The sequence below is a fragment of the Oncorhynchus kisutch genome, linkage group LG14 (genome assembly GCF_002021735.2).
Source record: "Oncorhynchus kisutch isolate 150728-3 linkage group LG14, Okis_V2, whole genome shotgun sequence".
NCBI lineage: Eukaryota > Metazoa > Chordata > Actinopteri > Salmoniformes > Salmonidae > Oncorhynchus > Oncorhynchus kisutch.
The window spans coordinates 59,697,602-59,901,649 of NC_034187.2; the positions used below are offsets into that span (position 1 = coordinate 59,697,602).

Genomic DNA, 204,048 nt, shown 5'->3' on the forward strand with positions numbered 1-204,048 from the left:
CATACAATACTTTGCATATGCAACAGATCCTACACAGTAATTGCAACTATCTATTTTGGCACTTCAAATTCCACCAGAAAAATGCCCCCTCTTCCAATGTGTCCTTTTCCTACCTTCTCCCCGAGGACATGACCTAGTTGAATATAAGGGTTTTGAAGCAAACCTTTCATGAACCCTCTCTCATAATTCCATGTGCTTGGCGTGTACTAAGTTGGCTCTATATTTTCTGTGAATATGGCAATTCTGCATTGTAAATATTTCTCAGAACTGCGGGACATCACCTCTGCAGGGTATGAGATACAGTAGTTGCAGTATTCCCATTGCCTTTCTGACATAGTCAAGAGGCGAAACCGTATACAGTAGTTGTTCCACCACAAACATTTTTCTGTACACTGTTCGCTAGTTAGTAGACTAAGCAGAGGTACAGTAAAAAATACAATCTCGGTGAGGCAAAAAAATAATAATGTGGGATGCGTGCCATCAAAGCCACTACACAACACAACACTAAACAATACATTAATTGCACTGTAACTGTCACACCCTGATCTGATTCACCTGTCCTTGTGATTGTCTCCACCCCCTACACGTGTCGCTTATTATCCCCGGTGTATATATACCTGTATTTCCTGTCTCTCTGTGACAGTTCGTCTTGTTGGCCAAGTCAACCAGCGGTTTTCCTTGCTCCAATTTTTCCCAGTCTATGTTTATTTCTAGTCCTCTTGGTTTTGACCCTTTCCTGTCCTGACTACAAACCCTCCTGCCTGACCACTCTCCTTGTTCAGACTACCAGCCTGCCTATTCCCTTGTACTGTTTGTGGACTAGGATCTGGTTTCTGACCCTTGCCTGGCCTGACCTAGAGACTGCCTATCATCTGGTACTGTTTGGACTCTGACCTGGTTTATGAACTCTCGACTGTCCCAGACCTGCCTTTGCCTACTCCCTTTGTTATAACAAATAACAGAGCTCTACCATCTGCCTCCTGTGTCTGTGTCACGCCTTGGTCTTAGTGTTTTGTGTTTTCGTTATATATTTGGTCAGGCCAGGGTGTGACAGGGGTTTACGTGTTGTATTCGTATTGGTTTTTGTAGGCATTGGGATTGTGGTTGATTAGGGGTGTGTCGAGTGTAGGCTTGGCTGCCTGAGGCGGTTCTCGATCAGGGTCAGGTGCTTCTCATTGCCTCTGATTGGGAACCGTATTTAGGCAGCCTGAGTTTCGCTTTGTCTTTCGTGGGTGATTGTTCCTGTCTCTGTGTAGTGTCACCAGATAGGCTGTAATAAGTTTCACGTTCCGTTTGTTGTTTTTGTATTTATTTGTTATTTCATGTACCGTCACTTTTTTCATTAAAAACATGAGTAACCACCACGCTGCATTTCGGTCCGACTCTCTTTCAACAAACGAAGAACGCCGTTACAGAATCACCCACCACACACGGACCGAGCGGCGTGGTTACAGGCAGCGACCGCAGGAGAAGCGAAAGGAGGAATGGACATGGGAAGACGTATTGGATGGCATGGAGTATACGATGTGGGAGGAAATCGACAGGTGGGCGGCCGACCCAGAGAGAGTGCAGGAGCCCGCATGGGATTCGCTGGAGCAGTGCGAAGAGGGCTATAGGCGAATGGAGTTGGAGAAAAGAAAGACACAGCGGCGCAGAGCGAAACCTGAAAGTCACCCCAAAAAAATTATTGGGGGGGGGCTCAGGGAGAGAGTGGCAGAGTCAGGAGTCAGACCTGAGCCAACTCTCCCTGTTAATCATGAGGAGCAGCGATATAAGGACTTCTGGTCTTGGGAGATGATATTAGACGGAAGAGGACCCTGGGCTCAGCCTGGTGAATATCGCCGCCCCAAGGAGGAAGCAGAGGCAGCAGGAGATAGGAGCCGGCGATACGAGGGAACACGGTTGGCAAGGAAGCCCGAGAAACAACCCCAAAAAATTATTGGGGGGGGGCTTACAGGGAGTATGGCTATGCCAGGTAGGAGACTTGCGCAAACTCCCTGTGCTTTCCGGTGGGCTAGAGAGACCGGGCAGACACCGTGTTATGCTATGGAGCGCACGGTGTCTCCAGTGCGGGTGCATAGCCCGGTACGGTTCATACCAGCCCTTCGTATTTGCCGGGCTAGAGTGGGCATCGAGCCAGGTAAGCTTGGGCAGGCTCGGTGCTCAAGAGCTCCAGTGCGACTGCATGGTCCGGTCTATCCAGAGCCACCTCCACACACACCAGTCCTCCGGTAGCAGCTCCCCGCACCAGGCTTCCTGTGCGTGTCCTCGCTCCAGTATCACCAGTGCCCGCACCACGCATCAGGCCTACAGTGCGCCTCGCCTCTCCTGCTCTGTCGGAGTCTCCCGCCTGTTCAGCACAGCCAGAGCCTTCCTTCCCTCCTGCTCTGTCGGAGTCTCCCGCCTGTTCAGGACAGCCAGAGCTTTCCTTCCCTCCTGCGCTGTCGGAGTCTCCCGCCTGTTCAGTGCAGCCAGCGTTTTCCTCCTCTCCTGCGCTGTCGGAGTCTCCTGTCTGTTCAGCGCAGCCAGCGTTTTCCTCCTCTCCTGCGCTGTCGGAGTCTCCCGCCTGTTCAGCGCTATCAGAGCCTTTCTTCTCTACAGCGCTGCTGGAGCCTCCTGCCTGTTTGAAGCAGCCTGAGCTGCCAGTCTGCAAGGAGCTGTCAGTCTGCAAGGAACTGCCAGTCTGCAAGGAGCTGCCAGTCTGCAAGGAGCTGCCAGTCTGCAAGGAGCTGCCAGTCTGCAAGGAGTTGTCAGCCTGCAAGGAGCTGCCAGTCTGCAAGGAGCTGTCAGTCTGCAAGGAGCTGTCAGTCTGCAAGGAGCTGCCAGTCTGCAAGGAGCTGTCAGTCTGCATGAAGCAGCTAGAGCTGTCAGTCTGCAAGGAGCTGTCAGTCTGCAAGGAGCTGTCAGTCTGCAAGGAGCTGCCAGTCTGAAAGGAGCTGCCAGTCTGCAAGGAGCTGTCAGCCTGCATGGAGCAGTCAGAGCTGTCAGTCTGCAAAGAGCTGCCAGTCTGCAAGGAGCTGTCAGCCTGCATGGAGCAGTCAGAGCTGTCAGTCTGCATAGAGCAGCTAGATCCGCCAATCAACCAGAATCTTCCAGATCTGCTAGTCAACCAGAATCTACCAGATCTACTAGTCAACTTGAATCTTCCAGATCTGCCAGCCAGCTAGGATCTACCGGAGCCTACTACTTACCTGAGCTTCATCTCAGTACTGGGCTTCCTCTCAGTACTGGGCTTCCTCTCAGTACTGGGCTTCCTCTCAGTACTGGGCTTCCTCTCAGTACTGGGCTTCCTCTCAGTCCCGAGCTACCCCTCAGTCCCGAGATGCCCCTCAGTCACGAGCTGCTCCTTAGTTCTGTGGGGTTGTGGGTGAGGACTATTAGGCCATGATCGGCGGCGAGGGTGGATTATCCCAGGACGCGAAGGGGAGGAACGAGGACATTAATGAAGTGGGGTCCACGTCCCGAGCCGGAGCCGCCACCAATGACAGACGCCCACCCGGACCCTCCCTTTGGTTTTGAGGTGCGTCCGGGAGTCCGCACTTGGGGGGGGGGGGGTTCTGTCACGCCTTGGTCTTAGTGTTTTGTGTTTTCGTTATATATTTGGTCAGGCCAGGGTGTGACAGGGGTTTACGTGTTGTATTCGTATTGGTTTTTGTAGGCATTGGGATTGTGGTTGATTAGGGTGTGTCGAGTGTAGGCTTGGCTGCCTGAGGCGGTTCTCGATCAGGGTCAGGTGCTTCTCATTGCCTCTGATTGGGAACCGTATTTAGGCAGCCTGAGTTTCGCTTTGTCTTTCGTGGGTGATTGTTCCTGTCTCTGTGTAGTGTCACCAGATAGGCTGTAATAAGTTTCACGTTCCGTTTGTTGTTTTTGTATTTATTCGTTATTTCATGTACCGTCACTTTTTTCATTAAAAACATGAGTAACCACCACGCTGCATTTCGGTCCGACTCTCTTTCAACAAACGAAGAACGCCGTTACAGTCTGCATTTGGGTCTCGCCTTGTGCCCTTATAATAACGGTGACAAATGGTGTCCACAAACTGTTAGGGCCCACATAAAGCTGTCCAACAGCAGAGTTCTAACAGCAGTCCCAACACCTTACCACTGCTACACCTGGCTTTCAGCGGAGCCTTGTCTGGCAGAGAAACGGTTAATTCAGCCTCATTTACTGCCTTTAAAAAAACATCGCTGATATGGCTGACTTGCTTAAAAAAAATTGGTTTCTACTGACAATTGAGATGTACAAACTATAACTTAACATAAGTGGACAACAAGGGTATAAGAGGCAATCTGTAATTTCGATAAAGACATTACGTAGTCAATATAACTATTTGTTCAGCACTTTTGATATGTAAAGTGACAGAATTCAGAACATGGGCCGTTCTTACAGTGTACTGCTATCAGTAGCACTGTCAAAGTTGTACAAAAAAAGTTTGCAAACAAGCACACACCGGTCACGAACGATGTGTTTACAATACCGCTTTGGTGAAAATTACTACACAACATACACTTAGTATTACTTCCTTAGCTACAGTATATATATCTCTCTGGCATCCTACATAATTTATGAAGCAACATAAGACATTTTTGGACTCACGTTGTTGTGATGGGCTTGAACAGGAAAGTGGCGCGGCGGTCCTTCATGGGCAAATTTTTTACATTTTGTTATTAAAGAGAAAGATGACGGATTTACAAATCCGAGTTGAATCACCGTTCAAAACATACTTTCCCACTTTGAGCTGTTGACTTCCGTCTTCCCAGTTGCAATGCTTGCAGTTAGCCACTGTCACCGATTCCTTACAAACCACTTCATTGTTGAATTTGCGATCTCCAAATTTTTGTGTAATGTTTATGTCCAATGGCTGATGAGCACCGACGTTTTATCTATAATTTCTCTTAATTATTTCTCTTTGGATGACAAGGTTTTAAAAGGATTTGCCAATAGACTTGATTCATGATGATGACTGCTAGCTAAGATTGTGAAAGTAAGATGTTGACATGATCAGTCCAATCAAAGCTACTGTACGTACAGTGGGGCAAAAAAGTATTTAGTCAGCCACCAATTGTACAAGTTCTCCCACTTAAAAAGGTGAGAGAGGCCTGTACATTTCATCATAGGTACACTTCAACTATGACAGACAAAATTAGGGAAAAAAATCAAAAAAATTATATTGTAGGATTTTTAATGTATTTATTTGCAAATTATGGTGGAAAATAAGTATTTGGTCACCTACAAACAAGCAAGATTTCTGGCTCTCACAGACCTGTAACTTATTCTTTAAGAGGCTCCTCTGTCCTCCACTCGTTACCTGTATTAATGGCACCTGTTTGAACTTGTTATCAGTATAAAAGACACCTGTCCACAACCTCAAACAGTCACACTCCAAACTCCACTATGGCCAAGACCAAAGAGCTGTCAAAGGACACCAGAAACAAAATTGTAGACCTGCACCAGGCTGGGAAGACTGAATCTGCAATAGGTAAGCAGCTTGGTTTGAAGAAATCAACTGTGGGAGCAATTATTAGGAAATGGAAGACATACAAGACCACTGATAATCTCCCTCGATCTGGGGCTCCACACAAGATCTCACCCCGTGGGGTCAAAATGATCACAAGAACGGTGAGCAAAAATCCCAGAACCACACGGGGGGACCTAGTGAATGACCTGCAGAGAGCTGGGACCAACGTAACAAAGCCTACCATCAGTAACACACTACGCCACCAGGGACTAAAATCCTGCAGTGCCAGACGTGTCCACCTGCTTAAGCCAGTACATGTCCAGGCCCGTCTGAAGTTTGCTAGAGAGCATTTGGATGATCCAGAAGAAGATTGGGAGAATGTCATATGGTCATATGAAACCAAAAAAGAACTTTTTGGTAAAAACTCAACTCGTCGTGTTTGGAGGACAAAGAATGCTGAGTTGCATCCAAAGAATGCAACTCAGCATTCTGTGAAGCATGGGGGTGGAAACATCATGCTTTGGGGCTGTTTTTCTGCAAAGGGACCAGGACGACTGATCCGTGTAAAGGAAAGAATGAATGGGGCCATGTATCGTGAGATTTTGAGTGAAAACCTTCCATCAGCAAGGGCATTGAAGATGAAACGTGGCTGGGTCTTTCAGCATGACAATGATCCCAAACACACCGCCTGGGTAACGAAGGAGTGGCTTCGTAAGAAGCATTTCAAAGTCCTGGAGTGGCCTAGCCAGTCTCCAGATTTCAACCCCATTGAAAATCTTTGGAGGGAGTTGGAAGTCTGTGTTACCCAGCAACAGCCCCAGAACATCACTGCTCTAGAGGAGATCTGCATGGAGGAATGGGCCAAAAAAACAGCAACAGTGTGTGAAAACCTTTTGAAGACTTACAGAAAACGTTTGACCTCTGCATTGCCAACAAAGGGTATCTAACAAAGTATTGAGATAAACTTTTGTTATTGACCAAATACTTATTTTCCACCATAATTTGCAAATAAATACATTAAAAATCCTACAATGTGATTTTCTGGATTTTTTTCCCCCATTTTGTCTGTCCTAGTTGAAGTGTACCTATGATGAAAATTACAGGCCTCTCTCATCTTTTTAAGTGGGAGAACTTGCACAATTGTTGGCTGACTAAATACTTTTTTGCCCCACTGTAATACATCAATGCCACAGGGTTCAATTCTTGGACCGACTCTCTTCTCTGTATACATCAATGAGGTCGCTCTTGCTGCTGGTGAGTCCCTGATCCACCTCTACGCAGACGACACCATTCTGTATACTTCCGGCCCTTCTTTGGACACTGTGTTAACAACCCTCCAGGCAAGCTTCAATGCCATACAACTCTCCTTCCGTGGCCTCCAATTGCTCTTAAATACAAGTAAAACTAAATGCATGCTCTTCAACCGATCGCTACCTGCACCTACCCGCCTGTCCAACATCACTACTCTGGACGGCTCTGACTTAGAATACGTGGACAACTACAAATACTTAGGTGTCTGGTTAGACTGTAAACTCTCCTTCCAGACCCATATCAAACATCTCCAATCCAAAGTTAAATCTAGAATTGGCTTCCTATTTCGCAACAAAGCATCCTTCACTCATGCTGCCAAACATACCCTTGTAAAACTGACCATCCTACCAATCCTCGACTTTGGCGATGTCATTTACAAAATAGCCTCCAATACCCTACTCAACAAATTGGATGCAGTCTATCACAGTGCAATCCGTTTTATCACCAAAGCCCCATATACTACCCACCATTGCGACCTGTACGCTCTCGTTGGCTGGCCCTCGCTTCATACTCGTCGCCAAACCCACTGGCTCCATGTCATCTACAAGACCCTGCTAGGTAAAGTCCCCCCTTATCTCAGCTCGCTGGTCACCATAGCATCTCCCACCTGTAGCACACGCTCCAGCAGGTATATCTCTCTAGTCACCCCCAAAACCAATTCTTTCTTTGGCCGCCTCTCCTTCCAGTTCTCTGCTGCCAATGACTGGAACGAACTACAAAAATCTCTGAAACTGGAAACACTTATCTCCCTCACTAGCTTTAAGCACCAACTGTCAGAGCAGCTCACAGATTACTGCACCTGTACATAGACCACCTATAATTTAGCCCAAACAACTACCTCTTTCCCAACTGTATTTAATTTTAATTAATTTATTTATTTAGCTCCTTTGCACCCCATTATTTTTATTTCTACTTTGCACATTCTTCCATTGCAAAACTACCATTCCAGTATTTTACTTGCTATATTGTATTTACTTTGCCATCATGGCCTTTTTTGCCTTTACCTCCCTTCTCACCTCATTTGCTCACATTGTATATAGACTTGTTTATACTGCATTATTGACTGTATGTTTGTTTTTACTCCATGTGTAACTCTGTGTCGTTTTATCTGTCGAACTGCTTTGCTTTATCTTGGCCAGGTCGCAATTGTAAATGAGAACTTGTTCTCAACTTGCCTACCTGGTTAAATAAAGGTAAAATAAATAAATAAATCAATAAAATCAATTGAGCCTCAAGTAAATAATAAAAAATGTTAAATTTGTTTTAAATAATGCAAAAACAAAGTGTTGGAAAAAAAAGTAAAAGTGCAAAATGTAAGAAAGCTAACTTTTCAGTTCCTTGCTCAGAACATGAGAACATATGAAAGCTGGTGGCCACAATTGGTGGCTGACTAAATACTTTTTTGCCCCACTGTATATTAAGTTAAAATAAGTGTTCATTCAGTATTGTTGTAATTGTCATTATTACAAATACATTTTTAAAAAATCGGCCAATTAATCGGCATCGACTTTTTTGGTCCTCCAATAATCGGTATCGGCGTTGAAAAATCATAATCGGTCGACCTCTAGTTTGTACGCAGCTTTATTAACTCAATGATATATGTTTGTTTTTTTACATTGTTTGCAAACTGATATATGACACGTGTTAATGCCAAAATAACATGCAAAACAGGCAAGCCCTACATATTTATCTGTATATATAATTTTTTTTGCAAAAAATGTTGTGCTTGAAACAGGTGGGACCCCACCTGCCCTGAATGACGGGTCGCCACTGGTCACTGAAACCTTGAAGGTCCTAAATGACGTCATCATTGCCCTTGATTCTAAGCAATGTTATGCAGATATGTTTAATGTTTAAAGATTTTGATACGGTAAACCATTCCATTCTTGTGGGCCGGCTACGGATTATTGGTGTCTCTGAGGGGTCTTTGGCCTGGTTTTCTAACTACCTCTCTCAAAGAATGAAATGTGTAAAGTCCGAACATCTGCTGTCTCAGCCACTGCATGTCACCAAGGGAGTACCCCAAGGCTTGATCCTAGGCCCCACACTCTTCTCAATTTACATCAACAACGTGGCTCAGGCAGTAGGAAGCTCTTTCATCCATTTATATGCAGATGATACAGTCTTATACTCAGCTGGCCCCTCCCCAGATTTTGGGTTAAACGCTCTACCACAAAGCTTTCTTAGTGTCCAACAAGCTTTCTCCAAAACAAAGGTCATGTGGTTTGGTAAGAAGAATGCCCCTCTCCCCACCGGTGTGATTACTACCTCTGAGGGTTTAGAGCTTGAGGTAGTCACCTCATAAAAGTACTTGGGAGTATGGCTAGATGGTACACTGTCCTTCTCTCAGCACATATCAAAGCTGCAGGCTAAAGTTAAATTTAGACTTGGTTTCCTCTCATAATCGCTCCTCTTTAACCCCAGCTGCCAAACTAACACTGATTCAGATGACCATCCTACTCATGCTAGATTACGGACACTTAATTTATATATCGGCAGGTAAGGGTTCTCTCAAGAGGCTAGATGTTCTTTACCATTCGGCCATCAGATTTGCCACCATTACTCTTTAAAGGACACATCACTGCACTCTATACTCCTCTGTAAACTGGTCATCTCTGTATATCTGCTTATTTATAAATCCCTCTTCGGCCTCACTCCCCCCTACCTGAGATACCTACTGCAGCCCTTAACCTCCACATACAACACCTGTTCTGCCAGTCACACAAAGCACACACATCCCTGGGTCGCTCCTCTTTTCAGTTTGCTGCAGCTAGCGACTCGAACAAGCTGCAACAAACACTCAAACTGGACAGTTTTATCTCAATCTCTTCATTCAAAGGCTCAATCATGGACACTCTAACTGACAGTTGTGGCTGCTTCGCATGATGTATTGTTGTTTCGACCTTCTTGCCGTTTGTTTTGTTGTCTGTGCCCAAGAATGTTTGTACCATGTTTTGTGCTGCTACCATGTTTTGCTGCTGCCATGTTGTGTTGCTACCATGTTGTTCTCATGTTGTCTTGCTAGCATGATGGGTAGTCATGTGTTGCTGCCATACCATGTCTCTCTTTATGTTGTTTTGTGGTGTCTCTCTTGTCATGATGTGTGATTTGTCCTATATTTATTTTTCATCTTTAATTCCAGCCCCCATCCTTGCAGGAGGCCACTTGCCTTCTGCTAGGCCGTCATTGTAAATAAGAATTTGTTCTTAACTGACTTGCCTAGTAACATAAAATAAAATGTTTTAAAAAGCTTGAAACCTTGTTTGCAGTACACTGATGACAACTACTATGCTCTTCTTCACACTCATCAACTCATCAACTTTAGAACAGCAACCCCATGAGTCTGCTGTACTGCAGCTCTCCTAAACCAGTGTACTCAGAGACCCCGAGGCGATTCAACCTGATACGCTGTGTTCTTTGGAGCTCTATTGTTTGTTGATAATATCTGCAGTGGGGGAGGAGAGGAGGAGGGAGGAGAGGAGGAGGGAGGGGAGAGTTTTCATTCTTGTCTGTCAGCTTGTTGCTCCGAGGCAGGAATAAGCTAAAACAGCTTTCCCATGCAGCGGTATTGGAAGTGGTGCTCACTGGTGGAGTACACTCAGCACACAGACTGCAGACTACATTGTTGTATTCAGTAGGCAGCAAAGAGAAGAAAACCGAGTAAAATGGGGAATTACCTGGACTAGTCCAATGAAACATTCCAATTGTCGTATTGTGTAGTATGTGCCCTAATGAACACACTCCTGAATTACCCCTGACCTTTAACACCTATATATGGGCAATGACTCAACAGGTTCAATTGCATAGAGGAATAGGAATAGGTTGTTGTTTACTAATGTATGTTCTGTGTTCTCCTTTAAGACAGGGGCAGGCCTTATACAGGCGGTCACACACCTACACACCCCTTGCAGCAACTTTGCAATTGTGCAGAGGGGAACATGTCAACCCCATTCAGAGTAACTGTTATAATATTACATCTGACTTGGTACCACCACCAGCGTAGCTATGACAATGTATTCAAACATTCCCTACAGTCACCCAAATAATGATTCTCAACATTTTACCATCTTTCATGTACCCTCTTATTTTGAAATAACATTCTCCCTGTATTTTAACTCAAATTGAATTAAGAACTAATCCTTTCACAGTAGAAAATGCTGGGAGCTGAACCTGTGTGAATTTCCTTCGTTTGTGGATTTTGTTTTGCTTGGTGGGTCATGCCGAGAGCCGGGACAAGCTGTGTTTGCACACTGGCACTGTCTGTGTAATTGGAACACACTGTAGCTTAGTGTGGAGACCAAGTAAAATGTGTCCATTTCAGAGAGAGTTCAAGACACACAAGATGCAAGTCTAGTTTTTGCTCCTCTTTCACGAGGAGTGAGCCTTTGAATGGTCACCCATGAGGAACATTGAGGAAAAACAATTTCCGTCAAAAGTGGTATTAATAGGACATGAAGTAGGCTTACGGGGATTAATGTACTACAGTAGCAATGACGCAATCATAATCAAGACAGTTGTTTTCATAAACATTATGATACCCTGTGAATTATTATTTGAGTAATATGCTAGTGGTAATAGTGAACAGTATGACATAATGGCACAATGAAGTTGTGAGGTTTGAAAATGGTTTAAAAGATTAAAAGATTAAAAGATAACCTTTAGCAAAATTGACTCCTATAGCTCCACTTTGAATGACCTGTAATAAGTAAGAGCACATCGATTTCAAACACTATACAATTAACAATATTTTTTTCACCTGTTGTTCATGAAAATACTGTAAGATTCATTATCTGGGATGCAAAAAGCAGCATTTGAAGTACTGCTTTTCCATTATCAGACAGTTTTACAGTGCTGCCCATTACAAAATAAAATATGTGTACTAATCTGTGGTGCAGAAAAAGAGACATTCTTCCAAAATTGCAAGATTTCAGGCATTTTGAGACCCACATCTGCTGGGAAGTGCTGACTTCCAAGGACTGGGAGGGGGGACTGGGGAAGCATGCATAATTCAGTAGGGGGAGCCGCGAGGTCAGCCTATTAAGGCAAGATAATGTGGTCAGATCCGGACTGCTGCTGGGACTGTAGTGACAAACATAGAAGGATAGGGTTTTTGCTAATATTCATTAGTGTGTGTGTGTGTGTGTGTGTGTGTGTGTGTGTGTGTGTGTGTGTGTGTGTGTGTGTGTGTGTGTGTGTGTGTGTGTGTGTGTGTGTGTGTGTGTGCGTGTGTGCGTGTGTGTACATGTATGGGGATATGTGCTGCAATATGTCGCTTTTGTGGTTGCCTCTGTATCCTCCTCCTCTGCCTGACTGGCATAGCTCCCCCTCCCAGCAGCCTGTAGGGTCACTGGGGCCAGCTGTGAGTCTGTCACTCCACAATCGGCTTAAATTTCACACCTCCTCTCCATCAGGCGTTAATCCGACCAGGGACAGCAGACCCCTACAGGCCCAGCTGCGTGAGTAAGAGCTGGGCCTCTGGCGTGGACCACAGCAGCCTTCTCAACTTTCAATACCCATATGATATGATGGCATGGTGGTGGTAGAGTAGATAAGGTTTATATTAGTGGTCTGCCTAATAGAGACAATTAAGATGATTAGGGATGTTATTTGATTCCAAGGTGATTATGAAATGATAACGTATGTGTGGCTATTATAAATGCATTGGTCGGCCTAAATCATTTACAATGTCAAAATCTGTGAATTTTTGTCTGTCTTTTAATGGAAACTATATCAGTCAAAATGTATCAGATTAAGCAAGTTTTCAATCGAAAATGTGATGAAAACACATACCAAGTCACTAATGTTTGTAAGGAAATAATACTAACAGCACATCAGTGGCATGTATTCATGGATGCCAAGAGAAGTCAGGCTTCCCCAAAAAATGATAAAGAAAAAAAATATATATATATTTATCTTTCGTCTCTCGGTGTTTCATAAATGTCTTCCAGTTCAGCAGAGGCTGAATGTATCTCACCGGAGAAAGCATCCAAGCGAATGAAACAGTGCCCTCTGTCTGTATGTGTAGCCCATCTATGCTGTCTGGTCAAAAAGAGTATGACATTGTTGCCGCCCGTAGCATTAAATGCAATGGAAGCCAGCGAGCATTTGGCCTCAATTGACAAAAAAATATAAAATAATAGCCAATCAGCATTGAGCTATACTGAGAGAGCTCAGCTGTGAATGGTCCTGGCACACCAAAAAAAAGTGTCAAGGGAAGCCAGTTTGGATTTTCCGTCACACCAATCAGATCACATTAGAATCAAAACGTAATTGACAGAAAACTTGAATTGTTGCATCTTCTTGTGTCGTTGTCCTGTCCTAAATTAGTCATGGATGGAGATAAGGATTTGGACTGGCGATTCTGATCCAACCATAAATGTATACATTGTGGCCCTGGCCTGATAGGATGGAAGTTCAACATGTAGCAAGATGTAGTAACGTTAGGCAAATGTTAACTATCTGGCCTGGCACATCAATGCCCATGAAAGGAAGTTAGGTTAGCGAGCAAGCATTTTTGCCAGGTTGCCTAGGACAGCAAAAACTAAAAGCGTGATGACATGAAAGAGAAGGATGACATTAGCGCCTCTCTACAAGTAGGGTGAGTCAAAATGTATTTTCTACTTGCATGAACACACACACACTCACACACACATGCACACTCATAAATCAGTAACATGGACAGCTGCATAATATTTAGCTTACCATGGTTGGACTAAATCATTGTTGGTATCTTTTGTCACTGTATTAGACTAAGCATGGGTGATTAGATGATTTTGAAATTATGCTGGAATAGTGGAGGCAGTGCGTGTTTTCTTTGTGAATTGTGATAACTCTCCATGGTTCTAGTTGTTTAGTAGTCTGAAAATGTCAGAAACATTAACTTGCTTGACCATGCTGTAAGTCATGTAACTGTTTGTTCTATGCAATATGTTTTGTGGTTGCTTCTCTCCAGTTTTGTGATGAAACAAAGGTGTGGTTTAATTTATTCTGCCGCTGTGTCTTCTTATTGTTTTGGGCATATATATCACAGTGTCAAGGCATATAAACGAACAGGTTCCCCGGTGATTTTTACCAAGCACCTCTACTGCAAGATATACAAATTGGATACCGTTTTTATTACACATGTAGCAACTTTCAGTCGAAAATAGGAAGATTGCATGATGTTTTAAAATTCATGGTTTAGTAGGATAACAAATAGAATAGACAAAAAATATATATCTAATTTTGGGGACCAAATATTAACAATCTTGGAAGATTGAGATGATCCCTAAAAAGTAACCTATCATCTGTTTCAAGGCTCCTCCCTCCGTGAATAGTGGGAGACTAGAAACCGAACAGTCACACAGACAGTTGGAGACAGATAATGGCTACACACTGATAACAGACGGATTTAAAATATCTTGTGAGTAGCCGAGCTAAATTGTGGAAGCGACCATCTCGGCAAAGATATAAACTAACGTATGTCGCCTGTCATAGGAAACAGTACAGTCGTGTATGCTTTTGTTTTATCCTGGAAAATAATCCAGTGTGTCTCAAGTCTGCGTGTTTACTCGCGGTTGGAAAGTGGCGTGTTGGAATTTATTTGGAATGGGGAACGACAAAGTTTGTAGGATGTTTTCCCATTTGCTGGTTCTGATTATTTTTGCACTTTTACCGCAAGCAGATGGTCAGTATGGTGAGCGTGGAATGTCTGTTCCTGAACATGGCTTTTGCCAACCTATTTCCATTCCTCTCTGTACGGATATTGCCTATAACGAGACTATCATGCCAAATTTATTAGGGCACACAAACCAAGAGGACGCGGGGCTTGAAGTGCACCAGTTTTATCCGCTTGTGAAAGTTCAATGCTCTCCTGACCTGAAGTTTTTCCTCTGTTCCATGTATGCTCCCGTTTGTACGGTGCTGGAACAAGCACTGCCTCCGTGCCGCTCGCTCTGCGAGAGAGCGAGGCAGGGCTGCGAGGCTCTGATGAATAAATTCGGCTTCCAATGGCCTGACAGCCTCGCCTGTGAATCGTTCCCTGTTCACGGAGCGGGTGAGTTGTGCGTCGGGCAAAACGTGTCTGATAGAAGCGCTCCTATTAATCCTACATCAGATGTAACAGAATCATCTTATGGGCAGCATAGGACTGTAAAGGGAGAGTTTAGATGCCCAGTTGCATTGAAAGTACCCCCCTATTTGAACTACCGTTTTCTTGGGGAGGAGTATTGTGGTGCACCTTGTGAGCCCTCAAAACCCCATGGCATGATGTACTTCAATGAGGATGAGTTGAAATTTGCCAAGATATGGATTGGAATATGGTCTGTGTTATGCTGCGGGTCCACTCTGTTCACGGTTTTGACCTACTTGGTGGACATGCAGAGGTTCAGCTACCCAGAGCGACCCATAATTTTCCTATCAGGCTGCTACACTATGGTGTCAATAGTCTACATCGCTGGCTTCTTGTTGGGGGACAAGGTGGTATGCAACGACCGCTTTGACAGCGACGTCAAAACGGTCGTCCAAGGCACCAAAAAGGAGGGCTGCACCATTTTGTTCATGATACTTTACTTTTTCAGCATGGCCAGCTCCATCTGGTGGGTCATCCTAGCCTTGACGTGGTTCTTGTCAGCCGGGATGAAGTGGGGTCACGAGGCCATCGAAGCCAACTCGCAGTACTTCCACCTGGCGGCATGGGCAGTACCTGCCGTCAAGACCATCACCATCCTGGCGGTGGGGCAGGTGGACGGAGACGTTCTGAGCGGCGTGTGCTACGTGGGCAATAACAGCGTGGACGCTCTCCGAGGTTTCGTTCTGGCTCCGCTCTTCATCTACCTCTCCCTGGGCACCTCGTTCCTTCTGGCAGGCTTCGTGTCGCTCTTCCGCATCCGGACCATCATGAAGCACGACGGCACCAAGACGGAGAAACTGGAGAAGCTCATGGTGCGCATTGGCATCTTCAGCGTGCTCTACACGGTGCCCGCCACCATCGTCATCGCATGCTACTTCTATGAGCAGGCGTTCAGGGAACAGTGGGAGAAGAGTTGGGTAAGTCGGACATGTAAAAACTACGCCGTGCCATGCCCCGGGCACCATCAACCGCAGATGTCGCCGGACTTTACCGTCTTCATGATCAAGTACCTGATGACGTTGATCGTGGGTATCACCTCTGGCTTTTGGATTTGGTCGAGTAAAACGCTGAATTCGTGGAGGAGATTTTATACGAGACTGGCGATCAATAAACAGGGTGAGACGACCGTGTGAGAACTTATACTGTTTGTTATCCCCTGAACATATTATGACAGAAACATGAATTGAAGAAAAGGCTACTGTGACACTCAAATGTAACTGTAAATACACTTTTCTGGAAACTTTTGTATGTATATTTGTATTTAAAATAGACCACACATTTGATTCTCATCAATCACACTTTGATCCAAAAGGAAGAAAAGTTCTTATCTAGTTCAATGAGGAGAATTGGACTGTATGAACATTTTCATTCATTCTATTGGTGCTCCATTGAACTTTTTCATGTCATCCCTTTAGTAGCATTTCATGTGAACTATGGGAATATCTCAATTGCATAGTCCTTACGTCCTCGCTCATCTCCTTCTCGAAACCCATTGGATGAGAAAGCCAGAGGTCCCTCCCCTATGCAATTGAGATCTTCCCTATGTTTGAGGAAGAAGTCAACAAGGTTCTGTTGGACTTTTGCTGTATTTTATGGGTCATAATGACCTTGTTCAAAATTAGCCTGTAATCTGTCCACTATTTCAAACCTGGAAAATGGCCACTTTATAGTTTATTCTCGTTTCTATTGACATCCTTGTTTTACCATGTGTTTTCAGGGGATGTTTGCGCATTCATTGGTCTTTCCCCATGTGTGTTTTGGGGATATTTTCCCATTACAGTGAGTGCAGACTGCTCCAAAGAAATATTGGATTAGGGGTTGAGATCTATATCCCAATGTGTTAACAAAAGGCCTGTCGCTATTGAGCTATTTTGAATTTTGCACTCATTCAAAAGCCTTTTACCTATGGGGATAGCTCCAAAATGATTACTTTCTCTACCCACAAGCTATACAACTGGAATTGACTTTGACAATAATGGAATGCTCAGTCCAGTGCCTTTTGTTTTAATGAAGAGTGTGTGGGTGGGGTTATTGTGTTTGAAGTCCAATAATCCAGCTGTCTACACAATTATCCAACAGCTGTTGATCAACCTCTTTCTAGTCACCAAGGGATTGTTCTCTGGTGACTTCAAGCACATTACTCTGCTTAAATGGGTGAAAATGTACTAATACCTCACCCCACATGGCATCCTTGAATAAATCATTCTCAACTTTAATGAGTCCTTAGAAATCGGTCACATTCATGCATGCGTGCATGTTGCGCATATGTCATAGTCGTTATTTTATAATACAAAGCAAAGCTCGTATCCAATTGTCAGTCACAGCTCTGTAATGGATGGTGTTTTGACAAGGGTAATTTTATAGCTCCTTTGTCAAAGGTAATTCATTGAGCTTTTGCTTCCCTAACGCATAGAGGGTCGTGTTCATTAGGTACCAAACAGTAGAAAGCAGACACAGGGAGGGAATGTATGGACTTGTCCAATAAGAAGTTTTCCATTGCAAAATGTTTTCTGTTGCATGCCTTAATGAACACAACCATGTTGTTCACTTGTTCTCAATGATTCTTCATCTCCAGTTACACTTTTTTTATTTTATTTTTTTATCAAAGGAATCAACGCTGATATTGATTTTTGTGTTTTACCGCTGTGGTATATTTTCTTACCCAGGTATTACATTTTCTTAATCGGAGCCATTTTTATCGTGCTACATTTGTAGGTCAATCTTGTTTGTATACTGACCAATGTTTTATAAATTGCATATAACGTTCTACTAGTAACCTTTTTTAATTCTACCAATGTGTATATTGAACAGATAATCTTAGCATACCATCATTTTAAATGAAAATAAAAGCTCCCTCCATTTTTATACACTATAATCCTGGTTTGGAATTCATCTTTCTTTGTGGTGGAAGTTTTGAATTGCAACAGTTTCAGCTAAAATCTTGCCAATTGGGAAGTGTATACTGCCCTACCAAGCAAAAAGGCAGTAACTGCTCATAGCGTGGAATTTAGAAGAATGGCTTTTATTTACCTTGGTTTCACATTAAGTTTATGCAGTTATCGCTAACATGACCCCCATTTTCTCCAAAATACAATAGAGGCAGGATACTTGTCCACATGATTAAGCATATATTTAATGTATCAAATATAACAAACTCATTTTTGACCAATTGAGCAGTTACTGCCTTTTTGCTCAGTAGGGCAGTATAGTGCGTTCTGCTTCCCTGTAGCTCCTGGTTGTCTTTATGTACAGTAGATAGTGTTACACTGTGTCAAAAATGTAGGCCAACAAAGGTAACTTGAAGCTTTTAGACGAAGAGCTTTGTGACACTATTTGAAACCACTGACAGTCTAGTTGATTTACTACTGGGCAGTGTACGTTAGACACCAAATGGGGGGGGAAAAAAACAGGGAAGCACAACCAAGACTTAATTTTCCGATGCATAACATTAAATAATTTTTCCAATTGTGTTCTCTAATAAACACAACCCTGGTGTTACTGAACAGAAAAGTATACTTTGAAAGAAGGTAGTAAAGTATAGTGCCTACACCAATGGTTCCCAAACTTGGGGTAAAATTTAAATGGTGTCCCTGAGAAAGTCTGTAATCTTATCAAATAAAGAACTTATCTTCAAATGGATATAAAATATGTATGTAGTGTCAACCTAAGAGGCCTTTTACACTATTAGATGTTTTTATGTCATTTTATGTGTTGGGACAGCCTGCTGGACCTAAAATTGAATAGAAATGAAACGCCCAGCATTAACTAGGGTATAGTGTTAATTTCAGAACAGCCTCAATTTGTCGGGGCATGGACTCTCCAAGGTGTCAAGTGTTCTACAGGGATTCTGGCCCATGTGACTACAATGTTTTCCACAGTTGTGTGAAGTTGGCTGAATGTCCTTTGGGTGGTGGACCATTCTTGATACAGACAGGAAACTGTTGGGAGAAAAACCCAGCAGCGTTACAGTTCTTGACACAAACCGGTGTGCCTGGAACCTACTACCACACCCCATTCAAAGGCACTGAAATCTTTTGACTTGCACATTCACCCTCTGAATGGCACACACACAATCCTGTCCCCTCCCTTTCATCTACACTGATTTGAAGTGGATTTAACAAGTAACATCAATACGGGATCATTGCTTTCACCTGGATTCACCTGATCAGTCGGTTATGGAAAGAGCAGGTGTTCTAAATGTTTTGTATACTCAGTACTTTGAACTTCCAATGGCAGACATTTCTAAGAAATGTTAACTTTCAAAATCTTTTGCTACGTTTTAGTCAGAGAATGAACATGCTAATGGTGTTACAAATAATGTAGGCTTAAGTCATTCATTTCCTTCACATAGTAGAATCAATGAGTAAGTCGGCTAATATTAGCAATTCAGACAAAAAGCTCTGACATTACTCTATTTCATAGTTCACAAAGATAAAGTTGAATAGAGCTTGATTTTTTATTCTATATTCATCATTATTCAGGACTTGGCAACTCTGTTTATCAAAGTTGTCTGACTAGCCCACTTGTCGTACATCATGAAATTCCATTGGGTCTGGTACTGCAGAAATGCTGCTTAAGACACTGATATTTACAGCTGTGGTTACATTTCTCCATCCCTCAGCTTGATGGCAAAAAAGTGGCTGCAGTTTTGCTGATAAATGAATGAATGACTGTGGCATTAATGTTCTCACACATAAAGCACACTTGCGCTATCACATCCATGATGAACATATATTTCCTGATAGCACTCTGAAATGGAGTCAGTCAGACAGCTATGTTGGCAAGGCCGCCAAGGACACGTGAGTCACTGGAAGGCTATGAAAAGAAGCCAGATACGTGAAATTGCATGGAACACGCTGCACTGCCAAACATCTGTTTCCAGAAAAGATGTTGTTGGTTTGGAAACAATATGATAAATCAAGCAGAGATAGGAACCGATGGCACACGACACACACTGAATGAAACAGTGGTCAATCACCGCACAGTACACCGCATAACAACGTAGAATTGATTGTGTTTGGTTTATGTGACAAGGTCTTTCTTGAAAAGTTTAGCCCCATCATTCTCCCCAAGCATTGACAATGGAGACCTATAACTCATCTATTTTTTTAATAAAAAAATTAAAAAATTCAACATTTTGAATGTTGACGTGAGGCGGTGGGTGGGTTCAGCCTCCAAATGCTTCCTCCAAACGAGCACCAGCCCTCATTAGTGTTCTCCCAAGTCCCTGAGACACTGCTTACAGATGCAGGCAACCCGACTTCCTACTCCCTAGAATTCATAGACCGAAAAGTGGCCCAACTATTGCTTCTGGTTGAAAGCTGAGGGGAATTGAGCCAAATGGCAGTGGACCAAGTGACCAAGGCCTCCTCAGCAGACTTAACTCAGCAGACTAAACTCAGTCTTTGTCCACCCCTATAGATGCTATTACACTGAGCAAACATATAAACGCAACATGTAAAGGGTTGGTCATGGAGACCTGGGTGCCTCTTACGTGTTGTTGTTTTATTGCATTGTAAATCCGATGCACAACCCCATGCCCAGCACACCACTAACATTCCCAGGACATTAACTGACACTTCTGATTTGGTTTTGATGTAACATTAGGATTATAAACACCCCAAAAACCATCGTAGATAGTCTGTGAGCGGTCTATCAGTGGAGACAAGAAGCTGAGAAAAGGAAACTACTGTATTTCCTAGTACCTAATGTCTTTCTGTAAAGGGGAGGGGAAAAGCTGATGGGTTAAGATGAGATAAGATGGTCAGGCTGAGTGTTTTACAGGCAGGGGCAGACCAACGCCCTGGGGCAGGAAACAAGTAATGACTGGAGTCAGTCATGTGTTTGTTCAGTCTGTCTGAGGTACTAGCACGCTCTCTCATCTCTCTATTTTTCTATCTTCTCTCGCCCCTATCTCTTCACTCTCTTTTTTTCTCCCTTTAGATGATTTGTTCCACACAAATATAACCCAAAGGATATCTGTTACAATTGATCTAAATGAGTATTATTGCTCTTTTACGTAACTTGAATATATTGTCTCTATTTAAAACTACCCCATTGAACAGCATTGACTGAACTAAGAGAGGAAATAGTTTGAAGAAATAATTAGCTTTTTTTTCGGAGAAACAAATCAATGCAATGCCATGAAATGTGTATTCAGGTTTTGTTTATTTGCATGTTTGGAAACTCTGAAAGTAAACATTTCAAAAGGCACTCGTACATCTGCGCTATCTTTGTTGCAAGTGCATGGTAACAATTGAATAACAATAAAATTAAAAAGAAACCCGTACACTGCTCTTGCTTGTATCAATGCTCTTTATTAAGCTTTACGTATTGGCCTCAAGGCCTTTGTCAGAGCCTTCGTCAGAAACTCTGAAAGTTGAAAGTGTTTTTGTTAACTCTTTGGTGGGGCGGCCCATGTGCTCTGAACAAGTAAATATATCATAGTTTATGTTTCATATAGATTATAATTGTTTTAACATGGTGGAGAATTGTGGGAAATTGGACTTGGATCCCAGAGTTCCACGTATATGTTCATACTTAGAAATGTTAAAGGTTGCTTCATATAGGCCACAGGTGTTAAACTAATTCCATGGAGGGCCAAGTGTGTGCGTGATTTCGCTCCTCCCTTGTACTTGATTTACGAATGAAGGTCCCTAATTTGTAAGGAACTTCCCGTACCTGGTTGTCTAGGACTTAATTGAAAGGAAAAAACAAAAACCTTCAGACACTAGGCACTCCATGGAATGAATTTGACACCCCTGCTATATGCCTACTACTACACACCAAGCCTCTGCATATTAGCCACAACTGTTATTGTAACCATGACCTGAGGAGAACCAGGAAACAGATAGTTCCTGATCAGATGTGACCTTTTTTTGACAGCAGAGCAAAACATACATTTTACATAACATGCTGTGAGTAGGCTAAGGTTGTTACAGTCCTGTAGCTTATGGATTTCATTGTGTGTGTGTGTGTGTGTACATTTCCGTAGAGAACTTTCCCATTCACTTACTACTGTGCTATTGATGAATTAGTGGAGCGTGTTAGGGGTGTTTGTGTTGCCATGGTGGGCCCTAACTATAGTTTAACCTCAAACCCGGTATTTTCCCTGCCACCATACATGTAACACTGGGACACCAATCAGCTCTCTATATGTTTGTTTTGTTTGTAACGTACCACATGGCATCAATCATCCCAGTTGGTGTCGCCTTATGACATGTGACTTAATATAATTACTTTTTGTCTGAAGATAATAATGTGCATTTTTGCATAAACTGTTTTGTACTTTCTTCTGTCAAATTCAGTTATCGGTTTTGATAGCATAGGGAAAATGAGATAAACGGCACCACGAATGATAACGTTGAATCATTTATTCACCATGAATACCCAACAATCTCCTTTTTTCCCCTTTTAACTCCAATGAGCCATGGCCTTCTTCAGTGTCATAGCTGAGGCATTCTCTCTCTTTCTCTAGAACGCCTCTAGACTAGACAGCTACACACTGCTGTCTTGGACCAAAATTGTGATTTAGAACTTTGGCCATGATAAATTCCCATGTCTCCATTGTCTGTCAACTCCAGCTTTGTCTGTTAACATTTGAATTGATGACATTACAAGGTCTAATACATTTTTCGAGGGTAATACAGGTTTGGCTGTACACAGGAATGCTATGTCATGAGTCATTATGAGAAAGTATTTTTGAAATGGGCAACAAATATGTGTGCCTGTAATCTGCACAAAAACTGGATGTAACACATTCTAGGAGCTTATGCTGTTTTGGGGGCAACTTTAATGAAGTTAAGTTTGCAAAGGGAGGGTATATAACTGGAAACTTTCAAAGTTTACGAGTAAACTACCAGAATTCTGCTAACTCTCTGTGTTGCCTTATCACATGAAATATCCGAAATAATTCAATAAGATTATTTAAAAATATAAAATTAGAATGACAAAGCTGTTAAACATGATCCTAAATATAAACCATCACCTCAGTGGATATCATTGGTGTTAAATATGATGATGATGATGATGTTTCAGCATGAAATATCCTTTATATACATTTTTTACACACTTGTATTTATTTTAGTATGTCAATATGTATTTGTTGTCAGTGTTTGAGTCAAACTGGTGGCAAATGTGAAGAAAGTCATTAGTTGAAATTGAAAATATGCAATTGTTGATATTAGATGCTTTTTCAATAATTGGGCTATTTTCTCTGGAACCACATGGTCTATCGACTAGAAACTCATGGATAATGTAAAGAGTCTGTGTGTAGCTTGTGAGATGAGTCCGGCGCAGGACAGCAGATATGAGTAATGAAAGCAATTTTACTCAATAATATCACAATACATGTCGTATAAATACAAGGCCACATATACGGACCGCAATACAATAAACAATTACTCACAAACAAACATGGGGGAACAGAGGGTCAAATAATGGTCAAGTAATTGGGGAATTGAAGCCAGGTGTGTAAGACAAAACAAATGGAAAATGAAAAGTGGATCGGCGATGGCTAGAAGGTCGAACGCTGCCCGAACAAGGAGTGGGACCGACTTCGGCGGAAGTCATGACAGATAATGATATAAAAAATAAATACTATATGTGAATATATCCTTTCAACGTTATTAGAGTATAAATGACCAAAGTAACCATAGATTGCCATTGTCAGGTGTGTGCGTACTGGTAGCGAAGTCAGGTGCAGGAGAGCAGAGATTTGTGAACAGGCGCACACTTTATTGAGGCAAAACGCACAAAACAGTCACAAGAATTATGTTTAACAATAAACATCTTCGTGAAATACCACAGAAAAAAACAAACCAGTCTGGTGCGTCAACAACAAACACGTAACACAAACAATCTTACACAAAGACATGATGGGGAACAGAGGAATAAATACATGTAGATTGATTGGGGAATGAAAACCAAGTGTGCAGGGAACAAGACAAAACAAATGGATACATGAAAAATGGAGCAGCCGGTGATGTCAACCGCTGAACGCCGCCCGAACAAGGAGAGGAGCCGGAAGTTGTGACAGCCATAGATTTTCTATTAATTACCTAAATTAAAGAAGATTCCTCTTCTTAGGCTCTGCAAGCCTAAATCAAGTACTCCAGCTAATATGGGCCTATTGCTCACTTGAGATACGTCCAAGTAACAAACATATCCTACTGTTATAAATGTATGATGTACGCGAAAGACTTGCACAGTTAGGATTAGATACAAAGAGTGGTCCAAAGAGAGCCTCTCATAATTACAATCAGTGAACGTGGATTGCAATATATAGCTTGACTACCATGGTGCCAGATGGTTTGCCTTTAAGTCACTTCAAAAGTGTTTATTAGACAACAAAAGGTAATGAACTCTCATTAACACAGTTAATGCCCCGTGGGTGAGGGTATGGAGCATGAGAAGTTGGATAGTTTCTGTAAGCTAACAGATGTTGACATTTCCTAAGATATATTTACAGTTCACTTTGGTGGGGATGCTGTTGTGGAAGTGTGTGCATGTTTATGTGTATGTGGGCATACGTAAAGTGTTACATCCACAAAAGAGAACAACTGGTGTTAATGTATCTCTACAAATAACATTGTATTCCAGATCTTCAAGGTAAATCAACAAATGCCCATTCAAAGATGGCCACTCCTGTATGACCTGTCTAGAAAAGGTCAACTGCTTTGTTATAAATGGCTTTGAGACAAATGGGTTTTTCACAGGCAGGAAACTGCATGATACCAGACCCTCTGTCATCTAATAGCCGGTGAGTTATGTCCGCTTTGCTTAAACGTAGTGGTAGTGGCAGTGTCTGGTTTACCTTTCACTTAACCTTCAGAGTGGCAGTCAATAGGTTCAATGTACCAACCAGCTTTGGTCACAAGATAAAGGAGGGTCTGTGTCTGCCTACTCATGCATGAATCCTTATAATTTCTAATGTCTGCTGGTATGTGGGATTTGGTGCATAAAAGAACCACTGGCATATAATGTTGCATTCGTGTCTGGAATTTCAAAGACATTCGAAATATATGCTTATTTCCAAATGCATGAAATGTACTAATATTGCATTCTTGTTCTCATTTGACCAAGCTCAGAGGAAACTTTTGTCATCTTTATTATTCATACTGCATGTAACATCTCTGGAATGCACAACAGGAAATGTGATTGGATCAATGTATTGAACAATATAGGAAACATTATATATGAAACAAATAACCACAAACGTGAAACTACCTGTGTGTGTGTGTGTGTGTGTGTGTGTATATGTGTGCACATGCATCTGTGAGAGATGATTTTAGTGGTTTTAGAATGTGTTAAATATCATAATTACATACCATGCAGAGACATTAACTTGAAAACACCTCTCAAATAAGTCCTTTGTTTTTGTCTACTTTCCAATTTACAGTAGTAACTCCAAGGACTCCAAACAATTGCAGTATAGTAACCATCAGGTGCCACCAGATGGCTTCAAAACACACCTCTCTTTATCTCATGTTTTATGTTTGTTTTTGAATGCACACACTGTGGCACTATGAATTGGTCATGTTGCGTCTTATCCTAGTTCAGTGAATATAGTGACAGGAGCCACAGAAAGGCAATATATCGTCCTCTGGACAACAACTCAATTTGTCAATCAACCAACAATGCAGTGCATTGTGTCATCACCCAAGCCTAAAGCGTTACCAAGAATAGAATTAATAACATACGATATTAGGGTAAAACTCTCTACATAAACAATGCTTTCAAATTACAGTGATGCAACTTTACTGTGCTCTGGGGCACTTGCATACAATAGACATTCGCTTATAGAGACAGTAAATAGATTATTTTCCCACGCTTCAAACAGTCCACAGGTAGAGTTGCTTTGTCAGAAGATTATTCACTAGGCACCACCCTTTCCCTTTAACCCTTTACTCAATTGGGGAACAGTCTGTTTGCATTGGTACATGCATGCATTGTTTAGGTACGTTACTACTGCTTGAAAGAATGCAAATGCGACCTAGAATTTGCTTTGCACTGTCACATCAAAGCTCTATCACAAACTGAATTAAGGTGTTAAAGGAACATTAGGGCCAGGTGTTTTTCATGTCACGTGAAAAGCTCACAAAAAAATGGTCTAAGTAAAGATAGCAGTAAGAAAGAGCAACGTGTTATAATATCCACAAAAAATAATGATATAATGTCCACTTGCATGATAACATGTACCAAAATAATATGGATATCTTGCACAGTTACAAAATAATATGGGATTGCAAAAAAAACTTTTTTGTCTTCAGAGGATTGACACTTGACAGTGGGACTGTGAAGAGGGTTAGAGCTCTTCCTTTTCCTCTTCAGGCTGGTTTTCGAAGAAGCTGTCAGCATAGTTCAACATCTGATCCAGAGCACTGAGTATCAGGATATCAGTGTTCTGATTCAGCTCCAGCTCCTGGCTGTAGTTCTTCACTGGCAGAATACCGGACACAGGAATGCCCAGGGATGCACTCAACTCCTGGATCTGAAAGACAGACACACACACACACACACACACACACCAAATGCAGTGTGGTTGACCACTTACTTTTGTATACATCTGCTCAAGACGTAAGAGATGTTAAGCATTAGGATTTAAGATTGGCAATGGCAATGGCAATTAAACAAAATGAGTCAAACGGCTCACCTTCCTTTGTATGTAATGGCTCATATAAACATTCTGCAGGTCTTCTGACACTAGGGGGCAGGCCTCGTCCACTTTGGTCATTAACACCAGTTGGGGAATACCTATGACAAACATGCAGAACAAGACAATGAATATGTCAGGATGTTTAAATATGAGAGAATTCCATACAGAGTTACCCATTGAAATAGGATACACACTTGGAACACCTTCTTATGGAGTGTTTCTTCATAAGGTGTTCCATATTTCTTTAGAAACAGGAGTTGAAAGCACCTCATATTCATAGAGCATTATGAAACTGTAGAAAAAAAGCTATAAATCACACAATGCCCCTTATAATCACAATATACAACATTCATGCAAATGATATCCACATCCTCTTGTGCCTTTTTGTTTTATCGTACAGTTTCATAATGTGACACACTATGACACACTATAAGTACATACAGTATAACAGTATGTACAAATATGTCAATTATAAGAAGGTTCATTGATTTGACACTGACTCGTCCCTTTTCAAAACATATCGTCCACCATTCGCTCACCTATCTGATTGGTCTTCTTGCGAATGGCGGCAAACTTCTCCACAATTTTGGCAGACATCAGAGAGACTCTGCAGGCATCCACCACGTACACTACACAGTGGATCTGATCCTTCAGACTGACATGCTTACGATACCCAGGTACATCTTCACTCAAGGGCGTCATGGGATTAAACTATAAATGACAAACATGGAGTTTTTTTTTTGTTGGTTTGTTAGATTTGATCAATGGTGTATTCTCTCCTACTGCTAGTTTGCTTTGTGCCTCCAGATAAGTCTGCATACCTGGTAACGGTCTTGAACATGGCCTTTGTAAATGTTGACTATGTCCTCCATGTCCAAGCCAGCTCCTGACGCCTCCTCCAGTCCCATGGTGTCACACAGGATCAGGGGTATAGGCTCACCACTCTTCCCCGACTTGATGGTGAAGGTACGGAACTAGGGAAAGATAAGACAGTCAGCACGCACCTGGGTGGTTGGCAATAGTGGCATGTGGGTAAAATCCCTGGGGAAGCAAAGCCAGGGGAAAAAAGCCATATTATAACCTATGTGTTGTGATAATTGGGCTGTTTGCTCTATAACCTGTTAGTTCATATGCCTTGACAACGTGATATATAGACCTAAGGCCGAGACAATAAGAAGACAAAGTGGCTGAATAAATTCAACCACACCTTCGTTTCATCACAAAACCGGAGCAGTCCTCAATACATATTGCATGTAACAAACAGTTACATGACCTACAGCATGGTCAAGTTAATGTTTCTGACATTTTTGGACTACTAAACAACTACTGATTTAGAACAACAGAGTTACTGCAAGTCGCAAAGAAAACAGGCACTGCCTCCACTATTCCAAAAATGATTTTCTTGTCCAATCAACATAAGCTAAATATGATGTGGATGTCCATCATAGCCTAGTGGTTTGTGTGTACGTGTACGTGCAAGCAGAAAAAACACGTTGACTCACCCTACTTGTAGAAAAACGCCAATACCATCCTCCCCTTTCATGTTGCCTAAATGGTCTATGACTAATACAGTACACACTTAGTTTTTTGTTGTACTAGGCTACCTGGCTAAAATGCTTGCTACCTAACCTAACTTCCTTTCATGGGCAGCGATGTGCCAGGCCAGCTAGTTAACATCATTAGCCTACTACTACATTTAGGTACATATTGAACTTCCATCCTCTCAGGCCAGTGACACAATGTCTGAATTTATGGTTGGATCAGAATCACTGATATAATCATTGGCCAGTACAGAGAATGATGTAAAACCACAAGTCCAAATCCCTATCGCCACCCATGGCTAATTTAGGAAAGGGACAATTTTAGCTAGCTCTGATGCTTTCTCTGGTGAAAAACATTCGGCCTCTTGCGAAGTGAAGGAAATGTATTAAACACAGAGATGAAAGACACAGTATTTTGTTTATTTTTTTCCTTGGTCAATTTTTCCATTAATACATGCCAATGGCACGGGACCAACACACACATGCATAATCAACACACACATACACAATCAACACACACATTAGATATGGTACCTGGTCAAACTGACATAAGAAAGCACCCACCCATGCACACATACACATATTACCTGGGTGGTCAGGCTGGTGCCTGCACTGCCACAGATGGCCTGACTGGTCATGTTTCCTCTGAAGATAGAGTTGACAGAGTTGAAGAAGCTGGACTTGCCAGCCCCAACAGGACCCACGAGGAGAACCCGGGCCTGACTCACTGACTTGACATCAGGCTTATAGTTCGTGATTTTCACCTTCAACTGCCGTTTCCTCCTGGAAAGTCAGAAAGGTGCAGGGATAGTTAAGCACAATGTAATGTAATGTGTGTATGTGTGTGTGTGTTTACAGTTATGCTTAAAGTTAGCATTACATACTCAGAGGTCCACTGCATGTTTCTCCAAGTCTTTGTCAAACAACCTCCCAATTCTGAATGGGGAGAAATTAGTTTGAATTATCTTTTACAAAGGTAGGATTATTTACATTTTTTGGGCATAGTAAATTCAGAAAATGCCCAGAATATATCTGCAGTAATAGTGGAATGATAGTGTTTCACAAAGAGATTTGTTTTGAATGCAGCCTAGTGCTAGGTGAATTGCAACAGCACTAGGCTTCATTCAAAACAAATCTCCCCCTTCTCCGCATCCCATTTCCCGTAACATGGCGGAGACTCGCGCTTGAGCCTTTAACCTTCGGTTTTGGTCCACCAGATTTAAACTTCTGTAAAAAACGATATTTGTTGTTATTGAAAATATATTTCACAGTGATTTAGATTATTAGTATAATTATTCCCTACACTATTCAGTGCTTGATTTCTCTCATAAAGTGAAATGGAGCGAACAGTGTAGAATTTTAGCAACCAGGAAATGTTAGAGCGGTTCCCACTAGATAACGCAGCCACAAAGTCAGAACAGCCTTCCCATTTTGACAACATATGCCGCTCCGGTGGGAGAAATCAATAGGAGAATATCACAGCCAATCACAACACTGGTGGGTAAGGAATACTGTAAAGCACTATAATTCCACTATTACTATATTCTGAATTTTCTTTTAAATTACAATGCAAAAACAAAAATAGATTGTGCAGCACCTTTAAAACATATAATGTTTGTTATTACAACAACCGTAGACATGTAGGTGTGACATTGTTTCAAAATGTAAAACAAGATTGTGCACTGAAATATCTTCTGCGGTTAGGAACCACCATACTCCTAAGTAGGTATGTAAATATCACTCACCCTCCACTCTGTAAACCTCACATTCAGTCAGCTGCAGGTCGTCGCCATGCATATGTGCTGCCTCAAAGTTATAGCTGTTCCCTGCGTTATATTGGACTGTAGCTGTGTCATTGAACAGAAACACCAAGGCACCAAAATTCGGGCCAGTGTTTTCATCTGTGAAACCATACTGGCCATTGGCACTAGACACACGCAGTGGATTTTTTCTTTCATCATTGATGCTGTAGAGGAAGGCTTTGTCGTCATTAATAGGCTGTCCATTCTGAGTGTAGTCTTTGCTGGTGTAGGCTCCGAACAGGAAGCCAGCCTTGTTGTAGGCAGCGACTAAAGTGGGTCCCTGGCTGTTGCAGCGTGCGTGAAAGGCAGCTGCCGTGTAGCCTTGGACACTGGCTTTGTACAGCAGACTGAGTCGGACATGGCCAAACAGAGAAAGCAGTTTCTTCTCCTGATCACCTGATAGACTGGATGTTACCACACTCATGATGACACCCAGGAGGTTTGGTAGGAAACACTCCTGATAGGAAAGACAAATAAATCACGTGCAAGGTTAAAAGAAAAACATCAAAATCCTAAGTCTGGTTCTGCTGATACCTTTCTTGGCCATGTGGCTTGACCATACAGGACAGCCTCTGCCCTGGTTATACAACCAGGGCCATGCATATGTATCAAGCCACATGGTCAAGAAAGGCGACAGCAGAACCAGACTTAAAGATGTTGGTGTGACATTGTTTCAAAATATTAAACAAATATATTTTTTCACATTATGTGTGGTTAGGAGCCATCATACTCCTGAGTAGGTTGGAAAATGTCGCCACTCTGCACACCTACTTAATTATCAAGGCTTCATGGCAAGCTTGAGGTGTGTTCCAGCTATTACTTTCAGTTCCAGGTTGTACTTTCCAAGATGTCTTATAGACATCTCAGAAATTACGAGCTGGAAACGAAAGTATAACAGATTGTACTTGAAAGTACAAGATGGACCCGAAAGTAAACGCTGGAACCAACTTGAAGCTTGCCATGTGGCCTTGCTAATTAAATCAAAGCTACTAAATGGTTAAAGGTGGGTTTTTATATGATGTAAATCTGTTCAATGGATAGTTCAACATACCCACTTATTCTAAAATCATATAACTTAGAAATGCCTCATGAGCGCAGTACAGCTGTCTTAATCCATCATAACCCATAAAGTTGTTTCAATGTTTGCAAACAATACCTTTGTAAACAAACAATATATCGTTTCAAAGCACTATTTTAATATAACTTTTATCTCATGGTCTACCCTCCATAGCTTTATACAATACTGTACATTCTACAGCCTTGTCCTTCAGCTTTATAGCAAAAAAAAAGGCGGACCACCATTCGACTGAAAACCGATTCAAGGATTGGGCTTTTAATGTCAGCTAGCTATATGTTTAACAGTACAACAGGCACACTACGCAATTAACACACAGAAGGGAATCAGGTCCTTGACCAACTTACCTGCAAATTATTCAGATGGACTGTATGTCTCTCCGTTTAGGCAACCAACCAGAGTAAAAACATTCTGTCCTTGTCTTATGAAAAGGAGGCTGTCTACATTTCAGGGACTTTCCAAAAGAGGAAGAAACGGTGCAGGAATTCCCACATGCATAAACGCCCCGAATTACGGGCTGCAGTTGCACACGATTGGGAGTCCTCTGTAGTCTTAAATTTCACTTTCACTTTTATAAATTCAACTTCTAAAGCTAAAACACCCTGAAAACTGCCAGTAGCCAAGCAGCGCCTGCTGTCCCAGCAGTGTGTTCAGGGACCACCTTGAGTGGTGGCCTTTTCCAATTCAACATGTTGATTATTGTCCCCTCCAGTCCCTATCTACCCAGTCCCCAGAGTGTGTGGCGGGCCGGTGAAAAATATTGAGGGGTTGCTGATATGGAAGTTGCACAGACCCATGACCGTCAAAAAGCCTCTATACCAACCCCATCTAAGATGCCAATGAGCTTCAAGAAGGCCTGATTCGAGGCATGTGCGTGTCCCTGAAAATCTGTGGGCAGATAGTCGGCAATGGGACAGACAACGTGCAGAAGAGAAACACGGCTAGCTCTTTTGGTTTTTGACGGATTGGATTTGCAATTTGTAGAAAGCAGTTTATAGATGCCCAAAAAATGTAATAGAGCACGACTTTGAATGAATGCTCATATAGTGCGATGAGTGACAGCACTGTTTTTCGTTTACCTTGATTTTTCAATACAGAACACTGGAACAAATATAGTATTAACAACAGCTCAGTAATATTAATATTGTGTAAATTACCACCTGCGCTTGTTTAACATTAATTTATAATAATAATAATAATACATGCCATTTAGAAAATGCTTTTATCTGAAGCTAATGTATGGGTGCAGAATAAGCTGAAAGACTTTAAAATGTGTCCATTTCAAAACGCTTTGGGGCTGTGGTGGATGGCAGAATGGAAGTTACATTGTGTGCTTGTTTTTTGTCAGAATGGGGTTTTCTTTGAATAACTCATCAGTCATTGGCAAGGACTGTTTATCATTGTGTTTGAAAACAGGACAGTTTGGCGGAGGGTTGCACATTCAGGAACACAGAGCAGTTGTAACATACTGCCACCTACTGGGCACAGAAGGCAAACATCCTAGAGAACTAAATGGAAGTAATCGTACAATGTTTCAGAACACCAGGTTTGGTACGTCTTGGGTATTTTACTGTAAAAGCTTTGAGGACAGAGGATATAATAAAGGTAATATACGAGCCACATGCATTTCTATTGATAGCAGTTTTCATTTGGACGCAGAGGATGCATTAGCAGTTGTGAACTACGGTGCCTTCAGAAAGTATTCATACCCCTTAACTTATTCCATATTTTGTTTTGTTACAGCCTGAATTAAAAATTTAAAAAATCTCTCACCCATCTACATACAATAACCCGTAATGTCAAAGTGAAAACATGTTTTTACAAATGTTTGCAAATGTATTGAAAATGAAACACTGATATATTTTCATAAGTATTCATACCCCTGACTCAATGCATGTTAGAATAATCTTTGGCAGTGATTACAGCTGTGAGTCTTTCTTGATAAGTATCTAAGAGCTTTGCACACCTGGATTGTACAATATTTGCACATTATTCTTTTTTTTTATTCTTCAAGCTCTGTCAAGTTGGTTGTTGATTGCTTGATTCATTGCTAGACAGCCATTTTAAAGTCTGCCTTTATTTTCAAGCTGATTTAAGTCAAATAGGCCACTCAGGAATATTCAATGTTGTCTTGGTAAGCAACTCCAGTGTGTATATGGCACTGTATTTTAGGTTACTGTGGTGCTGAAAGGCAAATTTCTGTCCCAGTGTGTCACGGATTACCTTGGAACTTTCATTGTGGACACCTGGCCCCTATTCCCACTGATTTTATTTGTATATACAATGGGGCAAAAAAGTATTTAGTCAGCCACCAATTGTGCAAGTTCTCCCACTTAAAAAGATGAGAGAGGCCTGTAATTTTCATCATAGGTACACTTCAACTATGACAGACAACATGTGAGAAAAACAATCCAGAAAATCACATTGTAGGATTTTTTATGAATTTATTTGCAAATTATGGTGGAAAATAAGTATTTGGTCACCTACAAACAAGCAAGATTTCTGGCTCTCACAGACCTGTAACTTATTCTTTAAGAGGCTCCTCTGTCCTCCACTCGTTACCTGTATTAATGGCACCTGTTTGAACTTGTTATCAGTATAAAAGACACATGTCCACAACCTCAAACAGTCACACTCCAAACTCCACTATGGCCAAGACCAAAGAGCTGTCAAAGGACACCAGAAACAAAATTGTGGACCTGCACCAGGCTGGGAAGACTGAATCTGCAATAGGTAAGCAGCTTGGTTTGAAGAAATCAACTGTGGGAGCAATTATTAGGAAATGGAAGACATACAAGACCACTGATAATCTCCCTCGATCTGGGGCTCCACGCAAGATCTCACCCCATGGGGTCAAAATGATCAGAAGAACGGTGAGCAAAAATCCCAGAACCACACGGGGGGACCTAGTGAATGACCTGCAGAGAGCTGGGACCAAAGTAACAAAGCCTACCATCAGTAACACACTACGCTGCCAGGGACTCAAATCCTGCAGTGCCAGACGTGTCCCCCTGCTTAAGCCAGTACATGTCCAGGCCCGTCTGAAGTTTGCTAGAGAGCATTTGGATGATCCAGAAGAAGATTGGGAGAATGTCATATGGTCAGATGAAACCAAAATATAACTTTTTGGTAAAAACTCAACTCGTCGTGTTTGGAGGACAAAGAATGCTGAGTTGCATCCAAAGAACACCATACCTACTGTGAAGCATGGGCGGTGGAAACATCATGCTTTGGGGCTGTTTTTCTGCAAAGGGACCAGGAAGACTGATCCGTGGAAAGGAAAGAATGAATGGGGCAAGGGCAATGAAGATGAAACGTGGCTGGGTCTTTCAGCATGACAATGATCCCAAACACACCACCCAGGCAACGAAGGAGTGGCTTCGTAAGAAGCATTTCAAGGTCCTGGAGTGGCCTAGCCAGTCTCCAGATCTCAACCCCATAGAAAATCTTTGGAGGGAGTTGAAAGTCTGTGTTGCCCAGCAACAGCCCTAAAACATCACTGCTCTAGAGGAGATCTGCATGGAGGAATGGGCCAAAATACCAGCAACAGTGTGTGAAAACCTTTTGAAGACTTACATAAAACGTTTGAATATAACAAAGTATTGAGGGGGGGGGGGGTGGGGGGGTAGTTAACTAGTGATTATGATTGATTGTTTTTTATAAGCTAAGTTTAATGCTAGCTAGCAACTTACCTTGGCTTACTGCATTCGCGTAACAGGCAGGCTCCTTGTGGAGTGCAACAAGAGAGAGGCAGGTCGTTATTGCATTGGACTCGTTATTGCGTTGGACAATCGTTATTGCGATTGTTATGAAAACTTGAAATCGGCCTTAATTAATCGGCCATTCCGATTAATCGGTCGACCTCTAGTTTCAACCCTGATTTGTTACGTCTTTGTTTGGTCTTCATCCCCGAGCCTTTACACGGCATACCGTAATTTGGGCTGAATAAAAACCATATTACACATTTCTGTGCCTGTCTCCCGAATCTTTGCAACCAACGTGACACAGTGTCTGTTGTAAAGCATACTGAACCAGATTTTCCTCTTCGATTTAGCCTGTGCTTAGCTCTATTATTATTTTTTTGTCCTAATAAAACTTCCCGAGTCCTTGCCGATGACAAGCATACCCATAACATGATGCAGCCACCATCATGCTTGAAAATATGAGGAGTGGTACTCATTGATGTGTTGTGTGGGATTTGCCCCAAACATAACGCTTTGTGTTCAGGACATAAAGTTAATTTCCTTTTCATGCTTTTTGCAGGTTTACTTTAGTGCCTTATTGCATGTTTTGGAATATTTGTATTCTGTACAAGCTTCCTTCTTTTCACTCTGTCATTTGGGTTAGTATTGTGGAGTAACTACAATGTTGTTGATCCATCCTCAGTTTTCACCAATCACAGCAATGAAACTCTATAACGTTTAAACATCACCATTGGCCTCATGGTGAAAACCCTGAGCAGTTTTCTTCCTCTTCGGTAGTAACTGAGTATATTGATACACCATCCAAAGTGTAAATAATAACTTCACCATGCTCAAATGGATATTCAATGTTTGCTTTTTATTTTTTTTACCCATCTACCAATAGGTGCCCTTCTTTGCGAGGCATTGGAAAACCTCCCTCGTCTTTGTGGTTGACTCTGTGTTTGAAGTTCACTGCACGACTTTAGGGACCTTATAATTGTATGTGTGGTGTACAGAGGTAGTCATTTAAAAAATCATGTTAAACACTACTATTATTGCACAGAGTGAGTCCATGCAACTTATCATGTGAATTGTTGACACCAGAAAGCTTTTCATATTTCATTAATTTGTCAAAAAAAGGGGGGGTATCGTGTGTAGGACAGTGACACAAAATCTCAATGTAATACATTTTAAATTGAGGCTATAACACAACCAAATGTGGATAAAGTCAAGGAGTGTGAATACTTTCCGGCTCTGTATATTAGGTTGAGCTGTGTCTAAAATACAATACATACTGTACATATTGAGTAAGAAACAATATGTAAACAGTATATGAAGTGACCAGTGAATGTGAATGTAGGTTTGTGAATGTAGTTGTACGCTATATGGCTATATTAACAACCCATACAATATCAAACAGGAAAAGCTGAAGCTGGACCTAAAGTCTCTGCAGGACAAGCTGAAGATGATATTTCCAGCCCCAACCAGGTATTCTTTGTTAATTAAGATGCTTAAATGGCATAGACACAATTGGTGGACACTGAGAGGCAGATAAAGTTGGAGTTTGAGAAGCTCCACCAGTTTCTGAGAGATGAAGAGAAGGCCAGACTAGGTGAACTGAGGAAGGAAGAGGAGCAGAAGAAAGACACTATGAACACAGAAATGAAGATCATCCACGACCAAATCTCACCTCTTACAAAGAGTATCACTAATTTAGAACAAGAGCTAAAGAAGCAGGATTTGCACTTTCTGAAGGTATGTACACAGTAATCCCAAACCTAGACTACAAGCATGTGGCATCTGTTAGTTAGGAAAACAGACATGCAATGATTTCAGTTCAGTTTAAGGGTAAGGATTAGATAATCACCACAACAATATGCAGTGCAATCAGTATGATTGTGGATAACCATTCCCCCCAAAGAGCTGGTGCTGATTAGAATAGAGGGACATTGCTGCAGCTGTTGAGATAGGATCCATTATGATGATGGCTTCAGATTTGTTTTCTTGTCTAAGGTATCGGTTGTTATCTCCATAGGATATTCCAGTGTGTTCTTGACTATATTCTAGCATAATATCATTACAATTGTGTTTTTTTCTTATCATTCCTAGAGCTACAAAAGCATCCAGCATCTTTTATTTCCCAAATATTATATAGAATCTGTTTGTTAATGATATAGAGAACTGACTCTTCTTACACATAAATGATATGGCCTAAAAATCCCATCTCAAAATGTTAATGGATGGTGTTCACGAATTGCTGGAAGAAGCTTGGTGCCAAGCTCAACTCGAGTACAATTGTACTGGAACACACCAATGTGCATCATGAATGAATGCAATGATCGAGCAGAAATACGAAATCAAGTGGCCATATTGGATTAGCAATAAATCAAAGCATACTCTTAATTGATAAGTGCTACTCCTAATTTGATCAAAAACCATATGGACAGTAAGTACAATTATAAACAAACCAAGCTTTCTGAAAGGATTGTGTAGCTCAATGACTTGGTTTGAAGTATCTCTGAGATGATTTGGGCACTGATTTAAAACATGTTGATATCGGGTTCATTGATTTCCATTGTTTTTTGGTTAAAATGCTAACATTAGTGGTTAGGACTCTTTCCTTGTCCATTGACTCCTTACATTGTAAGGAAAACACTCACCAATTATATTCCTTTATTGTTGTCGGGCCCAGCTGCAGTGCACACCACAGAATCCAAAGATTATAACGGGAGTGCTCATACATGTGGCCCAAAAAATCCTGGGTAACCTTAAATTTAGACTCATGGAGAATGCCGGTGATTGTTAACCACAGTGAGTAACACTGAAAAGAGAATATGTTTGTGATTAATATGATGTATTGTCGATGATAGAGAAGGTTAAACATAACATTTTATTTGTGTCACAACTTGTCTTTATAGTCAGTTTTCATGATGTAGTTATACCAAAGAAAAGTTATACACTATATGGAACTGACAGCGTATTTCCTTATCTTCACTCTTTACCCTTTACTTTCTCACTTTGTCTGATGATCTGACCAGTGTGAAACACAGGCACACAGCAGAAGCTGACAGATAATCCGGACCGATGCACGTTTAACGGAAACGTTTTGGATTCTGTAGGGTTCACCTCAGGAAAGCACAGCTGGGAGGTGGATGTGGGGAACCACCCAGTGTGGGTGTGGATAAAGAGTCAATCAACAGAAAAGATAGGACACTCGCAAAACCAAAATATTAAGTATCTTAGAAAGCCTTTCTAGTGGGATACAAGGATGTCTTTCCTTGTAAAGATTCAATAAATATTTGATGAAATGTAGTATTTCATATTTAGTAGATATTAAACAAATTAATAATTTAAAGTAATTGAGGAATATCATTTGAAAGTTTGAATAATTCAAATATGCAGAGTTGGTGTCATTTGAAAACTTACTAAGTGCTTCAAAAGTGTAGTATGGTAAATCAACGTTAATGACAATCTATTCTAGTTTAATGACAATCAAAAGGCATGTTTTAAAACCCTGTGGGTCATGATTGACTCGTACCCAGCTAGGCTTTTAAGGTTTCTGATAGGTAGTGATGAAGTTCTTATACATTTTTCTTGATCCAATTTTTCCTTGTGCTCTCAGAATTGGCCATGCAAAAGCAATCATAATAAAGCTCTGGGTTGAAATAATCTGACTTGAGTTACTGTAGTACCTGATGCTAACTGCCTACCATTAGGAGAAATGTGTCCTATTCTCTGGCTTTTTATCAATTCGATTTGCTCACCTCTTGCATCCTCTCTCACCTCCTGCGTCCTCTCTCACCTCCTTTTGAAAAAGGTCTAAGTTAATTAAGGAGAGTCAGCGTGGATGGAAATGTGCTTGCTTGAAATGAGACGCTACTTCTCTCATGTCATTGGGCAAATTCCGTTTAGAGTGGATGGATCTCAAAACAAATTAAGTTAGTAATGCAATACATTTTATAGATAAAACAATAAGTAGCATATTGTTTTTAAACGTGTGCATGTTTTTCCTCCTCTGTCAAAACAAAAGCTGATTCTAAGTGGGTGTGGCAGATTTCAAAACTCTTCCAAATAGTTGAGTATTCTAGATGTATGGTGGCTATGGAAGGGAGCAATGGTGTAAAGTACTTAAGTAAAAATACTTTAAAGTACTACTTAAATACTTTACTTTACTATTTATATTTTTGACCTTTATTTCACTATATTCCTAAAGAAAATCATGTACTTTTCTCTCCAAATATTTAATATAATTTTTTTATTTGACCTTTATTTAACTAGGCAAGTCAGTTAAGAACAAATTCTTATTTTCAATGACGGCCTTATTTTCAATGTCGTTCTGCCTGTTCAGGGGCAGAACGAAAGCTTGGGGTTTTGAACTTGCAACCTTCCGGTTACTAGTCCAACGCTCTAACCACTAGGCTACCCTGCCGCCCCGTACTCCTTACATTTTGTATACTTAGCAGGACAGGAAAATGGTCAAATTCACACACTTATCATGAGAACATCCCTGGTCATCCCTACTGCCTCTGATCTGGCAGACTCATTAAACACACATGCTTCATTTGAAATGATGTCTGAGTGTTGGAGTGTACCCCTGGCTATCTTTAAATTAAAACAAGAAAATGATGCAGTCTGGTTTGCTTTATATAAGGAATTGGAAATTATTTATACTTTGAGCAATTACATTGACTTTTGATACTTAAAACTTCTTAGGGCTGAGATCCCGCTAACGGGATCGATATGACAAGAGCCAGTGAAAGTGAAGGGCGCCAAATTCATAACAACAGATATTCCATAATTAAAATTCCTCAAACATGGAAGTATTTCATACCATTTTAAAGATACACTTCTTGTTAATCCCACCACAGTGTCCAATTTCAAATAGGCTTTACGGCGAAAGCACCACAAACTATTATGTTAGGTCAGAACCAAGTCAAAGAAAAATCCAGCCAAAGAGAGGAGTCACAAAAATCAGAAATAGAGATCAAACGAATCACTAACCTTTGATGATCTTCATCAGATCACACTCATAGGACTTCATGTTGCACAATACATGTATGTTTTGTTGGATAAAGTTCATATTTATATCAAAAAATCTCAGTATACATTGGCACGTTATGTTCAGTAGTTCCAAAAACATCCGGTGATTTTGCAGAGAGCCACATCAATTTACTGAAATACTCATAATAAAAGTTGATGAAAATACAAGTGTTATGCATGGAACTTTAGATGCAATTATCCTTAATGCAACCACTGTGTCAGAATTTTTTTAAAGCTTTATGGAAAAAGCAAACCATGCAACAATCTGAGTACGGCGTTCAGAAACAAAACAAGCCAAAAAGATATCCGCCATATTGTGCAGTCAACAGAAGTCAGAAATAACATTATAAATATTCACTTACCTTTGATGATCTTTATCAGAATGCACTCCCAGGATCCCAGTTCCACAATAAATGTTTGTTTTGTTCGATAATGTCCATCATTTATTTCTAAATAGCTACTTTTGTTAGCGCGTTTTGTAAACAAATCCAAACTCACAAAGCGCGTTCACTAGGAGCAGACGAAATGTCAAAAAGTTCCGTTACAGTCCGTAGAAACATGTCAAACGATGTATAGAATCAATCTTTAGGATGTTTTTAACATAAATCTTCAATAATGTTCCAACCGGAGAATTCCTTTGTCTTCAGAAATGCAATGGAACGCGAGCTACCTCTCACGTGAACGAGCGTCACGAGCTTGTGGCACTCTACCAGACCACTGACTCAAAGAGCCCTTATGAGTCCCTCCTTTACAGTAGAAGCATCGAACAAGGTTCTGAAGACTGTTGACATCTAGTGGAAGCCTTAGGAAGTGCAACATGACCAATATCCCATTGTATCTTCAATAGGGAATGAGTTGTAAAACGACCAACCTCAGATTTCCCACTTCCTGGTTGGATTTTTTCTCAGGTTTTTGCCTGCCATATGAGTTCTGTTATACTCACAGGCATCATTCAAACAGTTTTAGAAACCTCAGAGTGTTTTCTATCCAAATATACTAATAATATGCATATATTAGAAACTGGGACTGAGTAGCGGGCAGTTTACTCTGGGCACCTCTGGGCACCTTATTCATTATTCAATACTGCCCCCAGCCATAAGAAGTTTTAAGTATATTTAACACCAAATATTTTTACTGAAGTAGTGTTTTCCTGGGTGACTTTCACTTGAGTCATTTTCGATTAAGGTATCTTTACTTTTACTCAAGTTTAACAACTGGGTACTTTTTCCGTTTGCCTACTAATGAATTGACACTCTCTTCGACCACTCAGCCATTATTGGCTTCCGGAGAACGGAGGAGAGAGGATGTTCTTTTGCCCAAATGAGAATCTCCCTCTCTCATTCTCTTTTGTTAGGAGACTGCTCAATTCAATAAAAATTGCACTGTAGCCTTTCACTGTAGCATATGCATACAACATTATATTGAATGCCGTTAATAGCAGGTAGAGGCTCTCCACAGGTTGATGTTTTCATATAAATGCACTCAATTAGCCATAAATACTCAATCAAAGCATTACAGGAAAATATCACTCCAAAACAATCTTTTGGTATTCATTTCATTAGTCCACTGTTAATACAGTCCCAAAATGTTGGGACATTTTGAATTTTTAGGTTTAATTAAAGTATCAACTATCGTATTTTATTACTGTTTATTGGCATACATTTGTGTGAAACAGAGCACATACATAAATATTACTTATTGTAAACCTAATGCATCATATTTTGTGATCCATTTCAAACTTAACCTTCTCCAAACCTCTTGTTTGGTAAAAAATTATATCCTTATTTTTCACATTCATCCATTCATTCACTAAGGCAGATAAGCTAGGAAGAAAGGGTTTGACTGATTTCTCATTGGACAACTCATCTGGCAAGTTTGAGAATTGTTCATTATTCGGACACAGTAACAATAGTGTCTTGATGCCTCTTGGCAGTTAACAGTTCTGTAAAAACATTGGTACGGGTGGTGTTTCCTCTGAACTTAAGGCATCGAAGTTCACTAAGCTGCCCCAAAACCGGAGAAATACATTGACACAGTACTAAAATACATAGTTCGTCAACAATTGTAAAAATCTAAATCACGGGTCAAATACGATGACACTACCTTACTTAGGCTTACTCTTTGTTTTCCATAAAAATAATGTTTCCAGATACTGACATGATTCTCTATATAATTGAGTTGTTTTTACCTACCATATACTTATGAAGCTATATAGCTATGCACAACCAAATCTCATAGGGTAAGAGTAGGACAGTGATATGTAGAGGTCATGCTTCAGGCAGCAATGGCAAACATTTGTGCAAAAACAATTCTGATTAAATTCTAATCATAACCCAAACGTTGACACAACTCATTCCTCTGACGAGAGAGCCAGTCTTTCCAACTTGGGGTCGTATCTTTATTGGCTTGTGTCCAGAATGTTGATGCCGTTCTTTTCAAAGTCATACCGGAGCTTATACAGCTCCTCTAGTCGCCCTGATACTTCAGGACTTTCTCCAGGATCTGCTTCATAGTGATCCCTCCCTTTAACAGACAGTAAGTCCAGTTTGGAGCTCAGCGTATCCGGCCTGATGAACAGCACAGTGGGGTAGCAGACCATCAGTTTCTTGATGTCAACTTTCTGACAGCCGAGGGACGCCAGCTTCTCCTGAAGCCTCTTTAGGTTTCTCTTCAGGTACTCGTTAGAGAGGTCCAGGATTTTTTGCTTAGGCACCCTGCAGCAGAGCCAGCAGCTCCGGGTCACTCATCTTGAAAGAACCCTTAAGAAGTCCATGTTTGCCTTCACCCACTTGGTGCTGTGGATGAGGATGTAGAGGTTTCGAGAAACCACCGACTTGGCAAACTGCCCAGGGCCCTCCCCACCCAACTCGGCGCACACGTCTTCCAGGAACTCCACCGAGGGTGGTTGAGCTCGACACTGTTGGAGAAGATCCGCAGCGCCGTGGTCAGCAGGTGGTGGAGGTCCTTGGCGTTGAGGCCCAGCGAGCCCAGGAAATCAAATCTTCAAATCAAATCTCCAGGTTGTTGTTTTCGCTCGAGCTGAAGGAGGACTCGGGCATGCGGTCCAGAATGCTGATGATCTCACTGTCGCTCTTGAAGACACTTCGCCACATCGGCCAGTGTTGCTCCAGGTGCTCCCCCGAACAAGTGATGGTGCATGGGTACCAGGAGATGATGCCGGTCACCACTTTCCGGCTGGCGCCTTTACCATGGAGGAAGTGAGCCAGACCTTGCTCATTGGTGATGACCTTGCGGAGCACCCCCGGTTGGCACTGGCACCCCATCTTCACGTCCACCACATGAAGGTAAAGCTCTCCAGCAGGGACTCATTCTCAAGTCCCACTGAAGGCTTCGACCGACAGAGGTCAGCTGGGCAGGAGATGCAACAAAGTGGCTAAAAGCTGGTACAGGGTTCTGTGAAGGCCTAGCAGGCCCGGCATTAATGTAATTTTCAACACGGTCGAGACATGACATCAGACCTAGAGGAAAAAATACAAGATAATATATCAATCAATTCTACCTCCAGACCTCCAGTGAAATAATAGTAGACAACCAAAGTCTACTGAAATCATTAATGATTATTCTGATCAAAGTCAAGCTACTTTGCGCCTTCTCTAAGCAGGATGAGAGATCATAAAGATGCAAGCTGGTTTCGCCAAAGAATTCAGTCACTTTCTAGGCCCTCAGTTTGTGGGCTGTTCATGGCATGACAAAATGGAATAGTGAAACGCAACCAACCAGGAAGGAATAGAAACAATTCATCATTTAAAACAGGGCCTCACAATTATGCTCCATTGCAGTTGCTTATAGCTATGATAAATGTGTATTACATTTTTATTTAACCTTTATTTAACTAGGCAAGTCAGTTAAGAACAAATTCTTATTTACAATGACGGCCTACCCCATCCAAACTCTAATGACACTGGGCCAATTGTGCGCCACCCTATGGATCTCCCAATTATGGCCGGTTGTGATACAGTGAACCAGGATCTGTAGTGACACCTCTAGCACTGAGATGCAGTGCCTAACAAGGAACCCAAACCGGCTGCGCGTGTGCGCCATCGTGCATAAATTTATTTCATCCCCCTACACCAAACGCGATCACAACACGCAGGTTAAAATATCAAAACTAACTCTGAACCAACAACATTAATTTGGGGACAGGTCGAAAAGCATGAAACATTTAAAGCTATTTAGCTAGATAGCTTGCACTTGCTAGCTAATTTGTCCTATTTAGCTAGCTTGCTGTTGCTAGATCATTTGTCCAGGGATATGAACATTGAGTTGTTATTTTACATTAAATGCAAAAGGTCCTCTACTTCAACAATTAATCCACACATAAAAACGGTCAACCGAATCGTTTCTAGTCACCTCTCCTACTTCCAGGCTTTTTCATTGTTTAATTTATATGGTAATTGGCATCTACACTTTTACCACGACTACCGGCAAAACAGTTCGTCTTTCAATCACCCAGGTGGGAAGAACCAATGAGGAAATGGCACGTGGGTACCTGCTTCTATAAACCAATGAGGAGATGGGAGATGCAGGACTTTCAGTGCGCGATGTGCTAGTGCGCGATGAGACAAGGATATCCCTGCCGGCCAAACCCTCCCTAACCCGGACACGCTAGGCCAATTATGCACCGCCCCATGGGCCTCCCGGTCTCGACCGGCTGTGACAGAGCCTGGGCTCGAACCCAGAGTCTCTGGTGGCACAGCTAGCACTGTGATGCAGTTTACAATATATTTTAATTGTTTCTTGGAGACAACTAAAGTTAGCTTGCTGTAACTTAACATAGCTCGCTAGCTAGCTGCTTTTTACAACGCTGGAATTATCTTGCAAAAAAAATGGAATAGTTAAATACAATTACATTTAGCCTTACTCTGTTGAATGTAGGCTTGGTCCTTATTCATGGGGGAATTTGAGAAAAAAAACCTTCATGGAACATAGTATAATTAAACAGAAAATCCAAACCCAGGTCTGTTGTCGAAACATGCAGTTCCTCAGCAAGGTCAATTCCTCTCTGCTTACCTCATATCAAAATTAAAGATCCCCCAAGTTATTGCTTTTTTTTTCAAGGTATGGCACACCTGCAGGACTTTTATTTTGACATGAGGCTTGTTAGCAGAGAGAAAGTGAGTCTAACAGACCGGGCCCACGTTTGGAAAGTCTGTATAATTTATGTTCTATTAGATTATTTTTCTCAATGTCCCCATGCATAAGGACCAACACTACGGACAATCAGCAGGGTATAAATTGAAATTTGAATTTGATTTAATTTATGGCAGGATATTCAGTTTTTTTACATGCTAATTCCTAGTAACGCTCATTTATACTGAGCCAAAAATGTAAACAGAACATGCAACAATTTCAAGATTTTACTGAATTACAGGTCATATAAGGAAATTAGTTCATTTAAATAAATTCATTAGGCCCTAATCTATTGGGCTCCCTAGTGGCGCACCAGTCTAAAGCACTATATCTCAGCGTAAGAGGCATCACTGCAGTCCCTGGTTTGAAACCAGGCTGCATCACATCTAGCTGTAATTGGGAGCGGCGCACAATTGGCCCAGCATCGTCTAGGTTTGGCCGGAGTAGGCTGTCATTGTAAATAAAAATGTGTTCTTAACTGACTTGCCTAGTAAAATAAAATGTAAAATAAAATGTGAAATATTTGTATGGGTGTGGCTGGAAGGGCATAGGCCCACCCACTTGGGAGCCAGGCCCAACCAATCAGAATTAGTTTTTCCCCCACAAAAGGGCTTTATTACAGATGGAAATACTCCTCAGTTTCATCAGCCTTCCGGGTGGCTGGTCTCAGACGATCCCACAGGTGAAGAAATTGGATGTGGAAGTCGTGGGCTGGCATGGTTACACGTATTCTGCCGTGTTTAGTCCGGTTGGAGGTGCTACCAAATTCTCTAAAATGATGTTGGAGGTGATTTATGGTAGAGAAATTAAAATGCAATTCTCTGGCAACAATTCTGGTGGACATTCCTGCAGTCAAGCATGCCAATTGCATGCTCCCTCAAAACTTGAGACATCTATGGCATTGTGTTGTGTGACAAAACTGCACATTTTAGAGTGGCCTTTTATTATCTCCAGCAGAAGGTGCACCTGTGTAATGATCATACTGTTTAATCAGCTTCTGGATATACCACACTGTCAGGTGGATGGATTATCTTGGTGAAGGAGAAATGCTTTTCTCCTATGCTTTTTGTGCACATGTAACATTTCTGTGACATTTTATATTATCTCATGAGACATGGGACCAATACTTTACATGTTGCATTTATATTTTTGTTCAGTATAGTAGTGTGTAAATGCTAGCGTTGCTAAGAGCAGCTACCAGCTAGCTAGCTAACTACTCTCCCATTGACAGTGCACGTGTTGTTTGTACCACATTGTAAATGCTTTTTCAATAAATTGATTTGCTTGTGTAGCTAACTACCTAAACAAGAAAATATTGAAGCAATAAGAGGGTGTGGTATATGGCCAATATACCACAGCTAAGGGCTGTTCTTAGCCACAATGCAAAGCGGAGTGCCTGAACACAGCCCTTAGCGGTGGTAAATTGGCTAAATATCACAAACCCCTGAGGTGCCTTATTGCTATTATAAACTGGTTACCAACGTAATTAGAGCAGGAAAAATAAATATTTTCTCATACCTATGGTACACGGTCTGATATACCACGGCTGTCAGCCAATCAGCATTCAGGGTTCAAACCACCCAGTTTATAATGAAGAGTTAGGTTTCTCCTCTACCACACACTGCATTCCATTTCCCAATTACCAACGAACGAGGAGTAAGCAGGCAGTTTGTTTACATTCAATTCACTTCAGCGCTCGATCACTGTGGATGCAGTTTGTAATGCCATGCAATATATAGCAATACGCTAGGTGGCGCCATTCACGTTCTATAAGGGGTTTATTGGTATAAACGGAGAATATTTGTGTTACTGCCTCCTTGGCGGGTATTTATACACATTTCTGTAATTCACCCTGCATTTTCTGTCAGATTTATAGGCTATAGTTGACTTTCTTTACCATATGACAGAGTTGTATGCAAGTTATGCTGCTGTATGTTTAAAGGCCCAGTGCAGTCAAAATTGTGATTTACATGTGTTTTATATATATGTCCACATTATGAGGTTGGGATAACACTATGGAATTGTTAAAATTGTGATAATGCCCTTTGAGTGTAAAAGCTGTTTGAAAAGACTGCCTGACATTTAAGCCTGTTTTGGTGGGATGGAGTTTTGGCCTGCCCGGTGACGTCAAAAAAACCTTTCCACCAATAACAGCTTGTTTTCAGATTTTCTCTCCCCACTCAGATCACTCCCAGACAGACCTATCAAAATTATTGCTTGAGAAATTGTTCTTTGCTAAGAAGCTATTTTTGTTAATTTTTGACCATTTTAATTGAAAACAATCACAAAAGGTACTTAATTGTTACCTACATTTTTTTGTTGATATTGATTTAAAAAAATGCTGCTTTGGACCTTTAATAACTAAATTGTGTCTGTAGACCCAAGGAAACAAAATAGGCCTGCCTTGGACCAGCTTTTCAGTCATATACAAACACTTTGCAAGTACATTACCTTGACTCTCTAAAGAGAATGAAACAGGAAGGTCCATCCTTGTTCTTGCCTAAGTTACACTCATCTAAATTGGGGCTCCCTAGTAAACACAGCGGACTAAGGCATCACATCTCAGTGCAGAGGTGTCACTACAGACCCTGGTTTGATTCAAGACTGTATCACAACCGGCGGTGATTGGGAGTCTCGTAGGGCGGCGCACAATTGGCCCAGTGTCGTTAGGGTTTGGCTCGGGTAGACCGTCATTGTAAATAAGAATTTGTTCTTGACTGACTTGCCAACTCTCTAGTTTGACCACCAGGGGGCATCTTTGAGAAGCATTTGATAGAATTCCGTATTGGCATTACCAGAGAATTAAATTTTTTGTTGTTGTAATAACATAGTATATTGGATTGATTTTAAGACATTTAGCTAAATGAATTTGATTAATATTATGGTGTTTCCATTCAGAGAAATATTGTCAGTTTGTAAATTCAGACCGTTTCGCTCTCGGAGCGCACACTGGACGTTTGGACGGAGGAGTAGGGTTGATTTGAGTGTTTTGGCCTTACAAAACACTCAGTCAAGCACCCAAGCTAGCGTTGGCTAGCTACTCCCAGACACAATTGAGACCACTCTGACCATTTTACTCGCCCTAGTAGAGCTGGTAAGGCAGTTTTCGTGTTAACCAGAGCATTGGTGACTGTAAATGTGCTGCTGGAAACAATTCAATTACGCTTTTTTCCCGATGTTTACTGACACCGGCCAACGGGCCCTACTCAGAGGAGAGTGCTCTGTAATCCCTGTAGATAGTAGGCTGGACACATTCAATTTTTGACAATGTTCTTTTCTGATAAAAACGAGTTCATTGCATCCGCCGTGGAGCCCAGTTTCATAATATGACCATATTTTCCAGCTGCTTGCCGTCGTTTTGAAGTAATCGTGAAAAAAACATGCCTTATTTTAGTGCATTTTTCACCCTGTCAGGTCCTATTAGTTCTATTGAGCACGGTGGCACCAACTCGCCTTCCGAACGTTCTATTCCCAGTTTATTGTTCAACGTCACAATGGCTGTTTCGCTATTGTTGACAATGAGACCTGCTCACGTTGTTTTATAGTTAAAATGTAACAAAAAAAATAATATTGGAACTCTGCGGCCTTCCCGTTGTTTCCTATGGGGGAAATATAGGCATGTCTGTCTATTTCGTGAAATATCTCGCAATGTGTATGGCTAGCTAGTTAGTGACACAAAGGAAGTCAAAGCGGACACCTACAAAGATGGCATCTCAGGTAAGCAGCACTGGGCTGTATTGACGTATCCTATAAAGCTGCTGTTTAAGATTGAACGGTCGTATCTTAGTTATTGTTTCATATCTATAAAAAAATAAGCTGTTTTCTTTACTTTCAGAGAGCGAGCTGATCAAGGGGTCGAAAATGTAGATATTGCCAGATGTTCACTGTCCGAGGAACAGGCTGTGGAAGCTTTATTGCTGGCAAAAGTGTCTATAACCAAAGGTAAGTAAACTGTTGTGTGTTATTTTTCTCCATCTCTGCCTGTCTTGTTATACCTGTCTCACATGCATTAATTAAAAACCCTTAAGATGTCAGCTGCTAATTTTCAGATTTTACACCACATGAACACAGCCATTTTCACTGGACGATCTGTTGCTGTCAAGTCATGATTTCCCTGGGGGTTAGCCTTGCAATAACCAAGTGGTGAGACACATAGCCCTCTATATTTAAATGTTTCAGGTAGGTGTCTCCATCACATACAGTATCTTCTATTGACATTATCTTCTATTGTTTGTCCTCATGTGTCTGTTTTTCAGTATAAAGTACTCTGTAGCCACTAAGTGCGGACACCAGGTGAGACCACACACACACAATAACAGTCTCTCTTCTTCACTTCATCCCTCTCCCCCTTCTCCCTAAATCCTCTAGGGTATATCAGCTGTTTTGGTGAACCCCTCCCGCATCTGAACTGGCTGACACAGAGGGCACAGCATGATCATAGGTGAGATGTCACTTGGTCGGGTCAACAGGAAGTATTATTAAAGAGATGCTTTACATTGAAATAAGAATAAATTAGAATGAAAAAACAAGGCTTAATCATGCTCTCTCTCTATCCATCTGTCACTTGTCTGCAGGTATGTTTTGATGTGAGAGAGGAAGCCAGTCCCGTCATCACCACCTCACCCACTCTTAAGATAACCTTCAGGTCAACTGGGGGCCCAAGGCTGGTTAGGAGACACCGCAATTGTGATGAACTGAGAGAATATTGGGGTAGCACTGTAATTCATGAATCAAATGCGGTCTTCCACTGTTCTTACCTCTTTCCCTTTCTGTCTTCTACACCTCTCTCCACACCTCGTCTTTCTTCCTCGTTTTATAATGCACACCATATGTGCATTGAAGTACAGATTGAACTTCTATTTATAATATTACAATTATCATAATTATAATGCATTTATGTATTTATAACACCTGGATAATGAACTTGTTTCAATAAGGCATTTCACATTCTCCACTGGTTGAAATGAAGTATCTCATTGAAATACTATCCTGTGTCCTCAGATTAATGCAGATGAAGGGAGTTAGATATGCATCTGTTTTTTTTCTGTGTATATGAATAACAAATAAACCATGTTTCTAGTCTATTGCATAGTTACAATGTGTAATCATTGATCTCCCAGGAGCAGGAGTGGTAAACACTGTTGAAGTGTATAATTGTAATACATACATGCAGACACAGCATCATTCAAATAATGGAGTTTGATATGACTAAAATAATGCCTCAGAGGTTCATACCTGAACCACACCTTTATTTGCCAAGGAAGAGTACATTATCAGTGAATATATTCAATGTACAGGCTACAATGTGGGAATCTCATGCGTTGTAATAACTAAAGTACACATGTATATAGGACTTGGCACAATAAAGTTATTATATTCTACTCTATCCATAGGCTTCATTAATGCCATTTAGACTTGAAGTTGATACAACAACTATGATAGCTGAGGTTCATAGATAGGTTCTGAACTAATATTCATACCAAACGTTTTAGGGTCCATACACAGATCGGCTAACTACTGTAGCAAGCTACATATCCATAGGCATACAGTTATTTTTATCCTCCACTACACAATAAGCAAGTAAATAGTTAGCTAGCTATGTTACTTCAGCTGCATTGCAAGGCAAGCATACACAATTGTATTAAATTTGCAGTAAATGCTTTAGCTAGTTAGATTCTTTACATCCACTGTTTCACAAGACGGCAGCCTGGTTTTCTGGTTTCTGGAGTCCCTAAAACATTAAACAACACAAATGACAAATTCATTCTCCTAACACTAGCTAGCTGACTAATGTTAGCTAGTCAGATAACTTGCTAAATAGCGTTTTCGTAAATTAACTTTATAACAAAAAAATATGCACAAACATTGTTCTCTACATTAACTAACATATTCCTCTCAATTGTACATTTTTTGCATGACTTGTTATGATGTTATAACAACTTACATCTGGTTCCACCGTAATGTTTTGTCAGCCATCTTTGTTGAAGAAAGCCACAAGATGTCCTACAATCTAAGCTAAATACCCTCGATCTCACACAAATTATCAAGGAACCTACCAGGTACAACCCTAAATCTGTAACCATGGGCACCCTCATAGATATCATCCTGACCATCCATGCCCTCTAAATACACCTCTGCTGTCTTCAACCAGGATCTCAGCGATCACTGCCTCATTGCCTGCATCCGTAAGGGGTCTGCGGTCAGACGACCACCCCTCATCACTGTCTCACGCTCCCCAAAACACTTCAGCGAGCAAGCCTTTCTAATCAACCTGGTCCAGGCATCCTGGAAGGATATTGACCTCATCCCATCAGTAGAGGATGCGTGGTTGCTCTTTAAAAGTGCTTTCCTCACCATCTTAAATAAGCATGCCCCATTCAAAAAATGTAGAACTAAGAACAGTTATAGCCCTTTGCTCAACCCAGACTTGACTGCCCTTGACCAGCACAAAAACATCATGTGGTGTTCTACATGACCATCGAATAGCCCCCGCAATATGCAACTTTTCAGGGAAGTCAGGAACAAATATACTCAGTCAGTTAGGAAAACTAAGGCTAGCTTTTTCAAACAGAAATTTGCTTCCTGTAGCACTAATTCCAAAAAGTTTTGGGACACCATAAAGTCCATGGAGAATAAGAGCACCTCCTCCCAGCTGCCCACTGCACTGAGGCTAGGAAACACTGTCACCACTGATAAATCTACTATAATCGATCATTTCAATAAGCATCTTTCCACGGCTGGCCATGCTTTCCACCTGGCTACACCTACCCCAGCCAACAGCTCTGCACTCCCTGCAGCAACTTGCCTAAGCCCCCCCCCCCGCTTCGCCTTCACCCAAATCCAGACAGCTGATGTTTTGAAATAGCTGAAAAATCTGGATCCCTACAAATCAGCTGGGCTAGACAATCTGGACCCTCCCTTTCTAAAATTATCCTCAGAAATTGTTGCAACCCCTATTACCAGCCTGTTCAACCTCTCTTTCATATCGTCTGAGATCCCCAAAGATTGGAAAGCTGCCACGGTCATCCCCCTCTTTAAAGGGGGAAACACTCTTGACCCAAACTGTTATAGACCTATATCCATCCTGCCATGACTTTCTAAAATCTTCAAAAGCCAAGTTAACAAACAGATCACCCTTCTTTGGACACTGTGTTAACAAACCTCCAAACGAGCTTCAACGCCATTCAACACTCCTTCCATGGCCCCCAACTGGTTTTAAATGCTAGGAAAAATAAATGCATGCTCTTCAACCAATTGCTGCCCGTACCCGCCCGCTCGACTAGCATCACTACTCTGGAAGTTTCTGACTTAGAATATGTGGACAACTACAAATACCTAGGTGTCTGGTTAGACTATAAACTCTCCTTCCAGACTCACATTAAGCATCTCCAATCCAAATTTAAATCTAGAATCGGTTTCCTATTTCATAATAAAGCCTCCTTCACTCATGCTGCCAAACACACCCTCGTAAAGATGACTATCCTACCGATCCTTGACATCGGCGATGCCATTTACAAAATAGCCTCCAACACTCTACTCAATAAACCGGATGTAGTCTATCACAGTGCCATCCGTTTTGTCACCAAAGCCCCATATACTACCCACCACTGCGACCTGTATGATCTCGTTGGCTGGACCTCGTAACATATTCTTTGCCAAACCCACTGGCTCCAGGTCATCTATAAGTCTTTGCTAGATAAATCCCCGCCTTATCTCAGCTCACTGGTCACTATAGCAACACTCATCTGTAGCACGTGCTCCAGCAGGTATATTTCACTATGCATCCCCAAAGCCAACACTTCCTTTGGTCTCCTTTCCTTCCAGTTCTCTGCTGCCAATGACTGGAACAAATTTCAAAAATCACTGAAGCTGGAGACTTCGGCCCCTCTCTAACTTAAAGAATCAGCTGTCAGAGCAGTTTACCTGTACACAGCCAATCTGAAAATAGCACACCCAACTACCTCATCCCCATATTGTTATTTATCTTCTTGCTCTTTTGCACCACAGTATCTCTACTTGCACATCATCATCTGCACATATATCACTCCAGTGTCAATGCTAAATTGTAATTATTTTGCCTCTATGGCCTATTTATTGCCTTACCTCCCTACTCTTCTACATTTGCACACACTGTACATATATTTTTTCTATTGTGTTATTGACTGTACTTTTGTTTGTGTAACTCTGTGTTGTTGTTTTGGTCGCACTGCTTTGCTTTATCTTGGCCAATTCACAGTTGTAAATGAGAACTTGTTCTCAACTGGCCTACCTGGTTAGATACAGGTGATATGTAAAAAAATAAAGGTTTATTATTGTAAGCAATGGTTATTTATTTAAGCCTTGAATGCATTTATTTTAATTTTATTCAGTCCAAATCACAGCCTTGTAGTATTTTTTGCTCAAATGCATTTGTTAGGGAATTCTGTTGAGACCTCATAGGACAGCAGTGGTCATCTGATACGACTATGCATTGTTGTCATTCATCAGCCCGGCTTTTAGCAGGCTTGGGATCTTCAAGACTAAATCTATAGGGAAATAGATTGGAGTGACCAACACTAATGTTCCATAGCCTATTATCAGTCTCTTCTCAGCCACTCTTATTCTTTCTTCCAAGATCAACTGGAAACAATCTTAACCAAAACAACCCAACCACTATAGTTTAACCATCAAAATGCTTGTGTCTTTGTGGACTCACTGTGTTACAGTTTCCTGATCTATTTGTTGATGCCCTGCAATTGTGGTGGTGCTTGGGTTACTGTGACACTGACATAGTACTCCTCAGAGCCATCCATTATTAAAGGCCAAAAACTTTCTGATGGGCAGCAGGTCTTGCTGAAGGTACTGCACAGACAACAAAAGCTGACAGGTGGGAGCTGAGCACCTTTATTTGGGATTCAAAGTGGGTAGCTAAAGATGTCAAAGAGAAGATGGGTGGAATTCAAGATCTGCCAGACCATAAGCTGCACAGCTCCCATCAGCCGAAGACACAGACCACCTTCTCCTGCTGCTGCCGGTATGTAGGTCTGCGTAGAAGCTTCAAAGGTTTGGTTTTTCTTTTCTGTGAGCTTTCTTGACCTAAATCACATTTACAATGCTGAATATCAGGGGTTGCCATCATGGCTTCCCAGCACAATGGAGAATCCAGAGAATTTCCCTAAATGCCATAAGTGGTATAACTTGTGATTGGGTTGGGGTGGAAGCAATGAGTGTAAATGTCAAATAGACATGTTCTATGACTGTGATCCAAATCAAATTTTATTGGTCACATACATGTGTTTAGCAGATGTTATTGTTTGTGTAGTGAAATGCTAGTGTTTCTAGCTCCAACAGTGCAGTAATATCTAACAAGTAATATCTTACAATTTCACAACAATACACACAAATCTAAGGAATGGAATTAAGAATATATACGTAAATATATGGATGAGCAATATCAGAGCGACATAGACTAAGATACAATTGAATATAATAGAATACAGTATAGACATATGAGATGAGTAATGCAAAATATGTTAACATTATTAAAGGGCCTAGTGTTCCATTTATTAAAGTGGCCAGTGATTTCAAGTCTATGTATATAGGCAGCAGCCTCTAATATGCTAGTGATGGCTATTTAACAATCTGATGACCTTGAGATAGAAGCTGTTTTCAATCTCTCTGTCCCAGCTTTGATGCACCTTTAATCTCACCTTCAGGATAATAGCCGTCTGAACAGGCAGTGGCTCGGGTGGTTGTTGTCCTTTAATATATTTTTGGCCTTCCTGTGACATCGGGTGCTGTAGGTGTCCTGGAGGGCAGGTAGTTTGCCTCCGGTGATGCGTTGGGCAGACCGCACCACCCTCTGGAGAGCCCTGTGATTACAGGATGTTCTCAATTGTGTATCTGTAAAAGTTTGTGAGGATTTTAGGTGTGCAAAGTGTGCTCTCATTTTGTATTTGTTTTAATACCACAATTTCAGAAATAATCATATGGAGAGACCATATTTCATTTAATTTAAAATAGATCTGGTAATTTTAACTGGGGCAATGTGAAATTAATCCTGATGAGCGATTATGCAACCCAGTGATCTTGTTTGCACCTCCACAGAAAAGAGAATATGTATTTACTCATGCAAATGATTTCAATCTATAATCAATATATATATTTTACTTGTGTACACACAGTATGTTTCCCTCTGTAAAAATAAGAATAAAATAAACGTTTTGAACTGTGAGTGACATTCTGACGTTCCCAAAGGGGCGTAGCTGCGGAAAACAGCCACCTATGTGACGTCATCACAATCAGTCTCGTGTTTACGTGGAGAACATGGCGGCGGAGATGTGGCTGTAGCAAGGAGTCGGCTCCTAATGCGAGTTCGTCGCAGTGATTTGACACCATTACCAAACCATATTAATGTCAACAGACAGACACTTTCCCCACAGACTCTAAGCGTATTCGCTGACACTTCGCGTGAAGCCCCTTTCCTCTTCTCTCAGCCACAGGGACAACGGTAATGGAAGACGAGGAGAGGCAAAAGAAGCTCGAGGCCGGCAAAGCAAAGGTATGATAGCACTTTCTCTGTGTTTCTACTAGTCAACCTTGGGAACAACATTTATTGCTGCGCGTGCTCAGTAATACATTGTCTTATATAGTTTAATTTAGTAGCTGTTTTGGAAGCCCCTTCCGTGTTCCTGTCCTTGTCTGCTGTCACTACTAGAAAACATGTCCCCCAATGTGGATGACAGACCGGGTGTCTGGGTTAGCAAGCTAGCCGGACTTCCTTTGTCATGCGACCCAGCCATTGGCATCTCATAGAAACGTGCTGTTTCCTCCTAAAATCTACCAGTTTTGAAGAAAAGTATGAATGGTAGCCAGCTAACCAGTTCAGCCTTTCCGGTCAACGTCAGGTTTTATTAGTCACGTGATTTAAAAGGTTGATCTTATTGTGTGACAGGTTTTTCAGGACATGCCCCAAGTTAGCTTGAGCAAACTCAAATGGTCTCATACATACTTTATTTTATTTGATAGCATACTAACGTTACACTGTAACAATCAGTGTTACAAATAAGTTTAACTGAGTAATGTAAAACAACTTCATGTCATTCAGAAGGGATGGATGTCACACAAACTATTTCAACCATCATTGCATTTTCAAAACAATTTCGAAGTATCCAGTGAACTGGTACAGTATTTTAGGTATTTTATTAGGATCCCCATTAGCTTTTGCAAAATCAGCAGCTACTCTTCCTGGGGTCCACAGTAGCCTACTTGTAAGATGATACGATAACACACTGTCATAGTCAACTGAGAAGGATGATGAAAATCACGTCACTGCTTTAGTCTAAAAATATAAAAGGGTACTTGGAGACAGATGGAAGGAAAGTATACTGGACTACTGGAGGTTACTGCCTTTGCAGTGTCATTCCTCTGCCTTAATCCCTTGACGAGTTTAGGCCCTAATGCACAATACCATGACTTGACACCACTCCACCACCCATACCTATGACGCTAGAGGTTTATTTTGAGTCCGTAGTATTTATGCAGTATTTGAAGAGAAGGCTAGATGCTATTGAAAGGGAAATCACTTTTTGTCACCACACCTGAAACAATTTTGGAAGGCGCTAATCGAAACTAACCTATAAATTGACTAGACTATATTTAAATGCTCAGTGACGTTAGCAGTAAGGATTTTGAATGATACACGTCTTTCTGTAGCCAACCTGTGTTGATTCAACTCCCACTACCGTAGTAAGCATAGGAAGGTCATATGGCTCTTTAACATAGTCATACAGAGTTTGGTAACAAACATTCAATAACAATCTAGCTAGTCTAATTTGCATTCTTTATGATGTAATTCTCTTGCAATGATATGTGTCAATATGACAACTGTTTGTACAGCCCTGTGACACTATGACTGACCTGGTCACCCACATGTAACCTGGTTTTACTCCCTACTGTCATCACTTCTCCACCTGTCTTTGATTTGAACCTTGAACAAAAATGTCAGATTTATATGCTTTCTCCAGCCAGGTGAACTGTGTGGAAATAGCAATAGATTAAGAGGATTTAGGCCTACTGGTCCTATTGGTTTAAATGTGTTTGTGATGGGTCTTGGCATACGAAGTCAGATTATTTTGTAAGTCAGTAATGTAAAGTTGACCTCTTGTCTATCAAATCCAAACACCAATTTTTACTTGACTGGCATTAGAAGTTCTTCAGGGGGTGGTTGCAAAATTATAGGCCTAGGCCATCTAAGATTCAAAGAAATGTAATGACTCTCAGATTCTCAATTGGGAAAAAGTCTGTACGCCTCTCCTCCGTGACCCAGAAACCGATAAATGGTTGAGGAGTGTGTTAATTCATTAGTAGGCTAACGGAGTATTCTCCCCTCCTCGATTACCTACTTCGGTAGAGGATACACAAGTATCATCCCGGCAGCTAGCAAGGAAGAGTTTTAAAATCCGCCACACCCTCTTTGAATCAGCTGTTGTTTTCTCGAAGGAGAAAAACATTTAAAACATGATACACTACTTATCCTTTTATCTTTAAAATGTATTGCACAACTAGCTAAATTCGTTTTTATCACATTACACATTTATATTTAAGATATGATAAATGTAATTTGCCTGATGACGCACGAGTGGAGAAGGATTCTCATTTCATATGAGAGCATTTCCTTGCCTCCGCTCCTCGACTATCTTTTTTCAAAAGGAGGCGAGGAGAGGATGGACCAGAGGAAACGAGGAGTCGAGCAAAACCAGTTGAGAGTCTTCCTATAAACCATGGATGGGCATCTACAGTCCTCTGGGGCCTGATTGGTGTCATACTTTTGCCCCAGGTAACACACCTGACTCCAAAAATCAACTAATCATGATCTTCAGTTTAGAATACAATTAGTTTAATCAGTTGTGTTTGCTAGGGATGAGGATAAAATTACACCACTCCGGCCCCTGAGGACTGGAGATGCCCATCCCTGCTATAAACCATCATGCATGGCATTTAGACTTCCATTCACTGAGAATGTCCATTCAAAATAGATTTGTATTGTGTTTTTAAAAAACATATTTTTGAATAAATGCTAAATGAATAGAGCAAACACTGGACTCCCACTGGACTTTCAAAGATACTAGCCTATTTGAGACCGTAGTAGACCTAGACCATACTTTTCCTGTTTCTCATTCACCCATTCAGCTTTATCAAACCTCATGGGTTATACAGAGCCAATAGCTTAGCCTTGTAGTGAATTCCACACCATCTTTCTACACATTCAAAAATGACAGCCAGGTCGATAATGCATTTCATATAAAGTGTGTACTTTTGTGTGTACCTCTGCTCCATGGTGTGGTAATTGTGCCTCAACAGTTTCTCCTTTCACAATTTTCTTGCGTGTTATAATATTATACTAAATATTTGAAGGACTGGAGCCATCATGTACTAAGTTTGTACCTGAGGAGAATCATAAAACCTATCATTTCAGATGTTCTTTGGAGCCCAGAGGCCCAAAAGGCTCTTGCTCAAAAATAATTCAGAAGAGCCCTCTCCGTGATCTGTAGTGGAGAACTGTTTTATTTTAATTTTATTTTAATTTTTAATCCAACGATTTAATCCTAACTATTCCAACGACCTGTGGAATAGTTACAGGGGAGAGGGGGATTAATGAGGCAATTGTAAACTGGGGATTATTAGGTGACCGTGATGGTTTGAGGGCCAGATTGGGAATTTAGCCAGGACACCGGGGTTAACATCCCTACTCTTACGGTAAGTGCCATGGGATCTTTAATGACCTCAGTCAGGACACCTGTTTAACATCCCATCCAAAAGACTGCACCCTACACAGAGCAGTGTCCTGGGGCATTGGGATATTTTTTTTTTTTAGAACAACACCACTTCCAGCAGCATCTGGTCTCCCATCCAGGAACTGACCAGGACCAACCCTGCTTAGCTTCAGAAGCAAGCCAGCATTGGTATGCAGGGTGGTATGCTGCTGGCATAAACATTAAAGACGTTTATTTAAAATATATATATTTTTAAATAAAATTTAAAAAAATTTGTTGAATTTTACCCCTTTTTCTCCAATTTCGTGGTATCCAATTGTTTTAGTAGCTATTATCTTGTCTCATCGCTACAACCCCCGTACAGGCTCGGGAGAGACTAAGGTTGAAAGTCCTCCGATACACAACCAAACCAACTGCTTCTTTAACACAGCACGCATCCAACCCGGAAGCCAGCCGCACCAATGTGTCGGAGGAAACACCGTGCACCTGGCAACCTTGGTTAGCGCGCACTGCGCCCGGCCCGCCACCGTAGTGACGCCTCTTGCCCTAAGATGCAGTGCCTTAGACCGCTGCGTCCGTGTGTGTGTGTTAACTATTTAACTGTAGTATAATGCTTAAAGGCTGCAAACATTTTAAATATTGGTCACTACATCATATTTATCACTATTTGTTTTTTTTGGCAAGGAACATATCGGTATCGGCCAGATGTCATATCGGTGCATCCCTAGTTATCTATGTGCTTCCCATACTGTACTGTCTTCGGTCATCCTATTTAGCTAGTCTACCTTAGTAGCATATACTGCAGAGCTGTCTGACAAAATTATTTTACTAGTTCTTAGATAAGGCATACTTTAACAAACTGTCTCTGTCCCTCTGGTCGTTGTGTACATTCCTCTCTCATGCGGTCGGTGTGTATCTAACTTAACGTAGCAGGCGTAAAAGTGTATCCGTCCAGAGATCTATATTTAATGACGAGATGCTCATGTCTCCTCCCTAACAATGGGAGTTGTTCTCCCAAAGGCGGAAGGCAGGCGACAAGCTTAGGTCCAAAATAAGCCCATAGAAGCACATTGGGCTTATTTTGAACAGTTTTAGGCAAGAGTGAAACCTCTCGCTTCGCCTCTCTGATCCATCTCTGTCGAAGCCCAAAAAAAATGGTGCATTGGATTATGGGATTATAGTTAATTGCCACGATTCTGAGCTGAACTAGTTTTTACATTTGCGTAATGAAAACTCTAACTCCCTTCAGCCCAGCATCACACACAGTTCTTGAATTGTGTCGCAAATTATTTGATTTCCCTCTAGAGAAATGGTGCGTTGGGCTCAAAAAAAGGAACTAAATGGAATTCAAGTAATTGAACCGACGTCGGTCAGTAAGTTGTTAAATAACCAAACACCCCCAACACTTTTTTTTGTTAATTGCTCAGCACTACCATAATGACAAAGTGAAAACGTGGTTTTAGAAATTCTGGCAAATTTATTGAAAATTAAATACAGAAATATCTAATTTACTTAAGTATTAATACCCCAGAGTCAATAGAAAGTTTGAATCACCGTTGGCAGCAATTACAGGTGTGGGCAATGTTCCCTCAAAAAATTTTTGGCACTGTGCAAATTTCAAATCTTCTGAGCGCAAACTAGAACGTTGTGAAAATTGTGTCAAGCGTACCCGCTTTAAGGTACAGTTTTAACAGTGCCCATGTAGGCGACTATGGCTATTTGATCATAATGCAGGCCTATCAGAGTGGCCTACCATAAAGAAACAATGGAGAAAATGCATCCCATAACATTTTTCAATAAAATCTTAAAATAAAATGTAAAATAAAATCAATTTAGCCTCAACTAAATAATGAAACATGTTCAATTTGGTTTAAATAATGCAAGCACAAAGTGGTGGAAAAGAAAGTAAAAGTGCAATATGTGCCATGTAAAAAAAAACTACGTTTAAGTTCCTTGCTCAGAACATATGAAAGCTGGTGGTTCCTTTTAACATGAGTCTTCAATATTCCCAGATAAAACGTTTTAGGTTGTAGTTATTATAGGAATTATAGGACTATTTCTCTCTACCATTTGTATTTCATATACCTTTGACTATTGGATGTTCTTATAGGCATTTTAGTATTGCCAGTGTAACAGTATAGCTTCCGTCCCTCTCCTCGCCCCTACCTGGGCTCGAACAAGGAACACATCGACAACAGCCACCCTCAAAGCATCGTTACCCATCGCTCCACAAAAGCCTTACTCTGCAAGTACCACTTACTTGCAGAGTAAGTGGTACAACTACTTCAAGGTCTGAGCGAGTGACGTCACCGATTGGAAACGCTATTAGCATGCACCCCGCTAACTAGCTAGCCATTTCACATCGGTTACACCAGCCTAATCTTGGGAGTTGAAAGGCTTGAAGTTAAACAGCTCAATGCTTGAAGCACAGCGAAGAGCTGCTGGCAAACGCACAAAAGTGCTGTTTGAATGAATGCTTACGAGCCTGTTGCTGCCTACCACAGCTCAGTCAGACTGCTCTTTCAAATATCAAATCATAGACTTAATTATAACATAATAACACACAGAAATAAGAGCCTTAGGTCATTAATATGGTAAAATCTGGAAACTATAATTTTGAAAACAAAACGTTTCTTCTTTCAGTGAAATACGGAACCGTTCCGTATTTTATCTAACAGGTGGCATCCATAAATCTAAATATTCCTGTTACAATGCACAACCTTCAATGTTATGTCATAATTACGTACAATTCTGCCAAATTAGTTCGCAACGAGCCAGGCGCCCCAAACTGCTGCATATACCCTGACTCTGTTGCACAGAAAGCTAGAGAAGTGACACAATTTCCCTAGTTAAAATAAATTCATGTTAGCAGGCAATATTAACTAAATATGCAGGTTTAAAAATATATACTTGTGTATTGATTTTAGAAAGGCGTTGATGTTTATGATTAGGTACACATTGGTGCAACGACAGTGTTTTTTTCTCGAATGCGCTTGTTAAATCACCCGTTTGGCGAAGTAGGCTGTGAGTCAATGATCAATTTAACAGGCACCGCATCGATTCTATGCAACACAGGACAAGCTAGATAAACTAGTAATATCATCAACCATGTGTAGTTTGATTGTTTTTTATAAGATACATTTAATGCTAGCTAGCACCTTATCTCGGCTCCTTGCTGCACTCGCATAACAGGTATTCAGCTTGCCACGCAGTCTCCTCGTGGAGTGCAACGTAATCGGCCATGATCGGTGCACAAAAATGCAAATAACCGATTGTTATGAAGACTTGAAATCGGCCCTAATTAATCGGCCATTCTGATTTATTGGTCGACCTCTAGTAAACACAGTCCAGTTCGAAGTAAAGGGCACAGATCCATATATGGCAATGCTCTATTTGCATGTAGGCCTACTTGTTTATGCCGCACAAGTCTGTGTAGAGTATGGGGTGAGTAGTGCATGTCAATGCAATAGAATCCTACTCCGATGCCTTCTGCCAAAACAAAATCTCTTGCGTAGTTTGTTTTGTTTCGTTATGTTGCATTGAAAATGGCTAATATTGTGTTGATTCCATCACAATTGCCACTGTAAAGGAAAACATTGATTGTGTTAACAAGGGAAACTCTAGAACAGTGGTCACCAAACTTCTTAGTCAAGAGCACTTTGAGTCAAAATGCAAGCAGAGATCTACTGCTCAGATTTTGTTTTAACATGACTTAAATGTAACCCTTACAATGGGAGTTGTTGTCCCAAAGGCGGGAAGGCAGGTGACAACTTTAGGTCCAATATAAGCCCATAGAAACACATTGGGCTTATTTTGAACAGATTTAGGCAAGAGTGAAATCTCTCGCATTAACCAATTAGAAACAGTACTGTTTCAATGAGGTTTGTGTAGCAAGCTATAGGCCCAATACATTATCACCGCATATTGGCTTTGCTTGAATTGCCCTGCCAATGCATAGTAGTTCAAGACAGGCTATATGATCACAGCGGTAATAGATCCGTTGTTGTGTTCATTTCCAATGAGTGAGCATACATTTTAAATAATTAGCTTTTTATTTTGCTGGGCTGATGGTCAGTCTCAGTGGAGGGGGGAGTGCAGCAGACTGAGGGTCTGCCTCAACATCCCTCCACTCTCCCATCATTTCTGCCTCATGCACAAATTCATGTTGTTACTCCTATGAACTTGTCGATGACAAGCATACCCATAACATGATACAGCCACGACCATGCTTGAAAATATGAAGAGTGGTACTCAGTGATGTATTGGATTTGCCCCAAACATAATGCTTTGTATTCGGGACATAAAGTTAATTTCTTTGCCACATTTTTTGCAGTTTTACTTTAATGCCTTATTGCAAACAGGATGCATGTTTTGGAATATTTTATTCTGTACATGCTTCCTTCTTTTCACTCTGCCATTTAGATTAGTATTTTGGAGTAACTATAGTGTCCCTCCTCAGTTCTCTCCTATTACAGCCATTACACTCTGTAACTGTTTTAACTTCTTATGGGCAGTTGGGATGGTAGCATCCCACCTGGCCAACATCCGGTGAAATTGCAGAGCGTGAAATTCAAAAATACCAAATTCAAATATTTAACATTCTTGAAAATGTGTTATACATCAAAAGAAAGCTTAACTTCTTGTTAATCCAGCCGCTGTGTCAGATTTCAAAAAGGCTTTACGGCGAAAGCAAACCATGCGATTATCTGAGGACAGCGCCCCGCATACAAACAAATAAATCATATTTCCACCAGACAGGTGCGTCAGAAATAGCGATATAATTAATGCCTTACCTTTGAAGATCTTCTTCTGTTGGCACTCCAAATGTCCCAGTTACATCACAAACAGTCCTTTTGTTAGATAATGTCCTTCTTTATGTCCCAAAAATAGAAATTTATTTGGCACGTTTGATTCAGAAATACACTGGTTTCAACTTGCCCAACATGCCTACAAAGTATCTAATAAGTTACCTGTAAACTTGGTCCAAGCATTTCAAACAACGTTCCTATTCCAATCTCAGGTACCCTAAAACGTAAATAATCGATACAATTTAAGACAAATAAACTGTTTCTAATTCCAGATAAAAACAATGTTAAGCATGCTCCAGTTCACGCGCATTTAAACAGTAGAGTCCACCTGGAGTGACACTTACAATTAATAGGACTGCTTCTTAATTTCTCAAAAGAAAAACATTGAACAATTTCTAAAGACTGTTGACATCTAGTGGAAGCCATAGGAACTGCAACCAGGTTCCTAATAATGAGGGTAATCCTTTAGTGTTTTCTATCAAGATCTACCAATTATATTCATATCCTAGTTTCTGGGCCTGAGTAACAGGCAGTTTACTTTGGGCACGCTTTTCATCCAGAGGTGAAAATACTGCCCCCTACCCAAGAGAGGTTAAAGTCACCATTGGCCTCATGGTGAAATCCCTGAGAGGTTTCCTTCCTCTATGAGTTGGGAAGGACACCTGTGTCTTTGTAGTGACTGGGTGTATTGATACACCATCTAAAGTGTAATTAATAACTTCCCAATGCTCAAAGAGTTATTGTATTTTTTTACCCATCTACCAGTAGGTGCACTTCTTTGCAAGGCATTTGTAAACCTCCCTGGTATTCGTAGTTGAATCTGTTTGAAATTCACTGCTTGACTGAGGGACCTTACAATTAATTGTATGTGTGGGGTACAGAGATGAGGTAGTAATTAAATAATCATGTTAAACACTATTATTGCACACAGTGAGTCCAAGCAATTTGTGACTTGTCAAGGAAGTTCTTGCTTCTGAACGTATTTGGTCTTGCCATATCAAAGTGGTTGAATACTTGACTCAAGACATTCAGGCTTTTCATATTTTATTAATTTGTAAAAAACAATTCCACTTTAACATTATTGGGTATTGTGTGTAGGCCATTGACACAACATCTAAATGTAATACATCTTAAATTTAGGTTGAAACAAGAAAATGTGGAGAAAGTCAAGGGGTGTGAATACTTTGAAGGTACTGTATATTATGAGATGACTAAAATACAGTACATACTGTACATATTGAGTAAGAAACAGTATATGAAGTGTTGGCTCAAGTCTGTGTTGACATGCCAACTGTTGATCATCGCAGCAGCTGTCAAGATGGCTGTTTTCTAAGCTGTTCGGGCATTGTGCCAGCAACAGCAAGTTGTCTTACCTCATCACAGGAATGACACTAATAGTGTTTTCAAGCTCTGACACAGCCGATTTGACTTTTCATGTAAATGGAGTTTAGACCTAGTTGATTTTAATATTATTCAGGGCTTTTTCTTCCATTCAAATCCTTGGGCAGGTGACCTAAGTGTTTTTTTTTTTTTGGGGGGGGGGGGGGTTGCCGAAGTCTAAACAGTGCCATTTATATAAAATAAATAATGATTTTTAGGATGGCAAGAAGCTTTGTTTTTAAACTGAAATGACTAAAACCAGATTTAAAGTATGTAGAAAAAATTATAAAACAATGCATACATTTCTTTTCATTTTTAATAATTGTTAAGAGAATTTTGTTCTCATGTTCATTTTTCCAATGCAATTAATACTGTTTCTAAGAATTTGTAAGGTTCTTATTTAAATGAAACGGAAAAAGGTCAGTAAACTTAGCCAATAGTGTTTATTCCCGAGAGCTATGCTCATAATACCATGTACATTGGTTTATATACCTCACATTTCATCATAAATGTCCCTCTCAGATACAATGGCAATATAGTTCACAAGCCTTCTCAAATTGTCTGCCACCTGTTAAACAATCTACTACAAGCCCAAGGTCTCTCCCCTCCCTGGGTGGGGACAGAATGTCCTGTAAGGAACACAGTATTCCAGCCGGTCTGACGATAGTTCCATTTGTTTCTAACAAGGAACAGAAAGTCCTTGTTCTAATTCTTGACTAAAACTACACACATTATATTCAGTATTTTGATTATAATAAGATTCATACAATCATACAGTGACAGGGTAGTATTCGGTTATTTATATTTCTACGTTAAATGTATACATCATCTAGTCATTATTCATATAAATCCCATAACAATAATATAATCTTTAAGAATTTACAATTAGTAGAAGCTAGTCAGTCAGGGATAATTTCAAAGTAGAAAACAACACTGAATTTATCAGTATTGATTTTGTTATTATGTTTTAGCAAAATAATGCAGCATTAGCCATGGCAAAATTAATAGAATTGCAGGAAATTAGCTTTAATCTGCAGAAGGTTCTCTCAGCTCCATGGAGCAAGTTCTATAATTGTAGGAAATTGGCCTAAAAATTCAAATTTCTATAAACCGCCAAGATGGGTGTCTCTAAAATGTTCTCGACAATTCAGCCACGCCAATGGGCTGAACGTGCCCATTGCCGCACCCCCTGCCACTCCCACTACTTTAGGCCCGTTTTTAATCCAGAAAAAAAATTCTGTCCAAAAATGTCTACAAGAGGCCTATTACTTTAAGGATATCTTGACTTTACTTTACGTTGGGGGCTTATTGTTGGGTGTATGGCATTTTGTTTATGCTCTTGGAGGTTGCACTTTGAGTCAATCCTGCAATCCCTATAGGAAAAAGGTCTGCGCTACTTCCGATTCACAAGCAATTACAACTTTTGTCCCGAATCCAGTTTTATTCTCCTGTACGGTGGTCCTACTCTGTTTAGTCCATATTGATTGTACGTTCAGAGCCTTTGGATAATTAATCAGCCTAGACTCCGCTAATGATTTAATTTCGGTCTCAAGCTACCTTGTGTAATGGTATACAAGATCGGCCATTGTGATCACCAGAGCTGAGTGCCCTTAGTTCAACCACTGAACACATTCATGACCATTTGGAGGTACAAAACTGTTAGGTTACCTTGACATTTTCCCAGTTTGTACACCCAGGTGTGGTTCGTGTATTGTTCAGACTTAGGCTATAGCATTAGATGCTCAGAGGTTAAGTCTTTCTTGTATTTGTTTTGGCAATGAAGGCGGGTGTTACAAATGTGATTAGGGTTCCACATATATAGGCCTGTAACTGCACTACTGCCAAATTGAATCTGGTTATTTATGTTGATTCTTGTTCATTGTGTTTTAATCCGTGCCTGTACATTGGGTTACAAAAATGTTTTCACAGTAGTTTTTCTGTACCCACTAGGCTATCTATAATGGGAATGCTCTCTGTTTAAATGAACGATCACTCACTTACCGCAAACATTACTCAATGTGCCATAATTGATCAAATAGAAAGCCCCCAAAAAACACTGAATTTAGCATGGTACAGTGTGCTCTTTTCGGCATGAATTGTGTTAATCTATCGTTATTATCTGTGGGGATAAGCAGTGACACTGTGGAAGAGATAATCGCTCTCTTGTAACGGCACCAGTGGCTGCATTAGCTAACCTTTGTGAAACAACTCTGAGGTGGAATGCTTGATGCAGAAATCTCTAGAATTATCGTCCAACAAGCCAGTATTTTGATTTGAAGTGCTTAGAGTGCTATCTGAATAAGCAGCGACGATTTACGCTCGCTGACTGCCAAGTAGGCTACATGTTTGTCCCAGATAAAGAATGTTTGCAAAACATTGTCACTTGCTCCATCTTTGAGGATGCAGATGGCATTATGCACCTACGTAGGCCGCAGTCCCATATGCTTATATGCTTATTATGTGTTGCAGTTTACACTTAGCCGAATGACACTGAGTGTGTATTTATAAAGATATAATCTGTATGAACCAAAAGTATAAAGTGTTAGGTCTAGAGATAAAATGGTATGAAAATTTCATATCACAATTTTAGTGACCAAAATTATCGGTTATCAGTATTGTTAAAATGTGCTGGCAATGTTCAAAAAGTACTTATACACACACACTGAAATCATTTCAACAAAACAACAAATACAATTATTAGCACTCTGCTCTTTTTGTGTGCATAAACATTAAAATAATAACTTTAACATTAAAGATGGCACCATGTGGCCATGAGAGGTAAAAGTTTCCCTAGTGCAGGTTTAAATGAACACAACCTTAAGTAAGTAAAGCAATTTGCATGTAAGAACAATACAACCATATGTAAACAAATCCAATATGCAGGTGTTTACATTAAAATATGTAAACAAATCAAATGAACAGCACTGATTGTATGTCTGTTCTCTCCTTCATAAAGAAATACGGTTCTGCTGGCCTAACGCCCTGTATGGATTCATATTTGTTCACTTGAGATTGAAAAAAAAAAAATGTTAGCATATTTACTTTGTCCGGTTTAAGTAGGGATCTGTGAGGGGAGTCCATGTGCCCGCTGACACTGATGGCACGCTGGTTGCTCGGATGCACAAAAGCTTCCTGGCAAGGTGAGGCAGCTCTGATGCATTGCCCCCAACCTAGCCAGACATTTCCCCTCCGATGCCGCTTTGTGGTTCTTCCCTGACTTGTGCAGCTGCCAGCTTCAAGGCCTCCTGGATACAGCTGTCAGTGTCAGCTTTTGCAGCTTAGGCTCATCTAAAAAGCTCCTTTTGAAGCAGGGGTCAATGAAACAAGCCATGTGCATGACTCTTTGCGTTCTCTGTGTATCTGTTGTTAAGGTATTCTCTCATTACCCTTTTCATCTCCTTGGTCAGGGATGGCTCTGTATCCTTTTCCACCAGAACGTCACGGATGATGTGGTCCAGGACAGGCTTGATGGCTGACAGTGTCACTCGTGTCTCTGAGGCAAGTGTATCTGTGAACTTGCTCAGAGGTTCAAGGAGCTGGCACAGTTGCTCCATGACACTTTGTCGGCATCAAATGCCATGTTCCTCTTTCCCCAGCCAGTGTCACACAGACTGGCTGCTGTTGGCTGAGGAAACGCTCAAGCATCGTGTGTGTAGATCCCCATCGGGTTACCACATCATGGATCAGAGCCTTCTGTGGCATGTTGAGGGCAGCTTGCTTTTCTTGCAGTTCTCTCCTTTTCCAGCCCTGTGAGAAGCCTTGGACCAGATGACAGCAGGCCTTGACTGCTCTGTCAACTCTGAATTTTCACAGCCTTTGAGATGGCCAGGTAAAAATTATGGCCAAAGAGCCCAAGCCACAGATCTGGGAACTCTTCAAAAGCCTTGATCATGTTTGTTGCGTTGTCTGTGGTTTTGCAGACTAGGGCTTTCTTGTTGATTTCCCCCACTCTTCCAGCAAATTCTCCAAAAACTCTTGTGCGTTTGTTATTATTGTGTTACATTATTATTATTATTCACGCACACACACACACACACTCTTCTGTGTTGCATTTGAGTATATGCAATGACCCCATGCACAATTTACATAAATACAAATGAGTCTTAAGAATTAATAAGACAGTGAGAGTAATTGCAATGAGCCCAACAATTGACATAAATGCAGCAGTATTTTATATCGTGTTTCACTTTTACAACCAAGTCGACGATTGCCGGATTTTAAATGAACAAAATGTGCTGGTTGGGTGACTAAACTACATCTCATGTTATTGTGTGCAATGGGCATATAGAGTCTGCAGACACACGACGCATACAGCAGCAGAATAACGTGTAGTATTTTTACAAGAGTAGGTAACGCTGAAGGCTTCACTTTACATTATTGACAAGCTATTAGCAAGTTAGACAGACAAACCACGACATTTTCCCCTATTCCCAAGTCCCCACACAATGCATTGAGCTTAAAATTACCTTGCATTCGCTATAAAGTTTATAGCATTCGCTATAAAGGTGATGGTCACGAAGATAACTGGAGATTTGAAGTGTTGCCCCCTTTCGCAGCAATTTTATTTTATTTTTGCGTGTACGGCAGACAGGGTGACCGTCTTTGATTTACGTTTCCCTCAGCACTCTTGTAAAACCAAAAATACGACCACATTTCAGATTTGGTCCTCTTAGAAGGGTGACAAATATCCCGAGTGCCGTCACTGCCTTCCGGCATGTTTTCACCGAAAACAAAACCCACTTTGCATGCTCTGCCTGCGTCAGATTGTTGCTAACTTTGGTTAATGCTGGACAGTATTTACCGTGGGTTTTTCAAACCAATGTTTTAATGATAATACAAATTTGAAATGGTAATGCTAACCATTGGGAATTTGACCATTGTTTATCGTGAAACTGCAACTGTTTCATCCCTAGTTACATCTACCCTTACTTTTTCAACCTCTGTACCACCAAGTGTTCTACTGTGATTTTAATATTGGGCAATTCCAGCATTAGGGATGTTATTTTTGCATGCAAAATTACAACTTTATTTCACAGAATGGAAAAACAAAATATAAATTACACTTTTGATGTGTGTGTCTATAGCACCCCTTGGGGGGAGTGTAGACCTATAACCAAAAAAGCAAACTCTAAATATTGGCATGTTGGAGAAATCAAGGAAATAAGAGGTGTTGTGGATATTTGCCTACATGAAATGGACAAGCTTTTTGGCGAGACTGAACATAAACTCAGCAAAAAAAGAAACATCCTCTCAATATCAACTGCGTTTATTTTCAGAACTTAAGATGTGTAAATATTTGTATGAACATAACAAGATTCAACAACTGAGACATAAACTGAACAAGTTTCACAGACCTGCGACTAACAGAAATGGAATAATGTGTCCCTGAACAAAGGGGTGGTCAAAAGTAACAGTCAGTGTCACCAGCAAAGCACCCCTACACCATAACACCACCATGCTTTACAGTGGGAAATACACATGCGGAGATGATCTGTTCACCCACACCTCATCTCACAAAGACATGGCGGTTGGAACCAAAATTCTCCAATTTGGTTTCCAGACCAAAGGACAATTTCCACCGGTCTAATGTCCATTGCTAATGTTTCTTGGCCCAAGCAAGGCTCTTCTTATTATTGGTGTCCTTTTAGTAGTGGTTTCTTTACAGCAATTTGACCATGAAGGCCTGATTCTCCTCTGAACAGTTGATGTGCCTGTTACTTGAACTCTGTGAAGCATTTAGCCTGGTACCACACAGCCTGGTTCCTCTCTAGGTTTCTTCCTAGGTTTTGGCCTTTCTAGGGAGTTTTTCCTAGCCACCGTGCTTCTACACCTGCATTGTTTGCTGTTTGGGGTTTTAGGCTGGGTTTCTGTATAGCACTTTGAGATATCAGCTGATGTACGAAGGGCTATATAAATCAATTTGATTTGATTTATTTGGGCTGGTAACTACAATTAACTTATCCTCTGCAGCGGAGGTAACTCTAGGTCTTCCATTCCTGTGGCGGTCCTCATGTGAGCCAGTTTCATCATAGAGCTTGATGGTTTTTGAGACTGCACTTAAAGAAACGTTCAAAATTCTTGACATTTTTCATCTTCATGTCTTAATAAAAGTAATGATGTGCTGTCGTTTCTCTTTGCTTATTTGAGATGTTCTTGCTATAATATGGACTTACCCTATTTGGTAAAAGACCATCTTCTGAATACCACCTCTACCTTGTCACAACACAACTGATTGGCTCAACTGCCTTAAGATGGAAAGAAATTCCACAAATGAACTTTTCCCAATGCATACATGTTAATTGAAATGCATTCCAGGTGACTAACTCATGAAGCTGGTTGAGAGAATGCAAAGAGTGTGCATAACTGTCATCAAGGCAAAGTGTGGCTATTTGAAGAATCTCAAATATAAAATATATTTAGATTTGTTTAACACATGTTTTGGTTACTACATGATTCATTATGTGTTATTGCATAGTTTTGATGTCTTCACTATTATTCTACAATGTAGAAAATAGTAAAAATGAGGAAAAACCCTTGAATGAGTAGGTATTCTAAAACCTTTGACTGGTAGTGTCAGATCAGAGGCAGTCGGGACGACCAGGGATGTTCTCTTGATAAGTGCATGAATTTGACCATTTTCCTGTCCAACTCAGCATTCAAAATGTAACAAGTACTTTTGTGCCAGGGAAAATGTATGGAGTGAAAAGTACATTATTTTCATTAGGAATGTAGTAAAGTAAAATATATAAATACTAAAGTACAGATACCCCAATAAACTACTTAAGTAGTACTTTTTAAAGTATTTTTTACTTAAGGTACTGTCTACCACTGCAAATTTGTTAACATAATTTGACAGAAATAAGCTTTTTTTTCTGGGATCTTTTATTTCAGCTCATGAAACATGAAACCAACACTTTACATGTTGCGTTTTATATTTTTGTTCAGTATGATTGACTGAAAAACCTTATTTGAGACTTGGCCTCCTACTCTGTAATGGCCAAAATTCATTCAAATTTCTACTTTAACTGGGTTATTATGAACTTAACCTGTCAAAATGGGATCACAATTTGGGGGAACACATAAAAGCAGGCGAGCCAAAAAATGGCCCCTGGGTCAGGACACATGTTGCAGACCCCTGCCAACTGTAGAGCTGCATGCACTAGGTTCAGCTGCATTGAGCTCTAGTATGATACCCTCCTACTGGAAATGTGTCCTTTTTAAAAATACATACGGGCCAACTGTTTGAGCTCCCCTGCTGTCAGCCAGCTCCCATAGCCGGCCATTCAGTTCACTGACTCTTGCATTAACGCTCACTCACTTCACCCCACTCAGTGGCTGTCACCAGCCCCTTATCCATAATGGATATCAGGGCTTTTATTGTCCAATCCATGTAATTAGTGCCAGTGTTCCCTTGTGGCAATTAACTGTACAGAACCCCTGCTGTTTATGCACTGAGGGAAATTAAATGTCTGTTTGTGGGTGCAGACTGCACACCAAGTGAAGTTTGTGTATGCGTGTGTGTGTACATGCTCCGAGCTAATTTGTGTATAGTCTATCTGTGTTTACATATTGTAAAATTAGACATTGGCATATTACATGGAAATTAATGTTTAAAACATAAGAGCAATTAATCTGTTGATACCCCTCAATTCAGCAGGCCTGGCATGATGCATCTCAATATACTAGCAGCCTACATTTTCTCTCCAGGTCTCTGTGCTCTGTTAGAGCTTGTGAAAAGCAGGGGAGGTCAGGTGATTCTAGTAGAGACACTCTTAAAAGCATCAGATTTGTCCAAGTGCCGCTCCAGATTAACCTGGGATTGTTCACACACCCTCGATCTACGTTTGTTTCAAAGAAAGCCTGCCCCCTCAAGGGATATGGAAATGAAAGTCTGAAACTCGATGAAGGGAGCGCCGATTTAGATTAGGTTGGATTTTGGGTGACTTTTAGACTTTCGCTAATTCCAAAACCGCCATTTGCTTAAGTAGCATTTGGCCATCTTCGAGATTTACATGGATCCAGATGTAATCCTCCTCTCCTATCAAACAGTTTCTCTCCCATTTGTTACTAAAGACATCACTTTGCACACTAATATTTAGGGGAGGGGGGACAATTGTAAACGGCGAAAGCTTTAAGGGGTGATAAAAACAGCAGTTTATCCATATACCAAATTACCAATGCGTTTAAGTCATTAGATGTTTGACATATAGGGAGTTTAAAAAATGTAATCCTTTTAGCGGGTATTTAAAAGATTAGGGGTAGCCACAACAGGAAGCTAACTGTTGGTCATTAGGGGCCTATGTACGGTAAGGATACACATTTGCATCCGAGGTTGCTAGCGCCGGGACGCATGCAATGTTTCACATGAGCTTTACCAAGCTATGTAGCACTACTGTAGGTATTTCTTCTCTTGTAGATTTTTTCCCCAGAACATTTTTGAATTTGAAACACCAACTAAAGTAGTTGATTCTGGGGTAGGCCTCATCTATCAGAAAAGGCTAATTGAACTAATCATCAAAGATAATTTGACTCTGATTGTGGTTGCTTTTTTAAAGGAATGTAAAGTGTAGCATTTAGCCTATAGATGTAGTATAGTCAGTGTTCAGTGTAGCATAGCCTCTAGCCTTAATAATTAATTAATACATTTTGCTAAATTTGTTGGACTGCTTCTTAATCAGTGCAGACACACTGTAATCTCTGTATTTAACCTCACTGACCCTGCCTTGCCTGTTGTCTGCTTTTCCTCTCCCTGTGTGACCCCAGTTGGCTGAGTACCGGCAGAGGAAAGCTCATGCCGACAGACAGAAGAAGAAGCAGAAGAAGAAAAAGAGGAGAGAAACAGACGACAACCCGGGTGGGGATGGACCGGCGAGAGGGGAGGCCGAGCAGGAGTTAGATCAGTCAGTGGGGGAGGGGAATGGGGGGGAGGTAGGAAGAAGAGGGTTTACCTTCGCCAGGACCCTGCACAGTGGTGAGACGGTCAAACACGACCAGACGTACACCATAGAGGTAAGGCCAAAAACTTCTCTACCATCCCTAACCATTTGAATTGAGCTTCTCCTAGCGTGCAGCCCTGCTTGATTTGGAGAGTCTGCGTTGAAAAGACTAGAGAAGAAACTGGCTTGGCTCAGTAGTGTGAAAAGGGATGAGAACTGCTACTTCTCCTGGCCCTGAAATTACAGTTTATTAAAATGATATTAGTCTTCTGTGCTGAATTTATCACAAGGGTGTTTTGATTGAGCTAATCAACCACTCATCAAGACCTAGATTAGATGGATCATGTATTTTAGTTCTAGGTTCTTTTTTTTGCTGATGCTATGTTGAAGTAGCCTAATGTGTGTAGGAATACATTGTAAGCAGTAGTAGCCTATATTTATGTGGCTTCCTGTATTGTCCATACTGATCATCTAGGGAAAGATCATGGTAACTTGAATCACAAATATGAATTAACACTAAATGTGCTCTTTACTTCTAAAGCATTGGTACATTTTAATTGCTTGGCTTGAAAAAGTGATAATTTATGCACTCACTACTGTAAGTTTCTCTGGATAGAGTATCTGCTAAATGACTAAGATGTACATGTGAAATGTTGAATAGAACATTGGATAATAAAATGCTGTCCAAACATGACATGAAAAAGGTTTTGGTAATCACGCATATTCACTGCCTGATAAGGGATTCACATTTTGTTGCATAAAAGACATCGTCTGAATCCGTTCGAGCAGAATGAGCAGTGTCTCAAGTCTCAGATAACAGTCTCTGGAATCAATCTATGCGTTGCTATGAGCGACTTTCATGAGCGCCGATTTTCAAAGGCGCAATATTGAAGCAGCGTTTCCCAAACTCTTTCCTCAGGGCCCTAAGGGTGACCCTTTTGATTTTTGCCCTAACACTACACAGCTGATTCAAATGATCAAAGGTTGATTATTTGAATCAGCTGTGTAGTGCTAGGGCAAAAAACAAAACGTGCACCCCGTGGGGTCCCTAGGACCGAGTTTGGGAAACTCTGGGTTAAAGGGATGAACAGTGGAGCAGCTAATAAGTGTCCTTGTTAGTGCTGTGTTACCTCTTGATTTGCTGAATTTAACATCTGAGTTACAGCTGGCCAACTGCATTTCTTTTCTTTTTGTGAATATTGTTATTGTGCTAGAGGGTTGGGTTGGAGTATTCTTTCAACTTTGGTTAGATAATGAGCAAAATAATAACCAAAAAGATAAGTAAGGATTTGGTGAAAATTTTGTTCAGACTTCTTTTCCTATCTCTTCAGACAGTTCTTTATAAAGCTTCATTGCAAGCTTGCTCAATGATTCTCTCCCTCGTTCAAATGACCGTCTTATCCTGTCATTTTTAATATAGCTCGCCGTTACATCATCAATGTGAAATAATTTCTGTTTCACAGACAATCGGCAAGCCCCTCACAACCTTGAGCACATTCACAAGCATCAACCAGGCTGTATGCAACATGCCACCCCCAACTCTGCACCTACACCGAACAATGCAAACTCCTCTCTTTTCTCCCTCCCTTCTGTTCCTTTGTACTACTTGTGTCACGAACCGCATTAGTTTTCATTCCCTCTGTTGCTGAAAAACCACAGTATTTCTTCTCTCCTTGCCACCCGAATGTGACTAGGAAATGATGGGTTGCCGTGGCAACAGAATTGCCTTTAAACTGTTTAAGCCGCCTCATTCTTTGGTTGGAGAGCTTTGTGGCCTTGCAGCACAAAATGGGCCCGGAGGTGATTGAATAGAGTGGCTGCTTCCTGTCTTTTTTCTTTTGGTGGTCGGTATTCTTGAGGTATAGCTCAGCACTTTCTCCTACTGTATTTCTATAGGCATGCAGACATTTTGAGCAGCACCTGTTTGTCATGAATTTCCACTTCTGTCATTAATGATAACATTTTCGTAGGTCCAAGATGCTCATGAGTTTAGACTCATGCCTTTGAGTTCAGACTTATCTGAATCCATATTTGTAATAATGAGACTGATAAATGGTTCAAACATTTAGTTAAAACCATTTTGTTTTTAGTCTGTTTGTTCTCTAAACAATGGGTTTTCATTTCCAAGACAAAGGGTGTAATTGGCCCTGGGTGCACCATTGAATGAACACGGAGACATTCTAAGTAGCCATACAACTTCCCTTGCAGAGAGGGGTTGCTGTGGAAACACCAGCTTCAAAGTGTTCCCCTCCAAGCCACTTGTATAGGCAGACTGGTTCACAGAGATCTGTGCGAGTACTAACCATAATTCCATTGAAAAGAAGCTGTCTTATAAAAGTAGGTTGCACCCAGTTATTGAATGTGGCACCCCATGCTTCCAAAATGCCCCAATGAATGTAGGTCAAACCGGGTTGACAGCATTCGACATCGCCATAATTAACCCATTCTTCTCCCGAAACTGACCAGAACTGGCTGCACAAAGGCTAATCGGAAATGAGAGGACAATAGCCTTGTCATATCATGAACAGCAGAATTCTAACTGTACACTCAATATTGACCTAGGATGGGCTTGTTTTAGCTAAAACGGCATGCTCATGTTATGGCCCATCAGTTTTAATGCACTTTGAAGCTTTGTTTTTCCCTCTGCTTGTTATAAAAATTATATTTAAAAATGTATTCATTTTTTTTGCCCCTTTTTCTCCCGAATTTCGTGATATCCAATTGGTAGTTAGTCTTGTCTCATCACTGCAACTCCTGTAGGGACTCAGGAGAGGTGACGGTTGAGACATGCGTCCTCTGAAACACACCCTGCCAAGCCGCACTGCTTTTTGACACACTGCTCGCTTAACCCGGAAGCCAGCTGCACCAATGTGTCTGAGGAAACACCGTCCAACTGGTGACCGTGTCAGCGTGCATGCGCCCGGCCCGCCACAGGAACTATCGGCCTACTGCTCCATAAACTCGGACAATAAAAGCTCTCATTTAATTTCTCCTCGTCTTGCACCACGGTGTTCCAACTTTTAATCTTGAAATTAGCCCCTCTAGAATAGGCTCTAATGATCATGGCCATTATTCCATTGAAAAGGAGCTGTTTTATAAAAGTAGTCAAGTGTGCGATGGGACAAGGACATCCCGGCTGTCTAAACCCTCCCCTGACCCGTACGATGCTGGGCCAATTGTGAGCCACCTCGTGGGTCTCCCGGTCACGGCTGGCAGCGACACAGCCCGGATCGAACCCGGATCTGTAGTGACGCCTCTAGCATTTAGACCGCTGCACCTCTCGTGAGGTCCCATTCCCTCTGCTTGTTTGTGTGGGCCACTTGTACTGGTGACTATTATGGGGCCTATTATGGTCCTCCCCATGCAGGGTATGATGAATCCTCTTCTTGTTTTCTATTTCAGCCAGATAGTGAAGTGTCCACCACAGCCGAAGACTACTCCTCCGAGGTGAGTTAACTTCGTCGTAGTTTACACCAGAGAACACTTTTAAATGGAGTTAATACACAGTACTTGAAGGGATAGTTCACCCAAATTGCAAAATGTCTTGTTATCTCACCTTAACCACTAGGGGAAATCGTTTTTTAAGGTTCAGATTTGACAGAGGGTAAGCTGATCTTAGATCTGTTAATAAGGTCCTTTGCTAGGATTAGTGTTACGGTTTGGGGCTTAGGTCCTTGGACAGGCCTGCCTTTTCCCAGGTTGCCTTTTGGAACAGACAATGTGACTTGGCTAGCTTGTTGCCAGACACTCAGCTCCACAAGTCCCCGTCTGGCATTTATCTGAACTTGACAAGTCAAAGTAGTCCCGTCGCACCTCACCCCCTCCCCTCTTCTACAGAGCCGCCATTAAAAGCTTTGCTGTGACACTGAGTTTAACGGTTTGGAGAAGGCGACAGTCATTACTTTAAAGCCTGACATGGACAACAGAACCGAAATTCTAAATTGAATTATATCCTTCACTCTGTGCTCTGTACACCAGTGAACAGTGGGAAGCTGAACCATGAAATCTCCCTGCTTTACCAAACAGTATTGTGAATTAACAGGTGAATGGCTGCCTTGAGATGACCGAGAACCCAATGGAGACTTACAAGGAGTTTATCTGGGTACAGTACAACAATTAAATAGGCAACCAGCTACTGTCTTTTTTTTTTTTACTGTAACACTTTTGCTCTGTCTCCACACTGCATTCTGACCTCCTAACCCTGAGATTGTCCTCCGACTAACTCACTAACCAAGTTGCTTTTTATTCTCTACTCCTGGAATCCTCAGTGTGCGCTTGTGAAGTGGTTTTGATTCAAGGCCAGGGACTACAGTGCAGCATTGACCGTGGGCTGCTGCCGTCATATTTAACTTTTACACCCCATTTTAACAGCAGAGATGGGGAGTATGGAATGGGGGCTGCTTGACATTTCAGATGTGTAAATTACTCTGGAAGTCAGACCAGAAAGAGGAAAACAGAGGGAGGAAGAGAAGTAGAAAGAGGGATTGGAGGATGGAATGGTGAAGTGGCTAGAGAAGAGGGTGTTGGACAGGGATGCAAGAGCTGTTCATTTGCCAAGGCACACGGGCCATTTGCAGGCAGGAAGAGGGAGGGATGGAGGGAGAGAGAAAAGGGAGAAGGAGGGGACAGAGTCTGAGTGACAACAAATGCAGTGATTGACCGTTTCTGCTTGAGAGTAAAGAAGTAAAATCATTCTGAGGAGGAAAAGAAGAGAGAGCGAGGTAGAAAAATGCAGAGAGTGTGATGGATTAAGCTAAGAGTAGTGAAGTACAGAGGTAAAGCGAAAGAGGGCACCATTATCAGCACCGTGCTCTTTAATGGCTGCCAGGTCTTTGGCAGTTTTGGATGTTGGCTAGTTCATTTCTACCATTCCCCTCAGTTCTGTGACGGCCTTGGATGCTAACTAATTGCTTCAGTGGTGGTTTTGTAGGTTAGCTAAATGCTAAGCTAGCTACCATTTCCCTCCATTCTGTGTCAGTTTTGGATGTTAGGTAATTGCTAATCTAGCCACTTCTCCCCCCCCCCACGACAGGAGGAAGTGGGCTCTGTTCAGCAGGAGGCGAGGGGTGGAAGTGTACAGGTCATGGAGGAAGAGCTGGCTGCCAAGACTCTGGCGGTAGAGGAGCTGAGCCGAGAGCTGGAGGAATTTAGAGTGGCTTTCGGCTCAGAGGGGGTACAACAGGTAATATGCGCTCTGTGTATGTAACCTGCTTCACCTGTCATCTGCAACTGTTCATGAAACATTAACATTTGTTGTAGTGTGTGTTTATGAGTCTTAATTCATCAACCAGATTGCATAAGGGGTTGGCCTTGCTGAGCCCACACTAAGGGGCTGACCTTCATTTGAGGGTGCAGCTCTCATATTGATAATAATTTTGCTACCCAGAAGGAGTCACTGTTAAAAATTAATGTTATGATTAATATTTCCTTTTTTTCATTTCTGTGGTTCTCTATTTCAATCATTTGTATAGTTTTGTAGTTTAGGCCTACTTATTTTCGTTCTTATCTGTCAAGGAACCTATTTCTAAGCATTTTATATACTGATATTCAGATTACTACATAAATATATGAGATTTCTGTGAAGATCAAGTGAATTGTCAAACACACGGAACAAGTACATATAAACTATTCTTGGTATTTCCCTTTTCAGTGGAATGCATCCCTTTTCTTGTTTGGTTTAAAAACATTGATTGGTGGTTGTATTACCATCCATACTCCTTTAAATGGGGCGCTAGGGTAGCCTAGTGGTTAGAGCGTTGCAAGTTCAAATCCCCGAGCTGACAAGGTACAAATCTGTCGTTCTGCCCCTGAACAGGCAGTTAACCCACTTCCTAGGCCGTCATTGAAAATAAGAATTTGTTCTTAACTGACTTGCCTAGTTAAAGGTCAAATAAAATAAATCGCCTCTACCCTTAAATATCACAACTAGCTACTTCTGTTTTTGAGACCACATTTTGTCTTTATCAAGTCAAGCCAGTGTACTGTTTTCTTTGTCATACTAAAGTGTGTCTTGTGAATCACTGATGTTTATTATGCAAGGTATACACACTGCACTTCTTTTTCTCCTCCAGCTGCATGACTTCAAGGCTGCCTTAAAGCAGCGAGACGGCATCATCACCCAACTCACAGCCAATCTGCAGCAGTCTCGCAAAGAGAAGGATGAGGTCATGAGGGAGTTCTTGGAGATGACTGAGCAGAGCCAGAAACTGCACATTCAGTTCCAGCAGGTAAGACGTCCTTGTCTAATCTATACACTACACTACATTACACTATACCACATTATCCCACCCTAGTTCAAAGGCAAATTGATCATTAGAAAACCCTTTTGCAATTATGTTAGCACAGCTGAAAACTGTTGTCCTGATTAACGAAGCAATAAAATTGGCCTTTAGACTAGTTGAGTATCTGGACATCAGCATTTGTGGGTTCGATTACAGGCTCAAAATGTCCAGAAACAAAGAACATTCTTCTGAAACTCTCAGTCTATTCTTGTTCTGAGAATGAAGGCTATTCCATGCGAGAAATTGCAAAGAAACTGAAGATCTCATAAAATGCTGTGTAATACTCCCTTCCCAGAACAGCACAAACTGGCCCTAACCAGAAGAGAAATAGGAGTGGGAGGCCCTGGTGCACAACTGAGCAAGAGGACAAGTACATTAGAGTCTAGTTTGAGAAACTGATGGCTCAAGTCGTCAGCTTCATTAAATGGTACCCGCAAAACACCAGTCTCAAAGTCAACAGTGAAGATGCGACTCTAGGATGCTGGCCTTCTAGGCAGAGTTCCTCTGTCTAGTGTCAGTGTTATTTTGCCAATCTTAACATTTTATTTTTCCCACCTGTAGCACACGCTCCAGCAGGTATATCTCTCTAGTCACCCCCAAAACCAATTCTTTCTTTGGCCGCCTCTCCTTCCAGTTCTCTGCTGCCAATGACTGGAACGAACTACAAAAATCTCTGAAACTGGAAACACTTATCTCCCTCACTAGCTTTAAGCACCAACTGTCAGAGCAGCTCACAGATTACTGCACCTGTACATAGCCCACCTATAATTTAGCCCCAACAACTACCTCTTTCCCAACTGTATTTAATTTTAATTTATTTATTTATTTTGCTCCTTTGCACCCCATTATTTTTATTTCTACTTTGCACATTCTTCCATTGCAAAACTACCATTCCAGTGTTTTACTTGCTATATTGTATTTACTTTGCCCTCATGGCCTTTTTTGCCTTTACCTCCCTTCTCACCTCATTTGCTCACATTGTATATAGACTTGTTTATACTGCATTATTGACTGTATGTTTGTTTTTACTCCATGTGTAACTCTGTGTCGTTTTATCTGTCGAACTGCTTTTCTTTATCTTGGCCAGGTCGCAATTGTAAATGAGAACTTGTTCTCAACTTGCCTACCTGGTTAAATAAAGGTAAAATAAATAAATAAATAAATTTTATTGACCAGTCTGATATATGGCTTTTGTTTGCAACTCTGCCTAGATGGCCAGCATCTCGGAGTCGCCTCTTCACTGTTGATGTTGACTAGTGTTTTGCAGGTACTATTTAATGAAGCTACCCTTTGAGGACTTGAGGCGTCTGTTTCTCAAACTAGACACTAATGTTTTCTAATGATCAATTAGCCTTTTAAAATTATAAACTTGGATTAGCTAACACATTGGAACACACGAGTGATGGTTGTTGATAATGGGCATCTGTACGTAGGTATTCCATAAAAAAATCTGCTGTTTCCAGCTACGATAGTCATTTACAACATTAACAATGTCTAAACTGTATTTCTGATGAATTTGATGTTATTTTAATGGACAAAAAATGTGCTTTTCTTTTAAAAAACAAGGACATTTCTAAGTGACCCCAAACTTTTGAATGGTAGTGTGTGTGTGTGTGTATATATGTGTATGTAAACTCAGCAAAAAAAGAAACTGTCAACTTAACATGTATAAATATTTGTATGAACATAAGATTCAACAACTGAGACATAAACTGAACAAGTTCCACAGACATGTGACTAACAGAAATGGAATAATGTGTCCCTGAACAAAGGGGGGGGGGGGGGGGGGTAGCAAAAGTAACAGTCAGTATCTGGTGTGGCCACCAGCTGCATTAAGTACTGCAGTGCATCTCCTCCTCATGGACTGTACCAGATTTGCCAGTTCTTGCTATGAGATGTTACCCCCTCTTCCATCAAGGCACCTGCAAGTTCCTGGACATTTCTGGGGGGAATGGCCCTAGCCCTCTCCCTCCGATCCAACAGATCCCCGACATGCTCAATGGGATTGAGTTCCCGGCTCTTCGCTGGCCATGGCAGAACATTGACATTCCTGTCTTGCAGGAAATCATGCACAGAACGAGCAGTATGGCTAGTGGCATTGTCATGCTGGAGGGTCATGTCAGGATGAGATGAGCGTTGAGATTGCCTGCAATGCACAGCATTGACATTGCCTGCAATGACAACAAGCGCAGTTCGATGATGCTGTGACACACCGGCCCAAACCATGACGGACCCTCCACCTTCAAAAAGATCTCACTCCAGAGTACAGGCCTCGGTGTAACGCTCATTCCTTCGATAATATAAGCGAATCCGACCATCAGCCCTGGTGAGATAAAACTGCGACTCATCAGTGAAGATCACTTTTTGCCAGTCCTGTATGGTCCAGCGACGGTGGGTTTGTGCCCATAGGCGGCGTTGTTGCCGGTGAAGTCTGGTGAGGACCTTTCTTTCAACAGGCCTACAAGCCCTCAGTCCAGCCTCTCTCAGCCTATTGTGGACAGTCTGAGCACTGATGGAGGGATTGCGCGTTCCTGGTATAACTCAGGCAGTTTGTTGCCATCCTGTACCTGTCCCACAGGTGTGATGTTCGGATGTACCGATCCTGTGCAGGTGTTGTTACACGTGGTCTGCCACTGCGAGGACGATCAGCTGTCCGTCCTGTCTCCCTGTAGTGCTGTCTTAGGCGTCTCACAGTACGGACATTGCAATTTATTGCCCTGGTCACATCTGCAGTCCTCATGCCTCCTTGCAGCATGCCTAAGACACGTTCACGCATTTTTGTTGTGTTTTTCAGAGTCAGTAGAAAGGCCTCTTTAGTGTCCTAAGTTTTCATAACTGTGACCTTAATTGCCTACCGTCTGCAAACTGTTAGTGTCTTAACCGTTCCACAGGTGCATGTTCATTAATTGTTTATGGTACATTGAACAAGCATGGGATACAGTGTTCAAACCCTTTACAATGAAGATCTGTGAAGTTATTTCGATTTCTACAAATTATCTTTGAAAGACCGGGTCCTGAAAAAGGGACATTTTTTTGTTGTTGCTGAGTTTATGTATGTACATGTGACTTACCACCCAGATTTGGTCTTATGTGACAAAATTTGAAATAGTGCTTTTTACATTGGATAAAAGTAGAGACTCAGAGCCACAAAATGGTATATTGTACACGGCAGTTTTGAGGTGGGTTTGTGCCCATAGGCGACTTTGTTGCCGGTGATGTCTGGTGAGGACCTGCCTTACAACAGGCCTACAAGCCCTCAGTCCAGCCTCTCTCAGCCTATTGTACTCTAAGTACTCAAGTAATTCGGCTTTGAAAGTTGATGATACTTTTGAGAAAATGACCTTTGAATGTTTTGTTATTTTATTTAAATGTTTTTATTTTACCTTTATTTAACTAGGCAAGATCAGTTAAGAACAAATTCTTATTTTCAATGACGGCCTAGGAACAGTGGGTTAACTGCCTGTTCAGGGGCAGAACGACAGATTCTGGTGAAGAGCTCTTTGTCTACTCTCATTCAGCATCGTTCACACTGTCTTAAGCTTTTGCGCCACCCATCTCGTTTAGTTCTCGGTGCCTTCAGAGCACGCACTTGATGCTCTGGCCGATGATTTGTTTACCTCTTGGATAACATGACAGCAGTCTAACGAGCTCTGCTGGCAACAATTTCATTTAGCTTTTTTGCCTAGGTTTACTGACACCGGCCATATTCAACGGGTGTTGTACACTTTAGCTTAAGACATGTATCTAGCTTGCTAGCTAGCTAGGTTAACAAGAACAACAATGAACACAGTGCCAAATCATGTCCTTACTACCCTGCATGAATCTGCTGGGAGCTAACTAACCAGATTCAATGCTAGCTAGCTAACATTGGGCTCTAACTAGCAAAGCAAATGGTTCTGGGATACGAATAGTACACAACTTTAGCTAGGGAGCCAGCCAGCTAACATTAGTACAACATCTCTTTAGCTATCATAAATCTAATTCCACTGAATTCGAAACTCGGTCCTCCAGAAAGTGAAGAGAAACGCTTATGCAGCTCCAATACGCGATAGTTTTTTTTTTTTAAAGCAGCGTTTGACAGGATTACCATCAGACTGACCAGCTCAAATAGACGGAAGCATTCTATATGGCAAACCAATCCTCTCTCCTCGGCTTGTCCAGCCCACTCATTATCCAGCCCATTCATTAGTGGGAAGGTTGCGGTCTGTTTCTGTGGCTTAACCAACAAGGCTCGTAATTTAACAATTTTATTCGTATTTACAGTTTTCATACAGGTTTGTAATTAAGGCACATGAAAGTTCACATTTCCACCAAAAAATGCATTTTGGTAAAAAGAAAAAAAAGAAAATTGCTCACCTGTGAAGTCGGGACTTGAGACATATGCCTAGTTTCCTGAAACGGGTCACATGTACAGTACCAGTCCATCGTTTGGACACACCTACTCATTCCAGGGTTTTTCAATATTTTACTATTTTCTACATTGTAGAATAATAGGGAAGACTTAACTAGGAAATAACACATGGAATCATGTAGTAACCAAAAAAGTGTTAAACAAATCTAAATATATTGTTTCTCCACCCTTTGCCTTGATGATAGCTTTGCATACTATTGACATTCTCTCAACCAGCTTCATGAGTTAGTCACCTGGAATGCATTTAAATTAACAGGTGTGCCTTGTTAAAAGTTAATTTGTGGATTTTCTTGACTTAATGCGTTTGAGCCAATCAGTTGTGTTGTGACAATGCAGGGGTGGTGTACAGAAGATAGCCCTATTTGGTAAAATAACAAGTCCATATTATGGCAAGAACAGCTCAAATAAGCAAAGAGAAACGACAGTCCATCATTACTTTAAGACATGAAGGTCAGACAATGCGGAAAATTTCCGGAACTTTGAAAGATTCTTCAAGTGCTTGCAGGAAGCAAAAACCATCAAACGCTATGATGAAACTGGCTCTCATGATTACCGCCACAGGACAGGGAGACCCAGAGTTATCTCTGCTGCAGAGGATACGTTCATGAGTGTTAACTGTACCTCAGATTGCAGCCCAAATGCTTCACAGAGTTCAAGTAACAGACACATCAACACCAACTGTTCAGAGGAAACTGCGTGAATCAGGCCATCATGGTGAAATTGCTGCAAAGAAACCACTACTAAAGGACAAGGGTGTCTTTGTGGGTGTCTTTGTGAGCTGCAAAGTAGGTGAACGGATGATCTCCGCATGTGTGGTCCCCACCGTGATGCACGGAGGAGTTGTGATGGTGTGGGGTTGCTTTGCTGGTGACGCTGTCAGTGATTTATTTTGAATTCAAGGCACACTTAACCAGCATGGCTGCCACAGCATTCTGCAGCGATACGCCATCCCATCTGGTTTGTGCTTAGTCGCACTATCATTTGTTTTTCATCAGGACAATCACCCAACACACCTCCAGGTTATGTAAGGGCTATTCAACCAAGAAGGAGAGTGATGGAGTGCTGCATCAGATGACCTGGCCTCCACAATCACCCAACCGCAACCCAATTGAAATGGTTTGGGATGAGATGGACCACGGAGTGAAGGAAAAGCAGCCAACAAGTACATATGTGGGAACTCCTTCAAGGCTGTTGGAAAAGCATTCCTAATGAAGGGGCTCCCGAGTGACGCAACGGTCTAAGGCACTGCATCTCAGTGCTAGAGGCGTCACTACAGCCCCCGGTTCGATTCCCGGCTGTATCACAACTGGCCGTGATTGGGAGAACCATCGGGTGTTTACAAAATTTCGGTATCCTTCCCTGGTTTTCCAGAGAACCTTGTTGGAATATTCCTTTAAACAGTGGGGGAAAAGCAGAATTCTGTGAATCCTCCAACTGGGATTTCTGGAAAACCGGGGAATTTGGGGAAAGTTACTGGAATTTTGCAACTCTAGGTTAGACATACCTGTGCTAGTCCTATGCAATCTTATTCTGTCTCAAGCTTTACCCTGCTTTATCAACATTTCATGGATTTTATTACCCTTCTAATAATTATACAACAGATGTGGTGGTGATGTTGTTTTCCCCAATTTTCATGGGAACATGAACACCCTCTGGTTTGATTGACAGCTGCAGGCAGGCGAGACTCTGAGGAACACCAGCCACAGCAGCACAGCACAGGACCTCCTGCAGTCCAAGCAGCAGCTCGTCCAATACCAGCAGCAGCTGGAGGAGATGGATGGCCAGGTCAGAGCGCACCAAATGATGAGCAAGGAGCATCTGCTGCATGTCAGCCAGCTCCAGCACCGGCTCAACGAGGCAGAGATGGTGAGACGGCTGCGTATTTGGTGTTAGTCAATGCCTGTCATTCAGGTGAAAATGTCTGCTTGTATGAAATGTATTGATCTGTTCAATGGATCTCTTTTAAAGGTGGTTGATTACAGGGTGCATTTTGAAATCTGATTACATTTCTTACTATTATTACCTTACAAAAACATAATTTAGTTTAAGGGCTGTTTTGTGGAAGTTTTATTTAAACCGTTTTAGTATGAGATTTGAATTATATTTGACATTTTACCTGTATGTCTAATTCTTACTTTTCCCTCGCAGGTGGGAAGAAGAACAGAAGAATCATTTGCACAAAGGTTAAATGAGAAAGACCTGCTGATTTCGGAACAAACTGCAATAATAACAGAGCATGAGCGTACACTGACCATGCTCAAGGTGGAGCTTACACAGGTGGGAAGGATGACTGAGGAGACTTTTGCACAGAAGATGAACGAGAAAGAACTGCTGATTGCCGAGCAAGAGAGAGTCATGTCAGAACATGACTCCTCCCTCCACCAGCTAAAGGGTGAGTTGACGGCCTCTGAGAAATGCTTAAACGGCCTCAACCAGCAAATATCCTCAAAGGCTCAAGAGCTGGAGAGCTGTAAGAGTGACTTGGATAACTGTAAGAGGGACTTAGAGAGCACTAAGAGTGAATTGAATAGCTGTAGGGTTGAGCTGGAGGGCAGTAAGGGTGAGTTGGATAGCTGTAGGGTTGAGCTGGAGAGCAGTAAGGGTGAGTTGGGTAGCTGTAGGGTTGAATTGGAGAGCAGTAAGGGTGAGTGGGATAGCTGTAGGGATGAGTTGGAGTCATGCAGGTGCGAACTCTCAGCCTCTAGGCAGAAGGAGCGGATGTCCTCCAGTGAAATCCAGCAGCTAATGGGCACTGTGGAAGATCTCCAGAAGCGATGCCATCAGGGGAGCCTGTCAGAGAGCGACACCTTCCAGAGAATAGAGGAGGACTCGGCCCGCAGGCTGGAGCATCTTCGGGCAGAGCTAGATGAGATGTACGGTGAGCAGATCGTCCAGATGAAGCTGGAACTTCGCTTGCAGCACTCTGCGGCCCTGGAGCAGGTCACGGAGCAGCATCGCGAAGATCTAGCACTTCTAAGAGCTCAGCAACCCGCGCCCAGTCCCAGTCCCGAGGTGGTGATCGAGCTTAAGGGCAAGATCGCAGAGCTTCAGCAGAGGCTCCTAGAGGCCCAGGCTCTCCATGAGAAGGCCAGACAGGAGCTGACCCAGGTGGCGCAGGAGAAGCTCAACCTTCAGGGTCAGGTGACTGACCTGCTCCAGGACCTCCGCTCAGCCCATGCCAAAATTGAGCAGGCCTCCCATAACTTTGCTGTCCATGAGCGTTGTCGGGGTGATCTGCAGCGCTTCCAGGAAACCATTGATGACCTGAAGGCCCAGCTAGCTGCCGCTGCAGAGTCAGCAGAAGAGATTGAGGCCAAGCACGAGTCGGAGACAACCAACTACAAGATCAAACTGGAGATGATGGAGCGTGAAAAGGACGCAGTGCTGGACCGCATGGCAGAGTCACAGGAGTCGGAACTGGAGAGGCTGAGGACGCAGCTCCTCTTCAGCCACGAGGAGGAGCTCATTCTCCTTCGGGAGGACCTCCAGAGGGAAAGCCATCTCAACGCTGAGAACCTCCTCAACGAGGCATCCATTCGGCACAGCCGAGCCCTGGAGGAACTGCGGAACGGTTACGAGGTCAAGCGGGACGAGCTGTTACACCAAATTGTTGCACTGAAAGACGACCTAAAGATGGCACTGCACAGCTCAAAAGCCGACGAGCTGGTGGCGCAACTCAAGGAACTTCAGTTGGAGGTTGAGGAACTGCGAAAGCGTGGAGAAGAAAGTGTCAGAATGGAAAGGGATCTCCAAATGCTGTTGAAAAAGAATGAGATGCTAGAAAATGAGTCCAAGGAGAGAGAAAAGAGCTGGGACAACAAATGGAGGGGGCTGGAGTCAGAAAATAGGATTTTGATGGAAACCAACAACACCATGAAAGAGGAAGTGGAGTCCAAGACAAAAAAATGTAAATCTCTCACCACAGAAAATGAACTAAAGCAGCGACAAGTGGTAGAGTTGCAAGAGGAGATTGAAAAGCAAAGGAACACATTCTCTTTTGCCGAAAATAACTTTGAGGTGAACTATCAGGAGCTCAAGGAGGAGTATACGTGCCTTGTTGAGGTAAAGGCGCAGTTGGAAGAGAGGATTCTCAAGGAGACACTTGTGTTTGAGTCTCAACTTGCCAGCCTTCAGTCGCAGATTCAGGAGCTGAGGGAGAGCAAGGAAAATATCCAAATGGAGGACAACGGCGGTGCTTCGATAGAGAAAGACACTACTGAGCTGATGGAGAAGCTGAAGGTATCTCTGACAGAAAAGGAAGAACTCGCAGTGAGGCTGTCTGAAGTTACCGAGCAGCTGACTGTTACAGAAGGCGAATTGGATGAGCTGGAAGGAGAGCTCAGTCAGGTCAAGAGAGAAAACAAAGAGGTCATTGCCCAAAACGAAAACCTTGAGGAAGAGCTCGAAAGAGAGCGGGAGACTCTGAAGGAGAGAAAGGGAGAGATGGAACTGCAGAGAGAGGAGGGAGGGAGAGCTGCTCTGAGCCAAGCACATCTCCAACAGAGAGAGCAGCCTGTTCAGTCTGCAGTCCTAGCTTGCTCCATCAAGGATCATCATCTCCAGATCGAATCTCTCCAAGGGGAGGTAGAGGTGCTCCGCTCCTCCTTACATGCCGCCGAAATAGAGCGAGATCGCCTCCGGCACACCCCGGAGGCTCTGCACCAGAGCCAAACACTCGCTCCGTCTGCAGCCCCATCTCAGGTCTCAACTGTGGGGGAGGGACCTGTTGAGCATAGCTCCGCTGTAGAGCCTTCAGCCTCTGGGTCAGACAGGCGCAAGACACAGCAGCGGCGAGGCAAGAAGAAACGCCAGAGCTCTGCCCAGTCCAAAGAGAAGAGAGAGAAGGAGGAGGTGGTGGAGAGAAACAAAGCTGGAGGTTCTACTGCTGCAGCAGAGCGGGAGTCGCGGGCTCAGATGGAGAGCCAGGTTCCGTCGAGCTCACAGCAGAGGACCGGGGAGGAGGACTCCAGCTTCGGGTACCACGGAGAGCGAGACGACATTGGGAAGCAGGTAGGCATTCACACGCAGCAGCTACTGCTGCAGTCCTCTTAGCTGGAATGGCCCCCACTACCGAAACGTTAAGTGCCTTGCTGAATTGCTGTCTTTTTATGTCTCTCTCGCAATCCCTGCCTTTTCATAAGTTTGATGAAACAATCTTTCTGATTGAACTGTTAATGTTTTATAGAGCATTTTCATTCATCTTATGTTAATGCTCAGTACATAATTCACTATTGTTGAAATAACCAGGTTAACAGTTGATCACGTTCACAACCAGTACTACGTAACGATGTATCATTACTCCCTTGTTAAATATTAGAATTGTTGATCGTTACTTGATACAGGTGAATGGTATCTGTATTCATACGCTGCGTAGACTGAACCGAAGGCTTATTTAAAAACCTGGCTGAGGTGAGGTTTGCCTGTTCTAGCACTGACGTTTTTTTTTTTTCATTCAGCCTGTGACTCTAGTGATTGATAGGCTTGATTACAAAGCACCTGACAGATGCTGGCTCTCATAAGTACACCCTTAGGTAAAAAGAGGCTCAATATTTTGTCTGTGGTTGTCAGGCCACACATACCACTCATTGTAAAACAGGAGAAGCTGAAGGGGGAGCCTCAATTGGTTCAATGCAGTCTGGAAGAGAGCCTGTTGCATAAACACACAGAGTATAGACGCTCCAATCCATGTAACATTTTCAGATTGTTATTACGCTGAAATCACCAAGCTTTACTCAAGCTGTTATGTAAGAATATTACTATTCTCTTCAAAGATTAAAAAGAGCATGAAAAGACATGAAGTGTACGTCGTTATCTTTCATGAATGTCTTTCTCTCGCTGAAGAACTTCTTTGCTTTTATGTAGAGAAATGTATACATTGTAGTTTCTTTCCGTCCTGCAGGGAGTAAGTGCTCGAAGGTGAGAAGCCATTTTATGTCACAGCCACTCATATATGTGTCTCACCTGTATTATACATGTCCAAGGCTTCACCTCAGTAGAGCATTGTCAAAGATGCACAGCATTTGTCCCTCATCTTGCATCAGTGCACCACATTGTGTTCAATTTCTCTTACTGAGAAGGACCCCTTAATAGACTACACACAGTAGCATCTTCATGAGCATCTTCATAAGCAACATTTACATCTATTTATAAATGACTTTATAAAAACAACCTAATGGTGCTATTGCCTCTTGTTCTTGGTATCAGTACTGTGTGCAAGTGTACACCATATTTGAGATGACATAGTATTCATTGATATTAATGAATTGCTAATAAAAGATGTGAAATGCTTCCCGAAGCTGTCTTAATGTTTACAGTGTAGCCTTCTCAGTAAGCGCTTCATTGTGTTATATGCCATACGCGTTGTCGCCAGACCTCATCAACACTGTTAACATGTGTTTTATATTCACATGTTTAAACTCTTGTTACAATGGCTACCTTTTCTCCTCTTTTCAGGGGAAGAGAGTAGATGGGATGGAGTGTCGGGCGGACCATGTAGCGAAGCGAGAGGACGACGACGGGGACAACGAGACCATAGAGCATGTAAATGTCACCTGAGCTCACATCCGCCTGTGCTTTTAGCTCCAGCCTGAGTGGCTGCCTTTGATCCATCAGAGAGTAGTACAGCGGGTTGGGAAGGTCAATCAACAGGTGGCAAAGCTTCATAGAGAAACTATGGGCACCCAGTAGTAAGACTGTTATGAAAGGCAAAGCTTTTCTTTTGTCACCGATTTTTATTTTCAAGAGTCATATGCTTGGTTGTTATTGTGTCAGCAAGTGTTGTACTGCCCAGACTGTGCTAATAATCAGTGTGAAATAACCAAAGTAAGAACTATGAATTTGTTTAGGAAGTTGCAGTATGCAATTATTCAATCTCTGTTTCATAACAGTATTTGCCAAAGAACAGGATCATATTCTACATAGCTACATGCATTAGGCGACCAGGCATGTGCTTGACATCAATTTGATGTCCTACTGTAATATTTATAGTATAGCTCTTAAATTGGTTGGATCAATTCTTGTCTTACAAAGCACTATGAAAACAACAGTGTTGCCAACCAACACAAAAACACTGTGCACAGCAAAATGCACTGTCATCAAAATAAAAGAAAATCATAATTTCATGCGAGTGTAGCTGCAACACATCTGCATTTACACCATCCACAGGCGGGCGGGTGAAAACCCTTGCCAGCTCCCCATTGTATTGCTGGCTGAAGAATGGATAATAGCTGGCCCCTCATTTGTTGTGCTAAAGCCCAGGTGCTCCCCCCTGTCTCGCGTATAAAATCTGAATCAGGGAAACAGGCATTCTCATTCAAACAAGGTGCTGGATGGACTGTCCATTTATATATTGTGGATACACCATTTGGAATGTTTGTTTAAAGGTTGTTACGAATCGCCTTGAAGTTCGAAACAAAAATAATAACAAAATATATTTATTAACTGAAGTAAACTAAATACAATTTGCAATGGTGTGTGTGTGTGAGTGTTTGCGTGCATAAATGTGACAATGAGGGGTGTTAAAAGGTGCCAAAGCAAACAAACAAACAAAATTGCCACAAAAATGCCACAACCAAACTCTTCATCATTGTGTCTGCATGGAGAGAGTCTCCTCAATAATTGAGGAAGAGGTGTATTTATCCCGGGATACACCCGAGCCCAGGTGTGTCCCATTTCCCTGACGACCCTCCCGGCTCCGCCCACCGACATCCTATTCAGGAAAACGAGAGCAAAGAGAGAGAATTCGGCAGACAGAGTGGGATGGTGGTCACAAGGTACACTCAGCAATATGGCATCATACACAGCGTGCCGACTTCCTGCTTACAGATGTCAACAACAACAGGCATGCCTACATTTGGAGGGGCCAGTATTGGTTGACAATTGTGTTACCTCTATAACGTCATATTGCTAAGAATACCTTAAATTCATCGTGTGTTGCAACAAGTACATATAATCCTGTGGAATTTGTGTGTCCTACTCCTGAAACAATCTATATTGTGCCACAGTAGGTAGACTGAGTGAGTATATACATTCTGGTGTATCTAATTTTATGCTCTCTCCACTCTTGTCTATTTGTGAAGGTGGAGTGCAGGCTGCAGCTGGAGGCCCAGCGGATCAGCTTGTCTCAGATACACGCTGCGCAGCTGGAGCTGCTCCGGGAGCAGACAGACTCCCGTGCCTGCATACTTGAGCTAGGCCGCCTCAAAGAACCAAGGGGTGCGGGCGTGTGTGTTTCACTGTGTGCGCACATGCATTTTTCATTGTGTGTGTGTATCTGGGGTTATGGAGCTAGATGGGCCACATTTAAGTTTTTTTTAATATATCATTCATGACTTCAACCATGCTACAAACTGTAGATAGAAAACAGGACACTGACTCCCACACAAGTTATTCAGTCACTTTTGCTTTCATCTTATTTTAGTAATTGAATTATGGTGTACTATTTATGCTCAATATAAGACAATAATACTGTATGCTTTTGTTGTTTTTCTCAGACTTCACAGATGATCCCAAAAGCTCCAAGTACCAGAATGTGGTGCAAATTGTGTCTGAAGAATGCAAGCAGCTCATCCTGGTAGTTAACATTAATTACACACACGCATGTGTTATGTTCTTCTATCCTTGTGGGAACCTAATTTCCACAAAATAATTTTCCCTAACCTGTAAACCTAACTCCTAAACCTAACCCTTACCATAACCACTAATCCCTTACGCTAATTCTAACCGGAACTGTAATTGTAACTCTAAACCTAAACTTAAAATAGCCTTTGTTCTGATGGGGACGTGGGAAATGTCTGCACAGCAGAGAATTTTCCTGGTTTTACTATCCTTATGGGGACCTTTGGTCATTTTATGTCCCCACAAGGATAGGACACACACAGCAAACCTAATAAACCAGGTATTGATTTGTGTTCCTTTGCATTCTCAATTACTTTTCGATTTCTGAGAATGTTATTTGACCGAATTATTTCAGGTTTGGACATTGATTATTACCACACGAGTGCATCAAATATTCACTGAGACATCGATGTTTGAAAGCTATTTTGCCGTTCTCTTCACAGTCCTTTGCTAAACTTTTCGGAGAGGAATTCTTGGAGTATCTCTACCCCACTGATGTTGAGGACTGGACGATTCATTCATGTGAAAAGGAAGAAACCAGGGATCCCAGTGCTGTTTTACAGGATGCAAAAGGTGCTTTATTGGTTGGGATGTCTACCCGAATGATAACAATGCTACATAAACATGCAGCCTATGAGATGAGTCGCTGACTAACGGAAAAGTCCAAATAAATAAGTCGCCAAACGATCTTGACTGTGGCATGATAAAATTGCAAATTATATTAGATTGTATTTTCCCCCAGTTTTCATTTGCATACACACATCAAATAAAGCTACATGAATGATAAATGAAATATCTTTTAGTAATTAAGATACAAATACAGTACCTGAGACTAACTGCATGAGGACATATTTGTAATGGGCATTTCTTCTGTCTCGCTCAATAGAAATGTGTAGAGACCTTCAGCAGGTGAAGGAAAGGATTGAGCAGGAGCATGGTCGTCTACTACAGCTCCAGTCCTTACTGAAGGCAGATGGCAATACGGTGTGTGTAAAACTGTTGATTTTAGTTAACATTTTGTGAGGTTTAGGCTCAATTTATGCATTGGTGGAAAAAACATGACAAGTCATTGATTGGTTGTGTTTAGACGTTACAACACCAACCTCTTGTCAGGGTTTGACATATAATCACAGTGTTATGACTGGGATGAAAGCAACAATGATTTGATTATTGTACAGTAATTGCTAGGACACTAGCACTTAGCTTTTTAACTTCTAACTGTACTATGATATGATGATAGTGCCTTAAAAGTATTCACACCCCTTTTGTTGGGTTGCAAGGTGGGATTAACATGGATTTATTGTCAACGATCAACACAAAACACATCTCAAATTGGAAGAAAAATTTAAACATGTATTTATTGAGATATATATATATATATAACACACATGCAGTTGAATTCGGATGTTTACATACACTTAGGTTGGAGTCATTAACTCGTTTTTCAACCACTCCACAAATGTCTTGTTAACAACCTATATAGTTTTGGCAAGTCGTTTAGGACATCTACTTTGTGCATGACACAAGTTATTTTTCCAACAATTATTTACAGACAGATTAGTTCACTTAAAATTCACTCTATCACAATTCCAGTGGGTCAGAAGTTTACATACACTAAGTTGACTGTGCCTTTAAACAGCTTGGAAAATTCCAGTAAAGATGTCATGGCTTTAGAAGCTTCTGATAGTCTAATTGACATAATTTGCGTCAATTGGAGGTGTACCTGTGGATGTATTTCAAGGCCTAACTTCAAACTCAGTGCCTCTTTGCTTGACATCACGGGAAAATCAAAAGAAATCAGCCAAGACCTTAGGGGGAAAAATTGTAGACCTCCACAAGTTTGGTTCATCCTTTGGAGCAATTTCCAAATGCCTAAAGGTACCACGTTCATCTGTACAAACAATAGCACACAGTATAAACACCATGGGATCACGCAGCCGTCATACCGCTCAGGAAGGAGACGCGTTCTGTTTCCTAGAGATGAACGTACTTTGGTGCAAAAAGTGCAAATCAATCCCAGGACAACAGCGTGCTATTAACCTTGTGAAGATGCTGGAGGAAACGGGTACCAAAGTATCTATATCCACAGTAAAACGAGTACTACATCGACATAACCTGAAAGGCCGCTCAGCAAGGAAGAAGCCACTGCTCCAAAACCTCCATAAAAAAGCCAGACTACGGTTTACAACTGCTCATGGGGACAAAGATTGTACCTTTTGAAGAAATGTCCTCTGGTCTTATGAAACAAAAATATAACTTTTTGGCCATAATGACCATTGTTATGTTTGGAGGAAAAAGAGGGCGGCTTGCAAGCCGAAGAACACCATCCCAACCGTGAAGCACGGGGGTGGCAGCATCATGTTGTGGGGGTGCTTTGCTGCAGGAGGGACTGGTGCACTTGACAAAATAGATGGCATCATGAGGTAGGAAAATTGTGGATATATTGAAGCAACAACTCAAGACATCCGTCAGGAAGTTGAAGCTTGGTCGCAAATGGGTCTTCCAAATGGACAATGACCCCAAGCATACTTCCAAAGTTGTGGCAAAATGGGTTTAGGACAACAAAGTCAGGGTATTGGAGTGGCCATCACAAAGCCCTGACCTCAATCCTATAGAACATTTGTGGGCAGAACTGAAAAAGCATGTGCGAGCAAGAAGGCCTACAAACCTGACCGAAACGTTTGACCCAAGTTAAACAATTTAAAGGCAATGCTACCAAATTCTAATTGAGTTTATGTAAACTTCTGACCCGCTGGGAATGTGATGAAATAAATAAAAGCTGAAATAAATAATTCTCTCTACTATTATTCTGACATTTCAAATTCTTAAAATAAAGTGGTGATCCTAACTGACCTACAACAGGGATTTTTTTTACTAGGATTAATTGTGAAAACTAAGTTTAGTTGTATTGGGCTAAGGTGTATGTGAACTTCTGACTTCAACTGTGTGTGTGTGTATATCTATATGGGGCGGCAGGGTAGCCTAGTGGTTAGAGCGTTGGACTAGTAACCGGAAGGTTGCAAGTTCAAACCCCCGAGCTGACAAGGTACAAATAAATCTGTCGTTCTGCCCCTGAACAGGCAGTTAACCCACTGTTCCTAGGCCGTCATTGAAAATAAGAATTTGTTCTTAACTGACTTGCTTGGTTAAATAAAGGTAAAATAAATATACCTTTTTTTCCCCAATTTCGTGATATCCAATTGGTATTTAGTCTTTTCCCATCGCTGCAACTCCGTATGGACTTGGGAGAGGTGAAGGTTGACAGCCATGCGTCCTCTGAAACATGACTGCTGCCAAGCCACACTGCTTCTTGACACACTGCCTGCTTAACCTGGAAGCCAGCCACACCTATGTGTCATAGGAAACACCGTACAGCTGGCCGCCGAGGTCAGCGTTCATGCGCCTGGCCGCCACAAGGAGTCGCTAGTGCGCGATGGGACAAGGACAACCCAGCAGGCCAAATCCTCCCCTAACCTGGATGATGCATTTGTAAAAAAAAAAAAAAATAGAATTCAAATAAAAACACTAATGTGTCTTGATTAGATAAGTATTCGATACATGTTAGAATCACCTGATAGCGATTACAGCTGTGAGTCTTTCTGGGTCAGTCTCTTAAGAGCTTTCCACACCAGGATTGTGCAACATTTGCCCATTCTTTTCATAGTTCTTCAAGATCTGTCAAATTGGTTGTTGATAATTGCTAGACAATCAGCTCTTTCCATAGCTTTTGAAATAGATTTAAGTCAAAACTGTAACTAGGCCGCTACGGGTAAAATTCACTGTCTTTTTGGTAAGCAACTCCACTGTAGATATGGCCTTGTGTCCTGCTGAAAGGGGAATTCATCTCCCAGTGTCTGGCGGAAAGCAGACTGAACCAGCTTTTCCTCTAGGATTTTGCCTGTGCATTTATTTTTTTATCCAGAAAAACTCCTCAGTCCTTAACTATTAAAGCATACCCATAACATAATTCAGCCACCACTATCCTTGAAAATATGTAGAGAGATATTCAGTCATGTGTTGTATTGGATTTGCCCCAAATATAACACTTGTATTCAGGACAAAAAGTTCATTGCATTTCCAATTTGTTTTTTGCAGTATTACTGTATGTTTTGGAATATTTTTATTCTGTACAGACTTCCTTCTTTTCACTCTATCATTGAGGTTAGAATTGTGGAGTAACTACACTGAACAAAAATATAAACGAAACATGCAACAATTTCAAAGATTTTACTGAGTTAAAGTTCAAATAAGGAAATCCATCAATTGAAATAAATAAATTTGTCCCTAATCTATGGATTTCACATGATTGGGAATACAGATATGCATCTGTTGGTCACAGATATCAGAAATCCTGTCAGTATCTGGAGTGACCACCATATGCTTCATGCAGCACAACACATCCTTTGCGTAGAGTTGATCAGGTTGTTGATTGATTGTGGCCTGTGGGATGTTGTCCAACTCCTCTTCAATGGCTGTGCGAGGTTGCTGGGCATTGGCAGGAACTGGAACACGCTGTGGTCCACGTTAATCCAGAGCATCCCAAACATGCTCTTTGGGTGACATGTCTCTGTTTTCAGGCCATGGAAGAACTGGGACATTTTCAGATTCCAGGAATTGTGTACAGATCCTTTTTTGCAACATACAGTTTCTTCAGCTGTCTTGGTGGCTGGTCTGCAGACGATCTCGTAGGTAAAGAAGCTGGGTGTGAAGTTCCTGGGCTGGCGCTTAGATGTACTGCCAAATTCTCTGAAACAATGTTAGAGGTGGCTTATGGTAGAGAAATTACCTTTTAATTCTCTGGCAACAGCTCCGGTGGACATTACAGTAGTCAGCATGCCAATTGCACACTCTGTCAACTTGAGACATCTGTGGCATTGTGTTGTGGCAAAACTAGAAATTCTAGTGGCCTTTTATTGTCCCCATCACAAGGTGCACCTGTGCAATGATCATGCTGTTCAATCAGCTTCTTCATATGCTACACCTGTCAGGTGGATGGATTATCTTGGCAAAGGAGAAATGCTCACTATCAGAGATGTAAACAAATTTGTGCGAAATAAGCTTTTTGTGTTTATTGAACATTTCTGGGATTTTAATTCAGCTCATGAAACATGGGACCAACACGTCACATGTTTATTTTTGTTTAGTGTACAATGTTGATCAAATTTTTCTTCTATCACAGCCATTAAACTCTTGCCTTAAACTACACCTGTAGCTTTGAAGTGACTGGGTGTATTGATACACCATACAAAGTGGAATTTATAACTTGCATATTCAATGTTTTTATTTTTTATTTTTAAAATTTTAACCTCCAATAGTGCCTTTTGCAAGGCATTAGAAAACCTCCCTGATCTTTGCGGTTGAATCTGTGTTTTAAATTCACTGCTTGATTCAGGGACCTTACAGATAATTGTATGTGTGGGGTACATTCACAAATCATGTTTAACACTATTATTGAACACAGACTGAGGTCATGCAACTTGTTAAGTACATTTTTACTCCTGAATTTATTTTGGTTTGCCATAACATTTCAGCTTTTCATTTTTTATTAATTTGTAAATAAAAAAATAAAATAAAAAACATATTTCCACTTTGACGCTACGGAGTATTGTGTGTAGGCCGGTGAAAATTTCGAGGGGGGGGGAAAGTCAAGGGGTGTGAATACTTCAAGAAGGCACTCTAGCTAATTGATTTTAATGATTGCGCCAATGAACTCTGCTGTCAAACTACTTGTTATTCTTAGATTGAGGTGATACAGCTGGGGTACAATGATCTGAAGCGCAGCAGTCAGAAGGAGATCGCCAGCCTGCGCAAGATTATCGACAGCTCTATTACTTCCACACACGGCCTTGATGGTAAATCTTGATCTACATTGTATGTCTAAACCAAAATCACCCCAAAATGGTGCCGAATTATGTGGTGCCCATATTCTATACCATCTGCATTTGGAATGTCTGCAAGCCTCAATACCAAAATGAATGAGAAAGATAGAGCCCGTCTGCTTCCGTCGACATAGCCATGCTAATGCTTACACTATCTCTCTCTACCCAGATCGGAGGGAGCTGACCACTGCTGAGGACGTCCAGAAGTTGAGGGCCGACGTCCAGCAGCAGCGTGCCCAGCTGGAGGAATGCCACAGACTGGAGGTGGAGCACCTTAGGGCCTACTACCAGCAGCATGCCAAAGAGACAGAGGAGCGCTACTCTACCGAACTCCTAGTGCTACAGCAGCACCTTGATGAGGTCACAGGCACTGAGGCCCAGTTCAGGTAATGGTGATAACTGATTTAGAAATATTTTAATTAAAAAATATATATAATAATTTCACCTTTATTTAACCAGGTAGGCTAGTTGAGAACAAGTTCTCATTTACAACTGCGACCTGGCCAAGATATAGCTGTACATAAATCACATGCATGAACTTCTCAGTGTTTATACTAGGCACTACTTCTGTCAAACTAATGGAATCAGTCATTTTCAATGGATGGCGGATGCATATATATATATATATATATATATATATATATATATATATATATATATATATATATATATATATATATATATATATATATTATATATTTTTTTACCCCTTTTTTCTCCCCAATTTCATGGTATCCAATTGTTGTAGTAGCTACTATCTTGTCTCATCGCTACAACTCCCGTACGGGCTCGAAACTAAGGTTGAAAGTCATGCGTCCTCCGATACACAACCCAACCAAGCCGCACTGCTTCTTAACACAGCGTGCATCCAAACCGGAAGCCAGCCGCACCAATGCGCCGGAGGAAACACCATGCACCTGGCCACCTTGGTTAGCGGACACTGCGCCCAGCCCGCCACAGGAGTCGCTGGTGCGCGATGAGACAAGGACACCCCTACCGACCAAGCCCTCCCTAACCCGGGCGACGCTAAGCCAATTGTGCGTCGGCCCACAGACCTCCCGGTCGCGGCCGGTTACGACAGAGCCTGGGCGCGAACCCAGGGACTCTGATGGCACAGCTGGCGCTGCAGTACAGCGCCCTTAACCACTGCGCCACCCGGGAGGCCGGCGGATGCATTTTCTATCTGAATTTTTTTCTACCATTGCATCTACCTGAATAAGCCCCTGGTATCTAGGTGGTATGTTAGACCCCTGCTCTGTTGTTCGCTACATACTTTATTCTGAGGAAGCCATCATTGAAGATGTTTTTGGTGAGGAGAAGCTCGTCTAACCAATCAGAGTTTCAAACCTCTTCTTTACCCACATTTGTTTTGGCTCTGGTCCAACCTATTGGTTTCTGGACCAATCAGATGGCCATGAATGTGCTCACATTCGGTGAATGGTCGGGGAGGTACACAGATCCAGACTCATTCCGGAGAAGAGACTGTCTGTGGCCGGAGCAAGGAGTCTGAGTAGCCTCTCAAAAGATCACCATCGAACCTTTCACATTGCCCATAAACACAAATAATTGAGCTCAAACTAAATCCAACTTTATGGAATCCAAGTCAACATATGAATTGCTTAGTCCACGAACACCTCATGGGTATTACAGTATGTGTATTACAGTAACCTCTTCAAGGTTAGGAGAGTTTGTCACAAATTAAGCGGAGACCGTCACCAAAATCGAACAGGACAAATTTAGAGCAAGACCGTACAGTACCTGTATGTTGGTTTCTCCGTCCTGGTCTGCCCAGGCCGCAGGTGTGGTCAAGGATTGCACGGTTCGGTATATGAATCGGGTTCTCTGTATGTCCAGGTCCAAACTAGAGGTCGACTGTTTATGATTTCGGTATACCGATTGGAGGACCCCCCCAAAAAAAGCCGATAGCGATTAATCGGCCATTTTTTAAAATAAAATTAAAAAATATATATTTTGTTATATTTGCAATAATGACAATTACAACAATACTGAATGAACTCTTATTTTAACTTAATATAATATATAAATAAAATCAATTTATTCTCAAATAAATAATGAAACCTGTTTAATTTGGTTTAAATAATGCAAAAACACAGTGTTGGAGAAGAAAGTAAAAGTGCAATATGTGCCATGTAAAAAGGCTAACATTTAAGTTCCTTGCTCAGAACATTAGAACATATGAAAGCTGGTGGTTCCTTTTAACATGAGTCTTCAATATTTCCAGTTAAGAAGTTTTAGGTTGTAATTATCATAGGAATTATCAGACTTTCTCTCCAGACCATTAATATTTCATATACCTTTGACTATTGGATGTTCTTATAGGCACTTTAGTATTGCCAGCCTAATCTCGGGAGTTGATAGGCTTGAAGTCATAAACAGCGATGTGCTTCAAGCATTGCGAAGAGCTGCTGGCAAATGCAGGAAAGTGCTGTTTGAATGAATGCTTACGAGCCTGCTGCTGCTTACCACCGCTCAGTCAGACTGCTCTATCAAATATCAAATCATAGACTTAATTATAATAGGATAAACACAGAAATACGAGCATTAGGTATGGTCATATCCGGGAACTATAATTTTGGAAACAAATGTTTATTCTTTCAGTGAAATACGGAACCATTCCGTATTTCATCAAACATTGGTGGCAACCCTAGGTCTAAATATTGCTGCTACGTTGCACAACCATCAATGTTATGTCATAATTATGGCAAATTATGGCAAATTAATTACGGCCTTTGTTAGGAAGAAATGGTCTTCACACAGTCCGCAACGAGCCAGGCATCCCAAACTGCTGCATATACTCTGACTCTGCTTGCACTGAACGCAAGAGAAGCGACACAATTTCCAAAGTTATTATTGCCTGCTAACATGCATTTCTTTTAACTAAATATGCAGGTAAAAAATATAAAAAAATGTACTTGTGTATTGGTTTTAAGAAAGGCATTGATGTTTATGGTTAGGTTCATTGGTGCAACGATTGCTTTTTTCGCAAATGCGCTTTTGTTAAAACCCAAATCACCCATTTGGCTAAGTAGGCTGTGATTCGATGATTAATTACCAGCACTGCATTAATTATATGCAACGCAGGACAAGCTAGTTAACTACACATGGTTAATGACATTACTAGTTTAACTAGTGATTATGTTAAGATTGATTGTTTTTTATAAGATACGTTTAATGCTAGCTAGAAACTTACCTTGGCTCCTTGCTGCACTTGCGTAACAGGAGGTCAGCCTGTCACGCAGTCCCCTTGTGGATTGCAATGTAATCGGCGTCCAAAAATGCGATTACCGATAGTTTTCAAAACTTGAAATCGGCCCTAATTAATCAGCCATGCCAATTAATCGGTTGACCTCTAGTCCAAATGTCAACAGATAAGTCCAAACAGTCCAGGTCCAGCTAATAAATATTGTTACATTTGTTATATTGTTATATTGTTTCTCTATGGTTCATATTGTTATATTGTTATATTGTTTCTCTATGGTTCACAGATCCCCCAGCCCCTTCCTCTCTCTTCCTGGTTTGTTTTGACCCCTTATCTGTGGGTCGCTACCACCTTCTGAGCGTTCCCCTTTCCTCTGGGTATTGTAGTTTTTGGCGGTCGGCCATTTTTGATATGTCGTTCTTTTCTGGGATGGCCATTTTAGTGTGAGTGCAGAGCCCGTTTATTAGTTCTGCCCTCACATATCTGCCATTTGTCACCTGGCCCCCTTCTTTGCCACAAGTACCAGTCCAAAGATTGGACACATCTACTCATTCAAGGATTTATCTTTATTTTTACTATTTTATACATTGTAGAAACTAGTGAAGACATAAAAAATATGAAATAACACATGGAATAATGTAGTAATCAAACAAGGGTTAAACAAATCAAAACATATTTTATATTTGAGATTCTACGAAGTAGCCACCCTTTGCCTTGATGACAGCTTTGCACACTCTTGGCATTCTCTCAACCATCTTCATGAGGAATGCTTTTCCAACAGTTTACAAGAGTTCCCATATATGCTGAGCATCCCCTAGGTCGGGCTACCGCAGCAAAATAGGCGTGCATGCGGGACAACCCATCCACATTTCCCATTTCCTTCCCTGCTCTGTGTTTTATGTCAAAGTGAAACGGTTGGAGACTCAAAAACCACCTGCATCCAGGTGAGTGGGGCATGGTCACTGAGTAGAGTCAAGTGGCGCGCTAGCAGGTAGTATTTCAGGCTTTCTAGACCCCACTTTACTGCCACAGTCTCTTTCTCAAGACTGAGTAGTTGGCCTCCCGTGGTTCCAGCTTTCCCACCCCATCTACCTCTTGGGAGAGCACGTCTCCCAAGCCGACCTCTGACGCATCCGTCTGAACAATGAACTCGTGCTCAAAGTCTGGTACCACCAGCACTGGATTACAGCAGGGAGCCTCCTTTAATGTTCTAAATGATTTATTGGCCTTTTCATCCCATCTTAGCATGTTTGGCCCTCTGGCACTAGTCATGTCGGTGAGTGGGGTGGCCACTATTGCATAACTTGGGATGAACTTCCAGAAGTAACTGGTCAACCCTAGGAAGGCTCGAACCTGCTTCTTATTTGCTGGTTTTGGCCATTTTCTAATTGCCTCGACCTTAAGGTGGGGTTTGATGAACCCTCTTCCCAGATACTCTGTTTCCTCTAACCCCACAACACTTGGCAGGGTTTGCCGTGAGTCCTGTTTTCCTAAGAGCGTCTAGCACTGCCTGTACCCTAGGTAAGTGGGATTCCCAATCTGGGCTGTAGATCCGCCATGTCATCTAAATAGGCTGCGGCGTAAGCTCTGTTCGGTTTTAGGACCTGGTCCGTTGAAAGTTGGCTGGGGCCCCGTGTAAGCCGAATGGCATGACTGTGTATTGAAACAAACCATCAGGGATTGCAAAGGCTGTCTTTATTTGGCTCTGGGAGTCAGATGAGTTTGGCAGTAACCTTTGGCTAGGTGCAGGGTCGTAATGTACAGAACTTGACCAATTTTCTCCAACAGTTTATCTATTCGGGGCTTGGGGTAGGCATCAAACTTGGAGATATCATTTACCTTCCGAAATTCATTACAAAACTGCAAAGACCCATCGGGCTTCGTGACCATCACAATTGGGCTAGACCACTCACTATGTGACTCTTCGACTACTCCATCTGCAAACATTTTCTATCTCTGGTCTAATCGCGGCTCGTCGAGACTCGTGTACCCAATTTGGCCTCATGCTCATTTTTCTCCCTGGTAGGGAAACAATATCATGAGCCGTAACCTCAATTCGGCCTGGTGTCCCTGAAAACACATCTGTTTTCTGGATCAGGGTCTTTACTTCCTGTACTTGTGCTGGGGACAGAGTAGGTGACACATACACAGCGGCTGCCTCCTGAGTGGGTGTGGGGTACGTGACAATTGTGGTTTTTCTCTCCATGCTTTTAACAGGTTTATGTGATAGATCTGCTCCCGGGGGCTGACGTCCTGGCAGTCAGATCCAATCATTAACTTCTCCTATTCTCTCCAACACTTCATATGGTCCTTTCTATGTGGCTCGTCGTTTACACTCTACCGTGGGGACCAGCACTAACACCGTATATCTCAAAAATCTCTTCTTCTTATTGGTGTCCTTTAGTAGTGGTTACTTTGCAGCAATTCTACCAGGAAGGCCTGATTCACGCAGTCTCCCCTGAACAGTTGATTTTGAAATGTGTCTGTTATTTGAACTCTGAAACATTTATTTGGTCTGAAATTTCCGAGGCTGGTAACTCTTAATGGACTTATCCTCTGTAGCACAGGTAACTCTGGGTCTTCCTTTCCTGTGGCAGTCCTCATGAGAGCCAGTTTCATCATAGCGCTTCATGACTTTTGTGACTGCACTTGAGAAACTTTTACATTTCTTGACATTTTCCTGATTGACTGACCTTCAGTTAATGAACTGTCATTTCTCTTTGTTTATTTGAGCTGTTCTTGCTTTAATATGGACTTTTTTGGTAAAATACCATCTTCTGTATACCACTTAAAGAAATTCCACAAATTACCTGTAACAAGCCACATCTGTTAATTCCTGGTGACTACCTCATGAAGCTGGTTGAGAGAATGCCAAGAGTGTGCAAAGCTGTCAAGGCAAAGGGTCTCTACTTTGAAGAATCTCAAATATAAAATATATTTTGATTTGTTTGACCCTTTTTTGGTTACTACATGATTCCTTATGTGTTGTTTCATATATTTAATGTCTTCACTATTATTCTACAACGTTGAAAATAGTAAAAAAAATAAAGAAAAACCCTTAAATGAGTAGGTGTTTCCACATTTTTGACTGGTACTGTACATTTTATTGAAGAAACACCACCGGTGCATAAGTGAGTGATGTTCCATCTCCCTCATCTGTCTGTCTGTGCATGCATAGAAAGAGTGCAGCAGCACTTATCAGATCACTGTGACCTGAAAGCACCAGGCAGTGAACTTCTACAGTTGCCATTCAGGCCCACTTTAATTGCCAAGGTATTAGCCATCTCCTTATTCATTTGAAAGTAAATTTCAGTTTTATTCTCACCCTGTCCTGGGTCCATTATTATTAGCATAGCTTTTATCTCCTGATATATTAATTATTATCAGTGTATATAGTAGGGATGTAACATATACTGTAAAGTGATGTACAGTGCATTCGGAAAATATTCAGACCCCTTGACTTTTTCCACATGTTACATTACAGCCTTATTCTCAATTGTATTAAATAGTTTTTCCCCCCCTCATCATTCTGTACACAATAACACAATATATCAACAAAAAAAACAGAAATTTCATTTACATAAGTGTTCAGACCCTTTACTGAGTACTTTGTTTAAGCACTTTTGGCAGCGATTACAGCCTCGAGTCGTCTTGGGTATGACACTACAAGCTTGATACATCTGTATTTGGGGAGTTTCTCCCATTCTTCTCTGCAGATCCTTACACTCTGTCAGGTTGGATGGGGAGCATCGCTACACAGCTGTTTTCAGGTGTCTTCAGAGATTTTAGATCGGGTTCAAGTCCGGGTTCTGGCTGGGCCACTCAAGGACATTGAGAGCCTTCTCTTAAAGCCACTCCTGCGTTGTCTTGGCTAAGTGCTTATGGTCATTGTCCTGTTGGAAGGTGAACCTTTGCCCACAGTCTGATGTCCTAAGCGCCCTGGAGCAGGATTTCATGAAGGATCACTTTCTACTATGCTCTGTTCATCTTTCCCTCGATCCTGACCAGTCTCCCAGTCCCTGCCACTGAATAACATCCCCACAGCATGATGCTGCCACCACCATGCTTCACCGTAGGGATGGTGCCAGGTTTCCTCCAGACGTGACACTTGGCATTCAGGCCAAGGATTTCAATCTTGGTTTAATTAATTCCTGAATTAAATTGCTTTAGCCGATATGTTGCAGTTTATTTATTGTTAAATGTAGCTCAGTTGGTAGAGCATAGCACTTGCAATGCCAGGTGTCGTCCGTTCCCACGGGGGACCAGTATGAAGGGGGGGGGGGTGGAAATGTAAGTCGCATATGCTAAAATGCAGTGGTGGAAAAAGTACCCAATTGTCATGCTTGAGTAAAGGTATATAGATACCTTTTTTAATAGAAAAAGACTCAAGTAAAAGTGAAAGTCACCCAGTAAAATACCACTTGAGTGAAAGTATTTGTTTTAAAATATACTTAAGCATCAACAGTGAAAGTAAAAGTATAAATAGTTTCAAATTCCTATATATTAGGCAAACCAGACCGCACCATTTTCTTGTTTTTAAAATGTACGGTTGCCAGGGGCACACTCCAACACTGACATTTATTTTTGTTTAGTGAGTTTGCCAGACCATAGGCAATAGGGATGACCACGTGTTCTCTTGATAAGTGCGTGAATTTCACAATTTTCCTGTCCTGCTAAGCATTCAAAACTTTGGGTTGTCAGGGAAAATGTATGGAGTACAGATTCCCCAAAAAACTATGTTTAATTGATGTCTAGACACAATACCAACTGTATTCACAAACTACCATACCTTTGTCTGTACATTATGCGTTGAATCTATTCTACCGCGCCCAGAAACCTGCTCCTTTTACTCTCGGTTCCGAACATACTAGACGACCGGTTCTTATAGCCCTTTGCACACTCCTCCTCTGGTGATGTAGAGGTTAATCCAGGCCCTGCAATGCCTTGCTCCACTCCCATTCCCCAGGCCCTCTCATTTGTTGACTTCTGTAACTGTAAAAGCCTTGGTTACATGCATGCAAGGGGGCAGAGTCACAATCTATTGCAGAGAGAGCCTGCAGAGTTCTGTTATACTATCCAGGTCTGTGCCCAAACAATTTGAGCTTCTACTTTTAAAAATCCACCTTTCCAGGAACAAGTCTGTCATCGTTTCCGCTTGCTATAGACCACCTTCTGCCCCCAGCTGTGCCCTGGATACCATATGTGAATTGATTGCCCCCCGTCTATCTTCAGAGCTCGTGCTGCTAGGTGACCTAAACTGGGACATGCTTAACACCCCGGCCATTCTACAATCTAAGCTAGATGCCCTCAATCTCACACAAATTATCAATGAACCTACCAGGTACAACTCCAAATCCGTAAACACAGGCACCCTCCTAGATATCATCCTAACCAACCTGCCCTTCAAATACACCTCTGCTGTCTTCAATCAGGATCTCAGTGATCACTGCCTCATTGCTTGCGTCTGTAATGGGTCAGCGGTCAAACGACCACCCCTCATCACTGTCAAATGCTCCCTAAAACACTTCAGCGAGCAGGCCTTTCTAATCGACCTGGCCCGGGTATCCTGGAAGGATATTGACCTCATTCCATCAGTAGAGAATGCCTGGTTATTCTTTAAAAGTGCTTTCCTCACAATCTTAAAAAAGCGTGCCCCATTCAAAAAATATATAGAACCAGTTAGAGATATAGCCCGTGGTTCACTCCAGACCTGACTGCCTTTGACCATGAGCATCAAATAGCCCCTGCGATATGCAACTTTTCAGGGAAGTCAGGAACCAAAATACACAGGGAGTTAGGAAAGCAAAGGCTAGCTTTTTCAAACAGAAGTTTGCATCCTGCAGCACAAGCTCCAAAACATTCTGGGACACTGTAAAGTCCATGGAGAATAAGAGCACCTCCTCCCAGCTGCCCACTGCACTGAACCTAGGAAACTCTGTCACCACCGATAAATCCGCGATAATTGAGAATTTCAATAAGCATTTTTCTACGGCTGGCCATGCCTTCCACCTGGCTACCCCTACCCCGGTCAACAGCCATGCACCCCCCACAGCAACTTGCCCAGGCCTCCCCCATTTCTCCTTCACCCAAATCAGCTATCTGGATGATCTGGACCCCTAAAAATTAGTGGGGCTAGACAATCTGGACCCTCTCTTTTCTGATAGCCTTTAGCCGCACCCTCATACTACTACTCCTCTGTTCCGCGGGTGATGTGGAGGTAAACCCAGGCCCTGCATGTCCCCAGGCACCCTCATTTGTTGACTTCTGTGTTCGAAAAAGCCTTGGTTTCATGCATGTCAACATCAGAAGCCTCCTCCCTAAGTTTGTCTTACTCACTGCTTTAGCACACTCTGCTAACCCTGATGTCCTTGCTGTGTCTGAATCCTGGCTCAGGAAGGCCACCAAAAATTCAGAGATTTCCATACCCAACTATAACATCTTCCGTCAAGATAGAACTGCCAAAGGGGGAGGAGTTGCAGTTTACTGCAGAGATGGCCTGCAAAGTAATGTCATACTTTCCAGGTCCATACCCAAACAGTTCGAACTACTAATTTTGAAAATTACTCTCTCCAGAAATAAGTCTCTCACGGTTGCCGCCTGCTACCGACCCCCCTCAGCTCCCAGCTGTGCCCTGGACACCATTTGTGAATTGATCGCCCCCCATCTAGCTTCAGAGTTTGTTCTGTTAGGTGACCTAAACTGGGATATGCTTAACACCCCGCCAGTCCTACAATCTAAGCTAGATGCCCTCAATCTCACACAAATCATCAAGGAACCCACCAGGTACAACCCTAACTCTGTAAACAAGGGCACCCTCATAGACGTCATCCTGACCAACTGGCCCTCCAAATACACCTCCGCTGTCTTCAACCAGGATCTCAGCGATCACTGCCTCATTGCCTGTATCCGCTACGGAGCCGCAGTCAAACGACCACCCCTCATCACTGTCAAACGCTCCCTAAAACACTTCTGTGAGCAGGCCTTTCTAATCGACCTGGCCAGGGTATCCTGGAAGGACATTGACCTCATCCCGTCAGTTGAGGATGCCTGGTCATTCTTTAAAAGTAACTTCCTCACCATCTTAGATAAGCATGCTCCGTTCAAAAAATGCAGAACTAAGAACAGATACAGCCCTTGGTTCACCCCAGACCTGACTGCCCTCGACCAGCACAAAAACATCCTGTGGCGGACTGCAATAGCATCGAATAGTCCCCGTGATATGCAACTGTTCAGGGAAGTCCGGAACCAATACACGCAGTCAGTCAGGAAAGCTAAGGCCAGCTTCTTCAGGCAGAAGTTTGCATCCTGTAGCTCCAACTCCAAAAAGTTCTGGGACACTGTGAAGTCCATGGAGAACAAGAGCACCTCCTCCCAGCTGCCCACTGCACTGAGGCTAGGTAACACGGTCACCACTGATAAATCCATGATTATCGAAAACTTCAATAAGCATTTCTCAACGGCTGGCCATGCCTTCCGCCTGGCTACTTCAACCTCGGCCAACAGCTCCGCCCCCCCCGCAGCTCCTCGCCCAAGCCTCTCCAGGTTCTCCTTTACCCAAATCCAGATAGCAGATGTTCTGAAAGAGCTGCAAAACCTGGACCCGTACAAATCAGCTGGGCTTGACAATCTGGACCCTCTATTTCTGAAACTATCTGCCACCATTGTCGCAACCCCTATTACCAGCCTGTTCAACCTCTCTTTCATCTCGTCTGAGATCCCCAAGGATTGGAAAGCTGCCGCAGTCATCCCCCTCTTCAAAGGGGGAGACACCCTGGACCCAAACTGTTACAGACCTATATCCATCCTGCCCTGCCTATCTAAGGTCTTCGAAAGCCAAGTCAACAAACAGGTCACTGACCATCTCGAATCCCACCGTACCTTCTCCGCTGTGCAATCTGGTTTCCGAGCCGGTCATGGGTGCACCTCAGCCACACTCAAGGTACTAAACGACATCATAACCGCCATCGATAAAAGACAGTACTGTGCAGCCGTCTTCATCGACCTCGCCAAGGCTTTCGACTCTGTCAATCACCATATTCTTATCGGCAGACTCAGTAGCCTCGGTTTTTCGGATGACTGCCTTGCCTGGTTCACCAATTACTTTGCAGACAGAGTTCAGTGTGTCAAATCGGAGGGCATGCTGTCCGGTCCTCTGGCAGTCTCTATGGGGGTGCCACAGGGTTCAATTCTCGGGCCGACTCTTTTCTCTGTGTATATCAATGATGTTGCTCTTGCTGCGGGCGATTCCCTGATCCACCTCTACGCAGACGACACCATTCTATATACTTTCGGCCCGTCTTTGGACACTGTGCTATCTAACCTCCAAACAAGCTTCAATGCCATACAACACTCCTTCCGTGGCCTCCAACTGCTCTTAAACGCTAGTAAAACCAAATGCATGCTTTTCAACCGGTCGCTGCCTGCACCCGCATGCCCGACTAGCATCACCACCCTGGATGGTTCCGACCTAGAATATGTGGACGTCTATAAGTACCTAGGTGTCTGGCTAGACTGCAAACTCTCCTTCCAGACTCATATCAAACATCTCCAATCGAAAATCAAATCAAGAGTCGGCTTTCTATTCCGCAACAAAGCCTCCTTCACTCAAGCCGCCAAGCTTACCCTAGTAAAACTGACTATCCTACCGATCCTCGACTTCGGCGATGTCATCTACAAAATGGCTTCCAACACTCTACTCAGCAAACTGGATGCAGTCTATCACAGTGCCATCCGTTTTGTCACTAAAGCACCTTATACTACCCACCACTGCGACTTGTATGCTCTAGTCGGCTGGCCCTCGCTACATATTCGTCGCCAGACCCACTGGCTCCAGGTCATCTACAAGTCTATGCTAGGTAAAGCTCCGCCTTATCTCAGCTCACTGGTCACGATGGCAACACCCATCCGTAGCACGCGCTCCAGCAGGTGTATCTCACTGATCATCCCTAAAGCCAACACCTCATTTGGCCGCCTTTCGTTCCAGTACTCTGCTGCCTGTGACTGGAACGAATTGCAAAAATCGCTGAAGTTGGAGACTTTCATCTCCCTCACCAACTTCAAACATCAGCTATCTGAGCAGCTAACCGATCGCTGCAGCTGTACATAGTCTATTGGTAAATAGCCCACCCTTTTCACCTACCTCATCCCCGTACTGTTTTTTATTTATTTACTTTTCTGCTCTTCTGCACACCAATATCTCTACCTGTACATGACCATCTGATCATTCATCACTCCAGTGTTAATCTGCAAAATTGTAATTATTTGCCTACCTCCTCATGCCTTTTGCACACATTGTATATAGACCCCCCCTTCGTTTTCTACTGTGTTATTGACTTGTTAATTGTTTACTCCATGTGTAACTCTTTGTTGTATGCTCACACTGCTATGCTTTATCTTGGCCAGGTCGCAGTTGCAAATGAGAACTTGTTCTCAACTAGCCTACCTGGTTAAATAAAGGTGAAATAAATAAAAAAATAAAAAAAATTATCAGCTGAAATTGTTGCAACCCCTATTACTAGCCGTTTCAACCTCTTTCATATCGTCTGAGATCCCCAAAGATTGGGAAGCTGCCGTGGTCATCCCCCTCTTTAAAGGGGGAGGGCACTCTAGACCCAAACTGCTACAGACCTATATCTATCCTACCCTGCCTTTCTAAGGCCTTCGAAAGCCAAGTTAACAAACAGATCACCGACCATTTCGAATCCCACCGTTCCTTCTCCGCTTTGCAATCTTGTTTCCGAGCTGGTGATGGGTGCACCTCAGCCACGCTCAAGGTCCTAAACGATATCAAAACCGCCATCGATAAGAGACGATACTGTGCAGCTGTCTTCATCGACCTGGCCAAGGCTTTCAACTCTGTCAATGACTGCCTCGCCTGCTTCACCAACTACTTGTCAGATAGAGTTCAGTGTGTCAAATCAGAGGGCCTGTTGTCCGGACCTCTGGCAGTCTATGGGGGTGCCACAGGGTTCAATGCTTGGGCCGACTCTCTTCTCTGTACACATCAATGATGTCGCTCTTGCTGCTGGTGAGTCTCTGATCCACCTCTACGCAGACGACACCATTCTGTATACTTCTGGCCCTTCTTTGGACACCGTGTTAACTAACCCCCAGACGAGCATCAATGCCATACAACTCATCTTCCGTGGCCTCCAACTGCTCTTAAATGCAAGTGAAACTAAATGCATGCTCTTCAACCGATCGTTGCCCTCGTCTGCCTGTCCGTCATGCATCACTTTTCTGGACAGTTCTTACTTACAATATGTGGACAACTACCTAGGTGTCTGGTTGGACTGTAAACTATCCTTCCAGACTCACATTAAGCCTCTCCAGTCCAAAATGAAATCTAGAATCAGCTTCCTATTCCTTAACAAAGCATCCTTCACTCATGCTGCCAAACATACCCTTGTAAAACTGACTATCCTACTGATCCTAGACTTCGGCGATGTCATTTACAAAATAGCCTCCAACACTCTACTCAGCAAATTGGATGTAGTCTATCACAGTGCCATCCGTTTTGTCACCAAAGCCCCATATACTACCCACCACTGCGACCTGTATGCTCTCGATGGCTGGCCCTCGCTTCATATTCATCGCCAAACCCACTGGCTCCAGGTCATCTATAAGTCTTTGCTAGGTAAAGCCCCGCCTTAGCTCACTGGTCACCATTTCAGCACCCACCCGTAGCATGTGCTTCAGCAGGTATATTTCACTGGTCACCCCCAAAGCCAATTTCACCTTTGGTCGCCTTTCTTATCAGTTCTCTGCTGCCAATGACTGGAACGAATTGCCAAAATCACTGAAGCTGGAGACTCAGATCACCCTCACTAGCTTTAAGCACCAGCTGTCAGAGCAGCTCACAGATCACTGCACCTGCACGCACTGCTTTGCTTTTTCTTGGCCAGGTCGCAGTTGTAAATGAGAACTTGTTCTTAACTCGTCTACCTGGTTAAATATAGGCGAAATCAAATAAAACCTAAGTAGTACTTCAAAGTATTTTTACTTAAGTACGTATTTAGCCGCTTTGACACGCATCATCCAAACAGGGCTGAAGGGCGAATGCGATCTAATGCCGAAGTTTCTGTGACATCTTGCCAATGTGCAAACACTCTCCACACGGGTGGCAAGTAGCCTAGTGGTTAGAGCGTTGGACTACTAATCGAAAGGTTGCAAGATCGAATCCCTGAGCTGACAAGGTTAAAATCAGTCGTTCGGCCTCTGAACAAGGCAGTTAACCCACTGTTTCTAGGCCGTCATTGAAAATAAGAATTTGTTCTTAACTGACTTGCCTAGTTAAATTTAAGGTTAAAATAAAAATTATAAAATTAACACTACATCTCCCCGATGTATCATGTATACATCAGGTAGATGTTGGCAAGATGTATGTGTGCTATAGGACTTGCATGAATGATTGATATATATTGAAGTATGCCTTTAGGTCCATATGTAAGCTATGTTAAGACCGCTACAGTAAACAGGACTCTTTGTCCTTTTGCTCCATGTCATTTTTTATTTAAAGAAATTTGTGGGGTGGGGCGGTGTTTTGCCCCCTTTTCGTTCTTGTCTCATTGCTGCAACGGGCTCGGGAGGTGAAGGTCGAGTCATGCGTCCCCCGAAACATGACCCGCCAAACCGCCCTTCTTAACACCCGCCTGCTTACACCAGAAGCCAGCCGCACCAATGTGTCGGAGGAAACACTGTTCAACTGACTACCGAGGTCCAACTGACGTCCGGGTCACATTGTTTTGTTGATCATATTACATTCTTTCTACCTTCTGAAAAGACCTCTCCACTTTTATGACAACTGATGCGTCCTCTCCTTTGGCGTTGAACTGCATGTAACTGTTTTGACAGTCATTTATCTACAAGTAATTTTGCATGCCGAACAACGCCAGGCAATACCAGTAGCCTGACCAATGAGATCTGACACATCTGCACTCTACATTCAAATGTTTGTAAAATGGCTTACGCAATATTAGGTTACTGTAATTTGATAGGTATTATCAAATGCTCTGTTTTAAATTGTGTTTTGCTGAAATAAAGGTAAGCTACCGGAGAGAGAACTCATCTGGCTATACCTGCTGGACGGGGCTTAAAATATATTTATATTTTGATCATTCAGGTTCACCATCAGCAATAGGTTTGGTAGTTTTGCTTTAAACAATCAGTGTACAAAACATTTGGAACTCATTCCTAATATTGAGTTGTACTTTGTTTTGCCCTCAGAACAGCCTCAATTCGTCGGGCATGGACTCTACAAGGTGTCAGAAGTGTTCCACAGGAATGCTGACCACGTTGACACCAATGTTTCCCACAGGTGTTAAGTTGGCTGGATGTCCTTTGGGTGGTGGAACATTCATGATACACACAAACTGTTGAGCGTGAAAAACCCATCAGCATTGCAGTTCTTGACACACTCAAACTTGTGCACCTGGGACCTACTATCATACGCCATTCAGTAGCATTAAAATCTTTGTCTTGCCCATTCACCTTATTAATGTCACACATACACAATCCTTGTCTCAAGGCTTAAAAATCCTTCTTAGACTGGTGTCCTCCCTGTCATCTACAATGATTGAAGTGGACTTAACAAGTGGCATCAGTCAGGCCCACGGGCCACCAGTTGCCCAACCCGTTTCTAATCTAATGGGTATAATTAAATTATACTACTGCCCCCTGCTGTTAAATTATATTAATACTTGGAGCCTTTTGGCATCGAAGCCTGAAGGCTTATTTTTTACATGATACATTTCTATCTGAATAACCCTCATATTACTACTAATCGTGTGTCAGTTTTATACATTGCATTCCTATCTGCAAAGTTTAAAACATTGCAGCCCACTGAACATGCCCTATGATGACGTTGATTGATAGAATGGTGCCAGTTAGCTAATCCCAAAGGATAATTTGGGTGGAGCAGTTCCCTGTACATTTCACACACTGGGTGGTTGGAAATGAACTGAACTTAGATCAGACCATGAATTCCATCCTTTAAAAAAGGCAGATGTTGAAAGATAATACTAGTTGATTCACTAGTAGGCTATTCACTATAGCGGAGGTTTGTTTACCCTTTACCTTTCACTGTCTTTGGCCTTTATATTGAATTCTGCTGTAGCAAACTTCTTTGACCACATTGTGAAGTTGTTATTGGTACCTATTGGTGCTGCATTTCATAAGTGAAGGTGTCTTTTTCTTTTAAATGTGCTTGCTTTTAAGACCACTAATTTCTTACATTTTGAACTGACTTGTCTTTCAGCCTGTCCAGTGCTGCCCAGCTTGGCTTGCGGACAGAGGAAGAGGATGCAAAGGAACTAAAGGTTTGCACACGCCATCTCACTATCCAAATCTTCCCCATTACACACCACCTCCCCTCGATCTGAGCCCAAATGCTGATTTGAATTAAGACACTCCATTAGCCGTCACTGCGAGCAAAGGATGAGGAGGGGAGATGGATGGAGGGGGATGGGGGAGAATGCAGCCTTTGGCTAAAACCTGCCCCAGATCCCTGGGTGGTTGCTGCAGTGAGAGGCCACATTCAAATGGATTTTTATCTGAGGGGAAGTTTCAGAGTCGTGGTGCCAGTTATGTAAATGGTTAGCGTAGCGTGGATGCTAGCGTTGGCAATATAGTACTACGGTACGCCAGTCTACGGCTGCATGATTCTATCCGCGTGAGTGACCCGGTTCATTTCAGTCAAGCCTCCCGCTCACTATCACTGCACCACCCGCTTGTTCTCTCCCTCTACCTCCCATGCTCTCCAGTCTAGCAGCGTGAGACGCTGTCTCGCACATCCGAGGAGAAAGCATGAGAAGAGAGCAGCTGAGAGATTGAGGGAGAAAGAAAATACAGAAAGAAAGGGTGAGAAATGGAGAGGTGTCCGGTGAGGGAAGGAAAGATGGGGAACACAAGTAGGTGGAGGGAAAGGACGAGAGAAAGAGGGGGAGGGAGATTGATGGAGCAACGAGAGCAACCAACACCAAGCGCCATTATAGCACAATAACGAGTCACTGAGTGAAAGACAGAAAGAGCAAAGACTTACTATTGTAGCTGGACATACTGGTGCGCTATCCGAACTGAAACTCTGCTCTATAGGATGTCTGACATCTATTTATCAGTGTGTGTCAATCAGCCTTGGAGGCATAGGAAGTAGAATTGGTGCATTCATCTCTAGCTGATGGCTGAGGCGTAAGGGGAAAGTTAGGGGGCATACTCTGAAAAGCCTCTGGATCTTTCCCTCTATTTTCTCATCTGGCTTTTGCTCAATCCCTGTTTCTCTCTCCTATTTTTCTTTCCATACACGTTTCTCTCCGGCGCATTGATTTTTGTCTGTGTCCATCCTTTTCCTGTCCTTTTCCCTGTCCATTCTTCCCCCTCATCTAGCTGGTGGAGGAGGCGTTGTTGGTGGGCCTGGGTGCGGAGCTACGCGGGCCGGCAAAGTCTATGAGCCTGACGGCACAGCTGCAGGCGCTGAGGGGAGCGCTCTACCACAAGTACCTCCAGGAGGTGGCCGCGCTGAAGGAGCAACACTGTGCCGAGCTCACCAGACTCAGAGAAGAGAGGGAGCTGGAAAAGAGAGAGAAGGGGAGGGAGGAGGTGTGGTCACAGGTGAAGCAGGTGAAGCAGGATCCAGAGGTCATCAACGGAGGTGTCCGCTCTATCGAAGGGCCCAGCGAGGAGGAGAGGAGACACCAGGAGAGGGTGGAGGAAGAGATAGCTAAGGTAAGAAGTTGATTGTCAAACAGGCAATATTGAACGGGGACAATTATTAAAACTCGCAAAAAATAGTTATTGAAGACTAGAGACAAACTTAAATGTTGCTTTCATGTACTAACAACAGCTCAATCATACAGTGTCTGGTAAAATATGTGTAGGTATGCTATTCAGATTTTCTACATAGTTTAAGTCGATTTCATGATGACAAATATTTTAGTTTTCTGAACAAGGTCCTACTGTACTTTGAAGAGTATAACCCAATACAATTTTCTTCTTGTAGAATGACTTAAACGACTAACAAGCATGAAAACAAATCTTGGAGAATTTTGGAGAGTGCAGACATTTAGCCATTAATTTAATGAGTAGCCTTTGTATGTTTAAAGCACTAACTGTATCCTAGGGCACAGTGAATCCTGTGAGCATCTAAAAATAACACACACACAGTAGTCATAAGTACGTATGTACCAAGCATACCATTTAAGCTGCACCAAAGGTTTTTTGTTACGAATATGCTCTTTTAGCATTTATTTGTGGGTAGCAGTGCTTTAAGTACTATCTAGATTGAATTGCCTTTCAAATTTAGTTGAAAATCTACTTTTAATTGAACCTTTTTCTTTCACTTAACGAAATGTATGATGCCTCATACGCATCTCTCCTAGGTCATAGTTCAGATGTCAGTGGAGTTTGCCCAGCAGAGAGAATTGGCCCGAATCTCCAAGAGCGCCCGCGAGACAACCTCGGCCATGCAGACCCAATCTGAGGAGGAAGAGGAGCAGCAGACCCCCAGGAGCTCACTCGCCAAGGGGATCTCTCCGGAGGCGGTGCAGAGGACGTTCGTGGAGGATAAAGAGAGGCTGGAGAGAGAGCTGGAAGAGAGGACTGCGGAGCTCCGTAGGATTGAAGGGCAGCTTTGGCACGGAGGTCCTGGATCTGAGCAGGTTAGCAATGGGGCTTTCCAGATAGCGCTTTCATGAGTGAGTTTGATTTCCACAGCAGAATGTCTTCGATGGAGGCAGTTGATACCAGACTTTGCTTAGTATTTGGGGTTACGACATCTAGGTTGGCATTAGGTGTAAGGTTGCACTGGCTTAGTACGTCAAGTTAAACTTTAATTGTCACATGCGCCAAATATAACCGGTAGACCTTACCGTGAAATGCTTACTTACAAGCCCTTAACCAACAACGCAGTTCAAGAAAAAGTTAACTAAATATTTAACAAATAAACTAAACTCAAATAATAAAAAGTAGCACAATAAAATAACGAGTCTATGTACAGGTGGTACCAATACAACGACAATGTGCGGGGCTACAGGTTAATCGAGGTAATTTGTACATGTAGGTAGGGGTAAAAGGACTATGCATAGATAATAAACAGCGAGTAGCAGCAGTGCATGACCAGAACATGTGTCCCTCAGTCACTGGACTCTAGTGACATCTCATACACTTGGGGTCAACATTTGGGTCATTTGAGTAATGGAGACGGTGCAAAACCTTAAACTGAGTAAGCCATTTGAGCGATGTGTATATTAGAGGTTGACCAATTCATCGGAATGGCCGATTAATTAGGGCCGATTTCAAGTTTTCATAACAATCGGAAATCTGTATTTTTTGGGGTGCCGATTTGCCTTGTTTATTTAATCTTTATTTAACTAGGAAAGTCCGTTAAGAACACATTCTTATTTTCAATGACGGCCTAGGAACGGTGGGTTAACTGCCTTGTTCAGGGGCAGAATGACAGATTTTCACCTTGTCAGCTCGGGGAATCCAATCTTGCAACCTTACAGTTAACTAGTCCAACACAATAACGACCTGCCTCTCTCTCGTTGCACTCCACAAGGAGACTGCCTGTTGCGCGAATGCAGTAAGCCAAGCTAAGTTGCTAGCTAGCATTAAACTTATCTTATAAAAAACAATCAATCATAATCACTAGTTAACTACACATGGTTGATGATATTACTAGATATTATCTAGCGTGTCCTGCGTTGCATATAATCTGACTGAGCATACAAGCATACTAGTATCTAAGTATCTGACTGAGCGGTGGTAGGCAGAAGCAGGCACGTAAACATTCATTCAAACAGCACTTTCTTTGCATTTTGCCAGCAGCTCTTCGTTGTGCGTCAAGCATTGCGCAGTTTATGACATCAAGCCTATCAACTCCCGAGATGAGGCTGGTGTAACCGAAGTGAAATGGCTAGCTAGTTAGTGCACGCTAATAGAGTTTCAAACGTCACTCGCTCTGAGCCTTCTAGTAGTTGTTCCCCTTGCTCTGCATGGGTAACGCTGCTTCGATGGTGGCTGTTGTCGTTGTGTTGCTGGTTCGAGCCGAGCGAGGAGACGGAAGCTATACTGTTACACTGGCAATATTAAAGTGCCTATAAGAACATCCAATAGTCAAAGGTTAATGAAATACAAATGGTATAGAGGGAAATAGTCCTATAATTTCTATAATAACTACAACCTTAAACTTCTTACCTGGGAATATTGAAGACTCATGTTAAAAGGAACCACCAGCTTTCATATGTTCTGAGCAAGGAACCGAAACATTAGCTTTCTTACATAGCATATATCGCACTTTTACTTTCTTCTCCAACACTTTGTTTTTCCATTATTTAAACCAAATTAAACATGTTTCATTATTTACTTGAGGCTAAATTTATTTTATTTATGTATTATATTAAGTTAAAATAAGTGGTCATTCAGTATTGTTGTAATTGTCATTATTACAAATGAATAAATACAAAATTGGCAGATTTAATTGGTATCGGCTTTTTTGGTCCTCCAATAATCGCTATCGGTATCGGCGTTGAAAAATCATAATCGGTCGACCTCTAGTGTAGATACACTTTGTTGCCATATATCATTGGGTAGCTCGCCACCTATGTCTTGCTCCCATGCAGATTTTGTATTTGCAAAGGAAGGTGGATTAATGTTCTGTATTATGTCATATAATCTGGAGATTGTGCCCTTCAGATAAGGGTTAAGATCTAAGCACCACTCGACTGGACACTTAGTTGGCTCGAGTGGAAATGAAGGGAATTGTTTTGGGGCAAAGCTGCGAGTTTGCAGGTATCTAAAAAGGTGTGTATTGGGAATGTTATGGTCAACCCTCAGAGTATCGAATGAGATACTGGGTCACAAAAAATGGGTCACAAAAAAACACCAGACCGTTCCTATGCCAGAACTGGAATGCCGTGTCACTCTGTTGGGAAGAGATTATTAGATGTTAATGGAGAGACACCGCTTGCTTGTTTAAGGCTAAAGTGACTTTGGAATTGGGACCAGATTTTAAGGGAGTACTTAACAATGGGGTTTAAAACATGGGTGCCAAGGTTCATGGGCATTAGGGAGCACAGGCGTGAGACCGGAGACTGTAACTCCATGATAGCCCAAGTTGGGCCATCCTTGTTTTCAAATGTAGAAACCCAATAAACACATTTAGATATATTTGCTGACCAGTAGTAGTGTAAAAAAATAAGTATCCTATTAAGGCATGGAAAGAGACTGGCTAGCCTTAGGTTTATGTCGTCTGTCCTCCTGTGGATGTAGGTGCGAGACAATGTATTCTTTGTCCTTGGTTGGGTCTAGGAATGTCTTCTGCTTGCGACAGAGTGTAGTGATCTTCAGTGCAGCTGGTAAAGAATGCCGAACTTGGTGTCTAGGCAGCGGTGTAGGAACCCCTTAGTCTGGGTAAATGCTAATATTCTGGCTGTCGTGGGTGATGGGAGCCGCTCACGTTGCCTTACGGAAGACATCCTCCTTCTCCTAAAGGTAGTGGGATTTAACTACTATGGGAGGCTCCCGATTCTTCGGTGCGGATTATATGCTTCAGTGCGCATGGTTAAGAGTGGGGGCGTAATCAAGGCATAGGATTTCCTGTAGCAGTTTAGCTATGGACTGGGTTGGCCGCATTCCGCCTATGGTCTAGAGTCCCCCTCTCAAGCTGAAAATGCGACCGTTCCCCCGGCGCTGTCTGTACTCGAGGTCCTCAACCTTGGAAGGGAGTTTGATGACATCTGTTGATAGCCGGTTGACTTGCTCTTCCAGTGTCACCACTTTGTCGGAGTAAACATTTGAACCATCTTCCAGGCTATTCAGACGGGTGTCTTGTCTCGCCAAGTCTTCGTTAACGGAGTCAATCTTTGTTGATCTCGGTGGCAATAATAGCTATTTGTGCGGATAGGTCAGTGGATCGTGACTCCACCTTAGCCAGCACAGTCTGTTTAATGATAGCCGCCATTACCATGGCTAGGTCGGGGGGATCAGAGTCCTTGTCAGGTGATCCCGAGGCTTCAGCAGAGGCCTGCTCCTTTGTGGCCCGTAGCCGTTGTTGTCTCAAGTTTTTACGATTAAAAGGCAAAACATTTCAGGGAAAAAATACAGATTAGTGAATTGGATTCGATTCCAATTTAAATGTTACAAAATTAACACGGTGTTGGTCAAGTATTAATAGTAAATTGTTGGCCCTGGATCGGAGCACCAAGAAAAAGCATCTTCACATGTTGCTACTCACCAGCGCCCCCCGTCATCAGCAAACTTAATGATGGTATTGGAGTCGTGTTTTGCTACGCAGTCGTGGGTGAACAGGGAGTACAGGAGGGGACTAAGCACACATCCCTGAGGGTCCCCAGTGTTGATGATCAGCGTGGCAGACGTGTTGTTGCCTACCCATACCACCTGGGGACGGCCCGTCAGGAAGTCCAGGATCCAGTTGCAGAGGGAAGTGTTTAGTCCCATGGTCTTTAGCTTTGTGATGACATTTGTGGGCACTATAGTGTTGAATGCTGAGCTGTAGTCAATGAACAGCATTCTCACAGGTGTTCCTTTTGTCCAGGTGGGAAAGGGCAATGTGGAGTGCGATTTGATATTGCGTAATCTGTGGATCTGTTGGGGCGGTATGCGAATTGGATTGGGTCTAGGGTATCCGGGATGATGCTGTTGTGAGCCATGACCAGCCTTTCAAAGCACTTCATGGCTACCAACATGAGTGCTATGGGGCGGTAATCATTTCGGCAGGTTACCTTCTCTTCCTTGGGCACAGGGACTATGGTGGCCTGCTTGAAACATGTTGGTATTATAGACTCGAGACAGGGAGAGGTTGAAAATGTTAGTGAAGACACTTGCCAGTTGTCCCGCGCGTGCTTTGAGTACACGTCCTGGTAATCCGTCTGGCACCGCGGCTTTGTCAATGTTGACCTGTTTAAAGGTCTTGCTCACATCGGCTACCTAGCGCATTATCACACAGTCGTCCGGAACAGCTGGTACTCTCATGCATTCTTTAGTGAGTATAAAAGACATTTAGCTCGTCTGGTAGGCTCACGTCACTGGGCTGCTCTCGGCTGGGTTTCCCTTTATAGTCCGTAATAGTTTTCAAACCCTGCCACGTCTGACGAGTGTCAGTCGGTGTAGTAGGATTCAATCTTAATCCTGTATTCACGCTTTGCCTGTTTGATGGTTCGTCTGAAGGCGTAGCGGGATTTCTTATAAGCGTCCCGCTCCTTGAAAGCAGCAGCTCTAGCCTTGAGCTCGATGTGGATGTAGCCTGTAATCCATGGCTTCTGGTTGAGATATGTACGTATGGTCACTGTGGGGACGTCGCCGATGACTGAGGTGGTATATTTTTCAATGCCATTGGATGAATCCTGGAACATATGCCAGTCTGTGCTAGCAAAACAGTCCTGTAGCATAGCATCCGCGTCATCTGACCAGTTCCGTATTGAGGGAGTCACTGGTACTTTGAATAGGTCTTAAGCTCTACAAAACATGCAATCTAAAATACTAAATGCAACCACCCTGAGTAGAACCTGAATGTAGTTATGTGTTAATTGAGGAGTTTGACAATGATTTTCATCCACCTGCCAGGTATTGTCTCTTCTAACCCATTGCTCTTCATATTGAGAAGCACTTAGTGGGTTCAACCACTTGATCACCTGAGGGATATTATTATACCTCACATGGTGTGGTTTGCTTTGTACAAACCCTCCAGGGGCCTTTTGAAGGACAACACTGTCCTTACTCTAGTTGTTCCCCTTCTCCTTCTAGCCCTTTTTATCAATGATATTTTTTTGCCTAAGCCATAGCCTTTTACATCATGTCCAAAGTGTTTCCATGCCATAGTAACTTTTCGTTTTGATTTTTGGCATTGCTAAAGGGTCTAGCAAGCCTCAATGTAACAGTGCTTGCCTACTTTCCCTGATATAATTTTTCCATGTCCTCATCAGTGATGTGTGGGAGGGAATTGAAGCACCATCATGGTATGATGTGAGTACCTGAGTACTTGAGCTGTCATTCAAGCCCTGTGTTTTACATCCTTGAGACATTGATGCTGAACTAAATATTAATGTATTTTGAAAGGTGATTGTGGGAAGACCTGACCATACTTAAGGTGTGCAACACACACACACACACACACACACAGACCCCCTTGCTCCGGCAGGCTTTTCTCAAAACATTTATTGCGTGATTAGTCATTACCTGCATGATGACATTGGATGCCGGGTACGATGTTTGTGATGTGACGAGATCCTTCCTCACACGCACTCAAGACTAATCTTGTAATGTTGAGGACAACTTGGCAAAGAAGTTATTTAACTGCAATTTACCTGATTGTGTTTTTTTTGGGTTGTTCATAGCTAGAGTTTGATTGCATTCAGGCAACTTTCTCCCTTTGTTTGAGTGTGTGTGAGCATTTTTCATAGCATTTTTTTTTTAAATATTTTTTTTTAACCTTATTTAACCAGGCAATTCAGTTAAGAACACATTCTTATTTTCAATGACGGCCTGGGAACAGTGGGTTAACTGCCTGCATTGACGAGATTGCATGTATAAATAACTTTACCAGTTACTTGACAAACTGATACTAGGGGTGAGCTAAGCTACCAGCTAATGTTTAAGCCACTACATCACAAATGTTTTGATTCAAAGACAATATGAAGCGGCGAACAACGATTCTAAATTGTCGTGAATGTTATCTTTTTGATCATTGAATAAATTAAAGCTACTTGCTTATTGATTGCAAATGGGATATTCCTCTGATGGAGAGAACGAGAGAAAACAAAGTGGAAAGAAGGAAAGGGCAAAATCACAAATGAAAAGCAGAGGCTCACAGAAAGAAAAGGTCATATTTATTTTACAGTTCAGTTGCACCTCTACTACTTTCCGCCTCAGCCTATCAGAGTTGTTCAGAACCCATTATAATAATGCAGTTTTTCAGTGATGATGAATGGAGACTTGCCCCTCGGGGTGTGAATGGAAATGAATTGCGTTCGGAATCCATTATGTTATGCAGTGTTTGATGAATGGAGACTCACTCAGTAGTGTGAATTGAAATGTCTTCAGGCTATGTTTATACAATCAGCCCCTGGAACATCCATGATGGCGGTCACTCAACCTTTTTGGCCCCTTGATGTGTTTAGTTATTAATATGTTATACCCGCAATTCATGCAATCCTTTTAATCTATTGACTGCATTTACTGATGTTCAGTTAGGCTATAATGCAAAGAGTCCCAACTTATTATGACATGAAGAGTACCTACTCTATAACAGTTTTTAATTTCATTTAAATGTCAAATTGCTCAAAGGTTAAAAGATTATGGCAGAAACCTCAACAGCCTCAACCAGTATACACAATGTTCACGTTCATTCCTAAATGGCCACATCTCTCGATTGTTTATCTGAATTAGCAGCATTTCTGTTCCCTCACCAAGAGAGGGAGCCACTCTACTTCCTGCATCAGCCCATTGTCTCAGGTGCACTTGTTGCCATAACAGCACAGATACTAGTGTTTCCCTTGCTTCCATGGAAGTTAATGTGTTTGTGAGTGTGCCTGTACTGGGGCGCACTGGGACTCATCTGATTTGAATCCACCATCCTTATAATGGTCATGCCTTTAGCTTGCCTAGCCGTCACTATCTCATGTTTCCAGGGATCGTCAACACAGTGTGGAAGTGTGTGCTTGTCTGTAAACGGGTGATGATGACAGGGCTGTTGTCGTTCTTCTCCCTCCTGCCGGTCCGTCTGCTGAAGAAGAGAGGAGATGAGGAAGGAGAGGAAGATGAAGAGGTCAGGAGGAAGATGGCAGTTAGTGGAATTGTTTCGTCACAAGTTGGAGGGGATGGCTCTTCCTGTCCAGATCATCAGGTCATCACTACTGAGAGGTATGACTATAGAACGATAGAAATGTTTCAAGTTTATATTTCATTTATATTGTAGAAAATGTATTTAACTCCATCCAGTGCACGTCATGATTTTACCTCTGCACATTTTATTGGACCCGACCTATCCTAAAATGTCTAAGTATAAGCTGTGTTCTATACTGAATATGACAATGTAATATTTTTATATAAGTGGGTTAATTCAACAGGAGCTCTTAAAGAACAATATTACAACACAAAAAAATTGTTCATTCAAAAACAGATTTATGTAGTGACTATGACAAAGGACCACAACCCAAAGCACTTGTGCGATATGCATCTTGCCAACCTCACCCGTATCCAAAACATTTGTTTCAAGTGAATGAAAGACCATAATCTTTTGTCCCACCAACTTTTCTTCTCTTCTTTCCTCAGGAATCTGCTGCGTAAGGCCAACGAGAGCCTCCGCCAGGTGCTGAGTGATGTGCTCAAGACCACAGCGGCCGCTGAGGAGACCATTGGACGTCACGTGGAGGGGCTGCTGGTACCCCCATCCTCCTCACAGACACCCACCTGGCAGAGAGCTGCTGGCGAGCCCTTCAGGCCTGCCACAGAGGCTGCGGGAGGTTAGTTGAGCAGCCAATTCCAAATCAACCTCTACCACCTGTGCATGTTTTGATAAGTAAAATGGAGTGAGCATTATGGCTCCCCGGGCCTTACTGGTGTCACAGTTCATTTACATTTCTAACCAACACATCTGATTACACTTAACTGAAGACCATGATTAGTAGCTAGGGCTGTGACAAACGTGTGACACCAATCAGGCCACCTTGGGGATCGAAGTCTTGGAAGAGCTCTATCTCTCTCCATCAAGATGATTTAGGTTTTATTAAAAAGATCCAGACAAAACCAGAAGAGGTCCAAGGGTTGAGGGCTCGCTGTGTGACAGAAATATACACAGGACCGGAAGGAAAGATGGGGAGAGAGAGAATACTTATTGCCATGGAAAATGTCAGATTTAATTTTATATGAATTTTAATTGGCTGCTAACAAGGCCTGCCAGTGGCAATACTGGTTTGAAAATCTAAAAATCTACCCTGACTGACTGGTTACCTTCTACCTTTCTCTATGGCATCAGAGTAAGGGAAGTCAGGTTAAAATATATAAAGGAGTTGCTATGCATCACATTGAATTAATTGTGGATGTACACTGAGTGTATAAAACATTAGGAACATCTGCTCTTTCCATGACAGACTGACCAGGTGAATCCATGTGAAAGCTATGACCCTTTATTGATGTCATTTGTTGATGTCATTTGTTAAATCCATTTCAATCAGTATAGATGAAGGGGAGGAGACAGGTTAAAGGAGGATTTTTAAGCCTTGAGACAATTGAGACATGGATTGTTTATGTGTGCCATTCAGAGGGTGAATGGGCAAGACAAAATATTTAAGTGCCTTTGAACGGGGTATGGGAGGCACACCGGTTTGAGTGTCAACAACTGCAATGCTGCTGGGTTTTTCATGCTCAACAGTTTCCAGTGTGTATCAAGAATGTTCCACCAGCCAGCATCCCTGTGGAACACTTTCGACACCTTGTAGAGTGCAAGCCCTAACGAATTGAGGCTGTTCTGAGGGCAGGCATTCCTAATGTTTTGTGCACTTGGTGTGTACAGTATCATCAATTTTGCCAATATGCAGTTTGTGTTGAAGTCAACTGGATTACAGGGTTGGGGTCAATTCCATTTAAACTCCAGTCAATTCAACAAGTGAACCAAACTCCAATTCAAAATGTTCCTCATTGAAAATCGTAGAAGAGAATTGAAATATTAGTATACTTCCTGAATTGAATGGAATTTAAATGGAATTGATCCAAACAAGGCTGCTAGGATACAGGGGAAATTCATACATGTAATATCAATGCAAATTTCACTTTATTGTACAAATATTTTCATCATACAACCTTCATCAGGCTGACCAAAACATGAAAAATGATCACGTTTGTATCTTTTCATCATTACAGCCAATGGCTGCTTAGTGCACAAAAATCTGTTTCATTATGCAGACTGAGAGAGAAATACACTTGATTCCCCAGGGACTATAGAATTCATGGCATTTTGTTTGCCCTGCGCCTAACATTGTTAAAAATCAAGTTCCCACAGCTGCCAGAGGAAAAGCAGTCCAGCCAGACTGACAGACCTGTCAATAGTAGGCATCGTTTCAGAATCACATGCTGTAACTGATGAATCATAGGAATGAATCCAACTCTAAAGGTGACATGGCAGACTCTTATTGTAGAGCTCAGAGTTTTTCCTGGTCAATTGAGGTCAGGTGCACTTGTTCAAGGGCACAACCTCCAGTATACCCTACCCTGGATTTGAACCTGCAATTTTATGGTCCAACCACTCCCTAACTATCAGACAATAATCGTTATGCCATTATACTCCTTAGTGTCTACAGTATAGTCTCATCTCTCATATGTTGGTATGTGGCCCAAAGGTGGAGTCGCCAAATGTGACAAGTGTGTTTAAGAAACAACACCCTTGCCAAGCGTAGCCATATGTCTCTCTCCCTTCTGTGTCTACAGGCTTAAGAGGATACTGCCAGATTCTGGCATTTAAGTGAAATGACGAAGTCTACAGGTACAGTAGCAATGCTACCGTACCTGTAGACTTCCAGTCATTGCGCTAACGCTAGTTAGCATTGGCTTGTGATGTTAACTCTAACTTCCTTCATACTGTACGCAGACACATAAAAATGGTATCCACAAGTTCATCTGACTCTGGGTAAGTAGAACAAGGCCTTAAATGCCAGAACCTCGCAGTATCCTTTTAAGCTGCAAAGTCAAGTAAACAGCTGCCTGCCCTCTCGACACACACGAAACATGTATATGTGTGTACACACAGATACTGTAGTGTGCACATATACACATAAAACAAACGCACAGACACCTATGCATTAATGTAAAAATAGGTGAATTATTGTGGTTAGATTTTACAGTTCAGAGAACTAGCTATTTAACCAACCCCTTACCTTTTTACAACTTTTCATACGGTCTGGTATTTTATCAATGAATTAGAGCTGTTGACAGGGTTAATTTGACTGTCAAGTGAACTTGATGTTTGGGTGAACAAAATAATTATCAATGTGCACAATAGTACTGACTCCTTTTAAAGATTCTAAGATATTTTCTTTTATTCTGATTTTGTTCAGTAGCATCATGTCCGGTATTTGCTGTTTAGTTCTGTGTGTGGTCGTGTCTAGGGTGGCACTACCAGTCAGCTAGGATAGAGTCTGTAACCTCTGTTTTCATGGATTATACTAGTACATTATGTAGCAGTTTGAATGTGATATTGGCACAAGGACAGTGCTCAGTCTACTAGATCAAGGAAGGGATGGGCAACTCCAGTCTTTGGAATCCTTGTGTCTGATTAACATCTGGGATACTATCCCTTATATTATAATATGTTGATAAATGCTTTGGCCAAAAATGTATTCTTTGAATAAAAATAATAAAATGAATGACTGGTTGATATTGGTGATAATTAACACTATTGTTTCCAATTAAGTGTTTTCTCCTGACAATTAACCTTGCCCTCTATTTTGGTCGTTCATGCCCAGATGCGTTGGCGACTGAGAGTTGCCAGGGAAGCGAGCCTGGGGTGGACAACGTGAGCGTGTGGTCGGGCGAGACGGAGATGGACGAGGGCCTGGAGATGTCCCAGCAGATGATGACGGACAGTCACAGCCTGTTGCCGGAGCTTCAGCTGGAGAACGAGGAGTACCTCATGAATATTAGCTCCCGCCTCCAGGCTGCCGTGGAGAAACTGCTGGTGGCCATTACTGAGACGACCAATCAGGTACATCACAGCATAATAAATTGTGGGACCACACAGAAAATGTATCTGTTCTGTTTAACTATACATTTTCCTGTGAATCAAAGTGCCAAAAGCTATTTTTGCTGTCTTGTACAAATTGACAGTCATTTAAAAGGCCGTTTTTGATTAAATCAAGGTGGAGCAATCTAAAGGCACTCTGACATACAGTGAACTCCAAAAGTATTGGGACAGTGACACATATTTTATTCTTTTTGCTCTGTACTCCAGAACTTTGGATTTCAAAGGATACAATGACTTTAAAGTGCAGACTGTCAGCTTTAATTTGTGGCGATTTTAATCCATATCGGGTGAACTGTTTAGAAATTACAGCACTTTGTGTACATAGTCTCCCATTTTAGGGGACCAAAGGTATTGGGACAAGTTCACTTATGTGTATTAAAGTAGTAAAAAAGTTTAGTATTTGGTCCCATATTCATAACACGCAATAACTACAGTGGGGAGAACAAGTATTTGATACACTGCTGATTTTGCAGGTTTTCCTACTACATACAAAGCATTTAGAGGTCTGTAATTTTTATCATAGGTACACTTCAACTGTGAGAGACGGAATCTTAAAATAAAAAATCCAGAAAATCACATTATATGATTTTTAAGTAATTAATTAGCATTTTATTGCATGACATAAGTATTTGATCACCTACCAACCAGAAAGAATTCCAGCTCTCACAGACCTGTTAGTTTTTCTTTAAGAAGCCCTCCAGTTCCACTCATTACCTGTATTAACTGCACCTGTTTGAACTCGTTACCTGTATAAAAGACACCTGTCCACACACTCAATCAAACAGACTCCAACCTCTCCACAATGGCCAAGACTAGAGAGCTGTGTAAGGACATAAAGGATAAAATTGTAGACCTGCACAAGGCTGGGATGGGCTACAGGACAATAGGCAAGCAGCTTGGTGAGAAGGCAACAACTGTTGGCGCAATTATTAGAAAATGGAAGTTAAAGATGACGGTCAATCACCCTCTGTCCATGCAAGATCTCACCTCGTGGGGCATCAATGATCATGCGGAAGGTGAGGGATCAGCCCAGAACTACACGGCAGGACCTGGTCAATGACCTGAAGAGAGCTGGGACCACAGTCTCAAAGAAAACCATTAGTAACACACTACGCCGTCATGGATTAAAATCCTGCAGCACACGCAAGGTCCCCCTGCTCTTGCCAGCGCATGTCCAGGCACGTCTGAAGTTTGCCAATGACCATCTGGATGATCCAGAGGAGGAATGGGAGAAGGTCATGTGGTCTGATGAGACTACAATAGAGCTTTTTGGTCTAAACTCCACTTGCCGTGTTTGGAGGAAGAAGAAGGATGAGGACAACCCCAAGAACACCATCCCAACCGTGAAGCATGGAGGTGGAAACATCATTCTTTGGGGATGCTTTTCTGCAAAGGGGACAGGACGACTGCACCATATTGAGGGGAGGATGGATGGGGCCATGTATCGCGAGATCTTGGCCAACAACCTCCTTCCTTCAGTAAGAGCATTGAAGATGGGTCGTGGCTGGCTCTTCCAGCATGACAATGACCCGAAACACACAGCCAGGGCAACTAAGGAGTGGCTCCGTAAGAAGCATCTCAAGGTCCTGGAGTGGCCTAGCCTGTCTCCAGACCTGAACGCAATAGAAAATCTTTGGAGGGAGCTGAAAGTCCATATTGCCCAGCGACAGCCCCGAAACCTGAAGGATCTGGAGAAGGTCTGTATGGAGGAGTGGGCCAAAATCCCTGCTGCAGTGTGTGCAAACCTGGTCAAGAACTACAGGAAACATATGATCTCTGTAATTGCAAACAAAGGTTTCTGTACCAAATATGAAGTTCTGCTTTTCTGATGTATCAAATACTTATGTCATGCAATTCAGAGACTTGTCCCGAAGCCACTCCTGTGTTGTCTTGGCAGTGTGCTTATGGTCGTTGTCCTGTTGTTAGGTGAACCTTCACCCCAGTCTGAGGTCCTAAGAGCACTGGAGCAGGTTTTCATCATGGATCTCTCTCTACTTTGCTCCGTTCATCTTTCCTTGATCCTGACTAGTCTCCCAGTCCCTGCCACTGAAAAACATCCCCACAGCAGCATGATGCTGCCACCACCATGCTTCACCGTAGGGATGGTGCCAGGTTTCCTCCAGACGTGAAGCTTGGTATTCGGGCCAAAGAGTTCAATCTTGGTTTCATCAGACCAGAGAATCTTGTTTCTCATGGTCTGAAAATCTTTAGGTGCCTTTTGGCAAACTCCAAGCGGGCTGTCATGTGCATTTTACTGAGGAGTGACTTCCGTCTCTCCACTCAATTTATCTTGGCTTGATTGGTAGAGTGCTGCAGAGATGATTGTCCTTCTGGAAGGTTCTCCCATCTCCACATAGGAACTCTGTAGTTCTGTCAGAGGGATCATCAAGTTCTTGGTCACCTCCATGACCAAGGTCTTTCTGATCGCTCAGTTTGGCTGGGCGGCCAGCTCTAGGAAGAGTCTTGGTGGTTCCAAACTAATTCCATTTAAGGATGGAACTGTGTTCTTGGGGACCTTCAATGCTGCAGACATTATTTTGGAACCCACATCTGTGCCTCGACACAATCCTGTCTTGGAGCTCTATGGACAATTCCTTCGACCTCATGGCTTGGTTTTTGATCTGACATACAGGTGTAGACAGGTGTTTGCCTTTCCAAATCATGTCCAATCAAATGAATTGATTCATGAGGGGGAAAAATAGAAGGCTCTAACGTAACAAAATATGGAAAAAATGAAGGCGTCTGAATACTTTCCGAATGCACGGTATATTCAAAAGTACGTGGACACCCCTTAAAATTTGTGGATTGTGCTATTTCAGCCACACCCGTTGCTGACAGGTGTATAAAGTCGTGCACACAGCCATGCAATCTCCATAGACAAACATTGGCTGTAGAATTGCCTTACTGAAGAGGTCAGTGGCTTTCAACATGGCACCGTCATAGAATGCCACCTTTCCAAAAAGTCAGTTTGTTAAATTTCTGCCCTGCTAGAGCTACCCCGGTCAACTGTAAGTTCTGTTATTGTGAAGTGGAAACGTCTAGGAGCAACAATGGCTCATGGGACTACCGAGTGCAGAATCACGTAGTGCGTAAGAGTCAATTCTCACTACCTAGTTCCAAACTGCCTCTGGAAGCAACATCAGCACAATAACTGCTCGTCAGGAGCTTCGTGAAATGAGTTTCCATGGCCGAGCAGCCGCACACAAGCCAAAGATCATAATGCGCAATGCCAAGTGTCGGCTGGGGTGGTGTAAAGCTCTCCTCCATTGGAGCAGTGGAAACGCGTTCTCTGGAGTGATGAATCACGCTTCACCATGATTCAGTCCAACTGTAAAGTTCGGTGGAGAATAAATAATGGTCTGGGGCTGCTGTTCATGGTTTGGACTAGGCCCCTTAGTTCCAGTGAAGGTGCTGTGCTTCAAACTTTGTTTCAGCACGACAATGCCCCTGTGCACAAAGTGAGGTCCATACAGAAATGGTTTGTCGATCGGTTTGGAAGAACTTGACTGACTTGCACAGAGCCCTGACTTCAACCCTTATCGAACGCCTTTGGGATGAATTGGAACGCTGACTGCGAAGCCAGGCTTAAATGCCCAACATCAGTGCCCGACCTCACTAATACTCTTGTGGTTGAATGGAAGAAAGTACCTGCTGCAATGTTCTAACATCTAGTGGAAAACCTTCCCAGAAGAGTGGAGGCTGTTATAGCAGCAAAGGGGGGGCCAACTCTATATTAATGCCCATGATTTTGTAATGAGATGTTTGACGAGCAGGTACAACATCAAAACAATTTAATTGTCCCAATACTCACTGTATCTAGCGCTATAATTTTTTAAAATTCTAGCAATATCAGTTTTGCTATTCACATTAGTATCGCGGCAAGGAAACAAAACACATAGCGAATTTAACTTCTTTAGAAAAACAGCTCTGATGTTGGAAACAAACATCATGTGGTCATCCAGAGTCACATTTGTTTTCCAAGCTATAGCACACAATATTTTACATACAGCAGGTTTTTAAAGGACCAAAGAGTTCGGTCTGCTTTGTGTTTTCATTTTTGGCATGAAAATAATATTGCTTTACTGGTATCATCACTGCCCTGGCGGTAGGCCACATACTGTAAATACACCGTTCCGGGTACTGTGTGTGAGCAAAATACCAGAGCTGTACAGCTGTTGGTAATGAATGGCTTTGTCACCTAAACATGGTCTTAATATTCCCATATTTTTACTTAATTCAAGTTAGCTGTGGCTGTTAAGCTCTAGGAAGCTACAACTACATTAATGTACTCTTTGTGAAATACATGACATGCATGCAGTTATTGTCAAAAGTGTAAATGGCCAGTCACTGACAATACACAATGCCTTTTGCACAGTCATAACCCCCTGTGGTATTTGAGTCTGGTCACACCCAGTCCCTTTAGAGATGAGACTGCAGAATCCTCTTTGCAAGGAGATAGCTGTAGCTAGAATTCATTCACCACACAATAGGGCTGTCTCATTCCTAGCGGTTGCCTGTAGATACTGGCCGATTTGCATAGAGCTTTGTCTCCCTTCCTCCCCCTATTCTAATCCAGTTGAACTCCGATGACTCCTCCCCCTCAGGCTACTACTGCCCGTTCACTGTGCATCTGTCCTCTGCCAACCTAGAGATACTTTATACATCATTCAAGTGTGGTACAGTTTCTGCATCATGCTACTTCTTCATTTCCGTTTGTCCTATTACTCAGTGTAGGACAATAATTCATGTAGTGTCAACGCTACAGAAATCACTGAGTTCATGATGGTTGTGTTGATCCATATAACATCAACATTGGTTTAACATTGAAATAATGTTGTGCTAGGGTCAGTGTAGGTTTTAGTGATTCACTGCTTGCTTCCATTTGATGGAAAAAGGCTCAACTTTGTGTGGAAACTTCTCTTGAATCATGTTGTATGATATAAATAAGCATATTCCAATACGCCTTTAAGAGAGCTGATATCAGGTGTTTAAAAACCAAACAATTTACCTGTAACTTTAGCTTGATGTTACACAGATAGACTGTGTGTCCGTGTGTGGAGATAAATACAATATCTCTAGCTCCCTACCCGGACAGCCCAATAAAGTCAGCAGTTTGTGTACTCTGAACCAGTCGGCGAGTTTAAAGTTTCAACCTTAAATCAATCAAATATATATATTTTTTGTATGGAATGTTGACCGAGGATTATGTGAATACATGTCAAATACTAAGTATCATTTCAAAATAGTGAGAGAGTGCCTTCAGAAAGTATTCATACCCCTTGACTTATTCCACATTTTGTTGTTACAGCCTGATTTCAGAATTGATATTTTTTCACCTATCTACACAGAATACCCCATAATGACAAGTGAAAATATTTATTGAAAATGAAATATAGAAATATCTCATTTACATACAGTACCAGTCAAAAGTTTAGACACCTACTCATTCAGGGCTTTTTCTTTTGTTTTGACTATTTTCTACATTGTAGAATAATAGTGAAGACATCAAAACTATGAAATAACACATGGAATCATGTTGTAACCAAATAAAAATATATTTTCTATATGAGATTCTTCAAAGTAGCCACCCTTTGCCTTGACAGCTTTTTTTTGTTCATTTTTTTTTTCACCTTTATTTAACCAGGTAGGCAAGTTGAGAACAAGTTCTCATTTACAATTGCGACCTGGCCAAGATAAAGCAAAGTTGTTCGACACATACAACGACACAGAGTTACACATGGAGTAAAACAAACATACAGTCAATAATACAGTATAAACAAGTCTATATACGATGTGAGCAAATGAGGTGAGATAAGGGAGGTAAAGGCAAAAAAAAGGCCATGGTGGCAAAGTAAATACAATATAGCAAGTAAAACACTGGAATGGTAGATTTGCAATGGAAGAATGTGCAAAGTAGAAATAAAAATAATGGGGTGCAAAGGAGCAAAATTAATTAATTAATTAAATACAGTAGGGAAAGAGGTAGTTCTTTGGGCTAAATTATAGGTGGGCTATGTACAGGTGCAGTAATCTGTGAGCTGCTCTGACAGTTGGTGCTTAAAGCTAGTGAGGGAGATAAGTGTTTCCAGTTTCAGAGATTTTTGTAGTTCGTTCCAGTCATTGGCAGCAGAGAACTGGAAGGAGAGGCGGCCAAAGAAAGAATTGGTTTTGGAGGTGACTAGAGAGATATACCTGCTGGAGCGTGTGCTACAGGTGGGAGATGCTATGGTGACCAGTGAGCTGAGATAAGGGGGGACTTTACCTAGCAGGGTCTTGTAGATGACATGGAGCCAGTGGGTTTGGCGATGAGTATGAAGCGAGGGCCAGCCAACCAGAGCGTACAGGTCGCAATGGTGGGTAGTATATGGGGCTTTGGTGACAAAACGGATTGCACTGTGATAGACTGCATCCAATTTGTTGAGTAGGGTATTGGAGGCTATTTTGTAAATGACATCGCCAAAGTCGAGGATTGGTAGGATGGTCAGTTTTACAAGGGTATGTTTGGCAGCATGAGTGAAGGATGCTTTGTTGGAGATGTTTGATATGGGTCTGGAAGGAGAGTTTACAGTCTAACCAGACACCTAAGTATTTGTAGTTGTCCACGTATTCTAAGTCAGAGCCGTCCAGAGTAGTGATGTTGGACAGGCGGGCAGGTGCAGGTAGCGATCGGTTGAAGAGCATGCATTTAGTTTTACTTGTATTTAAGAGCAATTGGAGGCCACGGAAGGAGAGTTGTATGGCATTGAAGCTTGCCTGGAGGGTTGTTAACAGTGTCCAAAGAAGGGCCAGAAGTATACAGAATGGTGTCGTCTGCGTAGAGGTGGATCAGAAACTCACCAGCAGCAAGAGCGACCTCATGGATGTATACCGAGAAGAGAGTCGGTCCAAGAATTTAACCCTGTGGCACCCCCATACATTTTCACATTGGCATTCTCTGTCAGCTTCATGAAGCATGGTAGCCATGCTGGTTAAGTGTGCCTTGAATTCGAAATACATCACACTATCACACCACCACTTCCATTCTTCACAGTGGGAACAACACATGCTGAGATCATCCGTTCACCTACTCTGCATCTCACAAAGACACGGCGGTTGGAACCAAAAGTCTCACATTTGGACTCATCAGACCAAAGAACAGATTTCCACCGGTCTAATGTCCATTGCTTGTGTTTCTTGGCCCAAGAAAGTCTCTCCTTCTTATTGGTGTCCTTTAGTAGTGGTGTCTTTGCAGCAATTCGACAATGAAGGCCTGATTCACGCAGTCTCCTCTGAACAGTTGGTATGGATGTGTAGGTTACTTGAACTCTGAGACGCATTTATTTAGCCTGCAATCTGAGGTGCAGTTAATTGCTGATTTCTGAGGCTGGCAACTCAAATGAACTCTAACACTTTTTCGGTTACTACATGATACCATATGTGTTATGTCATATTCAATTGTTTGGACATTATTCAGAATCACCTGTCTATATAAGGTCCCACAGTTGAAATTATACCAGAGGCATTCAACTCTTACCCAATGAGGTTCAGAGCCTGCTGGTTTTTTGTTCTACCTGATAATTAATTGCACCCACCTGGTATCCCACGTTTAAGTCAGTCAATGATTAGAGGGGAACAATGAAAAAACACAGTGTAGCTGCCATTTCTAGAGTGTTGAAAGATTCCAAGAGCAAAGTAGTCTCCATCAATGAAAAAATATGGAACTACCCAGACTGTGGGTAGAGCTGGCTGTCGGACCAAACTGAGCAACTGAGCAAGAAGGACCTTGGTCAGGGAGGTGACCAAGAACCCAGTGACCACTCTGACAGAACTTCAGAGTTCCTTGGCTGAGATTGGAAAACCTGCCAGAAGGACAACAGTCTCCATAGCACTTCACCAATCTGGGCTTTATGGGAGAGTGGTCAGACTGAAGCCACTCCTGAGAAAAAGGCACATGACAGCACACACATAATTTGCTCAAAGGAACGTGTAAGACTGAGAGCATAAGGCAAAAGATGGTGTTCTGGTGAGACAAAACTCTTTGGCCTGAATGCAAAGTGCTATGAGGAAAAACAGGTTCTGCTCATCCCCTGTCTAACACCATCCCTACCGTAAAGCATGGTGGTGGCAGCATCATGCTATGGGGATGCTTTTCAGTGGCAGGTAAATGGGAGACTGGTAAGGATAGAGGAAACAGTGAATGGAGCAAAATACAGGAAAATCCTTGATGATAACCTGCTTTAGAGTACAAACAACCTTAGACTGGGACGAAGATTTTACGTTCCAACAGGACAATGACCCCAAGCATACAGCCAAATAAACGCTGGATTAACTTCAGAACAAGAAAGTGAAAGTCCTTTTGTCAAGGGGTATGAATACTTTCTGAAGGCACTGTAACTGCCTAGTGATGGGAAGGCAAGCTCAGAAATCAATCAAGCTCTCCGCCTTCACAAGACCGAATGGTTCATTTAAAGGGATACTTCGGGATTTTGCCAATTAGGCCCTTTATCTACTTCTCCAGACTCAGATGAACTTGTGGATACCATTTCTATGTCGCTGCTTTCAGTTTGATGGAGGTTGCCAACTAGCGTTATCGCAATTGCTAACTTGCGTTAGAGCAATGACTGGACATATACAGTGGGGCAAAAAAGTATTTAGTCAGCCACCAATTGTGCAAGTTCTCCCACTTAAAAAGATGAGAGGCCTGTAATTGTCTTCATAGGTACACTTCAACTATAATTTGCAAATAAATTCATAAAAAATCCTACAATGTGATTTTCTGGATATTTTTTTTCTCATTTTGTCTGTCATAGTTGAAGTGTACCTATGATAAATTACAGGCCTCATCTTTTTAAGTGGGAGAACTTGCACAATTGGTGGCTGACTAAATACTTTTTTGCCCCACTGTATGGGAATAGCTCCCATGCTAGTTAGCATTGGCTCGCGAAACTACCTCTAACTTCCTTCATACTGGACACAGATGCATAACAAATTGTATCCACGTGTTCATATGACTCTGGGGACAGTTCCTAACTATCCCTTTAATGTTATTCCTTCCAGAATGAATTGATTAGATCTGCATTGGTTCCTTGTGAGTGAAGGATCATTAATGATTGTGGATCGTTGTTTCCTGTCTGGAGGGCCAGGTTGTGTGAATAAGGCTTGATGTAATGAGTTTCTCTGGAATGTTAAGTGTCCTGTCGGTTGGCTTTGGAAATAATTTGTTGGAGTAGGTGTTGCTCACTAATCCTCCTATTATAGATCATTGAGAGCGACATGTTGGGCCGACGTGTTGATTGTGTAGGTCCATTACTTTTTTACAGTTCACTTGCTCACAAGATCGAAGGAGACAATGCCTAAGTCAGTTCATCTGCACTGACGTGGAATATAAATCTGGTTTGACAAGCTCCTGCAAAAAGGCTGTGTGTATGAGTGTATGAGGGTGTGAGGGAGAGGGAAAATGTCTATTTGCAAAGCTGTACCTGCCCAACTAGCCCAGGGGGTTGAAACCACGCTGACTATTCCCTCCCCCTTTTCACTGAACAATACCCTGCCGATGCAATGGATCCAGGAAGTGAAAGAGCGAGAGAGACTGCCTGCCTGCTGCAAAACACTCTGGGAGAACAGTTTAGACTGCAACCTCTTCTTTTGTGTCTGTTTCGAGAGACCGAGATACACAGTGAAAGTCAGGCTGGGATATTAGTAGAGACGGGGAGCGGGCAAGAGTGAGGAACATGGAGCTAGAATGAGCTAGAAAAGTGGTGACAAACAACAGAAAGAAGTTAGAGGCTACAGGGATAGATCAAGAATGAGAGGGAGAATGAAAGAGGGAGAGAGAGTTTGACAGAAGAGAAAGAAGTGCAGCGAGAGCCCCACTGGCGGCTTCAGACTTCACCCTTGGTTGGCTGCCCATTGTGTAAAGCAGTTAAGGGGGGACCGGGAGGCTTCCCTTCCCTGCGGATCGGTGCTGCGTTGCTGTGGCGGCATGGAATTGTTAATGAGCTTCCATAGGGAGGGAGAGGGCGAGCGAGGGAGTGGGAGTGAGTACTGCTGAGGGGCAGGGTCACGCTGTGCTCTGAAAGAGTGAGTAAAATAGACAGAGAGAAAAGTCTGACTGAGAGAGATGCGCAGGATCTTAAAGCTAGGTTTCTCTTTATTTTATCCCTCCCCAGTTGAGCTCAGGATTCACATGTGCAAGATGTGACTTCAAACTTTCTCCCCCAGGAAGGATTACACGAGGAGAAGCACTACCGGTATCTCTTATTTTCTGACTTAAAACTTTGTTTTATTGTTTCAAGGGTTTACCTAGTTCCCAGTATTTACCTGGGACCTTTTTTGTCTCTTCACTGTGGTACGCCATGCTCGTGGATCTGAGTCTGAACTGCGACTCGTGTGTTTACCCAAGGCTCTGTGCTTGGCAGCTCCGTAGAAACTGTTGCTTAGAACCCGGCTACGTCATCGGGACTTGTCTGCTCTCCGCTGCTGTTCCCTCTTGGGCCTCCGCTGAAGACTACATCCATGGTAGCAGGTGCATTGTAGATGCTGAAAGGAACACTGGAGGGAAGAGGATGGAAAGCACTACAAGGATAAACTAGTAGGTCATTGAAAGCAGTTAAATTGTCTACCACCATGGATTCCTACCGCTCATACTGGAATTCGAGCCACCAGGCCATGTGGGTGGAAGGGGAAGATCAGGATGTGTACGAGGTGGAATCTCGTGTGCCCCTGCCCCGGCCTTTCCCCCTCTCGAGCGTCCTCAATGAGAAAAACGCGGTGGTGGTACAGACTCAAATATCACACGTCAACCACAGGACCAATGGTCACCTCCTTAAGGTGATCTCTAAGATCTCCCTCCCCACACCACCCTATACAGTAAGTTACCATTCAGCTGCTGGCCTGCCATGTAACCTATATGGAACTGTATAACTAGTGAGTAAATCTGACTCCATCTGGACAGTTATCTTATTTATCTGAATGAAAGTGTCTTTCATTTGGCTGACTTGATGCTCTAAACCGCAGTTTTGTCCATTATTTTATACAGTTCATGACTTGCATACCCCCTGCTATATCGGGAGTCTACACGTATACAATATCCTGCTAACTTAATTGGCAGCAATAGTTTCGACTGGGCAACTTGTGCAGTGTAAAACACAGTGAGAGTATTGTATACAGTCCTAGATCTCCCTACTCTGCTTTCATCTGAGCAGGTGAGCAAAAAATGACTCCCAAGATTTCAGCGTGGCACAGTCGCGTGACTACATCCTGGTTGTCATAATGTTGCAGTATGACCTTTGCTGTTGTGGGAGTCTCGCCCTGTAAAACCAACTGCATGTGAGTTGTGGTGCTAATAAGTCAGGGGTTTATTGCACAATAGCAATTCCATGATAATTCAGCCAGGAAAGAAGGCTTTTGTGAATGCGTCACAGGGCAATGTCTACTAAACGTGCCTCATCTGTGTCCGAAGTTAAAGGGTTATGATTGAAATGGCATGTCATACATCTTATGTTGGTTCCTTGATCATTGTCAAACTGGGGCATAGGTTTACTCATTTTAATAAGAATAGTTATATGGCATGCATTTTCACCAACATAACTTTATAGAAAATGACCGCATGTGTACAATTATCCCACAATGATAAGGCAATAGGCCTCAGTATGTTAGTACTTGAAGCAAGTGAGAATATTTACACTGTCATGATGTGCCACTGTACAACTCAAGACTTACCACTGAACTGTATACAGCTAACCATCTCCACACATCTGTACATTGCCCTGTAGTTGTTATTGGGATACTCCTTTAAGCATAACAATACAGGCCATGTGTGTTGTGAACCCACTGTTTCACTCTGTGTATCTTATGTGCTAAGTGAAATAATCCATTATCCTGAAGTGGGCTACAGCTTTGATTAATTGGTCATAATTGTTTTACTTTCTCTTAAGACACTAACTGGAAACCATTACTGGTGATCATAAATATGACATTATACTGACTGTCACAAGGCTCAGCATATTGTCCATAATGAGAGGTTATGTCCTAAATGACAGAAGAGATGCCCATTCATTCATGGCATGGGATATATTTAATAATATAACATGTTCCATTGAGCAGATTTTTAAAATCCAAAACAACTTTCAGTGCACTGAGTGCGCACATTTCTTGTATATGTGATCACAGTAGGAATCGAATCCACAACCCTGGTGTTGCTAGTGCCATGCTTTTTTACCAACTGAGCCACACTGTGTGGACCAACTTGTTTCAAGGCTTTATGTATCGGAACTTCTAACTCAGAATTATTCACCACCTCAACCAGTATTTCCTTATAGGTTCTTTGCTCACTAAAGTCATTATCTTTGTCTCTCCACCCATCTTACCAACCCTGATCAGCTGGAACATGCACGCATCACCCAGACGGAGCTGATGCGCGAGTCCTTCCGCCACAACCAGGAGATGGGCGATCTGCTGCGGCGGCAGGAGGATCTGCAGGAGAGGCTGGTGGAGGAGGGGCGTGCCCGCGAGCAGCTGGCCCTGGAGCTCCACAGGGCTGAGGGTGAGTGGCGGGGGGGGGGGTGTTGTGTTTGTGGATGGGGTTGTTTTTAAATGTGGGTGGGTGTGTGTGTGTTTGAAGGGCAGTGAGAATGCCATATGACGAGTGGAAGTGTGTGTCTGGGGTTGTTTGTGGGGGATGGTGTGTGTTGTGTGATTTGGTGAGTCAGATGGCTAGGGGATCTGTGGGTGAAACAGAAATTAATATATACTGTAGAGAGGGTGTGTGAGTACTTTAGATGGCAAACGAAAGTGTCTGTGTAATTAAAGATTTAGCAATTGTTTGTGAACAATTACATTTCCATACACTACACTTGAAATCTAGTATTAAGAGATTTATGCTCCAATTTACCATGTTTTTAATAGTGTAGTGACACATTCTGCGCCATCAGCACATTCAATGCTCCATGCCAAACATCCTTGTCGGAGGTAGTGATTATGATGTGACATCCCTATCAGGAACAGCTGACCGACGAGAGGCGTGACAGATTCACACACGTGACACAGCCCACCCGATTCACTAACAAAGTTCAGTTCCACACACTCTTAAGCAAACGTATTTTCATCCATTGGCTTGTTAATAGTAACATGTACAGTGCCTTCAGAAAGTATTCACACGCCTTGACTATTTCAACATTTTGTTGTTACAGCCTGAATTTTAAATTAATTAGAGATTTTTTTGTCACTGGCATACAGACAATATTCAATGTCAAAGTGGAATTATGTTTTTTTGAATTTTGTAGTAAATAATACAAAATTAAAAGCTGAAATGTTCAGCCCCTTTGTTATGGCAAGCTTAAATAAGTAGAAATTTGCTTATCAAGTCACATAAATTACATGGACTCACTTTGTGTGCAACTTTGTGTGCAATAATAGTGTTTAACTTCTTGTGGGACGGTAGCGTCCCACCTGGCCAACAACCGGTGAAATTGCAGGGCGTGAAATTCAAACTATAGTATTATTTAACTTTCATAAAATCACAAGTGTAATACATAAAAAGAAAGCTTAATCCAGCCGCTGTGTCAGATTTCATACCATGCGATTATCTGAGGACAGCGCCCTGCATACAAACACATGAAAAACACATTTCAACCGGGCAGGTGCGACACGAAAGTCAGAAATAGCGATATAAAAAATGCCTTACCTTTGATCTTCTTCTGTTGGCACTCCAAAAGGTCCCAGTTACATCACAAACGGTCCTTTTGTTCGATAATGTCCTTCTTTATATCCATATAAACTCAGTTTAGCTTGCGCACTTCATTCAATAATCTACCCAGTTTCCCTCCATCAGAATGCATACAAAATTAATCTCAAACGTTACTAATAAACTTTTCCAAACAAGTCAACGTTTATAATCAAACCTTAGGTACCCTAATACGTAAATAAATGATCTATTCCGCGCGCTTGGAAACACTACAGCCAAAATGGGAGCCACCTAGAAAAACTGAAACTCTTTCTGAAGACTGTTGACATCTAGTGGAAGCCCTAGGATCTGCAATCTGGGAGGACTTGGCCTTATAATAGAATTGATAGCCATTGAAAATAGTGGTAGGCCGAATTATTTTTTTGGTGGGGGGGGTTGTCCTCTGGGTTTCGCCTGCCATATTAGTTCTGTTATACTCGGACACAATTTTAACAGTTTTAGAGTGTTTTCTATTCAAATCTACCAATTATATTCAGATCCTAGCTTCTGGGCCTGAGTAACAGGCAGTTTACTTTGGGCACGCTTTTCATCTGAACGGCAAAATACTACCCCCTACCCAAGAGAGGTTAACATGATTTCTGAATGACTACCTCATCTCTGTACCCCACACATACAATTATCTGTAAGGTTCCTATGTCCAGCAATGAATTTCAAACACAGATTCAACCACAAAGACTGGGGAGGTTTTCCAATGCCTCGCAAATAAGGTTACCTATTGGTTGATGTTTTTTTTTTTTTAAGCAGACATTGAATATCCCTTTGAGCATGGTGAAGTTATTTATTTCACTTTGGATGGTGTATCAATACACCCAGTCACTACAAAGATACAGGTTTCCTTCCCAGCTCAGTTGCCAGAGAGGAATTTCACCATGAGGCCAATGGTGACTTTAAAACAGTTACAGAGTGTGGCTGTGATGGCTGTGATGGGTGGAAAATTAGGATGTATCAACAACGTTGTAGTTGCTCTACAATACTAACATAATTGACAGAGTGAAAAGAAGGAAGCCTGTACAGAATAAAATATGCCAAAACATGCATCCTATTTGCAACAAGGCACTAAAGTAATACCGCAAAAGAAGTGGTAAAGCAATTTACTTTTTGTGCTGAATACAAAGTGTTATGTTTGGGGCAAATCCAATACAACACATTACTGAGTACCACTTTCCATAGTTTCAAGTATAGAGGTGGCTGCATCATGAGGACTGTGGAGCTTCTCAGGATAAAAAAGAAACCGAATAGCAGGCAAAATACTAGAGGCAAACCTGGATCAGTCTGCTTTCCAATGGACACTGGGAGATGAATTCACCTTTCACCAAGACAATATCCTAGAACACAAGGCCAATTCTACACTGGAGTTGCTTACCAAGAAGACTTTGAATGTTCCTGAGTGGGCGAGTGAGTTTTGATTTAAATCAACTCTAAAATGTATGGCTAGACCTGAAAATGGATGTTTAGCAATGACCTATATCGACATAACATAACATAGATGGCATCATGAGGTAGGAAAAGTATGTGGATATATTGAAGCAACATCTCAAGACATCAGTCAGGAAGTTAAAGCTTGGTCGCAAAGGGCTCTTCCAAATGGACAATGACCCCAAGCATACTTCCAAAGTTGTGGCAAAATGGCTTAAGGACTCAGTTACACCGGCTTAGAAACCTGACTCAGTTACACCAGCTCTGTCTGGTGGAATGGGCCAGAATTCACCCAATTTATTGTGGGAAGCTTGTGGAAGGCTACCCGAAACGTTTGAACCAAGTTAAACAATTTAAAGGCAATGCTACCAAATACTAATTGAGTGTATGTAAACTTCTGACCAACTGGGAATGTGATGTGAAAAATAAAAGCTGAAATAAATCATTCTCTGTACTATTATTCTGACATTTCACATTCTTAAAATAAAGTGGTGATCCTAACTGACCTAAAACAGGGAATTCTTACTAGGATTAAATGTCAGGAATTGTGAAACTGAGTTTAAATGTTTTTGGCTAAGATGTATGTAAACTTCCGACTTCAACTGTATATATGTCAAATGTGATAGGATTCTGAAGTATGAAAAATATTTGCTTTCATAAAGTCATCTCCCAACTGCTGCTTGATGTTTGGTGATAATGCTAACCTTTGAAATGTTCACCAGCAATGTTGAAGTTTGGGATATGTCTTCATCTGCGTACGTTTCTGAAATGCGACTTGCAGTTTTTTTTTTTTATGGAGTAAATACACGCAGCCAAATGTAGCTGGACAAATAAGATAAGGAGAGTACTTTAAGTGTTTCTGCCTCTACATTTGCTTTTTTTCATGACTCACACATAGGGTAGAAGGACATTCTTATTCACAGACTCGTATACTAAAAAGAAAACATCACCCAGACATTTAAAGTTTAATAAATCACTACTACCTGCAATTACGTGATTTGACCGGCTGTATTAGCCTACATATTTCAACATGCATTTCAGGCGCTTAAAAGCTTTCGAGCACGCCTCCAACCAAAATGACTCGGTCTTCCTCCATTGTGTTTTGCTCCCCCATCCACATATTCAAACATGGTTAATGTCAAGCCGTAATGATTTCCTGCTTTTGTCCTGTCTGATTCACTATGTAATAACTAGCTTTTGGTGTGGAAAACTGATTTCAATGAAGACGGAGGAACAGGCTCATGGTTGCCTGATTCTGAAAATGTTAGCCAGGCTCAGGCCACTCAAGTCTCTTGGGGGGAGTTATGATGTAGTTCTGTATTATGTTTCGCAGAGGATAGGTTTTATAGTAGAGCATTAGAGCGAGACATAGACCTTTAAGAAGGGGAAAGGGGATACCTAGTCAGTTGCACAACTGAATGCATTCAACCAAAATTTGTCCAACACATTTAACCCAACCTCTCTGAATCAGAGGTGCGGGGGGCTGCCTTAATTGACATCCATGTCATCGGTGCCCAGGGACTAGTTGTTGTGGGGTTTAACTGCATTGCATTGCACCCTGATCGATGGTCCTCTATTTGCACCTAATCATACGCAATTTGTTTCCATGAGACTAGAGCATTATACGTTTCAGCCATAAGGGATTCCTTCCTGAGCATGAGTAAATTTAGTTTTGATCAGTCATGGAAATAAAAGTTCTGAAAACATGTTGGCTCACTATTTAAAAAGAAGATGGAGAACAAGCAATAGGATGAAAAATATAGTTTTGCCGCCTGTACAGCTGACTAGCGCCGTCTAACACTACCAAGCAACAACAACAAAAAATTATACTTGGAGTCAAAGTAATTTATATTGTCCAAAATAATATGACTATATGTAAGTGTTGATTCCCCCCTCCCATCACTACCCAGAGGGCAAAACTGCCATTTCTGTCTTTAATGAGATCATGTCAACCAGTTTTGGCTGTTGCAGTACCTGGAGGGTGAAGCCAGGAGGCCATCACAAGCTTCCAGTGTTAGGCTATATCAGACATCTGATATTATCAAGATGCATATAGGCTTCATGACTGTGGCCTAATAAAATGACACGATACGTAAGACCAGAGCCGTCTCATCAGTACTCAATTATCAACTTTTATTTTTATCAGCTTTATTATAAATTGTAACTTCCTTAACAAACCGTGAATTGTTGGTTGGTGGATTGATTCTGACAATTAACCTCTTATCACCAGAGGAATGCAGATCCAAGAGTACTGAGTTTCTGGTAAACGGCCCCTTGCCATGAGAGCAGCATTCCAAGTTTCAACATATGAGTTAACACATGAGTTATTGTTTAAACTACCCTGTCATATTAGTTGTTAGCTAACATGGTGCATAGTTACAAGTAATCAATTAATATAGTGTTGCTGTGCTCGTTAACCTTTTCATTCAACACACAAACAACATTTGTATCAATTGACACTAGCTAGATTTCCATCCAATTGGTGACCAGATTTTCATGTGAATATATATATATATTTTTTTGCATACATTTTTCTTCTAGCCTTTTCCCATCGGAGATGTTTCCATCAAATGTACTTGTTACGGATTAAAGCCTATGCGTGATGACGTAGTGTGCATAAAAATACCTTTTGCGGTTAAATGACCATTTACCAATAAAAAATACAAATAACAAAAACAGGGTAAATGTGTTTCCATCATATTTCCAACTCTACTGATGGTTTTGTCACACAAATGGCGTTTATATAGCGAATGTGCTCACTCTGGTGTTGGCATGTACGCTCTAGCCAACAGGTCTTAGATACAGTGCAGGTATAGCCTACATGAGATTATTGACAAAAGAGCAAGATTATTTTTAGTTGTCAAACTGCAGCCAAGCATCTATCATCATGTCACCAGAATAAGACCCTCGATTTAGAAAGGAGCATCAAACTCATCACCGTGCAGGCCTCCCTAGTGTCGCAGCGGCCTAACGCACTGCATCGGAGTGTTGCGTCACTACAGCCTGGGAGTCCCATAGGGCGGCGCACAATTGGCCCAGCGTTGTCCTGGTTAGGGGAGGTTTTGGCCGGGGGGGTTTACTTGGCTCATCGTGCGCTAGCGACTCCTTGTGGCGGGCCGGGCGCCTGCAAGCTGACCCTCGGTCGTCAGTTGAACGGTGTTTCCGCCGACACATTGGTGCAGCTGGCTTCCGGGTTAAGCGGGCAGGTGTTAAGAAGCAGTGTGGCTTGGAGGGTCATGCTTTGGAGGGCGCATGGCTCGACCTTTGCCTCCTGAGCCCGAGCCCATTGAGGAGTTGCAGCGATGAGACAAGATCGTAAGTAAATTGCTGTGCACTTTCACCGCCCTGTGAAGTTAATCGTAACTTTTTTCACCTGTAGCCTAATAAACTGCATGCTTTCCCAAGTCAAAGTGGGAGGGCAACACAACCTATGATTACATGACTCCAAGTTTACTTTGATATGATGGTGATTTTATCAACATTTGCACATAAAATCGTAATTTCTTGCATAATTAATTTTACAGACACAAAGATCCCACATTGGCCAGTACGTCATTGTAAATAATAATTTGTTCTTAATTGACTCGCCTGGATAAATAAAGGTTAAATCCAAAAATGTTATTGTGTATTTTGTTTTGTGAACATTTGGAAAGTTTACGGACAAATTAGCTGTTTCCATCAGGCCTGTCGTGATGTTTTTTTAACTGACGTACTTTACTCGCTTAAAAGGTTGGATGGAAACCTCGTTAGTGACAGCATTGAAATCTTAAAGGTTGGCCCATATATGAGTTGTCATTTTTATGTAGAAGGCTTTCTTGGAGTGGTCTAATCCACTGTAAATGATTAAATGTTGGGAATGTAACTAAGATGCATTCCTTAGTTGTGATAAATGTGTTACTTCTACGTGGGTTCGTATACTTTTGTAATACTAACAGAATAAATGAAGACAGAAGGGTCGAGCCACCCATTCAAACGATTTGTGTTTACAGTAAACAAAGAGATCAGTTGGAGCACCACAACCTTATGTAACTCATCAACACAACAATGTTCTTGGAAGAACATATTCGCCTCACCTATTTAGTATAGCTACTACATACTAGTACTAGATATGATTTTGTAAGGAATCTCTATCAGATCTTTGGGAACATTGCTAGTATGCACTCACGTCTTCCAAACAGATTTATCATCAGCTGAATTACATTCCAGTAGTGCATTTGCCTAGTGACCGGTAACAAGATGTTTAATAATAGAATATTTCATTGCATTTGTTGGCAGCTTAGCCCTCTAGACTACACTCTGTCTAGTTAAATTGGTTTGACATTCTGCCTGTGTTTGTTTGTCTGAATATTTTTGTGTTCGTGTGCACCTTGGGGAGGAGTGGGTGGGTGTTACATGCGAGTGCTTTTTGGATGTAGCATATTTGTATAGTGTTGTGCACAAACAGTGCCTTCAGAAAGTATTCAGACCCGTTGAAAAAAACTGAAATATTACATTTACTTAAGTATTCAAACCCTTTACTCATTACTTTGTTGAAGCACCTTTGGCAGCAATTACAGCCTCAAGTCTTCTTGGGTATGACGCTACAAGCTTGGCACACCTGTATTTGCTCTGTCAGGTTGGATGGGGAGTGTTGCTGCACAGCTATTTTTAGGTGTTTCCAGCGATATTCGATCAGGTTTAAGTCCGGGCTCCAGCTGTGCCGCTCAAGGACATTCAGAGACTTGTCCCGAAGCCACTCCTGCGTTGTCTTGGCTGTGTACTTAGGGTCGTTGTCTTGTTGGAAGGTGAACCTTCGCCCCAGTCTGAGGTCCTAAGAGCTCTGGAGCAGGTTTTCATCAAAGATCTCCATTCATCTTTCCCTTGATCCTGACTAGTCTACCAGTCCCTGCTGCTGAAAAAACATCCCCACACCATGATTCTGCCACCACCATGCTTCACCATACGGATGGGGCCAGGTTTCCTCCAGACGTGACGCTTGGCATTCAGGCCAAATAGTTCAATCTTGGTTACGTCAGACCAGAGAATCTTGTTTCTCATGGTCTGAGAGTATTTAGGTGCCTTTTGGCAAACTCCAAGCAGGCTGTCATGTGCCTTTTACTGAGGAGTGGCTTCCGCCTGGCCACTCTTACCATAAAGGCCTGATTGGTGGAGTGCTGCAGAGATCGTTGTCCTTCTGGAAGGTTCTCCCATCTCAACAGAGGAACTCTAGAGCTCTTTCAGAGGATCATCAGGTTCTTGGTCACCTCCCTGACACAGGCCCTTCTCCACCAAAATTGCTCAGTTTGGCCGGGCGGCCAGCTGTAGGAAGAGTCTTGGTGGTTCCAAACTTCTTCCATTTAAGAATAATGGAGGCCACTGTGTTCTTGGTGACCTTCAATGCTGCAGAAATGTTTTGGTACCCTTGCCTAGATCTGAGCCTGTCTCAGAGCTCTACGGACAATTCCTTCGACCTCATGGCTTGGTTCTGACTTGCACTGTCAACTGTGGTACCTTTATTATAGACAGGTGTGCATTTCCAAATCATGTCCAATCAATTGCATTTACCACCGGTGGACTCCAATAAAGTTGTAGAAACATCTCAAGGGTGATCAATGGAAAGAGGATGCACCTGAACTTAATTTCGAGTCTCACAGCAAAGGGTCTGAATACTTATGTAAATAAGGTATTTCCGTTTTTTCTTTTCAATAAATTTGCAAACATTTCTAGACTGTTTTTCTTTTGTCATTATGGTGTATTGTGTGTACATTGCTGAGGATTTTATTTATTTAATCAATTTCAGAATAAGCCTGTAACGTAACAAAATGTAAAAAGTCAAGGTGTCTGAATGCTTTCCAAAGGTACTATGTTTTTGGAGTTTATCGCCTTGATTTTGGTTGTATGAGTTTGTATTTTCACTTTAATGTGTGCTTGAACTGATACTATGTGTGTGATTGTTGAGTGAAACAATCTCTAAATCTATATATTAACACCCCCCCCCCCCCCAGGTCTGATTGATGGCTACACAGGTGAACGTGCTGCGCTGGAGGAGCAGGTGCGTCAGAAGGAGGAGCTACAGCTAAGCCTGGAGCAGGAGCTGCAGGTAAGACAGACCCACTCTTTAGTCTACAACCACCATAATCACTGTGTGTTATAACCGTTTAGGGTGACATGCTCTGATGTAATTATGTCATTTCAAGCAGTTATGCCCACTAGGTAAATATTGTCTCAAAACTATCCATGCAGATTTAAAGAAAATGGTGGACAATTATGTTGCAAGTTGTTTCCCATAGGTTTAAAATGTTACCTCTATGTCGGGCAACTTCGCACACTGCAAGGGCAGTTTGTTCTCTTTGTCATTTTTTAATTGGCTAACCATATCGTCAACCTGCCTCTAACTGATTGTCATTGGCTCCTGCAGGTGACGAGCAGCCGCCTACATGAACTGGAGCAGGAGAGGCTGCAGATGCAGGAAGAGCGTGAGATACTGTCACGGCAACAGGACGCCATGAGGGAGCATGCCGGCCCCCGCGAGTTACGTATGTGCCCCACCACTTACTCCTTGTGGATCTGAATGGAACAAAATATACATTTTGACAAACATTCAAGTATTCTACACAGTGAAATAATCGTGAAAATTTTACTTTCATATCATGTAAAGTGTATTGGATATGCACAGTGCCTATTCCAATACAGATGCTCAAAAACAAGCAGTTGGTGATAATAGAGAACTGTGACTACGTCTTATATGACATCACTACTCCAAAGAGTGGGCAGGGTGAAGTGGGGGTCGTATCATTGAAATAGAAATACTGGTATTATGAGAAAAGCCCTTCAGACCATCGCAATTTGACAGTCATTTTATTTCTGTGGGTCCTATGACAAAGATAACAGGCCCATGTTCTTTTGCATACAGAAGGTTGGTTTATTTCCTTGATTAGATCTACATTTGAATATTTGTATGACTCATGTCATCACACAGTATGTCAGCTTAGCAGGAGCCACTCATTGTTATTGTGTTACCACTCAATGACATTGTAACAATTTTTATTCTGTGTTATAAATTCTTGTCATTTTTATTAATGTACTTTGTTATTACTGTACTTTGCTAAATTCCTGTAGAAAGGGTGACCATGATGAATTCATGTTGTAATGAAGTTTACAATTGATAACTGTTTTTGTGTAACACAAGTACTGCATCTGAAAAGTCTCACCTGCGTCGTGTTCATTAGGCAACAAATAGAATTAAGTCGACTGAAACAGGGAGGAACTACCTTGACTTGTCTAATAAGACACACACTGCAAAACGTTTTTAAATAATTTTCTGATTCATTACCTCTATCCAGTACTATTTCAAGGTATTCCATAGGTTAAGGAATAATCCATAATGAAATGGCAAGTATTCGACAAGCACATGAATTCAATGTACAGGGGGCCATTTTAGGAACACCTCACGCCGGCTCTCACGTTACAGCATTGGCTCATCCATCCTCTGCCGACACAGCTTTAACCAATACCACCACAGCACATGCAGGGAAGCCCCGCCCTCTCGTTTTCACCTCTCGCTTTCACCTCTCACATCCTTTCTCCTCCAGTCTTCCTCCTTTTTATGACAAAACAAGTGCATGTTGAAATACTGTGCTTTCTTATTCTTCCTATAGGCCTAGTTGAAGCTGCAGTCGATGCAGCACCTGAAGCAGGTGTGTCCCACATCAGAGCATGGCCAGTCTGTTACTTTTTTGTCTCTAGTCGAGTGGCACTTCACAAATGCATACAGTACCAGTCAAAAGTTTGGACACACCTACTCATTCAAGTGTTTTTATTTATTTATACTATTTTCTACATTGTAGGATAATAGTGAAGACATCAACACTAATAAATACCACATATGGAATCATGTAGTAACTAAAACAGTTTTAAACCAATCTAAATATATTTTATAGCAACCCTTTGCCTTGATGACAGCTTTGCACACTCTTGGCATTCTCTCAACCAGCTTCATGAGGAATGTTTTTCCAGCAGTGTTGGAGTTCCCACATATGCTGAGCCCTTGTTGGCTGCTTTTTCTTCGCTCTGTGGTCAGACTCATCTCGAACCATCTCAATTTGGTTGAGGTCGGGTGATTTGTGGAGGCCAGGTCTTCTGATGCAGCATGCCATCACTCTCCTTCTTGGTCAAATAGCCTGTACACAGCCTGAAGGTGTGTTGGGTGATTGTCCTGTTGAAAGACAAATGATAGTCCCACTAAGCACAAACCAGATGGGATGGCGTATCGATGCAGAATGCGGTGGTAGCCATGCTGGTTAAGTGTGCCTTGAATTCTAAATAAATCAGTGTCACCAGCAAAGCACCATCACACCACCTCCATACTTCACAGTGGGAACCACACATGTGGAGATCATCCGTTCACCTACTCTGCTTCTCACAAAGACACTGCGGTTGGAACCAAAAATCTCACATTTGGACTCATCAGACCAAAGAACAGATTTCCACCAGTCTAATGTCCTTTGCTTGTGTTTCTTGGCCCAAGCAAGTCTCTTCTTATTATTGGTGTCCTTTAGTAGTGGGTTCTTTGCAACAAGTCTCCTCTGAACAGTTGATGTTGAGATGTCTGTTATTTGAACTCAGTGAAGCATTTATTAGGGCTGAAATTTCCGAGGCTGGTAACTCTAATGAACTTATCTTCTGCAGCAGAGGTAACTATGGGTCTTCCTTTCCTGTGGCAGTCTTCATGAGAGCCAGTTTCATCATAGTGCTTGATGTTTCTTGCGACAGCACAAAGTTATTGAAATTTTCCGTATTGACTGACCTTCATGTCTTAAAGTAATGATGTACTGTCATTTCTCATTGCTTATTTGAGCTGTTCTTGCCATAATATGTACTTGTTATTTTACCAAATAGGGCTATCTTCTGTATACCTCCCTACCTTGTCACAACACAACTGATTGACTCAAGCGCATTAAGGAAAGAAATTCCACATATTAACTTTTAACAAGACACGATTCCTGTCAGGAGAATTTAGTTCTCGTGTTCATTAACCAGTCTGCTTGATCAGGATTTGTAGGATACTGATAGAAATGAAGACAGACAGAGGCCCAGTCTACAATAGTACAATAGTTAAATGTTTATTCACGGGAATGTTCTCCCTATCATTTCCGGTACATTGGTCTATATACCTCACATTTCGTCATAAATGTCCCTCTCAGACATAAGGGCAATATAGTTCACAAGTCTTCTCCTACTCACAAATTGTCTGCCACCTGTTAAACAATCTACTACAAGCCCAAGGTCTCTCCCCTCCCTGGGTGGGGACAGAATGTCCTGTAAGGAACACAGTATTCCAGCCGGTCTGACGGTAGCTCCATTAGTTTCTAACAAGGAACAGAAAGTCCTTGTTCTAATTCTTGACTAAAACTACACACATTATATTCGGTGTTACGATTATAATAAGATTCATACAGTGACAGGGTAGTATTCTCTTTAGTTATAGTTCTATGTTAAATGTATACATCATTTAGCCATTATTCATAAAAATCCCATAACAATTCAATATGTGTTATTTCATAGTGTTGATGTCTTCACTATTATTCTACAATGTAGAAAATATCAAAAAATAAAGAAAACCCTTGAACGAGTAGGTGTGTCCAAACATTTGACTGGTACTGTATTTTTTTTTAACGCCAGAATCAGCAACTCACAAAAAAAGCTTGGAGCTTGCTTGCTATGAGCTCACTCACTCAATCACTAACCCTTGCTTACGCTTTTTCTTTTGATTCCCTTTTCTATATCATGGTTTGTCATGTTAATGTCTTATGGGTCAGCGTGAACATTCTCATTTTATTTATGATTGAGCACGATTGAAGGAATCTGATGAACTGTATTTTGAGACATTGGTACTGTAAGCATAAGTATTTCTTTTTTGGCAATCATCTTTGCTCCTAAATTAAAATCCCTTGATGTAAATGTTCAGAAGAGTTTAGCTCACCCTAACCTTACTTCACATTGTCCATGCTAACATCGTGACAATATCTGCTACCTTTGGAGTAAGATGATTGCTCAATTAGGAATTTGTCCCACCCCTTGCCTGCAACTGCATATGGGGCATGGATATTGCACCATCACAGCACTGTCTACGTCGTTGGTCTGTGGTTTGCACTCTCTTACCTTTTTATCTGTTGTACTAATACAATGGGGTTCGATCTTCTCTGGGGGGAAGCGATGTTGGTAGGTTCAATGTTGGTTAAATGATGGCAGTGGGTTACTAAAGGGATATGTTGGGAAGATACTGGGTGTGAGATTGTCTGTTATATACAGTAGCTACATGATTCTGAAATGGAGGACTGTATTGGTGACATTTTGCTGAAAGCAGCCATCTCAATACTGTAATGCTGTTAAAATGCGTAAAACACAAGTTTAGAAGTTCTGAGACAAAAACAGCTAAATATACTTAGATTTGAAACGAATCTTAAGGCTGACAGGCCTGTAACTGATTTTCAGATTATTGACAGTCCACAACAACTCCATCTCAGCATCCTGTCCTGTTCATTGCTGGAATCAAACCTGTATGTCCAAAATCATTGACTCCTCCCCTCCAAAGCCACCTTATGTGACGCCTTCCTTCCGTCCCTCTCTCCCTTCACCCCAGACCTCCTGGAGGAGACAGAGAAGCTGATGGCTGAGAAGGTAGAGGTGCAGCGGCAGGCGGAGAAGGAGAGCCTGGACCTTCTGCACCAGGTGAAAACACTGGAGGCTGAGCTGGAGGAGCAGATCAACCGGGTCATCGAGCTGGAGCATGCCCGCAAGACTGAGAGCGGTGACCTGCTGCAGCAGATCCAGGCTCTGGAGAAACAACTGGAGAAGAATCGGAGGTTCCTGGATGTAAGAAATAGAGGGGAGGGAATGGGGAGGATGGATGCATGGCTGTACGGATGGATATGGATAGAGATGGGAGAGATGGATGAATGGGGTGGATGGGGGAGGACCATAGGAAGTCTATCGTTTAAAAGAATACAGATTTACATGAATGTTATATGAATGTGCACTTTGGTTATTGGGGGTTAGGCAGTGCATAAAGCACTACACTTGATCCATCATTTATTCATCATCCATGTATTTCTGATTCAATGTATATATAATTTAATTTGATATGTAATGGGTATTTCCCATAGCAACTCTCCTTTAAAGGCTTTGTCTTCATCTCTGAACCCCAGGAGCAGGCCGTTGACCGGGAACACGAGAGGGACGTCTTCCAGCAGGAGATCTTGAATCTGGAGCAGCAGCTGAAGAACAGCCAGAAGCTGCAGCCCGGCTCTGAGCAAAGAAGCAGAGAGGTAACAGTTCAGTTCCGCAATAGCCCCGGCATTGAGCCCTGTTGGACCCCACAGGCAGTTTCTCCCTCCTTTTGTTCCCTCACAATGGGAAAGGCAGTAATGTATATGCTCGTCTTGTAAAAATGTACTGTTGTTGCTCTGTACATGAGGGCTCAGTGTCAGCCAGGACAGTGGGGAGGTAGAATTGCCTGTGGTTACCCAAATATGATCCCAGACTAGTCAAACTGGAACTGAAGGATAATGGACATAAACTCAGCAAAAAAAATAACCCTCCCTTTTTCAGGACCCTGTCTTTCAAAGAAAATTCGTAAAAATCCAAATAACTTCACAGATCTTAATTGTAAAGGGTTTGAACACTGTTTCCCATGCTTGTTCAATTAACAATAAACAATTAATGAACATGCACCTGTGGAACGGTCGGTAAGACACTAACAGCTTACAGATGGTAGGAAATTAAAGTCACATTTATGGAAACTTAGGACACTAAAGAGGCATTTCTACTGACTCTGAAAAGCACCAAAAGAAAGATGCCGAGGGTCCCTGCTCATCTGCGTGAATGTGCCTTAGGCATTCTGCAAGGAGGAATGAGGATTGCAGATGTGGCCAGGGCAATAAATTGCAATATCTGTACTATGAGACGCCTAAGACAGCGCTACAGGGAGACAGGACGGACAGCTGATCGTCCTCGCAGTGGTAGACCACGTGTAACAACACCTGCACAACAACAGCTGCCGAGTTACACCAGGAACGCACAATCCCTCCATCAGTGCTCAGACTGTCCGCAATAGGCTGAGAGAGGCTGGACTGAGTGTTTGTAGGCCTGTTGTAAGGCAGGTCCTCACCAGACATCACTGGCAAACAACATTGCATATGGGCACAAACCCGCCGTCGCTGGACCAGACAGGACTGGCACAAAGTTCTCTTCACTGACGAGTCGCGGTTTTGTCTCACCAGGGGTGATGGTCGGATTCGCGTTTATCGTCAAAGGAATGAGCGTTACACCGAAGCCTATACTCTGGAGCGGGATCGATTTGGAGGTGGAGGGTCCGTCATGGTCTGGGGTGGTGTGTCACAGCATCATCGGACTGAGCTTGTTGTCATTCTTGTTGTCATCTCAACGATGTACGTTATAAGTAAGGCATCCTCCCTCATGTGGTACCCTTCCTGCAGGCTCATCCTGACATGACCCTCCAGCATGACAATGCCACCAGCCATACTGCCCGTTCGGTGAGTGTTCTGCCATGGCCAGCAAAGAGCCCAGATCTCAATCCCATTGAACACGTCTGAGACTTGTTGGTGAGGGCTAGGGCCATTCACCCCAGAAATGCCCGGTAACTTGCAGGTGCCTTGGAAGAGTGGGGTAACATCTTACAGCAAGAACTTGCAAATCTGGTGCAGTCCACGAGGAGGAGATGCACTGCAGTACTAAATGCAGCTGGTGGCCACACCAGATACTGACTGTTACTTTTGACCCCTCCCCTTTGTTCAGGGACACATTAATCCATTTATGTTAGTCACGTCTGTGGAGCTTGTTCAGTTTATGTCTGTTGTTGAATCTTATGTTTATACAAATATTTACACATGGTAAGCTTGCTGAAAATAAACGCAGTTGATAGTGAGAGAACGGTTCTTTTTTTGCTGAGTTTATATGCTGGATGTGATTTTTGATGTGCTTTTTTGGGGTGAGGGCTGATTTGTCAATCATCGCCATGGTGATTTGTTTATTAACTGAGGGGGCTGTGGGTATTGTGTGATTTGTAATGCGTTTTGTACAACTAGTATTCTAGGTTTTTTTATGGAACATTTTATTGAACATTAATGGTTTTAACAGTGGTCTTGTCCTAAACACTTAATATATTTTTTTATCTTTCAAAAAAAGCAGTGTCCATGGAGAGGTTGTATTTACTCTCGCACCATGTTGTAGCTAGTAAATGTAATTAGATATTACATTAGGATATTTCTGCTGAGCATCATCATCTGGACCATGGAGGTCTGTCTTTGCATTATAATTGCATCTGCTATCATAACAGCTGTGATATACTGCTTCTCTCTGGTTTACTGTACGTCAACCGAGTTGTTGTGGCTGGTTTCTGCTAAAAGTCATTAGCATCATCATAGCTCCACATCTCTTTGGCATGCTTTGGCAGTGGCTCTCCTTGCTGTTGCCATCAGCTGTGTTTTACATTTGTTACCATACTGTTGTTTGTGTTCAGTCTTTAACTGTATTATAGTGGCATGTGTTGTGGAAATGTGTCACTACAAGTAACTCAGAATGATCAGAATTATTTAAACACCATTATTGATACTGTAAGGGCTTGTTTTCGCTAAGCTATATGCAGTTGACAATATCACAGCAGCCTTTCTCTGCTATCAGAATCATAGAACCATTCCTTCTCCCATCACCTTCTCCTATTAGTCACTGCTATGCTCATTAAAGGCCATTCTCTCTCCCTTTTTCCTCCTCTTCCTCTTTGCTTCTCTCCCATGGCAGGTGGATCAGCTGACCTCCCAGGTATTGCTATTAGTTGCATTGAAACAGCCTCTCTATTAACAAAACTCCATCAGTTGCATGGTAGCAGCCTGTCATTGCAAACCACATTAGAGCCCCCCTCTTTCCCTTCCTCTGCTCTCTTTCTCCTTTTCGTCCTGTTGAATATTCCTCTGTCTACCATAGCAGGTGGATCCCAGCGATTAGTGGTGCTAGCGTCATTGAAAAGGACCTTCCATTAAATATCATTAGCTGCACTCAACCTCCCTCTTCCCCCCTTTCTCCCTCTTTCCCTATTCATCTCCCTCTTTCCCCTATTCATCTCCCTTTCCCTACCATATAGCAGGTGAGGATCATCTGACCTCATAATATTGCTCCTGTTTACATTATCCTCTTTCCCTCTAGCCCCTAGTGATGGGGGGAAAATTTATAGTTACATATCGCAGTTTTTTTTTGGGGGGGGGGGGCAATATTTTATCGATACTTTGACCCTAAGTATCGATTAGTAAAAAAAAACACATTTTTTGCTATGTAGCATTAGCTGGTGCTGGCCGGCTGTACCTATACCAAAACTCTGGTATGTTTAATCTTATAGCGTGAGCCAACATGTTTCCAGCACTTTTATTTCCATGACTCATCAAAACTAATTTCCTAATGCTCTCTGCCTCTCTGCAGCTGACATTTAGTGAGCAATATGTTTGGAACATAAAATTGCAATAAAATCGCAGTATCGAATCGCAATACATATAAAATCATGACAATCGCAACAGCACCTAAGTATCGTGATAATATCGTACCATGACGTTCCTGGCAATTCCCAGCCCTACTACCTCCTCTCTTTTCCCCCTCTCTTCAAAATGGCAGGTGGATCAGCTGACCTCCCAGCTACTGTGTTGTTACTACTAGCTAGCCACAGTGATACACTGAAGCTACAGACTATACGATCCACACTGAAACCCCTCTTTCCCTCCCTTTCCTTTCTCCTCCTCCTCATCCCTCTCCTCTCGCAGGTGGACCAGCTGACCCAGCAGCTGAGGGAGAAGGCGGACTGGTGCAGCGAGCTGCTGCTGGCGTCCGAGCAGCTGCAGCGCGAGGTGGGCGAGCGCAACGAGGAGATTGACAAGCTGGAGGGTCGCATCCGCGAGCTGGAGCAGGCGCTGCTGGCCAGCACCGAGATGGTGAGAGAGAAAAGAGAGATGGGTGGAGAGGAAGGGGGGGGATGGATGAAGTGGGATAGAGACTGAGAGAACAACAAGTAGAGAAAGGAGTGGGGAGAGAGAGAAAGAGACAGTTCCCCCACTCCTTCCCGCCACTGCTGTTGGTGATGCTGTGTTAAGACTAGCGACTGCCAAGATTGCTCCCCAGAGGGAGTGTGTTTGTGTGTGTTGGGGGGGGTGGGGTGGTTCTATTTTCCCAGTGGGGGCCTAAAATCTCAGTCACCAGAAGGATAGTAAAACAAGGAAAATTCCCCATGAGGACAAAGGCTATTTTAAGCTTAGTGGTTAGGGTTACTATTAGGGATAGGATTTTCAATGGAAATACATTTTAAGTCCGCACGAGGATAGAAGAACATAACGTGTGTGATAGAGAGAATGGAGTGCGTGTGCATGTTAGTGTCAGAATGAGTGTGTGTTCTGGTAGAGTGTGAGTGACAGCGTGAAGCTATATTTGCATATATATGGGTGTATGTGTGCATTGATAAAGGAGACTGAGTGTACCTGCATACCCGACATCATGGCTGAGAATGTGTGTGCCCATAGTAATGAGTTTTGAAACCAATATCACTGTTGGCAGGCTGAAACAGAGCAGTGAAAGAAATGTCCCCATACCTTGCTACTGCCCAGCTGATTAAGTGCATGACATCACAGATACTGTATATGATGTATGGCTGTGTGTGTGTGGCTATCCTGATATTTGTGTGTATGCTTGTATATAATATTGCGTGTGATGTGTGTATGTTTGCTTGTGTGTGCATGCGTCGCGCATGACTGGTCGCTAAATAATAACGTATTGTGTGTGCTCGTTGCTTGCATGCATGTCTGTTTCAGGTGGATGATAAGAGGCAGGATGTGTCTGTTTGTGAGCTTGGGGACTCATCACTGGAGGCTCAGCTACAGACTGAAAGAGAGGCTCTGGACAGGAAAGAGAAAGAGGTAATGTATTGTTCTTATGGGGGTTTCTTTCTTTCACATGTTTGGAAGGGAATTTCTAAGTAGCCAGTCCAGCACTGTGTCAAAGCTAGCCAGCGAAAACCTTAATTGGTTATCACCTCCCCTGACGATTTACATAAGTTAGACCATTCCTCTACTTGTTGCAACCCTTTGCCCGCCATCTTTCACTTCGCCTCAAATCACGCTCCTACAATAGCCAATGATGGACACAAGACAGGTCCCACTTAGATTTCAAGTCCCCTGTTCATGTGTCGATGCCCTGGTCCTCAGTTAGATGGATAAGAACACACAACACTCCAGCTTGACTCCCCCCTTTCCCCTCCTCCCTTCCAGATCAGTAACCTGGAGGAGCAGCTGGAGCAGTTCCGGGAGGAGCTGGAGAACAAGAGTGATGAGGTGCAGCAGCTCGACATGCAGCTGGAGATCCAGAGGAAGGAGCTGAGCACCCAGCAGAAAGACCTGGAGACCAAGGACCACCTGCTCCAGGTAATCGGCCAACACAGCTAGGCTAGCATGTACAGTTGAAGTTGGAAGTTTACATACACCTTAGCCAAAAACAAAATGGCCACAACTTTGGAAGTATGCTTGGGGTCATTGTCCATTTAGAAGACCCATTTGCGACCAAGCTTTAACTTCCTGACCGATGTCTTGAGATGTTGCTTCAATATATCCACATACTTTTCCTACCTCATGATGCCATCTATTTTGTGAAGTGCATCAGTCCCTCCTGCAGCAAAGCACCCCCACAACATGATGCTGCCACCCCCATGCTTCACGTTTGGGATGGTGTTCTTCGGCTTTTTTTACCTCCAAACATAACGATGGTCAATATGGCCAAATAGTTATATTTGTTTCATCAGACCAGAGGACATTTCTCCAAAAGGTACGTTTTTTTTGTCCCCATGTGCAGTTGAAAACCGTAGTCTGCCTCTTTTATGGCGGTTTTGGAGCAGTGGCTTTTTCCTTGCTGAGCGGCCTTTCAGGTGATGTTGATATTTTACTGTGGGATAGATACTTATGTACCTGTTTCTTCCAGCATCTTCACAAGGTCCTTTGCTGTTGTTCTGGGATTGATTTGCAATTTTCACACCAAAGTACATTAATTTCTAGGAGACAGAACGCGTCTCCTTCCTGAGCGGTATGACAGCTGCGTGGTCCCATGCTGTTTATACTTGCATACTATTGTTTGTACAGATGAACGTGATACTTCAGGCGTTTGGAAATTTCTCCCAAGGATGAACCAGACTTGTGGAGGTCTACAATTTTGTTTCTAAGATGTTTTCTTCTTGGCTGATTTATTTTGATTTTCTCATAATGTCAAGCAAAGAGGCACTCAGTTTGAAGGTAGGCCTTGAAATACATCCACGGGTTCACCTCCAATTGACTCTATTGATGTCAATTCGAGTATCAGAAGCTTCTACAGCCATGACATTATTTTCTGGAATTTTCCAAGCTGTTTGAAGGCACAGTCAACTTAGTGTATGTAAACTTCTGGCCCACTGGAATTGTGATACAGTGAATTATAAATGAAGTAATCTGTCTGTAAACAATTGTTGGAAAAATAACTTGTGTCATGCACAAAGTAGATGTTCTAACCGACTTGCCAAAACTATAGTTTGTTAACAAGAAATTTGTGGAGTGGTTGAAAAACAAGTGTTAATGACTCCAACCTTAGTGTATGTAAACTTCCAACTTCAACTGTAGGTAGCCTTAGCCCCCCACACAGCTAGGCTAGCATGCAGGTAGCCTTAGCCCCCCACACAGCTAGGATAGCATGTACAGTGGGGCAAAAAAGTATATAGTCAGCCACAAATTGTGCAAGTTCTCCAACTTAAAAAGATGAGAGAGGCCTGTAATTTTCATCATAGGTACACTTCAACTATGACAGACAAAATGAGTAAAAAAAATCCAGAAAATCACATTGTAGGATTTTTAATGAATTTATTTGCAAATTGTGGTGGAAAATAAGTATTTGGTCACCTACAAACAAGCAAGATTTCTGGCTCTCACAGACCTGTAACTTCTTCTTTAAGAGGCTCCTCTGTCCTCCACTCGTTACCTGTATTAATGGCACCTGTTTGAACTTGTTATCAGTATAAAAGACACCTGTCCACAACCTCAAACAGTCACACTCCAAACTCCACTATGGCCAAGACCAAAGAGCTGTCAAAGGACACCAGAAACAAAATTGTGGACCTGCACCAGGCTGGGAAGACTGAATCTGCAATAGGTAAGCAGCTTGGTTTGAAGAAATCAACTGTGGGAGCAATTATTAGGAAATGGAAGACGTACAAGACCACTGATAAGCTCCCTCGATCTGGGGCTCCACGCAAGATCTCACCCCATGGGGTCAAAATGATCAGAAGAACGGTGAGCAAAAATCCCAGAACCACACGGGGGGACCTAGTGAATGACCTGCAGAGAGCTGGGACCAAAGTAACAAAGCCTACCATCAGTAACACACTACGCTGCCAGGGACTCAAATCCTGCAGTGCCAGACGTGTCCCCCTGCTTAAGCCAGTACATGTCCAGGCCCGTCTGAAGTTTGCTAGAGAGCATTTGGATGATCCAGAAGAAGATTGGGAGAATGTCATATGGTCAGATGAAACCAAAATATAACTTTTTGGTAAAAACTCAACTCGTCGTGTTTGGAGGACAAAGAATGCTGAGTTGCATCCAAAGAACACCATACCTACTGTGAAGCATGGGCGGTGGAAACATCATGCTTTGGGGCTGTTTTTCTGCAAAGGGACCAGGAAGACTGATCCGTGGAAAGGAAAGAATGAATGGGGCAAGGGCAATGAAGATAAAACGTGGCTGGGTCTTTCAGCATGACAATGATCCCAAACACACCACCCAGGCAACGAAGGAGTGGCTTCGTAAGAAGCATTTCAAGGTCCTGGAGTGGCCTAGCCAGTCTCCAGATCTCAACCCCATAGAAAATCTTTGGAGGGAGTTGAAAGTCTGTGTTGCCCAGCAACAGCCCTAAAACATCACTGCTCTAGAGGAGATCTGCATGGAGGAATGGGCCAAAATACCAGCAACAGTGTGTAAAAACCTTGTGAAGACTTACAGAAAACGTTTGACCTCTGTCATTGCCAACAAAGGGTATATAACAAGGTATTGAGATAAACTTTTGTTATTGACCAAATGCTTATTTTCCACCATTATTTGCAAAAAAAAATCATAAAAAATCATACAATGTGATTTTCTGGATTTTTTTCCCTCGTTTTGTCTGTCATAGTTGAAGTGTACATATGATGAAAATTACAGGCCTCTCATCTTTTTAAGTGGGAGAATTTGCACAATTGGTGGCTGACTAAATACTTTTTTGCCCCACTGTAGGTAGGTAGCCTTAGCCCCCCACACAGCTAAGCTAGCATGTAGGTAGCCTTAGCCACCCACACAGCTAAGCTAGCATGTAGGTAGCCTTAGCCGCCCACACAGCTAGGTTAGCATGTAGGTAGCCTTAGCCACCCACACAGCTAGGTTAGCATGTAGGTAGCCTTAGCCACCACATAACCAAGCTAGTATGTAGGCAGCCTGGGCCACTACGCTAGGCTAGCATGTAGGTAGCCTGGGCCACAACGCTAGGATAGCATGTTGACAGCTTAGCCACAGCTAGGCTAACATTTAGATATGCCAGACAGTTAGACTAGCAGCAACCAGGTAACACAACACAACAAATAGCCACGAAAAAGGCTAACATTTACTATAGGTAATCCTTAATCCAACAAGGTTGACACGTGGTTTCCATCTGCTAAACAAAGCCACATTAGCCAAAGCAACAAATGTGGGACCTGTTAGGCTAATATGGTAGTAGTGATAGGTAGTATCCCCACCCTAAAGATAAACAAATCCCCCATAAATGTTCCTTCCCTATTGTCTTAGTCCCAGTTTATTAAGGGTGATTTTTTTTGTGTGTTGAAAGCCAGCAGATTATAATCTCTGAACATATGATACATTTTTGAAGGTGATGGAGGAGAAGGACAGGGAAATAGCCCTTCTTAATGAGCAGATGGCTAAGCTTCAACACACGGAATCAGCCCCTGATAACAAGGTAACCCCATATACATATATGTTACAGACAGACCATTTGATATTCTGTCCACGTATATGTATATCTCTGTGATAGTGGATCAGTGTGTGTGTTGTGTGACAGCCGTTTATTTTATTTTTTATTTTTGTTTTGACTTAACCTACCATTTTAGGTTTTGATAAGTTCCCATGCTCTGTTGTCTTGTGATATATGGTTTTTATGTTGGCTTACTAAACAGCTGAGAACACTTGGAACACCCTAGAAATGTCCAACAAATCAGAATTTGTTCCTGAAGTACCGTTGTTACCTGATTGAGTTTCAACCATAGATAATATATCACAAAAAAATGTTATCAATATTAACTATCTTCCCGTGGCACAACTCTCTCAGAGGTTTACCAGAAAGCATGAGCCAGTCTTTTTCCTCCACATCTTCGTCCTTATACCTACATTCGCTGCTCCATCCTTCCCTTCAGGAAATCAATGCGAGGGATGAACTACTGTGGGAGCTGGAGTCCCAGGTGGAGTGCATGCGGAGCGAGCAGCAGCGCCTGAAGAAGAACAGCGAGGAGGAGCTGGAGCAGCTAAACGCCGTCATCGACAAGCTCCAGGAGGAGCTAGCCAACATCGAGCGGAAGCAATCCTCAGAGACGGACGAGGAGCTCAAGGGCCAGTTGGAGAGCCAGGTCGGAGGTCCCAGCAAGGAGGAGTACGACGAAATGAAGCAAAAGATGGACCTGGCCACCCAAGAGCTGGACACCATCAAAGCAGAGCAATGCATGCTCCTGGAGAGGTACCGGTGCTTGCAGGAGAGCAGGCTAGCATTAGCCGAATCGGAAAAGGAGCAGTCGGACGACACCGCGATGGAGCTGCAAGATGCCCTCACGGAGAAGACTGCAGAATTCTTGGTGGTGCAGGCTCAGATCCAGGCGCTGGAGCAGAGCGCCACCTCCAGGTTGGAGGAGCTGAGCCTCCGCGTCCAGGAACTTGAAGCCTGTGTCAGAGAAAGAGATTCTGAACTGATCCGCTGCCGGTTCCTGGTGGAGCGTACCCAGGAGGACGCCGACGAGCTCCAGCGCAAGGTCCAGGATCTGGAGGACAAGCTGAGGGAGAGGGTGGCGGCCGCGCTTGTCAGCCAGGCCCAACTGGGCGCCATCCAGCAACAGTTGCATCAATCGCAGGAGTCCAAGGGCCAGAGAACCAAAGAATTCGGCCACCAGGATCCCCAGGGACAGATGGAGGTACCGGACTTTGGGTTTGCAGGAACATCCCGAGCAGCGGAGATCCAAGGAGCCAAACAGAGCCCCACGGGGAAGGTGGTCCTCCTGACGGAGAAGCTCCGCGAGCTGGAGGTGGGACTGAGTGGCATACAGAAGGACCAGGAGCTGCAGAAGCAGCTGCTCTCCAGTTCCGAGGAGGAGGTGTTGGAGTACGAGAAGAGGCTGGTCATGCTCATGGATTTGCTCAATCAGATGAGGACGACCAAGCCTGGTGGATACCAGAGAACGTTTCTGGCCGAAGAGGTAGGACTTATCTCCCATAGGCAATAAGTTAAGTTAGCTCTAGCCTGCACTGCCTCCTATAAATTCACTTTTTAGGTGTTAGAGTTAGCCTGTAGTACTTCCCATCGATGAGTGGATTACCTGTAGCGTACACTGCCTGTAATGTTTTTCACAGTTTAATTGCTGACAAGCTGCTATCTCTTTGAACTCTGAACCAGACTCCATCTTCTGGAGAAAACGAGCCGGCTGTATCTGGGATGATACAGGAACTACAGGAGGTCAAAGACGAGGCTTCAGCCACCAAAGCACAGCTCAGCAGTTACAGGGAGAACAGCAATAAACTCCAGCAGGAGCTCAAGGTATGTAATATCACACTCAACTCCCATGTTTGATTAGTGCTCTATTCAACTTGTTGCTTGAAAGGGAGTTACAATTATCACATATTTTCCTTTTTTAGGCAAAAGAGGTTGCAATAGCAAAGCTTCAAGAAGACCTTCAAAGGGTAAGAAACAAAGGGAGTTCCTCTGTTTACCATAGGCACAGACACAATACAATTCTACTGCCTCAGTGTTGCTAAAGTACTGCGATACTTTCTTGTTCTTGACATTCCCTTAAATTCATTGTCTTGAAATCCAAATTCTACCTTTGACAGCAGGTGTCATTGGGAGGCGGTGAGGCCAAGGTGTCTGAGCTCCATCGGCAGCTGAAGGAGGTCAAAGAGGAGGCCGCTGCCACCAAAGAGGAGCTCAGCAGCTACAGGGAACGCTGTGACAAACTACAGGAGCTGCTACAGGTATGAACACAGTCCCAATCAACCAGTGTTCAGCAGAGCAAAGAACTATGGGAGTCGCAGTCTTCGGGTGCCAAACTCAATTGTCAATTTTATTAACTGTCCATTTTGTGTGGATAACTGTACATTTAAAAATGTTGATCAAATGGGAAGTTGTATGTTTGTAGTCTTTTCAGTGATTAACCAATCCGACCATTTCAATATTTTTTTTGTACCGAAGGAGAGAGAGATGACCATAGCACATCTCAAGGGAGAACTCCACCGGGTAAGTGTATATTGCTGCATGGAAGAATATTCCAACTTTAGTCAACAATATGGAAAAATATCTATTGGCATATCTTCACTTCTGTATCGATGTTGGTGTCTCCGAACTTTACAGGCCTCATCGGAAGGTGACAGTGCCACCTCGTCTAAACTTCTCCAAGAGCTCCAGGAGGTCCGAGAAGAGGCAGCTGCTACCAAAGAACACCTGAACAGCTTCAGGGAGTGCAGCGATAAACTCCAGAACGAACTCCAAGTCCGTGACCTGTCCATTGCACAGCTTCAAGAAGAGCTCCAACAGCTCAGAATAGCCTTGGCGAAAACCACAGAGTCACCGTCACCACTATTCCCACTAGCACCATCTCAGTCTCCCTCACCCCAGCAGCAGCAGCCGGTACCAGCCTCCAATCCGAAAAAGAAAGGAGTCAAATCGCAAGACCACCGCCATGGAGCCAAGGGAAAAATGTCCGCCACTGCCAAAGACAAACCATCGCTCTCCAGGAAGATATCTGCCGCGGAGAACCAAACGTCCTCCGACAAATCGTTTGGTCTTAATGTATCTCAACGTCTGCCTCGTACAGATGCTGGCACCCAGACGGAGACCTTTTCCTCCCAGACATCTGACCAGCCCAGGTCTGTGTCAGAGGAAGAGGTGGAGGAGATGATCGGGGAGTACCAGGAGAAGGTCGTACAGATGCAGGAGCTGCACGCGGCGGAGATCCTGGACATGGAGGCCCGGCACATCGCAGAGAGCGAGGCCCTGAAGAAGGATGCTCAGGTGCTGGAGGAGGAGTGTAGGGCTCTCAAGACCGTCATCGAGAAGCTGCAACGCTCTCATGAGGTGAGTTCATTGGGTGACATCTCAGCAGACCTGAGTTGTGTTCATTAGGCACAAAACAGAAGTGAGTAACAGAACAAAAGTCTACCCGGAAGCTTGTTTTCGTTTTCTGTCGCAGAACCCGGTTTCGGTCTGTTTTCTTTCATGTGGTGCTTAATAAACATGACCGAGATGATGAGCTTGACATTTTTATGGGGGAGTGGGGAGGGAAAGGAACTCAAACTCTTCTGTGTTCTGACCTGGTTTCATGCCCTCCAGGCCCCCTCATCGAGACCAGAGCGTCCCGCAGGATTGCAATTTAAAGACGGCTACACCAGTGGTAAGTTGTTGTAGTGTCACACATTGCACCTCCATGCCAAATGTGAGCCTCTGTATTCAATGCTATGCCAAGTGTCTCTCAAGAGGTTGCATGCTTTCCCTAGTAATCGCAATACCTTAGGCAATATAACACCTTCACAATCAATGCATAAATATGTATACAATACATTATCAACAAACACATCATTTTACGAGTCATGGTGTGTGTCTTTTGAGTTGATGCATATGTTTGCTAGTGTTTGACGAAGGATGCTTTGCATGATTTGAGAAAATGTTATTTTTCATGCCTATTCAAAGAAAGAGTTTTTTGCTTCCATTGGTATGCAATGTTAACCTTGTGTGTACCCTATTGCAGACAGCAGTTCTGAATGGAGTCAGCGGACAGGTTATGACCTGCCTAATCTGCAGCAGGAGTTCAGGACCACGCCAGAGGGAGCCAGGATAGAGACAGACGAAGCCCTGCCTGACAGAATTAAGGTACAAGAACTGCATTTGGAAATGTAAAGTTAAGCATGTCTTTGTATACCAATCTGTGTATTGGTGTAGATGTCTAGTTTGCACATGGTTTAATGTTTATAAGATGTATCTCTGTACATGTGTCCCCTCCAGAACCTGCTCCGCGAGGTGCACCAGGAGGGTATGCAGGTGCTATCCCTGTCGGAGCTGCCAATCCCAGAGGGCGAGGCTGACCCAGCCAGCCTGATCCACCATGCTCAGGGCTGGCCCAAAGAGAGAGGGGCCTTGCTGGCCACTGTGGAGTCCCTCAAGGCCCTCATTGCCCAGATGCAGACACACAGCAGGGAAACACAGGTACAGTACTGGTAGCATCTGTACTGTGTAGCGTGGATACTTTGTACTAGTAGCCTCACTTAAATACCGTAGGGGTTTTGTTGGTCTCAGTTTAACTCCCAAGGTTGATGTCTGTGTCCCTGTTAAAATCGAATTAGCATAATAAATCCCCCCGAAAACATCAGATTAAGTTAGAGATATTTGTCGCACTTCTGCATCTGCATGAAAGGTGACAAAGCTAGAGTGGTGTATGTCAGACCATGAGACATTATGCTCTACGACCCCCACAAGCATCTTGGGACTCGTCTGAAGTTGGTACAGCTGATCTACCAACTTCTGTCTGTAGCGTCCGAAGAGTTTGGGCTCTAGGAAACACACAGGCCTCACAAGACTCGTCTGAAGGTCCCAGTCGAAAAATAATTGTGGAAATATATATGGAGACACTTTAGTGACAAAAATAAGAGGTTAAATACATGTAATAAATAAATAAAAAACATGTATGTATATATAACAAATGTTTCCTGATCTTTCTTATATCTTTGAGATCTAGGATAGACCCTTTGGAAGATTAGTGAATCTGTTACTCAATGCGTTTGTCTGGGCTAATAGCAGTAAGGCCAAATAAATATTTTCATAAAATACTTTTTTTGGTACTTCAAGGGGTCTTAAAATTCAAAATAAAATAGCTAAATTATCCTTGGTATGACCTTCTTAAAACAATTCCATAAAGCTTAGTAGAACCCCCCCCCCCCTCCCCTGGCTTAGACAGGGCTAAGACTTTGATGGGTTCAGTGAAACACAGCTTTTAAGGCTTAATTAAGCCTTCAGAAACACTTTTTCCCCCTCATTGTCTGTAAATATGCATGTCTATGTGCTTGTGTATGTTCAGACTCCAGGTAGTGCGGACTGGCGAGGAGAGCTGCTGGGGGCAGTGCAGCAGGTGTTTGTGAGGGAGCGGAGTGTGCTGAAGAGCACCCTCTATGCCCGTCTGGACCAGCTGGACACTAGCGACCGTGTCATCCACCTCAACCATCTGGAGCACAGGCTAGCTGAGCAGGTTACTGAAAAACGATGTACACTTTAGCTTAACTTCTGGCTAACCTTAGCATTAGCCTCAACTAGCTGGAGCACATGCTAGCTGAGCAGGTAGCTAACAAACACTTAACACTCAGGTTAGCCTTAGACATTACCTGCTTATCTTGGTATTAGCTCTATTAGCTAGCTGGAGTGTGGGATATAGCCAACAGGTAATTAAGAAATATAGAGCAGTTTTAGTCTAGGGTCTATTTCTCCACTTCGTAGGAAAACTTGGTGGTTATATGCATTGTTTTTAAGTTCCAAGGCTAAACTGTGTCTGTGTGTAAATCTACAGGATGCCCATCACAGGGATGCCATGGGGATGCTGCAGGCTGCAGACAGAAGCAGTTTGCTGACAGAGGTCCGGCAGCTCCGGGTCCAGCTACAACAAATCCAAGCCCAGGAGCCTGGCAGATCCAATCAAGGTCTGTAGTCTGGCCCTCCAATTGCTTCTCGTGCTGTGTGGGTGGGTGGTAAGGACACATATGGATGATGATGATGGATGAATGTGTGGGGGCTGGATGGATAAATTCATTGATTTTTTGATTGAGTAATATCTATAGTAAATTGTCTTTGATGAGGTCACAGCTATTCAACTCAATGCAACCAATTTAATGAATCTAAAAAGGAGAAATAGCAGCTGATTCTAATGTCTTGCATGTTGTTTTGTCTGGCTGCTTGTCCGACTCAGGTGTTCAGCCCAGTGTGTCGCCTGGTGTTGAGCAGCAGAGGGAGAGAGGAGCCCCTCAGGCTGGTTTGTGTGGCGTTCAGCAGCCCCCCACACTGCAGCAGGCTGACAGGGCTCTGCTGGAGGAGCTGAAGGGAGAGCTGTCCCAGACCAAACTAGAGCTGGAGACCACTCTCCAGGCCCAGCAAAAACACCTGAAGGAGCTGGACACAGTCAGGTAAGGTTTTAATGCACGCTCACACAAACACACACCATCAGTGTCTTAGTTTGATACATAAAAGAGCAAAACATTCTCAGGTAAGACTATTTAGAGATGTACAGAAACAAACATCGACTTACACTCACCTTCCCAACATTGGTATTGCATACACATCTAGTGTCCCTTCCTAGTTGCTGTTGGATGGATCCAGACCGGTGTCTTTTTTTCTAGAACGGAGGTGTCACAGAAGGCTGCTGAGGTGGACACCCTGACGGACAGACTGGCAGACGAACAGAAGAAGGCCAGAGAGATGCAGTGGGCCTTCGAGAAGGAGAAGTGTAAATCTGACAAGAAAGAGGAGCTGGAGAGCGAGGAGCTGGAGGTAAGACAGTTTTTAGGGGAGGTAGTAGACAGGTGTCCCAGTGTAATTTCACATGTCTTCACTTTAGTGTGTTTGACTTAAATGCAGTGTTTTACTGATGTGTTCACCTTAGTCACTGGAGTAGGTCTACTCGTGTTTTTCACACTTTGTATTTACACCCCTTCCCTCCAGGATCTAAAACTGGCCCTGGAGGAGCAGCAGAGTCACGTAGCCCAGCTGACCTCAGCCCTAGACCAGGAGCGCCAGTCCACCTCCCAGCTTTCCGTCCAGGCCGAACAGGAGCGCTCCATACTGCAGACCCAGGCCTCGCAGCTCCACATCCAACTAGAGTCAGAGCGAGCCCGGGCCCAGGAGCTGAGTAGCGCCCTGGGGAGAGAGAAGGAGCTCCGCCAGCACGGCTCATCCTGGAGTGAAAGCCCAGAGAGGAAGGGGGCTGAGAGTGGGGAGGATGAAGTGGTGGGAGGGGCGATGTCATCCGAAGCTCTTCTGGAGGGACTGCGGAGGGAGATGGACAAGAAGCATGCTCAGGTGGGCTGTTTGTTTGTTTGTAGCTGAAGCAGATGCACACACACACACACACACACAAGTACATTCACACTAGTTTACTTACAATAGGTCTTATGATGCAATGAAGGGGGCTGTACTTTTACCGGTTGGTTCTTCACCATGTCTTTCTCACTCAAACACCCACAGCCACACACGGCCCCCAAGCGCCGCCCCCTTCCATTACAACTGTTGTATTTTCAAATCCAAACAACGCAGTCTCAACCCCCCAGGATTTTTCTTCTGGATGAGAGAACCAATCAAGTCTGCACAATTTCTGAGTATTAACAAACGGCCTCCTGTCCAGACCAGTGAGTCACAGCTCTTTCACGCTGTGTGGTCGCATCAGCCAGGCTGCTATCAATGCCCTGCACACAGGAGATTCACAGAAAGTGCTAGCGAAAATATTGGGTTGGCATTATGACCAGTTATGTCATGTGATTCTGCACCCCTACTAATTTGTGCCTCCCTATTGGCTTATCAGGTGGTGCATCTGCTTTCTTCAAATTGTCATGACAACATTACATAGGCATTACTATTATAGTAACAATAGTTACCTCCACTTCTGCATTCCCACGAAATCCTGTGACCTCCTATTTATTCCCTCTTCAGGTGGTTAGTCTGCTGGACGAGGTGGAGGCCCAGAAGCTGGAGGCTGTGGGACGGGAACAGGAGCTGACCTCGGCAGCTCAGAGGTCATGCCAGGACCAGGAGGCTCTTCGTGAGGCAAGGGGCCAGCTGGAAAGCCTGGGGGAGCAGGCGCGGGATGCCATGGCGCAGCTGGTGAGAGAGGTGCAGCAGGGGAAGCGACTGGAGCAAGAGAAGGAGATGCTGCAGGAGAAAGTGGTCCGGCTGGGAGAGATGAGAGGGGGGGAGACGGTCGGGAGCGGGACGCAACAGCAGCCTGATAACCAAAACGTGGGTCACATTCCTATATCCTACATTCATACACTTTGAATGAACCAAATACAGCGCTTTTGAATTAGATGGTACAATTGAAATTTTGAAATACATATACAATTGAAATTTTATAGAAAAATCCAATAGGAATATTGTATTGTTTTCTTAGCTATTGGTACTACAATATATTGCGATTATTAAGCTCTTGTTGTTAGAACCCGGCTATGTATGATAAAATAATCACACTATACACTATACTATACAGGAGTATGTGGACATCCCTTCAAATTAGTTGATTCGGCTATTTCAGCCACACCCATTGCTGACAGGTGTATAAAATCGAGCACACACCATGCAATCCATATACAATCATTGGCAGTAGAATGACCTTACTGAAAAGCTCAGTAATCATCTGTCCTCGGTTGCAACAATCACTACCGAGTTCCAAACTGCCTCTGGAAGCAACGTCAGCACAATAACTGTTCGTCGGGAGCTTCATGAAATGGCCCAAGCAGCCGCACACAAGCCTAAGATCACCATGCGCAAGGCCAAGCGTCGGCTGGAGTGGTGTAAAGCTCGCTGCCATTGGACTCTGGAGCAGTGGAAACGCATTCTCTGGAGTAATGAATCACACTTTACCATCTGACTAATCTGGGTTTGGCGGATGCCAGCAGAAGGCTACCTGCCCGAATGCATAGTGCCGACTGTAAAGTTTGGTGAAGTCGGAATAATGGTCTAGGGCTGCAAAGGTGGGACCAACTACATATTAATGCGAATGAGATGTTCGACGAGCAGGTGTCCACATACCTTTGTCCATGTAATGTTAAGGTGGAGCTGTTTTATGCTCAGCAACAGAATTATAATGTATTATAATCCACAATTATGGCCATTTGAGAGTCTGTTGGTCATAAGTTATTTAGACTCTACTATGCTATGTGTCTTCTGAGCTGAAACTTTTCTGTACCGTGTCTGTGCCAGCAGCAGGCTGTGTGGCAAGGCATTCCCACTGACCGGACCAGAGACTGGGTGTTCCAGCAGAAGCCTGGCAACATGCTTACTATCGAATCCAGCGCACCTTCCCTCCTTGAGGTCACTGGGACAGGGGTCAACCTCGCCCCCCACCATAACCCAAAACACTCAGACAAGGTCTTGGGCAAACTGCAGCTCATCGCAGCCAAGATCCGAACCATGGTCAGCAAGGGCTCTGGCAGGTATCTCACAATTACTTAACAACTTTGTCTCAACACATTTGTACATGTTATATACATCCGTTCAACTTCTCATTGAAGTGAACCGATCCATATGTGCAGGTGTAGATTGATGTTGTGTGGATTAATCCATATATGTGTGTATGTACAGGCTGACTTCGGAGGTGGACAGTGAAGGGCTGTCGTGGCTGCAGACCAATATTGATGAGGTCATCACTATGCTGCAGCAGTCTCCAGCACTCCCCTTGGTCCCTGAGGTGAGATGGCACTTCAGACTACTTTGATTAGATTGTTGTTTATTGTCCTACAAAAATATCTTAGCACAGCTCACACATTATATACATAAACCACATAGGAAACAAACCTTGGTCTTAGTCAGACTTAAATAGTATCCCCCTGCCCAACACCTGCACATATAGGAGTAAGCTATTCCATTTCAGTGGCTACTGAGTACTGACATTTCTTCTCTGCTGTGTCTACAGAGCACCGCCCTGCTGGCGGGAGGCCAGTCCAGCTCCCTGACAGAGCGGCTGCTGAGGCAGAATGCTGAGCTCACTGGCTTCGTCAGCCGTCTGACAGAGGAGAAGAACGATCTGCGCAACCAGGTCCTCCGCCTGGAAGATGAGCTTAGACGCTACCGCCAGGCTGGTCTGGGATCAGGGGACAGCGTGAGTTACAATACTAGATCTAATGCAATTCAGGGCTGGTGACGGGTCTGGGACCAGTACAATAATAGTCTAATACTATACAGGTCCAGTGGCAGGGTGGGAATCTAGAGATGGGACAGAGAGTGTACAATACTGGATTGCAGAAGCACCTAGAAATTGCAGAGAAGTAAAAATGTGTGGAGACATTGCGTTAATTTGCACCACCCCAACATCACTCGTCTCTATCTCTATCCCTCCCTCCAGTCCAGCAGGAGAGGCGGAGTGAACAAGCAGCATGAGGCGGCCAGCCTTCTGTTCTCATCGGAGCGCGAGTCCTGGACCAGGGAGAGGAGCCGGCTGGAGAAGGGCCTGCGTCTAGCCCAGGCCGAGGTGACCCGATTGAGGGGAGAGATCAGGACAGAGTCCCTCAGAGACATGACCGGACCGGACACAGACAACGCCACACTGAAGGTGAGCTTAAAGCTGCCCTGCATCTCTCCATAACACTCACCTCTTTACAAATTGACCACTTTTCCACTCTTTGTCAGAGTTGAATAGAAAATATATTGTTGCACATCTATAAAACCCACTTAACTTACACTATTACAACACTCCTCTCTCTCTCTTCTGTTCCCCTTTTCTAGAGGATGTATGGCAAGTACCTGCGCTCCGAGAGTTTCCGCAAGGCCCTCATCTACCAGAAGAAGTACCTGCTGCTGCTGCTCGGCGGCTTCCAGGAGTGTGAGGAAGCCACGCTGTCGCTTATTGCTCGCATGGGCGGCCGGCCCTCCCACTGCAGCCTGGAGTCCCCGACGCAACACCGCCGCGGGCTGACGCGCTTCCGCTCGGCTGTCCGCGTCTCCATCGCCCTCTCCAGGTAAAAAATGGGAACTGAAGTGGTAGGATGGTGTTGCAACTGTTAGGAAGAGGCTATGGTATAGCTAATACTTATGATATATGTACTCTAATGGTCCTCTATCCCATCTTTTTGAATCAAACTGTTCTGTTCTTTCAGAATGCGTTTCCTGGTCAAGCGATGGCATAAAGCTACGGGGATGAGGTCCATAGCATCTGGCAATGTGAACAGAAACGGTCTGGGACAGTCACCAGGTATGGAAATCACATTCCCTCACACTAACCCCAACACAAAGAAAATGAACTGGGAATGAATGAACTGGTTATTGAGTTAAATGGTAAAGAACCAAGCTCTGCTAACCTAGGCTTACACACTTGTAATCAATTAAGTGCTGATTGGTCAGGTGGTCCACATGGCTAGCTAATCTAAATAAATAATCTGAATATTCTAAAGTGCCAGGTTCAAACAAAAGCAGAAAATTAATAATTACCTTTTCATTGGAATTCAAAGTTGTCCTGATGACTCATTAATCCGGTTTTGTGAGAGAAAAACCACACAGAGGACTGACAACTGTTTCTCTTCCTCTTCAGGTATTGAGATGAGGACAGACTCACCCTACCTGCATCCAGGGAGTGTGGAGGTGTACGGGGAAATCAGAGGGGCCAGCAGGGGGCGCACTGGACGAGACTCCCCCAGTTCCGCCCTTTCCTCTGCACAACACAGGTTCCACATGGCTGGGGACCCTCTGACCTGCTCTCACCTCCAGAACTACGACCCTGACCGAGCGCTCACCGACTACATCTCCAGACTGGAGGCCCTGCAGAGGAGACTGGGGAGCGTGCAATCAGGTAACACACACACACACTTCCAACCATACTACCTCATACGATCTAATGTTAAATAATGTAATGCCATAAGCAGAAATTGCCCTCTCATTCAATCACTCCACAAAATATGTGCAGATGATGCTTCCAATGTTCTTGTCAAGAGTTAAGTCTTGGGATCTAAACAACTTCATTTTTCCCTTCCTAGGTTCTTCTTCATATGCTCAATTGCACTTTGGAATAAGAAGATAGAAGTCTATAATTTACATTGAAACTGTCTTGAAGAAACTGTTGCCTTTTCTTGTGCTGAGCTTTGGTATTTTGTATCATTCTGCTGTGTACAGTATATATCTATATATATTACGTGGGGACCAAGAACAATTTTTTGTGTGTGGACATCTTATAATCAGGCTTTTTGTCGCCAGCACTTGAAACAGCTTCTATGTTTTGTAAACTTTGGTCTGCCTCTTTGTTGTGGATAAACACAATCACGTTAAACGTTTATTTGTGGAATGCTAATTTAAACAAAAAACATTGATTAACTTAATTTATACTGTGTGGGTGGAAGAATATGTAGTGCAGGCTTTGCTGGAAAACTCCAGTCCTGGAGATGTACCGGGTGGGTGTGCAGGTCTTTGCTCCAGCCCAGGTCTAACACACCTGATTAAAGTAACCGTGGTTTCTTAAATGGAAGACCATGATTGGTTGATTTATTGGAAATTGTTGTTAGTGCTGGGCTGGCACGCCCAGTAGCTCTCCAAGACGGGAATTAGGAGAACTCTTGACGTGGAGAATGTTTGACTTTACTGTTGAGGAGGCTGCTACAGGATCTATATACACTACACTGTGTTTTATTAGAATGGTTTCTTGGACAGACTACAATTTGTAGAAGACATATTTTTGTAAAGGTAGGAACTTTGAATTTTCTGGGTATTTTGTTAGAAATGTAATTAAAGATGCATTTTAACACTTGAAATATGTGGTCGCACTGTTTTTTCAATTCAGCATCACTGACACACAATCAGATTTTACAAGTACACATGTAGTTAGTTCTAACTGTTGTAAAGCAAAATAAAACTTCAGCTAAAATGTGAATCTGGTATGGGGGAAATGTACGGTCAATGCAATTATGGTGTGAAGACAAATTGGACATGATTTCGACTCCTGGAATTCACATGGCATCATCTCAGATATAATTTGTATTTACAAATGTTCACAAAATTAGGCTTCAAACAGTAAAATCAATCTAAATAAAATGGAGTAATAATTTTCCATCATCAAGGCACTACATTGGTCAAACTTCACTATGACCTCCCAACATGCCAAGTCGTGTTTATTAGGGCACACAACAGAAAATGTGTCTTTTGTTAAGCAAGTGCTGGTTGTCCCTCCCCGTTTAAAGTCCTTGGTCTTTGTTTTACCCAGCCTAGGTCCTCTATCTTTGTACAATTATGAATAGACAGTACATACAAAGTCAGTGATGGTCGGTTTGATCACTGATCTCTATGAAGCAATGGATAAGGATCAGTGGTTTTAATATTTCTCACAGCTCTAGAAAAGACAGTGCTTAGGTGCTTTTTTACTCCAGTAATATTCATTCTTACAGTAGTATTTTCACTCCTACACAGTGGACTCCATATCACATTTCAGACAGTGGAAGCTTGAAAGCTATATGCATTACCATGACATTTTGAAATAGAATGGCCAAAAGCTGAGGCCTGGTTCCAGATCGGTTTGTGTTGTATAGCCAAATCCTATGGTAGTTGGACTATATCTGGGATCAGGCTACAAAAGATGAGCTTTTGATGAATAAACTAACTGATTCAGTTTAGGCTTACATCAATGGTGGCTGGTGTCCCTTTAAATCAGAGGACGGGCTCATAGTAATGGCTGGAACTGAACAAGTGGAATGGTATCCCATCAAACAAGTGGTTTCCATGTGTTTGACACTAATCCATTCCAGCCATTACTATGAGCCGTCCTCCCCTCACCAGCCTCCTGTGGCTTACAATACATTTACAATACATTCTAGCAAATTAAAAACACAGCAAACATAAGGTGGGGGCAACAAAAAGTAAAGTGAATTAGATTTTCAGACAGAACTCTGCGTTAATTTGAACAGTTCCTAAATTCAAGTACAAGAATGTTCTCTAAATAAAACTGTTAAAGGTGAGGTTGTTGGGGCAAATCTGAAATGGCTCCCTATTTCCTATATAGTGCACTACTTTTGTCCAGAGCCTTGTGAGAGCCAGCCCTATGAGGCTATGGCCAAAAGTAGTACCATATAGACTAGGAAACCATTTTGGACAAAGCCTTGCTCTTTTCGCTGCTGTGTTTTTGCGCTCAGTGTCTCTTAGTGTTGTCTCCTCTTGTATCTGATGACGGGGTTGTGTGGGGTGTGGATCATGGTTGTGTAGTTGATTGTGGGGAAGTAACCATCGACCAGGTTGAACTCGTAAAGGCGCAGCATGGTAGACCAGATGGTCTTGATCTGAACGTAGGCAAAGTTCTCCCCGATGCAGCGGTGACGGCCTAGAAGACAGTGAACATCTGTGTTTTAGTTTTTTTTGTCATGGAAATGAGGGTCTGATCTGAAACTTTGTGGCATGAGACAGCTTGGAATGGGAGTAAAGTTTATTTATTGAGCAAGAGCCCCACCTACTGACAAAATTTTACGGATCAAAATGCATACTGCATGAAAGATGTTTCCCCTACCATTGTGTACATGCTTTGACACTTCTGTTTCCTCTTAAAGACTGCAGATCACCTAACGTATAAGATGCTAATAGGGATGAAAAAACTACTAAATATTCTTACCTGCACCAAAGGGCACATAGGCAAATTTCTCCCCTGCAGCAGGGTTGTCGTTAAGGTAGCGGTCAGGCCTAAACTCCATCCTCTCTGTCCAAGTGTCCTGCAGACGGTGGTTGACTGTCGGGGACACACATACCTGGTGACCAGCTGGGATGGTGTAGCCTGCTACAGTCTGGGAGTGGATTGAAGCAAAGGGTCAGGGTTGGTCAATAGTCACTCACTCACCTATTGTACACACATGCATTTAGCTGGGTTGGGGCTCCATTCCATTTCAATGTAAATAAATAAATATATGGACAATTTACATTATTCCCATTTCTCTCTGTTAAATTCAGTGTCTAAAATGTTTTTTCAATTAACTGCTATTCTAATGGATTTGTAAAATCTCTTGACAGAAGGAATGACTTAATGGGTATTTGTTAACTTCCCAACAAATAATGATATTGAGCTTACCTGAGGAGAGCGTGCCATTCTCATCATGGTCATGATGGGTGGACGGAGTCGGAGGGTCTCTTTCAAACAGCGATCCAACAAAGTCAGGTCCTTCAGCTGATGTATGAACAAGAGAACAGGTAAGTAAAAGACCATGTCAAATATTTAAATGATAAAAACTGTCCAAATGAAAAGCTGAACTTGTGGGTTTAGCAGTCTAGAAAAAAGGTTCTAAACTGAAGTTGCTTACATACAATATAAAATTACCCAGTTTAAATAGAATATGGTCAATAAACGGATCTAAATAAGTTTCAACAAAATAATTCAGAAAGATGTATGTACCTATATTTAATATAATGGATTGAATATAGTCAACACTTGTAAGGCAGTATAAGAACATAATTAATATTTTCAACAACAAAGCTGTAGTGTAGTCTTATGACCATTTACGTGTAGTTGGTAATATGCCAGTTATGGATTCTGACTTGGTCAAAGTTGAGTGGGGGCAAGTCTTCTCCACATGCAGTTTTCTGTTCAGCATAGCAGCGGTCCTGTAGGGCCTTATCTTTGCCAAGGAAGAAGCCCAACCAGGAACTAGTAGTGGAAGATGTGTGCTGTCCGGCCAGGAGTAGACCAATCAGCATGCCCGCTATCTCATCATCATTTAGGGGCCGCCCATCTCTTAAAAAGGGCAAATATGGTTAGGATTGAATCAGTCTGAAATGGTACAACAGTTGTAGAACACCTTTAAACCAAATATCCATTCACTTCAGTTATGTTGGGAGGCATGGAGGCATATACTTGTACCACATGTAGTAATACTGGCATCTGTTCCACTTATGTCTTACTTGTAGGTGGTATCTATGAGGGTCTGCAGCATATCGTCCACTTTCTCTCCAGAGCTTCTGCGTTTCTGGGTGACCTTGTAGAAGATGTTCTTGATCTCCCTGTGTGCTCTGTCCCGTCGTCTGTACAAAAATGACAACCTGTTTTTTCCTGCCTTATAGAAATAAGATATTCTCATATTGCAATTACAGAATGAATACAATAATAATTAAGTCCAACTCAGTTGATCACCCAAAACCTTAACCTGAGGATAGAACAATTAATAAAGTTTAATGAATCATAATTTCCAGCAACTGTTCTGGTAACTCAGGCTAACTTGGTCTGTCAAACAAAAAACCTAACCTGAAGGTGGAACAGTTTGAAATGACCCTTGGTTGAGGAACGGACAGTATGAATGAAGTCTTTCTCTTACCTGAAACTGGGCAGGGGCAGCCAGCCGGGCAGTAGCCAGGCAGCGTGGCTGAAGCCCCCGTCCAGGTCTGCGTAGAGCTGGGCCACCTTCTCGTCCAACATGCTGCGGATCTCCTTCCCATGCAGACAGGCACTGGCCGTCAGGATTATCAGCTCCGACAGGGCCTCAAACAGGTCTGAGGGAGGAGTAGAAGAGATGGGGTGTTAGGAAGGTGTGAAAGAGAGAGAGCGGAAGAGATAAGAAGATGGAGATGGATGGAAATAGTGAATGAGTGAGACAGAGAGGGAGAGAGAACAGAGGTCAGAATTGCTGACTGGATAACTTTGACTACGCTACGGCTCAAATGTTATGGCGTGTAAACAAGCGTTATGACGTACTCATAAACAGCGACAAATTGCAAACCGATTCTATCAAGAGTGTGAAGCAAAAGGATGCGGTCATTAGTAACCCGTTAAGTATCTGAGTATGTGCATGGGAGATCACTGCTCTCTGGATTACTTTCCACATGGAATACTGTAGAAACTCCGACCAATTGTAATGGCTCGGTCATCTTACTTTGTTCCCCACTGTCTCCCCATCGTGAAAAGTACTCCTTCGTTTCCTCCTCTATAATTTCAACGTGCTGTTTGAAATGGGCGATGTTCAGTCCTGTCTTAAACATCTTCTTCTGTTCCAGGAAGATCTACAAAAGAAAATGAGCGGCATAATTGGACTTAATTAGATAAATCAATACTTAGTTTATGATCGGTTTATGAGATGAAACACAAGACAAACAAACTTATGTGAACACTTTGTTGTGTGTGGTAACATTCTCTCTACATTTGTGAGTGCAAAAGGGAGTATCTCTGTAAGTATTTATTTGCTTACATGGTTAGGTACATCGTAGGCAACCCCTTTTCCAAAAACTGGCGTGGTCAATCGAGAATAGACATCCTCTGCATTGAGATCTTCGTTCTTGCTGTTGAACATCAGTGTGGCTGCCTCACTACCCAGAAGGTAGGTAAAGGTTTTGCCCACCATGGTAAAGCTGACAACGGGCCCATACTGTGAATAGAAAGAAAATAAACCTTGTTTTAGCACCTACTATAAAGGGCACTTTCACATGGCACTATACACCAGTAAGGTAGAGATTCAAAAGCTGTATTATATGAAATAAGTTATTGTAAAGTGAATGCAATTTATTACTGCATGTTTTATAAACAAAATAGGTAGCACTTTGAGCACTAAAATATATTAAGTATACTTTACAGCAGTACTGTATTCTTACCTTTTCATATGCATTCTCCAGAAATTCAATGGGACTTTTCCCAAATGCTATGGCATGACCCAGAAATGGAATGCTAGAAGGTATGTATGGTGGGTATTTCTGAGAAAATAAAAACATTCATTTAGTTACAAAAATAAAATACACAAGCCATATGATTTTGTGATTTTGGACAATATGCAATGGGCTATGAATGCGCCGTGATGCTGTAATTCACTGTAGCAGACCTAATAATAATGTAATATATACTGTAACTCAATTGATTTATTCTTCATGTACATACCTTGTGTTCTTCTGAAGAAGATTGTGACTGTTTGAGCACCAGTTTAGAAATATATCCCAACGTTAGGGTGATCACAGACACTGCAAGGACCACTGATGTCAAGTTGTCACTCATTTTCCCGACTGTATTTTCTATTAGCATACTACTAACTTGATATAAATGCATAGCCATTGTTACGTCTTATGTTTCTTTAAAAATGTTGTAAAATATTGTAGGCTACTGCGCCAGGCTCCTTGAATTTGCAACAAATCTGTTACACGGTTGTGGTGTCGCTTCTACCACATCTAATTCGGTTTTCCAGAAGGCCCCAGGCTATTAGTATTCGCAGAAAATAGTGTTCCCCAGTGCTCAGTAAAATCCCTCTTTAGTCCAAAGGCATAGTTTCATCCATTCTCATTATAGCACTAAATGAAATTACGTGACAGATTGTATTGTTTCCTTGGCATCTCCACCTGTAGATGTGAAGTTAGTCGTGCCCCCGCCTAACAAATAAAGCCATTTCATTTGCTAGGTGCTGTGTGTCCGTCAAATAAACTCCACGCTCCGCAGCTGCCTTCCTGCACTCTGGTTGGCTATCACTACCTGGACTGATGTCTGGCTATATGATGTCACTGCCCCAATAGGAGAATCACATTGGTTGAACTACATACAGCGTAGAATAGGTATAGATGTAGCTACTGTAGTCACTAAAGGGTGTCAAATTCAATCGATTTTTTTAGACCAGTGAACGTTACAAAGCAATATGCCTAGATGTAGGCTATGTTTGTGTAGGTTACTGTTATGATTTTGAATGATTATAATTGATTTTGTAATCCATCAATAACCACTTTCACACAATGTTGATGCATATCCAATTGCATTTATTCTCATGGTCAAACAATAATCAATACTTTGGTATGGATTCACTTGGTAAATGTTACATTTATGAAAAACAAATGACTCCTCTCACTTTCCAACTTCAAAATGTCATGAACTATGCCTCTATTCATATAGCACATTTGGCATAGTGTATTCATTGTCTTCTGGCTTTGGCATATATCTTGATGGCCTGAACCTGAGAGTAGAGTGCGTATAGGCCTGCCAAGATCAGAGTCCTCACAAGTTGGTCAGCTATGACAGATGCCTCCTGGTCACTATGGAATAAGTCTATCCACAGAGTCAGGGCCTGCATGGTTTTTTCCTTCTGGGATGCCCTACACACACAAAGTAATCAAATTGAGTGTCAAATCAAATTGAGTGATTCCATTTCCTATCAATTCCTTGATTGTAATTGGACACTGAAATGAAATTGAGGAACATTATCACTGAAATTCTATGCCAAATTAGAGGTTTATAGGATGATTCAAGTCATACCGTTTATTCTCTTTGGACTTAAACTCCTCAGTGTGTATCTTACGTCATCGCCCTGTAAGTTATTGGCCAGAGACCGGAAAGCCTTTTGTAAGATGTGCTCTATAACAAAATAACAAAGTTGAAACAATACCTCACTTGCTAAGCATACAGTACACAACAATACAATTTTAATATGAAATGTACTGTGGAATGCTTGTGTATTATCCCCACTGTTCTCAGGAATCCGATGCTCTCAGGAATCTGCTACCCTACGTTGTCTGAGAAGTCCAGTTCTTTCAAACATCTTAGTTTCGACAAGGTCTTTGGCAGTGTGGTTAGCTGTCAAGAAGACACACAGATGAGAAACTTTTGAGGAAAACCTTAGCTCTGATATCTGTCCAAAATATTAATGAATTGTATTTTAGCTGTAATGGTTGGTGCAAAAAAGTTATCTTAATTTATGCTCACTATAGCTTACCTTGATGCCTCTTCTGTGGCAGATTTTCAACTTTTCAAGTGATCTCAGATCACTGGTGTATCGGCAAAAACAGACTTACCCCCACCGCGACATCCCCCAAAGGCTAACTTGCTAGCCCCGGTCTACTAACTGCTATCCCCTGCTAACTGCTTGCTTGCTAACCCGGTCTGCTAACTGCTAGCTTGTTTAGCCCCGGCCTACTAACTGTTAGCGTGTTAGCATCGGCCTGCTAACTGTCTGAATCGCCATGTTCCCAGTCAGCCCAACCACTCACTGGACCCATATGTTCACTTGGCTATGCATGCCTCTCTCTAATATCAATATGCCTCGCCCATTACTGTCCAGGTTAGTGACTGTGGTCTTATTTCACTGTAGAGCCTCTAGCCTTGCTCAATAGGCCTTAACCAACCATGTTGTTCCACCTACATATACGATGACATCACCTGGTTTAAACGTCTCTAGAGACTATATCTCTCTCATCATTACTCAATGCCTAGATTTACCTCCAATGTACTCACATCCTACCTTACCTTTGTCTGTACACTATGTCTTTAATCTATGCTATCGTGCCCATAAACCTGCTCCCTTTACTCTCTTCCGAACGTGCTAGACGGCCAGTTCATATATTATTTACTCACTGCTTTAGCACACTCTGCCAACCCGGATGTCTTAGTCGTGTCTGAATCCTGGCTTAGGAAAATCACCAAAAACCTTGAAATCTCCATCGCTAACTATAGCATTTTCCGTCAAGATAGAACTGCCAAAGGGGTCGGTGTTGCAATCTACTGCAAAGAAAGCCTGCAGAGTTCTGTACCCAAACAATTCGAGCTTCTACTAAAAATACACCTTTCCAGAAACAAGTCTCTCACTGTTGCCGCTTGCAATAGACCTCCCTCTGCCCCCAGCTGTGCTCTCGACACCATATGTGAATTGATTGCCCCCCATCTATCTTCTGAGCTCGTGCTACTAGGTGACCTAAACTGGGACATGCTTAACACCCCAGCAATCCTACAATCCAAGCTTGATGCCCTCAATCTCACACAAATTATCAATGAACCTACCAGGTACAACTCCAAATCTGTAAACACAGGCACCCTCCTAGATATCATCCTAACTAACTCACCCTCCAAATACACCTCTGCTGTTTTCAATCAAGATCTCTGCGATCACTGCCTCATTGCCTGCATCCGTAATGGGTCAGCGGTCAAACGGCCTCCACTCATCACTGTCAAACTCTCCTTAAAACACTTCTGCGAGCAGGCCTTTCTAATTGACCTGGCCGGGGTATCCTGGAATGACATTGACCTCATCCCGTCAGTAGATGATGCCTGGCTATTCTTTAAAAGTGCCTTCCTCCTCTTAAATAAGCATGCCCCATTCAATTGTATTTTTTAACTAGAATATATATATAGTCCTTGGTTCACTCCAGACCTGTCTGCCCTTGACCAGCACAAAAACATCCTGTGGCGTTCTGCATTGGCATCGAATAGCCCCCGTGATATGCAACTTTTCAGGGAAGTTAGGAACAAATATACACAGGCAGTTAGGAAAGCTAAGGCAAGCTTTTTCAAACAGAAATTTGCATCCTGTAGTATTAACTCAAAAAGATTCTGGGACACTGTAAAGTCCATGGAGAATAAGAGCACCTCCTCCCAGCTGCCCACTGCTCTGAGGCTAGGAAACACTGTCACCACCGATAAATCCACTATAATTGAGAATTTCAATAAGCATTTCTCTACGGCTGGCCATGCTTTCCACCTAGCCACCCCTACCCCGGTCAACTGCCCAGGCACCCTCGACAGCAACCCACCAAAGTCCCCACCATTTCTCCTTTACCCAAATCCAGATAGCTGATGTTCTGAAAGAGCTGCAAAATCTGGACCCCTACAAGTCAGCCGGGCTAGACAATCTGGACCCTCTCTTTCTAAAATGATCTGCCGAAATTGTTGCAACTCCTATTACTAGCCTGTTCAACCTCTCTTTCGTATCGTCTGAGATTCCCAAAGATTGGAAAGCTGCCGAGGTCATCCCCCTCTTCTAGACCCAAACTGCTACAGACCGATTTCTATCCTACCCTGTCTTTCTAAGGTCTTAGAAAGCCAAGTTAACAAACAGATTACCGACCATTTCGAATCCCACCGTACCTTCTCCGCTATGCAATCTGGTTTCAGAGCTGGTCATGGGTGCACCTCAGCCACGCTCAAGGTCATAAACGACATCATAACCGTCATCGATAAGAGACATTACTGTGCAGCCGTATTCATCAACCTGGCCAAGGCTTTCGACTCTGTCAATCACCACATTCTTATTGGCAGACTCGACAGCCTTGGTTTCTCATATAATTGCCTCGCCTGGTTTACCAACTACTTCTCTGATAGAGTTCAGTGTGTCAAATCGGAGTTTGAGTTTGTTGTTGCTTGAATTGAGATGTGTGATATTCTCCAACTGACAGATTTCATCCGGAAGCCTTACAATTGTATTATTACTGATGTCAACGGCTCTGAGGATGTGCAGGGAGTGGACAGCTGAAGGTATTGAAGTTCATTTGTTTCCTTGAAGAGATAATAATTCCACATTGTTCAAGTCTCCTATTTCTTCTGGAAGTGTTTTAGCTCATTGTTTGATAAAGTGAGGAATGTCACAGGTTTTTCCTGAATTAATTCCAAAGGAGAGTTTTGGTCAGTCATGTCTTCCAACATTATCTCTGACTTGTATTAACCCTGCGAAACAAGATAGCGGTTAGATTTTGGACTGTATTCAATCTGTAAATTCAGCGTTACAGCGTGATTGAAATGTAAAGGCAATGTTACCGGAGACTGCATTCACGGTAAACACAGCATATGTCGGCTCAATCAGAAATTACCTTTACATTTGTAGCACAGATTGAATAGAGCATAGCAGCGGGAAGATGTTTGGGGTAGGGATGTGCAATTTCTTTGCCAACGCTACAGATTGTTTTTTCAGGGGGTACTACAGCACCCTTACTTCCCATGGCTATGGAATAGAGTAACACAGTATACCCATAAAACCTAGCGGTCAAACAAGGAAATGGTTCCAATAGTTTTCCCACCATTTATTTTTCCCATAGGGGATTTTAGAAACACCTAAAATAAGGGCTGTGGCGTGACATTTATAACCGTGTAAATCTTTCTAGGACAAGGTGACTTATCAATATATTCACCTGTATTTACAACCCAAAAATGAAATGTTATTTAAATTGACACAATACCTGTTAGCAAAGGTGTCAGCTAGAGACAACGTGCAGGAGCTTGCAGGGATTTGTAGTCTTGCATTATGTCTACTTTGATGCTAATTCGTTTTTTTCGAAATCTGAGAGTAAATAGAACCGAATATATTGATAAAAGTCACCTTCTCCGAGAGAGATATACATGGCTATCAAAACGTCATGTCAGTGTCAGCCTACACAAAACACAGCCCTTATTTGAAGTGTTCCTAAAATTCTCCATGGGAAAAAAGAATGGTGGAAAAATGACTGGAACCATTTCCCTGTTTGACCCCTAGGTTTTATGGGTATTATGACACCTCCACAGTGGGGCTCTATAGAGCCCAAAGTGCATCTGTCATTTCCATACTGTTACAATTATAGATACTGTTGTTGGTGAATGTTACAGTAATGGTACTTTACCCGTCTCATTCCACAAATTGTTACAACACTTGCTGAGTGAAGATATTGTTATAATGTAACACTGAAGCTGGCTCTCGGCTGGCAAGCTTCCAAACACGATGGCAGTGCTAATTTCGCATGTCACTAACTTAAAGCGTATCGTTGCCAAGCATATCATTTTAATGTTACCTTTGGTTTGTCCACAACATCGCCATATAAATTAACTTCTATATAAGTTAATTAAATACATTTCACTGACTTTCAGTGATAGAGAAGATGTCAGCAGGCTACTATCATGGCTACCATGGTTACATAATGTAAACAATGACGTTTCCTCACCCCTCGTGCTTAGAAGTTGGCTGAATCTTGCAGAATGTCTTATTACTCACTTAAATTAATTTCACATGGTTTTAAACGTTTGAATACAAATTTAGCAACGTTATCTTGTTCAAGCCGTTTGAAATGACCGTACTGTGGACAAGTTCAGTCATTTATTTTAGCAGAGCTCCCTCATGTGTCAGTTACTGATGTTACCGATGTCAGTCCGTCTGATTTCTGACATTACATTTTCATTGTCTTTCACTGATTTCAAGTTTTAGGGAATTAATTTGTCCTAATGCCGTTTTACTTTGCATTGCAGAACTGAAACCATTTCTAGCCACAAAATGCACACAGATAACAAATAAATTGTGCTCATAAGATTGAGTTATATGGGCAGTGCTATTTTCTTCAAAACAGAAGGAATTACACTCATAGTATTCATTTTATTAAAATTAATCATTAAATACACATTATTTACAACCATAAAAATTACAGCATGTAAGAATTTGTCAAATGTAACAGAAATCTTAATATCAAATAAACCAAATGTGATACATGTCTTGTTCTATTGTGATACAAAACTATGTAATTGGTGAAAAAGTACATGGTGAATCAACCATATGCATACTTGTCTGTTAAACTTCTGTCATTTGGAGTCATTTGTCCACTCAACTTCATTAACAGTTTAACAATTAGGCCAGCCTATTGAGGAAAGAAGAAAAGGAGCCAATGAATAGAAGCAATTTCATGTAATATTGCCCACAATCAACTCTTCAGTTAGAGCTATATGCTATGGTAAATATTTTCTTATAAATCATACAATCTGCACTGTTTTCCAGGCTACAACACATTGATTCAACATAATCACAGGTACATCCATTGGAATGACTTGGGAAAGGTCCTATATTTACCTGTTTGGTGTGCACAATGAAGTTCATCTTGTTTTCCAGACTGTGAATCTGAAAGTACTGATCAGCATGCCCTAGCTGCCACATGAAAGAGCCATACCCCAGACTGATAAGAAGTACCTACAGATACACAGGAAAACATATGCACAGTATCAGTAAGAGGGCATTTACATGAAAACATTCAAAATATACAAAGCTGGATACTTTTGAGCCTTATTTATATGCTTAGATATTTACATCCATGCTTACTTTGTGACCACTAAATAAGAATGTATTCTGTATACTGCATGGTTAAACATGGTTCTCTCTGTATTCATATGAATCTGTCCCCAACCAACAAATAGCCCCGGGGTACCTTGGTCTCCATGTTCATGAGGTGCAGGCCCTTGGTGTTGACACCCACGAAGACGCGGATGACTTTGTGGTTGCTGGAGCTAGCCTTGGTGAAGACCTGGCCTGTGAAGAAGGCGGCACCATAGGTCGGGATGTCCCAGCAGTTCTGCAGGAAGAGCCTCTGGAGGTGGTGCATCTCTTTGCTCACACCCTCACTCATACTGAAGCACTGTGGGGCCAATAAGGTGAAGTAAGGCTAAGAGTTTGACCCCACAGATATAAATGTTTACAAGTTATTTCACAAAAACTAAATAATTAAAATAAACCTGACCTTATACTCATGAAGAATCTTGCTTGTCCAATGATGTGCTTTGCTTTTCACCTTGGATATTGGGACAATAGATTTCAGGTTTTCCTCACTGTTGAAAACAAAACATTTACATAGACAGTTATGTCAATAGTATATCATATTACCACAGCTTTATGTACCTTATCTTCAAATATCATACCAAGATTTCCCCAGTTTTAAAGAAGAGTACTATGCTAGATTGACTGAATTCGGGGACCAATTTAAGATATTTACTTAAGGAAACCCTGCTTGTGCTTCTTGCTCTCATAGTTTCCGTAGATGATCTGCAGTAGAAGGCTGGCCAGGGTGATCAGCTTGCTGTCTGGGGAGGGGAAGAAGCCCTTGAGGAGGCAGTGTCTGGCCTCATCAAACAGGATCAGGATGGACAGGGGGTCCTCAATCTGGAGGAGAAGATTCAAGCCAATCGTGGATGGATTAATGAACAAATTAATGAACTTAAACACCAAACCCTTGATCAGTTTAATCATGTTTATTATTACTGTGCTGAAACAAATTCATGCACACCCTCTGGGTCCCCCTTAACCAGAGTTGAGAAACACTGATCTAAGCAATATTCAATATCCCAAATCCTTGCTTTACAGATGCAGCAAGAAGAATTTCCCAAGGGGATAATAAAGTTGATCAGAATCAAATTGGTTACAAACCTTTTTCTCAATGTCGAGGGGCAGACGGACATCTCTACGGAGGAAGAGCTGTGGGTTCTCCCTCTGGGGGTCTAGGACAGTGAGGTCAGTGACGATCTCTGTCCAGATACGCAGGTGCTGCAGGGGCTTGTGGTAGGGCTTTAGCTGCAGGTCTGATGGAAGACAAGACAAACACACACAAAGGGTGTCATGAGCACAGGTAGCATGGAAATAGGATACTACAGATACAATAATATAATACCTATGCCCAAATATTGGGCAACCATTTTGGATCTGTGTATGTGTGACTCACTGAGGTTCTCGGAGCAGATCCAGATGGTGAAGTACTGCTGGGTGTCCTTGGAAAGCCGCATGCCCTCCATAATCTGCTGCACTGATGTGTTGTTGCCGTGCTTCAGCTCCACCGAGCGGTACGAGCCATCCATGCGGTAGATGCGCACCTTCTCGTACTGCGGAACGAACACACAGTTTCATCAACTGCTAATGGTAATAAAATAATTTGACAAGTCTGTTGGAGTAGCATACAGTCACGCACACTGACACACACACACTCCACACTCACTGGTTTGTTATTGGCTTGCTGTAGGAGTTTCACTGTCTCCTCCCATTCGTTTTGCTTGTTCTCTTCACAGATTTGCAGGGGCGATCTCTTTTGCTGATCCTCTATGTGCTTATAAGAGTATAAAAACAAGCAAGCAAAGTGACTGACTTTCTTACTGCTACTTACTACTGGGAACATATTAAAATCCTAAACTATGAAGTTCCACTGGTACCAGCACACCCTACAGTATGTGGTCATAATGCAAATAGGATGGAGGATAAATCAAATCAAATCAAATCAAATTTATTTATATAGCCCTTCGTACATCAGCTGATATCTCAAAGTGCTGTACAGAAACCCAGCCTAAAACCCCAAACAGCAAGCAATGCAGGTGTAGAAGCAGGATATACTGGATTCAACCAGGGTTCTCCAATGCAGGTCTTGGAGAGCTACTGGGTGTGCAGGCTTTTATTCCAGCACATTTAGGGGTTGAATTGGTCATTCAAAAGTGTACGGATTATGGTTAAGCCATGCTCACTGTCTTCTGCTGTCTCTCCACACTTTCCTCTTGTCCATACCCTGGCTCAACCCTAACCCTAGCTTCATGTCGACACCCTGGCTCAACTCTAACCACAGCCATAACCCTTAACTTAAACCTATCCCTAGGTTCATGTCCATGCCCCGACTCAACCCTGAGCCTACTAGTCAACAAATCAAATGTTATTGGTCACATACACATGTTTAGCAGATGTTATTGTGGGTGTAGCGAAATGCTTGTGTTTCTAGCTCCGACAGTGCAGTAATATCTAATAAGTAATATGTAACAATTTCACAACATATACCAAATAAACACAAAACTAAGTAAAGGAATGGAATTAAGAATATATAAATATATGGACGAGCAATGTCAGAGCGGCGTAGAATAGAATACAGTATGAGATATACATATGAGATGAGTAATGCAAAATATGGAAACATTATTCAAGTGACTAGTGTTCCATTCATAACCTTACCCATAAGGGAAACACTCTTTTCAAGCCACTGATACCAATGTTCCTTTTTCGTAGCAGGTTAGGAGAACTTATGCAGCAGGTTAGGATAATTCATGTAGCAGGTTAGGAGACTGTGTTTAACGTTAGGGAAAGGGTTAGCAAAAATTCTCTCCTAACCTGTGTCCCTTAACCATAAAGCTAACCCTTGACCTTAACCTTATGTTCAACACTAACCCTAATCTTGATTTAGCATACTTTTATCCTACTGTTGTCTTTTGACCTGTGAGGTGTAGAAGCTTGGCTCTGCCTGGCTCTCCCTTTCACCCAAGGTGCAGGAGCTTGGCTCCGGGCAGCTCTGGCTCAATTTAACCACTGAGCACATCGCAAACAAAACTGATTCAAATAATCAACTAAGCATGATCTTCAGCTTGGGAATCAGATGTGCTACTGAAGGGCTAGCATGAAAGCCAATGCACCTAATAGCTCCTCAGGACTAGAGTCGGAGACCCCTGTCAGGATCTAAACCTGTTTTAGTGCATCTGTCTCAGTCTTACCCGGTCTATCTCAGGATGCTGGAGCAGAAGCTGTACTATCTCTGAGTGGCCCCCTCCAGCTGCAAAGTGCAGCAGGGAGCTCAGCTGGCCATTCAGCAGGTTGGGGTTACAGTTTCCCTTCTCCAGCAGTAGCTTTGTTGCCTCCACTTTACCATACCTACATTCAAAACAACACAGACGTTTTACTCTTATTTGACGTTAGCTGTACAATAAAAAAAATATATATAAAAGTTAATGTCCTTAGAGACTTTAATTTTCTTTAGGGAATTTGGGTAACACTTTATTTTTACTTTATTTTACAGGTTGGTTTACAATCTAGGATGAGTTTTTCAGCAAAATGGCAGCCCTGCCACTTGTTTTGGTGTACAGCCGTGCTAGAACCAAACACTACTCGTATGAGATGTACCAGCAGGCGTAGTGGATGGGGGCCCAGTGGTCGCTGTCCAGCTGTTTGACTGAGAAGCCACTTTCCAGGAGCTTGGTGAGCAGATCTGTGTCACCTTCACAGGCACTGCGGTGTAAGGGGAAGTCATCCACCCACTGGTGCTCCCTATGGAGGAGACAGAGAATAGGCCTCGTTCAATCACTTGAACGTCACAGTGTCATGAGGAATTTGAAAAGGCCCAAACTGCCAGATAGGTTGCCTGGTGCAATGGAACTGATGGAATAGTCCCAAATGTGGAAATGTCACCTATTTGGCAAATCCAGACAAGCTCAAACTATTTGAAGGGAAAATAATACTATTTGAACCCAGGTCTGGAGAATTCATTAAGTTGTTTTGAAGTTACATTTTGGGAGGCACACTCACTTTTCCTCTGTCACATTGTTAGAGCCGTGCTGCCACTTTTCTCTAGTAGGGATCTGGATTTTAGAGTAATCTGGAGCACCAAGGCCAAAGTAAGGGTTGATGATAACTTTGTCCACCTAGAAATGGCAAAAATAGAGAGGATACGTAAACACTGTAGTTTATCTTCACATATTTTGATTATGATACACACTATTTCTGTTTAAATAAAAGTGTGTCCGTGCAGGGCTAAAACAAAAATGTGAACTGTCTTGTAAGCCGTCCCTCGGGAGAGGGTAGGAATTGGAGAAAACGGTATCTGGGCTCTCACCCGGTTGGTATACTGCAGGTCTGAGCCGTAGAGAGGGTTTTGAATGCACATGTCGGCCTTCTCCAGTGACAGCATCTTGCTCTTGATCTCCAAGGCGGTGTAGCCCATGTGCAAATCTCCATCACTGGGTTTGCCCTCGCTGGTGTATGCAGGGTTACTCACATTGGTCTTGACTCGGTCCACCGGTGCGGGCCGGAACAGAGCTGCAATGGCGTGAGGCATGGTGTGCTTCTCTGCCAGCCACCTGTATAGGGCAGGTACAAGTTCAACGGGCAAGGTTTAGTGGTGACGTTCTGGTAAGGCTTACCAATGTCTCTATGGTGGGTGAAATATCTACTGTGTCACTCACTGCACTGTAAGTCGTTTTAAATATCTTATGTTATTTCCAATCCCAACCCCCGGACACCACACATACACAGTCACAAGACTGCTCAAAGGCACAACAGCAGTGGATAGTAGTAATAATCTGAAACCAGCAGGCCTCCAGTAACCAGTCTAGTTCAACACTTAGTTCATCGTCCGGCCTGGGAATTAAACCAACAACCTTTCTGTTACCGGTCCACCTCTAACCTCTGGGCTACCTACCTCCCCCGAAGTGGCATGAATACAACAGCCATGAAGATGGTAGAGTAAGTGAAGCTACCATATACACTGGTTTTAAGCTCTCAGTGGATCAGGGCGCCTGCTAAATTACTTCAATATGAAATCATAGACAAAGACTTACTTGTCCAAGGCCAGGAGCATCTTTGAGGTGATGGAGGAGAAATGAGTGCTGGTCTCGCTACACACACGCATGATATCCTGGAGGCAGTAAAAACTTGGGCTCCCAGGGTTGTAGATAGGCTTGCTATTATCTGTTCCCGAAAGATCAATAAGCAGCACACAATAATAAAAAAACATTGTTAGCTAAAGAATATTATTATGGAATTATTCTAAGGAATGCTTTAAAAAGTACCCCAGATACAAGTGTTCTAACACTTACAAGGGGGTCAGGAATTATTGTATCCCTTGATAAAGATCAGCAATAAAGACTATAAAAGAAATACCGGTAATACAAATACTGAGCTATAATGTATGCTCAAAAAAAAAAAGTATATGGTAATAAACTATAGTAATACAATTGCTCAGATAAAGACATTATGTTTAACAAGTAATAAAAACAAATATTGGATCCCCTGTTTTGATTTGAATTGAAGAGGGCATTCTATAACTGCAGATGAAGGATATCAAGGATCTGGAAATATTCTCTTTGGGGGAATGGTCTAACATCCCTCACAATGTGTTCTCCAATCTCATAAAACATTTTAGAAAAAGGCTCAAGGTGTCATTATCCTCGCAAGGGGAGAGTGCTTGAGAATTGTAAACAGGGGATCCAATCATTTTGACCACGATATTTCTTGTTAAACAAAATCTCTTCCTCTGAGCAATTGTATTACTATACAAGTCATAACTTTTTTTTAAATTACACAGTGCCTTAAGAAAGTATTCACACTCCTTCACTTTTTCCACATTTTGTTGTGTTACAGGCTGAATTTAAAATAGATTAAATTGAGTTTTGTTGTTACTCGCCTACACACAATACCCCATAATGTCATAGTGGATTTTATTTCTTTTTTAATTACAAATTAACTGAATAAGTTTTCAAACCCTACTAACCTATTTGACAGAGTGAAAAAAGGAAGCATGTGCAGAATAGAAATATTTCAAAACATCTATCCTGTTTGCAACAAGGCACTAAAGTAATAAAAAAATGTGTCCTGTATACAAATCAAATCCAACTTTATTTGTCACGTGCCGAATACAACAAGTGTAGACCTTAATTTATTTTAATTGTATTTATTTTTTACCTTTTTAAACTACGCAAATCAGTTCAGAACAAATTCTTATTTTCAATGACAGCCTAGGAACAGTGGGTTAACTGCCTTGTTCAGGGGCAGAACGACAGATTTTTACCTTGTCAGCTCGGGCATTTGATCTTGCAACCTTTTCGGTTACTAATCCAACACTCTAACCACTAGGCTACCTGCCGCCCTTACCGTGAAATGGCACCAACAGTGCAGTTCAAGAAGAGTTAAGAAAATATTTACCAAATAAACTAATGTAAAAAATAATAAAAAGTAACACAATAACAAAACAAAAACGAGGCTATATATAGGGGGTACCGAGCCAGTGTGCGGGGGTACAGGTTAGAGGTAATTTGTAAATGTAGGTAGGGGTGAAGTGACTATGCATAGATGATAAACAGTGAGTAGCAGCAGTATACAAAACAAATGGAGGGGGGTCAATGTAATAGTCCAGTGGCCATTTGATTCATTGTTCAGCAGTCTTGTGGCTTGGGGTTAGAAGCTGTTAAGGAGCCTCTTGGTCCTAGACTTGGCGCTCCAGGTACCGCTTGCCGTGCGGTAGCAGAGAAAACAGTCTATGACTTGGGTGACTGGAGTCTCTGACAATTTTTTGCGCTTTCCTCTGACATTGCCTAGTATATAGGTCCTGGGTGGCAGGAAGCTTGGCCCCAGTGATGTACTGGACCGTACGCAGTACCTTCTGTAGCGCCTTATGGTCAGATGCCGAGCAGTTGCCATACCAGACGGTGATGCAACCGGTCAAGATGCTCTCGATGGTGCAGCTATAGAACTTTTTGAAGATCTGGGGACCCATGCCAAATATTTTCAGTCTCCTGAGGGGGAAAAGGTTTCATGACTGCCTTGGTGTGTTTGGACCATGATAGATCGTTGGTGATGTGGACACCAAGGAACTTGAAACTCTCAACCCGCTCCACTACAGCCCCGTTAATGTTAATGGGGGCCTGTTCGGCCCGCCTTTTCCTGTAGTCCATGATCAGCTCCTTTGTCTTGCTCCCATTGAGGGAGAGGTTGTTGTCCTGGCACCACACTGCCAGTTCTCTGACCTCCTCCCTATAGGCTGTCTCATCGTTGTCGGTGATCAGGACTACCACTGTTGTGTCGTCAGCAAACTTAATGATGGTGTGGTATTTGTGTTTGGCCACGCAGTTGTGGGAGTACAGTGTTGAGGTGTGGCAGACATGTTGTTGCCTACCTTTACCACCTGGGGGCGGCCCGTCAGGAAGTCCAGGATCCAGTTGCAGAGGGAGGTGTTTATTCCCAGGGTCCATAGCTTATTGATAAGCTTCGTGGGCACTATGGTGTTGAACGCTGAGCTGTAGTCAATGAACAGCATATACAAAGCGTTATGTTTGGGGCAAATCCAATACAACACATTACAAAGTACCACTCTCCATATTGTCAAGCATAGTGGTGGCTGCATTATGTTATGGGTATGCTTGTAACCATTAAGGGCTGGGGAGTTTCAGGATAAAAAAGAAACAGAATGGAGCTAAGAACACGCAAAACCCTAGAGGAAAACCTGGTTCAGTCTGCTTTTCACCAGACACTGGGAGATTAATTCACCTTTCAGCAGGACAATAACTTAAAACACAAAGCCAAATATACACTGAAGTTGCTTAACAAGAACAGTGAATGTTCCTGAGTGGCCGAGTTACAGTTTGAACTTAAATCTATGGCAAGACCTGAAAATGGTTGTCTAGCAATTATCAACAACCAATTCAACAGAGCTTGAAGAATTTTGAAAAGAATAATGAGCAAATGTTATACAATCCTTGTGTGGAAAGCTCTTAGTGACATACCCAGAAAGACTCACAGCTGTAATCCCTGCCAAAGATGCTTCTACAAAGTATTGACTAAAGGTGTGAATACTTACGTAAAATAGATATTTCTGTATTTCATTTTCAATAAATTTGCTAAAAATCTAAAACATATTTTCACTGTTATTATGGAGTATTGTGTGTAGATGGGCGAGAAAAAATCTAAATTTTATCCATTTTGAATTCAAGCTGTAACAACAAAATGTTAAATAAATTAAGGGTTTGAATACTTTCTAAAGGCACTATACTAATGCTCAGTATTAGCATTATTTCTTTTCTACCTCATCTTTTGCTTATTTTTATTAAGGGATTTTACCCCCTTTCTCAGCCCAATTTCGTGATATCCAATTGCGATCCAATTAGATCGTCTCTTCACTGCAACTCCCCAACGGGCTTGGGAGAGGCAAAGGTTGAGTCATGCATCCTCCAAAACATGACCCGTCAAATTGCACTCCTTAACATCCGCCCGCTTAAACCGAAAGCTAGCCGAACCAATGTGTCGGAGAAAACACCGTTCCACTGACGACTGAAGTCAGCCTGCAGGCCCCCGGCCCGCGACAAGAAGACACTAGAACATGATGAGCCAAGTAGCCCCCCGGCCAAACCCTCTCCTAACTCAGACAACACTGGCCAATTGTGCGCCACCCTATGGGACTTCCGGTCACAGCCGGTTGTGACACAGCCTGGGATCAAACCCAGGTCTGTAGTGACGCCTCAAGCACTGTGATGCAGTGCCTAAGAACGCTGCGCCACTCAAGAGGCCCCCATTTATAACATTTCTAATCATTTATAAGTTATTGTAAACCAAATGATTTATGTGCTGACAAGTTAGTGTCAAGTTCTACCTTTGACATTAATTGGCACAAAAAAGAGGGAGACCTCTTTTCCTTCATTGTCACCATCGAGATGGAATTTCTTCATGTGCACCACACGCTTTCCTGTGATGAGCAACAGCATAAGAGGGATTAGTGCTTTGACACAATTATTATTTGAAATGTCTTTCTACTCTTCATAGAACATTTATATTAACAAATGATTCGCATCCAAATCTGGAAAGCCACCATAATTACAGAAAAGCAACTAAGTGATATTTATTTACCAATAAAACCCTTGTTGTTAGATATGGGTTTAGTCATTTCTTCTACATAATCCAAAATGGATCTGGCTGTGTCCCCATTGGCTTGAATTTTGGTCGCCAGTAAGACCTTCTTTCGTTTCTTCTCTTTTCCTTCCAAAGGAACTTCTATCAACAGGATCTAAAGGAGGGGTAATAACAGAGTTACACATGATGTCACTGGTGAAGATAAACTGAACTAGAAATACATTTATGAAATCAAACCATAAGCTAAATAATAGTGATTTGCCATTAACAATATTTGGGTTAAAGTAAAATTATATTGCAGAAGATTTGGGGTGGATGATATGGCAAAACCTAGAGCTGCATTTCCAGGGAGCTTTCCAGAACTGAGTCTCCTTACACTAAATGTATTAATAAAGGTGTTGCCACTTTGCTGTAACCATAGTCTGCTACTCGCAGGGATACTTAAGCATGTATACAAAATAATGTGTATCCCACTTCTGACACCAACATAACAAATCCAGGGAGTAGTCCAGACCGGGACTCAAACACAGCACCCTGCGACTCTCAGTCCAACCCCTTGCTGTTATGCAAAGAGATCCTAACCTAACAGATGCTAGGTGTTGAATGGTCGCTAATCACTACTGTATCTTATGAAAGGTACTGTATTCTTACCTCATAGGCTTTAGCCCGATATTCCTTAGAGCTCAAACTGACATGGTTCTTTGGACGAACGACAGCTACAAACACATCTTCCAAGTTGTCTTGGTTGCCCATAGCGTTGACTTGCCTTCAATTTTTATCAGGTATCCTACATAAGGACCGATTTATGAGGAAGATGAGGAGCACCATGTCTGAAATGTTATAAATAATAAAATATAATCAGAATCTAATTGGGAGCCAGCAAAACATGATTATTCTATTAATAATCTATATTCTATTGCAGGGTGTATTTTAATTATTTAAAAGTAGTATGCTATATCGTTCTCATCACTGATCAATCTTGAAAGACTTCTAACTTGTTAACTTGTAATAAATGACTTAATAATGTCAACATTCGCCTAGGTTGTTACTTTAACGCATGCAAATAAAATAGCATAATGATGGTAGCACTATTAGGTTAAAAATATTTTCAAAGGGCACATTTGATTGCGTTTAAAAGTTTGAAAGAAGTTATTTTGTCCCAACAAAAGTCACGCCCCGGAAACCAAGCACACTGTTGCCTTCCTCAGTTGAAGACTATTGATATCACATAGTGTAAAATACAACATGAAAAGTAATATGCAGCACGGATTTTCAGTAAAGCTACATTGTGTCCTTAGAAGTAGACGTGAAACTATGCGTCAGATAACTACATTTTGAGAAACGCTTTCAAACATACCTGATGTTATGATCTCTCACAAACTTTAAAACGTATATGGTATCGGTGTCTTTATTTTCCCGGGTGGAATAAGTCATAGACATGCAGGATCAATAATATAGGCAAACTTCTAAGTAGATATTTGTGTTTCCTAAAAGCATAACATCGGTTGCCGACCACAGCAAGCGAAATAGACAAGAGTCACATTATGCCTGGACTGACTCGTTTTGACAACAGGGAACTCTGCTGGTCGGGTGGACTTAGTGCGCATATTTTCTTGAGAAAATGTAGACAGATTAAAATAAATGATAGGCGACAGATATCAAATCGGATGTGAAAGTAATTTTCTCTGGTATGATGTAACGCCATTGACTCGTAACTTTTTTCTGAATAAAATGTTATTGCATTCAGGCAATTCTAGTGTACATTTTTTGTCCATGTTTCCTAATATTTGTATGTTAAATAGTTAAGGTACACTTTTGCCAGTTTCAGGTTACGTATGGTAGAGGTTCCCAACCATTTTTCCCCAGGGCCCCCCTTTTCATATTTGAATGGAACAAGAGTTTAATTTGAGGATCTAGGAATATGTTGTTTTGAAGCTAATTTCTTGCAATTCTACCTAGTTTTAACAAGACTCATGATATATTTTAGGTAGGCTATTTAATGATTATTATAATAATAATAATAATAATATTAATAATAATATTTCCCCAAATGTTAGGTTAGTAGGGGGTAACTAGCCCCCCCCCCCTAAAAACAATGTCTAATTGCTGACCCAAAAAAGCAACGTTTGGAAAAAAATCGGTATGTGGATGAAGATCATGCTTAGGCGCAGTGGAGGAAAAAGTACTCAATTCTCATACTTCAGTAAAAAATAAAGATGTTCTATTAAGGTATGACTCAAGTAAAAGTGAAAGTCACCCAGTAAAATACTACTTGAGTAAAAGTAAAATTATTTTGTTTTAAATTTACTTAAGTATCAAAAGTAAATGTAGTTGCTAAAATATACTTAAGTATCATAAGTAAAATTACAAATAATTGAAAATTCCTTATACCGCACAATTTTCTTCTTGGGGTGTGACCTAGCCAGGGCTTTAAAAACAAAGCATTTTGTGTTTAGTGAGTGCGCCCGATCAGAGGCAGTAGGGATGTTCTCTTGATAAGTGTGCGATTTTGACCATTTTCTGTCCTGCTAAGCATTCAAAATGTAACGAGTTCTTTTGGGTGTCAGGGAAAATGTATGGAGTAAAAAGTACATCATTTTCTTTAGGAATGTAGTGAAGTAAAAGTGAAAGGAGTCAAAAATATAAATAGTAAAGTAAAGTACAGATACCCCCAAAAAACGACTTAAGTTGTACTCTAAAGTATTTTTACTTAAGTACTTTACACCACTGGTTAGGCAAATAAACTATAAAGGGGTATAAATGGCTACAGTTTACACTTTTTTAGATATTCATGAAAAGTTGTTATTAGAAAAGGGGCATTTTTAAAAGTTCCCGGGGTAACAGGCCCCCGAGGGAAATGGTTTTGCACATGTCACCATTAATATCCGCACTATGAGGAGATTTGATGTAAAGTCCCTCTTTTTAACTCAACTGCACATACATTTTCTTTGTTGTTACTTTTCCATACAATCCATTATGTACAATTGCCCAAAATATTATTTAAAAAATGTCATTCAGGTGCAAAAGGTTTTGAACAGTTGTTTATAATTCATTTAAAAAAAGATTCATTATAATATAATATTGGAATGGAATAACTAATACCATTAAATAACATTGGAATATAACATTTAATAACAACAAATCATAACTTAACTAATTAATTCAGTGTAACATTCCTTCCATGGCCTCCAACTGCTCTTAAATGCAAGTAAAACTAAATGCATGCTCTTCAACCGATCACTGCCCGCCCGCCCGTCTACCATCACTACTCTGGACGGTTCTGACTTAGAATATGTGGACAACTCCAAACACCTAGGTGTCTAGTTAGAATGTAAACTCTCCTTCCAGACTCGCATTAAGCATCTAGAATCCCAAATTAAATCTAGAATCGCCTTCCTATTTCGGCAACAAAGCATCCTTCACTCATGCTGCCAAACATACCCTCGTAAAACTGACTATCCTACCGATTCTTGACTTCGGCAATGTAATTGACAAAATAGCTTCCAACAACCTACTCAGCAAATTGGATGTAGTCTATCACAGTGCCATCCATTTAGTCACCAAAGCCCCATATACTACCCACCACTGCAACCTGCATGCTCTCGTTGGCTGGCTCTCGCTTCATATTCGTTGCCAAACCCACTGGCTCCATGCCATCTATAAGTCTTGGCTTGGTCATCTATAAGTCTTTGTAAAGCCCCGCCTTATCTCAGCTCACTGGTCACGATAGCAGCACCCACCCGTAGCACACGCTCCAGCAGGTATATTTCACTGGTCATCCCCAAAGCCAACTCCTCCTTTGGCCGCCTTTCCTTCCAGTTCTCTGCTGCCAATGACTGGAACGAATTGCCAAAATCACTGAAGCTGGAGTCTTACATCTCCCTCACTAACTTTGAGCACCAGCTGTCAGAGCAGCTTACAGATCATTGAACCTGTACACAGCCCATCTGTAAATAGCCCACCCAACTACCTCATCCCCATATTGTTTTTTTCTCCTTCGCACCCCAGTATCTCTACTTGCACATTCATCTTCTGCACAACTATCACTCGTGTTAATGCTAAATTGTAATTATTTCACCACTATGGCCTATTTATTGCCTTACCTCCCTAGTCTTACTACATTTGCACACACTGTATATAGATTTTTCTATTGTGTTATTGACTGTATGTTTGTTTATCCCATGTGTAACTCTGTGTTGTTTGTCGCACTGCTTTGTTTATCTTGGCCAGGTCCCAGTTGTAAATGAGAACTCAACTGGCCTAGCTGGTTAAATAAAGGAAAAAGGAAATACATAAAAAAATAAATCATGATGTGGCAACTCTCTTATGCTCTGCTATTGCTAATTTGTACATAGGTCACAAACAAAGCTATCCCCAGTAGAAGTGGAGTACAACTCATGAGCCCACCTCCTGCACTGCTCACACATAATCTAGTCCCCACCTGTGACTGAAAACACGAGGAGAGATGTCAATTGAAAAGCTCTCTCTTAAAATTGTAGCTAGCTAGCTATCTAGCTATAATGACATAAAATGCTGTGTAAAATAACATTAACTGTAAACCTATCAGTCACTTGTGGAAACATTTACAACTGCAATTAAGTTATCTTTTTTAAATGTATTTTACCTCAGAGGGTCTAGTAGTAAGCTTGCTAGCTAGCACTCCTAGCCGCTTATGCTAACTAACTAGTTTGCTAGCATTTACTACTAGTGAAGTTGTTAGCTAGCAAGTTAGCATAAACTAGCGCTAACTGGGCTAGTCATTGTCTAAATGACACATTCATAACCATGAAGCGGTAACTAGCCACCAGGGGGGTTTTCTCCAACACACTCATCCAACATATTACTTTACAAAAAATTATCTACATTTTTTCTCGCGAAACAAGCGGATTATTTATTTTAAGGCTTTCCTAATTATACATTTTAAAAATATATAATAATAATTCAAATGAATACCATAAAATCGTTTTGTTGAAATATCTCCAAAAGTTGTGATATGACACAGAGGACATTTTTTGTTGAGTAAGAGCAGTTGCTGCCAGGGGAAATGTTGGGGAAATAATTGGGACATCTCGTGGCCTTAATGTGAATTACATATGATTTACTATGATAATTTATAGGAACCCTTAATTTAATTATACATATTCTATTTTACCCGAAGTGATTCGATTAATTGATAATCACACACTAACCATGTTTCCATCCACAGTTTTTACCCGAGTAAAGTGATATTGTAATTATTTTAAAGTCACGACAACTCTGTGATGGAAACAGGAAGTGTCGGTGTAATGTAAAAAAAATGTAGATAGGTATTTTGTTCGTTTGACACAGTGGGATCTTTTTGTGTCAGTAAAATGTATTATGCGGGATATGGCGGTGGAAACGCCTTTATGCGCAAATATTGACATGATAACCATCGTATCGAAGTACATTTAGTCACGCAATGATATGGTGTGTAGTTCTGCCACCACGACTCGGGAAACCATGCCGTTTATTAGGCTACAGATGAAATAAATTATGATGAACTTCACAGGATGGTGAAAGTGCACGGTGATGAGCTTGATGCTGCTTACCAATAAATAGGCCTACCGAGGGTCTTATTCTGTTGACATGATGATCGATGTTTAGCTGCCGTTTGACAAATACAAATATTCTCGCTTTTACCCATAATAATATCATAATGTAAACTAGACAAATCGCAAAGCCTATCCGCACTGTATCTGTGAGCTGTTGGCTAAAGCGCAGGTGCCAAGACCGGAGTAGACACATTTACTATTTAATTAAGACGTTTTTGTGACAAAACTATCATTATAGTTGAAAAAGCGATGGAAACATATTGAACGTTTGATTTTTGTTCGGTGCGGGAACATTTAAGCGAATAAGTCCATTTTGTGTGTATAACGTCATCATGCATTTATTTATTTTTTGCAACAACTCCATTTGATGAAAACACCACTGGTGGGAAAATGCGCATATTTCCTTTATGCGGATTCTAGAATATTCGCATGAAAAGCTGTGGCCAATTGGATGGAAACCTAGGTTGTGTATGCATTTACTTCCCAAGCAACGTCCGATTTATTTGACTCCTCGACTTTAGAAGGTCGTAGCTTAGCTCAGTTTTTGATCGGTATTATCAATCGCAAACTGTATCTCTCAAATCAAGCAAGGTCCCTAGGTTGGG

General features: G+C 42.3%; 5 protein-coding genes and 1 pseudogene across 14 annotated transcripts; 2 read left to right on the forward strand and 4 right to left on the reverse strand.

Annotated features, from left to right (window-relative positions):
* The first annotated feature begins 14,073 nt into the window (after window positions 1–14,073).
* LOC109903548 (frizzled-1-like) lies at window positions 14,074–17,757 on the forward strand. Of its 2 annotated transcripts, XM_031788668.1 has the most exons (2): window positions 14,076–14,807; window positions 15,331–17,757. In XM_031788668.1, the coding sequence occupies exon 2, from the start codon at window positions 15,332–15,334 to the stop codon at window positions 16,013–16,015; it is 684 nt and encodes a 227-aa protein (XP_031644528.1). In that variant the 5' UTR covers window positions 14,076–14,807; window position 15,331; the 3' UTR covers window positions 16,016–17,757. The 2 variants fall into 2 exon arrangements, with proteins under 2 accessions (XP_020355912.1, XP_031644528.1); XM_020500323.2 differs by having other exon boundaries at window positions 14,074–17,757.
* A 7,215-nt stretch (window positions 17,758–24,972) lies between these two features.
* Window positions 24,973–31,847, reverse strand: LOC109903550 (interferon-induced protein 44-like). The gene is made up of 8 exons (XM_020500326.2): window positions 31,304–31,847; window positions 29,825–30,338; window positions 28,964–29,015; window positions 28,667–28,862; window positions 27,360–27,512; window positions 27,078–27,249; window positions 26,536–26,636; window positions 24,973–26,373 (listed from the first exon to the last, which is right to left on the reverse strand). Exons 2-8 carry the CDS (start codon window positions 30,303–30,305, stop codon window positions 26,188–26,190), a joined length of 1,341 nt encoding a protein of 446 aa, XP_020355915.1. The 5' UTR covers window positions 30,306–30,338; window positions 31,304–31,847; the 3' UTR covers window positions 24,973–26,187.
* Window positions 31,848–42,029: 10,182 nt separating this feature from the next.
* LOC109904441 (transcription termination factor 1, mitochondrial-like) lies at window positions 42,030–44,592 on the reverse strand (annotated as a pseudogene).
* A 10,512-nt stretch (window positions 44,593–55,104) lies between these two features.
* On the forward strand, window positions 55,105–176,798 carry LOC109904440 (A-kinase anchor protein 9). Of its 5 annotated transcripts, none has more exons than XM_031788669.1 (54): window positions 55,105–55,370; window positions 73,536–73,781; window positions 77,111–77,155; window positions 77,751–77,810; window positions 78,741–78,890; window positions 79,780–79,935; window positions 86,069–86,266; window positions 86,549–89,410; window positions 90,854–90,940; window positions 92,479–92,614; window positions 92,893–92,972; window positions 93,460–93,589; window positions 93,903–94,000; window positions 98,757–98,868; window positions 99,065–99,281; window positions 115,371–115,431; window positions 116,495–116,833; window positions 117,487–117,765; window positions 124,854–124,984; window positions 125,396–125,586; window positions 128,581–128,819; window positions 141,219–141,381; window positions 149,982–150,076; window positions 150,395–150,512; window positions 151,635–151,673; window positions 154,619–154,851; window positions 155,184–155,303; window positions 158,802–158,969; window positions 159,840–159,944; window positions 160,296–160,448; window positions 163,936–164,022; window positions 164,477–165,523; window positions 165,721–165,861; window positions 165,960–166,004; window positions 166,155–166,295; window positions 166,513–166,557; window positions 166,672–167,394; window positions 167,650–167,710; window positions 168,065–168,186; window positions 168,319–168,519; window positions 169,388–169,555; window positions 169,871–170,000; window positions 170,267–170,480; window positions 170,694–170,844; window positions 171,016–171,372; window positions 172,000–172,305; window positions 173,269–173,498; window positions 173,647–173,752; window positions 173,978–174,163; window positions 174,407–174,613; window positions 174,787–175,019; window positions 175,158–175,252; window positions 175,589–175,846; window positions 176,031–176,798. In XM_031788669.1, exons 1-54 carry the CDS (start codon window positions 55,323–55,325, stop codon window positions 176,072–176,074), a joined length of 12,357 nt encoding a protein of 4,118 aa, XP_031644529.1. In that variant the 5' UTR covers window positions 55,105–55,322; the 3' UTR covers window positions 176,075–176,798. The 5 variants fall into 5 exon arrangements, with proteins under 5 accessions (XP_031644529.1, XP_031644531.1, XP_031644530.1 ...); XM_031788671.1 differs by having other exon boundaries at window positions 166,158–166,295; XM_031788670.1 differs by having other exon boundaries at window positions 124,857–124,984.
* A 189-nt stretch (window positions 176,799–176,987) lies between these two features.
* LOC109903549 (lanosterol 14-alpha demethylase-like) lies at window positions 176,988–184,322 on the reverse strand. Of its 2 annotated transcripts, XR_004202875.1 has the most exons (11): window positions 183,684–184,322; window positions 183,437–183,544; window positions 183,227–183,325; window positions 181,874–183,066; window positions 181,594–181,692; window positions 181,194–181,370; window positions 180,327–181,008; window positions 179,917–180,036; window positions 179,090–179,749; window positions 178,640–178,808; window positions 176,988–178,354 (listed from the first exon to the last, which is right to left on the reverse strand). XR_004202875.1 is itself a non-coding variant. In XM_020500325.2 (10 exons), the coding sequence occupies exons 1-10, from the start codon at window positions 182,042–182,044 to the stop codon at window positions 178,176–178,178; spliced, it is 1,509 nt and encodes a 502-aa protein (XP_020355914.1). In that variant the 5' UTR covers window positions 182,045–182,397; the 3' UTR covers window positions 176,988–178,175. The 2 variants fall into 2 exon arrangements, 1 of the variants encoding a protein (XP_020355914.1); XM_020500325.2 differs by lacking the exons at window positions 183,227–183,325; window positions 183,437–183,544; window positions 183,684–184,322 and having other exon boundaries at window positions 179,090–179,185; window positions 179,554–179,749; window positions 180,327–180,501; window positions 180,882–181,008; window positions 181,874–182,397.
* A 3,730-nt stretch (window positions 184,323–188,052) lies between these two features.
* LOC109903546 (krev interaction trapped protein 1) lies at window positions 188,053–199,451 on the reverse strand. 4 transcript variants are annotated; one of them, XM_020500321.2, is made up of 17 exons: window positions 199,228–199,451; window positions 198,522–198,700; window positions 197,868–198,024; window positions 197,614–197,706; window positions 193,811–193,940; window positions 193,087–193,330; window positions 192,780–192,895; window positions 192,378–192,521; window positions 191,972–192,128; window positions 190,447–190,554; window positions 190,177–190,333; window positions 189,885–190,036; window positions 189,454–189,620; window positions 189,202–189,289; window positions 188,893–189,099; window positions 188,541–188,657; window positions 188,053–188,331 (listed from the first exon to the last, which is right to left on the reverse strand). In XM_020500321.2, exons 2-17 carry the CDS (start codon window positions 198,621–198,623, stop codon window positions 188,242–188,244), a joined length of 2,229 nt encoding a protein of 742 aa, XP_020355910.1. In that variant the 5' UTR covers window positions 198,624–198,700; window positions 199,228–199,451; the 3' UTR covers window positions 188,053–188,241. The 4 variants fall into 4 exon arrangements, with proteins under 4 accessions (XP_020355910.1, XP_031644534.1, XP_031644535.1 ...); XM_031788674.1 differs by having other exon boundaries at window positions 193,249–193,330; window positions 199,228–199,423; XM_020500320.2 differs by lacking the exon at window positions 188,053–188,331 and having other exon boundaries at window positions 188,388–188,657; window positions 199,228–199,423.
* Between the last annotated feature and the right edge of the window lie 4,597 nt (window positions 199,452–204,048).

Excerpts from the sequence above, each read along its gene's own strand:
- LOC109903548 (XM_020500323.2), top strand. The coding sequence starts at position 14,360 with ATGGGGAACGACAAAGTTTGTAGGATGTTTTCCCATTTGCTGGTTCTG.
- LOC109903550 (XM_020500326.2), bottom strand. The coding sequence starts at position 30,305 with ATGAGTGTGGTAACATCCAGTCTATCAGGTGATCAGGAGAAGAAACTG. Across the intron at positions 29,016-29,824 it reads TGAGGTTTACAGAGTGGAGG|AATTGGGAGGTTGTTTGACA; the intron begins GTGAGTGATATT and ends CTCCCCATTCAG. Across the intron at positions 28,863-28,963 it reads AACATGCAGTGGACCTCTGA|GAGGAAACGGCAGTTGAAGG; the intron begins GTATGTAATGCT and ends CTGACTTTCCAG.
- LOC109904440 (XM_031788669.1), top strand. The coding sequence starts at position 55,323 with ATGGAAGACGAGGAGAGGCAAAAGAAGCTCGAGGCCGGCAAAGCAAAG. Across the intron at positions 94,001-98,756 it reads TGAAGGCAGATGGCAATACG|ATTGAGGTGATACAGCTGGG; the intron begins GTGTGTGTAAAA and ends TGTTATTCTTAG. Across the intron at positions 170,481-170,693 it reads AAGGAGCTGGACACAGTCAG|AACGGAGGTGTCACAGAAGG; the intron begins GTAAGGTTTTAA and ends CTTTTTTTCTAG.
- LOC109903549 (XM_020500325.2), bottom strand. The coding sequence starts at position 182,044 with ATGGCTATGCATTTATATCAAGTTAGTAGTATGCTAATAGAAAATACA. Across the intron at positions 180,502-180,881 it reads GGGAGACAGTGGGGAACAAA|ACCTGTTTGAGGCCCTGTCG; the intron begins GTAAGATGACCG and ends CTCCTCCCTCAG. Across the intron at positions 179,750-179,916 it reads CTCATAGATACCACCTACAA|AGATGGGCGGCCCCTAAATG; the intron begins GTAAGACATAAG and ends GCCCTTTTTAAG.
- LOC109903546 (XM_020500320.2), bottom strand. The coding sequence starts at position 198,623 with ATGGGCAACCAAGACAACTTGGAAGATGTGTTTGTAGCTGTCGTTCGT. Across the intron at positions 190,555-191,971 it reads AGCATCCTGAGATAGACCGG|CACATAGAGGATCAGCAAAA; the intron begins GTAAGACTGAGA and ends TACTCTTATAAG. Across the intron at positions 189,290-189,453 it reads CACAAGCAGGGTTTCCTTAA|TGAGGAAAACCTGAAATCTA; the intron begins GTAAATATCTTA and ends TGTTTTCAACAG.